Source organism: Parambassis ranga, chromosome 10, assembly GCF_900634625.1.
Source record: "Parambassis ranga chromosome 10, fParRan2.1, whole genome shotgun sequence".
In the NCBI taxonomy this organism is placed as follows: Eukaryota; Metazoa; Chordata; class Actinopteri; family Ambassidae; genus Parambassis; species Parambassis ranga.
Genome location: NC_041031.1, coordinates 14,011,132 through 14,282,783, shown reverse-complemented (window position 1 = coordinate 14,282,783; position 271,652 = coordinate 14,011,132). Strand labels below are relative to the sequence as shown.

At 41.9% G+C, this 271,652-nt stretch overlaps 23 protein-coding genes, 1 long non-coding RNA gene, 2 other non-coding genes and 1 pseudogene across 46 annotated transcripts; 13 read left to right on the top strand and 14 right to left on the bottom strand.

Moving 5' to 3' along the window:
- The window catches only part of LOC114443047 (autophagy-related protein 2 homolog A-like), a 9,310-nt pseudogene extending 9,168 nt beyond the window's left edge, over positions 1-142 (bottom strand).
- LOC114442781 (muscleblind-like protein 3) lies at positions 10-15,452 on the bottom strand. Its single transcript, XM_028416578.1, is given in 8 exon segments — positions 10-382; positions 2,831-2,984; positions 3,800-3,987; positions 3,990-4,038; positions 4,133-4,333; positions 4,601-4,765; positions 8,735-9,738; positions 15,164-15,452. Coding segments are annotated over 7 exon segments (1,140 nt in total). The 5' UTR covers positions 8,909-9,738; positions 15,164-15,452; the 3' UTR covers positions 10-173.
- A 1,644-nt stretch (positions 15,453-17,096) lies between these two features.
- LOC114442499 (heparan-sulfate 6-O-sulfotransferase 2-like) lies at positions 17,097-19,174 on the bottom strand. 2 transcript variants are annotated; one of them, XM_028416085.1, is made up of 2 exons: positions 18,597-19,174; positions 17,097-18,274 (listed from the first exon to the last, which is right to left on the bottom strand). In XM_028416085.1, exons 1-2 carry the CDS (start codon positions 19,172-19,174, stop codon positions 17,458-17,460), a joined length of 1,395 nt encoding a protein of 464 aa, XP_028271886.1. In that variant the 3' UTR covers positions 17,097-17,457. The 2 variants fall into 2 exon arrangements, with proteins under 2 accessions (XP_028271886.1, XP_028271887.1); XM_028416086.1 differs by having other exon boundaries at positions 17,097-18,271.
- A 541-nt stretch (positions 19,175-19,715) lies between these two features.
- Positions 19,716-19,788, top strand: trnaf-gaa (transfer RNA phenylalanine (anticodon GAA)). Its single transcript has one exon. It is a non-coding gene; the product is annotated as a tRNA-Phe (tRNA).
- A 1,326-nt stretch (positions 19,789-21,114) lies between these two features.
- On the top strand, positions 21,115-23,308 carry LOC114442777 (transmembrane protein 179-like). Its single transcript, XM_028416572.1, has 4 exons — positions 21,115-21,615; positions 22,141-22,278; positions 22,395-22,473; positions 22,726-23,308. The coding sequence occupies exons 1-4, from the start codon at positions 21,293-21,295 to the stop codon at positions 22,921-22,923; spliced, it is 738 nt and encodes a 245-aa protein (XP_028272373.1). The 5' UTR covers positions 21,115-21,292; the 3' UTR covers positions 22,924-23,308.
- A 1,767-nt stretch (positions 23,309-25,075) lies between these two features.
- Positions 25,076-29,038, top strand: LOC114442708 (heterogeneous nuclear ribonucleoprotein U-like protein 2). Its single transcript, XM_028416483.1, has 11 exons — positions 25,076-25,683; positions 25,828-25,904; positions 26,048-26,290; positions 26,386-26,498; positions 26,577-26,843; positions 27,029-27,151; positions 27,245-27,346; positions 27,461-27,629; positions 27,802-28,029; positions 28,112-28,164; positions 28,436-29,038. Exons 1-11 carry the CDS (start codon positions 25,193-25,195, stop codon positions 28,499-28,501), a joined length of 1,932 nt encoding a protein of 643 aa, XP_028272284.1. The 5' UTR covers positions 25,076-25,192; the 3' UTR covers positions 28,502-29,038.
- Positions 29,039-29,102: 64 nt separating this feature from the next.
- On the bottom strand, positions 29,103-32,743 carry LOC114442364 (uridine diphosphate glucose pyrophosphatase-like). Of its 2 annotated transcripts, none has more exons than XM_028415842.1 (7): positions 32,717-32,743; positions 31,153-31,284; positions 30,527-31,085; positions 30,334-30,459; positions 29,843-29,940; positions 29,395-29,488; positions 29,103-29,316 (listed from the first exon to the last, which is right to left on the bottom strand). In XM_028415842.1, the coding sequence occupies exons 2-7, from the start codon at positions 31,236-31,238 to the stop codon at positions 29,212-29,214; spliced, it is 1,068 nt and encodes a 355-aa protein (XP_028271643.1). In that variant the 5' UTR covers positions 31,239-31,284; positions 32,717-32,743; the 3' UTR covers positions 29,103-29,211. The 2 variants fall into 2 exon arrangements, with proteins under 2 accessions (XP_028271643.1, XP_028271642.1); XM_028415841.1 differs by lacking the exon at positions 32,717-32,743 and adding an exon at positions 31,695-31,752.
- On the top strand, positions 32,198-35,984 carry LOC114442366 (dnaJ homolog subfamily C member 4-like). Of its 5 annotated transcripts, none has more exons than XR_003671339.1 (9): positions 32,198-32,255; positions 32,745-32,804; positions 33,220-33,344; positions 33,441-33,531; positions 33,853-34,034; positions 34,388-34,555; positions 34,959-35,045; positions 35,151-35,304; positions 35,443-35,984. XR_003671339.1 is itself a non-coding variant. In XM_028415846.1 (9 exons), the coding sequence occupies exons 3-8, from the start codon at positions 33,253-33,255 to the stop codon at positions 35,245-35,247; spliced, it is 717 nt and encodes a 238-aa protein (XP_028271647.1). In that variant the 5' UTR covers positions 32,198-32,255; positions 32,745-32,804; positions 33,220-33,252; the 3' UTR covers positions 35,248-35,290; positions 35,443-35,984. The 5 variants fall into 5 exon arrangements, 3 of the variants coding, with proteins under 3 accessions (XP_028271647.1, XP_028271646.1, XP_028271645.1); XR_003671338.1 differs by having other exon boundaries at positions 35,383-35,984; XM_028415846.1 differs by having other exon boundaries at positions 35,151-35,290.
- A 1,560-nt stretch (positions 35,985-37,544) lies between these two features.
- On the top strand, positions 37,545-47,216 carry LOC114442365 (vascular endothelial growth factor A-A-like). Its single transcript, XM_028415843.1, has 8 exons — positions 37,545-38,529; positions 41,075-41,126; positions 41,212-41,408; positions 41,488-41,561; positions 41,659-41,694; positions 43,746-43,823; positions 45,597-45,824; positions 45,909-47,216. The coding sequence occupies exons 1-8, from the start codon at positions 38,452-38,454 to the stop codon at positions 45,928-45,930; spliced, it is 765 nt and encodes a 254-aa protein (XP_028271644.1). The 5' UTR covers positions 37,545-38,451; the 3' UTR covers positions 45,931-47,216.
- A 5,956-nt stretch (positions 47,217-53,172) lies between these two features.
- On the top strand, positions 53,173-58,745 carry LOC114442936 (syntaxin-5-like). 2 transcript variants are annotated; one of them, XM_028416813.1, is made up of 12 exons: positions 53,173-53,275; positions 53,742-53,975; positions 54,688-54,758; positions 55,151-55,206; positions 55,300-55,370; positions 55,455-55,571; positions 55,691-55,747; positions 55,837-55,918; positions 56,861-56,947; positions 57,090-57,193; positions 57,332-57,453; positions 57,539-58,745. In XM_028416813.1, the coding sequence occupies exons 2-12, from the start codon at positions 53,913-53,915 to the stop codon at positions 57,696-57,698; spliced, it is 990 nt and encodes a 329-aa protein (XP_028272614.1). In that variant the 5' UTR covers positions 53,173-53,275; positions 53,742-53,912; the 3' UTR covers positions 57,699-58,745. The 2 variants fall into 2 exon arrangements, with proteins under 2 accessions (XP_028272614.1, XP_028272616.1); XM_028416815.1 differs by lacking the exon at positions 56,861-56,947 and having other exon boundaries at positions 57,539-57,698.
- An 810-nt stretch (positions 58,746-59,555) lies between these two features.
- On the bottom strand, positions 59,556-61,101 carry LOC114443046 (protein RD3-like). Its single transcript, XM_028416953.1, has 2 exons — positions 60,794-61,101; positions 59,556-59,931 (listed from the first exon to the last, which is right to left on the bottom strand). The coding sequence occupies exons 1-2, from the start codon at positions 61,099-61,101 to the stop codon at positions 59,556-59,558; spliced, it is 684 nt and encodes a 227-aa protein (XP_028272754.1).
- A 2,373-nt stretch (positions 61,102-63,474) lies between these two features.
- LOC114442547 (centromere protein F-like) lies at positions 63,475-80,175 on the top strand. Of its 3 annotated transcripts, none has more exons than XM_028416230.1 (18): positions 63,475-63,708; positions 65,149-65,326; positions 65,448-65,644; positions 66,401-66,504; positions 66,799-66,863; positions 67,775-68,030; positions 69,158-69,351; positions 69,773-69,898; positions 69,969-70,097; positions 72,026-72,148; positions 72,648-72,783; positions 73,164-74,584; positions 74,778-75,545; positions 75,831-76,138; positions 76,261-76,342; positions 76,598-77,168; positions 77,547-77,677; positions 78,107-80,175. In XM_028416230.1, exons 2-17 carry the CDS (start codon positions 65,165-65,167, stop codon positions 77,663-77,665), a joined length of 4,761 nt encoding a protein of 1,586 aa, XP_028272031.1. In that variant the 5' UTR covers positions 63,475-63,708; positions 65,149-65,164; the 3' UTR covers positions 77,666-77,677; positions 78,107-80,175. The 3 variants fall into 3 exon arrangements, with proteins under 3 accessions (XP_028272031.1, XP_028272030.1, XP_028272032.1); XM_028416229.1 differs by having other exon boundaries at positions 67,772-68,030; XM_028416231.1 differs by lacking the exons at positions 63,475-63,708; positions 65,149-65,326; positions 65,448-65,644; positions 66,401-66,504 and adding an exon at positions 66,959-67,071 and having other exon boundaries at positions 67,772-68,030.
- A 457-nt stretch (positions 80,176-80,632) lies between these two features.
- Positions 80,633-86,624, top strand: LOC114442929 (potassium channel subfamily K member 4-like). 3 transcript variants are annotated; one of them, XM_028416804.1, is made up of 8 exons: positions 80,633-80,882; positions 82,787-82,945; positions 83,660-83,949; positions 84,151-84,268; positions 84,355-84,515; positions 84,758-84,944; positions 85,113-85,249; positions 85,340-86,624. In XM_028416804.1, the coding sequence occupies exons 3-8, from the start codon at positions 83,761-83,763 to the stop codon at positions 86,390-86,392; spliced, it is 1,845 nt and encodes a 614-aa protein (XP_028272605.1). In that variant the 5' UTR covers positions 80,633-80,882; positions 82,787-82,945; positions 83,660-83,760; the 3' UTR covers positions 86,393-86,624. The 3 variants fall into 3 exon arrangements, with proteins under 3 accessions (XP_028272605.1, XP_028272603.1, XP_028272604.1); XM_028416802.1 differs by having other exon boundaries at positions 84,355-84,524; XM_028416803.1 differs by having other exon boundaries at positions 82,787-82,955; positions 84,355-84,524.
- Positions 86,625-90,991: 4,367 nt separating this feature from the next.
- LOC114442890 (uncharacterized) lies at positions 90,992-92,288 on the top strand. Its single transcript, XR_003671390.1, has 3 exons — positions 90,992-91,121; positions 91,217-91,318; positions 92,133-92,288. It is a non-coding gene; the product is annotated as an uncharacterized LOC114442890 (long non-coding RNA).
- A 4,279-nt stretch (positions 92,289-96,567) lies between these two features.
- LOC114442861 (transforming growth factor beta-2 proprotein-like) lies at positions 96,568-107,189 on the bottom strand. The gene is made up of 7 exons (XM_028416683.1): positions 105,715-107,189; positions 104,621-104,784; positions 104,241-104,373; positions 104,050-104,160; positions 102,337-102,517; positions 101,766-101,919; positions 96,568-100,033 (listed from the first exon to the last, which is right to left on the bottom strand). The coding sequence occupies exons 1-7, from the start codon at positions 106,070-106,072 to the stop codon at positions 99,875-99,877; spliced, it is 1,260 nt and encodes a 419-aa protein (XP_028272484.1). The 5' UTR covers positions 106,073-107,189; the 3' UTR covers positions 96,568-99,874.
- Positions 107,190-109,576: 2,387 nt separating this feature from the next.
- Positions 109,577-113,740, bottom strand: trmt112 (tRNA methyltransferase activator subunit 11-2). Its single transcript, XM_028416525.1, has 4 exons — positions 113,556-113,740; positions 112,972-113,073; positions 111,043-111,135; positions 109,577-109,976 (listed from the first exon to the last, which is right to left on the bottom strand). The coding sequence occupies exons 1-4, from the start codon at positions 113,628-113,630 to the stop codon at positions 109,875-109,877; spliced, it is 372 nt and encodes a 123-aa protein (XP_028272326.1). The 5' UTR covers positions 113,631-113,740; the 3' UTR covers positions 109,577-109,874.
- A 266-nt stretch (positions 113,741-114,006) lies between these two features.
- Positions 114,007-132,321, bottom strand: atg2a (autophagy related 2A). Its single transcript, XM_028415635.1, has 42 exons — positions 132,151-132,321; positions 131,618-131,780; positions 131,129-131,278; positions 130,709-130,811; positions 128,725-128,869; positions 128,328-128,525; positions 128,128-128,227; positions 127,555-127,719; positions 127,172-127,314; positions 126,973-127,051; positions 126,622-126,871; positions 125,629-125,770; positions 125,316-125,414; positions 124,630-124,785; positions 123,824-124,091; positions 123,648-123,720; positions 123,292-123,466; positions 123,043-123,185; positions 122,758-122,879; positions 122,475-122,632; positions 122,258-122,390; positions 121,967-122,151; positions 121,812-121,892; positions 121,324-121,430; positions 121,142-121,234; positions 120,986-121,056; positions 120,586-120,662; positions 119,653-119,823; positions 119,254-119,380; positions 118,866-119,089; positions 118,515-118,744; positions 118,278-118,413; positions 117,920-118,144; positions 117,711-117,812; positions 117,230-117,314; positions 116,958-117,111; positions 116,741-116,810; positions 116,545-116,627; positions 116,311-116,432; positions 116,048-116,202; positions 115,804-115,962; positions 114,007-115,686 (listed from the first exon to the last, which is right to left on the bottom strand). The coding sequence occupies exons 1-42, from the start codon at positions 132,319-132,321 to the stop codon at positions 115,450-115,452; spliced, it is 6,030 nt and encodes a 2,009-aa protein (XP_028271436.1). The 3' UTR covers positions 114,007-115,449.
- Positions 132,322-133,308: 987 nt separating this feature from the next.
- LOC114442651 (nuclear RNA export factor 1-like) lies at positions 133,309-141,714 on the bottom strand. 2 transcript variants are annotated; one of them, XM_028416407.1, is made up of 21 exons: positions 141,467-141,714; positions 140,691-140,889; positions 139,862-140,033; positions 139,686-139,769; positions 139,373-139,477; positions 139,094-139,174; positions 138,926-138,995; positions 138,684-138,772; positions 138,461-138,568; positions 138,230-138,339; positions 135,709-135,745; positions 135,552-135,620; positions 135,339-135,394; positions 135,130-135,237; positions 134,985-135,043; positions 134,761-134,876; positions 134,633-134,675; positions 134,471-134,549; positions 133,892-134,074; positions 133,740-133,800; positions 133,309-133,643 (listed from the first exon to the last, which is right to left on the bottom strand). In XM_028416407.1, exons 1-21 carry the CDS (start codon positions 141,492-141,494, stop codon positions 133,605-133,607), a joined length of 1,896 nt encoding a protein of 631 aa, XP_028272208.1. In that variant the 5' UTR covers positions 141,495-141,714; the 3' UTR covers positions 133,309-133,604. The 2 variants fall into 2 exon arrangements, with proteins under 2 accessions (XP_028272208.1, XP_028272207.1); XM_028416406.1 differs by lacking the exon at positions 141,467-141,714 and adding an exon at positions 141,339-141,436.
- Positions 141,715-143,537: 1,823 nt separating this feature from the next.
- Positions 143,538-147,875, bottom strand: LOC114442516 (inositol-trisphosphate 3-kinase A-like). Its single transcript, XM_028416120.1, has 8 exons — positions 147,802-147,875; positions 146,809-147,650; positions 145,808-145,892; positions 145,356-145,569; positions 145,026-145,230; positions 144,822-144,923; positions 144,513-144,584; positions 143,538-144,422 (listed from the first exon to the last, which is right to left on the bottom strand). The coding sequence occupies exons 2-8, from the start codon at positions 147,634-147,636 to the stop codon at positions 144,174-144,176; spliced, it is 1,755 nt and encodes a 584-aa protein (XP_028271921.1). The 5' UTR covers positions 147,637-147,650; positions 147,802-147,875; the 3' UTR covers positions 143,538-144,173.
- Positions 147,876-148,047: 172 nt separating this feature from the next.
- Positions 148,048-151,617, bottom strand: LOC114442517 (seipin-like). 4 transcript variants are annotated; one of them, XM_028416123.1, is made up of 10 exons: positions 151,532-151,617; positions 150,761-151,016; positions 150,607-150,685; positions 150,381-150,524; positions 150,260-150,295; positions 149,560-149,694; positions 149,342-149,439; positions 149,017-149,146; positions 148,887-148,944; positions 148,048-148,813 (listed from the first exon to the last, which is right to left on the bottom strand). In XM_028416123.1, exons 2-10 carry the CDS (start codon positions 151,009-151,011, stop codon positions 148,710-148,712), a joined length of 1,035 nt encoding a protein of 344 aa, XP_028271924.1. In that variant the 5' UTR covers positions 151,012-151,016; positions 151,532-151,617; the 3' UTR covers positions 148,048-148,709. The 4 variants fall into 4 exon arrangements, with proteins under 4 accessions (XP_028271924.1, XP_028271926.1, XP_028271925.1 ...); XM_028416125.1 differs by having other exon boundaries at positions 150,904-151,016; XM_028416124.1 differs by having other exon boundaries at positions 150,904-151,033; positions 151,532-151,602.
- Positions 151,618-152,075: 458 nt separating this feature from the next.
- Positions 152,076-153,847, top strand: rnaseh2c (ribonuclease H2, subunit C). 3 transcript variants are annotated; one of them, XM_028416126.1, is made up of 5 exons: positions 152,076-152,151; positions 152,893-153,047; positions 153,153-153,265; positions 153,411-153,530; positions 153,613-153,847. In XM_028416126.1, the coding sequence occupies exons 2-5, from the start codon at positions 152,894-152,896 to the stop codon at positions 153,634-153,636; spliced, it is 411 nt and encodes a 136-aa protein (XP_028271927.1). In that variant the 5' UTR covers positions 152,076-152,151; position 152,893; the 3' UTR covers positions 153,637-153,847. The 3 variants fall into 3 exon arrangements, with proteins under 3 accessions (XP_028271927.1, XP_028271928.1, XP_028271929.1); XM_028416127.1 differs by having other exon boundaries at positions 152,890-153,047; XM_028416128.1 differs by having other exon boundaries at positions 152,089-152,148; positions 152,891-153,047.
- Positions 153,848-155,202: 1,355 nt separating this feature from the next.
- On the bottom strand, positions 155,203-158,337 carry zbtb3 (zinc finger and BTB domain containing 3). Of its 2 annotated transcripts, none has more exons than XM_028416118.1 (4): positions 158,280-158,337; positions 157,851-157,986; positions 156,635-157,443; positions 155,203-156,431 (listed from the first exon to the last, which is right to left on the bottom strand). In XM_028416118.1, the coding sequence occupies exons 3-4, from the start codon at positions 157,438-157,440 to the stop codon at positions 155,309-155,311; spliced, it is 1,929 nt and encodes a 642-aa protein (XP_028271919.1). In that variant the 5' UTR covers positions 157,441-157,443; positions 157,851-157,986; positions 158,280-158,337; the 3' UTR covers positions 155,203-155,308. The 2 variants fall into 2 exon arrangements, with proteins under 2 accessions (XP_028271919.1, XP_028271920.1); XM_028416119.1 differs by having other exon boundaries at positions 155,203-156,428.
- Positions 158,338-158,414: 77 nt separating this feature from the next.
- On the top strand, positions 158,415-161,292 carry trpt1 (tRNA phosphotransferase 1). Its single transcript, XM_028416504.1, has 7 exons — positions 158,415-158,621; positions 158,829-158,910; positions 159,252-159,421; positions 159,785-159,962; positions 160,040-160,096; positions 160,189-160,299; positions 160,412-161,292. The coding sequence occupies exons 1-7, from the start codon at positions 158,553-158,555 to the stop codon at positions 160,432-160,434; spliced, it is 690 nt and encodes a 229-aa protein (XP_028272305.1). The 5' UTR covers positions 158,415-158,552; the 3' UTR covers positions 160,435-161,292.
- fermt3b (FERM domain containing kindlin 3b) lies at positions 160,885-168,700 on the bottom strand. Its single transcript, XM_028416503.1, has 15 exons — positions 168,525-168,700; positions 167,513-167,637; positions 166,186-166,419; positions 164,855-164,971; positions 164,519-164,687; positions 164,146-164,248; positions 163,719-163,826; positions 163,481-163,615; positions 163,308-163,354; positions 163,034-163,158; positions 162,843-162,949; positions 162,476-162,697; positions 162,120-162,244; positions 161,732-161,873; positions 160,885-161,603 (listed from the first exon to the last, which is right to left on the bottom strand). The coding sequence occupies exons 2-15, from the start codon at positions 167,634-167,636 to the stop codon at positions 161,424-161,426; spliced, it is 1,938 nt and encodes a 645-aa protein (XP_028272304.1). The 5' UTR covers position 167,637; positions 168,525-168,700; the 3' UTR covers positions 160,885-161,423.
- Positions 167,138-167,209, top strand: trnaw-cca (transfer RNA tryptophan (anticodon CCA)). Its single transcript has one exon. It is a non-coding gene; the product is annotated as a tRNA-Trp (tRNA).
- Positions 168,701-169,628: 928 nt separating the features above from the next.
- Positions 169,629-263,814, top strand: macrod1 (mono-ADP ribosylhydrolase 1). 3 transcript variants are annotated; one of them, XM_028415656.1, is made up of 11 exons: positions 169,629-170,187; positions 170,537-170,683; positions 171,025-171,132; positions 224,711-224,740; positions 235,040-235,156; positions 249,015-249,136; positions 252,167-252,197; positions 256,685-256,758; positions 259,059-259,140; positions 260,566-260,592; positions 263,443-263,814. In XM_028415656.1, the coding sequence occupies exons 1-10, from the start codon at positions 169,770-169,772 to the stop codon at positions 260,568-260,570; spliced, it is 1,134 nt and encodes a 377-aa protein (XP_028271457.1). In that variant the 5' UTR covers positions 169,629-169,769; the 3' UTR covers positions 260,571-260,592; positions 263,443-263,814. The 3 variants fall into 3 exon arrangements, with proteins under 3 accessions (XP_028271457.1, XP_028271456.1, XP_028271458.1); XM_028415655.1 differs by lacking the exon at positions 260,566-260,592; XM_028415657.1 differs by lacking the exon at positions 260,566-260,592 and having other exon boundaries at positions 169,630-170,187; positions 170,537-170,635.
- On the bottom strand, positions 191,659-193,981 carry flrt1b (fibronectin leucine rich transmembrane protein 1b). Its single transcript, XM_028415654.1, has one exon. The coding sequence runs from the start codon at positions 193,979-193,981 to the stop codon at positions 191,780-191,782; it is 2,202 nt and encodes a 733-aa protein (XP_028271455.1). The 3' UTR covers positions 191,659-191,779.
- Positions 263,815-271,652: the final 7,838 nt, after the last annotated feature.

Below are 271,652 nucleotides of genomic sequence, written 5' to 3'. Positions count from 1 at the left end.
AAGAGTTCCAGACTGTTCCTGGAAAAGGAAGGATGCCTCTTTTTAAAGCAGGGGAATTACAAAGCAGCACACTTTTTTAAAAATGCTGCAAAAATTAAAAATAATGACATACTAAGACAATTAGATGATAACAGCTACCCATTTTGTAAGATTCCTCTCAAGTATGTCTTTGCTCACATCACAACAAAGTGAAGACCAGTTAAATAGGGTGTCTCTTTAATCCGATGAAAAAAAAACAGTGAACCTACAGAGCTAAAATAAAGGAAAACTGAAATGAAAGAGCAAACCTGATTCGAGGCGGCAGATTCAGCGAAAGGAACATTGGTGACTGGGGTCGAGGCCGACGAAACAGTGGAGGTGGTGGCACCGTGCATCATGGGAACTTTTATTCAGGCGAGTCAGACAAAAGACAGAGGACGAGGATGGGTGGGGAGGAGGGGGGGGGGGGGGGGACAGGAATGATATGGTTACCATGGTAAAATGTGTAGGATCAAAAGTCATGGCACAAGTCAAGTGATAATTGGCAGGATGATTTGAACAAGTATCAGGAGACATGCAAACAAAAAAGAGATAAAGAAAATCACATATTTCATTAGCCAACCAGTCACAAAATAAAACAAGTTCACCAACAGATGGTAGTTAAACAAACAAAACACAGTCATACAATCTAATCAGACTGATGTATCTGATAATTGTATTCAATGGTCAGAACATGTGTATGGAGGGAGCAAATGATCTACAGGAAAAGGGGTCCTTCACTCTTTGGCCACACAGCTACAATGTTAAAGTAGCTTTTTATCAGAAATAATGTTGTAAATACAGCATTTCTGTCTAAAGCCTGAAACAACATTTAGTGTTCTTACTTTGGCTTGAGTTCATTGGAGATATATAGCACCAACACAAACCCAGAAATTATTAATAACTCTGATTATTGTCAGCCTTAAAAACCATGTAGGCAACAGCACACTGGTGTGGTGGAGTAAACTGTGCTGGGGGTCAGTGTTTTGCGTCCTGGTCCTGGCATGTTTCAAGGCCACCACTGTGTGTGTGCGCGTGGTGTGGTGTGTGTGTGTGTGTGTGTGTGTGTGTGTGTGTGTGTGTGTGTGTGTGTGTGTGTGTGGGTGTGTGTGTGGTGTGTGTGTGTGTGCGTGTGTGTGTGTGTGCAGTGACAGCTCCTTACGGCCTTGGTCCACCTCCACAGGTGTTTTCATTTCTGCTGCCTAATAACACACATTGTTCAATAGACGTCTCAGTCACACTCCTGCTCTTGTAAAAGTTAAAGAGGACCACCATCATGTAAATGTTTTATTTCAGAATATCTTCACCTTTGACGATGGCCATTATATTTTAACTCTTAGTGGAAGTACAACTACATCCCTGTTGTGCTCATTTAAGCAAGTTGATTTTAGAGGAATCCTGATGGCTTAGAAGCTCAGTCTCAAGTTTGGCTCTCCATTTTTTATGTATTGCTATACAATTAAAAAAAACTTAAGTCTGAATCCGAAGATTGTCCTTAGATCACCCATTTGACTTTGATATCATTTGTTAGATTTCTTTGCCATGGTTCCTTACCTTCCTGTTATTGGCTGCTGACAGGTGACGTTTGAAGCAGTGGTGGAGAGGTAAACACTAAACACTGTTATCAATCATGGATAACGCTGACCACCCTCGCCTCCCTGTATTGGACAGAGAACGGAGGGCCTTCTCCAAAAGGCTCAGACTGTATAACACCTGATCTGTGTGTCACAGATAACACTCTGGACTGGTTGTTGAAATGGTTAGTATGTTTAGTAGGTTAGAAATTTCGAGATGAATAAAGCACATCTATCTATCTATTGGCTAAAACAGGCTAACCAGTTATATGTGAAATCTAATTACTCAAGAATACTAAAAGTACCTTTAATTTACACAAACAGTTTTGTTTATATACAGACACATGCATAAAACGTGAATGAGAGCAGATGAGAAGCACAGCAGCACAAGAACAAACCAGCTGCAGTAAACAGCAGGATGTGGTGTACATTAGTGCAAACAGCATTAGCAACACCAAGGCTGTCACCAAAATCATCAAAGCTTTGGTTAGTATTAATAAAGATGTGGTAATAGACACCCAAGCGCGTACTGAATGTGCATGGGCAGATATGCTCGCCCCTGAGCACAGAGCTGGTACAGTATGTAGGTGTTTTGGCTGCAGAACTCTGGCTTATCAATAATTCATGCCTGACAGCCATCAAACCAGAGCCCATCAAATGAGAAGTAATTTCAGAGCGAATGCCTCATGTCATTATGTGCAGAATACATGTAAATGTCATCATGTAGAAATATTATTCAGGTCATGTCATGTGAAAAAGTTTCAAATTGAGGCAACTGGACTCATTGATTGGCGGTCCTTGAAGCCAATCAGGGGTCAGAAAAAGACTCCAGTTGCTTCGATTTTAAAGTTTGGGATGACATTTGCTGCTACTTTCAACCAAAAATAAAGGACGTCCTATATCACCATCATCCAACCGTTAGAACGATTGATCCATCATGTCACCGATCCGTGCACTGACCTTATCTTCTGTTTGTTCTGAGGCCTCAAAAACTGATCACATATCAGGCAAGAGAAAATCAAATACAAGCAATGGAAAGCAGAGAAGGAGCAAGGAGGTACACAGCAGAGAGGCTTGAACAGACAGCATGCATACGGTCCCGTCCCACCACACCAGTAACTCCTTACTGTATTATGCAGTCATCTAGTCCTTGTATTGGTCTATACAGCACTTTCTGTATCGTGTTGCAGGGATTGGCTCTTACATGACAGGTGATCACTGGTGTTAAAGGGACTCACCAGTGGAGATGAAGGCTGGTTGCTGGAGCTGCATGTTAGCCAGAGCTTGCTGGTAATGGAACATGCTGGGGTTGAAGACAGTGGCAGCTGCTCCGTTGCTCTTCTCAATGATCGGCCTCTTTGGTAGCGGCTGCACAGCCCCTGGATGCAGAGCCTGGCCGGTGAAACAGAGGAGGTTTAAAAAAAAAAGAAGGAAGGTTACTGGCTCCTGCCAGTGAATTGCAAGTGCTCTTTGAGGTGATAGTTTCCTACCACCACTAGAGGGCACTGCAGTGTCTAAGATTAGCTGATGTGATGTAGGACAGCCAAGAGGTCAGGCCAAGAGCAAAATGGGATTGCCATGCTTTCATTCGCTAATGGTGAGGATGCAGAAAGAACTGCCGGAGAAGACAGCCTACTCATTTTGTTGACAAAAAAACTCAGATCTTTGTTGGATGTGATGCCAGACGCTGCCAGATTTACTCATACTACCTGATTTACCTCAGGTTACTTAATATACGATATGAAGCATAGATGACTATACAGAGGAGAGGGAGCAGCAATAGTCACAACAACAAAAATGTCACATCATGTTTTAAAATCCTTTCATTGTACTTTTCTTAATCTTTTTCTCAATACTTTACCTATTATTATCTTTTTTAGCTCTTAACAGTGCTAAAGGATAGGTCAGACAAAGCAGCAGACCTTAATGAAAACATAGTCCTCAGGTTGTATCATCACATTCAAAGCTGTCTGAGAGATAAAATGATTTGGGGATTTTTCAGTGCATAAGTGAACAACATGCACGTACAGAACATGGAAATCTTCTCCTGCTCCTGTGTTGTGTTAAGATGGTGAGAGTTGCCTTGACTTGGCTTACAGCTTGGAATGCACCTGTTATTCTGTTTTCACTGGCTTTATGAATCAGAGCAGAAAAAGAACAAAGAGCTCTCAATGCGTGTCCCTGTCACAGTGTGAAGAAGGACTCACCAAGGCTGCTGGCGCTGTGTTTTGACTGGCTTGGTGCTGTGCAGCCTTGATCCTGGCCTGTAGGTGAGCTGGAGGATGAAAGTACTTGCATTTGTCTCGACTGCAGCGGCCTTTAATGTAGTCCATGCAGACAATGACTGAGTTCTCACTGCAGTCCACCATGCCAGCCTCCAGGGGGTGAGCATAGCGCAGTCGCTCTCACCACGAGTGCAGTTACCACGCTGGAATTCTCGACAAACCTGGGAGGGTCAGCGGGAGCTCTGATCAACAATTTACCTTTCATCATACTTCAGCTAAACATAGAAACACAACAACTGCACACAGGCTGCATACCTCCAGCTTGTCTGTGCGCACATTTTGTGTGGAGGTGCCATTGCCCATTGTTGCCAGACCGGTGGGACTCCCAGGGACCAGTAGGGGGGTGCTGGGCAGCAGCTCAGGCATCAAGCCCATGGCTGGGCCCATGTGGCTCAAATATGGACTGAATGCCATACTGGGACTTGTTGCCAGGGAGGGTGTCACAGGGAATGTTGTCTGAGAGAAAAGAGAGATGCAGAGGCAGGGGAGAGACACTTTACAGCAGAGCTTTCACTGACTTCAGGAGGTTTGGTGGAAGCATAACATATTTTTGTGTCTCTTTGAGTTCACATTTCTTTTAAATGTGTTTTTTACTTTAAAATTAGGATGCTGTAATTAGCGCAGGCAAAACCAGATGACATGATGATATTAACATACTCACATTTTTCCTCAGTATTTCCTTAAACATAAGTACTAAAGTCTTATTTTTTATGGGCTACTCACTATGGGCTGCAGCTGCGCTCCAGGCAGCATGAACTGCATCTGTTGAGCCAACATGGCGGCTGCGGCCTTCTGCTGGATCAGGTTGTTCCTCCCGTTAATCTCCAGCTGGGTTTTCAGGTGAGGAGGTGGGTGCAGGTATTTACAGTTCTCTCGTGTGCAGCGCCCCTGAGGTGGAGAGATGATACAGAAGTGAAGGGTGAGAGCTGGCAGACACAGACAGGAGGAGATTGTGATTTAGAAACTACATCAGTTGGTTGTCTCTTAACACAGGCAACTAAAAAAATGGCACCTGGATATCTCACCTTCCTATTTGTTTAACTAAATAGAAGGGATCAAGTGCATGTGCAGAACAGAGTGTTCTCATCTGAGAGGAATAGATTAGTAGAATTTCACTGGCACTCCTTTAAAGTCATTTGAAAGAAATAAACACATATATAATTTCAATTATGTGTTTACAGATCATTTAGATGTTTGACCATTTGGTCTCAATCAAACTAAACATTTCATGCTGTGCCTTTAACACACTGTGTTAATAGATGTATTGGATCCAGCTCTGGATTTTTCCACAGTAGCACAGAGAAAGTCAAATAAACTGCAGAGACCAGAGATAAAGCTGCAGAGTGAAAACATATGCCCCACTCTCACCGTCCTGGACAACAGATCGTGTAACTCCACCTGGACAACATCTGTCCAAAAATATAGCCTGCTTTCCACGATAGAAAAATATTGACTGACTGCAGCTGCTGGTGTGTTGTTTAATAAAGAGCTGAGGGAAGGTCAATGGAAAACAGAGACACAAAAAATATGGAATATCTAGGTTACTGTAGATGCCAAAGACATAAAATGTTAATGTGCGTGTTTCTGTTCAAAGCACATTTTTATCTAAACATGAGGCTGTTGACACCGAATGTACTACACATGCTGAGAGGATCTTTTATTGTATCTTATAAATTCATTTTCCAGTTTGTCAACAAATTGACAACATACTATCTGATCAGACAGGCTCCTTTTTCTCATTTTTAGCCCTTTGATAAAATCGAAATCAGATTTTGAGCCATTTCTCCAGATTCATTTTGCCCCAGATTGTCATTAGAGCAGTGTCCTTCCTCCCTCTCCTGTGTGTGGTGGTGAAGGTGAAGATGGTGCTGCAGGAACACTGCAGGTCAACGCACGCTCAGAGGAGAAACTGCAGTCCTCATTAAACCCCTGGGCCGGCAGCAGCTGTCTGCCCCTGCAGATGAGCTGTTAACTGGCTAAACTGCCTCCACTGAGCGGCAGCCACATGCTCTGTCATCAAACCACACCCACACAAACCAGCTTGGTGTTCAGAGGAAGAAAAAAAAAGACGTCCGAAGACAGAAACTGACGTCATAGTGCAGAGACTCTGACAATAATGGATGATGTCGCGCTGAGATGAGACATAAAAAAGGTTGGATAGCAGTAGGACAGCTCGATGAGAGGAAACTGCAGAGCTTTCTATACCAGCATCCTCACACAGCATACAATACACACACAAGCCAACATGCAGCTGCCTGAAATATGGTTAGGGTGGTACACAGGCTTACACAAACACTCTCGCCACTGGAGATCCGAGCAAGCTTTGCGTCAGCAACCTGTGTGTTTAGGGATGAGTATGTAATGAAGATTGGTCCCATGTGCCCAGCACTTCTGCTCCAACTCATAGAGAAAGTACCTATTAATGAGTCTACTTGTGCCCTTTAAAAAAACACAGTTCAGACAAAATTACTGTCTGGAGTCGTGCTTTGATAGGACAGCATGATACAGATGTGAACTCATTGTAAAAACCATCCAATCTGGGGTGGAGGAGAATGAAAAGCAGAGCTGAGGAGCGTTGGGTCAGGAATCTCCTTTAGGTAGCCATAGCAACACACTAGCAACACAGAGAAAGCCCCTGTCTGTTCCTACAGTAGAGTGAATGTTGATGCTCACAGCAAGAAGACAGATATTGATCAGTGGATCACGGCACACATTTTACAACTGTATTAAATCCAATATTGAGGGACGAATATCATGTTTTTTCTTCCAGTTATACTGTATGTCAAAACATATTTACTATTACACATGTTCGTAGAATGACCTTAGGAAGTTCATTAACATTTAAAGTGACGTAACGAACCCTTTGGTACAGATGATCAGACAATAAAAATATAATCATTTCAGTGTTCTGGATCATTTTCACCTTCAAAAGTATTGATGCTGTCATTTGCATTGAGCATCAAGCTCATCAACAATAGCAAATTGTACGTATTTCAGATTTCCTTCTTTTGGTAGCCATAGCAACCAACCTCACTTATATGATATTAAGTTATTAATATCTTTGCAGACACAATGTCTTTGTATCTGAAAACATGGGTGTGGATTTTCTGTCATGTAACGGTCCAGTTATTCAGTGGATTCAGTTATTTGCAGCTTTACAGTGATGCCATTCAAAGGTAACACTGCTATTGAATCTACTGTATGTTGAAAGGTAGGATGGTGGGCAGATGTGATGTCCACACTAATCATGTGAGATGACAGGAGCACTCCAGTTAACAAGGTAAAAAAGAAGTAAGCAGTGAGCTCCTCCCTCCCTCTCCTGCAGCGGGTTCAGACTGACCAGACAGGGCTAATGGAGGAGCAACAGGGAATGACAGTAGTTGGCTTGGACCGGCCTGGAGATGCCAGATATGGGAGGGATGGTGAGGAGGGAAGCCATTAGCAGATAAATCCATAAAATTAACAAAGGAGGGGGGGGGGGCGGGTAGCAGGAGGAAGGCGAGATGCTTTAGAGCGGCTCAGTCGGGGACAGTGTGTGATGCTTCTTTGTTTTTTCTAGTCACTCAACCAGAACAATGATCGTCAGCTGAGTATAATCCTGAGCAGTAATGATTAAACAACACTGACCTTCAACTGTCACCAACTTCAGGTCCCTCAAACTAGCAACATGACCCCAGGGCTTCAAACAGCCCAACGTGGCCTTTAATGCTGCTTCCCTGCCTTTGGTACAAAGCAGCTTCCCTCTATCTCCCATCAATGCATCCAGTTCAGCCAGGCTGTTGCTCTGTGCTAAAAACAGCCGTGCCACTCAGGAAGATCAAACTATCCAATGGGTACGCACTCCTGTGCTGTTGCTAGGCCCCCCCTCCCTCTGTCTCTCCTCTCCATCTCCCCCTGCTCTGGAGGACATAACACAGAAAAATGGCTGAATAATAAATTCTAACTCAATAAACAGGGAGACAGCAGCTGCACTCAGACAGAAAGCCCCTTGTCTGGGTCTCACTTTCTTCACAGCAGAAAAGCTGTGGAGCAAAATCCCCCACAAACACACATACAAACACACACGCTCCGACAAAGCAACAGTATACTCTTGATTTTAGCATAATTGGCCTTTGATAGCTGAAGCTCCTCTGAAATAAAATAAAACGTCATCACTTCTCAGACTGTTGTTCCACTGTGTGTGCAAGCAGAGCTCGTGTTGTGGTTGTGTGCTGCATGAAAGTCAGGAGAGCAGCTGCAGTGATGTCGAGGCACTGCGACCGACTAGCCCACATTGACAGTGATGGAAGCAGACCTCAAGCTAAGCAGCTGTACAGATGTGTGTCTTCATTAAGGCAAAACATTACATGTCAGTTTGCAAATATAATAGCTGGAAATATGATGATTTATTACACAGGCCCCTTTAAAAAAGCATGATTCTAATTGGCTGGACTGTGTAGCTTAATGTTACAGTAAACTACAGTAAACTACAACATCCATGCTGTACGTTTGAATGAAACTTTGCAGCAAGTGATGTTTGTTGCACACAGTGATCAATAAAGAAACAGCAGCAGTGTTTTTGTTCAAAACCAAAAATCCAGACACAAACTTTTACTGTGAAAATATTATCTGTTAACAAATGTCTCATTTTATGTTGAAAGTTTTAAAATTTCTGACAACTTCCCCACTTATTTCCATCTAATAAAGGCAAGACACCTTTGGAAAAAATACCATACGATGACACAAATTGCCAGCTACCATGTGCAGTGGGCTGGCACAACTTTATAAAAACCCACCACCCAGAGCCAGACTACAATGGAAAGAACCAAGCTGTAATTTTTTAGGGATGGATGTGTGGAACGTGTGCTGCATTGTTACCTTGAGTGAATCAAAGCAGGCGATGACTCGGCCATTCTCCACATGGCAGCTCCGCGAGGGGTGTGCAAACTTACACTCGGCGTCAGGCCGCGAGCAGGTGCCTCTCTGAAACTCACGACACACTTCCAAGGTCAGCCATTTGGTGTCTCGTCCCATGGTCATACTGACAGCCATCAGACACACTCACAAACACTGAGCAGGGTGAGGGCAAATGGACGGAAAAAAAAAAAAACGTCTGACGGGAGTGAGGGTGACTAATGGTGATACAAAAAAAAAGTCCCCCGCAAAACACAGAGGAAATAAGAGGCAAAAATATTATCAGTTTCCTCCTCAGTGCAAATAGTCAGCAAGTCCTTTTGGCTGGTGTATTTTTGGGGATGTTTATTAGTTCTTCCTGGGAAAAGTGGCAGCTGAGGGTTCACTAGGGCGACATAGGAGCTGAGTGTGAGCAGAGGCCAGCTCTGTCTCAAAAGAAGAAAGAAAAGAAGGAAACTACTCCAAAGACTCACTCTGGCATGCTTAGATATGTCTGTACATTCACTTGTAATAACTGACACCCACTGTTAGCCACTGTTACATTCACGTCAACATGGTCAAGGCTGGGTCAGTCACTGTAGCTCTAAAACAGTTAAATGTGGGCAGAAAAAGAAAAAAAGGAGATTTCTGTAGAGCAAAAGAAAAAAAGGGCCTTACACTGTGATGTCCTTGCAATGATTAGGTGAGGTGGCGGCTCAGCTCAAAATATGTTGGGACTGCAGCTCAGCAACGTGGGATGGATGACTCTGTGGCTGTCAGGATAAAATATTCAAGGCCAAACACACGCTAAGCCCTGTCCTGCTGTAATCCAGCAGACTCGGCAGACGGACCCTTGCTGTAGGCACTTTGGAGTTCCACTTCCTCCTCTTACTTCAGTCTCTTTCTCATCCCTCCTTCGCTGCACTCTATTCTTCTGTTTTCATCCTCCTCACTGACCTCTCTGCCGCATGTCCTCGTTTGTTGCCTCGCTGTAGATTGTAAAGACAGAAACGTAAACATTAAGATGAAGCACTTACAAAGCAGTAGCCTGTAGAGGAGAAAATGTTAAAGCCACAACCTCGTGTGCAGCTTCTTTGAAATGGGTGGTGATGAGGATCACGAGGCAGGAGGATGGTAGAGAGGAGAAGAACGAGAGGACAAACAAACAGGGGAGCAGAGCACACAGGAGGAAGAGAGGCAGCAATGAACAGGAAAGGGCAAGCTATGTCTTGATTAAGTGATACAAAAGAGAGTGAGCATGAGAGAGCGAGAGAGAGAGAGAGAGAGAGAGGGGATGGATGCAAGCAGGACAGAGACGTCACTTAAAGTCCCATGAGCTTCACAGAGCAAAAAGTAACTTGACATGAATCATGCTGCCATATACTGTGAAAAAAGTAGCGTCCTTGAAGTCGCACATGGGGTTGATACAGATGATTCCCAGAGTTACTAATATGAAGGGAAGAGGTAGGAAAAGGAGAGGCAGGGGTGGCTCTTCACAACTGCAGCTGCTGTGCTCAATGCAAAACAGCAGCCAATCGGACGGACTTTTACAGGCATGCAGGCACGTCACTGACCAATGACTGAGCAATTTCAAACACAGCTCCTCCCCTCACAGAGCCTGTCCTTGTTCCCCACGCTTTTTTTTTCACTGGTACAAGCACAGTCATGGCAGTCATGGCTGTGCCACATGCTAATATTCACACTGTACAACAGCTCTGAGCCAACTCTGAACAGCTTTGTCTTCTTACAAACGCAGAGGAGTGTAGTATGTCTTATCCAGACAGTTGGATTATACTGCAGTATGATGCAAGCAGCCTGCTGTGCAGCTCGCTCACAGGGAGCAGAGTGACGTGGCCGGACACTTAGTGAATACAGATAATAATCAGTATGGTGACACACACACACACACTCATACTGAAGAAATAACAATCTTGCTTTCCAGGTGGGTATAAAGTCCAAACTGCCTGATGTGAAAGCTAAAGCTACAACAGCACATTAATACACAAAGTGAATATACAAGAGGCAAGATGCAGACAAGGAGTGCAAAAAAATAGGAGGAGAGAAGAGGGCGTTGGAGCAGATATTATCAGTCCCTGCGTCTGATGGTGGTAGACGCAGACGGAGGAAACAACGGGGGGGAGAGTGTGAGGGAACGAGTGTGTGTATGAGAGCATGCAGATACACAGCCCAGAAGGAGAACACCGCAGTGGAGTGGGAGAAGGAGAGACAAGGGGGAGGTGGGAACTGAATTGATACACCCACCTTCAAACACAAGAACAAAGGCACATCCCAGCCAAAAAAAAGAGGCAGAGATGAGAGATGAGCAGGTAAAGCTATTGCTTTGCTTGCTTAACCATTATGCTTGTCTGTGCCTCCTCCTCCTCCTCCTCCTCCTCTCCTCCTCCTCCAGCCTACCTACTGATCGATGGAAACTTTTCTCATGGGGACAAGACAAGCGTCCCTCCAGCAGCTTTGCCTGTCCTGCATTCAGGTCCACGTCAGTGTCGGGCATCTTTGCTTACGCACACCCTGACGGTGCAGCTCAGCAATATGCAGCCCACATCATCAAAATGCTCCTCACTGACACTCCTCACTTTCCTGCCACACCAGTCACCAAATGGCGCAGTTACTATTACAACCATTCCTGGAAAGCTGCACAACAATACTGGTTGTCCTCTGTACTGCAAACAGTGCCTTTTGAATATAGCCGGGAATGACCTTTCATTTGCTGATATGAACTACTGTGACTTTGCTTTTCAGGAGTTTCACCCTCTCAGAAATGAACTGTTAAACCAAGCCTCTTCTTCTTTGCCTTTGGTCTCTGTGAGGAGCCTTTGCGTATACTAGAAGACAATAAGGACAGATAAAAATAGAGAAATCATGCAGTAGCATGTAAGTAGGCTAAATGTGACATGCTCTCTTGAGGGTTATGTTTGTTACATGTTTATTGACAGAGGAAACAATGTGAGAGCTATTAGCAAGCAAGCAGACCTGACATTTCACCAGGCAGGAAGTACATTTAATTATTTAGTTACTCATAAGTTGCTGCAATATCCCTGAATGTAAAAATGTAGGAACATGGGAAAGGACAAATGACTTACTCAAAGCACAAACATAAAATAATCAACTGTATATTACACCACATGTACAATGAAGCAGCATTTTAATTTAGTGGCTATTTTTTTCTGATCCACACCCAAGTGTCACCACAGAGGGAGCAAATTTAGTCTGGTCTACAAGTCTGTAAGTGTATTAGTCTGGATTAACCATGTGTTGTTGCTGGCTTGGGTGATTATCAGTCAAATGAGGCATTTTCATGTATTGTTTTGTGACTTAACGTTCATTTTACTTGAGGTTAAGGTAAAGGTATGAAAATGGTTTGGAAAATATCCTAGTTGGGGTTACAACTGACACATTTCTACAAAATAAACTTCAGAAAGCTCTTTGAGTTTGAAGTGAAGCATCTACTGCCGCTATACTGTAGAGCACAATGCTAACTATCAATGCTACACGAGCATGCCAAAAGATACATGAGAGGAACAGCCAGAGAGAGTCATCAAGAGACAGATCAATTGAAAACAGTTAAAAAAAAGATAAGAACGATGTTTAGCTGTGAATACTCTACATCTAAATTTGACGAAGAGACGGGGTTTGATGCAACATGCTTGAGGCTACATTATTGTGCAGTTGCAGCCCCCCACACCACAGCTCTCTGTGTTGTGCCCTAAAAAAATGAAATAAAGCATGAAAATAAGATTTAGCTGCACCTCTATTACAGTAAATAAATAAAGATGTGTAGTTTAATCCTAAAACAGGCAGTTTTATTTGCAAATGATATTTGAAGCAACAAATCCTCCGAGCTAAAGCGGCTTGTGCCATTATTTTGCTTAGAAAAGGGCTGAAATGATTAATCAATCATCACAACAGCTGCAGATTATTTTTCTGTCAATCAACATATTAACTATTGAACGGGTTCATCTCTAATGTGCAGATCTACTTTGAAAAGGCAACAAAACACTCAATTTAATGATCATGCAGTTGTATAGAGTGTACATTCTGTGCCTCGGCTTAATGAACTTGTTTGACCTTTACATAGCAGCGTGCAGGGTTGTGTACAGTGTGGTGGATACACACATACTGGCCTATAGCTCTGACAGCCATTAGGTACTGCCTGCTCCTCAGGTGTCGGCAGGGATGCGAGCAGCTTCAGCAGGCAGTAGGTGTGGGTCAATGTGTAGGTGGAACATGCCTGGGGGGGTGGGGGGGATACAGAGGAGGGATGAGAGAGGCTGCTGTTGACTCCAGCGCACTGCGTCCCTCATCAAACACAGTGCACCAAAGGGCTACCGACAGCGTAACCTTCAACTGAAGCTCTGACGTCTGCATTGTGGCTGGTGTGTAGGCTGGATGCCACCTCACACAGCCTTGTCTCCTCAGGCATGCATTCAGTGAGAGGCACATTAACACTATTTAGATCATGTTTATCTTTGCTCTAAAGGGAAGTGTTTAAGAATGTTTGTTGATATTTTTGCCAGAGGTTTATTTTGTGAGTTTAAACATGTGTCTTTCTCTATGGTTCCATTTATTTTGAGCCATTTTATGATAAGAGTATTTAAGTGTCACTGGTTAATACTGCGGGCTGACAGAGAAAAGATGTGATTTGAAATAGAAGTTACAGTTGGTGATGAAATACAGTTTTTTGTGTACAAAACGGAAAATAAAATAAAACTGTGTCCACAGTTAAGCTGCATCCTAACACTAAAAGTACAATATGAATGTGCCTAAAACAGAACAATTTAGAAATTTAAGCCTATATTTCTCCAAACAAAGAGTGTTAGGAACAAAGCTACTTTATTTAAATTGAGTATAGGCTTACAAAGAAGGTTGATAGAGATTTAGAAATGGTGATAAAACTATAGAGATCAGATTTTAACAGACAGTTGAGAGCCTGGAAAACCCCCCAGAAGCCCAAATACGTGTGTCCATTTGGTTTCAAATGAATCTGTGCGAGTCCTGTGGGATTTTTTTTTTAAATCTGGAGTTTCCCTGTTTTCCAAAGGCTCTGTGAATTCTACTTTTAGAAGCACACGTAAAACCTAAAGCTGTGAAGCCAACAGCTCAGACAGGCCCCTGTATATTATCTCTGTTACAGCTCACTTAACTGACAACTCTTTTAAGAGCAGTGTCAACGGACAAGTGCAAACCAGGCCAACATGACGACCAGGTGATTGATTAAAAAAAGGGTAAGGTGAACGATACATAAAACACACTGAGAGTGAAAGGCGGCTGCCTGGAGGGAGGGTGCAAAGTAATTAGGTTAAGTATCAGTAATCCTTTCAGCTCATTAAAACACCACAGCTCCCATTCAACCAAACATACAGCAATCCTATTTCTCCATACAGAGCAACACAGCTTAAACAACGACTTGGAAAAGTGCAGCTTAATCCCATACAGTAAACTTTAAACTGTAGGATATTTGAGACTTCCTATTTTTTCATCAATGTGCTTGTTTCTCACATGAAAGGTAACTGAGTAGAAGAACGGGGTCTTACAGCTGGGCCACTAACACATGATTTGTTGTTGCTGCTGCAGCTTTGGTGAATGGTTTTATTTGCGCCATAAAAAGTGGGGCGGTTAATGTGTGTGTGAAATGGAGAAATGAAAACAGGTTATGTGGGAAGTATGCTGTATGACCTTGTGTGTGTGTGTCAGTTCATCTGTGTTTATATTAAGTAAAGAAAAACTAGCTAGACTGGTACAGAGTCCACAGTCTGGATTTAGCATGAACTTGTCTTGACTGGCTATAGTGGTAAATGAGCCAAGATCATGGGAATGTATTCAGTGGGGCTGTGTGCAGTCTGATGACAGTAAATCATGGTGGTTTGGAGTGTCTGACCCCTTACAGGACAAACAAGGACAAGTCATGTGCAGCAGAATCCTGCACAGATAACCAGGAAGCTTCCTGCAGTCTGTCTGCTGTCATGGATTCAGAGTCAATATTACAACAGTGACTCTCAATCTAATTTCACTTTGATTGAAATAAAAAAACAACTTCAATACTGTAAACTACAATCAAACCATCAGTTTTTGCTGTGCAGACCCCAGGTAGCACTGTGACAGCTGTCCCCAGCATCATGTGCAGACAGAGCAGAGCTCTCAGACCTGCCCAGATCACGCTCAATGTGAATGTTATTACTGCTGTGCCTCTGTGTAACACCGCAGTCATGCCCGTGTTTAACTATAACAAAGGCGCTTTCAGGCTCCACGCAACAGGCAGCAGTGCAAGAGCCGCATTAAATGCGTGCATGTGGGATTAAAACATAAAATTCAGAGCTAACCTTATTTATTCAAATGCGTCAGGCTGCATTAAAATTGCTGCAAAGTCAACTGCGCCAGACGCGCTCAGGCTCCTACCTGTTTATCCAAACCCGACCCAGGCTCCGGAGTCTTCTCCCAAATGAAGGTCGGAAGAAATGTTTCTATTGATCGTTAATTTCCGCGAAGACGTCTGCTTAATCTGTGGAGCACTCTGCCCTGGAATCAGATCAGAATAAGAAAAAGACGCTGGCTGGAAACAAAATGAGATCGAAGCTGGTAAAAGAAAAAAACGTGCTGCCGCCGCGGAGGGAAAGAAATGCGTAAAGAAAGAAGCGGAGTCTGGCTGCTGAAATGCGGGCTGCACTCACATTTGCTCGGCTGCAACGCAGACTGAACAGACAGCAGATAACAGGTTTAGGAAAAAAATCAGGGGGAGGGCGATATGGAGAGGGAGGAGTTGGAGGAGAGGGAGAGTGTTTGCTTCGTTTATTAGATAACATCATTAAGGCAAATCAGAGTCACGACAAAAGCACCGCAGCAGGTACGAAGGTGAAGGTGGACCGCTGACCCTGTGTGTGTATGTGTGTGTGTGAATGATTGCACAAATGACTTCTTTAAACTATTAAATAGCAAAACTTTAGAACAAACGTCAACAAAACGCACCATCAGTCTATTTTAAGTCTATAACACATTTAGTATTAATAATACAAATAGTTAAAATATGTATGAAAATGTGTCCTGGCTTTTTTGGGTGTAGCTACCTGGTGACCAGTTTTGTTTCATAATGAAGCCTAACCCATAAACTGTCACCTTGTAACTTTGACTTTTACTATTAACTCTTCATATGAAGAACAAAGAAGGTTTCAGTAATGCATGTGCCTGATCCAAAACGGGAAGTTAAATGATCAGGGCAAAGGCTTCTACAGAAAAGTCTTTATTGTAAAATGTGGCTTCTGTTTTTTTGCTTTTAGTTATTTGTTATATAATTTTTAAAAAAACTTTTTTACATACAAAAAACCTAAAACTAAACTAAAAAACAGCATACGTGCTGATAAAAATGGCATGCTGTCTCTCAGATTAACATCTGATGTCTGATTAAATCAGAGGAAATGTAGTTGTAATTGTGATGGAAACACCACAGCTAGTTATAAGGTCTTGCAAGGGAGGAGAATGCACAGAAGCCTTAGGCAGAAACATTTTTACTGCAGCTTGATTATGGAGAACAGAGTTGACCATACAAGTGAGCACTCGTACTGCCACCAAATACTGAAGGTCTCTCACTCACACATTGACCAAGCTGTCTTAGCTCTGTCTCCAAACAGAGAATGCTGTCTGGAAACAGTCTAAGGTCATGAACACTATACAGGTTTGACCCGGTGGAGTCCCTGTGTCCTTATCTGAGACTGTGGTCACTCGACATAAGATTTATTTTGATGGTAACATCTTTACAATTCTGAAACAACATGTTGACTGCTGTTGGCTCAAAATTCACTTGAGACAGTATAAAGTCAACTTACAGATTAATCTCTGTACAGAGCAACCTCTAAAAATGCTTCACATTCTCTATTAACATTCATAAGGAGAATTGGAAAAAAAATATATAGAAAAAAATATATATAAATATATATAAAAAATATATATATATATATATATAATATATGCACTGTAATGTCACCCAACCTAATTTGAGAATAAGCCATGATGTCAGCCCCAATATCTGCAGTCTGGAAGTTTGAAATGTATAAAATTTGCTTCAGCACCCCCTGCTGGTGTTCTAGTGTACTAAATGAATCAAAAAACCATGCAACCTTTTGTGCACAAGATCAGACAAAAGAACAGTAGACACAAAAAGAAGACATCCTTGCAGCTCATTAAATGTAAAAGCATTTTATATAAAAACAGACATTCAGTCATCTCACAACATCAGCAGTTAATGCTACACATTGAGGTATCTATGAAATTATTCTCTTTTTTCTCATTATTGAAAAGACACTTTAAAAATACAGTGACATATCAAAATGTACCCATGTCAGACTAGACAATTTGGCAAACATATAGATTGTTAACCACAAATGGTGTAGTGTTTGTTAAATAGAAATACATAACATTATTCTTTGTACCAAAGACAAAAAAATAAACACCCTCTTAAGCTACACCACGAATTCATGTGTGTTTAAAGTCAGGAGAACAGTGCAGAAGGCTAGTGTCATCACCGATAGGTACAGGACTGCAGGTAGTTTAACTTGCCAAGTAAATGCACATATTATAAATGTCAGTTGAGGCAAAGAAATACAAGCAGTGTTGATAATAAATTAATGTATCGGCTAAAAATAACAGACAAGGCAGAACTCGGTACACCTATTAAGACACCCTACTGCTCCTTTCTGTCACTACCACTGCTCCACATTGTCCATATAGTCTTCCATGGTGCTATTCTCATCCAGATCCCACCAGTCTGGGAGTAACACGCTGTCCTCTGCCGCATTCTCCCTCTGTTGTTCCTCAGTTACAACAGACCGGCTGTTGGTCATACGTGGTGGTTCTGTGGGCCTCGGCTGCCTCCCCTGCTTTGTTGCGAGCCTTCCACGGAGCCGCCTCCTCTCCTGTTGACGCCTCTCCCTGGCCTGCCTGCGCTCCTGCTGCCTCGCCACCTGGAAACGCTGCAGAAAAAGGTCACGGGCATACTCATACAGCTCTACGTCCCATCGGTTTAGTTGGCGGATTCTGCGTTGTGTGTCTGAAGGCACATCAACACTGGAGGCACGTGTGCCATTGAGTTGTGTGAATGGTGAGATAAACTCCAAGTTAAAGGTTCGTTCAAACAGATACTGCGTCTTGCGTTGGTACTCTGTCAGCCCAAAGAAGGCCATGCCTCGTAGGTTACGTTTAGCACTCTCCAGAAGGACTGCCCAGCGCTCATCCTCACTCATTACAGAGACATTGTAGCACCCCACCAGGCTCAGGTCAGCCAACATGCGGGTCTGCCGGTTGTTGGCCAGGTTGTAGGGGCAGTCCATGAACTCTTGCAGGGAGCAACCTGACCAGTCATCTCCCGAATAGCATGTTGGCAGCTCTGACAGTGTTGGTGAACGGCCCTCACACACATGTAAGGAGGCCTTCCAGGTTGCTCCACGCTGCACGTGACGCCATTCGCTCAAGTAGCGTGATACTGGGTCCCTTAGGATGGTTATATAATAATAGTTCCTACTGGAGAGAAAAAATATATCTTAGCTTTATAATACTAATCAAGAGTCCATATCTTTATTGTTAGTAGTGCTGCAACTATTTTGTGTTACATCATCATAAAGTATGCAGTATTTTGACTTGTTTGCTTTGGCATGCACTAAAACATGTGTACAGTCATGTTTAATTATAGTTTAACTACTAAATTATACTGTCTGTGGAGATTTCTTGCAATATTTGTACAAATGTTACAACCGAATTTTAACCAGATTATGACCTAGTGCACTGCTGAATCATCTTTATGATGATTTACGCAGTATTCATGATTGATAGTGTGATTACCTACCTGGGCAAGTTCTTGGGAGCTTCTCGTGAGTCCATGCGTGACGGGACACAGCTGGTCAGCTCAGTCCAGTCCGCATGCAGGCCGCAGCTCCAGCCGGTGGAGAAACGGGAGAAGAGCCATGTCTCCTTTTTACCTGGCCGGAAACAGGTACACTTCTTTTGACCTGCATGGCACTCGCACGGCCTCTCAAGCTGAATATTGCGCACCAGGTGTCGTCCAAACGTCGTGCCACCCGTCTTCTGAATGTGCAGAAAAACTATAACATCGTCTCCTTTGATGTTAAAGTCTACGACACGGTTTAAATCTTCTTTGGTGAAGTTGAAGCGAGGGACAAAGCGCGCCAGAGCGCCGTCCTCTGCGATGTATGGGTCTTTCAGGAGCCCGTCTTGGCGTTCGCTGCCACCGCGTCGGGAACCAGTTGCACTACCGACGTTAAACCAGGAACCCAGCTGGTGTAGCATCTGGCACTCTGATCTGCTCGGGCACACGTACTGGATCATGATGACGCCGAAGAGCAACACCATCAGCAGGACGATCAGAAGCCGGTGATGGCTGCTATTGTTGGATTTCTCATCCATCTCCCCGGGACGGACAGAACTCATCACTCAGGCGGTCCGGACCCCTTCCTCGGCTGGGGGCCTGTAGTGTGTATGCGGCTGCCCAATAATGCGAAAACAATAACAATGCGACTGTTAGCCAGCCACCGTTAGCCAGCCACCGTGTCGACTGTCAGAAATCACACTGTACCTTACTGTGTTTTTAAGTATTGAAAACATCTGGGCGCCCCTGTTTCACTTGAAGAAGGCCGGTCATCCTGCCATCAGGTTTGGTTAGCTGCACAAAGGGATAATCTTTTTTACAGCAGTAAATCCGCGTCTTCCGCGGCCATCGATTCTTGACCTTTCTTCCCAGCAGCCACCGCGCTCACAGTGGGAGTGGATGGTACGTCACCGTGGAACGTCCCAATCCAGGCCCGGAGTTGTGGCTACACATTAGTGACGCTTTGTCACGCTGTGTGTTTGTAAAGGGTGACAATTTGAACAAAACATACATGAAATACTATTTATGGTCATGGTAATTTATCAGTAAATCCATATGCAAGGATGATCAAGTTTCATCGCCGAAATAGCTCAGTTGGGAGAGCGTCAGACTGAAGATCTGAAGGTCCCTGGTTCAATCCCGGGTTTCGGCAAATTTTACAACAGCTCAAACTTGAGCCGACGGGGTGTATGTATGGCCCCAACTGAAGTTAAACTGAACTGCTCAAATTATACCAAAGTTCTAAGAGGTGTGGTTGTATTATCATATGGAATGATGATAATCCGGATAGTCCAGGACTACTCTTATGTTAATTTGTACTTATTGTTCATTCTGTAGCTCTTTGTTGCGGATTTGGCCCTCTGTGGTGTTTTATCAGTTGACTGGGGGGCAGGGGGAGTAGAGAAGAAAGGAATCTCACTCAGCCCCACCCCACATTCCTCTTTACTAAACTGTGGCAGTCACATCATACCCCGTAGATTTAACAGTTACTTAAAATACTGTGTGTGTGTGTTTTGTTCCCTAGTGAAAGCCTCCAGCTTAGACCACAGCAGTGTGACTTTATCTGCTGATGGTCGGTATTGATCAGACCCCTGATTAGATGAGATGATCTGTACAATCGATCTGTCTCTGCAGGGTGATCAAATCCCACTCCTGTGCACGATGATTGAACAGACATCAGTGACGTCGCCAAAGCTGCGTCATGGAGGAATTTGTAGGAATTTGATCGTTTGTGTAGCAAGATATATCACTCCAGCTCCCTCTCATTATGTCGTTAGAGTCTATGTCTGCTGTTCATCAATTGTAATGATAAGTGTAGAGATCTGCCGGATGTGAAAAAAAATATTATATATATAATAACAGCAGAGGAGACATCAAAAACCACTCCAACTTTGACAGCCTGGCGTGCGGAAACGATTCGTAATTGGAAAATTTTGAATACAAGTTTGATAGAGCAGCATCTAATGAGCGTTTTAAGACTAAACTGGAGTCTGTAGCTTCAAATTTGGCGGAGGAAATACATTTGGCAGTGACCCTCTTTGAAGGGCTCTCTCATAGACTCCAATGTTAAAAGTGACACCGAAATTGCTTCATATTTGAAAATTATATATTTTTTTAAAAAAACCTCTAAGTTGACCCGGTATGTCCTCTGTGAGATCAACATTTTGATAACTGAATGGCCTAAATCGGTCAATGTATGCTGAAGATACGCTGCGCCAAAAAACGTACGGAAGAATAAGAAGAAAGAGGGTGAAGAACAATAGAACAACAATTGCCTAGCAACGGCAATCAAACTAATCATATAATTTATAATTATACTTGAGGAAACTACTACTGCAGATATCAGTCTTTATTTTGTAACTTCACAGCATTCGTAAATGTAGATTATTATAGTTTATGTATGTCTTTGACAGTGGTGAATGTTGGTTGGTTTCTGAATTTGAAAAGGAGTGAGCGCTCTGTGTCTCCGCCCCTTCTCTGGTTGTGTAACGGTCTGACTGCGGAGCGGCGACTCGGTCCACGCCCTGGTACTTTAAATACCCACCAGTGCCGAGTGTGTTAACCGGGGGAAGTCACGGCGATGTTCTGGTAAAACTGTGGTTCCGCTGCGTGAACACCAGACTCGCAAAGTTTTCGCCATTTGTTGTTGTTGTAACATGGAGCTGGACCGGCGGCTGCTGCTGGCCCACTGTGCGGCTCACGCCCTGTCGATCGTGGCGGGGTTGCTGGTGGTCGTCCCGATGGCTCTCAACGGATCCGCTTTTAAAGGCCGCTGTGCCCTCTTCTCTACGGGCTACTGGAGGACCGAGGACGGGGCCGAGCCCGCGGCACAGCCGGGAGAAATGTCCCACCTGGTGGTGCAGCAGTGGGGTCCGCCGGCTGCATGCCAGTTCGCCACGTTTGTGGGTATTTTCACGGTGCTGTACGGGGCTGCGCAGGGGTGGAGGTACCTCTTCTATCTGCACGGCCGACATGACGAGTGAGTCCACTGAAACGTACACAGACACTGTGAACATTAGGCTGTCAACACTACTGCAGCAGCATTAGCTGACTGTAGGAAGCATCAGCTGTTGCAGAAGTTTATTATGCAATTAAATAGCCACATCTACAATATATCTGCTCCTATGGATCCAAATCTACTGTATACGTGCAGAAATACATTATGCATCCCAGTGGGTGTTAAAGCTCCAGAGACTGATTTGGCAATGGACTGAAAATAGAACACATAAATCAATAAATACATTTGATCAAGTGAGTTGCTCATAATTCTTTAGAAGTTAAGGTTAATAAAGTTAATTCTTGTTTATCCACAGCTAACTAAGAGTCCAAAACAAATTGGTTGAGACATAGTCATACACAAAAATAAACACAATTTAAAAAAAAAAACAGTTTCAGGACAGGACACATTATAATCTTTTGATTTTAATATTTATTATTTTTAATAACTAATCAATGTGTTGGCTGTCGTGCCTAAAGGCTGCCTGTGATGTTTGTTTCTGCACAGCACCCTGTTTTCATCCTTCCTCACAGTCCTGCTGAGCGTGTGCGTGCTCTTCCTGTCCGGAGGGGCCAGCGTCCTCCTGTCCCTAGGATTCAGCTCCTGGTGTGACACAGTGACCAACGACAACACACGGCCGTACAGGTGCGTCACTCCAGGATAGACTTGTTGGTATTGTTTTTTTGCGAAACTTCCTGCACCCTGGTGTTTGTTTAGGAGTTCACACAGTGATGTGACCTGATGTTTTTGTTTGTATTCAGCTGTGCTGAGTCGCAGTCTGTCCCGCTGTACCTGGATGTGGACACTTCGTCTTTCTACACAGAGCTCAGTCTGGCACAGGTAGGTGCACAAAACACACACACACACACACATTGTGCACAAAAGTGGCACACATTAACTCAGCCTCTGTTTCAAGAGAGAATTTCTCCATGAGTTCTTTTTCTCTGTAATTCGAGGTAGATTTAAGCTGTTATAATATTACACTTTATGTTTTTGAAATAAATGATGGTGGGAACTGAGAGGCCCTCGTATGTCAGGTTTAATGACAACATGCTGAGATTCACTGGTGTCGCTTCACCTCTGTGTCCTCAGGCATCTCTGTGGTGTGTGACGGCTCTGTGGCTAGCTCAGTCCATCCTGGCCTTCCTGCGGCTCTACCACTCTCACAGCCAGCACATCAGTGGACCTTGTCTGCCCCGAGAGAAGGAGCTGCTGCTGGGACACAGCCCGTCTGACAGTGGCTCGCCCTCACCTCCACATCCTCCAGCAACACCCACCATCTTGGTCTAACCAAGAGGTAGTGATGTAAGGAGTCTCTGAGCTTACACCTCAGTTTGTTCACTATCACCACTGATAATGTTTCCTCTGCAGCTCTTACTACTCATCATCTTAAATAACAATCTAACCAATAAGTCACATTTATGTTCTTTTTATAAGTAAGTTATAAAACAAAGTATAGAAGTGTAGGAATAACAAAGCTATGAGATGATGACAACACTGAGGGAAAATATGTGTTGTATTGGCAGATAATGTTATATTCATTATCTTCAGATCCAGCAGTGTAATGTCACACTGTCCTCCATTTTTGTCTTAAAGAAAACTACATTTCAAGGTGCTTCTATTTAGATAACAAATTATTCTGGCTATTGCATGAAAAAAAATGTGTTTTCTAAATTGTGACTCAATTTCCCTGTGCAGATAACTGGATTTAATCACCGTTAATTTGCAGCCTTTAAACCAAATTAATCATGAACATATTCCAGTTTTCAGCTACATTATTTTATTTGCATAGGGAAATATGAAGAAAATGTATCTTAAAAAAGTATAAAACTTAGATCAGTGGTATAATTTCCTTTTAAAAACAGCAGTAAGTGTTGTTAAATGAGCTCTTAGGATTTTCAAAGGAAAGAAAAACTGAAGCCTCTGTCATTTGAGTGTAACCTCAGTACAACTACTGTACATGAGTACATTAATTTTTAAAGCAACTAGAGAAATTTGTAAAATGCTGTTAAAGATAAAATAACTTTGTAACAGTGGAGGAAGAGATGGGTTAATGGCTTTAAACTGTTGTCACACATCAACGCTGCACAGAACAGGACAGCTGTTAGCAGACGTTAAACCGTACTTGTATCTGGGTTGTAACTCACTGGACACACATTTTACAGAGTAAATCAAACACAGATTCAGAATGAACTAAACAGAAGTATTTGGTGATCTAATGCCCACAGTGTTATTTTTGTCCTTTCATCATGGTTTGTGAGTCAGTGCTTATATTTGTCACTGAAGACATTGCGAGCAGCCCCCCCCCCCTTTTCTGGTTTTGCAGCCTGTTCTGGATATATATGTATAAGATGCATGGTTGTTTACATTTCTGCTGACATTTTGCACAGTCATGTCCTCATCAGGGAAAATACATGTTTGTTCTGAGTGTGATATTCAGATGTAGCACTGAGATGCTTTTATTGTGAAGCATGTGGTGAGAGTGTGACTGAGCCACCGTGTTCGAGAAAACAGGCTCACTGTGTGAGCATGACCTGAATGTTTCTGTTGTGTAATGGTGAAATCGCTCGCTGACCGTCTCTCCGCTTGTGATGATTTTAATTATGATGCTGTTTGTGTGGACGCAGCTGCTGTCAGAAAGGCAGTGAAGCCGTCAGATCTCCTCAAATGATCCATCTGGAGTATATTCAGAATTTTTCATATTGAGAGAAATGTGTGTGGAGCCCAGGAGGGTCATTGAAGGGGGAAGAAGTTACTATCTTTATCATTTGTTTAGAAAAAATGATTAAAAGTTGTTAAAACTTTCTTCCTGTTATGTTTGACCAAAGCAGCCGCAATGACACACAAGCAGCGGAAGAAGAAATCTGAAGTAAAGAGAGATGAGTCAGCATCACAAACTGATTGTAATTTATGAAATGTTTTTGCATTTTAACTGACTGTTGGCCGGCTTTTTTACCTCCTACACATACTTGTTCTTGTCCATATTTGTATTTTTGCATTTGTCTTGTTTTTAAATGAAATGCTGCCTTTATGAAAGATTGTTGTTATGATTTATTAAACATGAAGTACGTCTACATGTAAAAATACTGATTTATACGTTTCTTTTTTTTTTGGTTTAACTACTTGATTATTGGTTTGGTCTAAATTGGCAGAAAATAGTAAAAATGCTTCAAAAATTGTAAAATTAAAAAATGTTTAGATCCGTTTTAAATTAAATTTAAAATATTTGTAATAAAAATGTGTAGTCATAAATAGCTTCTATTTAGGATAATGCGCCTCTGTATCATACACGGTGCTCTTAAACAGCTCAGAGCCAGTACCAGCTGTAGTACTCTTTCTTTTCGTTGGGTGGCGGTAAAGAGTCCTAAACATATCAACTCTACCACAATTCTATAGAAAGAAGAAGTAGAGAGCCAATCACATTTCAGGGCACCATATTGAATGTTGTTTTGAGTTCAACCACTGCTACTCCTTTACTCTAGTTTATTTATTTAGCATTTTTAAATTACGGAAGTAACAGAGAATAAATAGACAGCCTGTTGATATTTACGCGGTTACGATGAGGCTAACGGACATTAAAAAGTTAAAAGTGGCAGAGCTGCGGTCCAGACTTAGAGAACTGGGGTTGGACACCAGAGGACTGAAGGCTGAGCTGGTGGGCAGGCTGTGGTCTTTGTCATCAGAGACAGGATTGAGTGAGGAAGACGGTGAAGAAGAGGTGAAACTACAAAATGTCAACTCAACGACGGAGACAGGAGTCCTTCAAGCTGCGCCCTCATCAACGCCGACAGCAGCTGGTGTTCCTGCGCGATCCGAAGCAGACCGAGAGTTCACAGACAGTGCCACACAAACAGAGACCGGTCCACCAGCTGTACAGCCGGGCTCTGGGTTTGTCGGTGTCTGCCACCCTGGAAGTGGAGCAGGAGGCGAGTTGGAGAGTCGGAAGCAACCTGCAGGCAGTCCTGAAGAGGAGAGGAGGGATCCGTTTGCAGAGGACACGGGCAGAGGAAGAGCTTTCTACGAGTTCAAAGAGGAAATACGATACAAAAGGTTGTGATGTGCTGCATCTTTAGTTTACATCACACCCGTACAGAGAGGTCAAACGAGGACATGCGTCTGTAGAGACATCACAAATAATGACTTGCACACATTGTGAATCTATTTATATTGACCAAGTGTGGTGTTGTGTTTCAGAGCCAAATCACCGCAGTCCCTACTGCAGAGAGAGGAGGCAGAGGAGCAAGATGAAGATAAAGTCAGATTAGATCCACGTGAGTTGTGTTTTTTTACAAACCTTTCTGAACGCATACCATTTCTTATGAATATTCCCAGAATATTTGGCTTGTGTATGTAACAGCTGTGTAGAGACACTTTGAATCCCTGAGTCTCATTTGGCTTGTGGTTTTTGGCTCAGATGGCTCTCATCTCCACTTTGAGGTGGGTCCTGATGGGTCCTGTGGGCAGCCACGGTTCTGGGCTCAGTCCCCTCTGCTGTGGTCAGGCTGCAGGCTCACCCATGGAGTGCAGCAGGGCAGGGTGGGCTTTGAGGTGAGACTGGAAAGGAGGCTGGCGATGACACAGCTAGACAGCCAACAGGTCAGGGAGTCGTATGGTCTGAGGGTGGGCTGGTCAGTGTCTGGGACTTCTCTGCTGCTGGGTAAGTGTTAGCAGCGTTCAGTCCTTTTGTCAGAGTTATTAAAACAACTTTTGTGGAGATGTTTATGTTTCTTTTCCCTCTGATTTAAATACAAGGTGAGGAGGAACTGTCTTTTGCGTATGATGGGCACGGTAAAAAAGTGTCAGGTGGAAAGGAAGACACGTTTGGAGAACCTTTCTCAGAGGGAGACATCATTGGCTGTTATGCTGTGAGTTCCTCTTACTCTTGGACATTTTGTTTTGACAGAGCTGATGGAAGTTTTTTCTCATTTATACTGTGTGTACAGTCTTTTTTCCCAGATGGTGCTGTTGAGCTGTCTTTTCAAAAGAACAGCCGTTCTATGGGTGTGGCTTTTTCCCTGAACACCTTTGTACTGAATGGCCGTGCCCTGTTCCCCCACGTCCTCTGTAAGAGCTGTTCGGTCAGAGTGCACCTGGACCCCACAGCTGCTCCATGGTACCCTGGCCCTCCAGGGTTTACACCAATAGCAGCTCTCCCTGTAGGACAGAGGGTGCGGGCCACATCAGCTCCTACCTCCAGAGCACAGTGTGAGGTGAGAGATTTTAAGTAGGATCAACACACAGTTACATCTAGTCAAAAGAGTCTCATGATGACTGTACTGGAAAATTAGAATCCATATTCTAGGAACCATGAATATCAACAGAACTTTTTTGAATCCAAGGTGGTGGAAAAAAGACCTTGTTTGGTTTTTTAACATTACATCTTTGTCTCTGTCAGGTGGTTCTGATGGTTGGTCTGCCTGGTTGTGGGAAGACCCTCTGGGCCAGGACCCACATGAAGCAACACCCAGAGAAACAGTATAGGCTGCTGGGAACAGAGGAGCTACTCACATGCATGATTGTCAGTATAAATTAAACCTCCAGGCTTCTCTTTACATTAACATTCAAAGACTGACCAGGTGATCTGAAATATTAAACCTGTATGTTTGTGCAGAGTGGTGGACAGAGGGACAGCAGGCTGCAGCAGGCGTCTCAGTGTCTCACTGCTTTGATCAAAGTGGCTGCTGAGACTCCTGCTAACTACATCCTTGACCAGGTAGCTCCTCATTACTGTATCTAATGTTACTGCATATATATAACAAAAAATCAGTTACAGTAGAACCTCCACAAAATGTTTACAGTTATTTTACTGTATTTCTTTTGTTTTTAGTGCAACATCCTCTTCTCTGCCCGCCGTCACAAGCTGCAGCTGTTCTCAGGTTTCCGGCGGCGGGTGGTGGTGGTCTTCCCCTCAGCAGACGAATGGACAAGACGACTATCACAGCACCAGATGCATGATGGGAACCACATCCCTGAAACCGCCCTGCTCAAGCTCCAAGGTGCGAGACAAAATGTGTTTCACTTTTAAGCTGAGTGACACATGTCCAGAAACACTGCTGAAAAAGAGTTGTGGGCAGCCATGTGGAGGTCTTAGAGGAGCCAGTACATACTTGAGCCCCTGTTAGAGCTGACCAGTAACAAACTTCTGCACCTTGACTTCCATCTCTCCAGTGAGCTGCACTCTGCCGGAGCTGCAGGCTGAACCAATGGAGGAGCTGCAGTACGTGGAGCTGCAGCAGGAACAAGCACAAATGTTCCTGCAGAGGTACAAAGAAGAGGCTCAGAGACTGTTGCCGCCTGTGTCCAGGCCAGAGAAGAAGAAATCCAGACTTCGCAGAAGGAGACCCCACCCTCACGGCCCTCCACCCTCACACAGGGTCCACTGGACTGGCTTTAAAGGTCAGCACTAGAAGCCATGGGTCTGATTTTTTGGCACAGAATTTTAAGTTTAATCGGCTGATGTTTGTTTTCATCTTTATAGGTTGGAACATGACAAGACTCAACATTCAGTCATGGAGCCAGCAGTCACAATATGTAAGTATCGAGCAGCTGCACAGCCAGTGGAAAAAGAAGAATCCAGATACATTCAAGTAAAAGCAGGAGAAAGTCCAAGATTTCCCTGTGAAAATGTAGTGATGTACAAAGTAGGGAGAATTATTACATCTTTCTGTATCTGTATGACAGCTAAATAGACAAAAGGTAGCTTTTTAGAGTCCATGAGAAGTCAGGTCCAGTTTTACATTATGCTTGCTGCTGATAGTATAGTTAATGACCATGCTGTCCTTTTTTGTCATAATCATTTAAGTGGGACCTGCCTCATCACAACCAGGACTACTACTATGGGGGGGCACTAGTGGGAACCCTGGAGTGAAGAGGAAACATGCAGCCCAACTATCTGAATTTACAAGCATGACAATTCATCTACTGATGGTCAGTTCAATGACCGTCATCATAGTGCTGGGCGGTATGACCAAAATTCTATATCATGGTATTTTTATATTATTTTAACTGTTTCCGGTATTGACATGACGTGTTAACTGCATTGTTTGTGAGAAGAATTACTGCAGTAGAGAGGTGACCCTATTCCTATTATGAGGAGTTCTACACACACATTTCTGCTTCAGAACTTCCCCTGTCCATTTTCACCAACAACTCCACTAATACCTGTGCTCTGCTCCATGCGTGTGCAGCAGTGCAGCAATGAAAAACGTCCCCTGTGAAACAATTTTTTAAACACGCTGAGTTCCAGACATTTTTAGGCCATTTAAACTGGTGTTGCCAGTATATGAAAACTTCATATCATAACACAAAAAACACAGTTTTTAGGTGTGAACCGGTGTACCGCCCAGCCCTTCGTCATCAGCAAGTTTTATCTGAGGAGTATGTTGCACTCTCTGCCTTGCATCAATCAAAGACAACCAGTGTTGCAGTTTATAATAAAATTGTCACTTTTTATTCAAAATATTTCTATATAAAATTGTTTGTCTGTTCAGTGTAAAAACTATGAGAAATATACAGTATTCTGCCTGTCCTAACAACAGTTGTGCTCGTGTGATTATTTGGATTTACTTCTTGCTGCAGTTAGCTTTCGTCAGGTGTCACTGTCTGATAAAGCAGCACGGCTCCTTTAGCTGAAGGACACAGCTCCGACCACAGAGCGCTGCTCCTGTCCAGCTGCAGCACCTCCTGCATCACACAGAGTATGTCACAAACTAGCCTCAAACGTGTCTTCATTGTGTGATTAGGTTTATACAGACTACTGACCATTCTGCTGAGGAAGACCACATCTGTGGACTCGTGGGCCTCTGGCCCTCCTTTCCAGTACAACTTTGACACTTGATCAGAAGTCAGTGAACAACTAAGGACACACAGATTTAACAAATGCCAGATTATTTACTAACAAAAATATTCCGGAGTTCATTCAGCATTTCAGATCACATAACCTACTGTACAGATATAAATATATATACTGAACTGAGTGGACATCGTATATCATATATACCTAATCATACAGTGACACAATGGACTGTCATTAAGAGAACTATTCATATAAACAGAGTTTTTTCTGATACATCTCTGTGCTCATCCATTGATTCATTTGATACAGGTGATATTTAATCCTGACTGCTGACTGGGTCCTTCATTTCAATGACTGATTCCACTGCAGAGAGAACAGTGCTGCAGTTTGGTGTAGAGTAAAATGAAACAGTACCTGACATAGAACTCTGCACTTGGTCTTCCAGCACTGGTGTGATTCAGGGCAACACCCATCAGGACAGGCGCTCCAAGGGTGCTCAGGGGAATATTTACCTGGACACACATTTCAGTTTATACAGAATCTGTAAAGTTAATTAATTGTTATTAGTATTAGATGTCATGATAACAGGGGTACACCCTGGACCAGTCTACCACAGGGCCAAAAATATATGTCCAATTTCTGATGTTTGATAGATAGAATAATGACATAAATTGGTCAAAAAAAAAAAAAAATCAGCCATGCAGTGGGGGCTCACTGGGAATTTGTCTTATTCAGTGCTGATAAGGCAGTTGTTTCCATCCTTTAAAATTGTAAGCATTTTAAACTTTTTATTTATGTTTCTCATTCCAAGCAGCTAGTTGTTGTACATGTGACATTGGCCCTTAGGAGTTACACTCCAAATCTAAAATAGCACCGGCACACACACTCTTTGTTTAAAACCTCACCTCATCTCTGATCTCTGCACACACAGAGGAGAACAGCTCTGAGACAACAGCCTCCGGCCTCTGCTCCATCATTACCACAGCGATCTGGTCCTCACCTGCTGCCTGACCCAGGCGCTCACACACCACCTGTAGAAGGCAGAAGATATCAGTAACACACAGAGCAGGTCTATGACACTTAACTGTATTTAGTCACCTTTGGCTCTGGATGGCCTCCGGGAATGTCCAGAAGCCCACCTGCCTCTGCCACTTTCTGGCTTCTCCTGATAAACACCACCTGCCCATCATGTGTACACAGTACAGCACCCACACCCAGAGGCTGAGCCAGCAGTGCCAGAGGATCACTGAACTCTGCCTCTCCACGCTGACGGAGCTCTGCCACACTGCGTGACCAGTTTGTTCCCAGGTAGTCCTTGTAGCATGTGAGGCCAAGTCTGAGAGTCAACAGTGACCCAGAGGAGTGTGACGGAATGTCAGATGTAATGTTCTTCTTGCAGTCACACTTGGAGGAAGCTGCATCTTCTGTCTGATTTAAACACCTGTTGGTGACACATACACCTCTGTCCTGGTCCTCAGCGCAGTCATATGACAGGTCATGGGAGGAATTAGTGGAGTGTGGATGTTTTGGTGAAGCCAGGCAGAAAGAATGCAGCCTGAATTTGGCTGCATTAAAAAGCCAAGGTTCCTTGGACACCCGCTCAGTCCACACTTCGTCTATGTGTTGCTCGAGAGCTGGATCTGTCCGCCTGTTAAATCTGAGGAAAACACACACCTTGAGCTGATGACTGTGCCACAGCAATGCATGTTTGAACACCTGAGTACCTGTCGGAAAGCTCCACTTGTACACGAGACTCCTGCAGCCCACGCCAGTGTGCACAGTGCAGCAGCACAGACACCTCAGGGTCCATCACTTCTGATTTACTTTGCTCCTCAGTCACTTGATTTTGGTGTGTCCTTTAGAGAAATGTAATCAGTCGAAATGCATTTGCTAAGAAAGAGCTGATCTTTCAAATATCAGATTGATTTATATTTTGGTTAACGTTATGTGATTTAGTTTTTTCTTCTTTAAAGTTACATGTCTTCAGCTTTCTTTCTGTGGCATCTTTGAAAATAGCCTAAACGTAGACTAAAATCCACGATACTGAATGATACTAAGGATATAGATTGCTAGTATTAAAACATGTACATATGATTTATTTAACAAATAGGGCTAAGTTACAACTAGCAACTTCCGACACGAACAGCTTTTAATGATGCTGGGGTGAGCACCAACCTCCGACATACACAGCTTCCTTTAAAGCCCTAAAAATACAGTAATAACTCTTTTAAAAGCCTAAATCATGTCCAAGCTTTGTTTATCTTACCTTCCGAGGTAGAAATACCAGTTTAAACAGCGCAGCACAGTTTCTTTCTCTTTTCTGCCTGATGGCTGATGAGACTCACTATCGCCACCTCGTGACCAGGAGTCTGAACAGCAGGTGCAACACTGTCATCGAAAATACTTCACCAACACAGCTAAATTAACGTGCACTATTTTAAGGTCAATAAATTCGTTTATTAACGGTTGAAACTGGAATAGTTTTACCGCAGCTGGTGAAGTTTTAGGCATAACATCCTGCATGTTTACAGGGGGGCGTTAGATGGTCTAGCTGCCCAGAATCACAGCAAACTTCCGGTCACAATCAAAACAAATATAGTACTCAATAGACCACCACATCAAACACTTATTTTGTAATCATAATTGTTATTCTACATTCGTATAATTTATTGTCTGTCTGTCAGTTACGTTCAGACATATCAGTGTCACATTAACGTTAGAGCATTAGAGATTTTATTTTGAAGGCGGATGGTCTTGTTTTCCGGTTCAGTTCAAGGTAGCTTAACATGCTGCCCACTTGCTTTGTTACGACACAGAGTTTATACGGGTATGTCACCTTTTCTTGTACAAGTTCTAAATGTATTCATGTTGTCAGTAACGCATAGTCTCGTGTTTTAACTTTTATCTTTAAGGGTTTAAAACCGTGCATGCTAGCAAGCTAACAGATGCAGACAATGTTGTTGGGCGCATAAAGTTAGCCCTGGCTAGCATTAGCTTGTACAACAAGGGAAACATAATGTTCCAGTGGAAACTCAAAAGGTCTGTCCCGTTTTACTGGACAGTCTTGTACATTTACTCACGTCTAAGTCCAGTAGTTTCTCCAAGAAGTCTAGTTAGCTTTGAAAGAACCCATGTCAATTCAAAACATTGTGTAAATATTATATAAATTCCTAAAAACAAAGCTACACTGAATCAGAGTATATGTTGTGTCATACTGTTGAGCATCAGAGGTCCTGTTGTATGGTGATGTGTATTGATTGATTGATCTTCCAAAAATATTTCCCTCACCTCGTCCTGTGTCCTGTTGTACTCCTAGGTCACATGTCCACAGATGAGGCTGCTGACACTGCATTTACAATAGAATTCACTTTAAAAGGTAAAGACACTGTCAGGATATTTGAGGTTAAATGCTGGATTGCTTGTAGTTTACTACATGGATGATTGCAGTCCAGTCATTCATGTAATCTGTTTACAGCCATTATTGTGTTCTGGGAGTAAATCATGCATTGTGACAATCCCGCATTTAACAAAAGCTTATTCAGCAATTAGCCTCTGACCATTGTTGTAAAAGAGTTGTGTAAGTTTCTAAACAAAATTTTCAAAAATGTACAAAGTCTATTATCAATTTTTGTCTGTCCCTATAACTTTCATTGCATACATTTCAACAGTAGAAAAGAAAACGCCACATCTTGTTTTTCACTAGAAACTGTTAAAGGATTTGGAGTCTGCCCTCTCAGAAAATGGTATTTTGCTTCTTATTAATGATGTTAACATTTATTCTCTCTATACAGGCCAAGTTTTAGGAACCTCAGAATCTTCCCATCATGCAGGTAGATGCTCAGCTGCGTCTTTGTCAGAGTTGCCTGTGGTGCTGCAGGAATGGAGTGCGGCTGCTCTCCCAGAGCTATGCACACAGGTATAGTTTGTTTATATGTGTGTGTTTGGGTTGTGTTTAACCAGAATTATAGGAAACAGTTTGCTGATTGTGTCTGTGTTCTCTGTATTTTTACAGAAAATCTGTGAGCTACTATGAGCTCCTGGGAGTCAAATCCGATGCCACCTTGGAGGAAATTAAAAACGCATTTTTTGATAAATCTAAGAAGGTAATAACTCATTTATGTGTCTGACCACATGAGGGCAGCCTTTTACAACATTGTTTGTATTTGGTAGCTGTTCCCACACTGTTTGCTTTCATGTTGTTGCTCCCTGTGTAAATAAGTATGGACATGTGTATTTACCTTGTGGTTCTGGCATAATTGGGGGGTCAAACTTAAGGAAAAATACTGTGGTTGTAAAGTGTAAACCATACAAAAGAATATTTCTGTGTGTTTGTTGCAGTAAATATACATGTCCAGATAATCACATGTCAAAGCATGGTTTGGTCAGTAGACCTCATTACTGAATGTGGCACTTTAATCACGCAGCTGCACCCAGACAGTGACCCGTCCAACCCTGCGCTGCACAGCCAGTTTGTGGAGCTGAACGAGGCCTACAGGGTCCTGAGCAAGGAGCTGAGCAGGAAGGAGTATGACTTTAAAGTTCGACATCCCTACAGTGGGGGCCCGGGTTTTAGTTCTACCTCCAGTCACACCAGCTACAGAACCAGGTGTGGATTCACACACTGAACTTCCATCACTTTATCATGTTGTTATGTGCATTACATAAAAAAACAGTTACCAAAACAAATCCCAAGTTTTAGGTGTTGTAAGGAAACAAATGAATGAGAGGTTCTTTGTATTTAACACATTTTTAACACCAATCACAGTTTTTTTGTCATAAGTTTACCAGTTTACCAAAAGAACTCCTGTAGCTGGAATGGGATTGGTGGTATAAACAGTGGTTTCACCTGTTTCAGAAACAAGCAGCATAAAATAGAGTCTACGTAGTGGCGTTATGTTAGATCCTCATTCCTGCAGTCTGTTTCTCACCAGTCATGGTCATTCTTTTATTTTCCATCAGTACAAATGCAGAGGACAATGCTCAGTACTGGGAGCAGTTTCGTCAGGCTCACACTCAGAACATGACTGCAGAAAATCAGCAGAAAAGGAGCAGAAGAAACATCCACTTGGTGGCTTACTGTGTTGTCGCCATGATGCTCAGCCTTGGAGCTCACTTTGTCTTCTTCAGGTAGAAAACTCTCATACATATTTAGCAGTTTGTAAACTCACTTTGTGAAGCATTGTTTGTTTTGTTCTTGAATACTTTTCACTCTGCTAACATAAATATTGTTTCCTGAAACCTCTCGCGCTCGTGAGTTTTCTTTGCTGCTCATTCAGAACCAGATGAATGAGATACTTTGCGGTCCTGTCTCTGTGCCATGTGTGTTGGTACAACCTCACAACTTGTGGCCGTGTATTTGTTTTCACACACTGACTCTGTGCCACTTCTGTTTGTTGGGATTCACTTGTCGTCTGTTATAACAGCTGTACAAACTCATAAATATGACTGAGTATACAGAGAGCCTGCTGACCACCAACTTCTGTGGTTAAGCAAATGGTTTCTAACTCAAGTGTGTCTCCAATCCTTCCAGGAAACTTGAAGAAGTTCACAATAACTTCATGGATGAGAAGGATCGAGTCATCACAGAAATTTATAATGAAGCCAAAAAAAGGGCCAAGTAAGTGACACTTAGTGACACATTTAGCTGCTAATGTTAAATGTTTTTGACTTGTTTTGTGATGCTTTTTGCTGAGTCTGAGGGCATCCTGTGTGTGGTTTTTAGGGTCAACGGTTTTAAGAAACAAACAGAAATCCTCCGGCAGAAACATGCTGAGTTTCAGGAGAAATACAGATTTCGCAACAGTGGCGAGGACAAATGAGGAGAGCCTCATGCTGTGATGGTGGGGTTTGGACTGCCAGCAGGTGGAAGACTGGGTGTATTAGTTTTTCTCTTCTATTTTTAAACATGTTTCTGCAGCCACATTTATCCTCATATGTGATCCTAATATCTGCAGAGCATGTGCGTGGGTGGTGGATTGCTGAGCTGTATACATGACTGGACTGGTCTGTTACAGGTGGTGTAGAGTGACTGTCAAAGGGAGCCGTACTCAACACTGAACTCCTTCCTATGGACTCACAGGAACTTGTTGTTTGATTCTTCTGTTAATGTTGTACAGCATACAGGACTCATGGTGAACTCAGGCCCGATGAGATACACTCTTGTTAACACCAATACGTGTTCTGGTGCTAAGAGAAGCTGATTGGTTAATGAATGTCTTTGGGTGCACATGAGGACGTCCCGCCATGTTCTCTTGAGTTTGATAAAGCTCAGACTGTTCAAGGCTTTTATTCAGTTGAAACATTCAATGACCACTGTATGACTTGAAAAAAGTGCCACAGTCTAATTTATTTATGGTCAAACTATTTTAATTTTATTGGAATATAAACATGTATAAAGTCTAACATTCATCGTTAGAAGCCAACATTTAACATTTTGCCTCCAGTTTTTTCAGATATTAGAGAGTGTTCTTCTTCATCTGTGTTTGCCTTATCTGTTCCCCAGGAGGGAAGTCAGAGAAAAATGATTAAAAGATCAACTTTTTCTCATCAGTCATTACTTCCTGTTTGCTTTGTCTCTCATTCACATGTCTTGTGGTTTGGATTTAGAGATACGACAACAGCAGAAGTTTGTAGTGACATAATTATCTCCCCCAGCTTCAGAATACCAACTTTATTTTCTGTTACATAACCAGTTGGAATGTGTGAATTTATGCTTCTAACAAATCATGTGTTGTGCAAATCCTGCAGTATTGTGTTTGTCATCACATGAACACCCTGAATCTGGGTTCATCCAAGATACACAATATCTGTTTACTTACAACGTTGTGAAAGACTGTAGGAGGTTGAAGTGAAACAATAAAGCACTAATTCTGTGCTCATAAAAAAAAACTAACCTTCAGTGGCTGAAGAGGAGATGTTACACTTTTCCCTCTCTTGTCTTCTTGTCACCAGTGGCCCCTTTTCAGAGACGTCAGCAGGAGATAACATACTGTGTCCCCGCATAGCTCTCAGACACCCTCACCCTCATGTGGCGTGTGAGTGCACTGTCATAACCCAAACACACCATAATGACTGATATTCTGGTGTCGGCATGTCTTCACACACACGCACGGAGATGGAGACTCATGGGAGAGTTAGTGGCTAAAATGCAATGAATCCAGCTTTAATTGAGTTTTATCTTTAGTTTAATGAGCTGCAGAGAAAACTGTGTCAGTGCTCTGAAATAATCCTCAGACTTTGACAACCTGATGTTTTACTTGGAAAAACAATAATAAGTGATGGACGAAGAAATCATTCACTGTTCAGTGATAGAATGACTTTCACATCAATCCGCCATGTTTTATTTTACACAGTGTAATCCAGTCCAGTGGCAGACTCACTTTGTGTTCTGTGTCAAATGTCTAACAGACACCACAAAGATGGACACACGTCCTGACATCACATGATCAATAACTAATTTGTCATTTTACTATTAAAAAAATTATAGACAAGGTGTAAATGAAGCATTAATCATGGCTTCATTCTATTTAGCTGCTTCCATTTCAGGGGTCTGCCGTCATGGTTTACCCGCAGGACAGAACCGATGTTATTAGTGACATTGTCTCCATAGTGACAATAATGACAATATGAAGAGTTTTGATTTTCAATCTCCCTGCCAGCAATAAAACTTGAGTGGCTGGAAGCTTTTTGTTCTAGAGAAGCTAATCAAATGTTAATATAGACTTATAAGGCATGTTAATTTAGAGCTATAAATCTTCACATTGCTTGTCCACAGCTGAGTCTTTAAGCCAATGAAAAATATGGCATTAAAAATGGCCTAACTGATGCTCAGGAGTTACCTGTTATCATTCACTGAGTCCAATTATTGTTCGTGCTTTAATAGTGTGATATAAATATAAAAATCTGTGTATATTTTGTCTGCATCAGTCTCTCCAGGTAGCTACCTGCCAAATTTAAACTAATACACACTGACGTGACCTTGCAGTTCTCAGTGGATGTTACACCCATGCTGCCCCTCTTGTAAAGGGGCCCCTGGAGGCCCCCCTGACCCTCCCCTCTGGGACCAATAGAGACGCTGCACCTGTATCCATCCAGTGCGCCTGTCCCGTTTGGAAAAAGTTGGCAGCGCAATGGTTACGCTGCGTGCGTCTCAAGGGCAAAGGAAATGAGGAAACCGAACACAACAACAAATGAAGACTCCTACCTTTCCAGTGCTCTCCGTGCCTGTGTGCGGGCTGCCCTGCTGGCTCTGCTGTAGCTGCACTGACATGTCAGCGGAGGATGGTATTCTAGGTTTATTTATAAGGGGATAATAAAAAAAACGGGAGATGCGCCTGGAGGGGTAACGTCACATTTTCAGTGGGAGCGACAGTGTGGAGAGACTGTGACCGAGCCGGGGAGAGCCATATGCGCCACTGTCCCTCTGCACGTCGCGCTGAAGCGTCGGATGTTTGCCGGATACACGTCCTACAGCTGGATGGTGTGATTTTTATTTAGATACGCGGGATTTCATGATCGCACCACGTTTCAGCGGGAATCTGTGTGATCATCCAGTCACGCCACCTCGGACCCCCAAGACCGGTTTCATGGGATCAGGACCAACAGTCTGACGGTCTCACATTAATGCAGGGAGGCATCTCTGTAAAGTTCATACAAGTTTCCTGGAAAAAGGACGGGATCTGTGTGCTGCGGTGCTGCCGCTATTCAGTCAATCATACCATAAGGAATGTATATGTTAAAACTTGCTGCATGAATTAATTAGATTATCAGATTAAGATTGGGATCCGACTTTTACAGTTTATCTATTCAGCTCAAATGCGACCAAAAGTGATTATTCCGACGCTGAGGATGCCGCCCCGGGACTGCTTTCAAGGATGGGAGACTGGAGAATGAAAGCGGGATATTAGCGCCGGACACACGGAGGCGAAGGAAGGAGGACAAGCGCCCTTCTTTTTTCTTTTTCTTTTCCTTTTTTTTGGATTGGTCCAAAAACATTTTTGCGTGCCCCTTTGGACTCCTGCACAATGGGGATTATGCTTCAAGTTATTCTAGGAATGTTTCAATTCCTGCTGCTCTCCAGAATACCCACGTCCCATGCCAAGGTATGTATAGACCATTTGACCTCAAAAGCCTGCATGTGTTATGGTGGTCAGTCAGCCAGCCAGCAGGCAGGAGCAAGTGTGCTTCTCTTCAAGCTTGTTTTGGTCATAAAGTGGGTTAACGTCCTGAATCAGGTCTGATGGGAAGGTGTAGTTTAGTGGAAGTTATCCCACAGGTCAATGACACCTGTCAGGTCCTGACACATGACCAACACAACCATAATCCTGCAGGTAATCAATGACTTCATAGTGATATTATGGTGTACTGCCTCCCATCACTATCATAATGAGTAATACTTTATATAACACGGAGTTTATTGGCTGTTATAAATCATTATTAGCTCCTTAGCCATTCATAAAAATAAGTATTTTTCAGTCGGTTGCTGTCCAGCCTTTAAGTGAGAGTAAGGAAGGCTTTTCAAACATATCAAACATTCATAAATAATGAACACAAATCTGATCCCTGTTTTCAACTTTGATCAATTTCAGTTTATCTGTTTATTAATCGCTTTGTTAGCAGTGACATAAAATGAACAAGAACAGCTCACAAAGGAGAAACTGGCAACAATTATATGACCAGTCATCTAATCACGAATGCATGCATGTGCTGCTTTTTTATTTATGTCTGGAGGCTTCTATCAGGAACAGGCAGTGCTCTGAAGTGGTGTGGGATCCAGCCCTGACTCGGAGATGCGGTGTACTGTATGTTTTAGTGATTCATCATCCTAGACACTACATGGCACACGGCAGTCAGTGCACCAGAAAGCCTCCTCACCTACTCACAGCTGCTGTCTCACACTGGAGACGCTTTCATGCCATCTGCATCTCTGACAGCTTATTTGGAAAAAAGGGGTCACCCTGGTGATGAAACTCAGGGTGGGAGAGATGGTGTGTAGCTGTAGGCTCTTTTACGCACACACACACACACACACACACAAGGCCCATCTGTACAGTGCTCTGGGAGTGGCTGGGAGTTAGATGAGTTAGACAGTAGACAGACATCATAGCCAGTGCAGATGGCTTTGGGCTGGCTCTCGGGAGTTGGTGTGTGTGTGTGTGTGTAAGTGTGTGTGTGTGTGCTGATACCTCTGCCAAAAGGAGTTAATCTTAGACTTGTTTTAAAGACTGATACAGACAAGACACACTTGCTTCCTCTCATACCATCACAAAATGGCCTCAGTCCCAGCTTAATTCAATGTTGTTGGATCAGTGTGGGCCAAACCTGTGTGTGTGGGTGTGTGTGTGTAGAAGGGGGTGGAGCAGTTAAAGGGGGGGGCAACTGAACAAAGTCTGCATTCCCTGACAAGTGGCCTTGGTCTTCATGCACATGTAGGCCCAAACTATCAAACTTAGTTTCTCTTTCTGTGCATTATATTTATTATATTATATATATATATATATATATATATATATATATATATATATATATATATATATATATATATATATATATATATATATATGTATATATATATATATATATATATATATATATATATATATGTTATATTCAGATTTTTAGGTTGTTATCGCAGCTACCCAGTCCAGTACCTACATAGGTATTAGGTCATAACATGACTCATGAAATATTCAGTGGACCTCTTTCTAAATCTTTTCTATTATTAGTGAAGTGTAATATTTGACTGTGATGTTCATTAGGTTGTTATTTCTAGAGCAAAACAAGCTGCCATGCTCAGTTCAATCCAGAGGCAGACAGACACTCTCACCATCCACCACTGAGCTACTGGAAGGGTTTCAAACCCCATAATCAGGTGAAAGGCTTCAGGGCAAAGGTAGCAGGTGCAACTTGTTCAAAAACCCATACTCCCTCCCTCAGACGGCCATGCAGGTGAAGATGTGTTTGAGGAGCATAGGCGATATCAGTTAGTTTCACAAATGTAGCAGCATGTGTGCAGAAGATGTTTAACAACAAATCATGTTTCATTTATCTGTCATACTGCGCGCCGGCTCTCACTCCTGCAAATGTACCAAAGTTCAGAGTTTTCGCTTTCTTCCTGTTATTTACCACCACACTTTATTGAGGTCAGATATGCCAGGTGTGAAATATCATGGTGTTCATTAACAGGGAACACTTTGATCTGTTGATCAGCAGATTTTTACAACAGAAGGTTTCAGAAAACAGCTCGACAGAGTTTACAGCCAACTGATGGTTTAGCTTAGACATAAGTGCTGATTATTAACCAATAACAGCCAATTGATGAGCTGCTATCTTGAACTCATTTGTGAGATAAACAGTACTTTGAACAAGATAAGCTAATATGGCAAAACTTATAAGCATTTGTGCAGCTTGTGTGAGAGAAGTGTTTCAATGTTTGTCATGTTCTTGTAGATTAAAAATGGGAAAATATACTAAAGTAAACGATTACAAAATTGACACACAGATGCAGCGTTATTTATCTAAACAGAATTCAAACCATTTATCCTAGCTCTTAACTGCAGTGATGAATGCTCTCCCACAGGTCAACCTGACACCTGAATTTAATAAAACAGGAATTTGACTTTTAATGGTTTTTGTTTGTTTCACCAGCTTGCTCACTGGCGGCCAACAGATTCCTCCAAATCCAGGGAGGGTCGAGAAGGTATGCTTCATTATTCTAGGAGAACTCTCACCTCGTGGAGTTGAAACAGTATAGCTAACATCTTTTGTCGGGGTCTCTCCACCAGTGCGACGGTGGTTGGAGGTGTATTCCAGGAGCGGCTGCGAGCCCCGGGACACTCTGGTGGACGTTTGGCGGGAGCTACCGGGGGAGACCCATCATCTCTTCATCCCATCCTGTGTATCAGTCAGGAGATGTGGTGGCTGCTGTGCTGACGAGGCCTTGGAGTGTGTGCCCACCCACACGGACACGGTCACCATGGAGGTACACACACACACACACACACACACTCCGTCCACTTCAGTAGATGATAAATGGATGTTTTTTTCTGATCTCTGTGCAGCTGATGAGAATGTCCTTTAAGAAACCTGAGCTCATTGAACTGCCCTTCATCGAGCACAGCCAGTGTGAGTGCAGGTAATAAACACACACTGAGAGATGCATGGTGCACCTGTCGCTCATTGACCTTACTTTTCACCTTTATACTGACACCCTCTGTTTTATCTGTGCGCAGATTAAAACCACAATTCCAGCCAACACCCACTACAAGGTAAAACGCTCCACTTTTCTTTACATTGTATTTCTGAGGTGTAATCTTCCCGGTCCTTTGTGTATATGTGGAACCATGAGGTTGATATTTTAGAACCCGGCTCTACGTTGATGAGATCCTTACTGTATTATTCTGCTGATAATGGTGCTAATGAGCAGGCGGTAGTCAGAGCAGCATTTCAAAGACAGCTCTTCCTGATGAAAGTCATGTAACCCACTCTATTCTATTCATTAGCGTGTTTCAATTAATTATTCATCTTGAACTGCTTTTCAATTGGATTGATTTAATTAAATCTGTCCATGAAATATGCCCATGTATTCCTTTTGATTGTTCTCGCTTCTTCTCTGCTTTTTTTTCATGTAGACCCCTACATGAAAAAAAAAACAAAAACACTGTGACACCATTGGTAGTCCCGCGTGCTGCGTCATCTGTGTGTACATGCGTGTGCAGTGACCGCTGGTAGCCCCATGGTACTGCTAGAGGTCAAAAACTCCAGAGGGAACCTTTATTTCTGCAGCGGCTTGTAAGATGCCTTTAATACATGAGGCGAGGTCTACAAATGAGGTGCAGGACAGCCAGCTCCCGAGTGTGTTGTCTCAGTCTGTGAGATATCTTCTAACATTTTTCTGAATCAGGAACTGGCACATACATCTCACACAACAATGTGTCTCAATACAGATTGAGACAAATTGTTGTGTGTGATGTATGTGAGGTACGTGTCTGTGAGTGCAGTGCATTTCGTATATTCTCTGACTAATTCTGACTAAGCCTTGGAACCCTGTCTGTCCAGCATGTTGAAGCCTTGCTCTTGAGGTTTCAGAGGGTCAACTGGACACAGTGAAAGGAACATTTCTGGTGTGGTTTGTTTGTGTGCCTCATACTTGCAGGTCCAACCAGACAAACATGTGATGGCATCTTTAATGTTTATGTCCCGCTACTTCCTGTTAAGATTGGGACATAAATAAAGGATTCCCATGCATGTGTGTGTACAGTCTTATTTTTACCTTCTGCTATATCAATATGTATATGTGTGGACATTTTTCATGTTCTTTACCCCTTTACATATCTTTCTGTTAATGTAACATGGGCTTTCATGCAAGAGTAAATATTTCTGTGTGTGTGTTTCAGTGAGTTAGCATCTGTGTGACTCTCTCCCAGCATCCCATGGGATTGCCCGCATCCTGTTGTCACCATAGCGATGATTTTATCTCCCCTGCCATGTGCTCTCTCACAGACCGACAGAGCAGAGTCACGCATCCATAATTGTGAATTAAGGCTCCAAAAACAACAGCAGCAGCAGCTCCAGCACAATCTGTTAATAATGTCAGGCTAAGCTGGTAAACAGTGTCCAGCAGCTTGAACTACAACAGTGGGAGAAATTAAAGCTGAGAAACTCAAACCAAAACTTATTAAAGTAAAATACATTGCTATCGATAATAGCTGTCACTCAAACTGATAAGTGGTCAGCTAAAGAGCTACGTGCTTTTACAGTCTGTCATCGAGGTCATAGTTTGACATCCAGAATGATTCATTTTTGAGGAAGTGACTAACTCTGTCCCAATAGTTTGACGTCAGTTCTGATGTTAGAGTTCTGGCTTCATGAAAGTCAGCAGAATTATTCTTGCTGCATCAATGTGTAAGAACCAGTGATTGATGTATAAAAACAATGTGTTACTTTTACTATACAAGCTAACAAGAGCAACAACGGACGCTAAACCTCATAAATTACTTGAGGAAACTGGAAAGACACCATGTCAGTACATTGTGTATGGATTTATTTATAGTGTGAAGTTCACGGAAACCAAAATTAAACTTCATAAATCTTCATAAATCTTCTTTATAAATCTTAATTTCACCACAAGTTATACTAATACATTTGCTAAATAAAACAAAATTGGTGACAAAATGATGAATGAATGAAAGAAAATTAATTATTTCATTTCATTTGTCTCCTTCTACTCCGCTCACTCAGACTGATTAGAGTGTGTATAGTGTTTTTATGTAGCAGATGACTGTTTTGTTTGATATGAATGTTTTGTCTGTTTTTTCAGGCCCTATCTGAAGCCAGCAAGGAAAGAAAAGAAAAAGGGAAAGTCTAGACAGAAGACAATTGGAGCCATCAGAGCTACGTATGTTTGAGTATTCAGTACACACTCTGGACTGTTTAACTCAGTTACAAGGCTGACATTTTACTTACAAACTCTCAGCGTCAGTGTTTGGATTAGAAGAAAACTGGGTTATCTGGTCTGCATTATTACTGAAGGACAATTTGTTTTACGGCTGCAGCAGTCAAGGCCTCACACACTCACTCACACACACACACTCTCTCACGCTTTATTCCACTGATAAACTCCACCATCACAGGAATCAAGACAGTAACCAGCCAGGAGTTTATTGACATTTACTGTCACTAGTTGTGTGATATTTATATAACTTTAATGTCAGTGGAGGGACAATTCTTTGAGGCCTGAGCATTGAAGGATAACAGAGTGAGCAGTCTTATCCTCTCCGCTCCTTCTCTGTCTGCTTCTCCTTCACTTTGCTGTCAGTCACATCCATCTCCGGGGGCCAGAGGTGGCTCAGTTTGGGTGTGATGGTCCATCCATCACTCAGAACAGGCTTTATTCAGACCCTGGCAGGGGTGAAATCTGTGTAATTTGCTCCCCAAAGCCACCTCCTCTGTCCATGCCAGCGGCAGGCGTGGTCATCGAGATGTGAACAAAGATGGCCCCTCTCTGCCTCATTAAGTAACTTCATTAAGGCCGCCAGCCTCCCTGACTGAGGCAGAACCAGCTCCAGTTAATGGACCAACTGACACAGGCTACTTTCTCAGACTTGGTCCTCAGAGCGGAAACGTTCTTGGGGTCCAGAGGAGGTTCTGAAGACTTTATAGGCAGCTATGTGAACATAACCATGGTAACGGATAAAGAGACAGACGGACAGAAAAAAAGAGAACATTGGTCAGGAGCTATGGAAAGTATCCCACATTATTCACACTTCTCCCACACACTGCATGGTGTGGGATTGTGTCCGACTAGCACTGTGCGGTCAGACAAGTCTGCATTTTATTTTTAATAAATGCATTAATTCAGCAACTGTTTCATGGATTGTCATAAAATGTATGGTCCCCAGAGGATGAACCCTTCTAACCTTTGATGATTCTGTGAGTAACTTGCAATGTCGAAGATCCCTTAACTTGCTATGTAGCTCCATGTCAGGTCAAATTTTTATGATCAAATATCAGCAGCCCTGTCAGAATCAGCTGTATGTAGCCACTAAAATTTGAAACTAAAAGTTTATGTTTTTGATTTTTTTTTTCATAAACTGTGTAAATTGTAGAATATACCATCATGTGTAGACCTAATATTGTGATTGTTACCCGGTATGTTTTAAAACATTTATAATTTTTGCCTGGTGTCAAAGTTTCACAGCCGGTCACGTCATCAAGATGATAAATAGTGCATGTTGAGTTTAACCAACCACATGTCCAATGTTCCCTGAAGGCAGCATAGCTGAGCAAAGCCACAGCCTTCATTGTCATGCTGTCACTCAGCAGTCCACACCCCTGTCCCACCCCTTGCAAAATTGGGGCTCAAAATTAAAAAATTTCACATCAGTTGGCTGTAAACTCTGTCGTATTTCACAGTTAAATCAAAAAAACAAAAATCTTGGCCCTGGTTTGACTCCATACAGCTGTGCCTTATGTTTTGTGCCTTTTAGCAATTGCTATTGTGCTAACACATTAAAATAAGTTGGAACAAAATGTACCACATGAGCAAATGGGTATGCAGCCATAATGTTAGCATTGTTAGCCTTTAGCATTTATCTCAAAACATCACTGACCCTTACATGTTTTTAAATTCTGCTGCTAACCACACCTTTCTTACCTTTTTTACATCTAGAACCAACACTTCTCCAACTCTTCCTGCCACATCCTCTTTCCCTCCTTTTCCTCCGTCACCTACTCCCACCAGTTCTTCTCCATCTCCATCTCCCTCTGTCGTTCCTCGTTGCCGCCCCTGCAGAGGGAGGAAATGGGCCCTCGATGTGACGTCATGTGAATGTCGCTGCACTGTGAGAGCTGAGAAATGCAGCCAGAAAGGCCAGAGACTCAACCCTCGCCAGTGCAAGTAAGTCCACAATCTGTCAAGAAAAGTACAATTCAGGATAAATGTGAGTAAATACTAAACCTTTTCCTCTCATTGTTATTATAGGTGTAATGCCATGCAGACTTGATGTGTCCGCCCACCTCATTTTCGCCTCCTTTTCTTCACCAAATCCCCAGTCTATTCATTGCCCACTCTCAGTTTCAGTGCCATGGACCATACAGACTTTTGGACATCCAGTATCTTAAAGTGAAGTAAATATCTTTGGAAGCACACATAACGGTCTGTTAGTAGTCCTCTAATAAAGTGGCAAGTGCATCATTACAGCCTACAGCCTGTAGCTCTACGTATGGGTGTCAACGTGTTTCCACCTTGCTTCTGCTAACAAAGTTTTAGTCCACCAGTACATGCATGTACAAACATGTAGTGTCACAGAAAAACATCCAGAGAGGGGAGGATGGAAGTGGCAGAAAAAAAGAAACTTTGAGAGACGCTTCTCTTGGCATGCTCAAGCCTGCAGGTGAACGTATTGTTGTGGCTTTGGCGGTTGGACACCAAGAAGTTCCTTTGATCTGCAATCAAATATGAAAACACAAGACTGTGGAACCAGAATGATCATATGATCCTACAGCATGTGGTCTTACACATATATGATGCTCCAATGGAAGTTGTGATTATTTGCTCACATGGAACCAGTTCGTGGAGATGCGGCCCAGGTTACATCAAGGCCAGAGTGTTTTGCAGAGGATTAGAGACACATCAGCAGTGGATTATTGGTGGACACACACACACACACACACTGAGACATACCAGAAGAACATAGGACATGCACATGAACTGGCACCCCAGAGTGTGTGGACCTATAGCTCAGCTGAATGCCGGGATGGAGTGTATCTGTGTGGTCTCCCCACTGAAAGACCCAGATGGGTTATCCCTGCGGCTGTTCTCTCTTATTCAATGCGTATGACCATGGGCTGGCTCTCCAAGCCGATTTTGGGCATTTGTTTAATTTGGGCCTTTTGTCTCCATCCTTCCTTGGCTTTTGGATTGAAAGGAGCCGCTTTGCCTCGCTTTGCCTCTCTTTGCTTCTCCTTTGGGCAGTGAGGAGAATGACAATAATGAGGCCTGGCGGCTATCCAGTGCTTCACACACATTCACACTTATAAAACCAGGAACACAGACGATGCTACAAATGCACACACACACACACACACACACACTCATATTTACTCACACATGCAATGTGAAATGAATGCAGGTAGCCATAAGCTTTTGTTTGTGCCACACCCAGTGTGCAAATATATGTCTGTTCTTTTGCAATTTACTGCAAAGTCTACATTAAGTGTTGTATTACATGCCTCAGTTTTATATTTTATTTTAATTCTGTGGAGATGATTGGAAAGATATTCTATATTGCAGAATGTGTCTTTTTTTGTTATTGTTCATCTTTAATTCATCCACATATTCATGCTGGGTGGCCAGCTAATCCAATACTCAAATGTATTGAATTTAAACAGACACGGCTCAGACGGGCCCCAGATGGGAGACTCTATGCATTATAATGTGTAACTCAAACAATCAGTGTGGTAGTGTTGTCAGAAGCACAGAGAAACCAAGCAAATAGCTGTCCCCAGTGCAGTGAAAGGAAAACAACTGCTGTTGTTGCATGTTGGAGCTGGGATGGAAAGAGTGTTATCCATTCGGAACATAACTTGTTTATATTCTGACTATATCTCACGGTTAAACTCCATGATGGTTCGCGACTGCTTGGCTCCTGGGTGGGAACAGGGATTTGAACTGTGACTGTTGCAGAAAGGAGGAGGTCTTGAGCTGCTTGTCAGTCAGTGTGACAAGCTAAAGCCACCGCTCAGAGGACCCAGCGTGGCAGGTCATGGAGTTTAAACCCATTTCTGAGAGCTATTCAAGGCCTGGTTGCTGTGCTAAATTTTACTGAGAACAGTTTTCCAGTCACGTCTTAACTCCATGAGAAACTAAAGATTTGAAACTCCATGAGTCATGTCCAGTCTCTCCCAGCAGGGTTCATGTGATCCTGCCGATTGAAGAATAGTCACCCTGAAACGGCGTGCAGTCAGAGTCTGAATTATTTATGTCGGCTGCTGTGATAAGCTCTGTATTTATACTCTCCTGAGATGAGATTATGTTTTCCTTGCTCGAATTCATTGTTCAGTGTTTATCAATCAGTGCTTCAATCACTACCTCTATATCATAACATATTAATGACCAAGTATTAGAGCATTATTGTTACTTTCTCTGTGTTATTTCGGACCTCTTTTAAGATGATGATATGTTAGCAATAAGCACAGTCTTGGGTGTTTAGACTGGACCTGCAGCAGATCTGTTGTGAGTATCACTGGTTCAGATGAACCTATAGGAGATTTCTGAAGGGAAGAATGTTTTCATGAGGAGGGCTGAACTGGTCTTCAGAGTACAGACCAGACACTGTGTAATACTGTGGAACAGGAGATGGTTTCCCAAAGCATTTGTAAGATCAAACTACTAGTGACCACACATAAGGATTAGATGAGAAGATCTATACACTCATATATGTGGAAAATGAAAAACAGTGGAACTAAAGCTACCTTATTGGCCTAGCAGAAAGATGGAAAGAGAGGGACAGCTAGGCTCTATCCAAGTAGCAGCACCTGTCTGTATTTAAAGGAACAATTTGTATTTTTTTATTAAGTCTTTCCTTTGTTTAAAAGGATTCACTTTTGTTTATGTTTGGCAGCTCTGAGATATTGAGGCTACTTTTATCATTATCGTTGTGCTATATTTACACATTTATGGATTTTACAGGCTCAAAGGGTAATTGCATCAGTATAGAAGCATGGTAGGAGATCTATAAAATCCCACAATAGTTCTGATCCTTAAGCCTGACCTATGCTTCTTTGCTGCTCCCCATCCCATAGTCTGACATGCATTTACCCAGAAATGTAACTCCAACATGATCCTCTCAGTTTCAGGTGCCATTGTCTGAAGTGCAAGTGTAACCGGCTACAGCGGCACATAGGCTGCTTGTGTAGACTATGTCAGGGCTCCACGTTGGTGAAACACAGAAGCACAGATCAAGCTTTACTCTGCAGGGCTGTATCTGCCGAGACACAACGAGGAAAGGTGGTCTGGCTGAATGGTGGCGTCCAGAGCTCTGCTGCCAAACTGCAACTCTCCCACCATGTTATCTGAGTTATTTGTACTGTCTGTGGCTAGCTGGTTAGCTTCATAACTGCAGTAGCTTGCAGCTTTGCTGCACAGTAAGTCTTAAGACACATTGACATAACTGTTATCCCACTGTCGATGACTTCTTTTAACATGACTGAGAACAGTCTTACACATTGTTCCTTTGAAAGTGCCAGTTGGCAGCTCTATTTACCAGAGGTGGGGGACTCGATGACATGACTTGACTCGAGTCAGACTCCAGTCGTAAATTTGAGTACTTCAGACTTGCTTGACTAACACTGATAAAAGACTCGACTTGACTTTGACTTGAAAGGACTTGAATTTTTTAATATAAAGATCTGCATTTTTTACGGTCAGTTAGCCCCACCACCATCCAACTACACATATATAATACAACTATACAACTATACAACGTCATTGTTATTTATTTTTGTATTCTGACGTGTTGTTGTATACCGTTGATCTTTGAAAATAACGTCAAAGTTCAAAGGTAGGCGCTGGACTCAGGCCAGTACTGGACTAAACACAGAGAACAGAAGTATCAGAGAGGGAGAACGATAAAGCTGCAGAGGAGGCTAACATCTTAACATCTTAGCAACATTCTTCTGGGGGCCCACCCCCAGACCCCCACGTCTCCTATAATAATAGTAATCATAATACGCTAATAATAATTAGATGACCCAACTCACATTTTTAACCTGGAACTCCAGTTAGAAATGATGCTATTTATTTGTATGACTTGACTTGACTTGCTCGAGTCTCATCACATTGACTTGGGACTTGCTTGAGACTTGAAGGTTATGACTTGAGACTTGCTTGTGACTTGCTTGACCTGAGCAATGACTTGACTTGACTTGCTTGAGTCTCATCACATTGACTTGAGACTTGCTTGTGACTTGCCCATGAGTGACTTACTCCCACCTCTGCTGGTTCCTGAGATAAATTACCCAGCTGATAGTCTAACTAGGTACGTATTTAAATAGCTGTGCCATCAATCCTGTCATATATCTCTTCACAAAAAAGCAAACTAGCAAAAAGTTTTTTCAAGTTTTTTGACTCACTTGCAGCCTTTGATTGTTAATGATTTGGAACACGTGCATTTTGTGAACAAACAAACGAAAACAAATGTTTTAGGAAACCTACGTCTCTGAAACCCAGTACAGATTGCACTTGAGATTGCAAAGTACATACTATAGATTCATTCACCGGGAAAATACATGTTGAGAGCAGCGATCGAGGAACAAGTGGACTCTCATGCAAACATCTGTGACAAGCCAATTACATTCCACTTAGAAGAGTTGTGGCGCTGAGATTACTTTTTCGCTGCATCTGTGACCAAGTTTTAAAGAACCAGTTATGACCAATGAAAGCCAATGAGCAGCTGATTCTGCTTAGTTAGCACCTCCAGTTATTTCAGCATCATAACTCTTGGACATGTTTATATAAAATGTCCTGATCCTGTGTGAGCATCAAACAACAACAGTATATCTGCACAGTCTACGTAGCCCTGTTCTAGCCTCCAGTGTCTTAGTAGCCCATAGATACCCCTTACTAAACTATATAGCATTTTATAACCTCTAATATCCTGCCAGGACGTTGTGTCTGACGTAGTGCATACTTTAGAAATGTATTTGTATCTTCACTTTAGGTGTACCTTGAATCTCTTCTCTGCGAACACATTGTACTATTGTAGCCGATGTATGGAAACAGACTGCACTCTTTATTTTGCTGCTACACCATTTGTGCCCTTTTATGATGTCTTTGTAGAAAACAATGCAGTCTTATGTTGTATTAGTATATACAGTAAATGCTAATTAATCAATCCACTTGTCCACATTAAAGTGTGTAGTGCGTCATCAATATTATTCAAACCAGGATACAATCGTGATGTTACAGATGTTATTAAAGGAAATGTCTTATTTTTCGTATAAACCTCTGTTTTTTTTCCTGTCCCTGTCTGATGTCTGTCTCCGCTTTGACCTCCATTACCTCCAACACGTTTCTGTTGTTTTAATCTCTCATTTGACGGTAATGAAAAGTAAACAGGCATTTTTGATTACAGTGCCACCCTGGGAGCTAGGTACAGAGAACAAGTGCGTATGTGATGGGACATGGTGTTATGAGACATAATATTGTTCCCTCTCCTCCTCCCGTCTGAACTGCTGAGTCAGAAGCTGGTCAAGTGCAGCCCCACACCCTGCGTGGGTGTGTGTGCGTGCGTGCGTGCGTGTGTGTAAAATTACATTGCACATTAAAAGATTAAGTAATCTTATTGCCATTAATGATAATGATGACCTACGTCTCCGGTGATATAATGGATTTGTCTTCATTTGTCCCCTCATTAGTTTTTCATAATACAGAGCAGACTTCAGACCAAAGCAAACGCTGGGTGATGATGTGTTAATGCTGATGTACATTCAAAAGAAGTGATCTTTAACAATGTGACTGACAGCTGGATCTGTGTGGTTAGAGTGAGAAGAGGAGAAAAGGATCGGAGGAGAGAACAGAAGAGGCGAGGAGCTAAGTGCTGCTGCCAACCTATCTGTGGAAGGGCATTATGCCAGCACTAAATATAGCAGCAAGATTAGGGAGACCGAGAGAAAGAGAAAAGGACAGAGTGAATCATATATCTCAATACAGACACAAGTCTGTCCCAAAAATGTGAACACTTTGTACTGTTGAGCCCTGAAACTCTATCTCTGCTCACACGTCCATGTTCCTCTGTGGATTCCTATACATGTCCATATATTTGCCTATAATCAAACATCCCTCTGCACACCTGACTTTGTACCTCTCTGTCTTTGCGCTTCTATCAGGACTTCCTGTATTTTTCCACCTTGCTTTTCTCTGCATTCACAGCCATTGTTTTTCTAATAACTGCAGCCACGGTTTCCTCCCTGCATTGTAGCAGCAGCTGTGTTGAAGCAGGTATACTGGACGCTATCTGGCCTGTGAGTGTGTGTTGTTAGATGGTATCAGTGCCCCTGTGTGTGTGAGAGAAACACAGATTAAAAAAAAGACAGAGAGAGAAAAAGAGTGAGGTTGAATACAATATGCGCAGTGTAAAGAAGATTTGTGGTTTCTGTTAAACTGACAGGAAAGTGACTGTTTTTAAAGTCTCATGTGAACACAAAGAACTTTTTTATTTCAATTTACAGAACAAACAAGCTACGTTATCTTCAACAGAAACATGGATTCACCTTGTCTGTCTCATTCCACTGAAGGACACCAACCTTGATAAAAGATTTACGGCTCCTGTTACTACATGGGAAACAGTTTGTGTGGAGTTAAAGTTTAGAAATTATTGGGAGGGTGACGGTGTACTTTTTAAGTTTTAATTCATTTTACTTTCACAGTAATTATATCATCAGCTAAGTTGCATCTACAGCCAGTGTGCAGCTCTGTGAAGCTGTTCTTATTCTAACATTGGCATGTGCTCAATGTTTATGCTGTGTATGCACAATAGCATGATAACCTACAGTACAACAAGACCACAATGAAAAGGGAGTTTAATGCCTGATATGACCAATCGAAGTATAAAAGGTGAAGGTGGTGTAGCTGAAGTAGATGAGTGGGGGTGAGAGGGTGATGGAGGAGCTGAGGGGTTTCTGTGGTTAGAGGTCTAGCGGGTAAAAGCATGTAAAAGGGCATAGTTACATACTTGTTCTTAGGGCATGCTTGATCCTGTCAGGTGGAGGATACGGGTACCAGTAAGATAGAGACGAGATCAGAGGGCCTGTTGGATGTTATCGCTCTCTCTCCATACCATACCTGCAGGTCGGATCACCCGAGGCAGCAGCCAATCATCTTCTCTGTTTACTCTGTCTTTTCACAGGGTTACACAAAAAGGTTAATTTCTTTTTTATTCTGTCTCTATTCTATGTGATAGATCCATTTGGAGGGTTGACAACAGTGATGGCAATGTATACACTTGGTATTTTAAGGAAGGATCTGCTCACCTCCACTGCTCGTTTGCTGGGAGGTTACTATGGAGTTAATCTTGGTTTGCACCTAATATTTTGTGCTTTTGCTGTCCTGTCCTCCTATTTAAGTCACATCTGTATTACCGTCTCCTCCTCCGGGGGCACTGTAAACAGGAGACATGGCGACCCCTGGTGGATGCGACTTGGGCCTGCAGGGATTTTTTGCCTCGGTAAAGTAGACGTGGCAGTGACGTCATTTCCGGAAATGACCCGGATCGGAACTTTAACTCCTGGGTATTAGTTTGTACCAGAAACATCGACGACTCTCGGAATGATGACGTGATATTGATCTAAGTAAGTTAAAAGCAGTCGTTTTCTGTCTTTTAATTACAAATAATAGTCTCATAACGAGTTTAGGTCGAATTTGACCAAGGTAAGGCAGGGGGAACTGTACGGAAAGGCCGGTTAGCATAGTGTAGCTAGCGTTAGCCTGTGGTTAGCCGGTCAGGCCGTGATCAGCTGTGTCGTGATAGGCGGCCTCTTCTAGGCAGAACTGGTCCAGACTCGAGATAATCATTGTTACCTAATGATTCGTATATTTAGCTCACTTATGGAATTATCTGTAAGTTGAGTTGTTATTTGTTTTTGCCTGGTTGTTGGTTGTGGATTACTTGTCGTTTTCGCGTCGCGTTGATGATGCTAACGGGACTAACTGACATGTTCTAAACGAACCTGTGATTGTTTTTCTGTCTAATTTCAACCTGTCTGCCTGCTGTGAGGCTGAATATTTTTTTTGACATATCTCGTCTCGTTACCGCAGACATGTGTGTACATATGTCCATGAAGGATATCCCGCCTTGGATGTGAGTTTTTCTACACGCAGAGAGAGGTCGTCCTTTTTATCAACATCAGACAAACCTTAAGAGAAAGACCCGGCTCTCCCTGGTGGTTCTGGTCTACAGCGGGCTTCTGACCCTTTACCTGCGGCAAGATGACGTGCCGTGACCGGACCCTCGAGTTCCAGTCAGCTTGTAAATCTCTCCAGGGCAGACAGGTATGTTGGGGTCAATCTCCTGTCACTACAGCATAATTATAACCTAATTATTTCATGTTATAATCATGATCATGTACACAGATGTGTTTTCCTCTAACTTTAGTTTCTTTTGGCCTTCTTTTAGCTTTCATTTCTTTTTGGCTTTAGCTTCTTGTTTTCTCCCCCCTCTATGTTTTGTTTTGGTTTCACATTTAGTCATTTTAACCAAAACAAGGCTCAATGTCGTACATCTTTGGCTGTACTCTTTATTTGCTCATTTTGGGGATAGATAATAATTACAATTGTTACTTCTTTCAGCTTATGTTAATATCCATTCTCAAAATAATTATAAATGATAGCAGATTTCTAGGCACAGTAGCAGTTACCACATGTTTAACAATCTTTCGGTGTTAGTCAGTGGAGTCTATACATGTAAATACACATTTGATTGAGTTCATTGATTCTATTAATTTTATTTCCATGCTTACCTTTTCTGGGATCACATTTTAGAAAAAAAAAAACAATACTAGAGCCAGAAAGGCAGATTTGTCTACTGCTAATGAGTTATATAATGTTTTAGGTTTTTTACTGAATAACAGACCACAGTGTTTAGCAGGTTAACAAAATGGGAACCCTGTTGAGAAGGTCTGTTGTACATGCTGAATAACTCCTCAGTCTTCTTGTAAATTTATGTAAATATCTCATACTCCCTTATTTATTCCTCCCCTGTTAGAATGGAGTCCAGCCCAGCAAACCAGCTCTTCATGCCCTCAGGCAGCGCAGTGACTTCACGGTTATGGCCAAGTGAGTTCGTCTTGGTCTCTTTTTTGTGTGTGTTTGTGTGTGTGTTTCAGCAGTTCGTACATATTTGCATAATGGGCTAATTATTTTATGTTAATATTAAACATCTCAAAGTGTGTATTTACACATAATTTATTTATCACATATGAACAGCCCTACTACAATTGATGTAAAAAAAAAAAAAAATGTGAAATGTCTTACTGTGAAATGAGAAGAATGCTGTGAAGTTTTAGTGGACAGGTTTGTCCACTAATCTTTAGTATCTTTAGCCTAGCTTCTGGAGAGATTGGTGAAATTGATCCTGTTCAAGTTATGGGAAGAATACAAACAAGAAAAAAGAATCCTTTAGTATGTGCGTGATAAGGAAAGCTTTCTGTTTGTCTGTGTCTTTGCAGGAGAATTGGGAAAGACTTGAGCAATACATTTGCCAAACTGGAAAAGCTCACTATTTGTAAGTTTTCATTTCATATTGTTTTACCATTATTTAAAATGTGTGTAATCATCACCCATTGTGCTGATGCTTCATACTGTTGTTTTGATGTAGTGGCAAAAAGAAAATCTCTATTTGATGACAAGGCAGTGGAGATCGAGGAGCTCACATACATAATTAAACAGGTGGGTTGAACTCACCTTTCTATGAAATGTGGTGTTCCTGTTGAGTGTACATACTGATTTCTCCTCCCGTGTTTATATTTTCAGGACATCAACAGTCTAAACAAACAGATAGCACAGCTGCAGGACTTGGTGAGATCCCGTGCGACTCCTGGTGGCCGGCACATCCAGACTCACTCTAACACTATAGTGGTCTCATTACAGGTATGTTCATCAAATTCCTACGGAAAATTACATTTTCGTAAAAATGTAGAAATAGAAACAGATGCAAGCCGCTCACTGAAGCAGGACTTAAACTTTGTTCTGTTGTTTTTCTTCCACAGTCCAAACTGGCGTCAATGTCCAATGATTTTAAATCAGTCTTAGAAGTCAGAACAGAGGTAAGGGACTCGTATACACCATAAAAATGCTAAAACTCGAGAAATAAATTTACCTCCGGTGTCTTCATCATGTGACTGTAATCCTGCAGAACCTGAAGCAGCAGCGCAGCAGGAGAGAGCAGTTCTCCCAGCCTCCAGCCTCATCTTCTCCAATGATGGCCAATAACTTCAGTAAGTCTGTCTGCATCTTGCTTTCATGCTTCTTGTTGCTCTCTCTGATCTTTTTTACAAGGGTCCCAAAACTAATGGTAACAACAGGTAAAAAAAAGCATGCAGTTGTAGCTTCATAATGGTGTGTTCACTCTATACCACATTTTGGTTTAGTACTGATTGTTTTAACTGTAAGTTCATGGCCATTCCCTTAAGTTAAATTAGCACTGAAACATCATCTGTTCTTCACCTATGGATTACACTGGAAGAGTGTAACAGAGTGAACACACCTTTATTGTTTCTTTCTTTTGGCTTTGAGGCAATATGCGACATGTCTGGCTCCAGCTCAGTTCGTCTTTTTGCTAAACAAGTTAAATGACCAGAGACCCTCTATTTAGTGCAGGTGGCTCGGACGCTTCCTGTGCATGCATTTACACTTCCAGTAAAATGTTCATAAACAGCCGGTATTTCAGTGTGTTCGGCTAAATCTCAAGCAAAAGTGCCTACTGTAAACACCTTAAAACACAGACAAATAGTCGAAGCTAAAATATTTTATTTAACTGGAAAATTGTGTGTGTAATTGGGAAAAATAGCTATCTTAAATAACCAAATAACCTTGTTGTTTTCTCTGGCTTTATTTTAATTATAGGTTTAATCTGTTGATGCGTTAAGCTCATCTGACTTTTAATAAATATAATGGACAAATGTTCCATTATAACCATAGTGTTTGTAGCTAAAACTCAGATGGTTGTCACCAGAATTTGTTTCACATTGTAATATTCTTTACATTGGGCACATTGTTTGAATTTTGTTTACAACTCGCTCAGGCTGTGGACACATTTTTGGTGGCAGTGTGCTTTTCAGAACAACAGCTGTTGTATTATAGGGAACTGCTCGAAGTCCTTGTGAATGATTATTACTGTATTTGGTCCTCAGTAATGCAAAAATCAAAAAATATTTTAGGGAGCCGCAAAAAAGGGGCCCAGGAGCCGCATGCAGCTCGCGAGCCGCGCAATGACTACCAGGGCTATACATCCGCAAATTTAAAAGGTATTTCCCTGGAACGTTTGACTCTCCCAGCGGGTATAACTAGCTACAGTATGTGCCCGCTGTTCTTTCTGCTTTTCCCTTCTACCACTTCTGTCTAATCTCATTGAATGTGTGTGTGTGTCTCTTTGTTGTCTCCTTTCAGAGAGCTCAGTCCTTATGCAGGATGAGTCCCGGAGCCTTGGCGACGTGGCCATCGACATGGACTCTCAGACCAATCCTCTGCAACTTCAGCTGATCGATGAGCAGGTTAGTGGTTGATTAACAAAGCCAGACAAATGGCCAGTGTGATTTTAGTCATTATAAGCTACAAATGTATCTGTAAACCTTAAAAAGGAAAAAAGACTACCGGTAATATAAAAACGGTTCTTTTTGAAATCTTCAAAGGACTCATACATCCAGAGCCGTGCTGACACCATGCAAAACATCGAGAGCACCATCGTAGAACTGGGTTCTATATTCCAGCAGCTGGCACACATGGTCAAGGAGCAAGAAGAGACCATCCAGAGGTGAGCTGGAATCCTCATTTAGGTAGAGATAGCTCTAGGTTGATAAGGTGAACTAACAGTCCCATGTCACTGGTCTGTCCGACAGGATTGATGCTAATGTGGAGGACACCCAGCTGAACGTTGAAGCCGCCCACACAGAGATCCTCAAATACTTCCAGTCAGTCTCCTCCAACCGCTGGCTGATGATCAAGATCTTTCTGGTCCTAATCATCTTCTTCATCATCTTTGTCGTCTTCTTCGCTTAAAGAAAAGAACTGCTGAGGGAAGGGAAAATAAGCACATCAATTGGTGTAGGAGGGTAAAGCTAAAGCTGGCCAGAGATAACGTAATTGGAGGACGGACCTGTCTTATCACGGTTTGACGGAGGCTTGGGATCCACTCTGACAACTACAAACTTTTGGTTATTCCCAAACCTCAGACTCTTGATCTTAAACAATTCAATGAAAAATGAAGATGTTGAACTTTAAATAAAAGAAATGGTCTAAAACCCCATATTGTATAGAGAGAGAGAGAGAGAGAGAGAGAGCAGAAAACTGCTCTGTGTTGTATTTTGACCAACTATTCGTAAACATTTAATCCAAATGGCTATAATTTAATGGTTTGATTCTGCAAACTGTGTTATTTCTGTTTACACCCTTTACCACATGTCATCCTTTATTATTTTAAAGCCAAACAATAGAACTGGAGTTTATCCTTTTGCTTCTTATTTTTCCTACTTTTTATTGAAAGAGCATGATAGTCTCATTTATCAATAATTCTTACCCACCAACATTCTGTTTGTTAAATATTTTTATCCATTTTTGATTTTGAAGTTTATTTGCCAAATGGGTACTCTTATTGAACTGTGACACAATACAAAGACACTCAAGAAGAAGTTACAGCCAGCTGAAGGGACATTTGTGGTGTAAGTGAGGCACAAGCTGCACAAAATGCAGTTATGTAATAGCACTGTTTAAAATGAGAGTTGCTGCCAGCCATCGCTCATTCAGTGCTTCAGAGAAGGAGGATCAATGCTTATGAAGGGGATACACTGGTTGCGAAGGTCCACTAAAGAAGTGCAACCAGATTCCCTGGAAGTGTCTGGATGTCTGTGTTCCCCCTCATTATCTATCCAATGTACAGGATGTTATTTAAATAACCACAGCTTTTTAAGAAAAGACAAAACATTGTTCCTATTTTTTCCCTTTTTTTAGCCAAATGCCTTGACTTTGGTGTATAAAGTGCAAATAGTTAAAATGTTGTATTGACAAACAAAAAGTGTGCATTAATAAAATAATGATGGGGTGCTGGCATTTATGTGTGACCTTTTCTTGAGGTAAGTGGATTAGACAGCTGAGCTATAATTAGCTATGCTGGCTTATTGTGGCGGAGCTGTGCTGCAGGTTATATGCATCATATTTAAACAACATTTTGGGTTTTGTCAAAGATGGGCAGATACCACAAAGCCTAACAGAGTCACAGAGAAAGCAGAAGATATCAGAACATCGAGTATTTATTTACCTTGAATATTCACAATAAAAAATGACATCAGACATAGTTCCAATTATTTCCTGCATGCATGGATTTATGTGAGGGGAGAGCACCCGTTAACTAGAGCTGGAAACATGGAGCCAAACTGGCTGCTGAGGACAGAGACGCATGGCCTGAGCTGAACTTTCCACTTCTACTGCAGAGGATGTCTGTCCTGTCTGTTGCATAACATGCTTTTAAAGGGACAGCTCCTGAGCATCATGTGTTTGTTGTTAAAGGTAACTGAAGCAGGTAAAAAGTTAGGAATGCAAGAGGTTTGTACATGTAAGTTGTCATCCAGACAAGTGTAACTCTACAGATGACAGTATGCATGGCAGTCATGGACTGTCATGTGTCACACATCCTAAAACCGCAACAACAATGCTTTTGGGAGGACAAAGACTGAAAGTGATTCAATCAAAATTCCCTCATAGTTCAGTTTCTCAACTTTCCACTTGTGAAGAGAAAAGTTTTGAAATCTACTTTGTTCATTTCCTAACAGCTACCTTCTCTCCTTCCTACCCTTCACTTATGAATGCCCACCCTCACCTTTCTTTGGCCAAACTACCTTACATGTCCCCCACCCCTCTGCATTATCTCATCCCTGAGCACTCAATAGGGGTGATATCCGGCATGCTCCTGCTCCTTCCCTTCCTTGCCCTGGCTTTGATGGCCTCCCCGTCTACATCCTCCTCCTCCTCCTCCTCATCAGACCAATCCACCTGCTGCTGCAGGTTCCCCCTGGAGCCTCTCAGGCCACCACCCTTAAAAAAACTGCCTGTGCGAAACTTCGAACGGAATGTAACAAAGGAGAGGCTCTTGCTGCGCTGCTGCTTCTCAATCACTGTGTCCGGAGTCTGAACATCTTCATTTAGGTTCACCTCTTCCACACAGTCACGCAGCACTGAACGAAAAAGCCGTGGAACCTCATGGACCTCAGGTTCCATCTGTGAAACCAGCCTCCTGAACCTGTGGAGGGAAGAATAAAGACATTTACACATTTCTCTACAAAAACAAGGCAGCAGAGAATCCACCTCCAGACGTTCTTGCTACTCCCCTGGCAAGACAGATGTACTGCATGCCCTGTCCTGGATGGTGGATAATACTCTGTTCAAGGATGACACGAAGGACAATAGGAAGGATCCTCTGTTTTATTGCAATTTTAAATTACTTTTTTGTTGAAAGAACATGTCCATGACATGTAGTCATGTTTGTCAGCATCCTAAAGATGTTCAGTGTGCTGCCACAAGATAGTAAACATAGAATTTTTTGCCAAAACATCCAAATTGTTGCAGATTTGTTGAACAAACTGGTTCACTGGTTAATACGATAAGCTTTACCACTGACGCAAAGCTAAACGGGTTATGAGCAGGATGGAACTTGTGTTTAAGCTATGCACGCTCCCTGGTTGGGTTACCATCGGCAATTAATAGCTTGGTTATATTACTTGTGAATTGGATAGAAGCCCTTGTTTCTTTAATTTAGCTTTGTGGCTCTCTGTTTCATTTCCATACATCTTTCTGCATGTTCTCTTCTTCTTACTTATTCAGTAAGTTGATATGAATGTGAATGTGTGCATGTGATTTTCCATGTTTAGGATACAATTATGAAGGTTACTCTCTCACATTACTCATGCTGGCACCAGTAGGTAGTATGCTGACCCAGCATCTCTGTCTGAAGTTATGATCAAGTCTCTGATGCAGTGTTTTTATTGGGATATGTGAAATAACAAAAAAAAGGGCGTTTTCCACTTACTCTTCTTAGTCTTAACTGGACATAAATTGTTTTTCAGCCAGTTTCTAGCTACAACATTGTTGTCTGTCTTTCTTACCTGACAATCACAGGGCCACATTGTGAAGGAGGGATCTTGGCACAGAGGTCCTGTAACTCCAGCAGGTCATTGGGTGTGAGCTCGTAGGGCTGTGGTGCTGGGGTGTTGGCCAGCCAGCTGTAGTCGGCTGTGGAGGAGGAGCTGCGGCGCCGACGGCGCCCCTCCGTCGCCCTTTCCAAGCGGATGCGTTCAGTGCGCTTTACCATGGCCCCCAGCTCCAGCATCAGAGTGTTGGTTACCAGCTCATCAGTGCTGCGCTGGCCGGGCACTTTGGGTTCCAGGGAGAAAACAGCAGACCAAGGAAACATCTGTGAAGACAAATATTGTCCTTTATAACAAAATGAGGCACATTCAGATTGAAATTTTGCAAACCGAGTAGTTTGTCAAGGTTTTTTGTGTTTAGGACACAAATGTTTCATTTCAAAGTTACCTCTATGCTGTTTTTTGTTTACAAACCTTTATATAATGTAATCTTCATCATGCATGTTTGATTGTGGTCTTACCGCCATGAAAGCAGGTTTAAGAAGCTGCCGTGGGTTCTTGTCTGATAGGAGTTCTGCAGTTGTGCGGTTAAAGCCTCTGTCAGCAGCCGGATGAGCAGCAGGCCTCCATGGGCTTGTGGATGAAACTCCTCTGACTCCAGCTGTTGGCGCACAGCTACCTGACTGCCTTGCTACCTGTAATGGTCCCTGGCAGACAGTGTGAGAGGCGCGTGGAGTGTCGGTATGAGTGAGGTTGGGAATAAGTGTAATCCTGTATTAATACAGAGTGAGTGACAAGATGAGCTTACCTCATGACATGAGCGTATACCTGGGCGAGCAGTGTTGCGTGTGTGATGGACAAAATTCAGGTGGAGTGTTTACATAACAGGAAGGAAATGTTCAGCCCCTTCACTTTCCTCTTGTTCTTTACACCACTGTCTAAGTGTCTGAGCGAGTTATTCCTGAACCTTCATAAAAGTTTAACGGTGGTTAAACTTGGTTTCAAGATACATCGAGCACAATCCCTGAAATAACATGTCGGGAGTCTGAGTATTGGCCTCCCACTGAGCAGACAATAATCCTTCAAACACACCTGTTATCACCAGGCTGTTGTGGTCTAGTATTACCCCAACAATACATTTCTACCCCACAAGCCAGCATATGGCCTTGCATGCATGATAACTACAGGGTGGTTGCTGGGTTTCCACACCACTCAGCACTGAGCCACCAAATCCCAGATTACATTCAAATCCACTGGCTACCTGGAAGAGTGAGTGGTTGTAATGAATATTATAATCTAATTAGATAGCTGCCTGCACTCAATGCTGCAGCTGCACCTGGACGAAAAATATTTACTTTTGAGAGAAATGATTTGAGGTCTACATATACGTCTTCTTTTATTTTCAGCTGTTCCTTTCAGAGAATCTGTTTCCACCTAACTCTCGGCATCCTCTCCTCTCACACCGACCAACTTCATGTCCTCATGTGCCTCATGGCACATCTATATATCTCCTCTTTGGCTCTCCTCTTGACTTCTTGCCTGGTAGCTCCTTCTACCAATATAATCACTAACCCTCCTCTGCACATGTCCAGATCACCTAAATCTGGTCTCCGTGACTTTGTCCCCAGAACAGACAACCTGAGCTGTCCCTGATGCGACGGTTCCTAATCCTGTCCATCCTCGTCACTGCTAAATAGAACCTCAACACCATATACTATCACTGTAATATAGCCTAAAAGTATAATAATAAAAAGAAACAATAATAATAATAAATGTATGTTTAATTAAATAGAAATGAATTAAAGCAGGGGTGTTTGTAGTGTTCATTTCACAGTAGCAAATTAGCTGGAAACTACCCATCACACCATGTTTCACGGCAGGTTTGACATACTGCAGTGTTATTCTCTTTCTGTTTGTCTCCTTGCAAACACCTCTGTGTTAGTACAAACCATAAATGTGCTACCTCTGAGTCTTGCTTTCCTGGGTCATTTTTTTTGTCTGTATGATAAAAACAATCTTGACACTTTCTCTTTAGTTTCCAGGTCTCCTACAACATCAGTGCTATTAAGTGAACAATGTTCTGCTGGAAAGTTGAGGAGCGGCCGTATGTATTTATAACCGGTAAACAATGGCCTTAGGTTGATTTATGTGATCTGATAAGTGGATCAAATCCAAATGGACTAGACAAACAATTCCAGGACATCTAACCTTCTGAGCAAAGCCACCAAGTCATTGTAATTAGTTAGCTTAAGTGTAATTATTGAATAAGACATTTAATTGAAAATCTTAAATGTGCTTATTTGTACTTACGCCAAGCAGGGTGTTTTAGTGTTTAAAGCATTTTCACAATGTTTCCAAATGTTTGTAGGTTTAAAAGATAAAATATTTTCTGATTTTTGACCTTCCCTTTATATATTTATATATTTATTAGTTGTCTATCTGCACTTTGGAATTTATCTTATCTGAAGAAATGTAGGAACATGTCGTATTTGTGTCGTATACTTGTGTGGTTAAATATTCAAATACTTCAATAAGTTGTACTAATAAAAGTAACTCATTCATATTTCAGCGACTCCGGAGGTCGCTAGAGGTCATCAGAGGTTCAAACCGCCGCGAGGACTTTTCCCAAAACAGACCCTGCTACGTCATTAGCCCCGCCTCTCCCCGCCTCGTGTCACAGCGACTCCGGTTCTGCTGCTGGCTTTGTCAGCTGCACGAGACGCGCGGCTTCTTGTCTTAGATATGAAAGCTGTCAGTCACTGTTAGCAGTTAGCTTTGGGTTAGTTAACAAACAGTTCACGGTCCCCAGACAGCGAGGAGACGAAGACATTTGTTACTTCTATACACAGCGGAATCACAGCAGCCGCCTCAGCTGTGTGTGTGTGTGAGCCTGACCGGCGGCTGGCGCCCGTTGTAGCTCGGTAAAGTGAATGGTAAGTAGCTTTACACTGGGACTAGCTTGTAGCATCACTGCTAGGTTAGTTGTCAGTCACTTTGGGCGCTCACAGTTCAAACCACTGACAGTAGAAAACACTGAGACCATATGGTTTTCGACGTGTCGTGGTGTGGTTCTTGCTGCTTATCATGGACGTTAAACTGTCTTTCAGTTTTTGCTGCTGGAAGGTGTCAGTTTTCTCTTGTTCTGGTTGAACCTCGTGATCAGACCTGGTTCAGCACAGGCCAGGGTCCAACCTCTCATCTTACATTTGACTAAATCTGCCCTGACATTTACTAAAAAAGCGCAGATATATGTATCTGATTTATTATCCTAAAATGACAAATACATTTTAAGTCTGTTTTAAAGTCAGAGAAGCATGGTGAGAGAGCAGGGGAATGACATGTAACAAAATTATCCAAAAAGACATGATGTACATATGTGTTTTTGACCACTAGTCTACAACCCATCTCTATCTCAAACTACACTGTGAACCCAACAGTGATGACATTGGAAATAAGTCATTAACTTTATTATTCTGTCATGAAGATTTTTTGCTTATATTTATGTGATTCCTTATGTGACAATACTGTAGTAAATAGATTGAACATGAACGTGTATGCAAGTATTATAACATCATCCTGATGGAATTGAAAAGCCCTTGTTGCTACTCTCGTTGTTCTGGGACTGGTCTCATAGATTTGTCAGTGTAGTCAGGTATGTCTGCTGAGAGGCAGGTAAACAGTGACATAATGTGTTATGAGGGAAACTGACTGAGTCGTGGTGCTGTTAGCCTCGAGGCTGAAATGCATGTTAAATCTACAGGTTTGGTCAGGCCATCATTTTCAGTCAAGCTTTTCTTCATTCCAAAACTCTCACTTTTAACGCTGCCTGTCTGTGTGCATGATTGACCCATACAGGAAGTACTAGATACTTTGGTATCTATTCGTTTAACTTGGAATAAAGTACTTTGAGCAAAGGTTTTATGTAAACAACATGTATTTTATTGCAGAAGTGTAAGAGGATGGTTTATTTTCAGCTCATAGGGCTGTTGAAACATTACAGGCAGTCTGTGTTGTGGAAAACAGTGAGTCACAGCTGCCCAGTGGTGACAACCAGCATCTCCCTGAGGGATCAAAGCCTTAACAACGCAATATATTAACGAGCGTGTTTAGATGTGTGTGTTATGAGTTAGACCATGTAACACAAACTGAGGCCTGTACTTCCTCCATGTTTCAGACTGTGGATGTTTTACCAGGTGAATGTGTTTTCTGCAGAAACTGACTTATCTGCCAGGTAGACACAAAAGCTGGCACATTCTTCTTAGTGTTCTCAGAAACCACGTCACCTTTTGTAATATATGTGTTTTCTTTGTGACAATGACAAATGAAGAATCTTCAAGTAGTATGTGTTTGTCTTTATTCTACCTCTCTGTCAGGCCCAGGCAGAGAGAGATGAGTTGGGCTGAGGAAGACTGGACGGTGGGACTGTCTGGGCGGGTCCTGCTGAAAGTGAAGGAGTTGCAGGTCCTTCAGGAGCGACTGTCCAGAGAAAACAAGCAGAAACAGCTGCAGCTAGACAACATCCACACTAGCCTTGAAAAACAAACAGTGAAGGTATGATGACCATGTGAATTTATAGCCGTCAATGATATGCTACTGAGTCATCTCTATAACTCTTCTCTTCATAACCCTAAAACGTTTTCCTTTCCTCTGTCTCCACCCTGCTCCTGACCAGTATGAGGAGGTGCGTGTAGAGCTGCAGTCAGTGCAGAGAGAGCTTCAGAGTGTTCGAGATGAGGCCAAGGCGGCTGTGACCAGCAGGGAGCGTCTGACTCAGGAGCTCCAAACCAAACAGGCTCAAGTATGCTCTTTAGAGGGCCAGCTAGATTCTGCTCGTACTGTCAACAACAAGCTCACACAGGACGTCAAAAGGTCAGTGAAAATCACTGGGGCCGCTTCACTTTTTAATGCTTTGTTTTTTAAAACCTTGTCTTGTCTTGTGCTTGGTCAGTTGTTGATTCCAAGTAAACAAATGTTTACCTGGAATCACTTTTAGACTAAGATCAAAGATAACTTTATTTTTTTTGGTCATGACTCCAGAGTTTTATACAAATATTTAATAAGACAAAATAATGATGTGATGACATTCCAAAAAGTCAACTGAACAGACACGGCTGTATCTAAATCTTAATCACTTAGTAGAAGCATACAGCAACAGGGCAGAATGTCTCATTTTAATTCATTTCAGTTGAATTCAAATTTATTATATAGTGCTTTTTACAATCAGAATTGCTGGCACTATTTCTATGAGATTTTTGCCTTTATATATTTATTTATTGGGTTTTTAATGGAGGGCGGCAGTCCTACAGAAACAGCAGAGCGGTGTGTAGGACAGCGACTCTGCCTCCTGGCCTTGACCCTGGGCTGTCAGATGGTTGGTTGTCTAATAAACTTATATTGTTATATTGGTAGAAATATGAGCTGCACCACCCCAGGTGAGATGGATGCCATCTCACCTAATAAGACCAGGGTTTCCCCAGAAACCTTCCTAGTTATCTATAAATGCCACGTTGTTTTCTAGACACCACTGTGCCAGCCAGCGACAGAGTAATGACATGCGGCTAAACATTTTTTAACCTGACTTAACTCTTCTCCTCTATTTCTGCCATGTCCCTCACTCTGTGGCAGGCTCGAGGGCGAGCTGGAGAAGCTGCAGAACAGCAGCAGGACAGCAGATACCACTCTGTTTTCTACACCCTGTTGGAATACAACCTCACCCTGGGAACACAATGGTACGGTCTAGTAAATTTCTGACTTGTCTGTTTATTGTTAAAGTTGGTTTCTTCCTTATCCATTCATTAATGCGCCAGTATTTAATGGAAAAACCACATCTCCCACAATGAGTAGAGAAGTTATAAATAAACTCTCCCTGTTCTTTCCCAGCCTGTCACTCTCTGGAGACTGGTGTTTGTCTTTCCTCTCGTCTTTAAACCACTTGGGTTATGTGTTGCTGTTGTTTCTGATCAGCTGTGGCGATTGGTTTTTAGTACTAAGTTCAGTCCATATGCTTTGTTTTTGCCCTGTAGGGAGCAGACAGGAGGAGAAATCGGGGCAGCGAGATGAAGGACAGAGCCGGGCACTTCACAGCCGAGTAAGTAAAATCAGTGTGAACTATCCTGAAAGCTTGCAGATCATAGTACACTGTACGTGCCATGACCCTCTAAATGCAACCTTTTGTTGCTTCAGAGTAGATGCAGTTACAGCTCAGAATTGGAGAGGTACAACGGCATCAACCTCTGCCAACTTAGTGTCATCAGGTTGTCACTCTTATTTAGAACATGATGAGCCAGAAGTGAACAGTGAGTTTTTCAAATCTCATTATGGATCAGTACTCATTGCAGCTTTTTCTGATTGAATTTGGGTCTGGTCAGACGAAATAGCCTTTTAGTGAAGGGTTACGGATTGTCAACACAGCTGTGTGGTCTGTTGAACACTAAGGCACAAAGATAAGGCTAGCATTGTTATCAAACATTTTCAGAAAAGACCAAACCTGAAGATAAACATAAGGAAGACTTAAAGTATTTTGCATAATTTTATTCTGAAAATATACTCAGCATACTGCTAAACAGCTGTTTCAGGCAGTGTTACTTCTACTAACAGATACACGGGACTACTTGAGCTACAGTGTTGCTGTTAGTGAGTGTAAAGTGGCATATATTAGATAAAAATAACTATATTGTCTATGTACATTGCATAGCTAAACACATGATTGCAGTGATGTGTTATAGTTTTGGTCATTTAAAGGCTTGGCCAGTTCCCTTTTTTAAGAGATATTTTAAGTACTTGTGCATTAATTCAATTAAACATCATCTGATTCTATCTGACTTTTCTCTCAGTTTCCACATGGTTGTTGTAATCACAAATGTGTAGAGTAAAATATTAATTCAGGATGTATTTATTTTGAGTCAAATACTGTTTAAGAAGTTGCAGCATACAACCTGTTATGTTCCTTTAGTTTTCCATTCTCACTGTTTTCTGTTTCTTATCTCCTTCTTTCAGCAGCGGCTCCAGTTCTCAGACATGCCCTCTGCCTCATTGCCCCGACAACACAAGAGCACACCCCACCGCCACCCATCTGACCAATCAGACATCTTCTCCACTCCCTTGGCTGCATTTCCATGGGAACGGGATGACTCAAGACCAGTGGCCAAGAGACGACTACCCTCTCCCCAGACACCCTCCCCTGATGTCACAAATCAAGGCGTGTCAGAGCAGGGGGTTTGTGGAAAGGAGAAGGACCACACCACAAAGACAGACAGTGAGTTGGGATGTTCAGTGGTCACCCCGGTAACAAGAAAGGTGCAGCTTACAATAGTGTACATTGTTAACAAACCTAATGTCAACAGGAGGCTTTTCCAGAGCCTGGGGCCACTGCAGAAGAGGGACAGTCATCGCTAGTTTTACATTTTTACTGAGCAGCACACAGCTTTTTTTATATTTATATTTTTTTACATATTATTTTGTTTTGTTTTATAATATATAGTTTATTTACAAACCATCAAATGATGAAATATATTCTCTGTGTTTCTAGTTCTTAGTGGTGATCTCAGCAAAATCAAAATAAGTGAAGCAATTAGATTATCCTGAATAACTTCAACAACACGTGTTACATAAGAGGTTGTGTAGTAATGACAGGATCAGCCAGAGATTCCTCTGCCTGATTCAAGGCCAACTCTATAATGTAGAGTGGCTCCTACACTTCAGACTTGTGATGTAACACTCCTCTCTTTCTGTGTGTGTGTGTGTGTTTATTCAGAGGAGGATAGGGGCCAGGTCATCGTAAAACAATAGCTGCTGGAACATCAGTAGGGAGGGGCAGTATGGTGTTTATTCAGGCATGCCTTTTGAATGGAAATGTTTTTTTTGCTTCTTTCGTCCCTGTCACTATTTATGTCATACAACACAGACTTTGAGGTAGATGGCAAAACATTAATAAACATAAAAGTTTCATTAGACACACCAGAAGCTCAGATGTATCCCTGGCCTTGCATATCAGTTTGCTTTTGCATCACAGAGTGACAATAACTGTGGTTGAGCTAGACTGTATTGATTGACCCCATTTGTGTGTTCTTGCTGATAACACAAATGCTCCAACCTCTCAGCCACTAATATGATATTAATATAAATATTACTGTTTAGGCAAACATTTCACAAACACTCCTGGGATTTCCTATAGCTTAGTATTTATCCGAGTTACAAGACTGTTTAAGTGGTCTTCTCTGTTCCTGCTCTCCCTTTTATTCACCTATCAATATTTCTGTTGTTTTTATATTTCCTTGTATTTCTTCTTATTTGTTTCTCATGTGCAGTATGTTTTTCTTTGACCTGTTTTAAAGCCAAATGAGTCTATTAATAGTATGTTTCTGTTTGTGATTCATCCACCAGTTTCTTTATCAGAAATGCAGAGTCGTATCTTTGCACTGGAGGAGGAGCTGTCTGCCAAATCTGGGAAGTTGATTTCCATTCAGAGTGAAATGGCGCAGAGCAAGAAGGAACTTGCCGCCAAGGAGGTCAGCCTGCAGAAAGCCCGCGATGAGCTTAGCCTGGCACACACGCGCATGGCCCAGGACAGTAACCGGGTAAAAGCACACAATACAATATCACTACCATTACTACTGGTGATGCTACTGCAGCTCATTAAAAGAAGTGGTGTTTCACACCACTGATTATCCACAGTATTTCACTGAAGCTTTCCCACTTGTACAATGGGTGTTGGCCTCATCACAACAGCTGTTTTCACTGATATATCAGGTGTGAGAAAAACATGTGCTGTCCTGTGCTGAAAAATAACCAAAACCATCAGACATGCATGTATGATGCATGAAGAAATACTGACACGCTTCCCCATTTATTCAGGGTTTTCTGATGTATGAATTACTTGACTTGTAATGAATTACCTGTTTATACAAAGATTCACACAAGTGTATATTATTAGAGTGATGTTTTGCAACATTTAATATGTAGTTTAACAAATGCATTTTGTGTGTTTGGGTTTGGTAGGCATCAGGAGCAGAGCAGCGGCTAAAACAGCTACAGGAGGAGCTTAAGTGTCAGAGGCAAAATGCAGAGAGCAGCCGACTGCAGCACCAACAACGTACCAAGGAGCTGGAGAAGCAGCATCAGAGGGTGAGGCTCTTACACAAGCAACAGAAAAAAACATTCAGATTAGTGTCAAACTTTGTTGTCTGTTTTTCAGGATTTGACAGAGCTTCAGAAGGAGAGGCAGTGTCTAGAGAAGCAGCATCAGCAGGAGGTGAATAAGCTCAACCAGGAGTTGCAGCAGGCCAGGACGCTTCACAATGCCCTGCAGGCTCAGTCTGATAAGGTCAGTTTACGTGCACTAATTAACAAGACAAACAGGCTTCAAAAAAAGCAAAGTGACAAATCTACATCTGTATCAACACTGGAAACTCATGATCCACGTAACATTTATGTTTTGGTTCATTACAGTATCTGTCCTGTTATTTCAGCTACTTCCTGTTTCTCTTTCTTGCTTTTCCTACCTCTATCCCATCTTCTCTCTCCCTCTTTCTTCTTACAGGGACTATTTTTGTTATTTGTACCAAAGGTCAATAAACTTATCTCATGTCTTTTCCCACACTTGCTTCTTGCCCTGGTTGTTTTCCTCTCACTCTCTGTTTCACTCTCTTGCTTTTTGTGTTTCTGTTTTCTTTTCTCCCTCCCTGCCTGCTCTCCTCTTCGCTTCGTCCTCCTATCTTCTCGGTTTCTCACCAGTGGCAAGGTTGAGCAGCAAAGGTAATGGCAATCTTCCTGCGTTTGATGGCGCAGAATGCTTTGGTTATGAAAGCGTGAAGCAAACTCAAACCTGTGTGTGATGGGAAAAAAAATCAGTAAACATGGTGTGAAGAAATGGCTGCAGGGCAAAGATGGCTGGAAGATTTGTACTATTGTAATTTGTGTTATGCATATGCATGTTGCATGTTTGTACTTAAAACAAATTTGGATTTTCTAAACATAAAGGAATGTTGCAATACATATTTTTATGAGCAGATCCAACTGGAAAGTTTACATACAAAACATGTTTTTCCTATTCATCGAGATATGCTGCAATAATTCTTATCAATGCACATTTGTGTTTCTCACAAACCCTGACTGTAAGCCCTGATAAGTTCTGATTAGGCAAAGGAGAGTCAACACACATAGGGGCATATAAACACAGTGACATTCAGCTGTGGGTAGAGAGCAATTTACACAGGCTATTGTGGAATTTGCATTTATCATTTGTTTGTTCGTGCACACACACAGTTTCAGTGGTGAGCTGCAGATTATTTTTCGTTTGCCTTTTAAATGCACTAGGCTGACTAAATGTGTAAAATAAATTACACACCTGAAAATAAACATTTGCATACATTTTAAGACACAATTAAGACGCTTCATGGAGGATTGCTTCTACAGAAAATTCTGAATGTTCCACTGATTTGTTTAGTTTAGATTTGTTTAAACAGATAAAAATATAAAAAACTTTTTGAGTAAGTTTAAGAATACATTATGACATTAAATGATATAGTAACTAAGAATCATTGTATAAAACAATATTGTTTAGCAAAGTCAATATTTAGGCTGGAGGTTGGTTGATTAACACAAAAAATAAATTGATTTTTTTACAAGTTCCCAGGCAACGGCTAAAAAAAATTTGGGGATCATTGGTTATTAATATTTCAACAATGTATTTCACAGACTAGTTACCATTTTACAGTGAAGATGAAGAACAAAAGCCTGCTCTGCTTACAAGCGATGTGATGGAACTTTAATTACTTCAGTAATATTTTTCAGCATTAAGTATATGTACAACATCATGACAGTGAAAATTATGATGTACTAACTCCTTTGTTGGATTTAATGTTATCACTAAAACTGGATCTGTAGTATTTCACTATAAATCTGTATATGTATGATGACACAATACATAATATACACGATAATATGCACAATTATAAAGGAGAACTGGTGGGAAGCCGATCAGCTCAAGTCTTCCTTAGTTCCCCCAGAGAGGTCTACGAAACCTTAGACACAGCTTTTGCTCACTATCGATCACTGATTGATATCCTGCTTCCTGTTCCCTGCACTAGTTTGTATTGCTACATTTTTAACAACTAATCATCTCTTCTTTTCTCCTTTGTTCTTTTTACCTGCTCATTTTGTTTCTTTCTAAAATCCTTTCCCTTCAATACTCTGAATTCATTGCCCCCATATTTTTGCACCTAACAAGTCATCATTTCCTTATTCTTTTAGCTGACTCTGCAGAAGCAGGCATTAGACAAAGAGTTGGAGGCTCTAAAAGAGAAGCTGAAGTGGACAGAGGAGCAGCTGAAAGAGAGCCAGAAGAAAGAGACACAGACACAAGCCAAACTGACGGTAACAGACACACTGAGGGTCCTGAGTTCTTCTGAGTCAGGATCTACATTTATCAATTATTCATTAGATGAGCAGTGAATATATATTGAAGTCCATCCATTTTTAAACATCTTGATGTGCCATATGACAGTCTGATGGTGTGATGCATTAAATGTAAATAAATAATGAGTTCATTAGATTAATTCATCCAGCTGTGTTATTGACTTTTAGTTACAGAAAATAGACATAGATAGATAAAGTTTAACAGAGTGCATGTCTTATTAGCTTGCAATATGGCTACTACTAATGTGTAACTTGTTTGTTTGTGGTTTTATGCTGTTGTGACACTGCTTGTATGTAACCCTCATTTAGGCAGCTTTTCCATATCCACACATGCAAATATTGCAGGTGCACATATTAAAGTTGTGAAATGATATAGTTCATTGAAGCTGAGCACTTCTTTGAGATATGTGATTTGACTGGTTTTGATCCACCTCTTTTGTTTTTCTTCTTGCATTAGGAAGCAGTCCGTGAGGCAGAGGGTGTGGCAGTGAGCCTGGAGCAGAGCAGGAAAAGAGAGCGAGCTCTGGAGGAGGAAGGGAGGAAGCTGGCAGAGGAGCGAGCTGACGCCCTGCGTCTACTCAAGGAACTGCAAGGTGAGGAGTGAGCTGTGGGTAGAAGGACAAATCCATGAGATATGTTATAAAGTATAAGCCATGTGATACCATAATATAAGACTTCTTATAGAGAAATTCTGTTTTCTCTTTCCTTTCTTTATAAAAAGGTCAAGTGACAAAAGATGCAGTCTTTTTTATACTCTGCAACATTTTTTACATAAATTTAAACCAGTGTTGTTCACTGGACCCGTTGCTGCCCAGCGCAGTAATTTAAAATTCTGTGAAACAAAATATGCACATTCATTATTTAGGAGGATGAGTCATAAGGTTTGTGCTTGTTCCCCCTGTAACGTATGCATCCCAGTGCTGCTCCCTGCTGGTAAATCGTGACATTTGTTTCTCTTCCTTCTTTTCTCCAGAGCAATCTGCTCAGGCAACCCCTCCACAACCTGTCCAGTTTTGCCCAGTTGGACAGAGTGTCCCATCTTTTTCTCACCCTGCCCGACTAACCACCCACAACAAGAGACCTGCTGCTACCCGAACTGAGCAGAAGAGAGAGGAAGAAGAGGGTGTACATGAGAGAGCAGCATTGACTTCAGCACCTTATCCTTCTGACAGGGAGCCAGGAGAAGGAATCGACTCTGAACACATCACTGACATCATCTCCCCTGAGAGTTTACAAAAAGCAAGTCACAAAAGAAAAAGTAATGAAGACCAAAACAGGAGTGGAAATGAGAGCAAATGTGACACATCTGCGGAAGGTGATCGACTTATAGATCCTGAAGACTCACCTTTGCCAAAAGGTTTGATGCTTTTGACTGAAAAGACAACTTCTCTCAAGTCTGAGCAGACCACCTCCTCTGAAGACCTCAAGAGAGAGAATGCCATGCTGCATTCAGAGCTCAATGATGTACGTGAAGAACTCCAGAAAAGACTGGAGGACCTGGAAACACAACGGCGGGCTGAGACAGAAGCCAGGACCCGCCTCAGACAGCTCAGTCACAAACATGCCAGCCAAGCTTTGGATAGAGAGGAGAAAGACAAGGAATGGCGAGCACAACTAGAAAGTGAAAGGGCTGAGACTGAAAAGCTGAGGAAGGTTGTGGCTGCTTTAGAGGCAGATATGAAGAGAGACATTAAGGAGCGAGAGGAGCAGCAGGAGGAGGAGACGGACAAAAAACAAGAAGACAGGGAGAGTGAAATGATAGAACTCAATATCCAGTTGAAAAAGCAGCTAGCAGAGGTGAAAGCCCAGCTTGCCTTAGAGCGAGAGGAAAGAGAAAGAGAAGAGGATGAGAGAAACCAAATATTAAACACTGACACTGATGTAAAGAAGGAGCTGAGCATTAAATTGGCAGAACTTACTGCTGAATTGGAAGAGCTTAAGAGCAGAAGAAAAGATGAGTTAAAAGAAGAGGAGAAACTCTCTGTTGCCAATAGCCCCTTAACGTACCTGACCTTCCATGATGATGAACTTAACTCCAATGTTGTTTGCTGCGATCGAACACTTCTCCCTTCACCAGAGCAGCACCTCCTGTTCTGCCAGTCCACCAACCAGCGCAACATGCTCATGTCACAGGCAGCAGGACAAATCATTCAGGAAGAGCAAAAAGTGATAAATCCTAAGCACTCAGGTGATGATCAAACAGGTGGAATGACCCCTGACCTGGATGACAACAGACAGAACTGTTTGGGTGGGCCTTCTTTGTCAGACCTCCATATGAACGAATGTACTTCCTCTGATTTGGGAAAAGAGGTAGAGCGCCTGCAGAAGGAGTATGCTAAAGAGACAGAGCGTGCTAACCAGTACCAGGTTAAACTAGAGGCCCTGCAGAGTCAGGTAAATAATGGTGGATATACAGAAAGTTAATGTCATTATGTAACAGACAGTATCTGAGGAGGAGGAAATGTGGACCTCGTCTCATTACATATTATCTAAAAATGTAATTAAGTCCTGTAAGGTGCGCAGCTTTGATTCAGGCTGGATTTAGTTTTAAACTTTGTTTTGTTTCTTCTTTTCGTTTTTTTCTCAGGTTACCCGTCAGACCCAGCAGTTAACCATGGCTTTTGAGAAGCAGAGTCAGCACATCTCAGGCCTTCTAGCTGAGCTGCAAGAGAAGGAGAGTACCCTCCTCAACCAGGAAGGGGAGCTACAGCAATACAAGAAAGAGCTGGAGGGCCTTAAGACTGAAAGGATCTCAGAGGTAATGATGGTTTCCAAAGAGGTGGAAGTAGAGGGACAAAGAGTAGAGCAGAAGGATGTGAAGTTAGTGAAGACCTCACAGCTCCAATCAAAACAAGAAATGGAAGGTGCTGTCACCTGTATCAGTACAAAACCACTGGTAGATAATGACTTGAATGCACAGAGAAATGCAATGACTGGAACAATGGATGCTGAAACGCCAAATTCAATATACAATGAAATTCTGTGGTCAGGAGGACAGTATCCAGACTCTGTAAACACTCAAAATAACCAACGCTCTGCTTCTGTAATGACACAAGATCAGTGCACTCAACACAAAAATCCAACAGACTTGGTGTCAGAACTGCTTGCTCTTCGACTGGAAAATCAGCTGCTAAAGCAAAGCATAGAAGGCTTGAAGATCTCTGATCAGACCAACAACCCAAAGTTACAGACTGACAGTAAAAACAGTGATACTGTGGCTGAAGAGTTGCAATTGAAGGGCGTTTGTGGGAGTGAAGATGAAAGAGGAGATTTGCAAAGGGAAGACTGGGGAACCACAAGAGCTGAAGATCTGGAGGAAGTATCTCAAGACCAGGCCAATCATCTACAGCAGCAGGTAGAGACAGTGTTTTTTTCACATCAACAGAAGTAAAATTTGTAGTAGTGTAGACCGTGATAAACTTTATGAGAAAATCAATTCAATAAAAATTACATATAGTACATACAAATCATCAATGAATAAAAACAACATATTTTCATATTTTATGTTTTTTTTCCTTTATTACAAAAAAATGTTTAAATTACTAAGTAAAGATCGAGTTATTAGTATGTTATTACTGTATATTGATTTTTCTAAGGTGAGGTTTGTTTTAACTTCTGCTGTCCTTTCTCTCCTGTCCAGGTGGAGGCGCTGCAGATCAAGGTACGGACTCTCTCTGAGAAGACCCAGCAGCAGGCAGAGGAGCTTGCTGTGTGGAGACTGGCTTCCCAGCCAGCCACAACTTTTGCCCAATTCTTTCCCAACATAGAGGACCAATGTGAAACCCAGGAACAGATCTCTGCTGTCATCCACTCCCAGACAAACCAGCAGCAGATGGATGAAAAGACTCAGCATCAGAAGCAGAGTCAGGGTAACATCACAGTCATCAGAGAAGATGAGTTGTTTCTCAGCTCCTCCAACAAACTGCATGGCCGCATGTTGGTCTCCAGGTAACTCACACCAGAAGTAGAAAAGTAGTAGTAGAGTAGAAGGCGTGTAAATATTTGACTAGGACCTGCATTGGATGCAGATGTGAATGTTTATGCTTGTTTTGTTTGTTTTTACCCACAAGACTTCAGAACAACAATCATCCTGAACCGAAGAGTCTCCAGTCGTCTAAAAAGTCTCCACCACAAATTCATGATGCTGACAAGGTAATTTTATAAAATTATTACAGTCTTATTTTCCAGACCACTCTATGTGCGTTAGGCCCTGTGCATCAGAAGTTTTTAGGAATGAGGATGGGATTTGTTTGCGGGTAATTTTAGTTTATGTTGATGCCTCTCAAATAGGTATTCTTTCTAGGAAATTTCTAAGAAATAAAATGAGTACATGAAAAAGATAAAACATGTCTCTTCTGTGCAGTTTTGACGGTAATGTTTTTAATATTTATGTTTTTTTTTTCTCAGGAATCCGAAAAAGAAAACCAGGACATTAATGTCTTACAATGGTCGGAGGCCTGTCCAGCCCAATACAACGACACTGAACTTGTCCAAATGTCATCGGAGAAAATGACTCAGCAACATGTAACCAAACATCCCCACAAATCCTCAGGACCAAATCCATCCAAAGCCCAGTGCTACTCAGGAAGACCTGGGGCCACACCAAATGTATCCAGAGCAACCAGCATAGTCAGCATTTCCCCAGACAGAGATGTCAAGATGGAAATGAAAAGCGTCAGTAGTCAAACTGAGGAGAGTCTGTATCATCATGATGTCCCTACTGTCTATGTAAGCACACAGACTGAGGAGGCAGCAGATGACAAGGAAGAAGAGTTGGTGGAATCTCCACCTGTCTCTCCTGTCCTATTAACGGAAGGGGCAGAATCAGGAGACAAAATGTTGTTTTCAGGTTCTTTCCCCATCCCTGCTGACCCAGCTCGCCTGGCTGAGAGAATTCGCCGTAATAGGACGCAGATGTCAGCTGCCTTTGACGACACAGAGTATGAACCCTATGGCCTGCCTGAAGTCGTCATGAAAGGTAATCTTGTTAGATGTACTTTTATGGGGTGAATAAATTGGAAATCAGTAATCTAAACAGGCTTGAATAAATTCTGGTTTGTGTAAAACTGAGTAAACAAACTATTTGTACAAAATTCTTCTCACTGATTTACAAGCAAGAAAAACACTACCTGAGACTTCAGCCACTGGAGCCAGATATTCCTTTCAGACGTTGGCAGAGAATAAAAACGGCTTTAGAAAGAATATTTGACTTATTGGACACAAACATCCAAATCTGAATCTGTAATTATGTGGCTTTGGAATTGTAGGAAGCATAAATAAGCATGTGCCAGATCAAGTTTGCCTCATCAGTGTTGATGGTTATTAAATGTCGCTCTCACCTCTTTACATTCTTCAGGGTTCGCTGACATCCCCAGTGGTCCTTCATGTCCTTACATTGTGAGAAGAGGTTTGTTAGGGACAACTGTTGTACCTGTGTCTCAGAAAGACACAAGAGAGGAGGAGGAGACAGATTAAACACAGCAACAGGTAACCTCTTTAAACTCTCCCTGAAACTACTGTGGAGTTCTGCTTTGATCTAAAAAGCATTGGCCATGGATGGCTTTCCCATATGCTCTTTGCAATCTGCGACATCACCCCTTCAGGCCTCTTAATCCTACGCTCAGGTGTCTCTTTAGTTATCTCCTTCAGAGATATTAAATGGTCTTATAGTTTTATCCAGGCAGTCATTTTAGTGTTGAATGTATTTAAGATACTCCACATCTTCCAAAGCAGGTGTGATTGTTCCTTTTCTTCCATGGAGTAGTTGGATCAGAAGATTATTTAATAGTAAAAATAAGTAGTTGCTGTCTTAGTTGTCCTCACCCACCACCAGATTCACCTCTTATGAATGTTTGCCTAAATATAGTTGTTTTTTCTTTCATTTGATCTAACAGCATGTCTTTCCCCCTTTTACAGATTTGTAGGAAAGAATTGATCACATTGAATGTGACTGATGAGTCACAGCACAGGGACTCTTCAGTGTCTCGTGGCACTACAGACCTTGAATCAAAGGGCCAGTTTAAAAGGCTGTAATCATGCATGGACTTCTGTAGGTGAGTGCAGGTAACTGGGCCTGCACTGACAGAACAAATACATCTACACTGTGGAACCAAAATGTTTTTACTGGTCACTAGTTTATCCTCTAATTGCTAGGTGGAGATGTTGCTGCCCATCACAATGCTTCACACCCACCTATATATTTAGGTACAGAGGTGGTGATTTAGTGTTTCTTCAACCACTTTTCCAAAGGGACTGTTTATTTTTTGCAAACTCAGAGTTAACTTATGAGCCTAGCCTCAGCTTACGTTAAGTGAAACAGTGCCTAGATGGTGTTTTTCTAAACAAGCACTTGTCAAGATAAATTTGATTTGTTTTCCAAAAGGGTGAAGCCAAGAGAGGACTGTTTGAAACCATGATGTTTTCATCTTTTAACTTTTTGACGTGGCTTATTTATGGACACTTGAATGTGTTTTAGTAGAAGTCAGGTGTTTACCATAATGCGTTAAAGCACAGTGTGCATGTGTGAAACCTTAGCTGTGAATAGGAACACGCGTGTCCTCATCTTGATTTTACAGTGTGTGTGTGTGTGTGTGTGAAAGAGAGATAGAGAGAAAGAGTTGGGTGAGCACATGTCTATGACTCAGTCTAACCTGCATTGGTTTCCGCTCCATGTATGGTGAAGCACACTGCGCTCCCTCTCTCCTCCTCCGTCTCCTGCTTTGCCTCCCTGTCCTACGCCAACAAACAGTCGGTAGTTAGTTACAATGAATTCACCAAAAACATGTGAAGCTTTAATTTGTTTGAGATAAACTGAGGTAGTGTCCTGCACTCCATTAGATATAATTTATTTGATATTGTTTTATTGTACATCTGTTAATGTTTTTATTGTACATTTATTTATTGTGCCATAGACAACAATAGTTCAATGTATGTACACTGATGTCTTGTTTGTCCTGCAGCAGCAGATCTGACCACTTTGTATAAGATTTAATTATTTAAAGGATAGATTCACATTTATTTAAGTCTATGTGGTAGAAATTAGCTACTTATGATATAATTATTTAACTCTTAACACTCTGGACTCTTGATTATTGATCCAATAACTCCCCTGTTTTTTTCTGTTACTGTTGGCATTTTGCCATAACAGTTACTGAATATAAACATTTCTTCAGACTAAGGTAAATAGCCAATTGCCAACTTTTTAGCCTAATTCTGTTGCTGATGGAGCAACAAAGTCACGCTTTGTTCTGAAACCTTAGCTGTCTGATTAAAAGGGCACAGTTTATCTGTGACAGCATCCGTTTTTTTGGACTTTGTGCCTTGAAATAACTGAAAAAGTGTAAAAATTAAAGTTGATGCAGAATATTGAGGTCAATTTGCATGGAAGTATATTTGCTAAAAAACAAGGACAAATATCCCACTGGAAAAAAAGATAAATAAATGCTTTTTTTAAAATCATGGCGCGACCACCCTTTGGCCAAAACATGTGGAAATCTTCAGTTTAGGTATTTTGTAGCACTACATTTTCTCACTGTTTTTCACCAGGCAGTATTTACTGGTTAGGCTGCGGTGGAGGAATAAAACAGACTTTAATTTGATTTGTTTGTGTCGATTAACCCCCCCCCCCCCTCTTGTGGATATTAAGAAACGTGAATCTGTCCTTTAAAACTGTGTTGTGTAATTTTGAAGGCTTTGACACATGTTTAGAGGGACAGCGCTGTCTCTCCCTCTCTCTGCTGCGGTTGGTTCACTTAAAACAGCAAACTGTTAATCAGTGCTCTGACCATTTATCATAAACACACGCCTGACTTCTCTCTCAGCTGCCTTCATATCTCTGGGATCTGCAGTCTTTTGTTGGTGACGTGGAATTGTCTGATCCCGAGAAGGGAAACCTGCCCTGTATTTGTTGCCTTTTTTTGGACACTTATGTGAATGTGTCTGTGTTTTGTTTGTAACTAGAATAAAATGCTTGCTCTTAACTTTAACTCTTAACTGTCTGTTTCTGAGCATCTATGAGTGAGATGGCAGTTTGTGTATTTGATGGTGTATATTTTATATTTTATTTTTGATTGATGATTAAATCACATAAGTATTTCCGCAATTACCACAGCCCTCTCCCTTTGCCTCTTGGTCACAAACACATTTTGGAGAAGGTGCTGAAAGCTTTGAAGAGTTTAGATCAAAGAATTTGAGTTTATAGAGGAGTTTGGCTTCAGAGTCTGTTCTGTTTCATAATACAAATGTTTCAAGTGCTAGAAAAATGGTGTAGACCATAACTCTGACTTTGAAGAAACAAGTGTCTCTTTTTACTTCCCAAAAAGACAGAGGCTGAAAAGGCAAAGGATTTAGAGAGCTTGGCCCCCCCACGTCCAGCTCAGGAAACTCCAGGCTCTCTGCTCTTCCTCTGCAGTAACGGCACTTAATCACACTCTCAGAGCTGTAATGGACTTCACATGCACTCACGCCTTCGCCTCGTCCCTTTCTCCATCTTCTCCTCCTCCTCATATGATTCACTCTCCCCTGTCAGAGTGATGTAGGGTCACGAGAATGGGGAAACACCTTCCAAGGAGAAAACACACATGCATTTTGACAACACACACACAGAGCTCCTTCCCGAGTGCTGCTGCATTGTGAGAGGACGCCACATGCTGCACGAGGAGAACTTGAACAGCAACATTTCTCCAAACTGAAGGTAAGACAATAAAAACAGTGTCAGTGTTCTACAGAAAACTTAATTTGTATTTATAAGTTTTATTTTTATCATGCATGCTGCAAAGAGGCCTTTTCTCCAAGGTTTATAGGTTACCAAATAAAGCAGCTCACTGTTGTACATATTAAATAAGAGATGATCAACTTGCTGTTCTAACATATCTGCCCAAAACTGCTCTTTAAACCCTGACACCATACAGCACTGTACTTTAAAAGCCTCTGTGTTCCTGTGCAGATGCTGTAATTAATAAGCGTTTCATTAGAAATAGTCTTTATTTGGTTTTGTTGCCTCGGAGAAAAATATCTTCTTTTTCCTGTGTTGCTTCTGTAGCCAAAAACAGTCCCATCATTATTTTTGAGAATCATTCTTTTCCCAGAGCACGAAACCAGAGAGCCAGAATCGTAACCTGTGATCTCCTTCTGACGTCAGTGTTGTCTCACTGAGAAAGAGGCAAATACTTTGAGGGGGGGTTGATTACATCTAAAGGCGCTTTATTTCCTTCTTTCTCTGTAAATCTTTTACTACTTCCTCATGCGAAAGAAAAGCCATAATAATCTCTGGAGGTTTGTGGATACAGATAAAAACAGAGGAGGGACAAATGGGTTTCTCCGGCTGTGGCAGACAGTCACGTTCACAAACCGGCCTACAGAAGAAATAATACCATCACTAAAGACCTTCAGTCCCCTTTTTAAGATTACATGAGTTTTGTTTTGGTTCTTAAAGACTCACAGTTGTGTTAATGTTAATGTTATCCCCCAAAAACAAGACAAAAAAAAGATTATTAAAATGATTAAACTGATGGAAAGCAGCTTTTGCAACTTTTAGTTACCTTGTGAAAAAGAAACTAAAACAACCACGTGTTGGCCATTACACATGGGTGACATTTCATAAACATAATATTTGTACAGTGCACATTGCACAACCAGTATCCAGTTTAAAACATGTCTTAATACAATGTTATGTGTGCCAGAGGTTGCAGGCTCATACTGGCCATGGGGAACATGAGAAAGGTCAGACAATGTTCTTTTGGATGACTGAGAGTGTGCTGTGGACCAGGCTGCAAAGATGGTGTTAATTTCTCTGTGTAACCTTCATGGCAGCATCCTAACAAGCAGCAGTGGCACAAAATCCTGCTCATATGCACGTAAAATGAAAGCAAGTTGGTCTTTTTTTTAAATGTAAACTTAAGAATAGCTTGTATACATCTTGTCTGGGCTCTGTACTTCTTTTTAAACAGGTCACCTCATGATTTATTGCCCCACCTGCCCCATTGTTTAACTTAAGATTAGATCACAGGCTGTCAGCCACATCCCTTCTATTTCTAAGCCACTCACACTCAATATCTTTGCAAAATATCAAAATATGCCAGCGTAGGTTTAGACAATGATAACTAATAACGCCTGTCAGTGCTGAAGCCAGGAGGGCAGAGAACAAGGCTGTCCACACAGAACCAAAGCCAGCAGTCCATTAGTGCAGAATGCTAACAGTTGGCCAGACTCTGGGAAATCTCAGAACACTGTCAAGGTCCATGTGGAAACGACCAGGCTGATCCAGGGCAAGAAGCTCCTAAATCCCAGACCAGTTTGCCTGGGTGTCTGCCTCGAAGGTAAACACAGTTCAAAGAGATCATTAGAAGCTAAATGAAGATAAGCGATAAACATGTTTTCGATTATATCGAGATGAATGTTTTGGCAGGAGCTAATCATTTGTGAGACCACTGAGTCGGCGGCCTGGTGTGTGTCAGTTTTACCCTGCCTGCAATGTAGACACTTACTTAATGCCAGTGGTACCTTGTTGAAACAGAGAGAGACACACGTGCCAGCTCAGATCTGTTCTATTACATTTACCCTTTATGTTTAATGTAACCCAGTCTGTGCTGTTCAAAGGGCCTGAAGAGGAAAGAAATGGACACACACAATCTGAACCCTGAAGACACAGATGTGATCTGAGAGGGAGCCTGCAAGAAATCTGAGATAAAGAGGAGTCCAGCATTTCTCCATCACCTGATTTGTGGAGCTTTAACATGGGATGAGCTGCTGATATCAGTGAGTTACGGTACAGTCTTTATTTTCTTAGTTATAAAACATCCCTTATCTGTCATAAATGTTATCATTAAAAAAGAATACAAGAAGCATTGAGGAGTGAAGAATACTTCCTTTCACCAATACAATATTGCTGCATATTTACAGTGATCACATTGGTTGTACTTTAACAACACACTGGAGGCCCTATATCCTGTGAGAAGTAGATCAGAGTGTTTCCTGACCCACTCAAACAGGTCCTGTAACTGCGTCAGTGTGACACAAAGGAAATAATCTTTAACTGAGGAGACAGACTTTATACAACAACTGAAAGAGGCATTATACAAATTTCTATCAAGTCACTGCTCGACGTGTGGGAACAGTTTGACCACAAATCTACAAAACTTCCAACAGCTGACATGTTTTTGTTGTTTTGTTTTTCCATTTTTTCTTCACTACAACTTTAATTTATTTTGGTAATAATACATACTTTTACTCTGTCGGAGCAGTTCTATGACTTCACTCAGCCATGGTATCATTAAAATAGTCTCTATACTCACATTACAAAAGCATCAAAAACGTGTGTGTGATTATGACACAGCCCTCCCCTCTTTTTCTGTGGCTGCTTTCTCTTTGATGCACAGATGTTTTAACATCGTTAATATCTTCCAAGAAAACTTGTGGTGCTTGTTTGGACATTTCCGCACCTCTCTAAAGGAACTTCCTGTTTATGTCCAGCTGCATCCCCGTGCATCCTGACTGAGAACCCTGACCAGAACCTGGCCCTCTAAGCGTCAACCCCTAACCCTGGAGGGGCAGCAGGGGTTGAATGTGAGAAAATGCGGTGTGCCACCCTCACCACCCTGCTGATTGGGGTCATGCTGTACTTAGCAATGGGAGCACTTGTTTTCCTCACCCTGGAGACTCCTGGGGAGACCATGGCACACAAACATCTGATGAAAACCAAGGAAAATTTCCTCATCAATAACTCCTGTGTCACTGAGATGGACTTCCACAATCTTGTAAAGGTATCAGTGGATGCACTGAGCACAGCAGCCTGCTTTCAGTATTTAAATATATTTACAGCATCTGATTTAGGTGTACAGAACACACATTTGCATTTGAAATATTTTTATCATTAGTCAGGACTAAAGGATAAAACTGAAACGCAAATAATGCTTAAATTAGACGAGTTGTGTGGATTAACAATAAAATTATTTGGCACGCAGGGAGTGGTGTCTGCAGTGGAGGCGGGCCTGGATGTCAGCAGCCTTCCTGCCAACCTGACCTCTCGCTGGGACATGCCCTCCGCCTTCTTCTTCTGTGGTACCATCATCACCACCATTGGTAGGTGACAGGTTGCGTTTGGCTGTGTGAATTTCAAAATAACATCAGGAGGAGCCTCTTAGAAATAGATTTGTTTTTTTGACTAGGCTTCGGTAACCTGTCTCCTCGGACATGGTATGGCCAGTTATTCTGCGTGTGCTACGCCCTGGTGGGCATCCCCATGTTTGGCATTCTGCTGGCCGGAGTGGGTGACCACATGGGCACGGTGCTGCGGAGAGCTGTAGCCAAGATTGAGACCCTCTTCCTGGTGAGAATGGTCTGTCCTGCCCAAGAACCAAACCTCAGATTACTACATGACTAATTCACAGGAGCTTCTGGGTAGGAGCCAGCCAGATCAGTCTACCTGGATATGAACCATTGCTATTATAGAAATGTTCTTATTCTTAGCCTGGATTTATTCATTGCAGGTTCACTGTGTGCAATTATACTTGAACTGTATAATCACTGATCATGTTTTATTCTGCGTTTGCTGCTGTCTCTCTCTTATAGAAACGTAAGGTCAGGCCCACAACTGTGCGCGTGATCTCAGCAGTCCTCTCCATCCTGATTGGCTGCCTGATCTTCCTCGCCGTGCCCACAGTCGTGTTTCAGAAAGTGGAGGACTGGTCCTTTCTGGAGTCGCTTTACTTTGTGGTCATCACTCTCACCACTGTTGGCTTTGGAGACTATGTACCAGGTTCTCTCTCTCTATCACACACACACACACACACCTTTTCACCTTTTCAGACTCTTTGCTCTCTGTCATTTAAAGACTAAATAAAACACATGATCTGATGTTCTGATAACATCTTGTCTGGTTTGAAGGGATCCTGTATCTAAACAAGTCCACTTTATGTGTGTCCAGGTGGAGGTAATGAGGACAGCAGTTTCTTCAAGCCTTTGGTGTTGTTGTGGATCGTGTTCGGTCTTGCCTACTTTGCCTCCATCCTAACCATGATAGGCAACTGGCTGAGGGTGCTGTCTAAAAGGACCCGTGCTGAGGTGAGAGGCTTACAGGCAGGAATGTAAACTCAGGCAGGAAGACCTGTGCTTATTCCTGTCTCTCATCACCTCCTCATGTCTCCTGTTCAGATGGAGGAGTTGAGGGCCCATGCTACAGACTGGACACAGAACATGTCCATGGACTTCCGAATTCCAAACCCTCTGGAATTCAACGATCCATTTCTCCTGCAGCGAAGGCGCTGGAAACGCAGTGAGCGTCGCCGCATACGCCGGGGAGCGCAAGGAACTCTGGGATACTTGGCTCAAGGGGGGTCAGAGAATGGACACCTTCCAAACCGCTGGGCCGGCCTTTCCAGCTCTATGAGCCAGCTGGAGGCCCATGCATCTCTGGAGAGGGCAGCAGTGGTGAGGTCCAGGCAGGGTGCTGCTGGAGGGGGGAAAGTGCCGAGAGCAGTGGTGGGATTGAGGGTCGACCTTCCTGAGGCTCCCCAGGGACAGGGCAGGTTTCCTCACCTGCTGGCCCGGTCTTTCTCCCTCCCTGTGGCTCACTCCACCTCAGAGCTGGACTCAGCAGGTGCAGCCATGCAGGAAGGATCCCTGTCTGGGTCTGAGTCTCCCTTTGACTCCAGGTCTGATGGCTCTTCGGTCTCATTGTCTTTTTTGATGATTCACAAGTTCCAGCCCTGCATCACCGTCAGCGGCACGGAGGAAAGAGGAGTAAGAGCCGCACAGATAAATGCAGCTCAGGAGAAAGCCAAACTGATGCCTGCAGAAAACTGCGACTCTGTACCAAACATTACCCCCAAACATCCCCCAAGTCTTCTTTCCCACCCCTCCCCTCCTTCCCCTTCCCTCCACCCAGGCCTCCCTCCCTCCCCTCACGTCAAAACCACCACCTCACCGGGATGCCAGCTGCTGGACTTCTTCGGAGAGAACCTGGCGTACATCGATGAGTCCTCAGACACTCTGAGCGACCGCGCCCAATCATCAGGGAATGAGGAGAAGAGGAGACGGCCGCGAAAGCCAAAGAGGAGAAGCATGAGGAGGCAGCTGTCACACAGGTGGACCCCCCTGCAGGTGAGGAGGCCTAACAGTGACATGCAGCCGCCGTCCAATCCCCCAACACCACCTCCAGAGTCCTCTCTCTCAGGGAACCTGACAGATTCAGCTCCTGCACTCTGACGAACACCTCACTCGGGTGTGTCTGCATTACAGCTGTGGGTTTACAGACAGTTGTGTTATATACACGCCTCATACACCATTGTTAATGTACCTGTTGGCCAGGATGTTGCAGTATTTTTTTGTAACTTCACAGAATCAGCTCACAAACGTCACAGTGTGACTAAAATTTTGTCTGTTGGTGTGGAATTCCCAGATCACTCGTTAAAGATGGTAATAAAGATAGTAAGTTTAAGTGTTTGACTACCTCAGGATGTGTCTGACATTTTCAGCGCCAAAATAACTGCAAAGATTGTCATTCTAACATGCCTGTTTACTCTTTTCTTTGTTTTAGTGCCTGTTCCTGCTGATGGTTTCAGAGCCTTACATGCTAGGGTCATGGATACATTGACAAAAACAAAGCTGAAGGGCTAACAGGGAAAACACTCGATCACAGGTTTAAGTGGAGTTTCATTATATATATATATATATATATATATATATATATATATATATATATATATATATATATATATATATATATATATATATATATATCTGTTCATGTTGCTTTCAGCTGCAGAGATGTGCTCATAACTAAATCTCAGATTTAAGAACGTTTTGTGAGGTTGTTAGGAGACTGAAAGTAAGATGTAAATTCAGTGTAGGGTTTCCTCCTCACGCTAACATTAGAAAAATGTAAATATAAAAAGGGAGCCGGAACAGGGGACATATTTTACCCAGTAAAATGACGTGCGTTGAGGCCGTTATGCTCTAACTCAGTTGATCATAAGACACTACACGTCAGGATCTGGGTGGTTTACCACCTCGGTTTAAAAAAAAATCTTGTGGTAAAACCCTGCAGTGGGTGGAGAACCTGAACCACAACAACAGCTTGAAAGCACGATGGGGCCATTAATTACCAGTGTCAGACCTCCATGATTACCGAAAACCATTGAGACTGAAGTCATCCAGTTATTTAAGCGCACTAACTCCTCCTTCTCCTGAAGGTTTCTTTATATTTTCAAAGGTAAAAAGGGTAAAAAAGGGTCATACAAATATCTGGCTATGCTTGCCTTGTGTATAAAAAGCTACTGAAACAAAGCTGAAGTTATCTGTAAGTTTGTCGTGTGTACCAAGTATACTATCAAGTGTCCTTAAGTCACTGTTGGCAAGCTTTGGCTTGTGGCCACTTTATCTTTTTTCCAGTGTTTTCATTTTTAAAGACTCCTGTGCTCATAATAACTGTGCAGATTTTTGTAACTAATGCACACACCTTTCAAGTGCTGTTTTTCCTCAGCTGAACCCTGTTAGATGCGTCATAATCTCTTAAAGTGACCCATTAAAACGATGGTTATCTGTCTCTATTAACACACACACACACCCACACTCAGTTATTTAGCCTGATCTGTGCAGATGCCTTGGCGATATTTTATGTAACTCTGATATTTTTAAAAGGTCCATGTAGAGTTTTCCTCCAGTCTTAAGGCAGCAGAGTGTATTCTTCACTTGTGCACAGACCAAACAGCAGCAACATCAGGTTTAAATTTGAACCACTGTTGGAGTTCAAAATCACTGATGGTTCCTATAAACTCTAATTCCCAAGTCAATAAACGTTTAACTAATGGGCTCCTTCCTGATCAGTGTACTTATTCCATAATTAAGTTAGGTTTCAAACAGGTTTGGGGCTGTTGCTGGTTGGACTGAAGTGAGGCAGGTGCCCAGTGTTTGGATTCACTGCAGGAGTAGGCAATATATTTTCAACAATGTTTGTTTATTCTAATCTGTTTCCGCACAAATTTTATGTCAACAGATGTTTGAGAACATCCACATTTTTGTAATGTAATGTTTTTAGGTTTAATGTGCAGTTTTTGTTGAATGTAAAATGTGTAATGCTCATCGGCTGTGGCCTTCTACAATAACGTTTCCTCAGCATCAGTGTGGCTGCAGTGAAAATCAATGACACTGTTTCACTGATCAACAGATGGCAGCAGCGTGCCAAGAAACACGCTGAAGCACCAACAAAGAGTGGGAAAAAGTCTGGATGGAGATACATGACTGCAAGGGCTTTAAAGGGACAGATCACCCCAAGAGTTTGTATGTTTCCTGTGGCTTGCAGTGATTTTTATCCATCTAGACTCACCAGGTTTTTCATCATAGAAACTATTTTCTAATAAACTACAATTAGCAACCATGTTACTGAGTGCAGTGTAGATGTTTCTGGAGTGACTGAGTCATGATTCCTGGAAGGAGACATTGGGTTTTACATTTTTATTTTGTGGTGCTCTGAGCAGCCTAAACTGTGAGCTGAGTACTATCTTGCTCCAATACACTGAAGAGAAGACTGACATCTCCAGCAACTCCTCCGAACTCACAACATAAAATCCAGATGGGTAAACAGCACTGCAGGTCACAGAATGATATTAAATATGCTCACATGTGGATTTAAAGGTCCAGTATTTTGTTCTATGAACACATTTTCATTTCAGGTCATTTCTGTAGACGTACATGTAGCTGCTCTGTTGTGGAACAGCTGATGAGATGACCTGAACCCTGAGAGACCTGAATGAACCCGCCTCTTAATGGATAAGGGATAAACAGTCAATTCCTGCTTACTCAGAACCAGGGACTACTACATGAGGCTGCCATGGCATCATGCCCTCCACCAAGGCCAAAATAAGTAACTGACTGAATCCACACTGAGATTCAGGCTCCCACATATTTTGTCACTTGTTGACAGAAGGCTGGAAGGAAAAGTAGTTGGTTCACATTGGTGTGCCGAGTACAAGCCATCAGCAATTATAAGTCTGAAGCCTGACTTTAGACTAAATATATGGCCTTATTTGATTCTAATGTAAGTGTTGGATTACACTTAGTGATGATTAACGTAGCATGTAATCACTCATGTAAAGCAATTGAAACACATTTACTTTATACAGTTTAAATCAAAATGTTAACTCTAATTTATCATGTTGAATATTTATCTATCTGCTGTGTATAAACAATTAAAGACACATAGTCAAAACCAAAATTTTAAAAATAATTTTATTACATAACAGCCTTGCCTGTATTCAAGGGGCGAAATTCAGATAAACGACGCCCTCCTCTGTTCAAAAGGAGAACAGCCGGGCCTCTGTGGGTTTGGCCTCTCAGCTGCTTTGTCCCAGTAGGTTCATAAAGTACAGCTCTGGGCTCCAACTTTGACTGCTTGAAGAATATGGCTTCAGTAATGCAGAGGCCACACATCAGTATCATCTGTTTACTCCTGTGTCTGCTTTATATTTTGTGTTTATGGTCTCCTGTTTCCCTGAAAGTGGTGTTTTAACATAAATAAAAAGGAATGACTTCAGGCTAAAGTCAAACCTGCCATGTGAACTCACACCATAAAGAACCTTCTGTTATCCTTATGAACCATTTACAACCTTTATCAAAGGCTCTCTTATATTTTGGTCAGGATGGGATGGGTGGGTGAATGTGCAAAGAACCTGACCCATGGATCATTACACATGCTGCTATATGGAGGCAAAACAAGCTGCATATATGAATGTATGTATGGGTGTGCTTTTGGTGCCCTGAGGGTCTATGCACACACTCCCTCTCAAGGTCCAACACGCAGAGAAGAAGAAAGAGGTGTGTGTGTGTGTGAGCAGGGGTCCATATCCACAGCAGACGTCCCTCCCAAGGACAGAGGGACTCAGTGTGAGACGGAGCAAAGCGCTCCACCGTGGGATAAGTACAGGTTGGATATAGCAAGGGGTAGTTAAGTGGAAAAGACTAACAGATGCTGGGGCTAGTTTACTCAGGGGGAGGGAGCCTCACCACAGCCCTAGCACTGACACCCCAACACACACACACACACACAAAGAGTGAGGCTGCATTCTCACTGCGGCTTACAAAAACAATTTTACTGCGACGGCTGCAGAACAGTTTGTATCTCTTTAAGTTATTTTAACAGCAAAAGCAGCTTGGAAACAAATTTGTCTCTCTTCAGTGAAAATAAAAACACTGAATTCAAAACAACATTATGTGTAGAAGTCCAGGCTTCGTTTCATTTTTAAACACTAATTTCTGTAATTTTAGCTTTAGCTAGATGTCCTAGCTTTGAATAATGACATGGCCAAGAGTCTGTGGCCATGCTAGCCGCTCAGGGAGAATGTAAAAAGGCACAGTGGTCCAGAACGCTAACATGCTAGACATGTTTACGTTTTTGTTAGTTGGCATGTTAGCAACATTATGTTAACAAGTGATGCTAGCATGCCCTGCTCCTGAAATAAAAAGCTTACAGCACCCTGGAGGTCTTAGTACCAACAAGACCTGACCCTACTTTAGCATCCAAACTCTTTTTTTGTTTTAAAGTTGTTGTTTTTTTCTTTATCTTATCAGATGTTATTTCATTGTTTTGTTTCATTTTTTCATTGCATTTTTAAATTCTAATCTATCTTTCTTGTTTTTCTGCCTATTTCACCTGTTGGTGGGCTCAATAACGAATGATTAATGTATCATTTTAATGTATGTCCCTGATGTGTTTTCAGGCCCGGAAGTTGTGCGTAGTTTACGCTGGTGACGTCATCGCGTTGCCTACGTTTTGTGCTGAGCTGATGCTAATTAGCAGCAGCTGCGCGCCTCCTTCAAACTTTAGACTGCGCGTCCTGTCGGAGCAGAGGTTTTTTGAGTTCAAAACATTAAATTGTGTCGACAGTTCGCACATCAGTGGCTTTTCAAAGTGGAGCTGGCAGCGTCTCTGAAGTACAGAGTAAGAGTTATTGACAGTTTACATTTAACTAGTAGAAAAAAGTTTGGGTTTCAACGAGCTTCACACATCTTAACAGGCTCCTCTCTCTACCACAGGTGAGGACATCAGACGCGGGAGCTCCACGATGCGTCGGGGTTTGAACATGGCAGAATGACTCGGTCCAAACTCCAAAGGGAAGCTGAAACTCTCATTTAAAGGTTAGTGATGCCTTGGTTGCGAGCTACGTTATCCGCTAATGCTAATGCCAATCAACGTTGCCTAATTGTTGACAGGTGTGTTAGCTTGTTAGGCTAATTTTAACTGTGTTAGATAAAGGGTGGCCCGTTTCTGACTTTTGTACTGTTATAAGAATGCCATGGTGTCATTAATTGTATTTCCACATTTAACTATTTCCTGCTGCTTTTATTTATTTACATTCCTATTATTCAAATTGAAGGGGCGGGCTTTCTTCAGACCAGAGCAGCTGCTGAAGTCTGACACTATAATGCTAATGCAACTGCTGGAGTTCTACAACGAGGTGCTTTGGTTGGAAGAAAGCCCGTAGTAGCTAAGTAGCATATTTTAAAATAATAATAATAGAAATAGATCAAATCAGCTTATAATTTAACAAAACCAGTTATTATAAAATAACCATGCTGAATATCAGCATGGATTATTGGCTGACCACTACAACATACCCTTTGAATTGTTGTGATTGCAGGTCATATTAATATGTTGTGATATAAGAATTCTTATGATTTAGGTTTTGGCAATTTTTAGAAGGGTCCAACTAGTAGATGAAGGTAATAATTTGTATGAGTTTCTTATATTAATGCATCTGTACTTCAAGTTTCTGCACTTGTATACATGCAGAGGTGACAGTAAAAGGGAAATGCTGTGTCACTACTGTGTCTTACACTAAGTATTATTGCTCTGCTTTGGAAAGTTTATGGTTAATTTAATCATCTGGTTGGCAAAATTCTGTGGTTGTTTTTGTAAATATTAGAAGCTTTTTGTGTGTTTTTTTATTAGTCTGATCTACAAGCAAGCAAAGCAACAAACAGTAAGACCGAAATGTTTTCTATTTAACTCTTGGGTTTTTCCTGGCGGCCGTGCCAGACCTTTTATTTTCACCACCTTTTCTTTAATTCTCTCTCTTTTATGCTCTTGTTTATTGTTTTGTGAATAAAATCACCCAAAATGTGTTCATTCTTTCATGTATATTTTTCCTCTGTTGTACAATGTTAACTTCTAGTAGTAATTTGAATATTAAATTGTCAACCCTTTGCGTCAGCTGGCATTTTAAATAGAAGTTTAATATTTGTTACAGTAGTTTTAAGTACTTGCGGAAGTTTATATTTATAGTGCCATTTGGAGATCTGCTCTGCCTTCATCCATCTGTCCAGTGTGGCCGCAAGTACCGGTAATTGCGTTGTAATAGTTTAAATTTCTATGAAGACTAAACTACCCAAATTGGTTGTCATTGATGGCTACATAAGAAATCCCACTCTTTTACAGACCCTCGGTAATGCTCCCTCTTTTTGCACACACATCCACTCACATCCACATTGACTCAATCATATATTGCCACACACATCAGCTTTGATCAGTGTTGCCAGTATAACATATATTCCTCCTAGGGAAGTCTACAAAAGGTAAGACAAAATTTCTATTTCTCTGGTTTTTACATGGCTACCATTTCATTCACCCTCTAAAGTGTGTCACTAATCAGCTTTAAAGAGTAGTTTTGATATTCAGTCTTTGACGAATTTCACTTGACGAATTTGATGCAATATTTCACTTTAAACATTTAACCATTTTGTGTACCGGTAAGTGGCGGTGAAGGCATGAAGAAGAGAAGATGGCTATACATAAAGGTTTGTGAACCTTTGTGTAAAACATTTTTCCCCTAACATAACTGGTAACATGCATCTGTTGTGTGTGAGATGTGGCCATGATGTCTAGATGTCGCAGTGGTCTCTTGGAGTCGTTCCCTGATGTTATTTTGCCAAAAGGGTGATCTATTAACTTGTGAGTGAGATTACATTAGCTAAATTATCCAATGTACAACCAACCATGAATCAAATGTATTTTTATATCCTGTTTTTCAGACCACACACACACATTCAGCCCCAACATTGGAGATCTGCTCAGACGGTTGCAGTGATTTATCATGGTGAGTTTAATGCTGTTTAAAACAGTTGCTCCAAAGAAGCAATGAATTTCCTCCCACTGTGCTGCCTTTGGATCACGACAATGTTGGCAGTTCTCCCTATTCCCAGCATCCCACAGCTAATGGTTAATTAATAAGGCTGTTATATTGGTTTCATTAATTAACATTATGGCTGGCTCACTATGGAACGTGTGCTTGCAGCTGAGCCTCAAACCTCACCTGGCAACAAAGAATTCTACTTTCTGATTGGTCGATAGGTCGCTAAGTCCAGACAGCTGTATGAGTACTCAGTAGTCTGCCTTTTACTCATTTACAAGGAATAGGAATGTCTGTGCGGTGAAGCCAATCATTTCTCCGCATGAGGACTTGTTGAAATGCGTGTGTCTCACTCTCAATGCCCTGCAGTCGCACCACTTAAGAGGAATTCAGGAGGCAAGTTACTCTTAAAACGTAGTGATTTACGCTGGCCCGCTGGTGCGACTAATAATCCGGTGCGACTTCTGGAAAATATTGTATACAGAACCTAATGTATTAATACAAAATTAAAAAAGTAGTATAACATTGTGGTGCGGTTTGAGGATGTAGCAAAGTTTTGAGAGTTGACCTGTGACACTATGGGGTAACAGTTTGTGCTTGTCGGTCTGTTCTTAGAGGTGAGTTGATTTTATCCACGCAGAAACATGGATGCTGTCTGGAGGAAAGAGTCATTTTTTTTCCTGTTGGGCGGCTTCACCTTTGTTTTTATGTACAGGTTTACAACTACAAACTTTACAATATTTATACTCTAAATATATTCTTAGACTATAATGTGACCCAGGTGAATGTTATTGTAAATGTAACTGATTATGAATTAAGTGCATCCCTTTCCTGTGGATGGGTTAATTGGTAACATGCGGTACACATACATTATACTATTGTTTACATGAAGATACATACAGCACCAAGTTGGAGTAGTTTGGAAACGACTGATTTGCAGGTTCTTTTTCAGAATCAACCCTGATGGCATCAAATAATCAAAGTCACAGATCAGCTGGATATCCAGCAGGAAGGCACAGAAAGTTCAGCATGAATCATCTGCCTGTTTCATCAGACCTTATTGACTTTGACAGAGCTACTTTTACTACTTAAATGTCACAAGTTGCTACTATGGTGCTAGATTTTTTTTTTTAGCTTTTTGTTTAGAAGTTAAATGTCTACTTATAATGTAATGTATGAAATTTTTGGATGATTAGGAAGTTTTGTAATTTCTTGCTGAAACATTTCTACTAACATGAGTGTAAGTTTGGTTAATGTAAGGTAAAATCTGTTTTTTTGTGTGTCTGTTCATCTGTAACTGTCTTATCACCCTTTTTGTTATATATATATATATACACTGTATTTTTATCATTGGCCTTAATACAAAATGACAAATTTAGGTCTTCAGTATTACCAGACCTGTAAAAGAACTGGTGTCTTAGAAAATTAAGATTTAATATCCACAAATGTCTGAAGAACCCAAGCACAGGAAGAAATGTAAATTTAACAGAATGTAAACTTTATTAGAAAAAATAAAGGCACAGAACAAACCAGGTATTAAATACAGTTGTATTTGTAATGTAAAACATTAGGGTAAGGAAAGCAATCGCAACAAAGTGACACTAGGAAGCTGTTGATGTCGGACAGTGGTCATCGCCATCCTCTGGAGGGATGAGTAGAGCTACCACCTTTAGATGACTATCAAGGTTTGTATGCATACATTATGGCATAATATGATTCCACTGCTTGTTGTGAAATGATTCATTGTAAGCTGTTGACCTTCATGGAAGAGTGTGTGGTGAACGAGGATGCTACGACTGGTGTTAGTTGGTGTTTTAAAACCCAGGGACGATTGAGATATGTTGCCCATGATATGACTGGTCTAAGTGTGATGGGCGCTTGGACCAGGTTGCACAATGGTTGAAATATGAAATGCAAAACTCAATTCAAGGATCATTCACACAAGGTTTAATGCAAGATAATGCATTATGTGTAGGTAACGTCAAACAAAGGGAATGAAGTGATATGGATGTTCTTAGATTGTGGGAGCTTTGCTGAGTTCTGCTCAGAAAGCCTCATGCAAAGGTTAAATGTTATTGGAAAAATGTTTTCTTATAAAAAGAATAAGGCAGGATAACCATTCAACATTTCATATTGGAGTCGGAAGTGGCCAGTTTGGATGGAAAAGATTTTTATCTTTAAATATCACTGCAGGTGGAGCTCATGATGAACTTAACAGCTGCAGTGTGGAATTGATAGACACCATAGTGTGGCATGTACCTAAGCTTTCAATCTGAGGAAGGGTTCACTGCAAGTAGTGTTTGTTTTGCTACATTTCAAGGTACACTGTTAAATAGTGAATTGTTGCAAGGTCCAAACCTCACCCGGTCTCAGCTTGGAGTCCTTTGGCTTTGAGATTTTTTTCTTTTGGGTTTCTAAGACTGAAAACAATTATGAGCTCAGTCATCAGTGAAATAGATTCAGTGCCTCTTGTGAGGAACAGGCAAGTGAAGAAGAAATGTTAAAGAATGCCTAGAATCACAATTTCACAGCTGAAGCTTTGTTGGAAGCAGACTTGGCTGTCATTTGTTATGGTCAGCGCATGAAATGAGTTTCCTTGTGGTCTGGATGTGGGACTGCAGGATCACTGGATCCTCTCCATTTTTCCTGTGCAGAAATGAAGTGATATAGACGGATGCTTTCTTGGATCCTGGGAGCTTGGCTACTTTCTGCTCAGAAAGCCTCATGCAAAGGTTTAATGTTACCGGAAAAAGTAGAATTATCTACTCCCATTCTCACACAGAAGAAAACGGCAGTTAATGCAAACATTGGTTCTGCTGTAGATTTTGAAAGGTGGCCTTATCTGTCAAAGGTTATATATTCACATCATCCCAAGTTGAGCTAGTTTTGTGCTAAGGCAAGCTGCTCTTTGTGAAAGAGGTGGCTTCACATTGGAGAAATGGATAGTCATCCTGCTGTGGTGCACACAACCAAGAAGATCAATGACTCAAGGCACTGCATCTGGATGAAGACAGGGGGGTTTTAGGCCTCTCTGGTGTGTGGAATCTGATTTGTTCAAGACAGAGCTGAAACTGACATGAACAGACTTTTGGACAGAATGGAGAAGTGTTTCCATATATTTTTTGCCAACAGGATCTCTGCCATCAGTGACGTATCAAGCCCTTCTCAATGGCGACACATTGGCTCCAAAGATAATCCAGCTGATGTTGGGAGTGTCTTGAGTTTATGAAAAACCAAACTTGGATTCAATGTTCTGGATTTTTTTTTTTTTATGTCTGAGCAGGATGGGTCAGAAAAAACTTCTCAATGAGGATGCAGTGCATGCAAACAATGTTTTAGGAGTCCTTTGATTCAGCCTTAGCTTTTGTGGATGAAATACAGGTTATGTTTCACCAGGTGAAGGTGTTGGAGGAAGACATAAATTTCCTTTTCTTACTCTGGTTTCTCTGGTCATCCTGCTGTTGTCCAAACACTTCATATCAACACGCCAAGGTGATAGATCTGGATAACAGTCTTCCTCTTGAGAGTTTGTCGGCTTTGATGTGTGGAATCTGATTCATTCAAGATGGAGATGAAACATCAGTCTCTGACCAGATGTGGAATGTTGTCTTTAACCAGCTCAGCCTATGATTTTTTTTGGGGTCTGGTGTCACCAGTCACATTGTCTGCAACAGGAGCTCTGCAGGAGACACTGGCTGGGATGATGTGTCCTGCTGTCAGATATCCTGAAGCAGTGGAAAGAACGCTCAGAGGAGGTAAAGCTGCAGGTATCATTCAGTCTTAAGAGATCTATGATGCCAAAAGACTTGGATAAGCACATATGCAGCCAGTTTTATCACTTTATTGATGCTAGTAACAGTGCCTATGGGATCTGCAGGCTGATGTTCATGTTGTCTTTCTAATTGGGGGAAGTCCTCTGAAAATGGTAACTTTTCCACAGTTGGAGTTAACCACTGCTGTCTTGGCTGCCAGTGTCAGTTCCTTGTTCTGAGCAGTTTTTGTGGCTGTTTGCTCAGTCACATCTTCAAACTGACAAGGAAAAAGGAGAGCTTCAGATGCAGAGAAAGGAGAAAAAAAACATTAAATGTTTCTTATTTGCAAACATGGAGGAAAATACCACCAGTTAAAGAACTGGGGAGCTGTTCGGGAGCTCAGTCTGCACTTTCTGTGGCAGTCAATGAGAGTGAGGGTGTGACTTGACAATTGAGTTTTCATTTTGTACATACATGTACGTGTAGTGGTTTCCACTCAACAATATTCCTCTTTTTAAACCTGTCTTTCGGAAAAAACATTTGATAAAATGTTTATCGCCGTTACTGTGCAGCAATTGGCTGGTTAACCATGCTCACTGTCACCTTTACGGAGGAAAGTGTCAATCAACAAATGAACATGAAGAGTAGCAAAACAATTAAATACCTCTTGGCTTTAGATATGTGGGCAAACGGAATTTAGTTGGTGTATGTGTTGAGGCAAACTCCACTGTGCCAATACAGAGAGCAAATTGTAAATGTGTGAGAGAAATGACGGCGATGTGTAATCAAGATAAATAATGTAAGGCTTTTTAGTGCGTTTAATAAAAGAACAAGGTATAGATCCAGTTCTATCTGTTGTAATCTGCCGCTATATCGAAAATCTAAATAAATAACGTGACCCTAAAGCGGGGTGGCGGACTTTCAAAACCTCCAGTTTTTATGAAAAGTTGACAGTTTTAATAACACAAACAAAATTAAACAAAACAACTTCCCCAACACATGAATACACCATAATACTAACTAAATAGAATGCCAACATTAACTAAAAAAACTACAAATGTTGCTAGCGTGTTAAAATTTCTCATTGTTTGTAGCAGCACCCAAACATTTGCTAAAAACACGCACAAGTGTTATTAGCATGCTAACACTTACAACTTGTGCTAATATTTGAAAAAAGCTACAAATGTTTTGTAACATGTTACTAAGCGAAGATTTGCTAATAACATTATGAACAAACACCAAGATATCCAGTCTTATCCACAAAAATCTGTGTACTGATTTTTTTTTGATATCTTGTTTTTGTGTTTTGGACTATTAACTCTTTTAGAGTAGTTGCGTAAAGTGCTGACCAGGATACTGTAATGTTTGAGGTATCCAGTTACACAATTTTATTTCCAACCAATTTAAAATGAATATTTCCTGTGGCTGTGGTTTAACTCCACTGACTCTTTAATACTTCTATAACTGGATGCTGTTGTGACAGACTTGTATTTGTCAGATTCGACTGCTTCCTATTCAACTAAAACTTAAAAAAAAGACAAAATCTTTTTTTTCTTCTAGGGTCACAGAGGGAAGGTCTGTTTTGGATTTTCACAATAATCACAATAAAATTCACAATAAAGCCCAAGAAAATTATTTCTGTGCTATCACGCATGACCTCACCAGCCAAACACACACACACACTGCACATACAACACACACCCAGTCGCCCTCTCACACACAAACCACTGGCATACCAGAGAGCCTATATTTAAAATGAGCCCTGGGGATGTTTTTTATTTTCAGCATTTAGACATTCTATCAAAAGTGGTCAGTGTGGATACTTGGGTGTAGAGAGAGACTCTTGAGTGAATCAGTGAGGCTGATGGTAAACATAGGTATGACAGAATATAATCACAGCATAGGATCAGCAATGAGTCAATAACTTTTTACAATAAGATAATGAATGCACATTCAGAAAACAAGCACGAGAGTGTGATTATGGAATGTTTGAGCCAGACCCAAATAGTTACAAATTCGCTAAGGCTGCAAAATACCACCTTCCAAACTTGTAGCCGTTCCAAATACAGCCCTATCATCCCACGTTTCATTTTCAAAGCCTCTCTTTTCTCCCTCTCTCCTCCCACCACAAATCCCAGAACCTCGAGCAACAGAGAGAGACAGAGGAGATGAGGGGAGCATTTAAATCTGGCGTTCCGTGAGTGGTCGGGTCGGTGTCTGGAAATCTTTCACATCCTGTTTACGCCGGGCAGATTTCAGCCCGGGACCGCAGAGAGCTGGCAGGGCCTCTGCCTGGACACAGCTCCTCTCTCTCTCTCTTCTATCTGTCCCTGCCTCCTTCGCCTTAAAGATCTCAGTCTGCAAATCTTTCCACACCGCCTCCTTCCTATCAACACCTTTAAACCTAAAGCAAACAGGCTCACGTCTGGCTCGCTCTGCTGCCCGCAGTAAAACGACGAAGACAGAAGCCAAATCCTGATAAAAAGAATCCTTTTTCTGCAGCAGGCAGACCGTAGCATAGCCAAATCACACACCACCTCCTTTTAATTTTAATATCCAAGTACAGGTTTAATAGAGCTATGTTGTCATATTTACAGTGTCCTATAATGAAACTGAAAATTCCAGAAAATGAAGAAAAACTTTTTCATGCCTGTAGAGAAGGAGGAAAGTCCTTATACTGGAGTCAGGGAACGTAAAAAAATAACATCTCAGAAACAGCGAAGCTTAATGAACAGAGGATCCATCTGTCCTCACCACACACAGAGAAGCAGTTTGTAGATTTGGTCCTGTAGTCGCTCTCTGCCTCCCTCACCTCAGCGGCACTTACAGGTTTTGACGACCATGTTGGAGAGCTGCTCAACACGTGGTGTGCGGCCTATGAAGTACATGATGGTGAGGGGCTCCAGGTCTTGAGGAACACAGCAGGGTGAGGCGGAGGCTTCGGGGTTTAGCTTGTTGTACAGGGGCAGGATCTGAGCAGGGAACAGACACAAAGACATGTTAATGATGAGGTCCTGCAGGAACGCAAAAGTTAGAGCACTCTGAGTTTTTTTTACATGAGAGAGTTGTTGTTATTCTTATGCTGCCAAGCAGCTGTTACATAAGAGTTTGAAGTTTTGGGAAGTATGGCTATTTAGAGTTATACTAGACGATTGATACCACTCACATCTGTACAGTCATTATAAAGAAACCTCTCAGCGTGCCATTAAGACTGCTGCTGATATGGAGTGTTTCATTGGACTCATAATTATAGTACACCCTTAAGGGTTATCAACATTTTTATGGTTTTAAGAAATACCTAGAAAACAACTTCTCTGTCAGGTCAGGTGACGCACAGTGCACGTCACCTTTCTGGACCTCACTGTGCCCCAAGAGCCAGCTGATCTGAAAACAAGCAATGAGACAGAGCGAGTGGAGTGGAGCTCAGGTGGATGTGCAGCCACCTTTGGTCACACATAATCCTTGGATTATGTACAACTTCCACCTTTAATATTATAGCAAAAGTTTTTTGTACACTCTGTAAACATGTAGTAATTTTGTACTTTTTAACATGGAGGTCTATGGGAATGGATGGCTCATTTTTGGAGCTGTTCATTTCACAGTCCTGATGGTCACTCTGCTTTATGATCAGACTGTGATCTGTTCCATTGGTCTTCCTCCCAATCGTTTCTTTAAACAAAATGGGAAAACATACCATTATTAGGTTTTTTTTTTTTTTTTTTTAAGAAAAATTAACGTGTGAGTATTTATCATTCCCGTCAAACCACTGGCACTACATGCTATAACTAATCTGCCAGTATGTCTCTTTACTTACTCTTTTCAGGGTCTGCAATAAAGACATGCAATAAAAACTGCCAAACTCCATTAAAGTGAAGCCACATTTTGACAACAGCAAAGCATCAAATAAATGTCAAAATGCCATGTCTATATTAGAGAGAAGCATGAAAAAAGAAAAGTAGAACAATACCTCCATGAGGCTGCAGGCAAAAGCAGAAAGAGATAAACACAGTGTGTTGCATAAACCTATATGTTCTTTAAAGGGCTCTGTGAGGTGGCAGCCCATTTATGACACTGGGGTTAACCAATCTTAGCTAACCGTGGTGTTAAGTCACCACAAACAATGCACTTTGAGCTCAGTTAAGTGAAATTGTTAGCTGCATTTCAAACATTCTGTGCATTGAAGTCAGGCTGAATGTTGATTGGAGTTTGGTCCAAACCAGACTGTTTTACCAGAAAGAGAGTGAGGACTTACTTGGATGTTTCTGACAATCGCAGATGTTTTCTGTTTATGTAATTTGGCTGTGTCTCTGCACCGAGAACTCCGTCAATATTTCCAGTGAAATTATTCAGCACTAAAAGGTCATGAATCTCTAGATTGGAATGAAATATAATTTGGAAAAAAGAACACATTTGTCTTTGCATGACTTTAGCAGAGAGGTTATTCTAAGTTTTCAGTGGTTGTGGTCTCATGGGCTTTGAACAGATTTCAGGAAGTCACAAAATGAGCTGCTAATGTCAAGAAATTAATGCCTGGACTCAGTCACATGTAGTCAGCACACTAGTAGCAAGACCAAAACATGTCCCACCTTTTTCTTTTTAGCAAAAGCCAAACCTCACAAATGCTATACATATTCTGTCATTTCTGGCAACAGTCTGATTTGCAGCAGTTGATGGTTTTTACTCCATGATGACCCTTAAACTCACCATGTTGTAGTGGTTGTTCGCGCTCCAGAGGTACGGACAGTTGCCGGCGCAGAAGTTGGCTCTGTAACCTTTTGGCTCATGGATCCACTTCCAGTTGAGGTCACGCCTGAAGTCGATGTAGAGCGAGCGCAGGCAGCAGCCCTGGTCTGAGCCACTGGAACACACAAACACACCATATGCATTTGAAGTCCCATTCTGCTATTCAAGGTCTGGGGCGAGGGCCCAAAGTTGGGTCATGGGAAAATGACCACAGGTCCCCCATTGGAGAACCAGCCACCATCACAAGGTAATAACTATGCATGGCGGCCAGAGTTTTCCCCCTGCAGCATGAGGTAGTCTAAATAAAACACTGTATGCCTGTTGGCCTGTAGTCTAAACACAGGCTCAGTACTGTTAGTTTTGCCACACAATAGTCTGCAAAGTGGGTCAGGAGAAGAAGAAAAAAATGAATTCCAGCACCCACCACAACTAGAATTCAAAATTATAAAACTACAAATCCTGGAGGAGTGTCAGTGCTGTCAGTCAGTCACAAATAAAAAATACACAGAGAAGTGGACAGTTGGTGGCCTACCGGGAGCAGGTTGTGGCGTCTGTGGCAGCCGCCCTCTTCTTGCGGTTCTTCTTGGCCGGGTTGTCCACTCTGTCACTGGGCAGCAGGGTGAGGATGAGGTGTGGTGTCTTGGTGCTGAAATCCGCTTGGCCTTTAACCTGACCAGGTTTTCTCATCTGACGCAGCTGTTCGTCATCAACACCTACAGAGAGCAGTGAGACGGTCAGTACAGACATCTGGACAAGAAACAGGATTAAAAAAAACGCTCTACACACATTAAGTTTATCTTGATCTTTTTTATTCAGGAAACCTTTCCTCCTCCCACTCTAATGGAACAATCTGCCTCACATTAGAGTAGACATTGCTTCATTTAAAGGATCAAAATATCTACTATTTAACTATAGTATATATAATAGTATCAACTATTAGGCTGAAACCTTTGAATTCCTTCTTTTTGATCTGAATAGCAGATTTTTGCTCCACAGACTTGAATGTGGCACTGAAATGACAGAACTAATGATGTGATGCAGATGTTTCTGAGATCAGGAATGATGGCTTGACTGTTTGTCTGACTTCATGTTTCTTTTGGCTGTTTCTGGGAGCACAAGAGCTCCAAACAAGCCCCTGCTTGTCTTACATCAGTATCACAAGTTACATGTGAAAAAACTTGGCTCAGCTGAGTGTAAATCCTGAGGAAAGTGCCATAATTTGGGGGCCTAAATGAAACAACACAGACAGTCTGGTATTCAATAGTATCACAGTGTATGGGAGAACAGTTTCTCCATTATTCCTGTAGGACAGTGTGTGAGTGATTCATGAACCACACTGGAGGTGCTTACATAAGACTCCACATTTTGAGACCTGCAGGTCTTTGAAGAGCCAATAATTCTGCCACTTTGTTAAATTTACATTTCTCATCTCTAAGACCACTGAGATAAAACTGAGGCTAAGTTGGACTCCACAGGTTTAGTTAATGCCCTGGTGCAAATTTGACATGTGGCTCCAACACAACTAATGACAAACATGCACAGCATCAGGCTGCTTGATAAGTCTATGGCCTCAGGTTAAACAAAATAGAATTATATATCTATTTTTTGACAGTATTAAACAACAGCATTTAAGCTCACCACACAGAAGACCATTGACGAGGTCATGACATCGGTTTTGGGTATCTACCATGAGACATATCCATGTAGTTATCCTCAACAAACTCACTGGGACTGGAAATTTATTGGGCCAGATAAGGTGACAACATGTCAAGAGACAATCTGCCATGTTTGAGTTGAACTCTGAACAAGACAAGGGCAACAGCCCAGCCCACAAATCCACAGTGCTGAATGAATGAATGACTCCAGGAATATGGATTTGAACTTGTCCACCACCCATCTGATTGACACCCAGAGAGCAGTACCTGTTCATCAATATAAAGAAGCCCAGCTGTTTCCAGCTGAGGAAGAGACTATGATCAATGGTCCTCACTTCTTGGTTGTCCTACACACTGACGTCTACAAAGAAAAGAAATGTTTGATCCTTACCCTATTTAATGTCTACGATTACCATAGAATTCTTTAAAGTGACTACAGTCCTCTAGAAAGAGTGCTATTATCAGGCAGAATCTGAAATCCAGGCCTGTTTGTGAGGACAAACACAGTTTCCTGGATTTTGTTTGCTGTAACAGATACATTTATGAGTTGGCTATCCCAATGTGCAGTTAATGGAAAAACCATAACACACCTGCAAACAGAGCCTCCAGCTCTTCACTCTTGTTGGGAACGATGTTGTTGGTGGATGGGACGAAGGTGCAGCAGGGACAGTGAACACCCAGCTTCAGGCCCAGATTATTCTCTGAAGCAGGACAAGAAATGTGTTGGTATAAACTAATACAAACACTGGATCATAATGAAACATGTGTCACTGAAGCTGACCTGGATCTGACACCCAGTCCTTTATTGTTTCGGTGACGTCCACAGAAATCCAGACTCCTTTGGCTCTGGGCTGAACAGTCCGGGACTCAATGTACCGCTGAGTGGAGGTACTATCTTCATCTGGCCTCAGCAGCTGATGCAAGAGAAGAAAAGATAATGTCAGCTTCTCAAACCTTAAATAACCATCTCCATATCCTTGTACAGCTAGCATTATCTGTAAGAGGTAAACAGACTCTTGCCAAATTTCAGTGGCTTTCACTCTCCTAATAGTCTTGCTGGCCTGAGGCCCATAGTGCTGGGAAACCCCTGCTTTAATAATATGTGGCTTGAAGTGATTTTATGTTTGGATTTATTGCCTCCTGTGATTTATTTGGTCTTACCTGATAGATCTCCACTCTCTGCTCCGAGGCCCGAGCCTGCGGGTTTGGAGCTCTGAAGATCCTAAACTCAGCCTTAACCAGGGTGCTGTTGGTCAGGTCAACTCCACTGACATCAAAGTGGACGACTCTGTAATGGGGGTTTGGTGCTACTGGCTGCACCGCATCTGAAGAAAAATAGCAAGTGTAAGGGTGACTAATGCTCCAGCGACATCTCGTGCCTTCAGACAATGTTGTATTTATACGACTGGATAAAAAACTGTGGGACTGATGCATTGTCTCGGACATAATTACTGCTGATGAGCGTCTTGAAGCTAAATTACAGGTTTGTGACCAAATGTGTCGTGTCTTATGTTTAATATATGGTTGATTGTTGTGCTCGTGGATTTCACTGTATTATACATCACCTACCACCAAGACTGCATTGTAATTATGCACCATGTAGCATCCAGCACCATTAATCTCAAAATGAGGTCCATCAGCAGCAAGTTTCTCTATGTGACAGCTTCCAACCACAGTTCGACTCTATAAAGCTGCTCAGTGTCGCAACAAGGTTTCATGTACAGTGGTGTTTACAGTCTCATGCACTGATTTAAGTAGCAAAAGGCAGGGAAATTGTGTGTTATTAAATAAAATTAACAGATGAAACTTTAGGGAAATGTAATTGTCCTGTTTTGTAAATGGCACAGATATTATTTTTGACCCAAACACACAATACAACATTCATTCAACAGCAGACAGATTTATAGGTTATTTCTCAGTGGATGTGATTATGTAACAGATGTCAGGTTAAAGTTGTGTTGAATCAGGTACAGGTACTTTAAGAGCCAGATGGGCTGCTTAAAAACTTAGAACAGTGTGTTAGAAACATTTTCATAAGGTTACTGTTAGTAAATGCTAAATAGTGGGGCAAACATTTAATCTCTTTTTTCAGCCAGTCAATCTGGTGAAGTTGGGAAGACTGGGCTGCTGAACTTTCACATCACAGTCAGCTTAGTTTATTATGAAGTGTCTACAATTGACTGCTGCTGTTTTGATCAAATATAGTTTACTTCATTTACTATTTAACTTTTAAAAGTCACACACGTTGGACTCACTTGTGTCGGTGCGCGGTGGCAGCATGTCTATCCTCTGCACCTCTTTGGCATAATAGTCCTCCTCGCTGCTCTCGCGCTCACACGCGGATTCCGCCAGCCGCGCGCGCTCCTTGAGCAGCTCCCGCGTGCTGTTGTAGAGCAGCATGACCTCCGGGGGCACCGTGCCAGGCGGCGGGGCCTCGTCGTCGTCCGGCGGGCTGCGGATGCGGAGCTTGCTGAGTATCTGGCCGCGCACCGCCTCGATGCGTCGAGACTTCTGCGCGTCCAGGTTGATGGACTGGCACGTGTTGATCCCCTCAACCTGCAACACACCGGAGAACCGGAGCAGCAGAAGTAATGCGAGGCGGGAGAGCCACATTGTCCGAGGAGGAGATGGAGGGACGGAGATACTCCCTGAACGGCTGAGAAGAAAATCCAGTAGCTGCGTCTCCAAACCAAGCGAATAATAACGCGTGCGTAAAAACGGATTTAAGGCTTAACCCTCAGAAACGTCGGTCTACACTATTAAAAAAACAAAATATCCAGTTATAATAAGTTATTTTGTTTAAAAACACTTCACGTGGACAAGAAACACGCACCTGTTGACTTCACACCTCTGCTATGCTGAAAGTAGAACACTTTTATGCGTGCGCTCGCTTGTTTTTACACCAGACACGCAACGACGCATTGTCATTTATTCTTTAAAAATCTACATTTAAGTTACTTGGAATTACAATTGTAATAAAAAGGGAAATACATCTGCATCATATTTTCAACAAACCACACTGTAAAACCTTAAGATTTAACCACTACAAATCTATCTGACGCGTCAGTTCCAGTCTACTGCGCTCAAAGCTCTGATGTCCAGTACCGGTGCATGCGCGTTCCCCGCCTATAAAGGTGAAGATAATTAACAACAGCCTGATTTAAACGTTAGAGTTTAATCCGTCTCCGTTTCTCGTCGTCCATCCTCAGATTACTGAACAGCTTTTAGGAGAAAATGGTCATCACAGGAGCTCAGCCCATGTCGCAAAAGCTCCAAATAAAAACCTGCGCGGCGCACTTCATCTGAAGCAGCACAGCTCCCGTGACTTTATCTCCGAAAGACCCATCTGTGGAGCAAAATACTGGCCCATATCCGCTTCCAGAAAATCTACTTAGAGCTTAAAAAACTCAACGAGGTCCTCCCATTCCCACTTATAGGTAAACAGAAAGCTGCCTGCACTAAAACGTAGGGAAAAAAAGTGATGATTTATGTTGGAAAACCATGGTGGGCCTGTTAATCCCCCTCATATAAACATCAAAACACGGAAAACGTCAGACGACATAAAAAGACATGACGTAGAAAAACTTATGAAAGAGGTCCTTGTTTTTTTAAAAAAAGAGGACACTTTACAGTGAATTACAGAATCCTGCTTCAAATTAGCTCCGGCCTGCTGTGAGCTGGGCTGAAGGCTCTGCCGAAAACACAGAGACCTGCAGCATGATGTGACTCCATTATTCTGCAGATCCTCTGTGAGAGACGCAAAGGTCCCCAGACAGAGAGAGTCTGCAAGGGAGGGGGGAGGAGGCGGGATGCCACCAGTGAGGAGAGTGTGTGATTATGTAGGCAAAAGCATCTTCCTCTCACCATAAGAGTCAAACACACATAGCTGTACATTTTGCAATTATTTCTCCACAGAAATCCCTGAACCGCCCTCTCTCCAAAGGTAAACATCCGCCCAGGCCTTTTACAGCTTAAAGGAGCAGTAGCCGGTTAGCTTAGCACAAAGACAAGGTGAACCTGCTGCCAGGAAGCATCTGTAAAACTCATTAACACTGCTGTTACAAAGTGTGGGTGCACGGCTAAGTTTAAAAAAGACCAAGCACTCAACTGTATAGTGGCACAGGGAGGATGTGGTTTAGTAGTAGTAATTTAGTAGTTTTAGCATCACTCTGGTTCCCTCAACAAAAGCCTTTACTCTTATCCAGACAGAAGAATAATGTTCATAACCAGGACAAGCTCAGAGGTCTCATTTAGCCCCCCTTTAGCACTTTATTAAGAGATGAACAAAAAGCTCTAGTTGGGGTTTTACTGGGTTCTGGATCCCAGAATGAGGTTAACACCAAAAAGCGTTAAGGTGATACAGCTTGGACCTAAGAGAGTGACAGAGAGACGTGCATCATTAGTACACTTATCAACCAATGTGCAGCTGTCCATGCCTGAGGTTTGGTGTGTTTGAGCAACCCAAGAGACACAAAAGATACTTTTTACTCAAAAACAACAATTAATACCAGCTAACATGCTAGTTTGCTCATTAGAGTGTGTCGAAAGAAGGGAAGTGACAGACAGGCAGCCAGTTAGCCTCTGCAGCTAAAACACCAGCCAGAAACTATCATGATCGAGTAGTGTTACAAGCCATTTGTCTTCATCATATCACTTTGTTTTTAAACCTTATTTTTCTAAAAGAATAGTTTGTTCTTATTCAGAATTGTTTCTTATTTTCTGTGTTGTTGGCTCCACGTTTTAGCCTTTTGACTGGTCTGCCAGCACAGCAATGTCACCACTTATGGCAAATTTAAAACTGAGGGTGAATTACAGAGAGATTTACCAAGTGCTAATGAATTTAATCATCATGCGTGAACTCATTTGGCAGGAACTTGAATGCACATGTTAATTTATTAGATACAATTCAGCAACACAGCTCTGACCTCAGACCTTATGTCACACATCCAACCAAAAGCCCATACAAGGACACACTGAGTTTGGGATCTGGGAACGGAAAGGATATGAATGCAACAATTGAAGTACTAATGTGACATTACTGTGCCTCGAAACTGTGCAAAGATGTGTATACTTTGTGCAGATTAATCAAGGACACATTCCATTCTAGAGTTCCTAGATAAATGTTACTGTTACTGTTAATGTTATTTGATCACAGACAGTCCTTTTCCTTCATCTCAAGTGAGAATAATATTGATTTTTTGTCAAAAAGCTTGAAAGATCTATTAAATATTTATGCACCATTAAATGATAAATAGGGAGTTGGAGAAATAAGAGATCCTTTCTACCCATTTCAAAATGCAGCATCAGAGTGAAGCTCGGTTCCTGCTTTGACTTGTTCTCTATAGTTAAATGCTTAATTTTAATAAAACACTTCATTCCTTTTTATCTTTATCTTTTGAAGATTTCCTTCTTTGCTCCTTTCTTTTCCTCCTCAGCCTTATTGTTAATTACAGCTCAGAACTTGGAGAGGACTGTTAATCTGTCAGGGGTGGCTTTTATTGCTGCTCTGCTGCCATCCCATTATACCGTTATTATAGTTGCGGTGCAGGCCTGTAATTGCTGTAAGTAGAAGGGAAAGGTAGGAGAGACTGAGGCTGCCTTTAGGCTTCTGGTCAGGGCAAACCGCCCCCTCCCCCTTCCACCTAATCGTCTGTTCTGGCAGGGTTTCTATAAAGATAACTGCTTCTGACTCCTGTTCAAACATGAGGGCTGCTGCATCAAGTGAGCAGAAAGGCTGTTTGTCAGCGCCATCCTCAATTCTTTCTTAAAAACATCAGACACACCGTGGGGCATGTCACTTCATCAAAGGATCCCGCCCAGGTGGGGTGTGTGTGTGTGTGTGAGAGTGAGAAAGAGAGAAAGAGAGAGAGAGAGTGAGCTGTAATGTGTGGCTTAAAAGAAAAAAAGGACTTCCTCAAAAACAACTTCCAGCCCGCCTGCTTTTTCCTCAAAGCCAAATATAGACAAGCCACTGCCACGTCATCTGGCCCTCAGCACTTTCTTAAACCCTGAGAGAGGGCGAGATGGGGTTCAGAGCCTGCCTCTCAGGAGTTATATTTTTGCATGTCTCTAATATAAGTCAATCCATATTTTCCACAAAAACCTAACGATTTTGGCTGTAATGAAAATCTGGATAGTTTTATTGAAAAAGAAAAAGAAAACAGCCCAAACAGTTACAAAAATAAATACAGATAAAACCACTGGGGGTTCTCTGGGGGAACATTTCCATCTGTTATTTTCAAATCTTTTCCATGCACTGGCAGCATCAGCCTTCTACAGTCAGACAGTGTGGCCTATTTTCTCATGGCACCAACTCAAACCAGAGTCTGATGTCTGCCTTTCAGAACACACACATCCATCACACACGTCCCATCTGAGTGACAGTTATGATGTATTGGAACCACTGAGATGTCTTCTACACCTCATCCTCATTCAACAGCATGTTGGGGATTCCTTTGGAGATGGGAAACTCCCGGCCTGATTCTGGGCACTGTAGACAGCCCTCGATCACCTCCACCTGCAATACACACAATCAGAGAGAGGTGTAAGACCACCACTAGATGTCCCCACTGAGCAAAATAAGTATAGAATAGAATCCAAGTACTTTAAACATGGAAGAGGAATAAAATAAAAATATCCTGCAGCCTCTCAAAACATTTTAAATGTTATTGAATCAATCAAAATAAATCAAATCAAAAATCAAAATATAATGGTAGGAACACCAGGCTTATTAACCTGTAACCTGACAAAAGCATTTCCTCCAGGATTAATAAAGTTTTATCTTAATTCAGGCTTCTTCCAATGACTATGAGAAAAATGCCTTTAATGACGTGAGAAACACAAAGCTGTAGTAAGGTGGTTTGCCCACCATACCAAAAGTGGTGCACATCTCAGAGTGTTTCCTGGAGACTTGGAGTAAAATAGCAATCACTCAATCATCAAAGAGCAATAAGTGTGTGTATTATTTTTCGTATGCAAGGCATGAATTTAGTCATTAAGCTTTTCCTGCCAAAAGCTTCACTCTAATTAATCACTTGCAGCTGGCATTAAAAGATAGCTCCTATCATTTTAGGCCTGGACCTTATCCTCCTGACTGGTTTTCTAAATGAATAATGTAGAAAGAAATGTGGAAATCGTCCAACATTTAGCATCATTCTGGCAAATAAACAGCTTGTTACTGCTGTATCACTATCCTCCATCTATTTATTTATCTCTATTCATCATCATACTTATCCTTCAGGAAGAAAGAAATACGTTCAACACAATGTTTTAGACCTTAATAATAAACAACATGCAGTTTGAAGAGAAACACTAGACATGTATGTTTGTTTAGAAAAAGCAACAATGTTTGGTGTCTCTAGTTTTATGTTTGTGCTGTTTTTTTCTCTTTGTCATTTCCTGCTTTGAATCAAGGCGGCTTTGTCAATATAAATTGTGTCTGGCAGCAACATACAGTGGACATTTTGTCTATGTCATACTCAGAACAAATAAATCAATCAAAATAATAGAGCCCAGCAGCTAAGACCTTTAACTACAGCACTGCAGTAATGAGCACATATGAAAGCCTTCAGTAAGCCCTTTACCTCTAACAGCACTCGATGCACTTTTTTCAGGAAGTCATCATTTTTCTCGTAGTCTGACACTAATTCTGCTGGCAGGTCTTCGCGTTGGCCCAACTGTGGACAGAACGTTGACAACATATTTTTAATTTCTCTTAAATTCCTATACAGAGTGTTAATATCACCACAGTCCTCTCTCATTTGTTAAAGCCCAAATCTGAAACATATATCTCATTTGTAATAGCTGAATACACTGGAGTAGTATTCAGAATCATAATGTCAGATATTACACTACATACACTCAACAAAAATATAAACGCAACACTTTTGTTTTTGCTCCCATGTTTCATGAGATGGACTTGAAGATCTAAACTTCATTCCAGATACACAATATTACCATTCCTCTCAAACATTGTTCACAAATCTGTCTAAATGTGTGATAGTGAGCACTTCTGCTTTGCTGAGATAATCCATCCCACCTCACAGGTGTGCCACATCAAGATGCTGATCTGACATCATGATTAGTGCACAGGTGTACCTCAAACTGCCCACAATAAAAGGCCACCCTGAAATGTGCATTTTGTTTCTGCTTTATTGGCGGTCTGGGGACTCAGAACCAGTCAGTATCTGGTGTGACCACCATTTGCCTCATGCAGTGCAACACATCTTCTTCGCATAGAGTTTATCAGATTGTCTATTGTGGCCTGTGGAATGTTGGTCCACTCCTCTTCAATGGCTGTGCGAAGTTGCTGGATATTAGTGGGAACTGGTGCACGCTGTCGTATACGCCGGTCAAGCACATCCCAAACATGTTCAATGGGTGACATGTCCGGTGAGTATGCTGGCCATGCAAGAACTGGGACATTTTCAGCTTCCAAGAATTGTGTACAGATCCTTGCAACATGGGGCCGTGCATTATCTTGCTGAAACATGAGGTGATGTTCATGGATGTATGGCACAACAATGGGCCTCAGGATCTCATCACGGTATCTCTGTGCATTCAAAATGCCATCAATAAAATGCACCTGTGTTCTTCGTCCATAACAGATGCCTGCCCATACCATGACCCCACCACCACCATGGGCCACTCGATCCACAACATTGACATCAGCAAAGCGCTCACCCACACGACGCCACACACGCTGTCTGCCATCTGCCCTGAACAATGTAAACCGAGATTCATCCGTGAAGAGAACACCTCTCCAACGTGCTAGACGCCATCGAATGTGAGCATTTGCCCACTCAAGTCTGTTACGGTGACGATCTGGAGTCAGGTTAAGACCCCGATGAGGACGACGAGCATGCAGTTGAGCTTCCCTGAGACGGTTTCTGACAGTTTGTGCAGAAATTGTTTGGTTATGCAAACCAATTGTTTCAGCAGCTGTCTGAGTGGCTGGTCTCAGACGATCTCGGAGGTGAACCTGCTGGATGTGGAGGTCCTGGGCTGGTGTGGTTACTCGTGGTCTGCGGTTGTGAGGCCGGTTGGATGTACTGCCATATTCTCTGAAACGCCTTTGGAGACGGCTTATGGTGGAGAAATGAACATTCAATGCACGAGCAACAGATCTGGTTGACATTCCTGCTGTCAGCATGCCAATTGCACGCTCCCTCAATGCTTGTGGCATCTGTGGCATTTTGCTGTGAGACAAAACTGCACATTTCAGGGTGGCCTTTTATTGTGGGCAGTTTGAGGTACACCTGTGCACTAATCATGATGTCAGATCAGCATCTTGATGTGGCACACCTGTGAGGTGGGATGGATTATCTCAGCAAAGCAGAAGTGCTCACTATCACACATTTAGACAGATTTGTGAACAATGTTTGAGAGGAATGGTAATATTGTGTATCTGGAATGAAGTTTAGATCTTCAAGTCCATCTCATGAAACATGGGAGTAAAAACAAAAGTGTTGCGTTTATATTTTTGTTGAGTGTAGATTGATAGTCTGACTCACCCAATCTGCAGCCTGCACCAAAACACCCCACTCCAGTTTTGGGATCATCCGGCTGACAAACTGAGGGTTGAACTCCACCTCATTCACCTTCACCGCAGTTGCCTGCACAACAACAACATTAGAAGGAAACAACATAATGTTTAATGTGCTTCATCAACACTAGCCCGTTATCACATTATGTGTAAAAGTCACTGCCTCTGGCGCTTAACATGAAATCTTAAGAGTGATTCTTATAACAAGTGCAGTATATTTGCTCATTTAATACCACCAAGTAGTAATTGCAACGTATGATTCAAACCACGTACGTTTCACAGCAGCTACGGAAGCCTGAAAGATAATTTCAAGTACCTAAATGGAGCACAGGTTACATTTCATTCTAAGCTGGTTGCTGAACACTAACACATTTATTTGATAGCTACACGTTCTAACAATGTGTTCTTAAATAACCTGCGTAAAACTTCCACGAGGTAGAGCTGGAATAACAAATGAGTAATGGGTAAACGAAACCGTGTTATAAGGATTGCAAGACCATTTAAAGTTAGTATTAGCATTAGCCACACTGCTAACAGGTGTTTAATATTTACCTTAATGAGCAGCGGGTAGCCTTTGGTGACTCCCTTTACGTGAGATGTCAACATATTGTGCGTGAGCAGCTTCATGTTACAAACGTCAAACACAGTCCCTTGTTCAACGATATACAGATAAATGTTTCAATTTTTCATCAAGATGTAGATCACGCTGTAGCGTTGACATGTGAACCGGAAGTGCCACTGGTGCATCGCATTAACTGTCCCGGTAAACTCTTACTCCGTTACTGATGGTTCCCCGTTATACTCTCACTGTATTTGTTTTCTAAACTTGTTAATAAATATTAGACACGAGAAACATACAATCGAATAATAAATAAAATTACAAAAAATGTAATGAAAGGTTAAATAGTATTAATAGTATTTTTAAACTAACCTTAGATGCATTTAACTATATACAAGAAACCATGTCAGTCAGACAAGTGTTGTTTTGTACTCAAATTTTTTATTTTAGTATTAATTTTGTATACACGTCTTTGTATTATACAGGTCATTCATACAGTTTATGATATAGTAAATAGTAATTACACACGTGGTGTAACAAGCTTCATCAGCCTGCCGCCATCACAAACATGTATCATGCGCTGTGCGCGCCCAAACACGCACTCAATCAGTCATACACACATGCACACTGTCACATACACACATAGAGGAACACATGTCCCTCACACTTAATAAACAAAAAAGATAAAAATGTAAAACTTTTGTTTATTACAACATATCACCTAATTTTTCACTATCACCGGATTCTGAAAACAAGTATGACAATGTTAAAAAAAACAAATACAGAAACATTAAAAATGCAGGAAGGCAACTAAAGATGAGGGGAAAGCAATTCTGACCACAGAGCAAGTTAATTCAGATCCCAGGTTCCACCGACTGACATCAGTTCACAAAACAACACACCTTATGAAGCATCAACAGACTCCGAAATGCTACAAAAGTTAGAGGCGTTACGTGATCTGCAATTCCTATTCAGCCAGGTGTGAGTATAAGCCTGTATGTGTCACACTTTTAGTAAGGATGGTACAGGTCTAAGGAAGGCAACAGACTAGTAACAGGGCACTCTGCAACGTTATTTATGGCACAGATACCAGCACTGAGGGGAGCAGGTGCATAGTGTGGGGGTAAAGTCAAAGCAGTCACACAACACTGGTGAAGTCAGGATAAACCCATCTGCCAACATCTGGAGGGCACTAACTTCATGAAAAGTTCTCCCTGTTTCCATTATATCATTTGTCAATTCATCACACATGGCACCCAAAACTGTTTTCATTCATATACTGCAAACTGTGATGAAATTGTTCACAGCTCAGCACTTCTTGTACAAGCTCAATTTATTTCCAAGGTTCAAAAGCATAAACATAAAGTTGCTTGTTTTCCTTCACCTTCGGAGTGTGAGCTGATGTCAGAAATCCCTCCTTTAAATCGAGATACAAACAGTTTTAAGTTCAGCTTAAAGAACATGAAGTGTTCACAATCTGTTTTATCCACCACAAAAAAGTCCTCCAGTCTGTGAATCCTACCTGCCCCGGTTGGATTAACAAAAAGCCAGCTGAGAGCAACAGTGATATGCCTGCACAGATGAAAAAAGTGAATCTGTAGACTAGTTTATCACTGAGGGGACAAATATGAGGAGAGCTCAAAACTGAAGAATTAAATCTGGTAGATCCATGTATGATGGAGCCACATAAAACACTGGGTGTCAGTAACTGCAGTAGTAGTTAGTCACTGTTTTTGCATCAGAGCACACATTGACTCATTAGTCCACACACACATGCAAATACACATTTACCTCAGGCTTTCCACAGATGAGACTTTCCCCAATCATAACGGCACACGCACTCCTCTCATTCATTCTCTCTCTCACACACACACACACACAAGGTCCTCATTCTTGGGTGTCCTCTGTGCGCCACTTGAGGAAGTCCTCTTTCCGTGCATCTGGCTTGATCTGGTTTCTCATTCCACCAAGCAGGTTGGAAGTGGCTTCAGAAGCCACTATCAAGGGTCGGACTACGGTGGGCGGAATCTGCCGCAAGACGCCGCCCACAGCACCAGGGAGACCCTTCTGTTCGTGGCCACGAGATGCTACATCACACAAGGTCTGAGCTGTGTCAATAACTCCCTTGAACACAGATGAGTGGAAGTTATATAAAAATCAAAAGGATCTACATTTAAATACATTTACATTAATGATGTAGAAAGGCTCCATTATTTTTTTGGAAGACAACAGGGAACTCACCTCTCTGACAGTGTCATATGCTTTAGCCACTCCTTCTCGGAGGTCAGCAGGCTGAGCAGCTCTGCGAGGCCGGTTAGTTGGAGCGCGGCCCTCAGTAATGGCATAACGATTCAAGGGAGGTGTTGGAGACAAGATGTCATACACAGTCTCTGCTGTTGCCTGTTAGAGAAGTAATACATTAATGGGGTAATACACATAAAAAAAAGCAAACAGGTGTGCTCAAAGTCCTTCTCAGACTGAGTACCTGGATGGCCTGCACCAGCCTGTTGCTGAGCTCAAGAGCAGCTGATGCTGTGGAGGTGCCAAAGGATGCTGCCCCCCTCTGGAGACCTCGAATGATGCGTCCATCCTTCCTGTATTGCTCTATAGGCAGCCAGAACAGATCCCTCACTCCGTGGACTGGACAACCATGCAGGGATAGAAAAAAGGGAAAAAGGAAATGAACCACAAGACAGAATGAAGTACATGTAACGTGAAAACCAGTGTGCGTGTGTGTGGAAGACTTACACAGCTGGACAACTGAGTGCATGGGGCCGACGCCTCCCAGAATGCCTGGCAGTTGATTCTTCCTGATGTCTGTCAGCCACTCTGTGACAGCATACTGAATCACTTTGTCTACACCGAGGAGACTGGAAAATGATAAGAAAGAAAAGATTGAGGAATGAATTACAGACTAATAAGAACACATTTTGTTGCTTCAAAAACACATTTTCCTGTAATAACCGTGATATTTGTTTCTACCCATGTCTGCAGCAGAGCCTCTTCAGCTTCAGCTCAGAACAATTCAGCTGGGCCAGACCAATCAGAATACCTGCAAACGTCCCCTGAAAAACACAAAGTGACATAGTGTGAAAATATTTCCATTTATTTATTATTTTTATATATATTGAATGTAAACTTTTGGTCAGATAGATGGGCTATTTCAGTGAGCTCTCACCTGTTCAATGACAACATGTTTGCCATGATAGTCCAGCCAGATAGGCACTTCAGAGGTGAAACGAAACTCCCTGAAAAAGGAAGGGGAAAAGATTGAAGATTTTTTAATCCACAACTTAAAGTTTGATTAAACTTACGTTTTTTTAAAACAAAAACATAAATATCTACATTGCAGAGAGAAATCCTCCTGACAAAAGCTGCCCTGTGAATCTACATACCGGAAGTAGATAGGCTGGTCAGAGGAGGAGGTGGAACCAGCCGAGGAGGAGCTCTGTTCACTGTAGGTCGTTTCCACAGATGCTGTGAGGTCGGGACCTAAACCAGCAGGTGCCTCTACCTCCTCAGAACCTTTCTGGGAGGGATCTGCTTTAACTGGAAGTAAAGACAGAAAAACACAGAAAATGTAGAAAATACATAAACAGTTTAGACAGCTATTGTATGCAGCTCCATTCTAAAAATCCAGCCAACAATGCAAAAATCATCAGCTCACCTTCAGCTGCAGGGTCCACAGGCAAGTAAGGGTTAACAGAGGAGGCTAGGTTGCTAAAAAAGTCCTTCAGGAAAAACAATGCATCCTGAACAGGAGACAAAAAAGATGTGGAGAGTTGACAATGAGCACAACAGCCAGAATGCACGATCAACATGCTAAAACTCAATGCAACAGCTTAACTGCAAATGACCCAGTTTTATTGTGGTTCATTGCTTGTTGTTGTTCTAATCAATCTATCTGGAAAACATAAAACTAATTACAGAAACAATGACTGTTTTTGTCAGTAAGGACCACAAATGGCAAAAGCATTTGTGCAATCAGTTGCTCATTTCTTTGATGAGCAGTGTGAATAAACTCAAAACAGACATTTTGTTTTCGCAGTAAAAAAGAAAACATAATTTTGTGCATCACATTCTTGGACAGGGACTTGAAATTGATTTCACAATAATAGTATGTATTCAGTCCTAGATGATGCAGTTACCTGGTCGATGTTGAGTCTTAGCGGTAGCAGGCTGACTCGAAGACAGCACTCTGGACCACCAAGGCCAGACTCTGGACAGACCTGCAGCGCCTTTACTGTCAACTACAAGACACACACAACACCATCGACATGAACAACTTTAGGGTGGTTTTCTCAGTGACAGACCATTTTAATTCCATAAATCAAACCCTCCCTCCCTGGTTTCTCACCATGTTGGAGTGGGCTCGGCGGGGCATGCTCTCACTGGTGTAGAGGTAGAGGAATTTGTTGATCTGAGACGAAGCCAGTCGGTCTCGAACCTCCAGCTCCTGGACGATGAACACTTGCCTAGAGATCGGTTGCTCGCCACCAGGACCGACCCCAACCCCAGACAACAATGACCCCTCACTTTGCTGCCCTGCTACTGCCGGGTAGGACTCATGCTGAAAGGACACCTTAGGACACACAGAATGAATGTACTGAGATGAAGTGGCGTAGGTCCTGAATATTCAAATCAAAGTGGAGAATGGCACTTCTGAACGTTTCCACAATATTCTCTATATACAACACAACAATGTACCAGTGTACCTTGGTGAGCTGAATTTCCATCAGCAATGTGTGCTGGCGACCGCTGCCTCCAGCCCACCGCCAGGAATTCTGAGGACGAGAGGAAGTGGCAGAACGAGAGGGAGATGAGCGAACACCAGCAGGAACCGAACGACCCCTGCAAGGAGAGGAGGAAGAACAACAAAGACAGAAATTTAACCAACAACACACATGAAACATTCTGCGGTGATAAACATCTGTGCATTTACAAATCTTTACCTGTTGGTGTTCTGGGCATGTATGGTCATGGGTTTTCCACCAAAGTCCTTGCCCCCATAGAGATGCCAGACCACAGAAATCTCCCGCAGCACCACCCTGCTCTGTGGCACTGGGAAGCGACTTGGGGCTCGCAGCAGGTCTGAGCTACCTCTTGGCCTGGAGAAGTGACTGTCCTTCACCCTAATGGGGCCTTGGGATAGCACTGTCACCACAGGCTCCCCATCTCTGGGCTGAAGCAAATCAACATGTAAACATCTGTGAGTGAGTGAGTCTAAATGACTCTAACATGGGGTCTAGCTATTAAAGAGGAAAAGGTATCAAGAGAGACAACCCTGGAGCAAAGAAACTCACAGGAATTCCCATGCCAGGCGCCTCTAGGATGCAGAAGTCATCATTGTCGGTGGAGCCCTCTGAACCTTCCTCTGACATCATATCTGCCTGAGCCTCTGTCGCTGTAGCAACCAGTCCATCAAGCTCAGAGTCATCCCCTTGGAGGACAGAGGGGTTGTGCTTTGAGGCTTCACCAGGGAACAGGTAGACGGAGACAGGCGAGCCTCTCGGAACTGAAGGTGAACCTGGACAGACACAGAAAGGATCCAAAAGACAGATTAAGAATCAGATTTGCCAAAATGGTACTTTTGGACTATTTCCATTCAAACTACAAACCCAGCACAAAAATGTAGACAATTAGGACACATCTTTTCTTACTTCAGATGTGTAAAACAGTGACAAATTCTACCTGGCTCAAAACTCTCTTCTCTGTAGCTCTTTTCGGTGTCGATTAAGGCATCAGCCAGGTCATACTGGTTGATCTCAGCGGTTTCAGCTGGAGGGCAGGGCAGCACAAATGCAGGACTTTCTGACAGCTGACAGGGCAGAATATTATAGAAACATTAGAGCGGCGTTGTCCCATCTATGAATCACTTTTTTTCCAACATTTATCGATATTTTCTCTAGTTCTAATAAGCAATTTATGACCAAAGTTACATAAAAACAAGTTATAATTTCCTTCACATCAACTTTATATTTAATTGACATGATTTACTCCATTGACATCTTTTCATATCTGCAAGAAAAATTAATCTCCTTTGGAATTACTTCATTAATTTTAATTCTTCAGTGAATACACAGGCCTCACCGGTAATTTCTGGCCAGCGATTTCAGTGGGTGAGGCGTGTTTTGGTGGTGGGTGTAGGTCACCCTGGGAGACTAGGTACTGCAGCAAATTGACCAGGGCGGCACAAGAATCAGCACATGTATGCAGGTGGACCACATTGTTGGAGCAACGGAGCTCAAAGAGAGGCTGAGACTGCAAAACAAATATTGGAACCATTTAAAGCAACAAGTTTTTAATTGATCAGGATTTAAGAATAAATGGGTGCTGAGACTAGTAAACATTAAACATATTATGGCCACCATCAGTGGTAACAGTGAAATGCTAGATAAAGAAATATCAGGCAAATGCCTCCAAATAAAAACCTCTGAATCACAATTTAAAGATACACAACTATATAAAATTAGGCTTAAAGGACAGTTGCATCACTGCTGCTGGGCAAAGTGTTTACTTGTGTCTTGCTAATTTTGGCTCCACACCCAACTGAAAGCAATCTTAGTGCTGAATTGCTGTCTGGAGCCATTATTATGGTAAAACTTCAACTGTGGTAAAACAAATATTTATAAAACACATATTCAGTGCTTGTTAGTGGTTTATAAAGGACACTGAACTTAATTCAATGTTTTGTTTACATTTTTTTCTGGAAGAGGGTGTTGAAGATGTTTTTTTTTCTGGGCAGCTGTGGTTGTCCACTAACTGTGAGGTTAAAGGTTGGATCCCTGCCTGTAGCTGCATGCTGATGTGTCCTTTACCTCAAGTCGCTTCTAGTGGATGCACCATTGGTGTATGAATGTGAGCATGCTTGTGTATGCAACTGGGTTGACATTAAACAGTTCAAAGATTTGAGTAGGTAAAAAAAAAAGACAGATAACTGAAGATCATTTACTACTTTTTTAGCTGCTCTGCTTCATGGCTGTAGTGTGCACACAACTAAGTAAACAGAGGCTGAGCACTCACCAGTTTGCCTGTATTACTGCCTTTCCATGTGGTGATGGCAAGCTCCAGTAGGTCAATGTCCAGAACACAGACATAGTCTGTGTGACACAAACACAGGTGGAGGTTGTGTTAGAGTCAGAGGTCATCAAGAAATCTAAACATCTCGAGACACCAGTAAAGTTTGACTCTTTAAAATTAGTTTTAAAATTATTATATTTCAGTTGGGCTCTTGTGTGGAAAAGAGGCAAAACATGATATCCAAAATAGGTTACTCTGTAATAACGGTGACAAATAATTAGTTCTTTCAAAAGTTGTTCTTTCTTCAGCAACACTACCAACATAAAGTCTACAATCAAAACACCACTCAGCAAGAAAAAAAACACAGCATAGACAGCACATAGCAGCGCATTGTCCATCTTACCTCTCTTCAAGTCCACAGTATCAGACTCACATTTATCAGAGAGGTAGAGAGCAGAGTCATCCAGGATGAATCTGACAAAAAAGTACAAATTCTCACACAATTGATTCTGAAATTTTAAATAAACAAACCTCATATTCAGTCAGTGGTAAACTGTACCTAAGGTGGAAGGTGGCAGTGTCTACAATGATATTACTGGACAGAGAGAAGGACTCTGCTGTGAACAACACTCGCAGGGGTAGATACAGAGGTCTGAAAAAAAGGAAAACAGAACACGAAGGTGTAGAAACAGAAAAATGAGTACTAATACTGTTCTGTAACAAATAGTTTTAGATCTTTACCTGTAGTCTACAGCACAGGTAGCAAGGTGTGTGTGGAGGACAGTGATGATGGCCGGTGCTGTGTATCCCAGAATGGGATCATCAATGACATCCAGGAAGTCAACAAGCTGTAACAAACAGACTCAGTGTAAAGGCAACACAAATCACTGAGCGAGATTTTGATGTGGAGCGTGGTTTCATTTTTCTGCGTAATCCAAAAAGTTTAACTGGAAAAACAATTACTGCCACTACAACACCACACAGGCTGAGGATCAATCTGGTTATGCAATTTGTCATATTAAATTATATGTTACAACTACAATATAATACCGCGTACTTATTATCTCTGGGATCAAGAAAGTTGCTTTTGGCCTGAGAAGTGAAACCAGCATAATCACACTGAATCATCTGCGTAATCAATTTTTCCTGACTCCTTCCTATAAAAGGGAATTTCCTTTGATTAAAAAAAATGAGACAAAAGAAGTATGAAAGTAAAATGTGCCTCTCACCTGCTCATGCCAGCTCTGATTGGTTTGTGTCATGTAATGTCGCATAGTGGCACCTTGAAGTCGAAGGGCAACTAAGAACTCCTATAAAAAGAGTATAACAAACTTATTCTCAAACTTGCACCTGCTATGTAATTAAACAAATGAGGACAACATACCTTGACATTCCTCTGGAGGTCCAGTGTGATTTTTATGGCTGTGGACAACATCTGTGGGTCTCCTTCCCTCCCACTGACACTGCTCACTCCCACCTCCGTGGGGTAGATAGTAGGGTCCAAGTGTTTTGGGGGAATGAAGCTGGGCATTTCCAACCGCTGTGGGATGGGGGTGTCTTTTAACACAGCTGTGTTGGGATGAAATTAAAAACATGATAATCCATATATATTTATGTCAATACTTATCAATACAAATTTAATGGAAATGCAAGCAAATGAGAGCACAATGTGCACCTTGGTGGTAGAGCTCCACTCGTCTACTCTCCAGACACAGGAAACTAAGATTAGGGTCATTTTGATGCTGTGCTACACTGAATATCTTCCCCCCTTCTAGGTCGAGTATGATCTCCCCAAAACTCTGGTCCTCCTGAGGTTATGAAAAGGTCAAAAACACACACATTACTTTAATACAAAACTATACAATAATACAATACTATGGTTTGCAGCCCACCTTCTTGTCTGTTCTGGCTTGTAGACGACCCTTTCCGATAATCACAGTGAGTGAGAGGAGGCTGAGGTTGTGGTTAGGGCGAGCCACTGACTGCTGTGCCTTTCCACCAGATTCACTGGCTAAGTAGAACTGAGGCTCATCCTCCTCTGAATCAGAGTCTATGTCCAGACAGGAAAACATGTTTTTGGTTTCATCCACTAAAATTTTTAAGCTGTTCGATGCTACTGTGTGAAATTAGTCTGCATTGTGTTGAAGTTTTTTTCATTAAAGAAGTCAAACTTGCCCAATCTAAAGGCTGATTTGCAGAGCTGAAACTCGTCGTGGTGATGGCTGCTCTTGTCTGGGCTGTGGGCTGAGGGAGGAGGAGGGGGAGGCGGCTCCCACATCAACAGGTCATTATTGATCCTTTAGGACAAAGTGGCAGTTGATGGAAAAATACAATTATTTCTGTGGCAGGATTTAAGAGCAACTGAATGAGCAAAAAGGAACAAAGCTGGAAAAGCTATTGGTAATATGACGTATGTCACACACCTGGATAATAACAACAGCAGACCAGAAATGCATATACCTGTTGTAAATGCTCTGGAAGGCTTGTTTGCTGGGTAGGAGGATGTAGGCCTGAGGCAGGCTGATGTCCACAGCACACTGGCACTGAGCTACACACTGTTCCTGAAACTGACGCATCTCCTCTGGGTCTGCTGGAATCACCATCTAAAAGAGGGGAGGAGGAGGGGAAAGCACAGTCCATTGGGTTTGCAATCTGGATAAAATGTCTAATAAATGGAACTGCGTAATTTTCCAAAGTGATCCAGCGTACCTCCTCTGTCTCAAACATGGTGCGGTTGGAAGAAAACGGAGAGCTGGTTTTGTTGCTGAATTCACAGTGACTTTCAAAAAAGGCAGCCCCCAGATCCCTGATGAGGCCCATGTTCATCCCGCTCAGACCTGCTGCCGGGCCCTGAGCCTCACCTCCACGCACACGCACTGATATCCTGTAAATGATGAGAACAGACTTTAAAGAGATTTTGACTGGTTTTTGGCTTAACCTCCGAACTTTTTTTAACAGAATAACTGGAAAGTCTCTCTCAGAATCAGTTCTTACAATTAGTTTTTTAAAATCTGGCCACCTATATTCAGGCCAGTAAAGTCATTATTCTCATGATCAGGACTAACCTAGGCAGTGAGTCACGGTTCTTCTTCACTTTGATACAGGGGAACGAGCCTCCTTCCCAGCCCTCATATGACCCTGGTAAAACAAATCAGTAAATAATTTATGTTTTAATAATAACTATGTAGATACAAATGCATCTGTAGTCCAAATGTGCCACTCAAGTTGTGAGTGCTCCTACCGTGCAGGTCGGTGAACGAGGCCTCCAGCAGCTGGGTGAGGCAGGGAGACCCTTGCTGGGCAGGCTGCTCACACTGGAGGTCTGGGGCCTCCTGGTGCTTCAGCTCCAACTCTGTAAGCTCCAGTACCAAGGTCTCCTCCCGCACTGCCCTCTGGGTCGGTGGCCGGCGGGTAGAGAGGGGTCGGAGGTCAGGTATGGGGAAACGAAGCCTGAGGATGGCGTGGGGGGAGAGCAGGGTAAAGGAGGAGCAGAGCTCGCTGCTCTGGGTCTGAGAGGAACCAAAGTGATAGTATAGTTTAGCATTACAGAGAATCAGCCCTGTAGTTAGTGTTGACCACTGCAAAACTTTATTAGAGAGTCAAGCTGTTTAAAGCTGTTCTGAGGATGGAGGAAGTGCTTGTAGTCTTACGCCTGCCAATTTTGTTTATGTTCATGTCAGCACAAATGTGAGCATTCAGACATGACAGAAGGATCTTTCTGAGCTATTTAGAAAAAGCTTTGGCTATTTTTGGTTTCTTTTTGTGGCACTGATGACATGACTCTGCATAACCAAGCTAACTTACTAAAGCCAAAAATGATATTGTGTTTTTGTGTGTTTTTGTGTGTTTTTTTGAAAGCTTTTGTACTTATGAGTAGTTTGGTTTGTAATACAGAATACTTCCATAATTAAGTAAAATAACTGCACAAACACAATCATTCATATAAAGAAGCTGCTCGTAAACAGCTTGTTTTGTTTTAACTGGTTATCCCAGGTTTCTTTAGCCTGAATTTAGTCTATTTTGACTTATAATGTATGTGTGTTTCACCTGTATGAGTCCTGATGCAGTTGTCTGAGAGGGACAGTGGCTGAAGGCTTTGCTGAGGCTCCTGAGTCGACTGAGGATGTCCAGGTCTAGTTCTGCGCTCAGCTCAGCCAGCTCCACACGCAATACACTTTCGCGCCGTACCACCCGCTGTTTACCCTGCCAACACCCACACACATTAATATAAACAAAACATGTGCAAGGATGAAATGAAAACACATATTTATTTACAACCAAACAATGCCAACCTAAGTCAAGTCTTTGCCAGACAAATCCTGAAAACACTGAATTTATGATTACTGGCGATTTGAAAATAATATTCAGGAAAGAAATATATATTTTACTACAGTTATTAAAACTAATCACACTATGAAAGTATTATCCTCAATATTACATGATTAAAAAATGTAAACATTACTTTGTTGTTTAGCAGTTAACCAGTATTTCACCTTTAGCTGTGCAAAGAAAGTTATGTATTTTAGTGAATAAATACACACAAAATCAAAACTCCACAGGGCAAATTTAGGATTGTCCCAATAACCCACTTCAGTTTTACACAAAAACAAACTCGAACTCTGCACATTTTGTGCACTGAAATCGAGACACAAAACATAGAAATGAATTTATTTTCTTTTAGATAACTAAAGCTGCTGCACTTAAACCTTTGCTTGATGTGTATGAACATGTACCTTACGCATCTGTTTTTCAATGAGGCTGTAGTGTAGTTGAGCACATGGTCTGGCTGTAGCTCCAACTGTGAACAGGCCAGCTTTCTGGAACTGAAGCAACTGGAAAGAGAAACACAGATAAACTGAACTCTGAAGCTTTTCTTATCTTTTGTAATAGAACAACAAACATAAACATGCTGGTCTGACATTTTCACTCTGATTTGGATATATTTCATTAAAAAAATGAAAAAAGATGACACTGTTTGTGCACAAAGGCCTTAATAGCATAAAACCATAGAACATGGCACAAACATGTAATGACTAAATAATCTACCTCACAGAACTGAGGCTTTCCATCCTCCCAGAGGCACTCTAACAGTTCCAGTCTGCTGAAGGATAGGTCAGAGGTCACGGCCCGACTGTGGCCTCTCCCACTCCGCATCTCACAGGCAACCTGCACAGCTGCTCCGGTCAATCTGGAGAGAGAGGGCAGAAGGAGAGATGAGAAGAAGAACCTGACAGTGACCGCAGATTTACACCTGCCATGTAACAGATGCGTACGTAAGCGACATGGTTTGGTTGCGTCTCCAGCGCGATATCAGTTCATACCAGAAGCGTTTCAGAAGCATAGCGTATCCATGCAGATGTTACAAGCTCCAGCAAGATTCACAAAATCAGGTAGTAATCTGCCTGTTTACCTGATGGTACATGTATCAGGCTGGGTTACAGAGAACATTACTGAAACTTCCTCCTAAAAACAGTTACAGTTTCTCTCCCTGCCTTTTCTTTTCTCATGTTGGCCGAATAAAAAGCATGTTATATCATATAAAAGGATGTTACTCTACTTCCAAAATGAATCTCTCCTTGTACATGGCTGTGGATCTCTGCTGGTTGTGATGTTAAATCAGTGAGAGTCTCACAGCGTTATATTTTGAAAATCTATCAGAAATTCTGGTGTTGTGCAAATTGACACATCTTAGGCGCAACATAGCTCCAAAATAGAACCAGCGCTTATTTCTCGAAGCTACGCTTCTGGGATGCTTCTGGGACGTGTTGCTACGCATCTGGTGTAAATATTCTTATTGACTAAAATGGAAGCGTTTCACAGCAGCGGTTGCTATGCTTACGTTACGCTTACGTTACGCTTCTGTTACGCGGTCTCAGTTCTGTTAAGTCTCAGTTGTAGTATTGACAGTGTGTATTGATAGTGTATTTATAAAAAGTACAGGGAATAAATACATTCTATTCTGTATTGTATGTACTATTCTGTACTTGTGTAAATACAATAATTACATCTCTCCAAAAGATCTAGTGTGTGTATTTCTACCTGAGATGTGAGTGTGGGCAAGCCTTGGCGAAGCCACCTCTCAGATGGTGAAAGTCTCTCTCACTGAACATGCTGTCCTTGAAAAAGGCCAGCTCTCGGAAGAACACCTGAGACACCTGAGCCAATGACACCACTCCGTCTGTTTTGGACGGTGGGTCCTCCTGCAACAGTGTCACAGTCAGCCCACCAAGGGTCAGACGCAGCAATGCATCAGGCTTCAGCTGCTCCGCCCGGCCACTGTGCGAACGTCCTGAGAAGAAGAGCAGAAGTTTTTTGTTTTTAACTGGAATCCCTCACAGGACTGACGTACTCATGAGATTTGAGAGTCATTTGAGACTAATGAGATTAAACCTCTAGTACGGCTGCTGGACTGTGGTAAACTTGACAGACAACCTGCTACAGGATACCTCCTGGAACAATTCACCATGCCCTGGCAAGGAAAATCAAAATGGAAGTCAGTTTGCTTGTATGCATGACAATTTCAACTTTTGTATTTGCTTTTATTCTCTAAAGGTGAAGAAAATGTAAACAGTAAACACGCAGGTTGTACCTGTGCAGTCAGTGATGCTGGCTGTGTGAGGCTGGCTAGACTGTGTGTTGAGGATTCCATGTCACTGTCTGACAGCTCGCTGCCGGAGCGGATAGATGTCACGCTACTGTTCATCCCAGCAGGTCCCATAGAGTAAAACATTTCTGTAGGAAGGAGGACACACAGGGGGTGACAATGTTAAAACTACAATGTAAACACCACTTCATGACAGCACAATGGAGTGAGAAAATATGCTGCAGTTTCTTCGACATGACTCATCACTAAAAATAAATGGTGAAAATGGAAATACATAAATTGTGTCTCCCCAATTCACCCAGCTTTGTGATACGGTTATAAACTAATGTTTAGCAGGAGGCCTAAGGAGAAAGCACTGCTTCCTATACCTCCATTCTCCAGGCTGGTGACGAAGGGCTCCAGGTCGGGCTCATGTTCCCAATCCCTGTGTCTGGGGCTGGAGCCGAGCTGCTTACTGAGGTCCTCCTCAATCATACGCAGGTCATCTGAGTCTAACGGACGACTGTGTACTCCACCACACTTTGTCTCTGGCTCTGGGTTTAGATTAGACAGAGAAATGAATTTATATGAACAGAAGCAGAAAAAACACATCTGTGACCCCATATTTATGAGGCCTTTACAGATGCCTGTGACCTCACTGCTTTGCTCCAGGGTGTAGAAGAACAACTCAGACTCAGTATCTGTTTATGTATGAGGTCAGAGTTGTTGTACCTTTGAGGGGTTGTATGTTGTTTATGTACTGTTAAAGCCTGTGGGCATGTTGTGAGACAAACAACGATTCAAGCTTCATTTACATTTGCAGTGAATTTTTATGAAGGACAGCCAATAAAGTGTCCTTAAAAAATTACTCTTCATAAGCATTTAATCCTGAATTGTTGCTTTCACCCTTATTCAACACACCCAATGACTACAATATACAATAGTGTATTGTTTTAGTATACCAGTGTCAATGCAGAGCGCTGCCAGCAGGTCCGACAAATGCGTTATTTGATCTGGAGACAGCAGCATGTGGACACAGCCCACCTTCCCATCCAGCTCCAACTGATGAGCAGAGAGAAAGGAAAGACAGTTCAAGATGAGAGAGAAGCTAAGAAATGTTATTACCTACAGGTCCACATCCACATAAAAGAGCTCCACACACCTTTGGTCCGGGCAGCATGTCATTCTGTTTGATCTTTACAGTGGTCTCAATGAAACCAGAGCAGCTTCCTATGAGCAGTGGCTGAGATGGAGGACAGGGAGGAGCTGACAGTGGCTTTGGCTTAGCCTCTTCCTCATCAGCATCTTTTTCTTCATCCTCTCCTTCACTAGCTGTGGCTGAATCTGGGTCAGGAGGACCCTACAGAAGGAAGACAAATCCTTTCTAGTTATATGTACTGTTCACATTATTACGTAGTGTCGTCACACATTTGCTCTTTCCCGAGAAGCCATTGGCTGACACTGCAATAGATTGGTTAATTATGTGTATATAAATAGAATGAACTATGAACAGAATAAAGACTAAAGATGGAATTAATATACAACACTACGTGTATCACCTGTACTGTGCCGGTACTGTCATAGAACAGCTGAACAGCACTCAGCTGGAGAATCTTGTGCAGGAAGGCGGGTGGCTGGTGGATGTCAACAGGCACTGCAGTCTGGCTGGCTGGATCTCGCACTGCCTCATCAAAGTACTCCAGCCTGGAGCAACAAACACATAAACAGACACACTTTAGTGCCATGATAAAGTGATACAAAGGTTAAAAAAATGTAGCTAGTAGAAATGAAAAGTAACTAAACCTGACGGTGAATGCAAGCTAACTGGTTTAATCAGAGATGTGCTCACACCCTGCAGTTTATATTTTGACACAGCTCACCCTCTCAGTGATCAATATTTCATTTGCACTGATGTCTTCATGAGAAACAATCCAACTACTGCAGCAAAAGTTTCCAGTGTGACGAACGACCTCTATGACATGTTTCACTGCCAAAATTAGTTTGTTTAAAGTTCTGCCAGTGACCATAGATCAGCACATCCAAACGTGAGCAGATTTGTCAATAAGGAAGGAAAACAGCAGAGGGTTCAACAGTAACACCATACAATGCCAAGAGTCACAGCACCAGAAGGACAAACACTGAGCAGAGGAGGGAGGAGTGAAAAAAGATTATACTGTATGAGATCCCAGCCTAATATTGTTTTATAGTTGATAGTTTACAATTTGTATGTGCTGTATTTACATCTTAGATGCAAGGAATTAGGGGCTATACTCTCCTTTTAGAACAAAACAGCTGCAATAAAACAAACATGCCAAATTTGTAATCATTGTAACAATGTAGGGCTAAATCATTGGTTAAATCAGTGTCTGTAGTCGCTCCTTTCAGGCTGCATAAAGCCCCTGAAACCAGGGCAAAATAATCTGTATACTGTAGCTTACTGAGCTAGGTGCTATGTACACAGCAAAACTAAAGGTGTCATAAACCTTTTTTATTTCTCAGGTCTTCTCACATCTGGATGGTGAAGGGACATGAAAAGATCAACCCTATGCTTAGAGGCATAGCAATAGCTACCAGGTAATAAATGAACAGCAGTAAACATACAACAATAATCTCTGTCACCACATTACAGCTTTTTATCAATGTCACCTTCAGTGGAGCTTGCAGTTATTTGCAGCCACTGATAAGACGTTGTTGAGAAGCATGAACAATCATCAGCACCGACCCTGAATGAAATCAAAGCTTCACACTGAGACTACCTGACATTACACGGCACAGCAGCACAAGTTCACAGCAGAGGCTGGCCTCTTCTTCTTATCTAGTTGTGTGCAGAGAGAAGATGAAACCTTCTTGGCACTGTAATGGGAGTGTTTCAATTTCACGGATCAGGGGAAGGCACGTTTTAGCATGGTTGCAGGTTTGAGTGATAACAAGTGAAACAGAGTGGTTCTTCATATCCAGACCTCACCTCTGGTCAGACCGCATTAACTGGTGAGTCTGGGTTTATATAGTGCTTACGACACACACTTGCAGTTCATTATGATTATATAGGATGTTTGAACAAATTATTTCAGCTGATTTTGGTAACACTATAGGAGAGGGTGCCATTTCTTACAGCATAATGAAGCCCACACTTCCTCACCATGCGGAAGAGATTTTTCCATTATTTTACAACAGCGGATAAGACCTGGATCCACCACTTCTGAACAGAGATGAATGAATAATCTAAACATTAAAAAGACAGAAACTATAGCTTCCAAAAAGGGCCCAGACAAACACAGACAATAGCAAGACCACAGTGGTCGATGCTGCCATCCAGTAGTGTGGATTTGACCTTTTTTCCTCCGAAAAAAAGGAACTCCGTGGTCACCATTTTGACAGAGAGCATGACACTGCTGAGCGCCACTTTGTGACAGCTGACTTCTACGCATATGGTTATTTTTAAATAAACTGCTACTTCCTTAGGCCCAGAACATATCATTCACCCTCCTGTGCTGATTCTTATTATACTTACATAGCAGAAGAATCTAATAAAAAGCGACCTACCGTTTGATGTGCACTTCTAAGGCAACGCCTGTTTCCAGGTCCAGGGGCTGGTGCTCAATGCGGACGATAGTGTCTAGAAAGGTGACTTTAATGCGACGGAGGACTGTAAACACAGACAAAACTTCATTAGCACTATTGGATAAATGCAGTAAAAATAGTTAAGAAAAATTTATAAACATAAAACATCTGGAATTCTATTGTTTGACAAAGCTGACATTTGAAATACAAAGTTAGAGCTGGCCAAATATCACAAAAACACACACACTTGAATTTGCCTTTTGATAATTTCTCACCTAATATTGAGACCAAATTAATATCCGTGATGAAAATATAGCATGACGATAACACTGGCTGAGTACACATTGTTATTGAAGAAGCATTTATTGCTTAGTCCATGAAGATAATGTAGCTTTGACTCACCCGTCTCAATAGTTTGTGCAAACATTTCAAGTCCCTCCAGAGGGGCAGGTGGCTCCTCGGATGCCTCTGGGGGGTCCTTCAGGCACTCCTGGGCCAGCTGCATGCTGGAGGTCATACTGGAAGACCAGCCCTGGGAGTCCCAGCCTCCACCTGATGGCAAACACAACCACATGAGTTTCAGTGATTTTTGTGCCTCTGGGCTTTAGGAATTCAAGATCAGGCTTGAATTAGCCAGTTACATGTGTTATGAAATTTAACATATATGCCCAGGGTTTAGAACACAATAGAACAATACAAAACATAAAAAAAAATCATCCTTATTTACACCTTCAATGTACACATCTTTTGAGTATTGTATTTAAATAGTTTTTACAATTACTACAGAGCACAGGCATCAGTAGAGCTCTGATAAACTCTAATGTGAATAGCTAGTGTCTGTTTAGAAAATCCCTTTAATTGACACAATAATTGGCTTTCAAATGAACTTACTGGTCCGATACTTGGGTCGGCATGTTATCTGAAGACCAGACACTTCTAAAGTGCAGTGATCAGTCAGGAGGGCTTGCCAGGGGATGGTCACCTCTATGCTGCTCACAAAGCCATCCACTATCTCCAGAGGGGCCCCGAGAGACTCCAAAAGCTCATTGACCGCCTGGAGAAAAGAGGAAGCAGTCAGTAAGGAGAGGGGAAGAATTTTATAGTGATAGAAAAAGAAATAAACAGTGTCGAAGTTGTCTTATTACTGTGTAGAAACAGATTGGTGCATAGTTCAGTTAGCCCAGCAGGTGAATTTTGAGACTCTTGTAAGAGATACAACTAATGTGGTGGGCTGCTGTTTCCCATAACTGCATTTCCTCGAAGAAATGCGAGCTAGGCTGAGAGCATGACGTTGGAGATTGTTGATGAACTAGACTGCAGTTGCGAAACAGTCAAGGGTGCATGAGTCCCGACAAAAACACACGATGACTGCTGCTGCTGCGGTGCAAAGTTGACAGCCATCCTCCCTTCTTTTAAAAACTCACCCACACATCGAGGTTGATTTCCTTTATAACACCGCTGCCGTTGTAAAGGTCCAAGCCTAGTTGGTCCAGGCTCAGACGTTCCTGCAAAAAGTGACCGAGGTAGTGCTGTAAAAGGTACCGACAGGCCCGCTTCTTGATTGAGCCTGACCAGGGGAAAAGCCAGCGAGACATAAGGCCAGAGAAAGTGGGGAGAGGGAGCGAAGAGGTGGCGAAGGAGAACGAGTAAGAGTACAGTCCTCTGGCAACTGCATAACAGATTAAAACAAAGTGTGCAAAAACAAGGAATGAGCCACAGCTAGCTACGGGGGCTAAGGAAGGGGTAAACCGTAACTCTAGTTCTCCCCTAGGCTTGACACAAAAACTAGAAAATCCTTTGTGCCAGGACCGAGAACTCCCACGATACTTAACGACACGTTACTCCAACCGACTGTAGCTGTCTCGGCTCATATTTTCGCTACGGCTGTGTCGAATTGAGGCGACAGGTCCTGTTGGTGCGTATCTCTTGTTTCAGGGTTGTTTATTGTTATCATACGCCAACTGATGGTATGGTGAACGTACTTACGTAGCACGTCAGCGTGACGAAAACAAAACCCGGAAGACTTACATGACCCTAGAGGCGCCATCTTAATAAGGTCAATAATGTTTTTGTAAATCTGTAGAGAAATATATTTTATCTTATTACAATGTAGACATATAATTCTAAGACTTCTGAAAAATATTGCTAGCACTTATGATACATTATTACCAAATTACATTAAATGGCTTGTTGAAAAAAGTACAAAACTGTTTTTCACGTGTGGTTTCATCTGTAACTTATTTTAAATTGTGAAACATTGCATTCAAATATTCAGCAGACCATTGTCTACAAAATTAAATTGATAAAATAACAGTATTTAAAAATGTCTCATTAAAGCCTTAGTTGTTTATTTGTATGCCTTAACCATGCGTACACATGCATCTATAAACCTGCAGGAAAGACTTTAATTTTAATAATAGATATTAAATGTTATTTATAGCAAATTTGCAGTTTTCAACCAATGCAGTCTCTCTCAGCAGATACAGTTGGCTCAGCTATAATGAAGAAAAGTACATGACAAGTTAACAGCAGAAATTTTACTCCATTAGGTTTTTAAGTTAGGTTGAAATGAATTGTATCGGTTATGTGTCAAAATATATTTTATTGTGTAACAAAACAAATCATGATTACCAAACTTAAACATCCCAGTCTCTTTATTCAATATAAATGTAGTGGATTCTATACAAACAACCTAAGGTAACAATGACAACCAAAATCAGTATGATAACTCTTTAGTCTTCAGGTGTGGCTGTTAAAACAACAGTTAACAAACTTGATCTGTATAATCTTTACCAGGACAAAACCAAAGAATTAAAAAAAAAAAAAAAAAAACAAGCCATAAATAAAATAACTGGATTCTTCTTTTGGATTCAACGTTTCACTTTAAGAAAGCAACATCTGGGATCTTGCCTTCCGTCTGTTAAAAGAAAAAAAACAACACAGTAAGACCCGGTAAAACAATTATACATCTGCATTGATAAATACGAAGGTAAAGAATAATTCAAGTGGTTACCTTTAACTGTGTGAAGACCTGTGCCGCTCTGTTGAAATCCCACTCATTGTCTTGCAGACACCTGCAACAGATTTTTAGATATTTTAGAATACCGTATGTGATTTCAAGGCATACGCAAGTGACATATACACAAAGCATAAAACAAGACCCACTTTTGGGACCATTCCAGGTTCATGCCAGACTTCTGTGAAAAGGCTGTAAGCATCTCCTGCTGTGGTGCAGTGAGGGTGGGGACAGGGCTGGAAGATGGAGTTGGGGCAGGAGCCACAAAGGCCCGACGGATCTCCTCTGTTGTGGCCATTCGGATGAAAAGCTGGTCATTGACGATGCACAAACTGTGCACAAAGAAGAACACAACAGGCAGAAGGTCAGGAGATAGTTCATCTACCAAAGCACATACCCATTCCAGGACCTTGAGCTTCTCTGCCCATTTTATATAGACTAGTGTCATAGATAACATTACATCATTACACCAGTCCATGTATCTGACATATGTCCAGATGGCTAGCTGCATAAAAAGTTACATTTCGAGAGCTAAAAAGTGAATTTAAGGCTAATTATAAGTCTTGGATGGATAACATGTGACCCATTCTCATCTTGTTGTTCAGTTGATGTTCTCCTACATCCCAGACTACTGTTACTGATTTAGTAACATGACCTAAAGCATTTCCTCAGGGAAAATGTGAAGGACAACAGGACAATACAAACCACTGGGAGCTCACTAAACTTACCCAGAATTTCCTGCTGGGACTGTGACGAAGACTCGAGAGAATGCCATTGTAGACTCCCGAGATTTACCATCAACAACAACTGAAAAGACAAATGAGTAACAACATAACATTTCTGTAGGAGTTTACAATAAAATCCAATATAGTGATGACCAGTTAACTAACCTTCTTTGAAGACTCCACTCACTGTGAACGACAGTAGTGTGTTCTGTAAAACAGAAAACATTCTGCAGGATTAGAAGACAAATAATTCACAGCAAAAAAAGCAGCATACAGATTAAACATGAACTTACCGTGTAGGTGTTTACATCAATCGTAAAAGAAGCAATGTCATGCTGAGTTTTTGGCAGCTCATTGAGGAAAGCTACCACATTCAGCCGGGTGTGTTTTAGCAAACGAAACCGTATCGCTAAAGGGAGGAACATCCAAAGGAGAAAATGTCAGGAGGCATCACAAAAGCCATGTCAAAACCATGCATGACACAATAAGAGGTGAACAGATCAACAAGAAAACTTACTGGAGTCTTTGATCCTCTTCAGATTTCGACTGTCTTTGTGGTACTCTCCCAGACTGCTCCTGAACACAAAAGGAGAGCTGAGATGCAGAACAGGGGAGATTCCAGAACTAAGACCAGGGTGTGAACAATCCGTGTGTGTCCTTACCTTGAGGGGTTCTGGGTAGAGTAAGGTGTTGTTAGGGACAAGGAGGCTCCATCGTGGTAAGCATCCAGAAGTGGCTGCCTGTCTCCTGAATCATATATACTGTAGTACCTACAACACAATCAATTAGTTAGTTACCCTGAAGCTGCAATCTTATTAAAACTGGCTGATTAGTCATCATAGAATGGTGAATGAACACAAAGGTAGCTTACTGTTGCAAGAATCGAAGGATGAGAGCCTTGATTTCATCATTGGCAAAGCAGCTGCCCTGTATTAAACAGAAAAAAAACATTTGTCAGACACATTAAAAGAAAAATAATTACCTTGAGGCTTTAAGCAAAGGGAGGACAATGTCACATACTGCTGACAAAACTGAAGTAAACTGTAAAAAAACTGGCCTAAAACTACACATGCAATCAACAAACCTTGCATGAAGGGATCGTGGTGGGAGTTTCAACATCAAACCCAATGGGTGGGGGGAGGTCATGTCCATCCTTAAGAGAAAATGCACCACAAAGAAATTAGCATATGTGTGTTTTCCCCCCTAGTATTTATTTGTGTTATGGACATTTGCAAACCTACCAGTTTGAGAAGCCGAGGGAACCTCTGCCGCACAGCACTGGTACAGGAACAAAAACATCAAGAACAGCAGAGTTATAAGTACAAATAGCCATGTCAGTAATACAAAACAATGGTCATTACTGTAGCTGCCAGTCACACCTGCTGATCTGTTTAACACTATTTGTTTACCCGTTGTAGTTTAAGTGTGAAACATTAGGCAGAATATATTCATGTATTATTGCATAAAAGGAGGCCTACTATCAGCGCCACCAAAGATTTTAAATCCTCCATGTATACATGTACATCCACAAGTTTTTTGCCCTTATTCTCCCTTTAGTTTCTCTCCAAGTCCGTTGGATGCTCCCATTCTGATGTGTACTTACCAGCAGGTATACTCACCCTCTCCCCCATTATGATGATATACACAGATCTGACATGGAGAAGCAACACACGCACACTTTTCTAGGATCACACACACACAAACATGCAGAGTTCCACGATCTACCAGACTGAGCTGGAAACCAGCAAACACACCTATTTTGGATTTGTAAAATAAAAGAGGTTATGCATTGTTGGGAGAGAGGTGGTTACCGCCAGTCCTGCATTCCCCAAAAAAACAAGCAAGGGCCTAGGTAGTAAAAGGTCAAGTAAAATTCAGAGACACTAGTACAAATAGCCTGAGCATTATAACTCATCATCAAGTGATTCTGCCTGTGTGTGCTCACAAATATCAGCAAAGAAAGGCAACCTGAGAAGAAAGCTGGACAAAAAGGACAGTTGGCCTCACAGTCAGCTGAACCCAGCAGTCCCAATCACTCATCCCAGAGCTTTCCCCTGTTGCTCAAGCAAAGTAGTTTTAACAGTAAGGCATCTCACACTGAAAAGATGAGTCATCTTTTTATGAAATCTATGTAGGCTTTTCATTGTCTTGCTTAATTTGGGTCCTTGCCTCTGATTACAGAGGGACAAGGAGCTTTCTAAGTGTTCACAATAAGCTTTGTAAATGAGCTTTTTGTACTGCACAGCCACCAGAAACTGGAAGAGGAAGTTGTTTTTCCATATTTCTTCCAACATTTTTCAGGCAAAACTGAACCTTCAATTTCCAGTTCAGAACATATTGCCCTCAGAAGATAGTCTAGGGTATTTTCCATACTCTCCATTGCATTTACTGAAGGGCAGAGGCACGTTTTAGCCGACAGACTTAGTGGAAGAGACAGAGCGCTTTTTCCTCTTAGGCTTATCGCTGGTCATTCATAATGACACATCCCCCTTCACCTCAGCCCAGTGGCTTTACCCGTAGTGTCCCCTCTTCTCCACTCTTTCCTTCTTGTTGTGTTTGCAGTGAGTCTGAGCTCACAGGGACTGAGGCCGAGTAATCGTGACTGTGCCTGCCTTAGGTTGTCCCGGGGTTTTGAGGTGGGATCTTACCCGTCATGGGCTATCCAGCCTTCCATACTCGCCTGATGCGGGGGCCAAGTGGGCAAGGCTGCTATGAGGGAAGGGGAATCATTGTGATTTGTCTTTGTTTCATCCAAACAAGATGAAAAATGGGTTGCCCTCTCTCCAACATAGAACCTACACTGTTTTACAGTACTGCTCATTTCCATACAAATTTCTGAATTTTTGAAAGCATTTTATGGTGAATTGTGGTCAGTAGTATGAACTTTTAAACACACGTTTCTTATCAACACACATCGGCAGTGTGACGTGTTTTGCATAATCTTATGGGATAACTAACAAGGATGTGTGTAAAGGAGTGCTGGGTACAGCATCACAGAGAACCGTAAAGCCGTGATGAGACCAAAGCTTTAGAGTATATCCAAAAGAGAAGTTGAATATCTGGTATAGAAGAAGATTGCAGAGGGTTTGAGCAAGCTGAAAGGTAAAGCAACACAGTATTGCAGTCGATGTCCTCTCAGCAACTTTTGGACGCAAGAAATGTTTAGTCTGCTGTGAAAATCGTCAAGTAAGAAGCAACTCACAAAATGGGACGAACTGTTTTTTTACATGTCCAAAGACACTCAATGCACAGATGTACAGTAGAGGCAAGTGCATGTGTAGACTACTTTTTTTCAGCAGCTTGTAGGGGCTCATGTGTGGTAAGGGGGGAGGCAGGACAGTAATACACGATATTATCACAGATTGATACAATACAGTCCAAACATGTTTGTTATATAGTTAAATGAACAGTTACATATTCCACTGTGAATATACTCTTAAAAAATAGTATGTCAATTACATTTTTATCCAAATATTTTTTTCTCCCTGGCCTTTTCACAAACACAAAGAAAGGTAGGTAAGTGTGAATGTTAGTTTATGTACTTGGTCCAAAGGTTCATCCTCCACTGCAGAGAAATAGTTCTGGTTATTTTGAAGTAAGTTTACAGAAACTAATGGGAAGCTGAAGGGCTGACTTGCTCTTTTGTACCGTGCATACTCGTGTCATATAAAAAGGACATCATTAGCCCCACACACAGTTATGTATGTAATGCAGGAAAATCCCTCCTCAAAATCTTCTCACCCACTAGCATGGCTGACTGACCTGATGTATGAGGCCTGGTCCTTGAAGAGGTCACACAGAGGGTTCCTGTTCAGCCACAGCTCCACCAGCTTCAGGCCTTTCATTTTGTCCAACTCTCGGTCTGACTTCAGCTGGACACACACACACAGGCAGGACACAGTGGTATAAGGATGGTTTGAAGGTCATACAAATTCAATTGACAAGCAAAATCATATTTGCTTTTTATCCTATGACCTGAGCAGTCAGTCTCACCTCATTTTGGGACAGGTTGAGGGTTTTCAGATTGGGCACTTTGGTAACCAGTTCGGCGAGTTCATCCAGTTTGTGAATACGATTGTTACTCAGATTTAAGCAAGTCAGCTGGAGAGATGGGAGCAGAACGATGAACACACTCAGTTTGGTCCCTTCCTCTATTAGTACCCATCACCTCTGCACCCTTCAGAAATTTAAACTGTAATCTCTGTATTATAATTACCTCAGGAATGTTTTCTTCAATGATTTTGATGACAGCTTCCATGCTTGTTTTTCTGTTCAAGATGACTTCAATGTTCTGGGATACTAGATCTGCCACACAAAACAAAGTAAGTTGAGTTCAGGTTTGTCAGGATACAGAACAGCCACCATAGGATTAATTTGTAACACCTAGTATAGTATGAACTGTCAGAGACATTGTTAATACTTTGATGCATTACACATATGAGAGTGAGTACCAATTACCTGGGTCTGTTCGAATGTTGTTCAGGTCAAGTGCTTGCTGGGAGCCATCAAAACGTTTAGCCATGCATTGCTGTGAAATACAAACAACAGTCAACATAGAAAGCCTTAATCAGTCACCGTCACCAAGCTAATTTACAGTCAGATAGTTTGTTACTTCCTCCAGCTCACCTTTAGATGCTCCAAATGTTCAGGCTTAAGGTCAGACAGGAGGAAGGAAGGTGGCGCACTGGGGTTGACGTGCACCTCAACCTTTGAAAAAAATATAGCAAAAGACAGATTAGTACGTAGAGATACCATCATGACTTTTCCTTATATAGGGATTTTGATTGTAAAGGATTTTGTAACATGATTGTATACAGGACAATAACAGGAGTGATCTACAGGGTCAAAGTACCACTCCAATAACATCATCTGACAACTGTGTTAAATAAGGATTTCATAACATACCTTATAACCATCTGTGTCTGTGATCTTGTGAGAACATTTGTGCAAAGCACTGGCAACAGCAGGATCATCCACATAGAAATGGGCCCTGTTATGGTCAATGTGGTACTGAAGAGACAAAAGAATGAGACATTACCCTTTGTAGGGACACTGTGATACCAGAACAGACTGTACGCTGGTTTCCGAACAACTAGCCAAGCCCCTCCAGCAGCATCAGTCTACGAAGTTGCAAAGTTCCAGTGCAGTGGAAAATATGATGTCTTGTACAAGTGCAGGGCACTTGACCCCACCCCCATATTACAATGCCAAAAGTCACCTGTATAGGTGTGAAGGGAACTGAACAGATGTTCTGGAGAGCAGACAATAACCATTTCTTGTCATATTTTCTTCCATGTGGTATCTGGAAGACAGAAAAAAGTAAAACACTTTATGAGGTGTTTCAGGATTTGAAACTGATTTTTTAAATTCCAAAACAGCTGTAACGATACACACCGTTGCTTTGTACCAGCCTGATCGGTTTTTGCCGCCTAATCCACCGATGCCCCCTCCACTTCGGTCTCCTCCTCTGAATCCTCCTCCTCTACCACCTCCACCACCTTTGCCTTGTCGTCTGTCTTTTTCAAACCGCCCATCTCCTTTCCTAAAAGGCCTTCCATACGGGTTGCTAAAAGAAGACACAACAAAGCAAATATTAAGATATTAATCTTGTTAACTGCAATAACTATTTCCAGGGACAATTTTAGAAAATCTGAACCTCTGTAACCCCTTGGGCCAGAGGAATCAGGGTCAATATAAGGTTTAAAAAAAGCTAGGAGTGTATTCTGGCTTCAAATGGGTAATCGACTGTCAGTGATAATTGGCAATTGGCCATTCTGCTTCCAAAAATTGGTGATTGGCTCCAAAAACCCTTATCAAAAAACTTCTATATTCAGCTGTAATATAGTGTCTGTAACATCAGTTGCCAGTAAGTTCAAACAAAACAAATTATGATAAGAGAAAAAGTAGCCAAATACAATTACTCTGACCTCACTTCACTGTTGTCTCTCATCCGTTTACTTTTCCAGAGGCATTTGGCATGGATTGATGATTAACAAATTTTTGTATTGTGCATACCAGGTGCTGTGCTAAATGTGAAAATACTAAAATATTCTTTTTTTTCTATTCCTTTTACTGATTCTAGAGTAAATTAAGACTACTATTCATTAATGGTTGAAACAGATTCCTTTGAAAGAATTACTGTAAGTGTAACTCCCCTAACAGACTTTTATTATAACACTCTACATTTAAATTATGAAATGTTGCGCCTATACAGCACACTTACAATCTGTTGTCCTGTGAGCTGTCACTCATAGTCACATCTCCATCAACATCTTCAAGTCTCGACCGTGGCCCGGGACCTCCAAACCCCCCTGAGTGGTTGCCCCGTTGACGGTCTCTGCGGGACCTGTCATATGACCGACCCTTGTGGGAACCTCTGCCTTTACGGTTACGAAACTGCGGCGCAGTTCTATCATCATGCTCTGTGGGGGGGGGGGGGGGGGGGGGGGGGGGGGGGGGGGGGGGGGAATAAAAATCCATCACACCATTATTATTGTTAAATATAAATATTATTATTCAAGTCAGATTACTAGAACGTCATGTTTTTACTAGCTCAACTTCACATCTTAACAAATACAGGTCTTATTTAGGTCTTCTTCAACACATGTCAATCAAATTGTGAGTTATGTATAACATAAAGAACATTTAAATATAAACAGGTCTCAACTCAAAGTCAAGAACAAAACAATGTTCTCCAGGACCTTCCTTTAGTGACCTCTGTTATAACTATACTTCAGTGTTTCTGCCTTAACGCTATAAAATATTATGTTGTACGGAGGGAGTTTAAGTGATTTAGTTAAATACCAGGTAAACACTGGTGTACATAAAATTTCATAAATAGCTTTCCAAGGAAATCTTCGACATGAGTTACCTCCTTGGACCAAGTAATCGTTGTTTCTGACCTCTCTTCTGACCATAAATTCTCCAGGCTCTGAAGAAAAATGATGAAAATAACAGAAACGAGGTAAGATTAAAGCTAGAGGGAACGTTGTGTCTTACCGTTGTAGTAATGCCCGCCGTCCGCCATGTTTCTGTAGTAGTTTTAGATAAAAATACAGCCACAGTTGAAAATAATGAATGCGAATATCTCAGTTTCTCCCTTTCACCAAAGAGAGAGTCTGCGATGCATGCGAAATTCCAATATCCCGACTGGATCTAATGAAACAAAGGCGACCACGTCGTGATAGCATGCAGCTCTTTAACTAGCTGCTAGCTTGGCTAGCTTCGCCTACTGCGCCCTGACCAGAGAGAGACAACGGAAATACAAGTTTCCACACTTTCCCTTCCGGGGTAAAAACATTTAAAAGCGGGTACTTTAAAAAAAAAAAACACCAGACACCATGGTTAACAACTACCACACACACTAGTTCATGGACATAAATATAAATTTAGCTAAAAGCTTTAATAACGTTAAGTTTGATTAGTCTATGATTCAATAGAGGTTGTTAATAACCAAGACTGGAATGTAGCTTAGCATGGGTTGATCCAGGCATGAGCAATCGCACCACCAACAGCTAGACGTAATAAATGGATTTGTGATGAGAATTTTACCACAAATACGGCTGAAGACATATGCATGTAACCACATTAAAAACGTGACATTACAACGGAAACAAATGGCAAAATATTCTCGCCATGACTGCATATCCAGCGAATTTAATTTATTAACGATCCACACGCCTAGAAATGCCTGAAAGATGTTGTTTATGTTACCGGAAATTTTTATATTATATGGCACTCACGATTTAAACAAATAAGGGTAATACTCTGTATAAGCGTCTCTTTGCATCACTGCAAAAGACTTTACAGTCATTTAGTCTACACCAAGACAAACTAGAACAAGCACAACAGCTATTTGACAAGTTATATTCATGTGAATAAACGTGATAAAGGTGCAGAATGTCCATAGGTATGTGAGCTAATTATGCTGTATTTAAATATTTAGTACTTTAGCTACATGTTCATGTATTCAGTACATGCATGCAACCACGGCGGGGGAAGCAACCAAAGGCTAGCAAAACAAAGCTAAGGGCTTGAACTTACCATTATTTACCACACGTGTCACCACAGCTAAGTTGGGGTAGCTTCTCTGTTTCAAGGTCACACGGTCCATCCTCCCTAAGTCCCCCAGGAGAACTTCCACAACATATTGTGACGTTTAGAAAAAACATTTCAAGACATGTGCACGGTGCTGTATCAGTTTTGTTGATCATACCGGAAAACGATTTTTCTTGCAAATTCACTTGAGTAGAGTGAGCACCTGATGCTAGCTTTAGCTAGCTCGTAGAATGGCGGAAAATTCTGTTGACATTATGCTACACTTGCAGACACAATAGGAGCATATTTACCAAGTAATTTCTTTCGCCGTCGTTGTAATTTCTCTTGATATTATCGAGAGTAATTACTTCTGGCTGAGGTCTGTCCCGGTTACTTTTAGTAAACACAAGCAGCAACAGCGCCACTTAGTGAAAGCATCTCATAATAACCTGTGAATCAGCAACACACTATTGGTCAGTGGTGGAAAGTCCTAATTAAAACTAGAAAAGGGCATTGCTCTGAATGCTCTGAATTGCTGGAGAATCAAAGCAATTCAAAGCTTTGTATGCCTCTGTGTGTGTGTGTGTGTGTGTCAGCCTGTCACCATGGTAACAGCAGAGGAGACCTCAAAAACCACTCCAACTTTGACAGCCTGGCGTGCAGAAAAAATAAGGAATTCAAAAAATCTGAGTACAAGTTTGATAGAGCAGCATCTAATGAGTGTTTTAAGACTAAAATGGCGCCTGTAGCTTAAAATTTGTAGGAGGAAAAAAACATTTGGCAGATGACCCTCGTTGAAGAGCTCTCTCATAGACTCCCATGTTAAAAATGACACAGAAATTGCTTAATATTTGAAAAATTATAATTTTTTGAAAAAAATTGAAGTTGAAAAAAATTGAATATCCTCTGTGAGATTTATTTTCATGTTTATGCTATTAGGATGGCTGTATAAAGACTCCACAGGTAGTTGCATCCATTCTTTATTTCACTTAGCTTACTGTGAGAATGTGACTGTACTGCTTAGAAAAAAGGGAACAAAACATTTCAGCTGCATCATAGGTAAATAATAACAGTAAGTTTGGTTGCTGGGCAACCAAACTAATTAAGACCCTTACAAAACACATCACATCTATGTTAATATATGTTCAGCTGTATTGTAAAGCTAGAGTGTGGAACTCTGCCCCCTATCGGGCAATTAGAGTAATTGCACAAACACTGTTAACGTGGGTATGAAACATGTCTACAGGTTGTATAGTGAAGTTGTAATATGAAGTGCACATAAGAGAAGTTTATTTATACGTCAAAGTTCCTCACTATGGTTCTAGTCTCTTTTTTATGAGCATTTATTTATTGTACGTACTGACTTAAAACAGGAAAACCTGATGCTATAACTATATGTGTGCGATGTCAGCAGGCGAAGAATGTAAATCTCTGGAATATTGGCCTTTAGAAAAGTCTCTTTAAATCTCTCTCTGTACCAAAACACTGTCTTGATGGCACATACCAGATGTGCAACTGCAAGACAACAACACCACATTTATACACACTTCTGCTACACTGGAAAGGAATCCTCATGTTGACTCACCAGTTCAAAGTGTAACAGTTTCTCCATCTCTTACTGAATGTGAGTATCATATAAGGTGTATCACAAACACAACCCAGCTTTCCCTCATGAAACACTCTTTTCTTCGCCACTGCTGTCCTCCTGCTGCCAGGAGGCCACGCCGATGGCCTGGCTCAGAGAAGTGATCAGTGAGGTCAGACCGATGAGGTAGCCGTCTTCCTTGCTCCCCTCAGCCCACGGGACGTTATGATGGATCTCCCTCTTGTCGGGCAGTGGGGTTGTTTTTCCAAAATCTATCATCCACACGCTGGCCTTGCTGTGGTCGTGCACAAAGAGAAGCGAGCTGCCAATCACCTGATCAGGACAAACGCAGATGAAGTGTAAGATGAAGATGAAGCAAGGTGACTGTGAGCTGCTTAAATAGTTCTATCAGTGTAATCCAACCTCATGTGTTCTGAAAAATGATGAATTGCTCAGTGCGTCACTTAGAGCCAGGAGTCTGGAGTGGTATGATCTCTGAGAACAGACATGGGTACATATGTGGTTTAGGACATAAAACGTTATTATTGATTCAAAAAAGCAGAGAAAGGATGTTTCAGGAGGTCAGTGACAGAGATTTGGGAAGTAATTTTACATTTTTATGTATGTTGGGGATTTAGTTTATTGTGTATCTTCTTTGCAGGCTTTTAAATATTATCGTCACATGCATGGCAGGTATCTCTGACCTGTAGTAGCATGACTGACAGAACTGACCAGAGTGTCCAGCTGACTCCTGGTGAAGTAGAGCAACGCATCTGTGACCTGAGACAAAGTTTGAACCTTTCTGAAGTCCCGCTGGACACTGCCATCCTCCATCTGACTCACAGAGACAAAGACACAGCACCAAAGACATGTCACTCTTGTGGAGTGGGCTATTCTTGAGTAACATGAGGTGGAGGTAGTGATATTTATTCCTACCATAATTCCCTCTATCCTGAAGCCCAGCGTGGATGTGGAACTTGTTGCATCCCTCCACTGAAGGTAGCGCCATTTTGTCACCCCTTTCTGAGCATGTTCTTCTGCTGATGGAGCTGATGGGTCCATTTTCACCATTTTCTGGTACATGTCGCTCCGTAGTGTGGCTTTGGTACGGGCCTTCATCAGTTCGTCCTCCTGGTATGTCCTACAAAGAAAACTCCCATACAGTACATCGTACAGCTATGTTCAATTTATAAAAATAAATAAACGTGTTAGTCCTTCACTTGACTGTCTGCTGACATGATGTGTCACCTGTAGAGGAATACTCACCTGACTCCCATTTTGCAGTCCATGATAACAGGCCTCCTCAGGCCACACAGGAGGTCTTCCAGGCGGATGTAGCTGTGCTCCCCTCTGGTGACCAAACCATGGTACTGTGGAACAAAAGGCCTGAGAGGGTCTCTCATAAGGGCCTCCAAACACCTTGCCTCCCCTTCACTGTACAGTTTCAGGACCTCCCCTGCTTTGCTCAGCTGTACGTTACCTGGTGATGCCAGAAAACAGTGAGGTGATACAAAGGGTCAGATTATGTTTACATGGGAGGGCAGGAACTGGTTTCAACATCATAACATAAGGATTCAACTTTCAATCAGTCAAATGTGAGCAATACTGTAACGTCTTAGGCTGTACTGAAAATAACCCCAATCACATGACTAGGTATGGCCACAACAAGTTTTCCACACCTGTGCCTGTGCTTGTAATAGTAACAGAAACACACTCGCCTTGATGTCCAGCCAGCTGGACCCAGGAGCTTTGTCGGCTTAGCGACCAGTGCATCATGGTTAGATAAGTCCTCCAGGACCGGCACTGTGTCAGAAAAGAAGAGCAGATTATGTGTGAATACAGAAAGAGAGAAGGTGGTTTTCCTGTGCTGTACAGGGCGGTCGGTAGTATTTTGGCATGCTGTTCTCAGATTCTTCATCCTAACCCAGGGCAGCCTGTTTTCATCTTTGACAAGGTGTGAAGCAGTATTAATGTGAATAAAGAATACTCATTCATCTTCAGTTCTGTGGCATATTTGTGTCTCAGTGGAACAATTAAATAGACTAGTCTGTAAAGAGCCTTATAAACCAGAGGGCTGGTATGTGGCTTCAACATCCTAAAAGTCCAGTAAACACCCACTTTACACTGTCTGTGTGCTCCTGACCTGTTAAGCGTTTATACGGTTGTTGTCTACAAACAGAATATACCTTAACAGTTATGATCTACTTTGTATATACACAAAACAGCTGTCACAGACATGGCTAGTGAAAAACATAAAAAGTAGAACAGAAGCTGAACTGAGCATGCCCAGAAGAGATATCATCAAAACAAAATTTTAATGAAAAATGCATTAATCCCACAAATTGGAGATGTTCAAGTATTTTGGTCACATACAGTATGTGCATCCTTAGTCTTGTTACAACAGAGCGCCCACTTTTCTGACGATGTGTTCTGCTCCCATGTCCTCTCGCTTGTCTGCTCCCCTCTACTCCCATATCTGCAGCAGCGGCAGCAGCCAGGCATGCAAACAGCATTCAAATCTGACCTTGTCAAAGTCCTCTTTCAAGCTCATGCAAATCACCAGGACCAAAGGTGCAAAGAACAGTTGAGAAATATGGTTTTACTCCACTTCCACGGAAAACCAGAACAGCCACATGCACGGCAGCAGTGCCAGCACGAAAAGCAGTAGCAACTGTTGCTTTAATCTACATGTTTGTGTGTTTCTGTGGAATGATCTCACCTTCTTGAATGTCTTCCTCTTCGATCCGGCATCTTCTCCTTCGCTAAAGACTTCGTCACTCTCTGCTGAGGAGAGATTGATGGAGGAGCAGGACGATGTGGAAGAGGAGGAGTGCAATAGTTTGGAGAGGATCGGATGTGAGGAAGACCACTGATGTGTCGTGGAGCTGTCAGACATTGCTGGCAGCTCCTCAGCCTCTTCATCTTTCCCTGTATTTGTCTCCCCACAACACTCATTTTCCCCTTGTACAGTTGAAATAGGAGATCTCCTCACCTCTTTCTCCTCTACCTTTCTTTCTTTGTCAAAGCTACCACCTTTCTTTCTTTCTCTGTCCTCCTCCTCATCCTGGTCCTCTTCTTTTTCAGTCTCCTCTACTCTTCTTTTTCCACCCCACCTTCCCCTGTCCCAGCCTTCTGTGTCTGCTTCACAGCTTCCCCCTAACCTTTCCCTCCTCCTCATCCTTGACTTTGCCTTCACTCCATCTCTTGCACATCTTGCAATCAGCTCTTCCTTTTCTTCTCTTCCTTGAATTTCTTCACCTCTGTCTTCTCTCATAACCAGGTCATTGTCTCCATCGTCTCCCAGTCCACCTATGCACTGATTGTAAGGAGGGAAGCTTTTCGTTGACAGGAGTTTGGGTCTGGATCTCACTTGGATCTCTCTGCAGCTGCCAGATGACCCTTTACTGATCGACAGATGTTGGTGTGTCTTATCTGACAGACAAGAGTCACTGTCCATGATCTCCATCTTCACCTCCTCCAAGTGGTTTTCATCTGCACTTGCCATTCTTGAGTTCAGTGAGGAGTGTAGATGGTGAACCTGCTCCATGAGCCCAACATGTGCTTGTACAACAAGGAAATGTTTACAAGAGAGGCACCATTGTGAATGTGTTTGAGGAAATGCATTTAAAGTCTAAATGTCTCTCCAACATCAACACATCTAAACTCTCTTAAAATGGTACAAAAGATATACTTGAAGATGAAGCTACCTTACCTTACATGTGTCTTCCAGCCGTTAGCTGCCAGTGCCCGTCAGACAGCAACATCCCTCTGTCACTCTCACTGCTGGTGCCAAACTTTGCATGCAGTGACATCATTAAGTTTCCAAAGCAGCATTCAGGGACAGCTGCTGGAGTTTGGCCAATAGTGCCAAAGGCTAAGAGGACATCCAGGAATGACAACGTCAAACAGCCAGTAGCAGGGTGTCCTCCCTCCAATGACAGACATCCTTTGAACGTGGTTTATTAGTGTGTGCATTAGAATTTAATGAAGAACATAGCTGACAGCATTTAAAAGTGACATTTTAACCAGCAGGGGGCTTTACCTTAGAAATACACTGCCCCACAATCTCATGTTACATAACAAGAAAACAGTTACAGTCAGCATTTTGCATGTTTGCGCATGTACATGTCCAAGCTACGGACACCCATAATTTCAATGCAGATGATTTTCTTTATAACCACAAATGCGAAACAACTTATTTTTATCAGCTCATTGCCAGGAAATGTTGTCACCCTGTTTCTTGCGGTCACACGACAATTCATGGTACCTTTTAATATGCCATTATCAGACATTGATTGACAGCATTTATTCATCTGCAGATCAGTGTGAAGCACATGATACATTTTAAAAAGAATGCATCATCATTGGACAGAAACCGAGGGAACTTATAGAATGAACAAAAAAAAAAAACATCATGGCTATGATGTGGAAAGTAATAATAATGGAAATAAAAGATTTGCATTGAGTAATATTGCCTTAGATGTGTCAATCACAGTGTCCTGACAGAAAACTAAAACGTGAGCGTTAACAGGGGAACAGAGAGCGTGATAAACTCTGACTCAACACCTGAAAACATTTATCAGAATCACTCCCTTCTCTGTGCCCCTCTCCTTCATGGCTTCAGGCTTCCTCTGACTCCTTTATCTCACCCTGACCCTGTGCATTTCTCTGCAGTCTCCAATCTGTGGGGTTTATCAGAGAAGGACCCAGCAGCTCTGCTGTACCTGTCAAAGTATTTGTGTCAGCACAAAAGTGACTGATGCAAATAGCTTGAATAATATAAAGATTTCTTTGTACCTGCTGAATTCTTAACTTCCTCTGGACACTTCTCTGACAGCAGTTCATCTCTTCTGAGCTGTAAACAACAAGAATGCACAGATAAGTCACACTGACTTGGACAAAGTACATGTTGCTCTGCAGCTCTCACCTGGCTTGGACCCCAGGTCACTTTCAGCAGCAGCCTCATGTAGCTGAGGACGAAAAAGACACTGAGGAAGATGAAGTTACTGGTCACACCCACCAAGGCCGATAAGACGGGGAAGTAGAAGAGCAGGTATCTGATGAGGTGACACAGACAGAAACAAAGCTACTGTCAGTGTGTCAGTGGAAGCTTTTTAACATTAAATGATCACCTCACATTTGGACAGTTGTTGTTGCTTTTACAGGCCGATGACATGTTGTTATTTACATCAACCTTATATCAGAAATAGTTGCCTTGCTGCAGGAATGTGTGTCATATAGGTGATTCACACCTCAATCCAGTGAAATGAGCATGAATGTAGAGCTGAGATGAGTAGATCTGCACCTTGTTGGACAGGATCTCGATGACAGCAGTGACTGAGGGAGCATACTAAACAAGTAACAAAAATACACAATATTATATATTGTGACCCAAGCCGTGAACTTGTAAACCAAAGCAGTCAACACCCGCCACCCCCCCCCCCCCATTGTATATCTGCCCACAACTCACAGGGTCGTCGGTGTATTCTGAGAAGAGCTCTACCTCCAGTGCTTGTTTCTGCTCGACTGCTCCGCTCAGAAAAGCTGGGAGGAACAGCAGCGTTCCCAGAGTCCTTAGCAAGTCTGAACGGTACCGCAGCATGCTCTGACCACAATAGTACACACATATTTTAAATTATGGTCTTTTCATGAAAAATATGTTCAGCACAACTCAGATTGGGTTATGTGCTCATGCTGTGTTTTTTTTACTAACAATAAAAGCTGATCTCAGTGGATTAATCAATTCATTCTCACATTTATTAAGTGATTTTACAGAATGTTTGAGATCATGTTTTGTGGCATTTCATTTCTGTCCCAGCTATCTACGGGTACGAGGCGGGGTACACATTGCACAAGTCACCAGTCCATCACAGGGCAACACACACAGACAAACAACCATTCACACTCACACATTGGCCTTCATGTTTCAGTTAAAGATGATCCTCTAAAAGGTGTCTGAATTTGTTAGTTTTATCTAATTTCTATAACTCATCATGAATTTGAATTTGCATTAGTCATCTCAAACATGTGTCCTGAGATCTTGATCACATGAGCGCTGAGATCACCTTCTGTTACAGTGGAGCTGGGCATAAGCATATTAAGCAGCGCTAATCTGACTCTGACCAGGTTTGTGTGATTAAAAGGTTATTATGCGTCAGCGTTGTACTCACAAAGCGAGAGCTGGAGGCGGACAGCAGTTGTCTTGCCTGACAATCACACAGCGAGAATTCAGTAATCAGGACTAAACAGCTATTTGATTTCATGCACTCATGTGTACCATGTGCCACTCACAGTGTGAGCAGACGAGGCCACTTGGCCTCCATCTTGAGCAAAACAGGTCGTCTTTATCAGAAACATCCCCAGCTCCTGATTGGTTGGGGAATCAGGCATCTCCAGCCGCAAAGAGATCCGATAGGCCTGGCCAAATGTCAGCACCTGAATAAACATTAAAATGTTATAATTTTGAAATATTTTTAAATGAATGGATGAATACACACAGACACACACACATACATACAGTTTTCTTGTTTCTCATCAGAGAGATGTTGGCTCGAGGATAAGAGCACAAAAAAGAAGTCGGAGATTCACAGTCTGTTCTGCTGACCAAAACATTAATGAGTGACCCAGAAGACAGAGAAGAATCACAGAAAAACTGATGCAACCAGACACACCTGTAGTAATAGAGCACAGGTGCAGAGAAAGTCGCCTTGGGCATGTAAGAGTAGTAGAAGCTTCCATATAAAAAGGCAGCGAGCCAGAGGAGCAGAAAGACGACTGAAAACACAGTGAAGCCCTGAACAACTCTCTGACGGACCTGTGACATCGCCATGGCGACAGCATCACGTAGCTGCTGCAGCACTTGATCAATGGGAACTGGCGGTTCTTGAGCATCTTCTGAACGCAAATGACTTTCCCGATCCATCAAATCTAAAAAAGCAAAGCAGCTGAAAACCAGACAAAGGACGACTGTAGGAGTCATTAAATGAACACACTGACACACTTCATGGTGGATTAGGTGCTGAAATGATGTGGGGAAAAAAGCCACTTTGTACCAAGTCCCAGAAACTCTGATGATGTTATTAAGACTCACGTCTCAAATCTGAAAAACCACCGGGTCCAATCACAGTCACAAGTAGATGTCTTTTATGTCAGCTGACTCCAAACTGTGTCAACAGTCAGACTGATATTACTAAATGTGCCTAAAAACATTAAAGTTTTAAATTTCTAGGAACTATGGATTATGTTATTTATCGTGAGGCCTAAACACATTTTATAAAACTAACTGAGAACTTGAGATCTCACCTCAAATTTGAATCCATATAAGAAGAATCCAGTTTAGACAACACATGATTATCAAACACTGACATTCAGTTTTTCAGATCAAACATCTAAGTCAGACCTCTGCTCTACATGCCTTTAGCAGTCATCTGTAATAAACTCACCTCTGAGTTCCGTTGGCAAACTTAGCAGCTGTTAGGAAAACACGTCTCCTTTCTCTGAAGTTCCTTCGTCCACGCTTGATGAAATATGAACAGAAGTCTCCTGAGTATCTTGTCCTTGGTGCTTCAAAAGCTGTGATTGGATGCAGTTTAGTCCATCCCACATGGACTGAACTGCCAGCTGTAACAGAGTTCTCTTTGAGAGGAGGAGACTGACTATGCCAGAATTATTATTTACTTATATTACTTTTATTATAGAAGTTAATTGTTATAAAGGTCATATCTGTATCTGCAGCATCCTGCCATGCTCCACCTTTACAGGAGGCTGCCAAAAGATGAATAACGACCAATGACTTGATGAATTCTTAAAAGTTCATAGTTTAGCTATATCAACGTACATGAACAACACAATTAATACTTTCACAAACAGCTCTAATAACAAAGGATCTAACAGCAGTTGGTTGGAAATAATCTTCCACCACGAGGGGGAGACATCTTCTGTTGGAACGAAATAAACCCGCCAAAATATCTGAGCGTAGAAGAAGAAGCTCTCGCGGCGCAGACCGGAAGAGATCCCGGTTTACATTTCATGTCACAGTAACGTGTGGAAAACTGCAAAAAAGGTAATGTTTAAGTTCTGTTTCTGCAAATGCTACGTTAGATATTTACCAGAACGCTCGATAAGAAAGAAACTGAGAGGAAATTCTACTATGAAACAATGATACAGCAACCGAGGCGCTAACTGTAGGAAAAGTCTGCATGGGTTGTTGTCAGAGCCCCTGAACAGACAAGCAGTCAAATCCGTGGACTCAAAAGCAGTTTTTCCATAAAAAGTATTGACATAAAATAGAAGAAGCCCTAAAATGCAATTAAGAAATATGTCTTATTTGTATCCTTATTTTGCGTTCTAGTAATTATCTTGTAATGTGTTTAACTTTGTTGGTGGTTCCTAACTTAGACCCAAACCCAGATTAAAGGTCTTTCAAACTATAATTGGTCAACCTAAAACTAACTTCACAGAAGTTTGGCATTGTCACAGCAGTTACATTCAGTGTTTGAACATTACATTATGATGCAAAGTGTTTAGCAGCTGAAAGACAAGCTCAGCATAAGACAGAGATAAAAAAATATAGAATAAAGTGCTTGTTGTACACATGTAGATCGAGGAGTGTTGACAGGAAACTAATGTAATGTAAAAAGACTTTGGCTTAAGGCATATGGCTGGTAATAGGAACATCAATTAGCCTCTCTGTCTTGCTTGAAGAAAGTTGTCCAGTTGTGTCACCTGCAGCTATAAAAGTATTTTGACTGTTTTGAGGCTAATCAAAGAAAGTGTCATTTGTTCTGCCTTCTTCTGGCAGCAGCATGTCCTGTAACACCAGTGTTACTCATCTTAATGTGTCATCGGTGGACAAAGCCCAGCAAACCCCTGTCCACCTCATGCCCTGTGAGATTGAACACAACGGGCCGGCCAAGGTCTCACAATACTTCGCTGCTACTATGAAAGACCACAAACATGGTACACAGACCACAAGAAGACACACCAAATTTAAAAAGCAGCTTTTAACCCTGCTGTAAAACTTCCTTACAACAATAATGAATGCATTTTTTTTTTGTATTGCAGAGACAACCGTGTCATTTAGAGGGCGTGGGTTGAAGGGGCAGGAGCTCAGCTGTCCACAGGGCTACACTGGCCTGGTTCTGAAAGAGGTCAACAAGCCTGGCTCAGACCAAGAGGTAAGCACCACTGAGACCAGAGACAGCACTGATTGCATGAAGCATAAATTCATATATGAGGAATTTGTTATTGTTGACATGGTGCTAAATTGTGTGTGTGTGTGTGTGTGTGTGTGTGTGTGTGTGTGTGTGCTTGTTTGTTCAGGACAGGACAGTGAAGGTATCTTCTGTATTTAACAAACTGACATACTGGAACCTGGAGACGCCTCCAAATTCAGATGACACAGTGGTGATGGCAATGGATTGGCCTGAGCTGGCTGAGGCAGTGAGTTTTGATCCAAGACAAAAAAAAAAACACAGAGGCAGGTAAACTCACATGTTGATGCTGATATTTTGTTTCTTTACAGATCCATGGGCCAGTAGAGGAATAAAAAGACAGACAGAAAGTCCTGAGGCGGAAGACTGATGTCAACTCAGTGTGTTACAAATAAGATGTACACTTTGTTGGTTACTGACTAACACCTGTAAAAAGCTTTCAAAATAGTAACCTGTCCATTAGGAGTTACTGTTGCAGAGCAATGAGTAACATTTGCTAATATGTTTATGTTTTTTAATGAAAGAAGAAAAATAAAGTCAAACTGACAAAAGAGTTGTTTAAAAAAAAAAAAATCACCATATCTACATGTTGATCTACCAGAAAGTGTTTATTTGACAAGGTAACATTTAGACTTTGCACACTGGCTATTTTAAAAACTATTTAAAAAAACAGACTCATCCAGTTTGAAACTCATGGGTTTGTATAGTCACACTAACACACATGGATCATCATTACACAGAAACACTTCCAAAATGTAAAATAGTGCTGAACAATAGAAAAGTGCCAGTCAGTTAGGCACGGTTTAAATGTAGACATTTAGAGAAGGCAGAAAAATTAATGTTAAATTGTGCTCATACTGAAAGAAGCTACATCACTTCATGATTTAATATCTGTCCTGCAAAGGGAACTGAAAATGTTAACCCATAAAACCCATTTGGCACCATAACATGAGCATGAGCCTGATGGAGGGTGTCGAAGTTTATAGGACATGTGGCACAAAGATAGCACAAGACACGCAAAGTTAAATAATTTACAGTAAGCTTTTGTGTATAATCCTGTACAGGCCACTGGCAGTAAATACTACTGTCGTCAGAATCAGTCAACAGAGACTTTTAACTGGTGATAACTGGGATAAAGAGAGTAGGTAAAGAAAGACCTGTTGGCACAGCTGGCTTCTCTCACTTCTTTTCAAATTGCTACTCATGAAGTGGGACATTAAACCTTTGGGAGGGAAAGCTCACACTGAAAATAATATAATATATAGCACCACCTGATGTCACAATTTTAGGTATTTGCTTGGTGTCTCCATAAATAATACAATTATTATTAGACTTTAATGGCACAGACTCACACTGAAAGATCAAACAAATTACAGCTGATTAAAGTTTAACTTTAAATATCAGCATATAAACATTCGACCTCTGAAGCATTTCTTACAAGTATGTCTGTGACCAATGTTGTACCTGTACACTTGTGGCAACAATGACAAAAACATTTAACATCAGCTGTGAGGTGTCCTTTCATTTTACAAAGAGTAGGGGTCCTGGGAGGAACTGGCTAATATCAAACATGTTTCACCAATCACTGCCAATCCGCTGGTGCTAACTGTGAGAGTATGTGAGAGTATTACCATGTTTCTGTAGTTAAATATCCTTTGTATGAAAAAAAGGCAAGGTGTCTGCTGGGACTCGAGACACACATGGTCTTTTTAGAGAACTTTTGGCAATTTGATTACACTTCTTTAGGCAATATTGCTAATATTGATTTTTAATAAGAAATGTATTATGTATTCATGAGAAAGGGTTTTGAGAAGGTGCAAAACTACCTTTTGTATAATTTTAAAGAAATTCAAAATCAAATATTTTTAAAGTGAGAATCATAAAACAGTCATAGTAAGAAAGAAGGGGAAGGTCGGAGTTTTTTCTTTCAATTGTTTCATACAGAATCACAATAATTGATGATTAAAACAGTATTTGCTGTACTACATAATTCAACATATCAGGACTTTACGTACAATGTGTGTGCTTAAGTACGGAGTTTAACAGTGCGTCAGTGTGTGTGTTCACTAAAGGAGGTGGTGGTGGTTGTGGTGTCAGGGAGGACTCTGTGTCTGCTTTGCTGCGTTTAGCGGGCAGTGTGTGGTCATGAGATTTGCGAATATGTCGGTACAAGTCGCCTGATTGTGTGTAGCTGCGGTAGCAGTAGCGACACTCATAAGGACGTTCGCGTGTGTGCACAATGGCGTGGCGTCTTAGAGTGTACGTGCATGAGAAGGTCTTTCCACAGACACCACATGTTGGGACATCCTCTACAAAGTTCCCCATAGAGTCCTGAAACTCCTGGAAATAGGAAGGAGGATCTGAACGCAGCTGAGATGCAGACGGAGGAACGACTGAGGATGAGAAGGAGGAAGAGTCCTGGGAGGAAGGTCCAGCACCAGAGGAGGAGGAGGGAGAGAGGGGGGAAGAGTAGTCGTTTGGATGGGAGTTCATTTGTGGATGGGAAGAGAGAAACTGAGGGCTGTTGAGCTCCTCTTCCTGGATGTCATCTTCAAACTCATCATCCACCATTACTGGTTCTCTCTCTCTGCTTTCCTCTTTCTCCTCCTCTAGCTCTTCATCAGATATAACAATGGCCTCCACTTTGACTTTTACACTCTCTCTGTCAGTGCCTGTCCTCCCTCTATCTGTGAAAGGATGAGATCTTTCATTCCTAGTGGTGGGGAATCCAGCTCCAGCTCCAGTGTTTCTCTCAGGTCCCCTGAGCACATGGGCTGAAAGAGTAGGGTGAAGGTCTGGGCTTTGGCGTTGGAGTGACACAGCATTCTGGATTTGGATTTGAGGAGGTGCACATTGGGGCACAGAGTGCGTTGGGTTAGTTTGTAGATGTGGGGTCAAAGCTGAAGCTTGGATTAACATGATCATCTGTTGTCCTTTGCCCAGTACACCTCTGTGGTCAGTCTCTGAGGGTTCCCTGATGGAGTCATCACAGGGCAGTCGGAGTTGGGTTAAATGTGTGCTTGGAGAGAGGCTGGATTCTGACAGAGGAAGAGCAACCACTGAGTGACCAGCAGCTTGACTCACTGGGACCAGGGAGGAAGACGATGAAGAAGAGGGCTGCTGGTTACTGCTGTGGCAAAGGAAAATCACCTGTCAGGCTGCTGACTGAACTGCTTTTACAAAAAAACACCATGGAATGCATCTGTCTTAGTCCAAAGTAATATTATTATGTGTCATAATACACTGTATTAAAATAAACCAAAGACTATGCTATTATAATTAAAAAAATAAAAAAAATATATACAATTTGAGAAATTAACAACACACTCATACCTGTATGTCTCAGTGGTGCTACAAGGACTGCAGAGTGCTGATCCCTCTACCTGAACACTGGTCCCTGACCTGGGGTTGGCTCCACAGACAGGGGCAGCCTGGCTACGGCCTTGGGCCTGTTCTCCCCCTGGGGGAAGTGGAGGAGCATCCATTCCTGGCTGGGTGGTGTCAGCAAGGTCAGGGCTCAGAGGAGTCTGAACTCGTGCTTCTAAAGGCCCCCCACCAGTCCGCCGCTCAGACTTCACAGACTCCACCTGACTCCTCTCTGCCACTACGGATACTGACAACAGAGGTGCTGCTATGGTGACTGAATTCGAGTGATCGGCTGCCAAGGCCAGCAGTGTCTCAGGTCCACTGCCCTGTCCTGTCTCTGCTGCTTTCTTCAATCCAGCATTCTCCTCAGAGCGTGTGCTGTCTGCCTCGGCCAGAGGCCCTCGCCTCTGAAGTCGCCTCTTGCATACTCTCACGACCTCATTCATGTGAAGAAAGCTTGCAGCTGCCAGTACGTCTTCCACTGGAGGGGACTCGTCCAGCTGCAGCACACCTTCATACACAAAGTCCAGCAGCAAGCCAAATGCAGCAGATGTGACAATGTCACTGTCCAGGGTGACTGAGCTGCTGGTACTGTTTCCCCCTGGGGAGTCTGAGTAGAACATGTGGAAAAATGGCGAGCAGGAGGCCAAAACAGCCCGGTGAGCCAGGAAACAGGATGAGCCCACCAGGACGGTACAGTCACAGAGGAAGCCCCGCTGACGCTGTGAGCGCAGAGCTGACAGCAGCTGCTGGGAATGCTGAGGAAACTCCATTACCTGCACATTTATTCAAGAAAGACAGCATGTTAAAACTAGTTTAAATTTGATCCCAGCAACAAGTTTCAAAAAAGCTAGGACCACTGCGGTACAGCAGCTCACAGGTTTTGTTTCTGTGGGGGACAGGTCTGTTTCTGTTATGTTTGCAAAGGGGGAGATTAATGCTCTGCACAGCAGCTTTAACTACAGGTATTTAAAAAGGATTATTTATCTGTTTGGGAAAAAATAGACAAATGTTAAATATAACTATGATGTAGTTTTGAGGTTGGCATAGTACATTTTTTGGCCAAGTAAAAATTCACATTAACACATAATCAACACAAAATTGAGAACAACATAAAACATTCATAAAGTTGTAAAATAAAGATTTAACAGAAACAGAAAAACACACAAAACAAAATACTTACGTTGAGTACAGCGTGTCGCTCTTTAAAGGCTGCTTTCTGACAGCTGGGTCGTCAAACTGCCATCATGTCTAACGTTACGTTTCCATGGTGACCAGATTGAATTTTTCGGTCCACTGTCTTCATCCAGGAGCTCAATCTAAACATGTAAAACGTTACATATACATATGAAATAATATGCAGGAAATAAAGCAACAGCACTGCACAAAATACACATATTGTCCAAAAAGGCCAGCGTTACACAGCAGGAACAGCAGGTAGCCTCAAAACATTGCTAACACTAGTTAGCCAAGTTAGCAGTGTTACATTTCTTCATCGGGAGCTACAGCAGCCGCTGTTTGAGGGCTGTGGACTAACCGCAGAGCAGAAACACCCTCTCCTAATGTGAGGTGCATCAAGCCCTTTAGTGGATAAGATGTAATACTTCGTTACCTGCATCCACTCAGACAGACAGCTGCTGTCTGTGTGATGTTTTCCTCCAGGACAAAATGCACCTTTTTTTCTCTGTGGTGCCTGATCTCCGCAGCGGCGGCCGCCACACCGCCACCTACGGGCGGATAACTGGAACTAACAGGAAGTGGAAGCAAACAATCTGCACGTTTGTTGACAGGAGACTGCAAGTGTCCAAGGTTCTTTAAAATTAAAATACAGTTTATGTCCACATATACAACAACTGCAAAACAAACCCTGGAAGACTGAGCGCTAATGGACACCGCGAAAGGGGGAAGAGGAGGCAAAGGAGGAAGAGGAAGGAGAGGAAATCGTTCTGGAGAGGTGAGAGGTTGTAGTCCTAACATAATGAAGCCCTTAACATAATAAGTTGTCTCTTTAATAGTATTTCTGTCTATTTATTCCACCTTTCAGTCAGTATGGATGATTTGGGGTGTTATAATCCAAGTTTCTACCTTTACAGCAGAGCTATAAATAGATCTGCCTTTTAGTGGGTGCATGTGTATCAAGTGAAGCCTCTTCTACTTTCAGGACAGAGATGTCAGCCTGTCCAAATCTATGTCTTATGTGCTTCGTCATGGGGCCAGCAAGATGGGTCTACAGCTGAGTTCAGGTGAGCCGCACAAAATCTGGTAACACAGTCTTGATTTCAAGTATAGACCTTTATTTTTCTATTTTATGGATGGTTGGATTGTTTGGTTTTATTGAAGTGTAGAGTCTATTCCAAACTATGGGTGTGCTCAAAACCATCTATTGCACAGACTTCAGATAATTACAATACCACTTTTAAATACACTTTTACAATGGAGCATTTGAACAGATCTTTTCTGTGATCAGCCTGCTTTTGGAAAAATGTATTTGTCTTTATTCAACCAGATACAACAGGGAAAATGCTGAACATACTAGGATACTGTAAAATGTGACAGATTCTTTGGGTTTCTGTCTCCACCGTAGATGGCTTCCTGTTTGTGGAGGAACTCCTGGCTCACCCACAGTTCCGCTCATACTCATTGGATGACATTGAGAGAGTCGTGGCCACAAATGACAAGCAGCGCTTTAAACTCCAGTCCCACCCAGAGGATGGCCGGCTGCAGATTCGAGCCAATCAGGGTCATTCAGTAGAGGTAGGTAGAGCAGTAAATAGTCTAGGGATGAGACACTGGCAAATCAGAGTAAAGAGTACGGTCGTCTTACTTTTGGTCTTTTAGAACCTAAAACTAAGAGAGCAAAACAGAGGAGAATTTTACAGCTCGTCAAAACACACTCTTGGGACAGTCTGAAAAAAAATTATATTTTAAAAATCCTCTATCTTTTGTTGCACAGACTGAAATGATGGAACATGAGCTGCATCAAAGCCTTGCTGACCTTGGATCATTATTTACTAGTCAGATGTCACCATGAGTGAAACAGAGCCAAGCTATTTTAATGAGCCTTTATGAACCCATCATTAAAAGCTTTATAAATCCTGGTTGCTTTGCTGCCCTCAGGTTATTGATTTGGAGCTAAAACGAGTCCTGACTGGTTCTCCAGACTGTCCTGCTGAGGCTGTTCATGGCTCCTACCTACGCAACTGGAGCTCGATCCAGCAGCAGGGCCTGAGCCGCATGAAGAGGACACACATCCATCTGGCACCAGGCCTGCCAGGGGAGGATGGTGTCATCAGTGGTACATATGTCATCTCAAGCTTGTCAGCTGAACATTTGGAAAAACAAATCCCACAGTGTTGCTTCTTTTCCCACCAGGCATGAGGAGAGACTGTGATCTAGCTGTGTTTATTGATGTCCCCAAAGCTCTCGCTGGTAAGATTAGCCACTGCTGTCAAATACTCCTCTCTGTTTGTGTGGAAATCAATGTCTTACACGTGTTTCCATGTGCGTGTCTGACTGTACAGAGGGTATTGAGTTCTTCTGGTCAGAGAATGGTGTGTTGCTGACTGCAGGCGATGCTGAGGGTAAACTTCTCCCTAAATACTTCAGCAGAGCACTAAGACTGAGACCTACAAGTAAGAAAAAAAACATCACACAAACACTCACTGTTCTATGTGTGTTTGTGAGTCATAGGCTGAAGGGCATCATTCACTTGTTCACTCAGGTCACTCTTGTCTTATGTTTCAGGGAGCATCCTGCCGCTGCACTAACAGCTGAGGACTCTGTGTTGTCATTGGTCAAAACCGGACTCACCTGACCGTGCTACCGTCCCACGGTTGGTCAGTTCCCTTAGTAACAACTGTTTTGCAGGATCCTACTAAGCTGATTTTTATCAGCAACAGTTTGTCTGAGTGGAACAAACAATATGTGTATTTAAATGACAATTCAACATGTTATAGTGGCATATACCACTTGTTATTTATAATATTGAGATCAGTTTCATGTTTGTTGTCATGTGTGGTTAGTCATGTGACTAAGTATGAAACAGCAGAGGAAAAGCAGACACTGTGGTTTAACGGACTGCCTTAACAGTTTCTTGTAAGATATGGACACACGCAGAGTATGTGGAGGGAGATAATTAGTTGGAAGCTTCCTGTGTAAAAAAAAAAACAACAGACATTGCCACCATATGCCACATGCATTAGAAGTGAAAACAAGAGAAAAGTGAACTGCTATATTTATTTTTGTAAATGTTTAAACATTTCATTTCTCAGTTGTAACAGTGTGGCAGTTAGATTCATTTCTAATAAAACTCTAAAGTGATAATGAGGCTGCAGCTCTGGACAAAGCAAGTCGTTCCTTCCTGAGCAGTGCTGATTACAGTTTGTGATAGCTAAAAAAGAAAAGTTGCAGGTGGCTGATTCAGATGTAGATTGTACATTTCTGTGAGTTTGAACATCAAACCTGCTGATCCTGGACCGGATAGCCAACAGTCTGGCCCAGCAGCAGTCCATCCTGAAGGGAGGGGGAAGTCAGCATGACGACCACAGCAGTCTGAACTGTCTGAACGTGTTAAAGTCTGTCACCCACTGATGTGAGCAAAGAATAAATGAGTGATCCTGAACTTGGATGGACTGACAAGCTGGGTTGTAACATATCTATAATGAACAGAATTATCTCATCGTGACCCTTTGTCCTGCTGTCCTTAGAATCCTACACACAGGAGATCTGCTCGGCTGTGAGGCCACATTAATCAATTTCAGAGAGCTTCGTGGCCACCGGTCAGCTTGTAGAAGAGCTCCTCATTGAGTGTGTCACTCTTCTCACGACTCCGCGTCGACATGAATATGTAACCTCCAATGAACTCATGAACGATTTTGCAGTCGGCAGTCACACAGCTGAAGGCAATGTTCACATTCCCTTCAAACTCAATGGCCATCTGGAGGATCAGAAACATAGACGACGGAGACAGAATATAAGTTTGAAGGGATTTAAAGGCATTGTACTAACATTGTGATGTAATCAGCTGTCCTTTATAGAAGCCATTTTACTAATTACATGTCTGACCTGTCGTATGTCCCAGTTGACATTCCACTGCTTCATGTTGTTGTAGCGCCAGGTCTTGACGACATCACCCACCCCGAGGTCGATGCGGATCAGGCGATTTTGGGCAATGCCCAGCACCTCATCTTTTCGGCTACCCTTAAATCTGTTAGGAAAAAATATCCTTTAACCTCCTGTATGAAAAGCACTTTAACCATCCAAACCTGAGACACTATATTTATAATACTACTTAAACAGGAGCATAGGCTGCATTAGAGTGAATTTAAAAATTGACTTATTTTATGTGTTAACAAATACACATCTTAAATTCTGCATTTATGTCATTTCTATTAAAACAAATTATGATTACTGGCCATGAATCAGTTCTGCAAAGCCTTAAACTATACTTAACCTGACAACAACATATGACAGTCCAAAGTCCGGCAGGGCCTGCCAGGTCCGCAGGAAGTGCATCACTGCTTCTGTCAGCGAGAGATGAGCCACATTCTGGTATGCGTCCAAGATACGAGGGGCAAGCTGAAAGAGCAAGCAGAGAACAGAAGGTCAGATGTAATTATATTTTGGCTGCCTTGAGCACAAAGTGTTTGAAGCTGCAGACAGTTCAATTACAACACAATCACTGTACTGTACTGCTTTCAGGGTCACCTCAGCTGGTAGGTTAAATGCCAGACATAGTTTATAAGATCAACAGATACTCTGCTGTAATGTATCCTTTGTAGGTCAAAGTAGAAAATATCTTTCCTGTACCTGTTTGGGTTTGTACTTCTTATGGTACCGTGGTGATACCAGACTGTGAGTATTGATGCTCTCATCACTGGCAGGTGCATTGCCATGGGAACCAGAGTTGGTCTTTTGCATAGCCAGGAAAGAGCGGATGTTCTGGATCTCACTCTTGTAACTGCTGTCTACACGACTCTTTCCTTTGGAGGCCAGCCGACATGCAGCCATCCACTCGGCATACTGCTGCTCCTAGAGAGTGAGAAGCAAGAGACAGACAGAGACACAGGTATGAGCGTGGTCAGAGTTATGATGGCAAGATAAAGATAAAGGTGCCAGTGGAAAAGACTGAATGTTACAGTTAGAGATGTGGAGAGATGTGTATGTGTGGCCTCACGTTCTCACAGCGTAGATAGACCTCATTCATGCCTTCAGGTGCTGGTATCCGCAGTCTGATAAGGAACTTCTGTGCTGCCACATTAACGTCTGGAGCCACCTCACATCCTGTGTGCAGAACAGATATCAAAGACATTCATGGCTCAGCTGCAGACGTATGACACAGACAGGCTTGAATAAAGAGTCTTATACCTTTCAGGTTAATCTGTTGAATGGGCTCTCCAATGCTCTCCTCTTTGCTCTTGAAGTAAGAGATGGAGGTGTCCTGGAACTTAAACCAATACTGCTTGTATCCCTTCAAAGTGAGCCTCTTGGGTCTGAAATGTACAATCACACTGCTCTGTTTAACACACTTTTTGGGGTGTTTTCAGGGTGCCTTATATTAAAACAAAAATTATTTTATTGCTATTATTAATGATTTTTAAAATGGTACCTCATTGCTCCATTTTTAGAAAATAATTCTCACCTGAATATCTTCAGATAGTCATTGAGTTCTGGTGCAGTTATGTTTTCCTGGATGAAAGATGCACATAAAAGAGATTAAATACTGGAGTTTCACTAGAAATTTCCACAAAATACATTGTCTGCTACAGTTTTTCTTGCTCCTTGTAACAGATATGTCAATTCAATGTGACTGACCAGCAACTCAGATGCAGAGCTGCTCTCTCCCTCCATCTTGACCTCCAGGGACTGCAGGGCAGACTCCAGGTCGTCCATGGCTGCACTGGTTGTCAGCATCTGGGGCTCTGACTGAGACACCTTACTGATGTGGTACTGCAAAAAAAAAAATGAACGTAAGAAAGACAGTAGACAGACTTTTAAATTGTGTAATAAAGGAAATGTCTCCTTTATAGATACCCATATTTCCCTGTTCTACCTGCAGAGCTCCAAACAGCATCATCTCCTCCTCAGTGCAGTCAATGTCTTCCAGCAGGATGGCCCAGCGTGCCTGCTCATACAGCTGAGTCAGGCGCACAACATCATACTGCAGAGTGATGGGGGCAAAAAGGATAGGGTGTAAAACACACTAAGATCTCTGTCGAACAGCTTACATACTGAACAGGACCAGAGCCATTTTATGTATGGGAGAGTCATCTCCTTTACTAACTCACAAGATAGTTCTCTATAAATAAAAGTGAATAGTGAATTATTTACACCTGTTTCCGGTCAAGAAGACTCACATTTGATTTCATTATTGGCTAATATGGTATCAATAATATATTAAAAGCTACTGAGGGAATTTTGACCACAACACAATAGCTTTCTGCTAATGGATGCTGATGTGTCAGTTTAGACAAACTTACCTTGGGGTCTATATCATAGAAGGCAAAGTATTTGAAGCGTAGCCAGAGTTTGTCATCTTTTTGAATGCCCTGCTGCATAAGACAGCGGGATGAGTCCAACCACCTGTGAGGGAAAGACACAGAGTAGTAAGTGCTTAAAATGTGATGTATAATGTTTAAACTTTTTTTATATCATTGAAGTGTCAGAGCTTCAGTGCATGTCACAGAAGACTTTTAAACAGGAGGGGTAATCTAATTATAGTCGTAGTGTTGTTTGTATCGTTAGCAGCCAGTGAAAACATGAATGTCTAAGTATTGTAGATGAGCAGCCTGCATGCCTGGATAGCATAACTCATCGTTGCCATGTTGTCAGAGATGTGACTCTGCAGCCTACCTGCCGTTGATGTGAGCCTTGTCCACCACGCTGGCTGGGCGGTACTGCTTAGCAATGGCTTCCGGGGCAGGTGGAGGCTGAGTGACCGACAGCATCTTATAGATGGCCTCCATCTCAGCGGAGTCAGCAAAGTGAGCTGGCATGCCGTTATACAAGCAGGGCCGAGATACTACGAGATGTTGGAGTAAGAGGAGATTTACAGAGGATAATGTTGAAGATTTTAAGAAAAGGAATGAACAGCTTGAAATATAGTGTTTCCACAACTTCATGGAAAGTTCAAACAAACTCAAACATCACTCATGCAAGTCATAACTGTAATGTAAATATAAACGCTACCTGAGGAAAGGGGCACCTCGGTCAGGTCGTAGATCTCTGGTGCCACATCTTTATCTTTCTTCTTCTTCTTTTCCTCCACAGGCTGAAGAAGCGAGAGCTCCTCAGGGTGACGGATGTCTGTGGAGGTAACCAGGTGAAAAATGAATTGTATTTCCCAGTAATACAATGCTTTTATACAACTACTACCACTACCACTTAGGTATGTTCCAATACATACAAACATTTATTTTGCTGCACTTGTGAGAAAACAAATGAACGCTTCCTCTTCTTTAATAATGCATCAGTGTGGCTATAATATTACAGTAATAGCTGTAATACACAACCAGTGTTTCTGTTCTAGTTAACAGCTGATCCTGGGATGCTCTTTACACAGACTCTGTGGTGCAATAAGAGACTCCAGATCAGATGGTTGTGTGTTCAGCAATGAGCCAAAACTGTGAATAAACAGCTAAACTCCTAAGAGCATTCCTAGTGGTTTTTGGTTGTATCACTGATGTCTACCAGTAAACCACCTCTTAATGCTCCCTCTATGATACTACAGTAAGTATAGCCAGTAGATTTCAATAATCAGAGAACCTGTGGTGCAATGGTAGCAGTTCTGACTCCCACTTAAAAGGTTGTGTGTTCAAATCACATCAGGTCAGACTTAAGTCCAGCACATGTCTAGAGTGTGTTTTTGAGTTTCACTGTGTCACACTACTATCAATGGATATGAGTGATGATATCTTTGAGATCTTTGCTATTCTAATGATCTACAGATGGCAGAAAACACAGATGTAAACAGTGCATGGGCACACAACAGAGCTTTAATGTGAGATCGTTCAGATTGTGTTTTTGTCCTTAGTAATGACTCAAGTAACAATATATTTCTGTTTTTCTTGTTAAACAGGCTTCTCTTGTATTATGTGGAAGTGTTTTCTTCATTTTATTTCGTGAGTGCATTCTTCCTCTTCCTCTCTGCTTACCTCCCACTGTAATTTAACTTAAACACTGATCTTCATATATGCACTCTAAGCGTCTTTCTACTGACTGATTTCATTATTTCCCCTCGGACTGCTGCTTTTTAAAACCTTTCCAGTCTGCTGTCACCTCTGGGGGATTTCTGGTAAGGAATTGAGACCAAGAGGTGCCAAATTTAGACTGAATCAAAGTGTGAAGCTGATAGGTCTTGTTTTCTGGCACTGGGGTTTGTCTTGTTGTTATAGTTAGTTAAACTGCAACATATTAATGACTTTTACACATATCAGTGAATAATGAGGTTTGAGAACAAATGTATTCCACGCTGGGTATATTTAGAAATTGTACTAACAGCAAAGAAATTGAAAACTTACTGAGCATCCTGCAGATTTCCATGACAGTCTGGAAGACAGGGCTGGAGAAGCTGACTTGGAGCCTCAGGGTAATGCCATTGGGCAGGCCCAGTTTCAGTGGTTTGTGCTGGGGCATAAAGAGCAGCCGTGCATCGGCATGAATGCCATATTTCTCCAGACTCCAGGCTGTCCGGAGCAACCACTGCTGCTTCTGCTCCCACCACAGGGCATGGTCTGACCAATCACGCTTCATTTCTGCAGGGGAAAGACATGAGACATCTGCCATTAATTGACTTGTTAATAATGATGCAATGGATGTGTTTAATGATATTTTAAGAAATATTAACTTAATTAATTTTATTAATCCCCATAGGGAAATTAGATTGGTGGATGGTGTTGTATTAGAGTGCATTATGTTAAAATGTGTTTTTAATATTGTTTTTAACACAGCAAATACCAGTCAATGTATAACATAGCAGAATCAAACAGAGATCTCAATGCTAAAGCAAAATTATCATCTTTTCAAGCAGGCCCTCAGTGCTGAGGCTGTTGACAGCAGTCACCAGCTTATTCCACAGTGAGTATATTTTTACACGTAGTTTAAGATGTTTTATATTAAGCGCAGCATGATTTTCCATCTTGCGGCCATTTTTTGTGCAAACACAAGGATTAAAGAAGCTGCTCGTGGTCAACACATAACATTCATGCAAACCAAACCATATCGGTGTGTTTTCTCTGACTAAATAGTGAACATTTCCCATAGATGTGAGGAAGATTTGCGTCTTTGACCTAGATAAATAACTCCAGTAGCTTCACTTAGCTAGTGTTGGCCGATTAGCTACTTTCGCTTATTTAGTGGTATTGATAGTTACCATATTTGAATGGTCCAGGTGAGTTGAAACAGGCTGAGGAATAGCCATGTGAGTCGGGGTCAGATGTCACACCCAGTGAAAACGCGATTGTTGACGCAAGTGACTCTGTGGCGCAACGGTAGCGCGTCTGACTCCAGATCAGAAGGTTGCGTGTTCAAATCACGTCAGGGTCAGTTTTTAAGTTTAAGATTAGTGAGACTATTGTCGAGGTTTATCTTTTACACACTGGAGATTTTTCCCCTCTACAGATGTATTTTGTATTGATTTCATAACAAATTGAATGGGCTAGCAATAAATCTGTTAGAAATATGCAGACATATTATATTGTGATTTGTCAGCATCAACACACCATTTCTGTTGTCTTTTCTAAAAGGGAAACAAATTGAGTTCTTTATATTAACTGTTCATCACATAAATTCTTCTGGTCTGTACAGGAAGGCTTAGTATAAAGATTAACAGAAGACAGAGTCACCCACGTGTCTTTTCCACCAGCTTTAGGATAACCCCTCCAATGTGGAGGTCAGACATCACGCTGAGGGTGACAGGTAGGGCGTCTGGCCCCAGGTCCTCCACTATGACTGACAGGTCCCACGCCGCCATGCTGACAGCAAAAGAGTTGGTGAGAAAAATTCAGGACACAGGTCAGACAGAGCATAGTCGACAGAAAAGGAGGGGAAAGCAGGTGAAAAAAACACACACAATGAAACAGTGAGGGGTAGCTTCCATAACACTGTCCAACTGATAACAGACAATAAAAAATGTCTTCCCACCACATTGGTGCTGCACATGTCTGCTGCTCAGACATTTCCATAAAATGTGTTTAAATATATTATGGAGAGTGTTTTGCTGAATATTAGGTTAAATGACTATTTAAAGAGAAAAACCTCTGACAACTAAATAACATGACTTAGGACATTTGAGATATTAAAGAAACAAAAAGAAGGATGCATGATCTGCCAATCACTCTTTAGCCAATCAGCTGTGAGAAAAAAAAATGAGCAATCCACACACACTGGATGGCACGTCCAGTTTGATGAGCACTTCCTGTTTGTGACATTAACTATCACCATGGACGCATACTTCCGCTTTCTGACCCACCCAAAGCTAGCTGTTTATTGCCAATACAGTCCTTATTGTGTGTGTATGAAAGTATAAGATGATTTTACATTTAACTCTGTCTTCTGTCTAACTCTGTCTAACTCTATCTATATGTTCAGAGACAAAGACAGACAAAGACAGTATATACGTGACATGCCTGCACCCGTCTGCACTTTTTGTGGAGGCCTTAACTTTATCTGCACATTTCTTATTATAGATTCAGGTCTATGGCAAGATCATCTTTTTACATTACATTTTATAAAGTTATGTGACCTTATAAATGACCCTAAATCTGTATATTTAATACAGATGGCTCATAGATGCATGCCCTGCACTTTCTCCCAGTCATCCTACTTTCATGCTGTCATACTTACAGACACACACACTTACTGTCAGTCTCCTCTGTCCAAGCTTTGGAGAAATTAAAACTGGGGGACCCGTGTCAGTGTCAGACGAAGTTTCCCAAGTTTTCTGTGAGAAAGTGTGGCAGTTTCTCCTCTCTCAGGCTGGGCGGGTTTGTGGTCTGTGGAGCTGTCTCTGTGCTGCTTGTGTCACCCTTTGTCAAAAAAGCCTTCTTCCTTTTTTTCTTTGTCAGTTTCCGCTAGGCGGAAATGTGAAAATGGCTGAAGCTTTGACTGACAGCCTGAGTGAGTAATACATAACAGGCAACGTGTGCGCATGTTTGTACAGAATATGCAAACAATAGAGAAATTAATGTAATCAAAAATCACACCTAACCATCCTTTTTTAATAGGAATTGCTATCATTCATAGATCAAATTGATTAGTGATCATGTTTGTTGCAACATTAAAAATTGATTGTGTGGAGTAGGCTACACATCCTATCTGCTGTTGCCTTTGTTAAAGTGTCAAATACAATGTCTGTTACTAATAATTAATAATATCCTAAATTAACCCTTTGACACTCCTTCCTTCTTTGACATATCCAAGACCCCGATTACCATGAAAGCCCCATACACATATTATTTACTAAAAATAATTATGTTTTCTTATAATAAATAATTCATCATTGAGGTAATCAAACATTTGAAGGGTTAAAATCCTGAAACTGGTTTAAACTTTGGTAGTTTTGAGCAAGTTTGAAGTAGTTAAAGTGATTTATGAAAAAAAGGATTTAAAAAAAATGTTTGCATACGTCTTTTTTAATTTCAGAATTGAGTAAATTTACTTTGTAATGAGAAGTCACCACAAGGCCATTTTCTTTTTAGCTTGTGAAGTGTGCCAGTTATGTAGTATCCATATTTCCGACCGTCGTGAAGGAGGCATGCGCCAACGCTTCGGCTCGTCCATGTCACTCGAGCCGATGTTGGCTGTGTCGCTCTGAAAATAGAGTGACGCTAAATACATTGCTGCACAAATACTTTAATGATAGCATTAATAACAGTTTAAAAGGAGCACTAGATATCACACTAGGCTACACACAAAGTAAACTAATGTAACGACGCTCAGCAGACACCCCTTATAAGTGGTACATTCCACACCCTTACTTCCTAAACAAAAATGGCACATGGGAAGCGTCAGTGAGAGGTGTGCTTGTATCTAAAGCGAAACTAAACGACCGTGTAAGGGACACTGATCTTTGACGACCCGCCTGGCCGACTGCTGTCTCACAGGCATGGCACTGCAAATATCAGCTCGAGTGTCACATATCCGAGCCGTCCCGTGCACCATCGGTCCTCTGTCCCGTGCCCGTCACTTCCAGAGAGCTGGTGTCAAGTTCAAACACATTTTATCTCCGGGCAGCCCCCAGCTGGGAGGAAAGCCAGCAACAAGTCATCTCCGCGGCCATATTAGCTCTGCCCCTCGAGCTAAAAAGTTCCCAACAACGACAACAGCTCTTGGCGCGTTCAGCCAAGGAAACGCACTCTCTGTACAGAGGGGAAGGAGAGTCTGGCTGGGCAGATTCACCCTCGGTGCCGTCCTCGGAGTGAGCACAGGTGCGTTGGTCCAGTCCGTGCACACTGGAGCCATCACCGCCATGGCCTCCAAAGTTAACCTGGACTCTGCTGATGGAAACTGGAAGGAGACCAAGGGTGAGAGTGCCCAAACAAGGCCCCCTAGATTTATATTGCGTTTTACAAGACACTTAACCTGCACAGTGCTTTGACAAGAGATACAAGGAAACCAGCTGTGCTGACACACGATCACAATACCTGTCCAGCTGTCACCTGTCAACACTAAGAGTCAGCATAAGAACGATATGAATGCTTAATGTGCTTTTTTAACGTTTTACTGTCATAATTGATAAATCTTTATGTATATTATTTATTACTTACATCCATGTTACATATGTTATTATGTTGGAATGTGATTCTTTACTTTTTCATTAAAGTCAGTGACAGATTATTTACCTCCTGTTTTTTTCTTTGAATTCTCTATCAGACTTCTTGCTGTCTCTTTCTGTAAAGGAGAGGCGCACCTACTACAAGACCTCTGGCCCTGTGCCGCTGGATGACATCCCTGCGTGGACTCCCACTGCAGGTCAGGCACACAGCATCCGCCACACTCACCGGACACTGTCAGGGCTGGGTGAGATTTTCAAAGAGTGATGCAAAGACATGAATTCTTTTGAGTTACTGCCCAAAACAAACATCTAAACTGTTAGAAACAAAATGAGTTGGCACATGTAATTGGACATCAGAATCAGTTGGACGCCTCACAGTGTTACAATAAACTGTAAGTCTTTTAAATGTGGGAATATTCCTATCAACAAGTCCTACGTAAAAAGCACACACTCCCTTTGAATCATTTGTCCTTTTTATTAGTGTTTTTCAAATTTAATTAAATGTAGAGACATTGTCCTTGTGCATATTAACCAGGTTAATAAAACTAATCTTGACGTTATGTGTATGTTTCAATGTTATTATTAGGTGGTTCTGAGCCAAGTCGCTACAAGAGGAATGAAAAGCTGGATCAGAAGGTTTCCCTCTACACTGGAGACATCACTAAGCTGGAGATAGATGCCATTGTGAATGCAGGTAAGTTAGTGTGTGTGTATACGTGTAGTTATCGGGACCAGTGTGTAGTTTAAACACACTAACAGGGTTACTAATAGTTGCACATGATAGAATAAAAAGGAAAAATTAGATAATTTTGCACCAAATGTTGCAGTAGGTAGCATGGTAAAAAGAGACAGTTCCATAAGTACAAACCAGTGGAGAGAAGCAGGAGAAAGGATTATATATTTAAAAAGCATAAAAGCAGTGCAGCCTCTGGTTTGTTTGTGCATGATGTGGGTGTGCATACATTAAACACAAAACACCTGTGAGGGAAGTTTCTGCTGTGATTATGGGTTTTAAGTTTTCCTGGTGCGGGGGAGAGACAGCTACCAATATACTATGAAATTTTCTTTAAACCAGTGCACACACACAATACAAAGAATAAAACAACAGCTGAGAAACAGAGGGATTATGGAAGGAGAAGACATTTGATTCGAACAGGACTTTTGAAGGCTACCTACCACCCCTTTAGATTAAATCATCCCCAAGTGAAGACATCTAATCAGATTTTTGTGAGTCTAAGTCAAACCACTGAAAAAATATAGCTTGGAAATACTATGTGCATTCTAATGATCATTTTCACATTTATTGTTGTTTTTTTCATTAATTTTTCACTTTAGTTTAATAAATACAGATATTCTGCTGTTCTCTTTTGTTCTTTACTAAGTAGGATTATATAATATAGTATTTATATTGTCCATTAGATGGCGCCAGAAGCCACGTCATTCATTCAAAGTCTCATCCCACAGGGCTGTTAGGGGGAAATTTAATCGGTGTCTTGGCACTGGGGATGCATCAGGGGAGCGTGAGGCAGGCCAGCAAGCCTAAATGATGCTTGATGATGAGGCTTTAGCAAAAATTATAGATTTTCATTGGCGGCTGACTGTCAGCGAGTGTTTGCTGCGCCAGCATCCAGTGAATATGTTGACTCATTTGCCTTTGTGTATGTATGCGTCTATGTGTGTGTGCTTGCACGCAATCATGCCTGCAAATGTTGAAGTAATTATGTGTGTATATGCTGTAACCAACTGTGTCTGACTTTGTGTTAGGTTGTGTGTTTTACAAGAGCTTTTACAGAGTCATGGGATGCAAAGTAGCATGGAATTAACAAGAGGAAACAGCTAGTAAAGTGTCATTTAACAGAGAGGGTGAGACAAGGTGAAGGAGGGTGGCTGAAAAACAGCGCCAGAGGAAACATGACTGAGAGTCAGAGTGTGCGAGAGAGTCAGCATACCAACTGACAAAAAGCAGAGAGGGGAGTCTGGAGGAGTGGGAAGAACAAGATAAAAGAGAGGAGCGGACACAGGCTAGCATTTAAATCTCGGACTGCATTACCATGGCAACAAGCAGGTACAGGATACCCTCAGAGAAGCCTTGGACAGCAAAGTCCAATCATCCTTTCCTGTCTGACTGATCAGCTGGCCAGCTGACTGTCTTTGTGGTCTTGTGTTGACTAAGCTGCTGACCTTTTCACTCGATGACTAACTGATTGACTAAGAGGCTTTAAATGATGTCAGTCGCACTTAAAGAGGGATGACATTAAAATAAAAGAAAGCAGCGAGCAGACAGATGGTTACACTCGTTTATAAAACTTCTGTTGTTGTAGATCCAGCAGCACAGCTCCTGTGGTGCGGTGGATTTTCTCTGGCTGCTCTGAAAGGCCTTGAAGCATCATTTAGCCCCTAAGGCAGCAAACATTCAATTGAAGCCAACTGTGGCCAATTATACGCTACACTGGCAGACTGGTAGGCAGGTTGGAGGGGGGGCTTCTAGGCGAGCAATTGATTACAGAGACTCAGGAAAGCACACATGTATGTATAAAAAAAAGCACATACTTGTATGTGTGGATGCATGCAGATTAGGGTAAAGGGCTCCAAATACTCATGCAGTAACAGGTGACACTCTGTACTGCTCCACCTTGTTGCCTCCTCTCTTTCTTTAATCAGTCATCACTGATTGATCAGGTAAGCAGGGCGTTGCCGGGTGGCTGGGTGGGCGCTGTTTGCCGTTTGTGTCTCTCTCAATAAAGATTGGATTTACAGTAACTCTTCACTCCTCCTTCTTCTCCTCCTCCTTCTCCTCCGTTCACCCACACTTTTACAACCCCTGGCTCCTGCCCACTCCTATAAAACACTACAAACATAAAAACCCACAAGCACTTAAGAGTCGTCCTGGTGAGGAGGTGGAGGGAGTGGGGTGGTGGTGCGTGGAGGGAGGAGACGGTGGGCAGAAACATCCTCCTCTTTACACCCCTCAATCACTCCGCCTGGAGAAGGAGAGAGAGATGGAGGGGAGGATATATTGTCTCTGATGGGCTAGCTGATTAAGATGGATTGCACAATGAAATGTCGTCGGAGTGATGAGTTCTTGGAGTGTGTGTGTGTGTGTGTTTGTGCGAGTGTGTATGTGGGCATGAATTCAGCGCCTCTGCAACTAAGTTTGCATTAAAACCTTTTTTCAAATTGATTAAATGCAAATTTGCTTAGCTCTACTGAGCTGCTACTGCGTTTTCACCCTCAAAAGTTTGATTCCTTATTTCCATTCCAGCTCGTACTTTTAGTCACTGCACTGTTTATTGTGTTTAAATTTAAATCCTGCTCATTTTGGCCTTGCATAGAATTTAAATTTAATTGGAAAAGATTTAAAAACTGAACTGTTAAGTTCTCTCTGTACTTTTCGTGCCATGTCCTCCTCCTTTTTTTTCCTGTGGAGCTAACTCGGTGTGTTAGAGTAAATGCAGCGGCAGAGTCGGCTGATAAATCTTTCAGCTAGACTATAAAAAACTGTCCCTAAAATTAAGCTGTGCACCGTCAAGTGATAAAGAATATTCTGGTCCTATCTCAGTCTTTAGAGCTGAACCACTTGTCATCGTCAGAATTTGTGCTTGCTGAGAGTCTGTGTATATGTGTGTGTATTTATATGGAACAATATAAGTGCGTCACACTTTTGCACATTGGTCACATACATGTTAATCTACATGTGCGCACCAGTGAACAGCTGCTGTTGTAAGCTTGGCTCCATGATCATGTACTGTAGGTGTCTGTGTTTTTGAACGCAGGTGTGTGTGTGTGTGTGGGTGGATGAGATAGGGTCTCGCAGGCTTTCCTCTGCTGGTCAGAGATAACACCGTTGGTTGGCGCTGGTAACCCTCTGACTGTGGCAACAGCTGAGAGATACAAGATTACAGCCAATAGTTTTCCTGCCTAGCAGGTGACAGACAGGATGAGAGGGAGAATGTACTGTGACCTCCTCACAGATAAGAAACCTAGAAAGAAAGCACTGATGGTGTGATGGACAGCAGGGAGGTGTGTGTGGAGGGAGGAAGCTGCAATTTTACTAAACATGTCATTTTACCATCAATGTGAGGCTCAGAAGGCTCAATGCTTCCTGAGAGAAGCCTGGAAGCACACAGACTAATGGCAGACATGAAAAGCTGTGATATTCAAAGAATTAGGTTGAGATGCTGATCAAAGCCTGAGGCTTCACTCATCAGGAATAATAATGAAAGTTTAGGGCAGAGGGAGGCTCAGCTAAATGATACTACAGGATAGTACAAAGTAGTTATAGCACAGTTAGTTACTGTATTACAAGTATATTATGTATAGATATATGATTTGTTGTGTAATTGTTTATTTTTTTTTTAAATATTCCAGGCCAGTTTTTAATCATGGCTGAATTGACCGAATTTCCCTGAGGGACCTTCCTGAAGGGATTAATAAAGTATATTCTATTCTAATTGTGAATGTGATTTAAGTAACAGGCTTTTATGCAGCTATGTGTCCTCCTGTGATTGTGAGTATAGTGCATGTAAGATTTGTCAGTCATTACCCAGAGGCAGCACAGACTCCAGCCGCTGAGCAGTCGGCTGATTCTGTCATTTGTTACGTTACGTATTTCTTTTTGCCTCCTTCATACAAAGTTGTTCTCTTTTTGATGTTTCATTTCTTAAAAACACCACGAAGCGTTAATTTGTTGATCGACAGAAAAATAATCAGCATCTAATTAATGTTTTAATTTGTTTTGCATTTGCATGAATAGAAGGACAGATGGGAACAAAGATATTTTTCCAATTCTTTTACTGATACATTGATTAATTTATGAACTGAGAAAATAATAATCAAAATAATAAGCAATGAGAACCGCCCAGATTTATTTATTTTTATATCGCTTTAGTAGAGATCGTGCCAAGAATGCCTCTGCTTTGCTGCACAGAACAGAGGGAAACCTGGTCAGAGCTCTTATATCTTATATATATATATATATACTGGTATATGCTTGAGTGCTTCTCTTGGGTGAAAATTTCAATTCAAGCCAGTGGTGGAGCATCTTTTATTGATTTCAGAGTCCCTGCTTGATGATGGCTGGTAAAGGTTTTGGGGGTTAGTGGAAGGATGAATGGATCAGGGTACAGGAAAGTCATGAATGAGTGGAGTCAGGCAAGCAGACAGGCGGCAGGACATCTACACGAACAGCTGGAGGAGAGAGGTGAGAGGGATGTGCTCAGTGATCCTGTTTGGTGATTGTGTGGGGATAAAACAGGCGAAGCCTTGCCTCTGCAGGTAGAGCCCCTTTACAAGAGCATTACCCTACAGTGACACAGTGTCACACTCCTCCTGCAAGGCTTCACTGATTCTTAGCTGGCTTTGTCAGTGGGGCTTAGCACTGCACCTAGCGCCAGAATCAGCCTGGCAGAAGTTCCTACTTTCGCCCCACTGTTGGAGTGTGTATGGGAGATTGTCAGGCCTGACTTGTTCTAAATTGCTTTGGAGGAGCAAATGTTTTTTTCTCTCAGATATCACCTGAGCTGTATATTACTTATTTAACTCTATAATAGGGGACATACAGTGGGAATCTTTGCATGCTTAACCACTTTATAAGGGATTTTCCAGCATCAGGCCAGGGATTAATTTTTTTCTCCTACAGATCTGTTTTGAACGCCTCTGTATCTAGTGTGGCTTCTAGTGCTTAATCTGTTGACAGTCTATTTGTTTTTAAGTATGTACATCATGTAACAGTTATTAGGGGATAATCAAGTTGGAGCCAGCTGTGTTTTTTTCCCTGCCAGAGGAATTAATGTTTTTGAGGCTGTATTTCATCCTTAAATGACTGCCTATTTGTCACTGAGTCACTTATCCAAGGTTTTAATCAGGGGAGCAGCTTGTTGTGATCCATCCTGCCCCTCTGGTAGCAACAGGGTCTGAGGAGGCGATGGAAATCCCAGAACAGAGACTGCTCGTGCTGCTGAGGTCTCGCAGGCCCCACAGTGTATGTTCTCTATCTCTCTGTTTGCTGCAGTTACCATACATCTACCCTAGAGCGCTTGTCAGCTCCTCTTAGGACAGGCTCGTATTACAAGATGCAAAATGTCACACCAAGTTTGCAATTGCAGACAAATGTTTTGCGTGTGTGTGGCCCAAGTAAGCCTAAAAACACATGCTGTGTTTGCTGTGTATTCTGTATGTTAGCAGCGCATAATTTAAAGCAAAGCACAGGAATATTCTTCTGTTTGCTCTCAGCTGACCTTTGTTCTACATCTGTAAAAAAAACTAATTAAGCCGGACTTGTATTGTTTACTTGAACAGTAAAATGGCTTCTTATCCTGGTCTTCTGAAGCAGAACAGGTTACAGATCCCTCATGAACTGCTCTGGTTCTCCCTGCTGTAGTAACTTGTTTTTCTTAGCTCTAGTTCCTATAGCAGTATCCCCACTGCGCTGACTTAGTGTTTTCTGAAGCATTGCTAATGGACACGTTCTTACAATATGCCTGTCAACTGTCTGTATACTCAAGCGCTTACAGAGGCAAAATGGCGTTGCTGATGCAGCTTCATACTCAGAGTAAATATGTGTTGTCAAAACTTAGTGATGCCATATCCACCTCTCCTCTTTACCAGCTACTAAACCAGGACAGAGATAAGCGCTGTGCATAGTCTGCCAAATGGAGCCATAACCTGTTCTATTTTTTTGGTGTAAAGCGGATTTGCTTTGCAAAAGCCAATAAAAGAGTGTGTAGGGAAAAATCCATCAGTAAGACTGAGCTGTGTGGGTTTTAATCAGTGAGGTCTACAGTAAGCAGAGGTAGTGATAGGCAGGGTCAAAGCCAGGGCCATGTTCTTGGGATGTACCATAATACAGACAGCACAATATCACAAAGGTTACTTTTATTCTGAAGTACTACTTTTTATTGATTAAAAAAAAGATTTACACCCTTTACACTGAAATTCTATTGAATAGAGGTTTTACCTATAGGCAGACTTTCTAAAATGTTTTAATCTAGTCAGATTCAGACTGAATTAATGAACAGAGATGAAATATGTGGCTCAGATCGCAAAGAGTCCTTGAATGTACAGGCAAAGATGTGAATGAAAGCTGATTATCAAAAGCCAGATGTTTTTATATCTTCACTGTGAAATGGGGTTTTTCTCTTATGCTCGATCTTTCTGTGGGATTAAGCCTCTGTTTCTATTGTCGTAGTAATTTACACAAATGAATTTAGGCTGACCTTTTGCCTGGCTACCACAGGGCTGCCATTATCATTTTATTTTAATATGGTGAATACAAAGTTATCATCAGCAGCATATCATCAGGGCTTTACATGCATAGAGGCAGTAGTGGCACCTCCAGCTCTAGAACAAAAGAAACATCAAAGTAATAATAATTTTTTCCCAGTAGGAATAAATCAAACACATTTTAAAGAGATATCTTTTATCAGAAACAAAAGAAAAATGTTTCAGTTTCTGCCAACTCAAATCACATGGACTTGTGGCCATTACTATATGCATGCTGTCATGAACTTTTCACATCTGAGCAGGTCTGTGTGACATCAATTTTGTCAGTAGAGGGTAAACACGAGCCTCCTTTGACTCTCTGTGCATTAAGAGAAAAACGGGGGCAGCTACATGTGTAGAAAAAATACCCAGAATGTAAGAAAAGTAAAAAGGTGTGGGTCAGTGCAGATGTTCCAGTCCTGTAGACATACACCCTGCATGTTTAGACTTCACTTTATTTAAAAAATAAGACCACCTTTAGGTTTGAGGTTTCTCCAGCTGTTTGTGTGCACATCTGCAGGAGAGTCTCCTGCCTGTTGTGTGTAGATGCCCCCCAAATGCCCATTCTGATTATTTTGTGTTTGAAGATCATAGTTGACACAGTAACTCCAGCTGCAGTGTATCTATGCTTCTGTGTAGATACATGAAGTTGATATGTAAGTACATTAAACATGCTCAGTCGTTACAGGCGAACACAGCAAGAGGGTACTGTTGAAAAACAGGCCATTAGTCACTCTGAGCAGACAGCTGGAAGATAGAATCAAAGCTCATTGAACAGATAAAGATATGGAATGATGGAAAGAAAAACAAGCAAGGCACAGTAAAAATGCAAGATGGAAAAATAATGCAACATATCAGGATGTGATTACTGTGGAGAGAATGCCAATTTTTTAACAGTTAAAAAACAAAAAAAATGTATTATCATATTTATTATTATGTGAAACAAATTAAAAAAAAGGTATCAATATGTCTTCAAGCACCAACACAATCATGTTGTCCATAAGGACCATTTGGAAGGTTTGTGCATTGTAGGATGGATTAAGTCCAAAGTAGGAGAGCACAGAGAATGTGACATTACTGGAATTAATGTGTAAACACAACTACTGTCTCAATCATGAATGTGTGTGTATATATATATATATATATATATATATATATATATATATATATATATATATATATATATATATATATTCTTCTGTGGTGAACTTTATGGAGTGTCTTCATATTAGCATATGTTTTCTTTATAGACTTGCTGTGTTAATTTAAACTTTAAGTGAGTGTAGTTTCCGTCTCTAAGGAGAAATGCGTGCTATAATTACCCTTGCGCCTGACCGGTAATATAGCTTCTGAAGAGAGCTAATATCTAAGCTCTCTGTATTTGTTTTGAAGATTTTCTCTAATTCCTCCACATGATTTAAAAGGCATATCAAATGAATATAAAATTATTCTTACACTGCTTCGTCAAATGGCTCATTTGATGGTGCGTGTTTGTTCCTTTCTCTCTCTCTCTCTGTCTCCTTCATCCTCTCTGTCCTCTTCTTCTCCTCCTCTACCCGGCTGACTGTCAGCAGGAAGGTCCCTTATGGGCTGGGTCCTGCTCGAGGTTTCTTCTGTTAAAAGGGAGTTTTTCCTGCTACTGTTGCTCTTAAGGGGGTTCAGGCTCTGGGTCTCTGTGAAGCGCTTTGAGACCATTCTGATTGTAAAATGCATGGTATAAATGAAATTGAATTAAAATGAAAGGCTGTGGGTGTATTTCACATCTAAAGCTTTGGATGACCTGAACTTCACTCTCAGTATTCAGCCTCTGTTTCCTTCCAATGTATTTTAAAAGTAGCTTCAAAACTGATGTGAAGGACATGTTGTGTTATGTTTAGTTATAGATTCCTGTGCATCTTTTCTTTTGTCCTCCCCTTTAGTCTCACGCTTGTATCTCACACTTCTTCTTCAGAGCTTAGTTGAGTTGTTCTGTCCACTCTGTCCTCTTGTATCTGTGTCTTTGCCAGGGGTGAAGTTTGGAGGCTGCAGCGTGAATTTAGACGGAGCTGCTGCTCTAGTTTTTCTAGTCCAGATCTGCCTGATTTAATTATGGTATGACTGTCAGAAAGGCCACTTTGCTGGTCATTTGGGCAGCGACATTAATGCTGTCTGGGTAGGGGCCTTTTGGGCTTTCAAGGTTCAATGCCTCGAGTTTCCGCAGAATGCTCAAATGTCCACTTTGTGTCTCAATTTGAGTGAGAAGAAGGAAGAAATGCTTCATTGGTGGTTTGTTTGAATGTCATCCTCTCACCCCCTCCACTTCTGTCTCTCCCACATCATCACAGTGCTGTGAACTGAGAGGAAAGAGACATTGGCATTAAACAAACAGGCCTCAGTTTACAGCTCCAGATTGATTTACACCCTGACATTGAGAAGTTAACATACCCTTGGAGAGTTAATCTCTAATGTTGTGTGGGTCAGTAAATAAACAGAAAAAGAAAAGCTAAATTGAAGGAGTTAGCAGAAAAGCTCATTTGTGCTAATTATTCCTCTCCCACCCCTCCCTTGTTAAAAGCTTTCCCACCCCTCCAATCAATTGCCACTTAAGCAAGCAGGAAGGGATGGAGGAAGTGCGAGCCTCATTAGCCTGATTGGGCCGATGTGGGAGATGGAGTGAATGAGGGAGTTAAAGAGAAAAGGAGTCAGCTTGATCATCAGCACTTGGCCCATCAGTGCGTCTGTCAAGGCAAGTGCTGCGTTCAGATGTGTCGGTCAGTCTCAGTGGAGTTGTGGTGCACACCTGTCTTTGGACTCTCTGGACTCTCATTTTAAAGGTGTCAGATCGGTTTCATAGGCACACAGATTGCTACAAGTGCTATGCATAAATATAAAAGCATTATAACAGAAATGAATAGCTAGAAAAAACACAGCGAGGCAGCATTACATAACATTAAGTGACCATTCGAGGCACAAATGGATTGTCGTTAAGAAAAAACATCCATCACATTGTTTATCGTGAGTTTAACTCTGAACTACTTCATAAGAGCAGCGTGGTTTAATCTCATTGACAGTAGAATTACAAAATTAATTGAGGTACTTAAGTACTTGACAGCACATTCCTCTAGTGAAAAAACACAGCTCAGCACAGCACAAAGGTCTTCTATGGCAAATAACCTGAAGAAGGCGGTTTAAAGGTGGTCATGTTAACACAGGCAGACTCTTCCTGTTTTTATGATTTCTTAGAGTTCATTGACAATCAAGTGACATCACTTTGTACAATTTATTCACTAGTAAGAAACAAAAGAATAACACTGTTCTGCAGTCCCATCAGTTCTGAGACAGCCCTCAGCGACACATATGAAGCTCTCCTCTTGTAATAGTAGGCTCAACAGACCTTATTTCTGCCACAGACAGAGTGCACAGCATCCACTTACCTGCCTGTCAGTGTTCATTTTAAGATGCTGCTGATATTTCATTTTAAAGCCTTTATTGCCACATGATGTGCACTGCAACTTTTAAAGTTTAATTTCCTTTTTCCTTTTTAAAAAAGCTTTTAGCTGCTGTTGACAACAGAAATACTTCTTTTAGCTTCTAAAAGGATCATGGTTTTGAATAAAATATCCTCTCAGCTTTCATTGAATTTGTTTATTTAGACCTCCAGATTTTGTCAGGATGAAACAGAATGGGTGGAGTAATTGAGCAGAAAATATGGAGTAAAGATGATCAGTGGAGAACATCAGGGCGTGAACCGCTGACTGCTGTCCTGATGTGTTTTGAAAACATTTAAAATCAATAAGTTCTAGATGCTTCTAAGTGATCAGCACTCCTCTTGCAAGCCCGCTGTAAACGTGAGTGTGGAGCAGAATTTAGTCCTCTGTGCTGTCTCACTTAATACACTTCTTAATATAGCTATAATTGTTTGCAGACGTAGGTCTTTATGACAATAATAGTGTTCCCTTTTTAAATATTGGTTTTAGAGCCAGACAAGTAATCTGCTTGGCAAAGAGCCTTTGGCTGTGCTTCAAAAGTCCTTGTCCCATCGGCTGCTCAGGTACAACATTTGAGCTCTTCTCCCCGACAAACACACACACACACACACACACCTTTTAAATCATCGAGAGGATTTTTGGCAGTTAATGCTTTATATTTAGATTTTTGACATTATAATTAATCTTTGTTTGTCTGAACCAGCTGTGTGAATAATTTTGATGAAGACAAGACGGAATGAGGAAAAATTAGATATGGAAATTAGAAGCTCATTGGGGGAAGATTATCCTCAATGTAGGCAGTGTTTTAAGTAATAAAGCATTATGCAGCCTGACAATAAGCTTCCATTTTCCCTCATCTTTGTAATCATAGCTTAGTGAACAAAGTACAAAGGATGTATCATTGTAACCTACAAAATGGGCTTTAAAGAAACCCTAAGTCCTCATTCTTTTTCTACACCAGCAGATGCAAGGGGCGCTCATTGTCTGCTTACATGTCCTCATCACCGATGATGCTTTTGTCACATAATTACACATGCACATGCACAGAGTACAAGGAGTAGACACAGTACACACTCCACACAATTACCATCTTGTAATTGCGATCTATCAGGAGTTATTGTGAAGTGGTTGTTGTCGGCCCCGCTGCGTTATCAGAGCTTAGGAAATGACAAGACTATTTATTAGAGCTGTTTTTCTGCTTGCACTGTTGTTGCCTTTGTCCACGGGTGACGGACAGGCCTGGTTAGAGCCAGGCTGACAGACAGGTTGATCAGTCAATTCACAAATTACATTATGTGTTGTTTTTTTTTAAGTATAACCCCTGCAGCAGACAAAAAGTCCTTTTCAAATCTTAAAGCCCTGTTACCTTTTATTAAATGTAAAAAAACAGGAGGGTTGATTTTTTTTGTCCTGTCCTTTTGTTATGGTTATAATAACATATCAAATCTTCTGTATTAAAACTCCACTGTCTGAAATATCATTAAGAAGTGGCCTTAAAGTTGAACTGTGGAAGCTGAGACAGGGAAAACCTTTAGCTGCACTCCTGCTGGGTAGATGGGCAGGTCTTTCTGACCTGATGGAGTTTAAATTGGGCTTTGTGGCTGCTCTCGCTAAAGACATGTTCACCGAGGGGAAAAAAGAGCAGCTTTTATATGCCAAGACTGAGGTTTGAAATATTTTTCTTTGGGGTTCTGTGCAGCACAGGAAACTAGATGGAAGCATGAAGCTGTCTAAATATCTGCAAATTCAGAGTGCAGATGTCAAATTGAAAAGAGGCAGATTTTTTTCTTTACAACAGAGCATTGATCCAAAGCAGACCTCTGAATCCAGCATGAACTACTTAAACACAACACAAGCTGAAGCTTCTGGAGGTGCCCTCACAGTGCCCAACCTGCACATCACTGGAAATCTGCAGGGAAGTCTGGAAAACGCTGCGTGTGCAAGACGACCTAAAAATATCTCAGAACTTAAAGAGATCTGCAAAGGAGGGTCTGAGAAATGTTCTAAATCAAAAGAAAGAAAAGAAAAGCTCTTGTAATTGCTGTAAGTTTATATCTGCCAACAGGATGCTGAAAGAAAAGTAACATTCAATGAAAACCTATTTTCACATGTATTTTTATCATTGTGGCATTTAGTGCAATTCAGGAATTAATGTGCTAATTTAGTGACGTTCATCCAAGCTGCAAATCTATTTATGGTTTAAGTTTGTGATCCGTTTAGTTTTATTCCAATTAAACAACTGTGTAGGTTTTTGGTAAATTTATGGCAAACATCTGTTTTCAGTGCATTAATGTTAACATGTCTTTGAATCATCTCTGAGGCTAAATTTGAGGTTTGGAAAACAGAATGTGACGATTTTTAGTGAATCTGACTTTTAAAAAAACAAAGACAGAAAAATGTCAAAGACAACATAATGTGTTGGGACACAGAGGACACCTCAACCACAACAGCGCCATGCAGTAAAAAGATTTATTACACCCATTTCTTCCTGTGTCTTCTGCAAGACCAACAGCTTGTGATGGGTTCATGCATGAACGAGCCTGTCACCCGTCTGCATGCGTGTGCGGTTAATCCATGCACATTCTCCTGTTCTGACATGAGGAAATATAGTTTATGGATATGGGTTTCTGCCCTTATGATGGAGGAGGGCTTCACAGTTAAAGGTAACATTTGTGAAGAAATGAGTGGGACGTCTTTAGAAGGGGCTGTTGATGTTTTGGTGAAATGGCCCAATGATATGCACACACTGACTGAAAGGGTCATTAAACCAGTGCTGGAGCAGAGTGTGTAACAATTATGTATTAAACCATTTTATATCACCGTAAAGCAGAAACACCACCAGTGATCGTACACTAGCAGGGTCTTACTGCATGAAATGATGCAAGCCTGCCCAGCTTTGTCTGAAAACAAAGATGCAGCAATCTCTCCTCTCCTGCCACGCACTCTGCTAAAGTCAGGTGTAGCCGAAACAATGAAAAGCAGGATGTAAGGGAGAGCTGGTGTCTGCAGGGATTGTGTGTCCATCCATAACTAGATTTCTTCGCTTCTTAGTTAGGTTGTTGTACAGGCTGCTGACAGACAGGAGTTGTATTCATTACCTGAGTGTTACTTTGCTGACAAACAGAGATTATTAATTGCTATTTTAAATGTTCTGTTAATATCTGGCCTTTTAATATGTTAATTTACAGAACAATTAATGGTTGTGAATATTTTACTAAATGCTGGTTGATAATTGGGATGCATGATTTAGAATTGGCTGATATCTGATTTGTTGAAATTGTTCAGCTTTGTTTGATATAGTCACATATTATTTTATTTTTTTTTTGCCACTTAATTGCAGAGCTTCTTTAACACTCTAACTTATTTTTCATTTGGTTGGCTGAAGGCCGATATTTAATTTTAAAGGTAGGGTAGGAGATTTTGAAAACTCAGTGAGAGTCAGCCAGGTGTTGAAAGTAAACACACGCCCAGTTCTCTCGGAGCTCACCCCGAAGCCACGCCTCCCAACCAGTCTGTGACTTCGGCCATCATGCACGTACCTCTCTGATGCGCGCAGAGCAGGAAGATAGTGACAACCAGCCAACTATACGCGCAGGGGCGCCTTGTAGGATTGGCTGATGTTTTTAGCGTTTTATAGCTTCCACAGATGATTAATATTCTTCTTTTGATAGCGAAACTGCCGAACTAATCGGTTGCTATCAGATTGTAAAGAGAAGTTACGCTAATTTAACAAAAAGTGCATCAGAATAAAATCTCCTACCCTACCTTTAAGTTCATTATCTGCAGATGCTGGTGTCTTGTTGTTAATATTGTGCAGCATGGGTCGGGTCCATAACTCTACATTTTGCAGCCTTTACTGAGGCAGTTACCTGTAAGTGATTGAAACGTTCCGTAGCACATTGTGCGTGCTAGACTGCTGGTATGATCACTATCCAGTCTGTGGCATTTTCAGCCAAGGAATGAATAATTTACTCTGCTCCTGGAATTCATTTCTTTTTGACTCAGATGTGTCTGCCTAGCTGCTGAAGAAAGGCTGAGAGTCAGTACTCCAGAGAAATCACAAGTTGCCATAACTACAAGTGCTGAGGTCTCTGTGTGGTCCAGAGTGTAGCCCCCGAGAGGTGGGCAGAAAGCTAACTGTGAGCGACGGCTGAGCTCTTTGGAAGACCACGGCCAGCAGGAGACGGCCGCCTGAAGCACTTCTTATCCAAAACGATTTCTCTTTGCCTTGTGGAGGCTGGAGATGAAACTGAATGCCTGATGGTTTATTATGTGAGGAAAAGAAGTCCATCAATTATTTATGTAATGTCAGTCTGAAACACATAATGAGACATATACCAGAAAGACTACTTAAGGTTGTAAATGCCCTTAATTCTCTTCAGATTCAGATGCTCATTTTTCCTAATAGAGACGTTTTAAAATATCCAGCAGTATACAGTCTGTCTACATAATTAAGGCAAACTAAAAGATAAAACACACACAAGGCTGGGATATTGAAAGGAGGACAATTGCAGTACAAGGGCAATTTGGTTATCTTTTTGTGCATGCTCTCAGCGTGGGTATGGCGAAACTTTTCTTGGAAGATTCTTTTTTTATCTTTTTTTCACTAGAGGGGTTTTTGCTGTGGCCCCAGAGTGTCTGTCTCTGATAGACAGCTTAATTTATACAGCGGGTGTCGTCATAATCCCCCAGAGGCTGTCTTAGTTTGCTCTCTGCCTTGTTTGTGCTACAGATGTCCTCTCCAGCCACTGTTACCCAGAAAACCCAGACCACCACCGTTTAATGTTTTGTTGTTCTATCACTTCATTCCTCTAAGGTATTTCACTACTTGCTTGCTGCGTGTCGGTGAGAAGAAAAAGAGACATGTGAGTGTTTGTTATCCATATTGGCTGCCGACCCTCGAGATTGTTCCCTGTCATTCATAGTCCGTCAATAACAACCTTTTGAAATTGATGAAAGATTCATATGTCTGTCTGTCTTCTGCAGCTGCGCAGAGATGATGGGAAAAGTCTGAAATGTGACTTTTAGCCCCTGAGTGTGTGTGTGTGTGGTCTCGTGTTCATGTGCTGCATTTGTGTTTGTTTTTCACTGCTACGTCCTTGACTGCAAGAATTCAATCTGCATTCTGAAAGGAGATGTGGACGTCTGTTACAACAAAATATTCCTTTCTTGCTGTTCAGTTTGGAAAAAAAGTCTGTGTTCCCGCTAATGGCTAAAGAAAAAAGTATAGTTCTCTGCTCTTCTTTACATGCAACCAATTAACTGTCTTATATCTGCATTTTCTATAAAAAGCCTTGAAAGTTGTTGGCTGCCCAAAGAATGCTCCTTAAACCTGACCACCACTGGCACCTCTTTGTTTTTATAAATGTCATATCTGCTAAATGAACAGTGAATTTCCAAGCGATGCTTGCTGGTTAGATGATCCGCATCGAATTCAAAATGTTGTCATTTCTGAAATAAAGCGTGATATTTGCAATTTGTAGGGACATTTGTATCCACGCAGGCCGTGCAATAAGATTATAACGTGGAGCAGGTTGGGTTGGCTACAGTGCATAAACATACATTTCCCCCAAATGCATGCATTAAGAGGAATACATTGACCTTTCACTAAATAAGCATGTGATGCATGCAAACACTGAAGGATCAGTTTACCTTGTTATGCAGCTTAAATCATTCTTAGCAGCACCATGCTGAAGAAAATACTGAGCACTGAGGTTAACATAAAACCGACCATTTTATCGCACATCAGAGGTCGAGCTCATTTGTTAAAGAAATTGCATATTCGGAGGTGAAAACCCATCGCACTACATCTGTGTTTGGGTGTGTGTGTGCACAGCAGAGAGGGGGACTGGAGCCGCACTTGATTCGCACAAGCAGAGACTTGTGACTTGACTTGGACATGGGTGTTGTGACTCGTGAACAATGTTCGTTTCATGGAATTATTTATTTCATTAATTTATTCATTTCAGTTTCTACGCATGCGTGCAGCCACAGGTTTCAAATCAGCACAGACCATGGTGACAGCAGCTTCTTCTGTAGCTCTGTAGGTGTGTTTCCCACCCAATGGTATAGTTTTATTAGATTAAGAGCCAGTTATGAGTAATTTATGTGTTGTTTGTCTTGATTCGTTGGAAGGAGCCTATGAGGCAGTCGATGTTGAACTAACTAACAGCTGAGTTAACTAACAAATAGCCAACTACTAGCACGCTAGCTAACATATAGGGTCACACATCCAGTTCTTCTTCTTCATTTGGGAAACGATAGTACTGTATAATAATATATGATGGTACAGGATGCTTTTAATCTAATGAGAGAACGTTCATTTCAGTCATTTGAGACTTGACTTGGACTTGAGACAGAACTTGGCAAAAATGACTTGTGAACATCGAGTAAGTGCAGATCTTCCTCCCGAGTCATTATTTTAGACATATTAAATAGATGTAACTCAATGGATTCATCTTTTTTGCCCTACTTGTTACAACAGAAGAATGAATTTCAGATTCAGTGATACACTGTGTACTCCAGATTCTCAGTGTTCATCTTTTTGTGGAGTGTAATGCAAGTTAGAATAATTAAGCTCCAGGGCTTGACGCTGGATAATGGACTGCGACAGTGAAAGGCCTCCATAATGACTGATGAGAACTCTGGGCATTATTGGTAAGAGCACAGACGTGGAGCGGCAGCTGCATCACATTTACAGTACAAACACACACACACACACACACACACACATATATAATCACAGACCTTTCAGATAATAATATAAAGCCAGCTCTCTGTTTTTATCTTAGACATGCAAATGCATTTTCGCATGCAGAATGCTTGGACTCCTCTGTTCATGAATACCCATCGCCAGCAGTTGGTCTAAGATGGACACTTATACACTCCCCTGTTCATTATATTGATCCATGCTTACACAAACATTAGCACTCACTTGGAATGGGAGGCATGTCTTCACTCTAACACACCACCACGAACACAACTGAGGACACACACACACACACACACAGTTTCTCATGTAGCTTTGTGAAACATGCATGTATCCGCTTTGCGTTGACTGATTCTTCTGAATTGAATTGTATATCAGCTGATGTGTTCATTCAGTGTGTGTGATTTAATGAGGTCTGCCCCAACTTGTCATAAATCATATTAATAATCTGAGCTTCACATTGATTTTCTATTCTTTAAGCCACCCCAGTGCATTATTTGATATCTCCAGTCTGTCTCCGAGTTGACACACACACACAAAAGAGGACACACAGAAGTGCTTTTCCTTTTAGAAGTCTTTATTCATCTGTGTAGAAAAAAAAGACAACAGACCAGTAAATGGAATAGAGTTTTGCACCCATTTTTATGTTTATACATAAGTAATTCATTAACACATCTGAGGGTGATATTTTAAAAGGAAAAAGGTCCTTCGGCACAGAATGAAAGATAGCTTCAGTGCTTTAAAGAAAAGAAAAAAACAAACAAATGCAAGACATAAAAGAAAAGAAAATAATAAAAATAAAAAACCCACACCGGAGCTCCTCCAATATTACTGGTGCACAGTAGCACAGGCTGGAAAAGAGTAAGACAGCTACAGAAAGTAAGGATGGGTTTCAACACTTACAGGCTCTATCTAAATCAGCCCTCCCAGCCCTTCTCGCTACATCCTCACTCTTTATTTTCTCTCTCTCGTCCTTCTCTTCCTCTTTTAATCTCTGGCTGTTTGTTAGCTTTTTCCCTTGAAGTTCCTCCTACCTTGAAGTGTATTAGTGGGGGTCAGTGAGAGGCAGAAAGCAGGTGCCGCTTCCCTGTGGCCGTGTTTGTGTTGAAATGCACAGTGTAGCGGTCAGGCTGCAATCTCTGTTAACACAACTGTGTGTATGCTGTGCCAAGGCCTGTAAACTGGATGACCTGAGTCAACTGATGCTGCATCTGATAAATAGTTTTACTTTGACTTCAACAGTACAATATTAAAAAACCTTCTTTTACAAGGGGACCACATGATGTCTGGGCTCTACAGTCTCCTGGGCTGTAGTCAACCAAAGAATATTTTGAGTTAAATCATATTTGTTTATTAACTAATCCTCCACATTACCTCCAAATAATTTTTAAATCTGTCAAGGTACATATAGACACTCGAAATTACCGCCTCTAGCTTCCAGAAAGTTTCCTGCCACTTTTATTCAACCTTGTGTATGAACACCACAAAACTGGTGTGTCACCAGGAGGGCCACTTCCACTGCAACTAATTTCTAGATCTAGTTCTTACAGGCAATGTAAATCACTACTGAATCATCTTCGTTATCAAAACACCATCACATGGGCCCAGCAGTTATTTTTAAATCCTAATTTCTAGGCCTGGATGTCTTTCAAAGTTTTGGGAAAGTCATTATATTTGAAATTCTTTGTAATAAAATCAAAAAGATGATAATCGTGGCAGGTCCACATTCCCGTTAGCTAGCTTTGGTCGACACGTTGCTATCTTTGAGTCATTTTCCTAAAATAAGCCTCTGCTCATACAAGGTCAAAAACTGCCATACAAATGAGCAGACAGCCTGCTGTGTTACAGCCCTGATGGCTGTTTGTATGGTGTGTATTATCATCCATTTAGCAGGTAGACTACAGCCCAAAAGTTTGTTTTGACTTAGAGTAGGATAATCATTTTGGCTTTATTGCCACACAAGATTAAGAAATGCAGCAAATTAAGGGAAGCTTAAGTGAGGAACTGTTTTTTTTTGCTTATATACTGACTTCAGTGTTGGAGCCTTGTACCATTTACACAACAGAAGCTTCCAAAATTCTATGAAACATTTGACCTTTTTTTGGCGTGTGTGTGTGTGTGTGTGTGTGTTTGCATCAATGTGATGAAGTATTACATTCCTCTGGTGATATTATCTGTAATCAGTTTCCCAATCAGCAAACTGCAATAAATATAACCATCACAATATAAAATCACATGTATTGAAAGATCTTTTTTTCTTTTTTCTTTAATTTAAATACCAATAAAACAGTAACAACCACATTTTCAATAGTAGATTTTCAGACAGGTTGTTCCAACTTCCACCTAAAAATATCAGCTGCCAAAATGATTATTAATTAAAAAGGTTTAACCAGCCTCTACAAGATAATGGATTACTATTATAAGATAAGTATGATTAGGGTTCTTTCACTTCATTTGCAAAGGTAATTTAACAGTGAAAGCAGACCACATAAAAACTACATGCAGTGCTTTTTAGAATTCAGCAGTGACATTTTTTCTCTATATCTCACTCATCCTGTGGTTGCTGTCATAATTTTGCCGTTACTGTGATTGTCTTGACATGCCTCTCTGCGTCATGTTGTCCTATTGATGTTTCTGAATATTGATATGCGCTGTGCAAATGGCTCCCCATTTTTATTTACCGACGATCCATAACTACCAAAAAGAAATAATCACAGACACAGATTTGGAAACGTCAGTCCTTTAAGAAAGCATGCAGCCTGTTATCACTCTGGTTACTTGCTGAGTGCAGTGAATACACTGTAGGCAAAAATGTGGGTTTTTTTTGGATGATTATGTCACATTATTCCAGTTGTCATCCCTCCTCTTTACCCCACCCACACCCTTCTCAATCCCCCATCTTCTTTTCCTTTTGTCTGCTTTTTTGCCTCCTGCCACCGCATTTGTCACTCGCTTTTTTTTCCACTTAGCTCCTGCTTTTTTCCTCCTTTTCTGTCCTCCCTTACTGCCTGAAGCTAACACACCTCTTCCAGAGTCTACATCCCGAAAACAGCACCCCGTTCTCTCTTACCCCTTGTCTTCTTTTATGTTCTCTCCCTGCATCCATCCATCCATCAGTCACCCCGCTCACACACACACTTTCTCGCTCTCTCTCTCCCTCTCATTAGTCTCTCCATGCTGTGGTTTGTGTCTCCTGTCTCTGTCAGAACTGTTATCACTGCTGTCAGCTCCCTTGGCGAGAACAAAGTCGTCCTCTGCTCACCACAAAAGACACGAGAGAAATAAAAGGAAAGAGCCTCAGCTAAAATAAAAAAAGGGCAGAAAGGAAGAAAAATTAAAATGAAGAGCAGAGTAAACCAGGGGAAAGGAGGGGGCTAGGAACACATCTTTTCATGTCAGCCATGATGCATTGTCATCTGTGGATTATAACCATTGATTTCTCCTTCTGTCATCCCTTTTATCTACACAGCACAGAGCTTACAGTTGGTAGGAAGATATGAGAGCTATCTCTATACACATCAAGTGCCTTTTCCTCATATTATAAATATATCTCCTGCTAAATCAGCTAAGCCTAGTATATCAACCTCAAATAAGTTACTGTGTATTATTATGAGCTGAGAAGAACAGTTTGAAAGACACTGAGATATCCAAAAGAGAAAACGTAACCATTTATAACTATAAGTAGCGCTGAAAGAAGGGCCCACTGTATAATACAGTAGTAGAGTATAGTAGGACTTTTACTTCTGTAGCAATGTCCAATCAACAAAGCTGTAATTAGTCTTTTCTACTTAGCAAACCAATCAGAATTGAACCAGCAGAGGCACAGAGGGTACTTTGGAAACCAAGGACAAAATGGCCACTAGCCAAGGGGGCTTTTGTGGCTCAGGGAGTGTGTCCCTGCATCATCACGTGTAGGCATAATCTATGTCAGGGATGCCACCCTCTCTGTAGCCACGGTTGGTACCATACGTGACGTGATGGTGGCTGGTTTGGCTGAGGATGGTGCCGTTCAGGCTGCCAGCTCCATGATTGCTCCTGTAGGTCCCATTAACTTGGGAAGAAGAGGAGGAGGAGGAGGGGAAAATGGTGTGGATGTAGGTGACATCCTCCAGCTTAGGCTGCAGGGGCTGATGGGCCATAGCTGTCATCTGAAACCCTGCAGGAGGGGCCCTGATCTCTAAGATGGAAGTGTCTTTCTTGGTGCCTGACTCTACATAGTCATCATAATGTTTTCCACCCCGGCCCCTGCTGTACGAACCTGAGTCCCCAGACATGTAACCTGTTCTCTGTCCATACCAGCAGAAGATGCCAAAGATTAATAGCAGGCTTACCAGTGCTGTGGCACCCCCTATAATCCCAGCCAATGGCAGGGCTGATAGCTCTGAGTCCCGTCCCTCTTTGTCTGACCCCTCTCCACCAGAGCTGTCCAGAGCCTCTCCAGTCTCTATCTGAGCACAGGCTGGAGCCGAGTCTTTACTGTCAGTGTCCATGCTGCCAGATCGAGATGAACCCATCATGGAGCTCCCTAGTGCGGGCTCCTGTCGTAATGGCAGCAGGCAGATGAGGTAATGGGAGCGTGGGGTCAGCTGGGTAAGGAGATACTGTCTCCTCTCTCCAGGAACCAGAGTCTCTGTTATTGAACCAAGAGCTGCGCTAGTACCCAGTCTCAGCCATGACAGGCGGAAGGAAGGTGCCGGCTGTGGGCACAGCCAACTCACCAATACACTATCTGAAGTGAGATGTTTTACAGTCAGCTCCAGTGCCTCTCCTGATACCTGTCCCCCTTCCCCTGGAGGCAGAGGCATAATAAGGCCCGGCCGCTTGGCTCTCAGGGTGAACAGGGAACCTTGTGTAGGAACAAGCAGAGAGGTAGTGGTAGTGCTGTCATGGGGAACTGAAGCCACGCTCTGGCCCCCTCCAACACTGTCTTCACCTCCTCCTTCTTTTTCTGCCGGGTTCATACCTAGTCCAGTACTGGGACCAGCTGGGGGACCTTCACATTGCTCCATCAAAGAGGTTAGCTCTCTAAGAACCTGGCCCTTTACAGGTTCAGGTCCTTGACATGTCAGACCTCTGACGGTCACCGCTGCCCCCCGTCCGTGTAGCCAGGCATGGAGCCAACGAAGGTTGCAGCCGCAGTACCAGGGGTTACCTCGCAGAAGAAGCAGCTCCAGACTTTCTGTGTCCTTCAGAAGTCCACGAGGAAGAGTGGTCAGGTTGTTCCCAGACAGGTCTAGCCTCTGTAGCCGCCGCATCCCATCCAGCGCCCCTCTTGATATGTGGGTCATTCCGTTGTCTTGCAAATGGAGTCGTACAAGGTGAGCCGAAGGCAGGTTGACTGGTGGAGACTGCAGAGCATTCCTGACCAGTGACAGCTCAGTGAGGTTAGAGAGACGGGAAAAGGTGTCATCTGCAATGCGAGTGTTGGCCAGCAGGTTTCCATCTAGAACCAAGCGCCGCAAGGAGGTGAGCCCGCGGAAGGCATGTGTGGGGATGGTGCTGATTCTGTTGTCATCCAGTCGCAGCTCCTCCAAGGATGATGGCAAACCTGCAGGAATGCTTGACAGGTGGTTCCGAGACAAAAACAGCAGTCGAAGCCGTGGAGTCCCAGAAAAAGCTCGCTCCTGGATGCTAACTGTGGATATAGAGTTATCATCCAGGTGCAAACGTTCTAGTAACGGTAGCTTGGCCAGAGATGACCGCGGTAACGTTCGTATATTATTATCCTGCAAATGAAGCTCCTTTAATGAAGGCGGCAGGTGTATAGGAAATTCATCCAACTGGTTGGCGTACAAGTAAATCACTCGTATGGAAGTGCTGCGTTCCAGTGATGGAGGCAGCCCAGCGTTACTCAGCCGGTTACTCTGCAGGTAGAGGATAGCAGCCGTTAACGGTAGTGGAGGAATTAGGCTGAGGCCACGGTCGTTGCAGTAGACAAAGCCTTCATCACAGCGGCACACAGAGGGACAAACGATGCCCTCATCCCCCTCGCCCGTTTCCATGGCAATTGCCGCTGCCGCAAGTTCCAGCACCTCAGCCAATAAGGTGAGGCACAGGAGAAGCAGAAAGAGCCAATCACGGAGCTCAGCAAGACTCTCAGCTGCCATGTTGGTGCACAGCTCCTGATTGAAACAGAGAAAATAGAAAAGTGGATTAGAACAAATAAGATAAGATATAAGAAACTACTAGAAAACAAAGAGCAGGACAGACCCCAGTTCAAGATTTTCTCTCTAGTAGTTGTATTTTCCATGTGTGGATAAAAGGAAAGCATTTCTTAATCTCTAAAGTGGATATAATTTGAGGATTGAATCATCAGATGCACTTAAAAGAAGCCCCCCCACTATTATATGGGTCAGAGCGACCAAGCAGAAGACAAATGGATATTTACAGACAGGGAGTGCGATGAGGGGTGGAGTGACTGGACAAGAAAAATTACAAGAATCAGGGAAAGCAAAGGGACGACAGAGATGGAGAAAATTGGATAGTGACAGTTGAATGGAGGGAAAATAAGTCAAGGGGAATTTTTTCCAGGCAGATTAACTAAAATGGAGTGAGTGACATGAATCTAAAAAGGAGGAGAGATCAGGGAGAGGGAAATCAGATTAATTGCCCGCAGTACAGTTGATGGTTCTGTAGGCAGGAGTGCTAAATGTGTTGTGACTGCACTGTGTCCTATCCCAAGGAAATTTTACAGGATTCTGGCCTTAAACGCACAAAAACAGAGAGAGCTGTTTAAGGTTATGACCTAAAAACATGCAGAGAAAGGCTTTAACAAATAAATAAACATATGGTGCACAAAGCATTCACATACAGAACAGTCTCAGTACACGCTGACATGTATAATGCATGTTTTTCCTCAGTTGTTATTGTTCGTGAAAATTTCTATAAATTATTCAGGAAAGTGGTCCAGAAATCCCCGGAAATGTTTTAGCAACATGTTTTACAGAGAAGCATTTTTCTGCAACATTAATATGTTCCTTGGTTGATGTTTTATGACTTGTCTCCCAGCAATTCCCTGACACCAACATCAATAACATGAATTTACAATTCAGATAAAATGATCTCAGTACATCCACAGCGCTCTATTTATAGAATATGAATAATATACAGCGGTGAAAGTTGTGGAAATTACATTGTGGGGTACTCCGGTTTGAAGCCTTTCTTTTGGGTAGCCTGGGGCTGGAAATGTGCCCTCACGTGAAATGCTTGACATGATTTGACAGCACATTTGATAAACAAATCCTCTAAAGGCAAGTTTTTTTTTCTCCCCTTCTGTGCATGCATGTGTGTGTGAGTTTGTATGTGAACTCAGTGCAACATGCAAAATTGCCCCTTGGCTGCAGTCAAAATCCATGCAAAGCAAACAAGAGATGGCAACAATAGAAGAGATGAAATGGAAGGGGGTGGGGTGGGGATGGATGGAGGTGATGAGACAGATGGAGAGTTGGACAGTCAGTCAGAGGAGGAGGAAAATGAGTTCCTGCCAGTGAAGACCGAAGTCAGTATCAGCTGAGGAGCATTTAGTCCTTTTGCACATGCTTGGTTAGCTGTTGATTTCTCTGTAAGATGGGTGTAAAAATATTCATGTTTGTGTACCTGTACATGCTCGTGTGTGCTTCTGTGTATAGATCTGTAGTAAAAAGAGATCTGATCTGTATCTGCAACTAGCTGCTCCTGTCTCAGCTTGACACAACAGTGTGTGTGCCACAAGTCGGCATGGACCCAGACCTGAATTCTCTCTCATCTTAGCAGTATTTTTAGCTTAAATCCAACTATTTCTTAGCATTCCTGGCATGTCAGAGACAGAAAAAGTAAAGAAGAGAGGAAGCACATGCACACAGAGGGAGTGTCAAGGTAGGAGCTGAGACCATATTGGGATGCTCTATGAATATCAACTAGCATATGTTTCAGTGCCACACTATCCCTGCTTCCCTTTCATAAATATCCTCTTGGCACACGCCTGTATGTGTGTTTTTGCCTACATGCCAAGGTTTCCTATCAGCGCATCCTTTTAACGATCTCCTCTCCTCCCCGGCTTATTCTCTTGCTCTTTCCAACTGTCGCTCTCCTCTCTTTCGCTCTCTGCATCTTTCACACCATCTACCTCTCCTATCCGCCCACCTTCCCTACATAATCTTTCATTATATCCACTTTCAAGTTTGTTTACAGAAGTGTCCGTGCAGTCATCCTCCTCCTCTTCTCCCCGGTCTCTCTCTTTCTAATCCTCTTTTATCATTTCCTCTCCAGTTGTCCGTTGATTCCTACACACTGAGATTGGATCAATCAGCTCTGCCTGCCCAGACCTCCTCTCCTTCTTTCTACCACCACCTTCCTCTTTCTTGCTTCCTCTCAGCTTTCTCGCCTCGTTCCTCTCTCTTTGTGGCATTCTTCCTCAATATTTTAATCATTCTCTGAAATGAAAGTACGGTGTGTGTGTGTGTCTTTTCCTGTGTAGCTGAAAGCAAGATGTAACTGAGGTCTCCTTCATTATGAATGTGTGTGTAAAGGGTCTAATCGACCCAGGGTGTGATTGCTGAGGGCTTGCTAACCTGCTACGTTTCTGTGCCGTTCACGTCCGCCGCAGCTGCGTTTTTCTTGTATCAAGGATCGGTGGACAGTGTTGGACAGTGTCAATACACGTGATTGAGGATGTGGATCTCTGTGTGCAGTTTCGCAGTTGTCTTGGAATCGTTCAGAAGTTTAGCCTCTGTCCTTCAGGCTGTGAAATCTTCCTTAGCTTGGGTGAATGATGATAGGGATGATGATAGCTTGTACTCCAGGGATCCACGAGTAGCAACACCAGCATGGCTCACAGCCACTTCGGCACCCACATTTCTGTGTGTATCTGAGTGTGTCGTGCTGCCAAGCTCTCTCTCTCGGTAAGGGGTTTTTAGGCCTGCCAGCTCATGTCATCTTCAGTGAGCTTCCAGAGGCCTAATTCTGAAACCACCCCTCCACACCCGAATGCTACAGTTGGGCAGATAGTCAGAAGATGGTTGAGGGCTCACGGGTCCTTCTTCGAAGTCAAAAGTAATCCTTGATACTCATGCAAGCAGCAGTGGGTCATGCAAAAAACAGTACTGTGCTGTGCTACACTCACTTGGAATTGACAGGTTTTAATTGGGGAGAGAGATTTTCCCACCTCAGGAAAATCCGACAGTGTCCTTTACTTTAATGGAAATTTTGAGCTGTTATTAAGGTTGTATGATAACAATTATTACAGCATACACTTCACGGTTCAGTGATGGTAATGAGCACGTTTGGAGGCTGTGATGGACAGGCCCAGGCAGGGGTACAGGCTGTGTGAGAAGGATTTTAGGAGAGAAGTGTCTTTCTCCTTTCTTCTCAGTTTCAGCCTCACTCTCCTCTGTTAAATGTTTGATCACTTCCTGTTCAGTTCACACAGATCCACTTCAGCAGGGCAAAAATGAGATGATATGTTGCGTAGTCTGCTCTCGGCTGCGCTGTGATGGCCAGTCATGTGACTCCCACAGAAAATGGACAGTCTGCTAATATCCTAAAATGTCGACTTCACTGGTGTTTGTTTCAGCGGGACAGCTGGCTGAATGTCAGAGAGCGCCGATCTGAAAAGAGACAGCAGACAAGAATAGTATCAGAGTTTATATTCAGTTGTAATGGTTTTGAATGATTCAAGATCACTGATTTGTGATAAAAGAACACATTTTGTATGACTGTGTCAACACACATAAATAACTGTATTGGTTTATCCTCAAATTACTAATAAACTCCATATCTAAATGTCCAACAGTGCAGCAGAAATACACATTTTTATAGGCTAATTTTAAAGAAATGTCAGCGCTTTAATTTATTGTAAGGTTAGAATTGAAGCATAATTAAGGCAGTGACAGGTGGGGGCTGTCAGACTGGGAGCTTCCTGCTTAAGCCCACCTCAGCTATAGCTGCACTTGGCACATGTAGATTAACTGGAAGTCAGGCACTGCCAAAAAGGTTGACCACTGCAGACACCACACTGAGCTTCAAAGCCTCTTTTTTTCAGTTGACATTGTGGAGAATTTGTTCATCTTTTTTTATTGTCTGTGACTCAGACACCAACAACTGCTTTAGGAATTATTTAACACAGATACCCAAAACACTTAATATGACTGGTTAAGAAAATCCTAAATCATCATGGAAATTCTCCTGATACCAGGAGAATATAATGCACAAAAAAGAATTGTCTACCGGGTTGTTTAGACTTTTGTAAGAACTGTATTTTAGAAGCAGCTTAAATATTTTTGTTTCTGGTTCTGGAGAAATAACAGACCTGTCTGAGATAACAAGCAGGCTCAAATAAAAGAAAAAGCCTTTGAATGCTCTCCTATGAATTTAAAGTAACCTTATGGGAAAAATAACTAAATTCACAGGCACAGTGATTCTTACCTCACAGCTTGTATTTCACAGTAAAAAAAAAATAAAATAAATAAAAAACGAGTACTGGCACAGGAGCTTACAAACCTTTATCCATTAAATAAATAAATAAAAAACTTAAAACTTTTTTATTTAATTTTTTTAAATGCCAGCTTCGTTTAAATGGTGCCAAGATGTGAAGTTGAGTTTCAGTGTTGGCACGATATGGAATACTAAACGGCTGGAGCTAAATACTTATCCCCATCAGAATGGTTATACCTTTTAAAATTAAGTACCTCATGAAAATACTTCCTGAAGGTCGACACTTCATACGCACAACACAGAGCTCCCAGTGGACACAAACCTCCCATTAAGGTAACTCCATGTGTTATATCTGTTTTTTTTGCCTTTACACAAAGCTTCAGAGCTTTTATTAACCACCATGTGCTAAGTGCCTGTATCTTATGTGCAGAATTAAACCCCCCAGTGCACAGTGGCTTTAGAAATATAAGGTTTTCATCAGCCATACTGAGTGTACAGAGACAGATTCATCAAGGCCATTAACTGCTCTGCTGCTCACATTCGAATGTTCAATTCATCCCACAGTAAGTAGACTACACAGCCAACTGGGAAATTATCATGCCGTTTGCTTAAACACAAATAGAGACAAATAAAGCCGTCCTCATTTTCATTTTTTAAGGACACATGCTGTCGCTGAGAAGAACTTGGTCAACGGGCTCGTGTCTTGCATGTTTGATGTGTATTAAAAAGGGTCTGCAGTGTGTAACACACTGACCACATCTAGTATGAATGTTTGTGAACTTGTGTTTTATGCTCGGTGTGTAACTGGTTCCACAGATGGACAAGAATGCATTTAACTGGCTGCACAGTTTACGAAGGTAGTTAGGTGGTTGGTGTGGGATGAAATGGGCCAGTGTGTGGTGTGATAAGTTGTCTTTTTTTCTCCTAAACAGCTTCAGACTGATATTCAGTTTGTGGCTAGTAAAGTGATTTATATGTGCAGAGTGTGGCTAACATGCGTAATGAAAACAGCTCGATGTAGGACAGAATGTTAAACAGACTGTGTTTGCAAAGCGCATTGACTTTGTGATTGGCATTTAAGGAGAAATGAGATAACGGTCTCTTCAAGGGCAGTGTAGATGTATGCAGAGCTCTATGTTTGGTGCTGCATTAATTTTATTCATTGTTAGTTGTTGTGCTACTTTCAACCAACAAAAGTTTCTTGTGTTAGCTTTTTTTATATTAAATGACAGGAGACACTGATTGCCGGCAAAAATGGCCGCCTGAACTGGACAAGAATTGAATATTGAACATCAGCAGCATTTTCAAAACTCGCTGCCATGGCCCATTAGACATCAATATTTGCAGCTCCATCTTTGTCATGTAGAGGTTGTCCTTAGATCTTTCTCGGATGAAAACATGGAGGATGCTCCTCGTCACTTGGTAGAATGGAGTGTGTGAAGGCCATGTTTGTGGATAGTTAGAGAAGGGTGCATCAAGTGACTGTGTTCTGTTGTACTTCACTTTTCAAAGAAAATGTGTTTGCATTAATATCAGAGTGTGCTGTTTAACCTCACCTTTAACAAAAGAAACAACAGCTCCAAGTGCTCCTGTAGTTGATTGATTACCTCAATCAGTAATTGATAAAAAAAAATCGTTATTGTCAAATGTCTAAGGAGCACCATTATTACCATTTAACACAAGATTACAGTTGATGGTTTGTCAGTGTGCTTAGTTACATTGGGCTAAAATAGGAAAGAAAAAATTAAAAGTTCCATCCAGTCCTCACCAGGAAAACAACTGAGCTGATACATGTGGTGTGTGCCCTCCTGTGCTGAGCAGAGGAGGTACTTGTAATGGGGTTAGAGTCATCTCAAGAAGGGGTGTTTAAATGGATTGTGTCTGAAAAGGGGTTGAAAATATCACCAGCTGGCCTCAGCTGATAAATTATGAATATTTGCTTTATTAAGTTGACAGGTTTGCTATGATTCTTTTCACATCCTCTCAGAAAGTGACACAACGGGCTGGTTGCCAAAGATTTGTTGTAATTTTTCACTTTTTCTATCGGGCTTCTCCACCACCGTCAAGACCTGACCAGAAAGGTTTATATGCAGATAAATACACAACCATTATTGTTGTTTTTCTGGTGATGACAAGCAGGTTGTGGTAAACAAGCACACTCACTGTGCCCAATAAGGCTTGGAGCTTTTTGTGGTCATTGTTTGCTTTTATTCATTCAGTTAACTGATATAATAATATTGATTAACAGCATACCCCAGGTGTTAGCCAGTGGGTGTTTATGTCACAGTCCATTTCATCTCTTATCAATCGATATACTCTGAAGACAATTAGTTACAGAATATAACCACTTTTTACAACAATCCTATTACATTATTTCTGATTGTATGACTTTCCACTCTGTGCTGACCCTCAGATTGCTCTTGAGGAGAAAAGAATTAACCAGAAGAGTTCTTCTACCTTGGATTGGTGACCCTTAGCGTTCAGGTCTGACTGTGTCTTTTCTGTTGTACTTCTGTTGTAATGGCTTTGCTCTCATTCCTCAGGGTGACAGAAATCTGTCTGCTATTGTGAGCCAGCCATTGACAACTGCCTACAGGCACCAACAGTATGTGTCTTTCTGTGTGTGGCAAGATGCTCTTGCTGATTTGTTTTCTTGTCTTTCCTTTGTACAAAAAATGCCTAAAGATTAGGAAGGTGAAAATACAAAACAAGGATATATAGGAACACAAAAAGATGACTGACATAATGCTGACTGTTCTTAGACACTTATTATGCAACAAATCTGTTAGAGGAAAGTCTGCAGATGTAGTGTACTGTAAGTGACTCACGTTTTCACTGATCCACAGATGGTGAAAACATATGTACAGAAATATGGCCGCAGCACTCCTATGTGCGTCGTTTGCGGTCACCTTGTACAATTTACAGATGCAGAGTGATACTACAGGTGTTTTTTCTGGCATAAGCCTTTGTTCTGACATGATGTTCAACATGAGGAAATGATGGGGCCAAGAGACTTTATTTCCATATACATCCAGAAAACTTAAATCTCAGTCTTTTGTTCTCCTCTGGATGAACTTCTAGCTGTACTGGAAGAAATTTGGGAGGCCAGGCGGGAATTGATAGTTTTAAATGTCTAATCCTCTGCTTCATCAGTGCTGATCAGAATAATTTTTGGAAAAGGGAAAGCAAAGAAAAGTGACAGCTGTGGTATTTGGCAGTGAGTTGAAGGGAGCTAGGATGTAGGAAATGAGGGAGCAGGAGCTAGGGATTAATAGTTGCGGGGCTGGGGACCAAAGTCTGAGCACTTTGTAATCATGTGGCTGCCTAACCCCAGTGTTAGCGAGGTTGATGAGCATGCGTCCCTGCTGACACACTCTCTCTACATCCACTCTGCTGAATATTAATATGGAGGAGAGAATTCCTCTGAGCCCCATTGTCAGACGGCCTATTGTTCTCTGCTGGCCTCTGCCTCAGTGTGCGTGTATGTGTGTGTTTAGCATTAATGTGTAACTCGGTGTCTACATTGTGTGCTTATGCATATTATGCCCATGTATTCATTGCATGTGTGCACCAGCTGCAGCGGAGCAGCAGTTAAAGCGGCAGTGAGGGGATGAGGGGTGTGCTCGTGAGCCCGCCATGGCCCATAAAGACAACTGGCCTGAGAACACTTGGACCTGCCATCAGGGCCCAACATTGGCAATTATTTCACCTAGAGGCACTATCTGTAAAATGAACACTCATTAAAATAGCCATGTGCATGCATTTGAGTGTGTGTGCACATGTGCGGCGTACAAGGCAATTTAGAGGCACGGCAAATTTATGGCAGCGCAAATGCTTGTCTTTCAATCAAAGTGTAATGTGCTGTTTATGATGTTTGACTGTGGGTGTGTGCCTGTGTGTTTGTATGTGAGCACATCTGCGAGTGTTTGTAGGTGTGTATATGCATCTGTACGGATTTATGTGTGCGAGTGTGACTGTTTAACTACCCCACACACGTAACCTCCCCATCTCTTGCCTCCCTGTTTCTCATTTACTGAGCCAGCGCCAGAGTGTGGGGAAACAAGTGATAGGGGTGGAAGGAGAAAGAGAAAGAGAGATGGTGAAATAGAGGCAGAGAGGGAGGAGGGGAGAGGTTTATACAGGAAAAATGAAGTGAGGCTGGAGTAAAAGGAGGAGAGAGAAAGGAGGGATGGCAGAGAAGGGGGGTAGAGAAGCAGAGGCAGGAAGATGGGGGGGTAAAGAGGCAGAGGAGGAGGCAGCAGATTTATGAAGCCATTGGAATGTAATTTGGAGGCAGAAATTACTGTCAGCCTGAGCAAGGTTTAAAGTCAGCGAAGCCTGAATCCAGGGCCTGCCTCTGTGTGTGTGGGGGTGTGTGTGTGTGTGAGTGGGTGGCAAGTATCACAGACAAATGGATAGCAAATGTGATGCAGAATAATACCACAGAAGCTCTGCGGTTACTTGTCACACACATTGAACATGTGTGTGTGTGTGTGTACAGTGTAAGGATGCACAGTTTTACTACTCCTCCATGCTTGAGTGACGTGACTACATGGCATCAGAACATAACCTTGTATTCATATTTAACAGCTCATATTTCATCTATGCTTGAAGACACACACACACACACACGCACACAGACACACATGCAGACCCAACCACTGAATTCTTGTCAGGCTCTGAAGGCCATGACTCCGGCAGAATCAGTCGAGGGTGTCGGCGTGGGCAGAACGAAGGCTGGAGGGAGCAGAGCTGGGTAGGAAAAGACAGAGAGAGCATGTCAAGGATAGATGGAGGGAAAGGTACAGGTGGGAAATGAAAAAAGAAAGAGAGAGACTCTAAGAGGGGCTAAAAAGAAGAGGGAGAGGGATGTGACTGGCTTTTTAACACTGCAACACACACAGCTTCCATTTAGCATGAGAGGGAGGGGCACGGACGGAGCGAGATGAAGGAAGCGACAAAGCAGGGATAATCAGCAAAGATCTGAAGGGAGGGAAAAGCTCAATACGGTGTGTGTTTTTTTTCTGATCTAGCATCACTTTCACACTCGGCGGTAGTGCACACACACCAGGGGCTGGCTTCATTTTTGCCGCTAATTTGTACTCAGACTCCTTATCGATTAGATGCGGTGAGTAAACGTGGAAAATGGTTAGAGTTGGTGGTTATATTTTCTGACCTTCCTCACCTAAGACCTTTTATCTCTACTAAAGATAACATCATACCCTTAAACACAAAGTGAATAACTCATGAAAAAGCATATTGTTTGAATGAGGTAGATGTTCCTTATCTTAAACAAACTTCTATGCGACAAGTCCATCTCCAACCTGACTGGGAAGATTTAATCACTCCTAGTTTTAACTCTGCCTCTCTTCTTTTTGCTCTGTTATTATATATATTATATATATATATTGCTCTAATTTGCTGTTCTGAGCACAGAGGTGTAACAATATACCCTGCTGCTCCACCTCTGAGCCAGCAGCAGACGGAGTAACAACACCGAATCACCTGCTGTGTGAAAGAACAGAATGGCGGGAAATGCTGTAGGAGTGTCGACACGAAACAGCTTGTTGACTAGTGATGCTAAAACTGCTATAAAAAGTGAGTCTTCACAGCTTCATAGCATAATCTCTGTATGAAAGTGTATGTGACAAGTTGGGATTTCAGCTAAAAATGCCACCACTACTGCAAGTGTCATACTAGTGGCAACCTGATCAATGCACCCTTTGCACTGCTCCATGATATTTGTCACTTCAAATCAGGGGGTGTGGTCAGAGGGGTGGGATCTCAAATCATATCCCATCTATTGATGATTATTTACAGCATCAGGGTTGTGCAAGATACAACATATTCCTACCATACAATACAATAGAGTCTGAATGCAGACAGAAATATTTACATTGTTCTGACTGTGAGTGCATTGAATACACAACAGGCCTCAGAGTATTTGTCTTACTTTCACTTAGCTCCTGTCACTCATGAATAGGACATATGCTTATATATGACAGTAATGTTCCTTTCCTCGCTTTCATCCCATGTTTGAGCCATTTACTATTTAAAAACACACACTGAGTCCTTAATGTCCAGCTGCAGGAATGTGAGGCAAAATGACAGCATTTTGTTTCGGTACACAAAAAATGTCACTGTGTTGATAAATGTCAAAGCAGATGTGTTGAACACAGTCAGTAACATTTTGGTGTTATCAGTGCCAGCGTGAATTTTTATGCCACCTGCCTCAATCAGCAGCTGTTCCCCTAAAATATACCCAACATGCACAGCTCTGCATTTCTTTCTCACATTTACAGAAATAGTCCGCCTCACAGGCTTACACACACCTTCGTGCTCTTTTGACCTGTGAACTTGCTCTGACTTTCTATCATGACTCACACCAGCTCTCAGTTCTTTGTTCTTCTAGCCAGTGATAATGATAGCAACACTATTATGCACCGTGACAACACTACCTCCCACTTACTCTCTACGGCAGTTCACAACAAGGTGCAATCTCTGCTTCTGCCTCTCACTCAGAATAGTGTGGAGGTCAATTATCTCTGAATTTGCTTAGACAGTCAGAGGCTGGAAGGCAATATGTAGCATCTGTAGACAGTGTTGGGGAGTAACGGATTACATGTACCAGCATCACGTGATTAGAATACAAAACTGTATTCTGTTACAGTTACAGTCTAAAGAGCTGGTGATTAGAATACAGTTACATTGTTGAAATCAGTGAACACGATGGTACTTTACATGTTTATTCACTCTGCTGGAAAAAACAAGTCACATCAAAATCGTTGTCTTTGTTGAAACAAAGATCTTGTTTACAGCAGATGTCTGACTTTCTCCTGACCGCTTGTATCATTGTGTGGTTACGTACTTGTGTATGACGATGAATAGTCACTGGAGTGAGAGCTCTTACCGTCAATGTGAAGTCTTTGATCAAAGCTAAAGCTTTTGGGCCATGTCAGCAAACTGGACAGAAAGCTGAATGCTGCAGGCGACAGAGAGGACAGAGCAGCCGGACTGATGGGGGTCAGAGTCTGAGGATGAGGATGAATGATGGCGCGCTTATAATGCTCCTCAATCATGATTGAGGAGCTTGTATTGTAAGCATGTTAGTGTCACTTGAATCAGGGGACTAAATAGCTATTAGCTGCTAGCTAACTCCAGTCCAAAACTGAGGATGATTAAGATTTAAGTAGGAACATGTGGCTGCAGTCACATTATGAACAGAATACTTTTATAAGTATCCTTCCCAACACTGACTATAGACTGTTTGTTGTCACCACTGTTTGCAACTAGGGTTAAGTGTCTTGCCCAGGGATCGAGCTGCCAGTGGACAAGTGCTCTTACCACCTGAGCCACAGCCGCCCTATTGCATTGTTGACAATATAAGTTTTACATTTCCATGTTACATGATGTTAGTATTTATTACCTCTAGGACTCTAAGACTTCCTGGTATATTCTAAACCAGAATCCAAAAGCAGATACACAATAATTTAATTAATTCACTGTTGTTTTTAGCCAAGCATCTAACATACACAGTGATCATCGGGAGAGCAAAGTTACCACAAATGCACCTTAATTTCCTCAAAATGTTACTGCGAGCACACAAGCTAATGTGTTTGTCTGTTTTGACTCATTTGTTGCTATGTTTTGTTGAATTTGTAGCGCTGCTTCCTGTGTCTTTCAACACTGTATGTGTGGAGAGCAGCAGAAGGAGAAGCACAAACGCTTCATTAGAACGTTAAATTACTCAGGGAAATATGTTCAATTCAAAATATTTTCTTTTACAAAAGCCAAAAAAGGCTTAATGACAAGACCGGATGATTGTTGCAAAAAAATATTTTTGCCTCATCAGCACATCTGATGATCAGTTATTGACAATCTGAGCATTCTGTTACATATATTTCACAGACACTGAAAAAGCAGGTGCAGTGCAGTTCAATCTTCCAGGTCTGTCGTGCTGCTGTGTATCTGATGCACATGGATTAATACAGATGTAGAAAAAAACAATAGCATTTCCACTGTTCAATTTAATAAAGGAAGGCCTTGTTATGGAGACTGGGAAGACTGCGTTACAGTGTGTAGGCATGCAACAAACAGACAAAATGGCCACCACCCCAACGTCATTTTCCTTATAGAAATATAATATCATATATATAATATCAAAACCATTCACATATCAATTTCTTATGTACAAGTATGTTGTGTTTACTCCAGTCCTGTCTGGCATCATCCATGTACCACAGAATCTCCCTAACAAGCACCTGATTTATCGAATTCTAATTCTAAACATCCTGTGTAAGTAGTTTCTAGTTTATGAAAAACTTTCAATTGTTGATATGGATTACATTACCCAGCCCTGCTTTTAAATACAGGTTTTGTGTAGGTCCATTCTGGTATATTGCGGTGGGAAACTTGCCAAAGCTTGACAGGATAAACTTTTAATTAAATGAATTACAATTATTAAGAATTGATTTAATTAAAATCCCTACCTGTATCTCTCTCACTTTGTGTGTGTGTGTGGAGGTGTCTCTCTCTCTCTCTCTTTCTTTCTTTCTTTTTTTCCCTCCCTCTTATTCTGAACACTAAAGACAGGACAAAACTCCAGCGGTGATAAGCCACAGAGAGGAAAGTGGTGCAAATGGGAAATTTCAATAGATAGGTCCTGAAACCTATTGTCAGAGCGGAGAGAGGAGATGAAAAAGAAGTGAAAGAAAGAGGATAAAGGGAAAAAGATAGAGGGAGGGGAGCATAGATGGAGGCAGACAGGGAGACAAAGTGAGCTATAGAGTTGTTTGCCCTGAAGGAAGCCTGTTTCCAAAGAGGGAATGAGCAGCAGAAAAGGGAGTAAATGAGACTTTGAGAGAGAGCGCTGCTGGAGAGAAGAAGAGCAGGCAAAAGAAGAAGAAGAGGAGGAAGCTGGGGTTGTGATGGACTTAAAGAGTGGAGGAGAGTCAGTGCAAAGGGGGGGCAGCAGCAGGGATGAGAGAAAGAGAACACACACACACACACACAGACCCAGAGTGAAGGTGTTTTGCATAAATATGGTGCAAATAATAAAAAATGCTGGTGGGTTCATTTTAAACACGGCAGCTGATAATTAAAACAGTCAGACCTCACACTGTGGGCTACAGAGACAGCACAGATTTTTATGCACAAGCAGTAAATAAACTGTATTATCTCTCTTGGGGCTCTCTCAGGGCTGCAGCCTTGGGTGCTAACAATATATTTGCCACGCTGTGAGCTTGACTCAGGCTCCCACTCACTTCATCTCCAGTTAGACAAATATGCAGGTTTAATGGTGAGCATTCTCTTTGCTCAGGGATGGTGTGCAACTCCTAACCCCCAACTTCAATTACACTATTTTACCAGAAAACCTCACTGTCTCTCACAGCATGGTGTTCTATGGAGGAGACGGGACATAAAAGCTTTTGGGTTCGAGGTGAGGCAGGTTTTACAGACTGACACTGCTGAAGCTGTGACTAAAATCCTCCCACATCGTGCTGGAATCCTTTCCCTGCTCATCCATCTGCAATAAAGCCATAATATTTATTAAAAAAAACATATTCACCAGCTTCAGTGGAAGTAGGACCTCAGATGATGCGACATGGCTGATCTGAATGAAACAGCTTTAATACTGGCCCGTTATATCATCCAGTTCTCCATCAATACAGCAGGAATGCATCAAATTTATCTGCTAAAAAAAAAACTACACACCCATCTGCCTGCAATATTATGTGCCAGGAGATGCTATGATATACACCATCTCTCAGCGACACACACATTTCTACACGCGGCCCAGCTTGCATACACATCGTCTCATGACAGTGTGTGGATAAATAATCCCATTAAATATGATTGAGGGTTTTTCCGGCTCTCTCTCCATCTCGTTCTCAACGTCTCTGAATGAGGTATGCACAGGAAGTACCTACAGACGAGTAATTTACAGGCCAGACACCTTACCGCACACACACACACACACAGCAGTCCACCAGAAGGCACACTTAGATAGGTCACTATAACTCTCGCTAGGTTGAACTTGGCACTTAGGCCTTTGGAAGAAAATCCTTGGAGTCTGTGTGTGTGTGTGTGTGTGTGTGTGATGACAGAAAAAAACAAGTCATTTTAAATTCAATATTGCCTGAAGTATGTGCGGCCTCCTGCTGGCAAAGCTTTTTTACCTTTCACCCATAACATTTTTATATGTGTGGCTATAATTTTCTGTCACTGTCCATTTTATCATCTCAAGAGAACCAAAACACTGAAAATGGCATCTGTCTTTCTGCTCTGTTTATCCATAAAATAGACATACTTTATGAAGGCTATAGGCTAATTATCAAAGCTTATTCAAGCTCAGAGTCAAGGATAACTCCTTTGTACCTGATAGATCAATTGGGATTGATGACAGCAGGTCAAATGTATATTCCTGCCGGATAAGCTCACATCATGCACTGTCTCACGTTACAGAAAGTGCTTTGTGCAGGTAGCTGGGCTTGTGTGCATGTTTTTTTACTTCTTTGATCATCTTGGATGATGTGGCACATTGTTAGAGTTTTTAGTTCATATTCATTTGGTTGTTGAAAAACAGGTCTGTTATTACACTAATTTACGGTAAAGAACCTCATGTAAAGGAGCTTGGGTCATCGATATTAAAGCCCTTGACAAACAATTTTAGTGTCCTGGTCGATCGCTTACAGTATACTGGACAGTGTTTCACACAGAATTAGAAAAACAAACGCTGGTAGCTTTGGGGGCTTGTGTTTAAAACATACAGAAAACTTTGCACAGATAATCCTTAACAATATATAATCAGCAACATTTGTATCAAGAGTTTTTGTGTAATAACTCTTGCAGTCAGGATGAGGAGATAAACGTTTTGCATGGTACCCTTTAATCTTTGGGGTGCAAGCATATGCACATTTTGCCATTTTAGAAAGACTTTAAAAGCAGAATCTGAAAGTGCAGGCAGCAACAAAAAGGGGGCATATCTGATGTCAGATAATTCCCCACAATATCTGTTAACAAATATGCAACAATCTCACTTATTTAGCTCATTTTCAACAGATGCTGGCTCATTACATTCAAACACCCAGTGTTTGCCATTAAGCAGTGGCCTACATCAGGAAAACACTGTTAGCAAAGGCACACAGTTGGTGCATGTCCCAAAAATCTCCATTTAAAAAAAAAACAACGGACATGTTCTAAATGATTAACATGCACCATATGTCACTGCAACTCTAATTTTTGCCACAGGCAACATTCGGCCTGCTGCAACAGATGTGAACTGTGGTGCAACTGATACAAATTTGGAATATGTAGACAACCTGAAGCTTTTAACAAACTGATGCCAGTAAAAACCTTTTGAGCTAATATTACAAATGATCCAGTGCTTCCTTTTGTATGTTTTGCTTGTATTGTAAGCATAATTAATTGCCCTTTATTTTCATATTTTGAGGGATTACAACACAAAAAGATATAATAGACAAACAAAAATGAGATGATGAATGTGTCTTTACTCAAAGAATGATCAGTAGGTCCTGACCATAGGTTCTTGATTTATTCATTAATACTTTCATACATGTCCCTCTCCATTAGCTTTAACAGTCTTTGATCCAAGAAGGATCAAAAAGAAATCCCTCTTTGCCTGCAGTGAACTCCTCATCCAGATGAACACATCTTTGCTCCCTGCTTTCATTTTTATAAGATTATTTTCTCTATAAACATTTTCCTTTTACAGCTGATTTTTGACGCACTAACAACCACAAATTGTCAGAAATTTCAGCTGTCAGTGATACTGGCTGATATTTTGTAATTACCTCTCATTAACCTCGAGTTAAAAAACTTAATGACAACAGTTAATTTGTGCTTATTATTAGTGTGAGGTGCTCCTGTTAATTGTATCTTCTAACAGCCCCTCCCCAGCAGGAAACCATCAGCGGTGGCTGAAGGAAAGGTGTTAACCGCAGGTGCCTTGCAGATGTGTGAGCGTATCGGGGTGAGACTTGTCATCAACGACAAGAAAATGTCAGAAATTCTCTTGTCAGATGAAAAACGTAGACGCATGATATTTTCCTAAACGTGAGCGAATAATTACACGTATCTCAGCTCCTCTTCTCTGCCTGTTTTTGGAGTTAGGAGGGAACTGGCACCTATTATATAAACAGTTAATTGGTAAAAATCCCAGCACGTTTCAGTTGCTCAAATGTAACGATTTGCTACTCTTTTTTAATAACTGACAGAATGTTATGAGATTTTGAACGAAATGCAGCAGTGTTTTCAGAGGGTGTGTTTGATGCGAGGTAAAGGAACAGTGGACACGCACCCTGCTGCTCAAACAAAAGCTCATCTCTGAACTTCCTTCTGTGCAACTCCTACTCTCACTGACCCACCTGCATCTCTCACAATCCTCCTCTACCCCAACACTTGGACTGACACACACACACACACACACACACACACACACACACAGAGCCATAATTCAATATAACACAGTCTAATGCAAGGCTACTTTGTACTGTGTGTTTGTGTGCGAGCATTCATGTCTGTGAGTCTGAAAGCATCCCATACTGTTAAAGCCTTCGCCTGTGTTATGCATCTCTTTCTCTGATGTTCTTATCTGGCATCTACAGTGGGATATATTTATGTCAGGTTTCCTGGGGACGGTATTTATCATGTCTTTTTGGGGCAGTCTCAGCCAAAACATGCCAAAAACTTAATTATTATAAAAGCACAGATTGTGTCAGTGCCACTTTGTCTTTTACAATAGATTGCATAAAGAATAAACTAAACAACAACTACACCTAAATACAAGTGGTTGAGAGGTTTGAATCTATCTATTTTTGGGTCTTTTTTATTGTAAGGGTATGTTTATTCTTTCATTTCATTCATTATTGAGCATTCTGATTCTCTTAAAAACCTAATAACAAACACAGTGGCTGTAGTAGAGACCATGATTTCCTACTGGTGAGCCAGAATATGCATGTGTTTTGATAACTGATAAGGAGACCTCTGGTTACCCTGGTAACCCAAAACAGAGGAGAAATTAAGCCTGAACAAAACCATAAGCAAATAGCAACTGAAAATGAAGGTGAGTGAGAATGAAACAAAATTACGAGTAGAATTAAAGACACAGTGGGAGATGAACCACAGTGAACTGAGTGAAAGTCTTCATAATCATAAAAAAATGCATTAATATGAAAGTCTCCTTGGCCAGCATTGCTACTGGAACAGTTAAGGCTCCTCTCTGTGTGACTGTGACTTAACACTTGGGGGGTGTAATGCTGTGGAGCCAAGCAGGTGCAGTGTTGAGGAGGCAAAACGTCATACTTTGTCCAAGAGTTGTTCTCACTTACAACACAAAGTCTTCACCTTCATGGCTCACATACAGCAACACCCTCAATTAAAGCTGCAGCAGCAGCAAACAGGTTAATGCACTTATACTGATGATAAAAAATACATTACACTACACTGTAAACCAATTAAAACCAGAAATTAAAGTTCAGTTTTGACCATCTCTCCTTTCTGTGTGTTCTGACCAACCCTTAAATTGGATGTCATTACCCAAACACACACACATGTGTAAGACTCACTGCTGGCTGCAGCACACTGCATAATGAAGCACGTATTACAGGATAGAGGAGAAAGGTTCACATCCATAATATATTATGAGTTTACCATATGTGCACTCAGCCTGCTGACCCACCCAACGTTTACGCTGTGATAAGCTGTATAAGTGAGCGAGCGCTGCATCCTTCCCTCAGTATTGATTTTGTAGACATTCAAACTATCCACAGACGTGTTGCTTCTGCCGTGATTGAAAATGATAGTCTGAGGTCTGACATGTAAAGAACTAATTCAGATTGAAGTGGTTGACATACTGTAGATTGGGTCAGTTTGAGTAGCAGTTTCTGCATGAACTTTGCGTTCTCATCGTTGTGTTTTAGGATGAGAAGATGTGTAGTAATCCTCGGTGAATTATCCTGGGTGCTGCCTTAGTCTGAGTCTCTGCAAAGCTGTTTAGGGCACGGTTATGAAATCATTTTTCCGGGGGCGGTTTGAACTCTAAATCTGGCTACAAGTGCAGTATTTCCCACACACAGGCTTTAATAAGGTGGGGTGCCTGAAAACACTAATGCACAGGTATATTTGGAGACCCATATATAGCAGACAGTCCCCATGTACCCTGCTGTGTTCGGTTTGTTCTACTTGCAGTTAAAAAAACATTTTGTGCCACAAAGCTAGAGACTTTATTAAAAAATGGAACAATATATGCTGTTTGTATATAGTTTTGTTTATACTCAATGACAAGACAATTGCCTCTCTTGCTGATCAATCAAGCTCCATCTGATCCAGTTTAGTCCATCTGATTGATCAGTGAACTTAACCATTTCCCATCCCAAGACAGCTTTTAAAGTAAATGAAAGGTCTATAGGCCAGTCAAGGACAGCATGGACAGCGTCCATTTGTACCAGTCGGGCATTGACTTGGACAGGTACCAATTCCAATATTGAATCATTAATAAAAGGAAATGTTAAGTGCATGCCAAAGTTGACAAGCACTGAGTCGGGTCCTGGTTTCACACTGCTCAATTATTTACATTTTGCAGTGAAACATTAATGCTGAATGCCATGACTGTAGGCACGAAAACAAAGCTTAGGACAGTCTTTGAAGGGGACGTACATCGATCCACTCCCTCAATGAACGGGAGGTATGAGCTTGTAAATATGATGAAGTTTAGATTATGTAAAACGAATCAAGAGAAGTCTCTCAGGTCGCCATGTCAGAGATAAGAAGGTAACAGAGCCTCAGGACAGCAGACCTTTTTCTCAGATGCATGAAGCACAGTTTTGCCACAGGGAACTGGTCCAGTGCCTTGACATGAACATGCAATCACTCACCGGTAAACTGAACAAACCGCCACCAGGGAAATGCCCTCAGTACAGATGAAAACTGGGAGTGGTTATTACTCGAAGGTCATACTACCGTAAAACCCTGGCAGGAGGGCCGCAGGGCTCTTAGCTACACTCAGTGTGGAATAAACTGGCGGCATAATGATGCACAAATTAGTAACTATTAATCAACCATTGAAAAATCATCCGTCAACCTTAAAGTTTGAAACATTTAAGCAACTTTCATATGATTAATTTGGTTTGTTCTGCTCTGATTAAACCACTGCACAGGCAGACAAAACCAGAAGTGATCCCAGCCAGGTTTGTACTGTAGAATATACCTACGCCTGACTGTTACCAAAGAAACAGGAGAGTTCAGGGTAAAACCCTTTTATAACATGAGACATGTGACAATGCAAACATCTCATCTGAAACAAGCCTCGTCTTGGCTCCCATGGCGACGAGTTGGTTCTGCTCTGTCCAGAGGATTTTACATGCACTTTATGTAGTCACAGTAGGGTGCATACATAAAACATTTGACTGCCATGCTGTCTGTGATGACAGACTGTCTAATCAGTGGAAGCACTAAGCATTTAGCAGCTAAATTTATCTTCTTTGTATCTGTGAAGACTAAAACAGTGCTATAGGAAGTTTGACTAAAATGTTGGTTAAAATAAAAAATCTTCATGTTACTAATTACTACAACTAATCCAACAATACAAGACTGACAGCAGCTACTATGGAGATTAATCTGTCAGGAGCTCAATTAAGGCCCACAAAAGTGTCAACAGCAGACACATGCTGTTCTTAGCACATCTCTTAACACACGTGCTGTTAAGAACTAAACACAGGCTCTGCTGAGCACCCGAGGTGTGAGCGGCGCCTGTTATTAGGATGAATGATACCTCTAACAGATTGCAGAAAACAATAAACAGACACAATGCAGCAGGCTGCTAGCACAGGAACACACCTCCACTTCCAGGTTTTGTTTTTTTTAATTTTGTTTAGCAGTTTCGTAATCAGTATGATGCCTATTGTGCCCCCCCCCAAAAAAAAAAACCCTTCTTAGTTGATTGTGTTTCAAATGGAGAGTTATATAAGCAGCGTTTCCTTCATGCTGTTGGTTGGGTGAATCAGAGGAGATCAAAAGGAAGGCGATAGAGAAAGAGTGTCTGCTGCCTTCTCCTCGTCTTTATTCTCGCCACATTCTGCCAATGCAGTTCCCTCTCTAACTGCATGACTTGCCCCCGATTCTCTTTCTCTCTGCCTCTCTAGGACATTACACTTTAATCTCTGTGCTGCTCTCTCGTTTTCTCTCTTGGCCCTCTTTTGGCCTCTGTGCCTCTCACTCTTCCTTGTTCACCATCCATCCATCCATCTCTGCCTTTCTTCTTTAATCCCATGTTCTGTACCACTTTGGCCCAGAGAATCTCAATCTAATCTGCTCTGTCAATATGCCCCCATATGACTGCTAATCCCAGGCTTGTATAGACGTGTGTGTGTGTGTGTGTGTGTGTGTGTGTGTGTGTGTGTGTGTGTGTGTGTGTGTGTGTGTGTGCACGCACGCAAATGGTGCCTGTTTATGTTTACATCCACTAAGAGTTGTGGGCAGAGATGAGTTGCATGACGCAACATTTTGTTTGTGTGTGTTTAGTATACAGTTAATGTCCTGCACAACATGGAACAGCACAAGCACATAGGTCTGTGTGTGTGTGTGTGTGTGAGAGAGAGAGAGAAGTATGAGGTTGAGGAATGGATGCAGAAATGTAAAGAAGGGCATGCCTGTTGGGAGCTTTGGCCTTTCTGATGCATGCAATCACACACATGTATACAAAGGATTGTGCACAACTCACACACACACAGACACACACACACAGGGGACGCAGTGAGGCAGCAGGAAAGAGCAAGGAGAGAAAACATATAAGTGGGAATTGTTTCTCTTTACAGTATAATCTCTCACTTTAATCTCTCTTTGCCTGTAACTCTCTGAAGCCCTGCTGTTTTAATCTGACTTTTTTCCACTGACTGCTCCAGCAGGTAGCCGCACAAACGGACACACAGCCTCATAAAACAAGCACACATACACACACACACACACACACACACACACACACACACACACACGCATACATATTTTTTAAACAAGAGAAGCATCAACATGTAACCATCATGAGCCACATAACCTGAACCGCTTTCACCGTGCCATCCACACGCATCAAATCATACCTCTTGTATCGCTTTTTTCCGCCCCTCTCCCACTCGCTCCCCTCAGGGCATCCATGTCATATCATCCTCTCGAGTTAATAGATATTTCTGCGGGTCCGTTAAGTCCCGGTTAGTAGCGTCTACAGCCGTGCGGACGCGCCGCGGACGCACCGGGAGAAGGATGTCTGTCCGCACCGAAGCTCCGCGATCTGTACTAGTTATCTCCCACCCTGCTGTTTCACTCCGGGCTCTACTGTGGGTTAATGTGTTTGGAGACTGTGTATGCGCGTGTGTGTGTGAGAGAGAGAGAGAAGGAGAGAGAGAAGGGGAGAGAGAGATGGAGAGGGAGAGTGAGCTAACCTCGCTAAGTCCCGTTTTCTCCTCTCCAGCGTCTTTGCGCTCCTGGTTCTTGCTGTCAGTGAGCTCCTCTCAGCCGACATCTATAACCTACGTCAACTTCACTACTTCAACTCCGAATGGGGATGTCAAAACGTGAAGGCTACACACTCCTCTTTCCTCAAAAGGTTCCGTATCTCTCCCTGAGCGACAAACAGCGGCACTAGGTGCGACTAATCTTTATTTCCACCTCGGTCTATGCCTCAAGTCTTCAGGGCGCCTCAGTCTTTTTAAATAAACCAACTGTGTTTAGTAACGGCTTGACATGTGTCGCCTCCAGCGCACGCTCCATCCTCCATCCTCCTCCTCCTCTTCTTCATCATCTCACGCCGAGGCTGCTTGCACGCGGTGTGTGTGTGTGTGTGTGCGTGTGTGTGTTTGTGAGTGAGGTGGTGGTGGGGTACTCTTTACAGCGGCTCTCTGAGCTCCGTTACAGGGGTTCAGCAGGTCGCCACGGTCCAGCAATTACCGACAACTCACCACGCATTAGAGTGACAGGTGCACACACACATACACACACACACACAGACAGACACACAAAGCGCCACAGACTAGCTGGTGGAGCTCTGGGGCCGCCCACATGCACGCAGTTTTGGGTCCTTTAGATGCAAACATGAGCGGATTTCAGCCTCTAAAATGTTTCTGACACCTGGAACACTGAAAGGAAGTCTGAGTGGTCACTGACCTCAGGATGGTTCCTGGAGGCCTTATCACAGCATCAGCACTGTTTAAATTGATATTGATGCGTTTTAATTCAGACTTTGTGGCCAGTGATTTTTTTAAATTTGCCTTAGAGGCACACCTCATAATTAATTTACATTTATTACCTTTGAGCAGTTTTCTCACAGAGGAGTCACCATACAGCCCTTCAGATGCTGCAGGCACAGCAGTATTAAATGTAGCAGTCGTTGGCAGAACTTGGTCATGTCAGGCGCGGTTGCTAACATGGGCACGCTTCAATCCTCTCCAGTAACACACACACACAAACACACAAACACAATCGCAGCTCATCTGCACACAGAGCATCTGTAGAGGGCCCGTGCGGGGCCCTGGGGGCTCTGGAAGCGGGTGCAGCTGCACCACCAGCACCCTCTGGCGCTATTAGCTTCCCAGGATTTAGACTGATTCATTTAAAGAGACTGTCATAGTCACAACGACACAGTATCAACTAGAAGCAACTCTGATCAGTTATTCATGCCAAAAACTGAGGTGCATCCATCAAACACAGAAACACAGTTGCTCTCCTGTTTAGTGCTGTGCCTTCAAACCAAATATGGACTGACTGCATAGTAAATGTTAGCAATTACAGTTAAATAGACTTGTCGTGTTACAATCCTTTGGATATTTTTCTTAATGAAAATTGAGGTCATATTCCTACAGGAACTATTACTCTGACTCTGGTAAATTACTGTAATTGATGGTGCAGTTATCCCATGGTATCAGTGTAATAGTCGTGTGCATCCAATTATTGTCTGAAGTAGGTTAAAAACATCAGATGTTTCCCTTAAAGCCCAGGTTAGGTTCAGGTGAAGCTGACTCTTGTTTGATGTTGTACTCTGTTCTCTCCAGTATTAGAATTCTGTTGCTGAAGCAAAGTTGGTCAAATGTAAAATCTGAAGCACCTGAAAGTGGACATATTGCACAGATAATTGAAGGGTTGTAGTGTTTTGCACACAGCTTACCAAACACCACTGAGTTGTGTGGTTGAACTCTGATTGGCCAAATAAATGGCCTTATAGCCGAGACTATGAAGTGAGTTCGATTCCAGCAGCTTTTCACCTCCTTCTCCTACCCCCAATGCTCTCTGTCTGTCTGCACTGTCAACCATCAATAACATAGCCCAAAGTATCTTAAAAACAAGGTCAAACAAAGCCTCCTGCTGGAGCCTCCTCACACTGACTTTGTACTAAGATTTGCTTGGTTTGTTGTTTGACGTTTAGAAGGAGAGCTGACCTGTGGATCACTTCTCTAACATCATGTATTGTGTAGTTTGGACAAGCACAACTGGAGACTTTTGGATATGATGATGTAGCCCTTTGTTTTTGTCAGTCTCTTCAGCCCATTCACACCGCCTGTTTGTTGTGGCACTTTTGGGCCAAGACACACACTAAGGCCGCTCCATCACAGCTCTGATCTGGAGTCAGAATCACAGGTGGATCGTACGCTGTGTGAATGGGCGAGTTGGTGTTGAGGAGCGCATCTTAGAAAAAACACACAAAGGCAGTGCTTCTATCACATGATGCTTTTCTTGAAAGAAGGAGCCTCTCTGACCTTGTTGTCTGTGATAGTGTATCAGCTGTTTAACTTCCTTTCATCACATACATGAGCCCAGCCATGATTGCTGTGATTCAAATGTGCAGCTTGTATCAGTTTTATATGGAGTTAAGTGTTTTCAGAACAGTAAGGGGATGGAAAATATTTGTAAAACTATGCTTGACACTTTATAGTGCAGCTTTATTTACTTCTCTACTAATTTAACGACTTATATTGTGCATAACATTTGATGTACATTTAGTATATATAGGATTTTACTGTACATTTTAATCAACAGCTTGAATTAATGCCGTTAAATGACTAAACTGACTTTCCACAAATTGTTAAGCCAAATATATATAATGCAATCTTCACAGAGAATACAATAAAAGCTTTCAGTGAAATGACGGTGACAGTGTAATTAACTGAGGTCAGATTTCTGCTGTCAGTTGTAGTTTATTCCGTTTGTTCTGTGAAGTTGTTGTTTTATAGCAGCATCACATGAACACCTGCATTTGGCCGTTTCTCTGCTCCATAGCTGTTCTTTTGCATTACGTTGAACTGTGTTTAACTTTTTTCTATTTTGAGTCGATTAGGATCTGTGCTACTGTCATTCTGCTTCTTAGTGTTAATTAAATCAATGGAGCCACTTTGTGTCAGTGCAGGTGTGAATTTAGTAAGAATATATATGTAATGAGCCATCAGTATTAACATGCACTTTGCAGTGAGGTGTTTGTTATGCATGTTTGAATAAGACTGCAGGAAGCTTGTCGTCATAAAATGTGTTATGTTGTTTTTATGTTTTTTTTTGTCTGTATGGATTGTTTGCTTTGATGCTCAGAGTGGGGAAAAGCTAATTTTAAAATCCTTAATAAATACTGCAATTAAAGGGGTTTGTCTGTGGAGGCAACTCCAAACTTCTTCATTTTTTAGGGTCAGTATTTCTTTTAATCTTCCTGTTCTTAAAATATGATGCTATATTTGGGTGTACTGGGATTTTATTTTAACATTTAGAACCTTTTTTCATGCACTGCATCAGTAGATTTGTTATTTTTTAAAAACCAAATAAATGATGATGAAATGAGTAAAAAAAAAAAAATATATATGTATATATATATATATATATATATATATATATATATATATATATATATATATATATATATATATATTTTGTGGTTAGGATAGGTGGGTAGGGGAGAGGGAGGGCTGGAGAGAGAATGGGGGATTGGGAGCAATACACAAACAGGTTGCACTGGGGCCTGGGGAATATCGAGGAGAAGGCAGAAAAATAAGATGGAGGGCCATAGAAAGTGCAGGCAGAAGACCGGTTTAACATCGAGCTTCAGTGAAAGTAGCTTGTTTTCATCATCATCATCATTACTCGTGACATCTAATATAATTCCACAGAGAGAGAGAGAGACATTCACACACACACACACACACACACACGAATAAACATCAGTTTCTACTCTGAAGCAAACAGCAGATGAGAGCTCGTCTCCTCTCTTTCCCTCACAGCCAACTTCATCCTCCTCTGTATGACCAGGTTACATTTAGCTTCTATCCTTCACTGATGCATCCATCCGTCCACCCCCCCCCCCCCCCACCTTGAAGCTGTGTCTCCCTCTTTCTCCCGCCTTAGTGTGATTTCTTACCTCCCAAAAAGAAGAGGTACACTCCATCTTGTTGTTTTATGTTCCCAGCAAATTTAGTCCTGCGTCTCCCTTCTCCACCCTCAAGTCTCTTTCACTTCATCTCTCTCACTCACTCACCCTCCATCACCCCTCCCTCCCTCTCGTTCTCCCTCTCCCCCCCCCCCTCCTTGCCCCCGCCCTTTCTCCATCCCCTGACACCTCGCACTCCCCTCCTCCTCCACACCCTCCCTCCCTGTCAACTTACCCTCCCTCCTCCCTCTCTTTCGCTCTGTATGTAGTTGTATAACTTATCACCCTGATCCCTTCCCCACTCGATAATTGGTGTGTCTCAGCAGCAGATGCTAGCACGCTTTATTTAGCGGCTCAGTATTAGCTATTCCAATTAGTCATCTAATACCAATAAGAAAAAGAAACTGTTGGCCTCCATGTATCCAGCACCATGGGAGAAGGGACTTGTGTGTGTGTGTGTTTGTTTGCCCATGCAACAACTGTGACCAGAGTGCGCTTGTGTGTATGTGTGTGTGCACAAACACACAACTGAGTACATGTGGGTTTTAACAGATGGTGAAACACTTTCCCTCGAGTATCGACATTACTCTCTCTCTCTCTCTCCCTCTTGCTCTCTCTAATTAACTAGGTTTCAGTAACAAACCTTTGGGCTTTACCATCACCATGGTTACCCAAACACTGATACACGACTGTCTGTCTGTGTGTATGTGTGACTGCAGGCGAGTATAGTGTACGTGCACGCACGTCCTAGCGTTTCTCTTGCACCTTTCAGTGTGTCTCCCATCATGCCTGTGTGTGTGTCCGTAGCTCTGCATTTGCGTGATTGTGCATGCACATGGGTATTTTGGTTGCTTTGAAGCCTTTGTTTCCCCACAGGGCTTAGAGGCTGGTTCTGTCTCATGCACCTATGTATCTGCATAGAGAAGAGCAGTATTACATGGGATTATTGAACACGTATAAGTGCATGGCAGTCTTAATAATTAGCTTGTGAATAAAGATTATAAGTAGTATAAGACCTGCAATAAGGAAGGTAAAAGTTGGATTTCTTTGTCTATAATGAAATAAAAACAGGATGATTGTGCAGCTTCAGAATGGTTACATTACATACTGTAACAGTAACAGAAGGGTAAGCACATTAGGTTTTGATACATTTATTAAAACAGGGCAGTGAAGCACAAACGAAGTAGGTCATGCAGCGTGTTGTCCAGCCATGTCTGAAGGCTACAGTGTTTTTAACAGTCATAGCCTCCTCCAGGCTGCATCAGACTGCCTCCCCAGATCTCTCTTCAAGAACTCCTCGTCTTCTTTTGCATGTCTTTGTTGTCTTGATTCATTAGGGCGTACAACTGGGGATAATGCTTACAGTCTCTCCTCAAAGGCATCCATGGTGTTGCTCTCCATTATACACATGAACAGTGACAGTGTGAAGGAGGGCTGGAATGAAAAGGATGTACAGTATGTGAACTAAATTGTATGCAAAGGGGTGATGATTGCTGTTTTATTAGGTTTTGAATTTGTGGCATGTTTGTATACACTACAGCCACCAAACATGTGGTGTTATATATTTTCCCTGTTTTAATGTTCTTTTATGTCTAATGAAAAAAAATACAAAATATACAGCAAAGGCATGTAGCAGGAATGCAGATAGATAGATTGATACTGTGTTGATCCTCAGGGGGGCGTTCAGGTGTTCAAGTAATGGTCCCATCTATTTGCCAATAGTTCAAGGAATGTCGAGGAATCTGTTGCACACCTTTGGTTGTATATACTGCATGTCAAATGTGTTGATGGGGGCAGGACTTGTCACGGTGGTAGCTATAATGGCAGACAGAGAAGAAATAATTTGCCTTGTTGAATGTGTTTAGTTGTGAAAATGTCTGTTTTAACTCAAACCACAGTCTTTTCCTAAACTTACCCAAGTAGTTTATTTGCATGTGTTTTCGTGAGCTGCAGTCTGTTGAGTCCTCTTGATGACCAAACATAACAAAGTCAGACAGGATCTATATTCATTGTGAGGAACATGATTTGGTCGGCAATTCATAGTTATTACTTAGCTCCTAGCAACCTGTTCACATGTTTTATAGACTTTTCAATACAAGCCAACTCTTAAAGAAGCTATTAGAGGTTTTATAATTTGTTTAAAAAACTTATATGGAGTCAGATCCCACCCCAGGATTTGCAGTCTGGCCTGCATCTTTACTGGCTTTATTTTGGAATATTGCCTTTTTTATTGGAGAGTTGCCGTAGAGACAGAGGGAGCAGAGAAATGACATGTACCAAGAAGGGCGTTTTAGCTTGTGTACTATGTTCCTGTTACCACAATGCACTGCAATGCCTGTGCAACCTCACTCTCCTAATTCACACACTGTTCTTATGGTGTGTTTTTTTTTGCTTGGCACTAAACAGGACACACTCACAGCTAGTGTCATATACTGCACTGAAAGTTACTAAGACTTCAAGAGAACCCTGATGTCTCAGGTGGATTCACCGATTCACTCCACCACCAGTCATGTTGTGATAACTGAGGTTTTGGTCCAGTGCTGCATGTCAGAGCTGCATCACTTCTCCTCCAGGCAGATTTGTCTTTCTTTAGAAAGAAAACCTTTCAGTGCTCAGGAGTTCAGATGCCCCAGGGCATGTTAGTCAACACAGATGAGCATTAACAAGACTCAGTGTGTGATATAACCCCTGTGTTCATCCTGCAGCTAATCAGCACAGGATTAATGGAGACAATTTATTTGTCTGAGGCTTAACATCTGAAACTGTATTTAAGTTCATTGTGAGATCTTCTCTCACTGTCACATTAAACCGTCTTCTTTTGTCTAAGAATGCTGTGTGGACCTGCACACTGTGAATGAGAGACTGGAGATTTGCACTCTGGGAGATGTTGAGCGAGACAGTGGTTCACATAAAGTGTTGTGTGTTTAAGGCTGAAATTAAGTGGTATTTACCATTAATGATGCAGTGGGGTATGATGAAAAGGTTGGGAGAATTCTTGAGAAAGAAAGACATCTGTGGGGTTTAGTTTCTGTTCTTTTTTAAACCAACTTGTCTCATGCTCAGTTTGAGTGTGTTCCCAACTGGCACAGTGCCTTCTGGCAAAGAGTAACTAAAAAGAGAGACGTCCCATGTGTGACGTAACTTTCTAACTGTCCCTCACAGAGCAATTATGTGCTTATAAGATTATTCTAACATGGTCACAGCAACCAAAATCTGATGCATGAGGTTAAGGGAAAACACCAGTTGTAGCAGTTTATGGTCAGGTTTGAGTTTCCTGGAAGCGCAGATGTCCTCAGGCTAGCACTGCTAATTCCACACATTTGTAGATACGTGAGTGAGAAAAACACTTGGGTATCGCATATGTCAGAAGCATCCACAGCCAGCCTTATCGCCCTGCCAACATTTTACACACTTAAGCGTTTGTAGTGATTTGATTCAAGTAGGGAAGGTAATGATTTGCAGCGGCCAGCCACGCTACTAGCATTAATTCAGTGACTGCCTTGCTGTGAAAAGAGCTCATTATGTTATTTTATTAGGTTACAATAATCTCCTTGTTATCCAGGTTGCTGTATTATTCACCTTTTTCAAAGCTAGAGGACAAATTAAACCCTTAATGCCAGTCTATATCTCCTCACTGAACTGTTTAGTTTTCTTTGGACTGAAGCCTCAGCATGAACACATTCACTAGCTTTGCAGGCAGCAAAGTCAGTTGTTCTCATTGTGCTGTGCTGCTGAGTTCTCATTGACGGGCCTCTGAGCCTGCTGGTTCTTATTCTATCCATCTAATCAGGGACAGAGTTACACCTGCAATTCCAGGTGAGTACAATTAACTCACTGGTTGGTAAACCCAGCAGCATTGTGAGCCCTGTGGACTTGGATGGAGGGCCGCTCCTGTTGGGAAATGCTGACACCAGTAACACATTGTGTTGTGAAGGACGAGTGTGAAGACACATTCCTCCCTCTGCAAGAAAATGTAGGCAGAAGGCTTGGGTATTTTTATACTGAACTTGAAGAATTCTTTGCAGATCAGAGTTTCTAAAGAGAATACATACAAGAGTGCAGATAAAAACACAGCTTTTGTTGTCACATGCTGGTGATTTCAGCTCTTTGAATGGTTATGGAGGAAGTTATTCGCAAGTTTCGAACTTGTCCAGCATCTGCCGTTTGGCATCTTCAGCCAGCCACATAAAGTTGTCGTCATGTGACTGTTATCAAAAAAGAATGGATCAGTATGCACCATGACTGTCAGACTAGGTGTGTAAATGCAGAAGACTGAGAAGCTGAGAAGTAAATCTGTATTCTAAGTGACTTTTTTTAAGAACTTATCAACCACTCCTTACATGACAGTATTTTCTGATTTCAGATACAGTAAAGAAGTGCTGTAATATTGTGTTACCACTGTGGTGAACATTTAGTGTGTCTTCAGAGGAGGCTTTGGCTCTGCAGCAAATAAAAAGTCTCAAATCTATGGTTTGCTTATCCAGTAATTCAATGTCTCCCAAATTTCCCTTAATTTAAGACATTCTGCATTTTAGCTGGAGAAAAGACAACAGTTTATTGATTGTGGATTTATCAGAAGATCATGGATGTACTGAGAAAGTGACAAAATAATTACACCTACTAATGTGACCTTTAAAGCAGCAGAGGCTTTGGTTCTACAGGCTTGGTTCTCTTGATTCAAGTGTGCATTATTTATTCAGATATGAAAAAAATAGCAGTCCAAGGTTGTCTTCTGTGTTGTTGTGTCTAGGATATTGTTTAGTAATACTGGTATTTGTGGGTTAAAAAATGCAAATATGTATGATTGAATATGAATGAATGCAACTAGCATCTATTTTCATTATTGATTAATGCAGTGGGCTTCAGATTAGGGGCATACATAGAGCTGGTTCTGGACCAGGCATAAAATATGACCTACAATATTCACTTTAAACATTTAACAAGCCAAATGTATACAGTGGTTGTCTAAGCTGTGTTCAGTTATATTCATGGTTTTCCTTCTTTCTTGTTTCTCTTGCAGCCAACAAGACTCTGTTGGGTGGAGGTGGAGGTAAGTCACAACCTGTCTGCTCCTTGTGTTGTCTAAGTTTGTCCGTGTGCCAAGATACACACAGGCCTCAGCTGTTATTAATGGCACTGTTCTGTGGTGCAAACTGTCCTCTGTGGACACCAAATAATTTAAAAAAATATTGCACTTCTTTTAATCAGATGATGCAGTGCGATTTTACCTGCCAAAAAGCGTGTCGTGTGTGAGAGAGAGCCTGTTTTATGTCCTGTGTGCAGTGTCTGTCTGAGTTTGTCTTTGTGTTTGGTAGCAGGTAGCTCTTTGTTGTGGCAGGTGTTCGAGTTGCTTTTGCATGCTGCTCAGTGTGTGTGTGTGTGTGTGTCTGTCTGTTGTGTTTCTGTGTGATTGTGCGCACAGGTGCGAAGTCAATAGTTCATAATTCACGGCTATAGAGGGCTGTGGATATAAACAGTCATTTTTCAGTGTATTGTTGACTCAGTGCTTTGCTTTGTGCGTTGAATGTACATGCTTAATCAATACTTGCAATAAATTTGCACAACTAATGCAGCAGCCACATAAAACATGTAACCACTTTACTCAACCTGTGTGTGCGTTCGTTGTTAGTTTGTTAGTTAATGCTTGCAAATTTGGGTGTTGTTGTATTTGCCTGTGGTTGTTTTCCTTCTCTTTTCAGACCAACTTGCTTTTGCTGCCATGCATGTATGTGTGTGTGTGTTTATTTTTGTACCTTGTTTCTATGGTGAAATATTGAGTGTCTGTTTGCGTGCATGTGCATTTGTATGTCATTTTAAAACAGGACATTTACCGGCCAGAAATGATCCGTCTAAATCATCAGTCTCCCCACACACATGAGTTCCAGCCTTACTGATAAACACCAGCTGAGGCTCCAGCCATGAAAATGGACCACACACACACACACACACACACACACACACACAATTCTTCCTGTCACCTCAACACACAGACAAATTTATTCTCCTCAAGTACCTTGAGATCTACAGCATCATTTGATGTCGTCCTCAGTGCTCTGATGGTTTTACAAAGACAGATCTTTTCAGGAGTATGTTGATGAGTATGAGTAGACTATGTACATTAACACCTCACGCATAAAGTTCATTTATTCATTCAGCTTAATTTAACTGATTCATCTTTTCTTTTTCATTAAAAAAATCCAGTGACTGGGCTGCAGACAGCAACATCTAACAGCCACTACAGCCTTTATCTGTTTCTGTTTCACAAGTAGCAGCTTCTCTCTTGCTCAGTTGGTTTCTCTCATGTCTTATTGTATTTATTTCCCTCCCTCTGCCTGTCTTTCCAGCTCTGTCCTTGGGGGTTTGCTAAGGCTGATAAAGCCTACAGTAGGTGTTAATTAGTGATACGTAAGGGTAGAGACAAGAGGAAGAATGGAACAAACAAGAGAGATGGGAGGGAAATGATGCTCAGAGCGAGATGAGGAAGACAAAAGCAACGACAATTCAGTAGTGTTGTGGAGGCAGTCAGTGGGGGTAGACAGATTCAAGAGTGGAAAAAAACACACAAAAATCAGGCTGTGTACATCTCCCTATACCAGGATCACACCCCGCACTGACTAACCAAGTGTTCCAGCTCATTCAGCTTCAGTGAGTTGTTTTTTTCTTATCAGAGGTGAGGCTACAAAAGGTCTTTACAGTACTTTACCACTCAGTCTCAAGGGTACCTGGGTAAATGTCATTCACTGAGATCAAACGCACACCTGCCGACATTGTTTTCGCACTTCAATCTGGAGGAGTGCTGAGCTCAGGCGGCGCATCAACAAAAAACTCAAGGGCAGGAAATTAACCTTTATTTATGTCCACTGGCAGCTGTTGCTCATTTATTTCAGAGCTTATCTACCATTTGAACATTTTGCCGCTCTGATTGATTTTCCAAGTAGAAAAGAAAGCCCTGCTGATCATAGGAGAATTAGTTACCACAGGCTGTATACAGTATACACATTTATGTCTGAGTCTGAGTTTTGAATGAAAGCCATTGAAATTTTTAGTGGTTCCTCTTCTAGGTCGCCATATGTCAGTGAATACCTTTGGGATCTGTGGTGGATTGAAGTGGCCTTCACAGAAATGTCACCAGCCCTCAGTTAAACTTAAGCTATCAATAGGCGTAAAAAAACAAACTAGGGCTGCAATGAACGAGTATTTTGATACTCGGGTGCTCGCCGATTATTTTTGCTTTTACTCCAGTACTCGGTAAATGTCATCATTTTTCCATAGATACGGCTGCATCTAGTAACAGGTGGATACCTGCTTTGGACCGCTGCAGTGTCATTGCTTCAGCCTGCGACCGTCTCCATGCCCGGCGCTGTGTGTGTGTGTTCATACGGCTCACCTGCATTTTGAACCTGGGGCCTCTTGCACCCAGAACACTGATCATCCCGCTACGCCACGAGAGAATCATCCCTGATGACGTCACTGAGTCATCGAGTACCAAATTAGTTGTCGATGCATTTTGCCCTCAAATGTTACTAAAAGTAATTGTTGCAGCCCTAAACCAAACCTATTTACTGCTTTTCAAGGGACTGTGAATGAACTACTCCTCTGTCTGCTTCAGATGCCACCATCCCAGTAAACTGATGTAATTGTTTATGATACAGGAACAAGGTCATTCTGTTACTGCTCTCTGGTAAGGATAAGGAAGGGATGAAGTCTGCAATGAATGTTAGTTTGACCCTGAAGTCATGTAATGTGTGTCAAAAACTGGTACAAAGAACTGTTCCAGCTTCTATTTATAAGTTCTGTTTTTAACGACAACTTTATGGGTAGTGATTATTTATATAACTTTCTTATAATTAAGGGCATGACTGTTGTTGATTGACAGCTTACACAGAGACCTTCCTGCTTCTGTGACTGCCTGACCACCTGAGCTATTACAAATTTGCTTCATGGCTTTACATTCTGTATCAATACATAAAGTCCATGTATTGACAGTGTTCACTGTATGAAGAAATTGCTTTATGACCAGTATTAACAGAAACTCGGCCCCTATTAACCCTCTCTTCCACTCAGTCTATGTGTACAATTTTCCTTCATTCTGTAGTATTTCCTCACCTTACATTCGTTATGTGTTTGATTTGAACATTTATTTAAGAATATACATATATATGTAAAGTTGGTTCTGAAACCTTGTTTTGACCATCATGCTGATGATGTTGTGCTGCACACACGACAAATAGTCACAAATGAGCTGACACAAAGATTGTGCTTTTGGAGCCATGGTGGCACAAAAACCATCCAGAAACATCCGTAAAGTACAAATGAATGTGAACTTTACAGCTCGATATTGTAGAATGTAGGTAGTATGTGCATTTATTGCTAGACTCAAAGTCTTGAACAGACACAGAAATAAAATAACAGAAGCCAGCAGAAAAAAGGATGTCTGAGCAAAACGATTTATCATCCAGGTTACTGAGTAAATCATGTACAATGCAAATTTTATCATCATGCCCATGAACACATACTCGCCCAGTTACTGTGTACAGGGCTATCAGAGTTTAACCACACTTTAAGGCCTCTGATTAACTGTTTGTAGTAGCGACGAGCTAACAAATGCAGCTCATTTAGGATGTTGGAAGTCTTCTTTAGGTCAAAACTGATTTGGAATCCTTCAAGCAGTGTTTCAACAATTCATCTGCAGTCAGACTGTCATCTGTTCAAACCCCTCACCCCTCTCACAATAACAACTTTCTGATCAAACAGAGACAGTTACAGACACACACACAGATCCTGCTCTGGGTCTTCAGGGACAGAGTGAACAGGATGTGAACCAGCCATGAAGACACGGCCTGCATGTGATTGGTTTAGGCGCACAATAGATGAGCATGGTCCCAATTAAAATTTCATCTACTCACATTTTTTAATTTTGGTGGGAAGGAAAAAAAAGAAAAAACCTTGCAGAGCTGAAAAGCCAGACTGAATTTGTGTGAGCTGACATCTATAATCAGTCCTCTGGAATGGGGATGGGGGTTTTATACCCTGAGCTGGAAGTCTCTGGGCTGTTCTCCGTGTTTGTCTGCAGCTTTCTCCTTGTCTGTATGAGGAGAAAAATGCGGGCAGAGAATAGGCTTGTCTGCTTGCCTTTCAGAACAAATGAACAAGAGAGCATGTATTGTGAATGAAGGCAGCGGGTTGAAGATTGGTTGTGGGGCGTGGAGATGAGATGAGAGGCAAAGAGCACTTTAGTGTACCTTCCAAATGCAGAGCCTGCTGTCGCTGTCTCATCCGCATGCATAAATGTGTCTGTGTGTGGAGTTCACAGTGGCAGCATTTAACAGGTTGCAATGCATTTGTGTGTATAAAAGTGAGTGTAAAGCAGTGTGCATGTTTGTGAGTCCATCCACCACCAGACCCATCCTAAATGTTGCCTTGGCAACAAGCTGACTGAAGTAAATGAGTGTCCCAGCTCTGCTGAGGGATTGTGGGAAAGCAATATGCCAGCGTTCCGCCCCATTAGTTTGACAGACAGCCTGTTTGGCCTATAAGAGGTCAGCTGGCAAGGGCAGCTACATTAGTATTCCATAGGAGAGACATCAGGATTGGTTTTACTCTAATGTCAATCTGTGTGTGTGTCTGCGGTTGGGGTGTGCAGGAGGTAAAGCTTGTCCTGGCATATAATATTGAAGGCAGGTGTGTGTGTGTTTGTTTGTGTGCCCTGCTGGGGGTTGCAGGCGCCTCGCCAGGTAAGCATATCGCCAATTATCACCTCGCAGTCCCCCTGCCTCCCCCTCCATCCCTCCTGCTCTCCCCCAGAGTCAGTCAATACAGAGCCTGTGAGGGAGACATGATAACACCTAAAATGGTCAGACGCCTGCTTAGCTGGTTGGTAGTGGTGTAAAGAAGCCAAAACACTCATTCCTACCCCCTTCCTGTGTCCATCCATGCATTGCATCCTTTTAATCCATTCTCCTCTCTGAATGGCCGCCTAACATTCATCTCCCCTCTTTTGCTTTCAGCTGCACCCACTCTTCTCACCTACACACTTTTTTTTTTACACTTGATCCCCTTCCAAACCCATTTCTCATTGTCCAACTGTGCTCTTCAATCTCCTGTCTGTGTGTGCATGTCTCTCCATAGTTTTTGTTTGTCCGCCCCAGTCTCTCATTCTCCAAGCTTCAGTGGCAGAAAACGTTGATGTGATATTTTGTATGATAATGAAGGCTAAATAATGAATGTCGTTTTTTAAAAATATGGAAATGAGTTTGACACTTCTTGAGAGATTTTTTAGGGTCTAGTAATGTGAATTAAATTCATGACTAATTCATTAATATGTTGCTGTCTATTGGTGGCATTAGGTGCAGCCAATTATGGCTGATTTTTGAGTAGTTCAGGTACCCTATTTGCATTTCGACAGAGTCAGTGGAGTATAAACAACAAGTATCCTTTGAGACTATACTGATGCTAATTTGGTAAGGGCTCCCCTGTCTCACTATCTAAATGAGTGCTACATCAATATGATACACAGTGTTGTATACTGAGCTGCTGTGAGTTTGACTTTATTAGCTCCATAGGGACAGTGATTTGCAGTGAAAATAGTAGAATCATACAAATAAGCACATTATGCAGTCCATGGCAACTGGTAGATCACAAAGAGGCTCTATTTAATAAATACCTTAATAGCCATGCTGTCCACAGCAATGCACACCACTGCAGGTTACCAATTCCACAATTAAATAAGTAAAGTAAAATTTTTTAGTGTACATTAGTGTGAATTAGGTGACAGAGCCATTCTAGACTCAGACTCTACTTAGCATGCAACCACATACTGATACTGAGAAACATCTTAAGTCCCATTTCACTATTGTATTTACCGTGTATTTAAATTGTGGTGTTTATGGTAATAATCCCATTTTGGGATTATAGTGGTAAAGGTGAAGAGACAGATGAAGGTGGAGTAAGTTGGGGGTATAGAGTAGCATTGTGCAGAAGAAAAAGGATAATTTAGGATGAGCTTCTTATTTATAAAATTCATAAAACATATATAAATGTCTAAAACTATGTGAAAATTGTTCATATTTAGGGAGGTCTGCTTATGGCACATGTGAAAAAGTTCTGGGGTGTTCCTCCATATGGGAACTGATCCACAATAATAAAGATATTCCAATATGCAGTGACCTCCTGACAGCTTGTTTAGAGCCATAAAACCACAAGTTACAAGCAAATTACAGACACAAACAGATAAAATATAAAATTTTACAGAAGGTGGGGGCTAAAATCACCATGGTACGATGTGTTATTGCAGAAATGGATGCAGAACATTTCCTATGTTTTCTTCTCCTCCAAGTTAAATATTACATGAAGAAAAATGGATTTTAATTTAGTCATTATGCCTCTTTCAGCATGACCAGATGGACTCCACTGATATTGTTCAGTAGGAGTAATAGATAATATTGATGCTCTCTGTTGCAGACCATCATTGAGCACTAATACACCTGCATATGTGCCTACACTGAAGAAGTAGTGCAGCATCACTTCAAACACATCTTTCTTTTGCACCCCCCTCTGCTCGTGAATTCCCTCTTCATATTTCTGGCTGCATTGAAGTGACAGTGCAGTGTCTGAATCCACTCAGTAGCGTGCAGCGCTCATGCTGGGCTATTACACCGGCTCCCACAGAGTCAGAAGTTACCACAGTCTGAAAGAAAACTAGCATGGTCTGTCTTCTGTAAATGCAGTGAGAGGGATATCTTCTTGGCATTTAGGAGGTAGAATTCACAGAGCGGCTATATAGGTGTATGGATTAACTGTTCAGCCTGTGTCCAGAGAGAGCGAGAACAAGAGGGAGCACTTCATTCTGTCTCATCCTTCATCCTCATTTGTCAAGGAGTGATCTGACTTACACATGAGAACCTGAAAGCCTCCCTCAGCTAAATGCACAAAGCATGATTCATGTAAAGGCAAATACAGCAGGAGTGTGCAGTCAAAATGACCTTATTTACAGCTCGAAGGACAGGAAGTGTAAAGTCATAAAAAATCATCAAGTATGCTACAGTAATAGCAACACATATTTCTACGAGGATGGTTGAATGTTGGAACTATATTGTGTTGGTGCATGAAAAGAAAAAAGTACAGCAGGTGCCTTATTGACAAAGGAAGCTGAATTAGCATTATTGCAATGCCTACAAGTACTATGATGCATTGTGCACATAAACTTGCGATGCTGAGCATTTCAAACCTGGTTTTCCATCTTGCTCTGTGCAAATCATTGTCTTGCTTGTCCTTTTTAATTTATATCTCTGATCATATCACAGACACACCTCTGCCTTAATGAGCAGTGAAACTTTCTGCATTGTAAGAAGTCTAAAGTTCCCCTTGGGTTGGTGTCTTTCATTAAAAACTGCAGTAGAATGATTCACCTTTTGTTAGCACCAGCAGCTCAGTTTATGGATGGTCACCACTGGCTGTAAATGTTTGCAAAGCCAATGCATCAGCCTCTTATTTTACTGAATGTCTTCAGCTGTGTACCAGCAAATACTCTGTAAATGTTTTCTTAGCATCCACTGCACTCATACAAAAAAGATAACATTTTGCTGTTTACAATAGAACGAACTGACATTTGCAGCAGAGACCGAGAGACACAGATATAAGAGCACTGTTGTGTGGCTGTAATCTTAAATATGAGGTTAGAAATCCATCAGGTTTCAGGAACATGTTTGATAGTCACATGATCTTAAACCCAAAATGAACTGTCCTCCAAATTCTATGCTGGCACATGTTATTTAATCTTGATATATGTGTGCGCTTCTGTGTGTTGTTGCTATTGTGTATGTTTTCAGATGCGCTCATGACCATGCCTTACAGTACCATTGTGTGTAAGACTGAGAGCAGAGCAGTGGTCGGGTCAAAAAGCATTGCTGTAGCTCAAGGCAATGCAGTTCATGTGTAAAGACAGGGGAAAAGGCCAGTTTGTGTGTGTGTGTGTGTGTTTGTGCACTCACTTATAGACCCATATCAAATAAATGGTATTGTTGGTTGACGTTTAAGCTCAGTTTTCTTTCTTTTTCTTGTGAATCTGGATTTCTTGCCTTGCTTCCTAATCTCCCTCCAGACTATTTTTACATCTGCTGCTCTCCCTTATTCCCATCCCTTCCTCCCTCCTTCCTCCTTCTCCTCTCCATCTCTCCGTCTTATCACACTTGTTCTCCATTTCAGAGTTGGGCTGCTTCAAAGTTGGTGTGTACAGTGTGTCTTTGTGTGTCAACCTCAAGGACTCGTCACACACACGACACATGCACATTAAGACAGTGTGCACAGTAACACACTTACTTTGACAAGAATGCACACACACAGTATTCCATGCACATACACATGTATCTGAGCTTGTTTCTGTGCGCCCTGAGGAGGTAGACAGTGTTCAGAGCTCGCCTGTCACACCCTCACGTCTGTGCTTTGCTCACAGTGCGGCCCAGTTCAACATGACACAGCATGACATAGCGCACTACAGCTCGGCTCCGCGTGCGATATGCCAACTTAACACAATATCATTCAGATAACACCAGACCCCCCACCTGAAGCTCCTCTGTTTGGGGAAATACACTGCTGTAACAGCTGGTCTGTCTACAGTCAGACAGAGAGGAGGACTGTTGGCCGGCATGCTGAGATTTGCCATATGGATGGTGTTATTGTACCATTTTCATCAAGTGCTGACATGTCTTCGAGTACTGCAACAACCCCAGACTCTACAGATGTGTGTTTTTACACCAGACTCCAGTCAGTAGGAGCACAAAGCCTAGGACTTGACTGAAGCATGGTGTGGAGGCAAACAGAATGCCTCCTGATCAGGTTAGTTATTAATTATTATTAAGCAATCCACTACAGCAGAGCATCGGCAACATCAGACAGCTGCAATAATTATCCAATACTGCACAGGCCTCATAATATTCACAATGCACCCTATTGCTTGCTGCCACCTGCCGTAAAAAGAGAAAAACAGAAGACAAGATGGAGTAACTAGCTGGCAACTAGCACAAAGTGTGACCACAATACTGTTTAAAGTCACATCCAGTAGTGATGGGACTGATAATCTGTACCATCCCTATGAATGAACCTGCATGAATCTGCTGTGAGAGTGTTTTTGTGTATTTAAACCCTCGTCTGCAGGACGTCGTCTTCTGATCGGCAGTACAACCAGGATTATGTAGTTAAAGCACAATTATAATGGCATCAGACTTGACAACATTGTCAAGCAGGTTTTATATGGAGCACGACTGACACAGGGTGCCAATGAACATTTTAAAGATAAAAGCATAAAAGCATGTCCTGTGGGTACTGTTGGAACACAGTCTTCCTTGTTTAAATACATAATGTCTAATGTTTTTTTAAACGTTTTTAGACCCTTCATTGCCTTTCATCTTTCTTCTGTTTTAATAGACATTTAATACCCCATAGTACATAAAAAGCTCCTCTTTATGTTGTTAAACGACACTACAAAATAAATTGGCTGTTGCAAATTAGTAAGTTGTAGTAAACAGTGTGGAGGCATCAGCACTTCTCTGTTACTACTTTCTGTCTCTGTTACTGTCTTTAGCTGACCATTACACCATGAGCCAATCAAATCACAGAAAACATTTAGTTTTCTTTACACCACAGGCAGCATCATACTGTTTTTAAGTCCTATATTTTACTTGGAAAAATGATTGTATTATATAATTGTGCTGTTTGAAAGTTGTATTTTTGATCTGGTAAAATTTAAAATCTGCTTTCTTATTTTTAATAAAGCTGTTCATATCAAGACTGTGTTAATATTAACTTTGAGGAAATGTGTCTTGCAAGGGTTGCAGAGATTCTCAGTGAAACTGTAATTGGCACAGCTGTAAAATTGCTTTTGCTGCATCATTGCCCTCCTGGAAATGAACACAGTCACGGTCTTTAGATGTGGTGGGGATCAAAGACAGATACACATTTCTGAATATTATGTAGATTTATGAAAATTTAATTAATAAAGACTAATTGACCAAAAAGTCAAAGTCAGCTGAGTCCTTAATAACACATTAAATCAAGTAATTAACTAAAGCAGTAGCCCTAAATTCCATTAAATAGACTGGGAGGGAGACAGATGCTTTGACTGGCTACAAGAAAGACGCAGGATTTGGGGTGAAAAGTTATAAACCTGCAGAAGATGGGAAATTCAAGCGTTACTGCTAATGCTGACATTATCCGGGTCCTTTTAGCACTAAGCTTTTACTCCAGTAAATGTGTCTGCTGGACTTCAAACATTTCGACTCCTGTAAGTAGACAGATTGCAGGGGATTCACATAAGTAGGCCAACTCCCTAAATCTCCTGTCGTCTCCCTTTCAGTGGACGGAGCGATCCACCGCACTGCTGGTCCCTTGCTGAAAAAGGAGTGTGCTTCGCTCCATGGCTGTGAGACCGGAGAGGCCAAGATCACCTGCGGCTACGGCCTCCCAGCAAAGTGTGAGTATGAAGTGTCAGAGCATTTGTGTTACTTCCAGCTACTCCAGTGTGGTTCTGCTGGCCCGCCTCCAGGTGTGAATGTGTGTACAGGAATGTATATGTGATGTGGAGAGATGCTGAAAATGAGAGAGCTGAGTGTACAAGAAAAAACACAAGGCAATCCCACTGTTTAAATAAGGGAAATATTTTATTCTGCTTCAAAGAAATGCTTTGGTAAAAATGACCATTCCTTGGAGAGGATGTAAAGTAGATCTGTTTCTCTCTTCAGTCCAAACGGCGTAATAATGTCACTGACTTCCATTTTTAGCAAAGTAAATGGCACTCAATTATTGAGTGGTACTCCACTGCAGCGTGCGTAATGTGATGAAAATGAAGAGTCAACATGACAAGAAAACACTTTTATAGATGTTACAGCCAAAAAAAAAAACAATAAAAGTTTCCTCTAGTGTAAAACATAATGAATGTGAGGAGCGCATCAGAAAGAGCTGAACAGCAGCAAGTATGTTTAATTTGAATGAAAAATAGGTCATTTGTGAGAGTCTGTGTCTTCTTTGTCTCCTTGTCAGATTGCAAGCTTTATATTTTTGCATATGTGAATAATTCAAATTGGTTTATTTGAATATTTAAGTAGGTTGAAGGTGTAAAATTACAGTGATTCAAAAGCAAAAGACTTGCCTGGATTACCCAGAGCACAAACAGATGAATGTTATCAACAGCTAAATGACTGTATATTTATCATTCATTTAGCTCATGTACATCCAGTTTTATGCTAAGAAGACAAACATGTTTACTTTGCTCTGGCTTTATATCAGAGCGGTTTTTTAGTGTCTGTGTAGCCTGCTGTGCTTCATATGGGTTCAGATGTGAAGCAGAGCTGCAGAGCAATCTGCACCAGTTGATGAGTTACATGTAAAACAACCTCACATCTGAACAACGGGATAAATAGGCTGCAACCTCTCTGGTGCACCTTTTAAGAGTTTGCTGCTTTTTCCTCTTCGACACCTGATTTCCCATCAGAGCCCTCGATGCTTGCTTGTTTGCCTGCTGGTTCCAGCTGGTGCCCACCAATAAACCATGACTGCACCCTGATCAGGAACTACTGGTTTAATTGACTAATTTATATCTGCTCTGCTCAGACGTGCTCCAGCGCTGAATGCTTAATATAAAACATGACAAAAAAAGACAAATAATGATAAAGCTATCACTTGGCATGCTTTAGACTCTTAATAAGAGAAAAACTCTCCACTGATTTTCATCACAAACATCAAAGGTCTGTTGGCAGCTCAGGGGGAATACCACTGCATATGTAAAGAAAGTTGAATAAATCCATTTGTGGCTCCAGAGGGAGCTGCACCAAATCTCATAAACGGCCTCAAGTGATGACATCACGTGAGTCAGTATTGGTTGTGGAGTTAGAAGGAATCATGACACTAATGGGTATGCCAATAATGCAGTTGCCAAGCTTGTACATTATAATGGCCACCCAGGTGTGTGTTGTATGAGTGTCTGTGTGTGTGAGAGAGAGCGAGATTAAAGCAACACTGAGACTGTGTGATATCAGCTCCTGGTTCCACAGAGAGTTTAAGTTTGCAGTGGCAGAGAAGAGAAGAAAGGGGAGGGAAAAAAAGAGAAAAGCACTGATAAAGGAGAGCTCAAGGCAGAATGGAGAGCAGAAAAGATAGATAAGGAGAGAGTAGGAGAGTGGAAAAAATAAACGAAGCAGCGTGGGGGGGAGAGGAGATGTGAGGGAAGCTGAAGACAGGAGGGAATTAGTTCTTACACTCCTCTCCTTTGTTGGTTCACTTGTTTAACTTTGAGGATGTTGGCGGTAATTTGTGTGTTCATGTGTGTGTGTGTGTGCACGGCTGCTCATCTTTATGTGTAATTTCTCTCCTGCACCTGATCATACAGTGTGGTGCCATGTATCAGGCAATGTGCAGTGCAGTATAGTATCAGTGTATATGGTGAAGACTGTCTGTCAGCTCCTCTCACAATCTTAACTGAAACTCTGTCAGTGTGAGATCTGTGTGACTGACATCTTTCTGACTCACCGACTGACTAACTGTGTGTGGGTGTGTGTGTGTGTGCGCACGCGAGAGTCTTTATTCATGTGTGCGTGGCCATTACCCAGCATGTGGTGTGGAGACTGGTTCTCTCCTCCCAGACAAAATATTAAGTCCCAAGAATAATTCAACAAGCGTCTGCTCCAATGCTTAAACACTCACAACAGGGCTTGATTACCTCTCAGCAGGAGGGAGAGAGAGGCAAGACAGCAACAACAGAGGGAAAGAAAAGCAGGGAAAACAAAGCAGGCAGAGGACTGTGTGATGGCAGAGCGGCTGTGTGGAAAACAACGAAAAAGGAAAATGAAACTCGACAGGAGAGAGGCAGGGAGGTTGAGAGACAGGTCCAATCTCAAAGCCAACACTTTGATCTTGATTTGTATGGGCTTGCCACCAGATGTGGGATTTCAAAAGCATCTGACTCACAAGTTGCCAAATGGTCCAGAGGACCTGCTGTCAGCCCTCCATGCAGAGTGTCCGTCGATGATCCCACAGCCACTTAGCCAGCAACATCCCAGTATCGTAACCTAGCAACACCCGGAGCGCATGGCACTCTACGCCTGCTGCTGTTTAGCAGGAGTCGCATACAATTTGAGGATGGTGACAAATGGCAGCTGGAAAAATTTTAAGCAGGCGCAGCTTTAAATCACAAAACTTAAGGCAGTTAAATCAGAAACTGTCTGCTTTGTGCCTTCGTAATTAGGAGGACGTGATTACCCGTGGAACAACATCAGCTTGTTTTGTGTGTGTACAAAATAAATGTGTTGCTCACTTGTGAGCCCTGTGGATGCTGTAAGAAGCTTGTGCACATGTGTAAGCCTGTGCTAGTGTGTGTGTGTTTAGTGGTTGCCAGACAAGGGAGCGTTGGCCAAGGTGTCGTCCAGACAACCCAGGGCCCCAGAGCTCACCTGTGTACCGATAAACACAGATGTAACCCTGCTAACCTGTTCCCCAGCCAGCACCGCTCCCCTGGTGAACACCACCGAGCGGTAACACTACGGGGAACGAAGGTGCAGGAGGGCGGGTCTAGAGGTCAGAACCAATCACATCCTGTGAAAGCCCTGCTCTGCTTTAGTGATGTCAAAGCAGAGACTCACAGAGAGGGCTTTAGTTCTGACACTGGTGATCAACATAAACATCAATAGAACACTAATACAGAGCCGGACTGCAGCTGTATAATTAGCCATGAGTGTAATACAGATATTATGTCTGGCACAGCAGCAAAATCACAACATACATAAAATCACATCAGAACCATTACCTTCTACATTCATTAATATCTATCACAACACAGCAAAGTGTTGTTGGAGTGCAGTTTTGACTTTTTTTAAAAAGCTGCGAATTCGGTGAAACTGTCGTGTTTAAATTGTGTCATCATAGCCAATAACTGGAGCTGAAGTTTTAGAGACCTCCTACTACTTATTTCTTAACAGAAACAGAAGCAGGCTGAGCTGCATTGTCACCTGTTAAGTTGTGAGCAGTGTCTAACAGTTGCTTATTTACACCTCCAGCTGGTGCAGAAAAACATTAGCATTCATTTAAATACTCAACCACCTGAAGAAGAAATTAAGATGAGTTTTTCAAACTTTAGTTAGTGCACATCCATGCGTCACACTGTGTTCAGTGTGCACTGTACTTGAGCGCATGAATTTTGAAAGAGGAGTGTTGATTTAACATTCAGGAAGTCATTCTACATGGTAATAAATGCATGATGACATCAGTACTGCTGATCCTCTGAGTGTGTCTGTAGATTTGGTGGCATTGCCTCCAGTTGTTGCTACTTTAATGATAAAAATAAAATAAAGACCAAACCAAAACAAGGAGCTGAAAGACACTAAACTGTACCATCACAGGCAACCATTGATAATTATTGATAAAGTAAAAATGTTAATGGTCTCTTCCTCTCAGCTTAATAAACAGCACGCTTCCTGTTAAACTGTGCAAAGCCTCACAGTTTATTCCACGTTTTGCTTTAATTATCTCATGTGCCAAATATTGTATATTATAAATTTTCAGCATCTTGTATTTAGGGGAAATTGGCAAAGAGTGAAAGAGACTGCTTGGGGAATGTGGGAGTTACACAGTTGGAGGTGAAAAAACAAGAAGAAGCTGAAAAGGACCAGATAGATGAAGTGCTGAAGGAAATAGAGAGGCACAAAGCAAGAGAGATATCACTCTGTCAAAACTGGCTGATACGCTCCCCTCTCTACCCTCCTTTCTCCCAGTTTCTGTTCCCTCAGTGGCCAATTACTGCTAATTAAAATCCTCACTGCCGCTCTCCTGAACTCTCCCTCTTCCTGTCTTCCAAGATCTCCACCTCTTTGCTTCGCCTGTCGCCCTGTCGCTCTCTCCCGTCTCTTTCTGTTTCTTTGAAGACATGGTGTCTCTGTGTGTTGTGATCAACAGCTTAAACACCTTGTATCCTCCTCTTCTTCTCATTGTCTTCCTCACTTTTATACCTTTTCACCTTTTATATCTTTTCTTCATGCCTAAATTTGGTTGTTCGTTCTCTCCCATTTCTCACTCCCATCCTTCTCCCAGCTTTTGTCTTTTACCCCCCATCTCACCTCCTCCTACTGTTCCTATCATCAGCAGCAGTACGGTTTCTTTAGTAGTACCAGGAGACTTGACAAGGCTCTGGGCTAAGACTGTAGCACACAGACTGTGATACCTTGCTAGTTGGGTTTTTTTTCTCCTCTGTTTTTTCTTTGTTTGACAAGGTTGTCGACATTTCTTCTTCTTCCTGCCTCGGCGTCAGCAGTGCGATCCTTCTAGGTGTTAAAAAGCTTCATCAAAACTGCTGCTGCTGATGAGGAGGAGCGTGATGATGATCACAGCAGCAGCAGCCCTGGTGTTAATTCATTCAGTTAATTCATTCGCCTTGAAGGAGAAAAAAAGGGATCAAAAAAAGCTCCTGTGTTGCTTGGCTCAGGGAAAGGGAGTGTCAGAGCAGGAGTGAGAGGGAGAAAGAGCGTTTTTGCCGTTGCTCACGATGAAGGAAATGTCGGTTTCTTTGAGTCTTCTGCGTCTTGTTCCTCCCTTTTCCGTCCACTCTTGTCCTCCTGTTTAGAATAACTGCCCCCTGTCTATTTCATAGAAAGGTGGAAAGAGACATGGAGAACCATAGGGCCTTTACAAGACCTGAGCCTTCCTATTGTGCCAAAGCCCAGGCCTGGATTTAAGAGCCATGTCCGCTTGGCTGAGCACAAACTGAGGCCGAACACACAAAGGACCAGCTAGCCTTTTTCCTGCCTCCTGCTTTAAAGGCAGATAATGAAAGGCGAGGGACAGATGGAGGTATGAGAAGAGAGGAGAGAAAAAGACGAGAGGAGGGGAAGGGATGGGCGACGGGATGGTTGTTGAGTATGAAAAGCAGGACCAGCGACTCGTGGCCTCCCAGGTAAGAATGGTGAGAGGCCACAGGGGGAGTAACGGGAGCCAAAAGGAAGACTAATGACAATAAGCAAAAAGCCGAAATGGTGGACAAAAACAGAAAAGCTGGGGCGGATGTCACCGGATGGCACTCAGTCAAGTTCTCTTAAGGCTCATGCCAGTGTAACGCCCACCTATAAGAGAGAGGAGGCACACACACACACACACACACACACACACACACACACACACACACACACACACACACACACACACACACACTCTTGCTGTCCCTTTGCAGGCAGAATTTGCAAGATGCATGTAAAATTTATTTTGCTTTTCTCCTCCTCTCTTACTGCTTCTCTTGCTTGTTTACCTGTCGGTACCATTTCCCTCTGTTCAGCGATGTAGCAAGATGATCATCGAGTGTGACAGGTCTGTAATCAAACAAGAAAAACATTGTGTTTCATAAAAGCAGCTCAGCAAAAACAAAGCTTTTATATTATAATTAGGTCAGACTGATGAAAGAAGCTTCTTAGTATCGTATTCCAATCGATGATCTGATAAGCACTGCAAGATAAGACCACAGAGGACATTAGCACTGTGTGAGCAGAACAACTGACATAAAAGAATAAGAGTGTTCTGATAGTTTCAGATGCCACATTAATTAAATTTTTATGCTTATTTGTATTTCATGTTCTATCCCATTAAATTCACAGAGAACTGCAGTATAGTACTTTGTAAGCCGTTCCATTTATCTGATCACTGTTGTTACAAGTTTCCTCACAGATTAAGATATTGCAATAAAATATAAGTTTTATTCATATTGTGCTTTGATTTGATTCATTAAAGTATGCCTTTGTATTAATGCCATAATCCAAACATGCAGAGGCACATGCAGAATTATACAGTGTAATATATTCATACACTATAAACACAGTGTGTGTCCAATAGATTCATCAGCACTAAATGGAAAACAGTTACTTGTTCATGCTGGATGTATGAAAACATTTGCCTCAAATAGTTCCAAGGCAAAAAATAAAATAGGACCTCCAATGAAAAACACTGCACATTAGATTAGTTTGCTCCCATTATTGCATGGAATTCTTTTTTGTGGTAAAATAAAGCTTGTTGTTCAAGCTCTCTGCAGACTGAAACACCTTTGTTACCATGCTCTGTGTGGCTGACTGACCTTATGATCCAGCAAAAAACGGGATGTCACATCCACAGTGTGATGACAGCCATTATGTTCTCCTGCAGGCCGTGATGAATGTGTTTTTACATATCATGAACGTGTTACACGCTCAGCATGTGAGGGTGTTCACATAATGACAGTTTGGGAAAAATATGTAACCTCCAGCAGAATGATACATTAGGGCCATTACATGCATGTTTTTTACACTGTATGCATGCGACTGTGATGATAGCTGCTGTTAGGTAGACAGTAACAAACAAAAAAGTAAATAATGCATGTGCAAAATCAGCATGAAGGAGCAGGTCTGATCGCAGTTTCCCCCGCATTAATCAACAAACACAGCCAGAAACAGAAAGATGCTACAGGAACAGCACTGATTTAAGCTCTATCTGAAGCTGCATATGGAGCATGTGGATGTGTCAGTTATATTGTTGTATGTCTGGAAGGGTGCTGTAAAAGTTCTTAAAGTGGAAAATGTAACGTGTCTGCTTCAGTGTTAATTTAAGACAAGTTTATGTCTTTCTCAGGAAAGACTTCAGCAGTTAGTGGACCTTGTGTGGGCAGTGCATGTACTGGCTCATTTTTCTCTAGCTAAGAGTCAAACTTTGCAAAAGGCAAGGCCTGTGTCTTGCAGACCAGTTGATATAAGGTTAAATTTGGTTATATTTGCATGTGTGTTTGTTTTTAGGCCCTTATGCTGGATACATGCTGTGTATATGTCTCATAGATAATCTGACAGCTAACAAACTTGATCCTTAAAATAGGAGAGAAACCTTGGAAGACAGGCTTGAGTGATACACACTGATAAACAACAGGTGAGCTCCTCGAGTTTGTGGAAAAGTACAGGCACTTTTATCAGCAGAAGGTGTTAAACGTTAAATTCTGAAAATTGTGCTAAGATGAACTTTCCCTGACAAAAGAAACCTCAGAGGTTGACCTGGTGCAGAACTGTGAAGGACGAGTTGGTGTAGATGAGGCCCAGTATATTGCCAGGAAATGATGGCGGGAGCTCAATGTCGTTTTTTAAGTCTCAAAGGACAAATTAAGTAAATATACAGGAATGTCAGACACTCATGGCCTGTTTCTGCACAGAGACCTTACCTCAACCCCGTCTAACTCCTTCGCAAGCTGGGCCTTATCACTCAACACGAGTGGACGACCTTGCTGCTCCTAAGGATGAATGGAGAGTAAATTTGCACCGAGGTTCCAATATTCTGTAGAAAATTGCTCTGGTGAAGTGTTGAAGCAATATATCAATTATAGAGCATTTGAGTAGCTGCATACTTCTGGCCATGTAGTGTACAAATTCCATAGTTCCAGATTCTAACCCTGAGGCATCCATTTGTATCACCCAAATTTCATTAAATGGTTAAGGGTTAGGACTTGGACTTACCTGTGAATTAAGAGCTTTGTCTTCTGGCTCCACTCCCTGCAGCATTGCTGTGCACCCTTGGGCTGAAGTTACTACCTCTCAGCCCAAGAGAGATGGACTGTGATCCCCCACCAGCCTCCACCTCTAATGTGCAAAATGTGAAACCAAGTCACATAGGGTGTTGTGTGTGTTTTATGCATACTATATGCACACATAACACACACACACACACTCAACCACTTTGTGTCTTTAATGCTGCACACTCACACATGCTCCATAACACCCCCTCCTTCAAACATAAATTCCTCACCTTTCCTAACATGCTCCGCTAGCTTTCTATCTCCCTTGCATCTCTCCCCCTTCTACCCCACTCTCCCTGTGTTTCAGGGTAATGTGAGCCAGCAGCCGTAACACTGTGGTGAGGAGGAGGGGGTTGTTGATGTATGGTGGAACTAAAGCAACCCTGCCGATCGATAATGTAAACAGGAGCGAAGAGAGGCGGTAAATAAGGCAGACTCCTGACAGAACTGTCTACCTCAGGTGACGGAGAGAGAGAAAGAGAGGAGGGGGGAGAGTAGGTGGGGGTGGAATATCTAATAGAAGGAGGAGAAACAGGGTTGTGGGGGTAAAGAGAATAATAAAGGGAAGAGAAGGACGAGGGAGGAACAAATGAAGCAGGACAAGAGAAAACCATGGGAGGGTTAGGAGATGGATAAAATGGAAGAGGTGAGAAGGGAGTTGACAGAAGGTGAGGGAGAAGGTGATGGGGTGAGAGGAGAGGTGAGATGACTGGGTGAGGTAATGGTGAGGAAGGAGGCTGACGACAAAGGAGAGATGGTAGAATTAGAGGATTGGTTTTGCAATAAGGAAATATCACTGTGTGTGTGTGTGTGTGTGTGTGTGTGTGTGTGTGTGTGTGTGTGTGTGTGTGTGTGTGTGTGTGTGTGTGTGTGTGTGTGTGTGTGTGTGTGTGTGTGTGTGTGTGTGTGTGTGTGTGTGTGTGTGTGTGTGTGTGTGTGTGTGTGTGTGTGTGTGTGTGTGTGTGTGTGCGTGCGTGCGTGCGTGCGTGCGTGCGTGCGTGCGTGCGTGCGTGCGTGTAAATTTGAGAACAGTGTAGCTGTGACATTTAGCAGATGACACACACACACACAGATGAATGACCACTGAGAGTCTCACTGTTGAACCAAACACACTCACAAAAACACACCCGATACTTGGATGGACTCATAGAACACAAGTGGCCATGAAAAGCTTTAGATGTAATCAATAACTAATCAGGAAATCAATGAAATGAACAGCTACAACAGTGAAGATGTGTTTTTGTGTCCTGGTGTCTTTAATGAGTGCAGAATAAGAGAACAGAATTTTGCATCTGAATATTTCACTAATAACAAAAGAGCATCAAGTAAAATTAATTATGGAATTTCAAATTGCATTTAATCTGCAATCTCTGCACAATCATTGTATAGATTATCTTATAGATAAACATGTTGATGAAGATTCTGAGTCATCTACATCATTTTTATTCAAGAGCTGGTAGCAAAGCGACTGAACCTCGTTAATGTTCCTTGATGACGTTCCGCTGCTCCTCTAAGCAGCTTCATCAGTTCTGATGAAGAACTCAATTTGCCTTGTAGATTAACACCTTTGGTCTTATGGCATGCAATTATGACACGTTGACATGTTCCCAATACGCTAACATGCACCACTGTACGTGCACTAGGCAAAAATTCAGAGGGGGCTCCTCAATAGTCCTTCTGTCATTGCAATCTCGAGACATTACCACTGCTGCACTTTAAAGTTTGTTTGCCCCTGACCAGGGGGCATTAGCAGTTGCCTGGCTTGTCTCCTGGCAAGTCTGATGGAAGGATTATTACCGTTAAAGGTGCAAAGCCAACATCAACAGTGTTTAGAAAACCTGACTTTGAGACATATATTAGGCCCAGACCCTAGTGTCATCATTAAAGTCCTCTGCTGTAAACTGCAGATTTCATGTAATATGAAGGATGTGATATAGCATAAACCTTTGATAAGGTGTGCAGTTGGAAGATATTAACGTCTAATAGCCATGTCAATATATAAACAGGCTTTGATTGCAGCACTTAGTATTCTTTCTGTGTGGGCTCATACACTCAGACTAAGTGATTTCTCTGGGACGCCTTCTCCTTCATTAAGTGAGCAGTTTGATGACAGGCTGTCATGTTTTTCACACAAGTTACTTTCAGTCCAGATCTGTGCGCCCCACTGCAAGCATGAGTCTCTCATACCAATACAGACTTTTATCCACACTTACTGGTCTCACAGAGCCTCAAAAATATCACAGCGTGTGTTTTTTTTAAAGGCTTTCGTCCTGTTTAGGGATTGTCTGGTTGTGCAGCTGCTCAGTTCACTAACACAATTACAAAAGCTCTGTGATAAATTGATCCTTTACATGATAACCTGTGTAAATTTAATAAACCTTCATTACAGGTTAAGGTACAGGGTACAAAAGTTTACTACCAGACACATCTTTTTACTTTAACAGAAACTTCCTGAGACTGAAGTGTAAACCTGCTTCCCAAGAGCTTCCTGTCTTTCAGCTTTGTATTTTACATTCTTGGTTATTAAGAATAAATAAAATAGTTTCGGCAGACTGAGCTCCGTTCCACTGTTTGATTATAATGAGCACATCCTGCATGGCTAACCAGATATCCTCTATTGATTGTGGTTAGCCAGCAGAAGTTCCTTGTCGATGGCTACAACTACAACAATTTCTATCAACAAATAAGCTGGTCCAGGTTATTGGACAGAGGAGCACACTTCATGCTATGATTTTTTTTCTGAAATGTCAGCATCTTATTTCAGTAGCTCCAGAAACACTGTTAAATCTCACTTCAGTGGGATTTGACAGTCTCCTCTGTGCAGTGTCTATGTGTCATTTTGTCTATGAAAGACTGAAACAGTCAGATCTGAACACATGTATTTTTTACATATAGCCTAATGTTTACACTTTAATGGATGATATTTGTGGTGTCTGCTGCAAACATCATGACTCCTGATATTCCTTTAACGCAGAGGCTCCTTCCACACAGGTTGTGCTGCAGTGCTGCTATGAATGCCCCTCTTAATACTGCATTTAGTCCTTTACAAAAAAAAAACAAGAGAAGGTGGTGTAATGCTGTGTCAGTGCGCTGTTAAAGTTCAGGTTATGTCAGGAGCTTTTTTCACACAGCCTGATTAAGGCTCATGCACCTCATTGTTCTTTGCTGTGTGAAAGGTGTAGATATGAAACAACATTGTATTTTGTGAGCCTACAGTGAAGGCACTTCAGTTATTAAAGGTCATTAATGTGCAGCTGCACACCTTTGATCACAGAGCACCGCATCCAATTTAAAGGAGGCGTCATTACACGTCAGGTCATTTGTTATTTGTGACCGAGCAAAGGTGGCACAAAGACGGAAGTCTTTTCAGCAGCATGACAGTGACAAGTAGCTGTCAATGCCCCTCTTCTATTTGAATCATCTTCTGATTATTCCAGTTTGATAGGACACAGAATAACTCACTGAATCCACGGCTAAATTAAACATTCAATTTACAACAGACTGTAAATAAAATTGGATAATGTGGCTGTTTGGAAAAGATGCCAGAGTAGAAAAGGGTTATTTTAAGCACACAATCCTTCCATTATCTTTTTGCAATAGCTTGGCTAAAATGAGCATTTGAACCCGGACCACTTTTTGAAAAGCTGTCATGTTTATTCAGTTTTTTTTTCACTCTGATGAACTCTGCTTATGTATGTTGTTTCATACAGTCCGTTGCTATGGAAGCACTTAATGGAGCTCCAGGCTGGTGATCCTGATACAAAAGCATACAGTGTGTTAACAAAAGGGAAATACAGTATAGATTATTTCACTGCCCATTCATCGTATGAGTTTTGCTGTGTTTGGAGAATCATGTAGAAACACAGATAGCAAACGGATTAATCAGCTACACTTCACTCTGTGATTATTCTTATTGAGATTTAGCTTACCAGCTACTGTAGAGGCAGAGGAGGGGTGACTGGATACGTCTCTGTTTTTCATAGCTTCAGTGTCCAGTTAATAATAAATATAAATAAACTGTACTGTCATCAGTACCTATAACCTATAGGTACTGATGATGATAAAGTGTTTTATGTGTGTCAGTGGAAACAAACAAAAAAAAGCTACATAAGATCATAAAGTAATGCGATAAAACCGTCATTTCAGTGTAACAGGCTGTGAATAATCATGATAATGCTGATCCCAGGCACACAAATCTCACTCTGTGCTGAACTGAAAAGCTTTTTATTGAGACATTTTTTTAAGTTTATCCATTACTTCAGAGTAATATTTCTTTTTCTTTTATTTATTTATATTGCTCTTGAATAAAATGGTATTTTTCCGTTGGTAAAATGTTAGAAACACCCATTGTTTGAACATCACTTCACACACTGAAGCCTAGTCTTAAACACCACAGTGATAAACATCACTATTGTTACACAGTATCCAGGGTTCTTTGTGCATCATGTGTTGTTTTCTGTCACTATGAGAGGGTCTGGATCCTACATAAGGTGCTTCCATTATGGTTTCTATATGAGTACTTGTATAGGTGTTAACCTACTGTGGCATTCAAGTGTGATGGCACTCTGACCGCCTCTCAGCGGCTGCTTGTGGGTCCAGTCCTCAGTGTTCTTTTAAAAGTTTTTTCCACTGTTTTCAGGCGCTTTACGTTATCACAGACAGGCACTGATAGTTCAGCTTCAGCTTCCTGTCAGAAAAGTCCAACTGATTACAAGGTCTGTTGACCTCATGTCATGGTCTCCCTGTTGGCAGTTCTGTGTGCTTCTCTGCAGGCCAAACAACATCCACACTGTTGACAATTACCTCACACTCACACGGTTCAAACAAACCAAACTACCAATTTAACTTAAGACTGATGTGTCCAGATTAACCTGTAATTGAAATTATTTTACCTTATATGATCCTGTTAAGGAAAAAAAAACAGTATTGATTTAAATTTGTTGTTGAAATGGATTTTCTGTCTTTGTGTGTCTGTGTGTCTGTATGTGTGTGTGCGTGCGTGTGTGCATGTGGACCACCTCTTCCAGTGTTTGAATTCATGCTGAGAGCGACATGCTGAGCCTCATCAGAATGTGTGGTGGTGCTGGTATAGACGTGTAAAGGCTGGTTAGACCACATCTGAACCGCAGCCTTCTTTGTTTTCTCCGTCTCTGCTCCTCTGCCTTCAATTCAATACATTTCATTTCATTTACTCTTTATTTAATCAATTAGTCCAATTGAATTTTTTTTCAGAGATCTGAGGGGGGGAAATGCAGTCATTAACTCGACAAGAAAGTACACAAAATGAATTAGTCAAGCTTCATGACAGAAATATATATTGTACCAGTGATTAAGAATGCTGCTGAAAACTTCCTGAGAGACACAAGAAGCCATTGTTTCAGTGTGCTGAGAGGCATGTTGTCTTTAAAATGCAGAATGTATAGTGACAGCAGCAGATTATTGATGTACGAGTATTAAGGTTCCAGACCATCGAAAGTGATACGGAATAAAGATGCTTAAACAGGACATTTAAAACTCAAGTTTTAAGTATTACGTTTTCAGTTTAGACAAAGCAGAGCGAACAGGCTGCACATACTGTATCTGTGACTGCATGCACACACATTTATTCATAACAGCAGGTCTGCAGAGTTTATTTTTAAGATTAATTTGAATTTAAATATTTAATATCTGCTGTAAATGAAAACTATAAATGGAAAGGTCCACTAAGGAGAAGTGGGGGCTTCCTGTTGGCCACACTGTGTAAAGAATTGCTTCTCACTTCTTACTGTGTCTGCAGATGTGATCCACACCGTGGGGCCGATTGCACAAGGAGGAGTCGGAGAGGACGAGAGGAAAGCGCTGAGGTCATGCTACAAGAACAGCTTGAAAGCAGCCACTGAAAATGATGCACGTTCTGTGGTGAGAAGATAAATGAAGGGATGATGGCAGCTGGGGACACACAGGAAGGAACAGGAGAGGAAGGGGATGAAAGAAAGACCAAGTTAAAAGGGAGAGAGACACATAAAAAAGGAAGAAACCTCACAAAAAATGAACAGGCGGAAATGAGGCGTGGATGAGAGAAGGAAAGGAGAGAATAACTGCAGTCATGACTGTGTGATAGGTTCTATAGAAAGAAACCTGAGCTAAAGAGAGAAGATTGATCACATGTGGGTTTTTAAAGGAAACTACATTCAAGCTGAGCTGGATGTAAAAGGAGGTAGGAGTGCTGAGCTGTAAAGAAGCTCGTATGACACCGGGCGGGAGGTTTCACAGAGATCTGAGTGTAAAAAGTCAAAGAAAAACACCAAAGCTACATGAAAATACAGTCAGAGGTGCAGTGGAAGGAAACTGTTTAGGAAAGATAAATGTGGTGCGTTTGTACTTTCACTGCTAGAGGAAGAAATTTCAAACAGATTTGAAATGATTCAGGAATTTGTATTTTTCATGCAAACATTACAGAAATTTCTCACAAAATTCCAAGTTTATCTTGAAACTGAAAACCTGTGTCTGAGTTGCCCTCAGAGCTTCAGGCTCTGCAGCATCAGGTTAAATGAACAGTTCTGGAGACACAGGGAGCATCCTGGCATCTGCTCGTACTGCCACATCTGTCAGAGAATCTGCCAGGTTTGAGTTTCACTGGCTGTCTGACGTAACCCAGCAGTGATGCACAAACCTGCCAAACATGAACATGAGCTGTTAAAGTTACTGCTCTGAGACTTTTCTAGAGAAATTCCCATGTTAGTCTAGTTCATTTAATTTACATGCTCTGCTTACCAGAGTTCATTATTGTTGTTACATTCTGTACACACACACACACCCACACACACACACTGCTCAAATGTTCCCTTCTGGGATCACAGCCTCGAACATCAGTGTGTGTTTGACCACTGTTCATTAACATCCCTCAGCAGCCTGGGAGAAGGTTCTGGCAGTTGTCATGTGACAGTAAGAAATGCTGTGTATTTTCCTTAACATTTTGCAAATCTTCTGATATTCCAGCAGCTACTGCTTTCTTGATCAGATAGTTCTCAGTGTATTTGCAGGAGATTTCCACTGGATTTAATCATTATGACACCCAAAGTCTCTCATTTCTAAACTATGAAATTGCTTCAATAACTCATCTGTTTACAGCTGATAAAAACAAGCGTTTACATATTTACATAGAAGGCCTGTAAGGACTGAGAGAGAATTGACAGATGTGGCAACATAAAAGGAAAATGTGCTGTTTACCTGTTTCTACACCTGTCCTTTTGTGTGACAGATGCATCAGCGTTGCTAACAGAATGATGAGAAAATCAACATGACACCAATAATCAACTCAGCCCACAGTTTATCAGGTTTTAGAGCGAATACACTCCTCTGTTGTAGGCTCCATTGTCAGGGCATTTTCAGTGTCGTCAAATTAACCAGCCCTTTAAACTCTAAAAAAGAAACAGTCTCCATACTCACCTTTACAATTACTATAATGATGCCCCGTTAGCGCTGCTAGCTCTGCTGGAGCTGACGAAGGAAACCGTTCTGTGCTCGTCATCCTCAGCAGTGTTAATTTTGTTGACGAATCATTTTCGTCATAGTTTTCGTTAACGACCTTTTTTTGCTGATAAAAACGAGACGATAACTAAATAAAAAATAACGCATGGTGCCAAAAACGAAGACGAAATGGATTGACACTTTCGTCAACGAATAAAAACGAGACGAAATTATTGATGGAGACGAGATCCAATCAGAGCAAATTTTGTTTGTGGAAAGGGAGGGACGAATCAGGAGACGGCGGCAGAGAGCCAATCAGAAGTGCTCTCTCTGTGTAAGGACGTTGCGCCGCGATGCTGGAAGAAGGCGTACTCATGCATGGTCACACAAAACAGGAGAACAGACACACAGACACGTTTAATTTCAAGACAATCAAGACGGTTTACAAACCGTGCGGAGCGACTATCAGCGGTAAAAACAATAAACCTGAAGCGACATTTGCAGACGAGTCATCTTAACTTCCGTTCAAAGATACACGTGACAAAATCTATAAATGAAGACCCCGCTGCTGATGGTTTTACAGCATGCGACCTGTTTCTAAGTTGTCACTGAAGTGTTTTGCTGTAGTTATGGAGTATTCATGAAGAAGGTCATGACTGAACAGTGTATTCTGGGAGAGCAGCTCACTGTTCACTGCTGCTTTTGTGAAAAGGTAATAGCAATTAAATAAAGAGATGTTTGTTTCAAATAACACAAGTTAAAGCTGTGCCTGTTTTTATTGCACAATCAAACCTTAAATATTTCATGAAAAATATATATCATAGAATTTTAGTCGACTAAATCTGCCGTGGATTTAGTCGACTAAAATTATTTGATATTTAGTCGACTAAAACTAGACTAAAACTTTAAAAATGTTGATGACTAAAACGTGACTAAAATCAAATGACATTTTAGTCACAAGACTAAAATAAAAACTAAATCCGAAATTGCTGCCAAAATTAACACTGATCCTCAGCAAAGGATGATCAACAATTTGGTCTTTAAATCGATGTAAACGTCATAAGGGGGAGGAAAGGCTGCCATAAAAAAACAATCAGGAGGGTGACACCATTGAGATCCAGCAGAGAGTGTGATTTCTGTGCAGTGGTGCATGTGCCAACTCATATTGCTGTCTCTGTGAGTTCCAAAGCTTTAGATGATGAGAATGAGGACATTACAAAGTTAGGACCCGACCAGCAGACCGACACATGGTCACACACAGGTCATCAAATATGTGCCATGGTCATGTTCCCTAACTAGACTTACAAAGTTTAGCTGACAGCTGAGCACAGTTTTAAGCCTTTAGTGATGTTGGATATGGAAATGAAAATGCATTGTGAGTGTTCTTATCAGTATATGTGTTTGCTTACAGCTGTGTGTGTTTGAGGGAAGTGAGCTTTGATTAGTGACTGTAACCACTCTGTTGTCTTTGCTCCGCAGGCTTTCCCTTGCATCTCCACTGGAATCTACGGTCAGTGTCTCATGTGCATCCATTGATCTGAGTGTGTGTGTTTGTGTGTGTGTGTGTGTGTGTGTGTGTGCGTGAGTCCTCAGTTTTTACAGCTTTACTTCATCGGTCAGCTGTGTGTGTGTGAGTGTTTGTGCTTTCCATCACACACTTTTTTTTCCGGCATCAGTTGGAGCCTCCCGCTGCCACTTGACATTATCTCCTCCAACCCAGAGGTGGTTCTCAGATTAACGCCTTGGATTAAGACCAGCAGATTAAGATAGATTAGGCTGGAGATTGTGTCAGATTGAGTGTAATCCCCTTCGCACTGGCAGGAAAGAGAGAGTTTAGGATGTGTTTAAACACACCCTGGGGTGGCTCTGGTGTGAGGGCCGGTTGTCGACACATCCCTCCTGTTGCTAGAAAGAGGAAAAGGCCAAACTCTCAATTGACTCAGTTTGTTATCCGCGTCTTCCGCTCTGTTGCACCTGTTTCTCAACAGCTCTCTATCTCTTTCCTCTCGAGTGTTTTGTAGGTCAGGGTGTTCAGAGAGTAACAAAAGGTTATGTAATTTTACCAGTTATAAGCAGCTTTTTGCCTCTACAGACAGCACCAACTGAATAGAAAAAAAGGAGCAAATCTGCTTTGCTCATTGTCTTTTAAAGAATACTTGAGTATTTTCAAATAAAAAAAATAACAGCATCTTATTTTTCTTTCATCGTGTCACATTTTTAAAAAGGAAAGAAAAGCCAATTGTCAGCTGAACATTTAAAGCTGTGATTAACTACAGTTAAAGTAAGAAGTAGTTGCTCATCACTGTTTCTTTGTGATGTGATAAAATTAAACCATAATGTAGGAGCGATGCCAACATGGGTGCCAGCCAGTCAGAGCAGATGATTCAGATATTATGGCTGCTGTTTACAGCCACACTCCCTCTGCTGTTTTCACAGCTTATAACACTGAAGGTGAGTAAATCTGAGCTGGGATATGTGCGCTCCTTTAGTTTGTGTAATAAGAACAGTAAATGTATCTTTAATGAAAACATAATTGCTGCCTTGATTGTACTTACTAGCTATATTTTGCATTTCTTACTACACAGGAGTAATGGTAGGTGTTTGAGGTGGATTAAGTTAAGGATTTTTGACATTTTGTGCACCGGTTTGCATTGAGTTCTAGTCAGGGAAAGATGGTTTTAAATAAAGTATTAAGTAGAAAACATGTTCCACATGACAATCACAAGATCACACAATAAACCATCACACTAGGCTTCAAGCTATACATCGTGTTTGAAAACAGGGTTGAATCAGGAACTACCAGCAGGTACAGGCATGCTTTGGGCTACTTTATACACTGGAAAATACTGCATTACATATTACACTCAACAAAAATATAAACACAACACTTTTGTTTTTGCTCCCATGTTTCATGAGATGGACTTGAAGATCTAAACTTCATTCCAGATACACAATATTACCATTCCTCTCAAACATTGTTCACAAATCTGTCTAAATGTGTGATAGTGAGCACTTCTGCTTTGCTGAGATAATCCATCCCACCTCACAGGTGTGCCACATCAAGATGCTGATCTGACATCATGATTAGTGCACAGGTGTACCTTAAACTGCCCACAATAAAAGGCCACCCTGAAATGTGCATTTTGTTTCTGCTTTATTGGCGGTCTGGGGACTCAGAACCAGTCAGTATCTGGTGTGACCACCATTTGCCTCATGCAGTGCAACACATCTTCTTCGCATAGAGTTTATCAGATTGTCTATTGTGGCCTGTGGAATGTTGGTCCACTCCTCTTCAATGGCTGTGCGAAGTTGCTGGATATTAGTGGGAACTGGTGCACGCTGTCGTATACGCCGGTCAAACACATCCCAAACATGTTCAATGGGTGACATGTCCGGTGAGTATGCTGGCCATGCAAGAACTGGGACATTTTCAGCTTCCAAGAATTGTGTACAGATCCTTGCAACATGGGGCCGTGCATTATCTTGCTGAAACATGAGGTGATGTTCATGGATGTATGGCACAACAATGGGCCTCAGGATCTCATCACGGTATCTCTGTGCATTCAAAATGCCATCAATAAAATGCACCTGTGTTCTTCGTCCATAACAGATGCCTGCCCATACCATGACCCCACCACCACCATGGGCCACTCGATCCACAACATTGACATCAGCAAAGCGCTCACCCACACGACGCCACACACGCTGTCTGCCATCTGCCCTGAACAATGTAAACCGAGATTCATCCGTGAAGAGAACACCTCTCCAACGTGCTAGACGCCATCGAATGTGAGCATTTGCCCACTCAAGTCTGTTACGGCGACGATCTGGAGTCAGGTTAAGACCCCGATGAGGACGACGAGCATGCAGTTGAGCTTCCCTGAGACGGTTTCTGACAGTTTGTGCAGAAATTGTTTGGTTATGCAAACCAATTGTTTCAGCAGCTGTCTGAGTGGCTGGTCTCAGACGATCTCAGAGGTGAACCTGCTGGATGTGGAGGTCCTGGGCTGGTGTGGTTACTCGTGGTCTGCGGTTGTGAGGCCGGTTGGATGTACTGCCATATTCTCTGAAACGCCTTTGGAGACGGCTTATGGTGGAGAAATGAACATTCAATGCACGAGCAACAGATCTGGTTGACATTCCTGCTGTCAGCATGCCAATTGCACGCTCCCTCAATGCTTGTGGCATCTGTGGCATTTTGCTGTGAGACAAAACTGCACATTTCAGGGTGGCCTTTTATTGTGGGCAGTTTGAGGTACACCTGTGCACTGATCATGATGTCAGATCAGCATCTTGATGTGGCACACCTGTGAGGTGGGATGGATTATCTCAGCAAAGCAGAAGTGCTCACTATCACACATTTAGACAGATTTGTGAACAATGTTTGAGAGGAATGGTAATATTGTGTATCTGGAATGAAGTTTAGATCTTCAAGTCCATCTCATGAAACATGGGAGCAAAAACAAAAGTGTTGCATTTATATTTTTGTTGAGTGTATATGTATCTAAGTTATGAATGCAGACTTTTTCAAAAGTCATAAAGAGGAGAAGCTTGTGATAGTTTAGACTGCTAAAATGGTCAGAATCTGAGATCATGCTCAGCTCTCCCACCACAAGTCTCCAGAATAGAATAGAATACAATAGAATAGAATAGATCTTTATTGTCATTGTCACAGGTACAACGAAATTTAAAATGCTCCCAGTCGGTGCATCATTCATTGAGTCTTTAAAAAATATAACAAATATATAATTTGGGTGCTAAAGTTATACAAAAAAAGAATAAATAATAAACACCCCTTAAACACCTGCATGAGCAAAGACGGGTCACAGTTAATACATAAGAACAGTATGAGCAAGCAGCTGCACACTCATACTACATCATTGCACAGGTCCATTGTACATACCAACTGCATAGTGTACACTATTTTTCACAGCCTTCAGTGTGGTTATTGCAGTTGGATAAAAACTGTATTTGAGTCTGTTTGTCCTTGCATTGATTAATCTATACCGTCTGCCTGAAGGCAACAGTTCAAACAGGGAGTGGCCAGGCTGTGAAGTGTCTTAATAATGTTCTGGGCTTTCCTGAGGCAACAGTTTAGGTCTTCCAGTGTGCAGCGAGGGCAGCCTACACACTTTTGAACAGTTTTAATGACCCTTTGGAGTGCTTTCCTCTGAACCACTGTACAGCTGGTGTACCAAATGAATATACAGTATGTTGGTAAAGTTTCGATGGAGGCTCGGCAGAAGGACACCAGCAGTCTTTGTGTGATGTTATTCCTCCTGAGTATTCTCAGGAAGTACAGTCTCTGCTGGATGAGTGACACATGGAAATGACTGCAGAGTGAACTGTCTTGTTTCTTAACTGTCCTGGTGAGAGGTGATCTGATTATCTGCAGATAATCACTACCGACACTCTACAAGTAGTACAAACAGCTGAAATGGTTTCATGTTACAGAACTTTTCTCTCTAAGATCACTACGGGCTTCTGCAAGTACAGCATGTTGTTTTGATGCTATATGTTCGGTGCTAATTTGTACCTTCATGTAATCCCCCTATGTTGACATCCTGAACCCTCACCGGTTGTATGGAATAATTACTGTATAATCACAAAGAATGGGTGTTTGTTTGGGCTGAGCACTTTGACCAGATGATGAATTTTCATTGCCTTTGTGTTGCAGCTCAAGCAGTGGGGATAATTTTCCAGCAGTGAAAGGTCTCGGCTGCTTAGTGAATATACAAAGCACTGTAAGCTTCCTCCATCTGTCTACTCGTGGCCAACAAGTGTGTTGCGTCTGCGTCTCGCTGGAATTGGCGAGCCAGGATGAGCTGTTGTGAGAAAACAAAGAACATAGAGCGTTAGCTCAGTGTAAAGAAGAACAGATACCTGTCTGAGGAAAAAAAAAAACGGACTCCAGACAACAAGCATACACAAACACACACCTCTGTCACTGCACCTGTTGTTACAAATTGTGTGTATATTTTTTGTTGTTGTGTGTAGGATACCCACCCGAACAGGCTGTGCATGAGGCGTTAGCAGCTGTGAGGGAGTATCTTGATGTGCACCATGACAAGGTGGGTATGTGTGTGTTTGTGTCTGCATGATTGGCAATTTTTTTCCCTACCATTTCCTCCAGGTATTATTTCTTTCACAGCTGTTGTTTTTGTTTTCTGGTGAGTGCGAGGAGAAGGGTGCATTGAGAAAACACATACGCACAATGACACACACACACACAAACATACATTTAAACACACCCAAGTTCTGGCTCTCATGCTCATGGCCAAGTCTGTGTTTTAATTGGCTCCTTGCGGGACTAAACCCAGCTAACACAAACACACACACACATATAACCATGCACACACACTCTCTCTCTCTCTGGAGAAACAGCGAGTGGAGAAAAGATAAAATGATGGAATAGATGACTGGAGGGGAGGGAGAGAACGGGGTGATGGGAGATGGGAACAAAGCGGAAACTTTCCAGTCAGCCGTTTACATGCTGTAGACTCTCCTCCTCTCCTTCCTCTTCACCTCTCAGGTCTCCTCCTACCCTTTTTTTTCTTCAATCCTTCTACCTCACTGTAGCCACTATGCTGTATTGCTCCCTGAGAGGGTGTTGACGATGTTATTGTTAGTGCCGGTATCTCCTGAGTCTCTGTAGCAATACCAGTCCACTGATGCCGTCAGCCACTCTGAGCACAGCAAATGAATATGAAACATTACATGTTTCACCACAGAGGACAACAGTCAACAATCACTGAATGTCTGTAAACATGGGAAGCCAAATCAACAAAGCACTTATTTACATTCTGCCCGCATGTACTTCTAAAGGGGGAGGGAAATACTATAAACAGCAGTTGATCTGGTGAGAGAGTGTATTTGCATAAAGGGAACGTTCACCAGAAGAAAATGTGTTTATCCGTTAATTGAACACCCTCCATTTTATATTGTTTACAGTGTGTTTTGTTGAGCTTGTTCCATCACAGTGCTGTACCGTGGAAAATGAAATTGAAAATTGCAGACACTGTAAGACACAAAATGGACTCAAGACACCGGGCAAAATGCCAACGCTCTGCATAAGATGTAATAAAAAAAAAAAGAATCATTTATTTGTAAAACTGCAACAAACTGAAAATTACACCCAAAGCAGCTCCTGAGCTACATGCTTGTTTTTTGAGTCACTGCTGTGAAATCAAATGTAGCCTTTGAAGAATGCCATACAACTGAGACATCGTCTTTCTAGCTTCTCTGTGTGTGTGTGTCATGTATAATGTGAATATTACATCTGGTAGATCTTTATGATCTTTGTGTTGCAGCTGCATCAGAATTAGTTCCCCCACTGCAGTGCAATGGAGGTTTCAGACCTTATCCTAGGGGGTGTAGTCACTTTTACTGTGTCTTCTGTTTTAGGCTTCATGCATATATTGGAGAGTAATGGTAATTGTGCAATAAGTCGGGACTGGGAAACATGGGCTGCAGGCTAGCAGGCTGCTGAAATGTCTGTATTTGGAAGCAATGAGACTTAAACTCCCACACTAGGCAGAAAGGGATGGAAACAGCCTGCTATAAACTGCGCTGCCAGTTCCAAAACAGAGAAATCAACTCCTCTAAAGAGACGTTAGGGTGGTGATAATATTTTGTCAGTCACGGGAGTTTAAACCCCTGCAAGCATATTTTCAGTGTAGCTACACTAACTTTAAACACCAGGCTGCACCCACAGTTGTGTACTACACTGCATGTCCAGATGTACATAATGTATTATAGACTGCAGAGCCAGGATGTAAACAGCACAGGAGTGCAGAGTGTAAAGGCCCTTTATTGTCATAAAATAGCTGCACTCTCCCAGTCTGTTTTAATATTAGTTGAAGGCCATTATATTTATGGTTTTCTGTGCTCTGTGTGTGATGATGATGATGGTGAAGGACAGAATTTCATACCACGAGGCCAGATGGAGTCGACACACAGTAATGGGAGACATTGAGGGCCCAGTGCCAAATTCACACAACCAGGGACATACACTTTACTCTTAAACACACACATTTATTCAATAGTAGTCCCTATAAACCTCATCTTTCTCTTTCTTTCAAACCCACACTCACACACTCACTCACACACTCAAACACATTCTTGTCCACTCTCTGCATATTGCCAGCTCTCTGTCCCCAGCATGCAGAGTAATAAGCTCTTTGTCGTGGCATGGTCATAATAGGAAGCTAATCGTGCAGTAATGGACTGATGCATTAGCTGCTTTGTCCTGATATTGCAAGTGCCCAGTGTTACACACTTGTCCCTCCCTCTCACTGCTGCAAATGATGAATTCCCATCTATTGAATATTCTCCTGATAAAGGTCATTTTGTGCATGTGTTTGTGTGTCAGCTGGACAGAGTCATCTTCTGCGTGTTCTTGCCGACGGATAAGGAGCTGTATCTGCAGAACCTCCCTCTCTACTTCCCTGCTGGTGAGTTGTCTTTCACACACACACACACACACCCCAATATACTGTGATGACAGCTAAGCTCAATTTAGCTACATACACAAATAGAGTCACGCACAATGGTGTGATAAATACTGCATCATCCACTCTGTGCTATTTGCACATCCAGTACATTCACACATTAAGGAGGGCCATTAGACTGATGACAGTGTGTAGAGATAGAATGCCTAAATGTCTTTAATCGCATTAAATAAACATATGCTTAACACACATAATGTCACACACTTTACTACTGACATACAGTACGTATGTGTTTATAGTATAGCCTTGACCATTCTGAGAAGCTTCCCTGTTAGTGCTGATTCATCCAGCCTATGTTCACAGACATGTAGCAACGTGGATTAAGTTCAGTCATTGATGTGGTATTTACCTGTATATAATAATGACAGTTTGTAGGTAAAGGTCAGTTCATTGTAGCCAGTCAGGGATTCAGTCTCTTTGTAGGCACCACACTTACTCTCTTTGTGTCTGAAGAGGAGTGTAAAATGCAACCAGGAGGCATTCAGCACTGATGGAAATTGGATTGTTCAGACCATTTGAGATGCAGTCTGGCCACATGTTAAAAATGTGTAAATGTATCTGTGAGGAAACAGTTGTGATCTCTCTGGGTCTGAGAGCAGCATGAGTGCAGGGCCTGTAGAGAAACCAAATTAGGAACCCAGTGACGGTTGTTATAAACCTCAAAGAACAGGGCAGACTGTTGCTTCTGTCTGGAGCAGAGGCCCGCACTTGAACACAACACAAACACTACAGCAAGGCACGACATGATGGTAGCCGACAATGGCAACTGTGAGACAGGAACGGTTTTCCTTAAAATGAGTTTCATGTCATGAATTTGAGTCTTTCAGCATGATCTTTGTTAAACCCCTTAACCTGTTTATAATGCAAAACCTTAACCAGTAGTTTTTGTTGCCAAATCCAGCTGCAATTAAAAACAACGCTGTGAGCGAAAACAAAACAGCTCATGGTGTCGGGGGGACTTTGGACTCCTGAGTGAAAGTCCACCATGTAGCATGTACTCCCACCTCCTTACCAATAAGATCATATGTTTCATTACCCCCTTGTCCCACCAGACACGAAATGTGGCATAGCGTATGTGGCACGTTTCTGCTCCATATTCAGCGTGACACCAACTCCAGGATACCATGCCAGCGCACCAAATATAACCATTGTTCACAGACAACCAACTCCAGATGCATTTTCATTCACTTCTTGTGGCCTGGCTAATAGAGTTGGATAAATAGTGCGCTTATGCAAAGTGTAACTGAGAAGTGTTTAATCAGGATTTTATCAGCAGGTAAGCTTCACAGCTCTCAGTGTGTGTGTGTGTGTGTGTGTGTGTGCGCGCGCGCTCACTTTGTTTTTTGTTTTTTTCCTTCGTTTCTTTAGCCTGACCAATGACTGCAGTTTGTTCAGGTAACTGGTGTGTCAGCGTGTGCAGTTTGCTCTACTGACTGAAACAGCTGCATTTAGTCTGGCTTAGCAGATTGGTCTTAACGCCTCTGTAAAATGTAGATTATTTGTAATAGAAGAAAGCGCTGACATTTATTTCCAGCCAGCACTTGTCATATATGGAGAATGAACTCTTGTGCTTAGGTGTCAGAAGAATGAAATTCTCTGCATGAATGCAGCAGCTGGCCTCAAGGTAACTAATGTACAAACTGTTGCAAAGGAAGAAAATGTTGAAAGGTTTGTCCTCTTCAGGTAAAGTGTCGTATTTAAATAAAAAAATATATAAAAAAAAAAAAATAGCATCCGCTCTGTATGTCCTCAAGGATCCTCTTTAACCCTGTCTCAGCTGCTTTTCGAAGCATACTAAAAGGAAAGCAGTGCCATCACTGCAGACGGATAAAATGAAGTTTAGTAAATACATACATTTATATTTAATTTTATGTTGGTTCAAGCTGTGACATGATGACTTTACCCATTTGTCTTGATTACAGTCATGATTTATAGTGTTGTAATGCTGAGCAGTCTGGCTCCAAAGCATGATCAGTCATTCACTCAATTATTCAAATTAAGCGTTGGTATTACAAGTGCAGTCTTAACCCCTAATGTCTCGCTTTCCTGCTGCTATAAATCAAACTCACCTCTTGAAAGACAGATCTCAACAATAACTTGCTTTCTGCTTTTCTCAAAGTCTTTTGTGGCTGATGCTAACCTCGAGTCAAAACGTCACAGCGTCCCGGAAATTAAGTCCCATAAATCTTGACATCTTATTTACAACTTAATATTAAACTGGTCAGAGTATTGTATTCATTCGGCTCGATCCAGGTCACTCAACTCTTCTATCCTCAAAACTCAGCAAGGGCAGGCACAGCTGAAAGCATTTCATTTGCATCTTTGGTTCACTAGTCAGTGCTAAAATGAATGAAATCTCAAAGTGTGATAAAAATGTAACCGTGTACCTAGAAGTGGACTCTCCACACAGTCTGACATCCAGGTGTGGGATGTTTTTTTTTTGGAGTCAGTCCTGCCTGAATGGTGACTAAGGCTGGCACAGCTTAAGAGGAGACCTGGTTTTACACAGTGTTCACTGTTTCCTATCCAGTACTGATGTGATCTGATTATCTGCCCAAATGAGAGAGAGGAGTTTACAGATCCGATGTTACTCAGAGACCATAGACTATAAATAAAGATGGAGAAATTTCCGTGATGTCATAGATTTTTAAAGAAAGGTTTAAAGCTCCTTGTGGGAGGCCATGGCCACCAATAACTTAGCAGCAGGTGAGTCCGCCTAAATAAGATAAGATAAGATAAAACTAAATACGCGTTATTCAGGGGCAAAGCAGTGAAGTGTGAGTGGAGCTGAGGGCAGGTGGCTTCATAAGCAGGAAGCTCCAAGTTATATAAGATTAAACCTATCTATAAAGAAGTTGGTTTATTTATTAGGCAGAATTGGACATCATATATCATCATATATTTGTATTAATATGCAATTTTATACAAACATACAAACTGAACAATATAATAACAATTAAGCTGTATAGTATTAAATATAGATAAGACCAATCAACCAATCAAAACATAAACATCAATATTTTAAATATATCAAGATAACTTTCTGTTTTAATAGGCTCACAGTTAAGATGCATAAAAGCAGAAGGCGGGTCACCGATACGTTTATGAGACACATAAGGAACATTTAAAAGCAGCGGAGGACCTCAGTGATCAATCTGCAACATAAAATGTAGGAAAATCTCTTATGTAGGGGGGACAGGGTTATTTAAAGCTCCATAAACACGTAAAAGGAATTCACAGTTTAGAAGATACAGCATTCAGTGGCTTAAGTTGCAGGAAGTGTGATCCATTTTCTTTGTGTTGTTTTAATGAAAGTAGAAGCAGTTAGTTTATGTGTGGCCTCTGAGAAGAGATAGATTATATAGAAGTTTCATGTATTGTCGTACTGTAGCTGAACGGAAAAAAGGACATTCATATATGCTGCCTCTTCTGTACTAAATGGCTGAGCTGAGCATTAGCAGATATTTCCCTCGGGAGTTTAGAGGACAAAAACAGAGTGACATTTACCAGGTGTTGTTCTGCATCTGTGTGTAAACGGCCAACTGTTTGCTCACATTTCCTTTAATCACTGTGAGGTCAGAATACTGTATATCAGTGTTGTGTTTACAGCGTGTTCTGCTCACAGCTGCTCTGTCTTTAACTTCACAGTTATTTTATATAATGAATAATGAGCCACGAGTCCATCCACCCTCACAGTGAGGGAGTGTGTCATGCTCTGTTTCAAACTGTGATGCAGCATCAACTCCACACTTGAAGCATGAAATCAGCGCTTTCACATCTTCACGCTGGGTCGTTTGACTTAAGAGGTTGTTTTCCAAAAATGCAGGTGTGTCCCTCTAAAAAATCTAAAATGTGTGCAAGCTGTTGGCGTCTCTCTCCTCTGATGGATGTGCAGCAGTGGCTGCGTGCAGTAGCAGTGCTTGGCTGGTAGATGAACCGGAACTGTCAGTCTGTGGGACTGAGCTGCTGCAGGCAGGCCTCCAAGCCTCCTCTATAAACCTCATGTGTCTCCAACACCTGGCCCCACCTACACTGGCTGTCTGTTTGATGTGTGTGGGTGTGTTTGCATGTTTGGAGTGTGTCCTCAGCCATTGTTGGTTGAGATGAACTGTCCTTGCTAACAGATCTCTCTAAAGCAACCAGATGCTCCAAAAGCTGAAATGCTCATAACCACTGCCTGCCGAAGGTGAAGCTCTCGCTCCACTTGTTTAACAAGTTTCATTTTTTTTCTGTTAACTCCTGCAGAGGCCACCGTTAAGAGTAAACTCTGAGAGAGTGGATTTGTCAGATTGGTTGCTGTACACACCGCTACGTCCAGATATCCTCTCTGCTTCTTTGCTGTCTACGCAGATCGAGACCTTCTTCACCAGGAAGATAAGTTGTTAATGGATGACTGCTTTTATGAAGTGCATGCCGGCACTTATGCAAATGTCTGTAAAGCATTTCCTGTTTTTCCCTACTAATGATTAAGAAGATGCAGTGGTGAACATAAAGAAAAAATACATTATGTGTACTGTATGTTAGCTTTATATTTCTTTACTCGTGGCTTGTGCATATTAGAATCTAGAATGTGTGTGAAACACATGACAAAAGCTTATTAAAAGCAAATCTCACAGGCTTCATGTGTGTGTGAAGTCATTATTTCTGTGGCTGTGAGAAGGTGGAAAGTGAACAAGCTGATTTAGTCAGGTAGGTATGGTGCAGGTGTTTTTGTATTTTTATAACATGTTTCAGGATGTATTTGATACCTTTCTCTAAAAACAAAATTGAGCTAGTAAAACACACACACACACATCTAGTCACACACATCCTTTCCTATCCTTGCAGTCTGTCAGCACTAACATATTTTACAACCTTCATCCATTTTTCTCTGCTCTCTACACAGACCATATGTGTATTATTGCACCATCCTGCCTCTCCCTACAGCACATCTGTATGACTTTTTAATTGTTGCAGGATCCCGCCGTCATGTGTCGCCTTGATGCAGACGATGATTTGTGTGAAGCGAAATGAGCGTTTAGCAATCCACCATCCCGCCCCGCGACTTTCATCTGCCAACAACCATCTTTATTGATTCCAAACAATCTGCCATGGTAGTGCAGACATGCAGGGAGGAGGAGGTGGAGGAGGAGGAGCTGAGTTGGAACTGGGGAGGAGAGGGGTTGTAGAAAAGAAATAAACTACAAAGAATATCAACAGGAAATTGAGAGAAGACCCTCTTTTTTCTGTAAAAGCTTCATCTGTCACAAAGGGGATTGTCTTTTCCTCTCCTGAGCGCTTTGATTCTGTGCCCGTCTGGTCCAATTTCTTCCTCCTCCTCCTCCTCATCACTCTTTCTCACTGTTTTACTCTACAGGATGGTGGAAAAAACAAACAGATGGAAGAGGGAGGGAAAAATAGACAGAGAGAGAGGAAGGATGTAGGAGTTCAAACTGAGGGAGGGGGAGGGAAAAAAAGGGATGAAGGGATCAGAGGATGGAGAGCTGGCGGGTGGAGGGATGGATGGAGGGAAAAAAGAGATGGAGAGCCTGATGAACTCATCTAAAGGCACTCTGGGTTTTTTTTTAATAAGCAGCAGACGGTGACCAGTCACTCTGAATAATGAGAGAGAGGGAAAGACACACAGGATGAGAGGATGAAAAGACAACGAGACTCATTATCTTGCGACCAATTTTCATCACTGTCCCGTCAGTAATCTCTCTTTCTTTCTCGCTCGAACTCAAACAGTCCTCAGCCCTGTTTGAAATGACAGATGAAGACCAATTACGCTAACAGTTTCGTTAACTTGAAGGCTGATTCCCTGCCATCTTCCAGAACATACACTGATAATCTTGTTGGCCCCTGAAATTACTCACCGCTCACAGCCTGACACACCTGTATGCATACATTTAATAGTTTGAGAAACACTCTGTGTGTAAAGGATGAAATAACCGTCTGTCATTTGATGAGGAGTTGTTTCAGGCTGATGACTGATGAAGACAGGTTACTGCCTTGTCAACATTTTCTGGCACTTCAGCATACTCGCAGTGTGAGTTCATTCCAGCAGAGAGACACAGAAAATTCAAATCGTCAGTTTATTGCTTTTGCAATGTATCATTTAAATCTAAGAGGCTTTTACTCAGAACATGTATTTCTCCACTGTTATTGATTCGCCTGAAAAGCTCTTTGTATGTAAAATACGGTAAATCGGTGCTTTTGCAATTTTACAGAATTGGTTTTATTGCAGCATGTGCTCTCATAACGTGGTTTACATCATGCTGTGCCTCGTCTGTTCAATGTGCTGCAGCAGGCACAAGCAGTGCACTTAATGGTAGCCTGAAAAGATAATTCATTTATATGCACATTGTGTCAGATATTAGCACAGACATGCCAGTTGTTGCAAGAAGCGATACACAACTCTCCAAGTGTGTGTGTGTGTCACTTGTAAATAGTCAGGATTTATTTGTATTGCCCTTTTAAGAAAAAGTTACAAAGTGCTTCTCAATAACAGTAATTAATGCTTTTATTGTGAAGCACTAAAAGTATTTGATCAAGATAAATACTTTCAATGATTCACAATAACAATATTTATCTTGATCAACCTTGTCCCACCTGACAGCAGCATTTTAATCCATCAGGGTGGGATGGCTGTCAGACTATTAAGTTTATTGATAGTCTGACAACTTTATTAACTGAACCAAAATTATGGACTGAAAGTAAGAATGGGAGACTGTGAGGCAATCTGAGTCTTTACTCAGGCTCAGATTACAAGAGTTTTTGGGTTTGATTTATCATTGATTCACTCCTAACAATTGAAGGAGAACTCCAGCTGTGGATGCTGCTCTATCTGGTGATGAGAGTGGTGTCAAGATCTGGTTTTAAACCTTTGAACTGCTCATGGTCTCACCAGGGACACCTCAATAAAGATGGATGAAGTCTCTGTGGCATCACCCATATGTTTTCATGAGGTGAAGAAGGAGTGGAGCCCAAGTAGGGTGGAGGGCAGGCAGCCATAACAACACCCAGTTCGCCTATTTTTGTACTTTAGTGCTGATATTTGGAGCAGACACAGACACTCTGTCCGTAATCTGCCCATTTATATTACAGAGTCTGCAACGTGCTGCAGTTATGTCTCTGTTCAGCACAGACCGCGACGTAACTGCTGAATGATTTTGGGTCAAATGCTTGAGTCGAGTTTTTACTTAAAGAAGAAAGAAAGAAAAGTTGCCCCAGGTTGATAATATTACATCAGATATTTGAAAAATATCAGCTTTTACCATCAAACTGAACAGTTAGTCCCAAAGGCGAGACTGAAAGCTCTAAAGAGCTCTTTGTTCTGCAGCCTGTCAGACTGTTAAACAGTCTAGAGGCTGCATTGGCCTCAGTTTACCTGTGTACACTAAACACTGGTTAAACTGTGTACAGTAGCTACAGTACCTGGCAGTAATGTGTGTGCTTTGTTACATCAGAAAAATCTTTAAGTGAAATCAAACATAAAGAAAACAAATCATGTATGTACTAGAAATGATCGTCTTACTTTACTTCAGCTTTGTTGCACCAGTGAACGTCACGAGCTCTCACCAGAAACAGATTGAGAAGGATTGCTGAGGCTCAAATACCATTTTATACTTATATTGATGCTTAAAATGAATATTCATATTTACATGGAAATGTCCATGCTCTGATTTACAGCATTTCTTTGTGTTAAATATGATTTGGTTTTCTACCCGTGGGGGCCTCTGCCGACACAGCTTCCTGTTCCTTCAACAGCTTTTGAAGAAGCTGCTGATGTCTTAGCTTTTTATAATGATTCTCTTTCTGAACAGAAAAATACTGGAAGCAGTATAATCCAACAGGAGAGGTTGAAAGTAAACATCACCTGAAAAGGAAGCTTGAGTGCAAAAATGTTCACAGCTAACGATGAGAGTCAAATGTATTCCTCCTGCATGGAAGATGCAGAGAGTGTATTAAAGCTCCTGAGGCTGTGATTCAACAATAAATGCAGAGTGCTCTTAAGGACCATAAAATAATTACACCTTATCACAGTCATAAACACTGTTACAGGTGCCTCATTTTAGACTAAAACTGAGATTTCACACAACCAGTCATAAGTTTGACCACATCAACGTATTTGATGGTTTCCTTCATTTGTATTATTTTCTATATTAAACATTATTTCTGCAGTGAAGGAACACACACATCATTATGTAGTCATGTTTTATACTTTAGATTAATCGAAGCAGCAGTCTGTTGTTCACTTGGAATTGTTTTAAATCAACAGGTGTGCTTTGACATGGGTTGTGTGGAATTTCCTGCCTTCTTAATGTGTTTGACACTGTCACTTGTGTGTGTGCAGATGTAGGGTCGGTATGCAGTGAATAGTTCATTTCAGCTACACTTCAGATCTATATTATGAAAAAATACTCAGCTAAGCAAAGAGAAATAACAGTCATCATTTTAAGACATGAAGGTCAGGTAGCCCAGAATATATCAAGAACTTTAAATGTGTCGTCAAGTGCAGTCATGAAAGACATCAAATGCTGTGAAGAAGCTCTCAAGAGGACAGCCCCAGGAAAAGGAAGATTATTTTAACTCTGCTGCAGAGGATAAGTTTGTTAAACCAGCCTCAGAATACAGCAAATTAACAGACTAGAGAGTAGAAGTAGCAGACGCATTTATCACATTTAAAGAATTTCCCCTCAGGGATAAATAAAGCAATTCTGATTCTGATCTCGACATCAGCTCTTCAGAGGAGACTGCATGAATCAGGCCTTTGTGGTCAAATTGCTACAAAGAAGCCACAACTGAGGAAGAACAACAAGAAGACAACTGGACATTAGACCAGTGGGATTCTGTGCTTTAGACAGATGAGTGCAAATATCTGATTTTTTTGCAGCATGTTTTTAGAAGCAGAGAAGATGAGTACATGGTTTCTACATTGTGTGGTGGAGAACACCCCGAGGCTGTTAGGGCTGTTTGATCAGGAAGGACAGTGATCGAGTGCTGCATCAGAGGACCTGGCCTCCACAGTCACCTGACCTAAACCCACCTGAGATGGTGGACAGGACATAGATCATGTTTGAGGAGAGTAATATCTGTTAGCTGAGTAGCTGTGCACAAACCTTACTGTGCTAATGTCATAAGGAGTTACAATCATACAAATCATCATTAGTCTAAATGCTGCTGGAGACAGACCTCTGAGGGAACCCTGCTGGTGCTCTGTAAGTCTGGTTGTGGAGGAGTGTTGTTACGGTGTGCATGTGTGGGTTTCAGGTATTTAAAAGAATTTCTCTTCTAAGAAAATCATGAGTTGGCAACAAAAAGTGGGGGAAAAAAGCAGCGGCCGGCACTCAGAGAGGATGAGGATCTGGCAGTTAGGTGAGATGGCCGATGTGTATGGATGAGGCCATGATGAAGAGAGCGAGAGAAGAAGGAGGGGAGTGATGTTTACGGGTGGGGGGCAGCGTGGCCAGTAAACTGCTTGTGAAATGAAAATGGCTCTTTAGCAGAATCCAGGACACTTGGGCGCTGCACTGGATCAATGTCTCTGATTTACTGTCTGAAAGCCTGTCAGAGGGGAGAGGGGGGGGGCAGAGACTGGCGACGGGGGCGGAGGGGAGGGGTGGACAGAGAGAAGTTAGCGCTTAGAGGTAGAAGAGTCCTTTAATGGAAGGAGAAAGAGGGGAGACAGGGAGAGTTAAGGATGGAGAGGGGAATTGTCCGTCAGAATGACAGTGCAAGGAGGCAGAATCAGAGGGATTGCTCCTCAAGTCCTCGCGGCTGAGATACAAAATCAATCTGTCAAGGCGATGGGGAAGGGCAATCTTGTTTTGTGCGGAGAATTGGTGCAGCCATTTGGGGTAAAATCAATAGGGGACACATGGTGCTTCTGAAATCCTTACTATTCCACAGAGGCCAGATTATTGACAAATAGGGGAGTGTACGTAGGCAGTACACAAATCCTTAGCCTGACCTGTCTGGAAAGAATCTATATTCTGTTGGTGGCCGAAGAGCTGGTGAAGTCTGCTGTGCATGTAAATGACAGAAAGGCGACTTTGTGCTGGAACAAATCGTTTTCTATGATAATCCAGACATTAGCAGGCATTTCCCTGAACGGCAACAACCACTGTTGAAGTCAAAGTGAAATACCCTCAAAGACCGCTGTACCCTGGCTCCAGTGGTCTACCTATCACAGGACGAGAATAAAGAGAAGTCCCACTGGAGACAATCCCTTTATAATGGTGAGTTACACATGTCTATCATTTTAAAACATTTGAACTTTGGTTCCAAACCTAAACATTATCCTTTACTAATGATTATTCATCATTAGTAAATGATGATGTGACCTCTGGGGTCCTGCAGGCTAATTATCTTCAGACTATGCTGATTTTCATCTCCTTTTATACTCTTTCTGGCACTCTGGAGTCTGTGGTGATATGTGCTGCACTGACAGAATGTCATATTTCAGTTCGACATACTCTCAGACAACACATTCCTTTCTGATTCCTACAGTAATCGTTTTAAGCAAATCACACATTTATGCTCTCCTCTTCATCACCAATGTTTTCTTCACTGAGCCTGTGTTGGGGGCACAACAATGTCTGCAAATTTCATCTCAGTCCATCCAATATTCCATAGAAACATCAGCTGCATCTGTCTGAATGAAGAAATGCTGAGTATTGCTATGTCTGGGTCACACACACACACACACACACACACATAGGTGGAGCTGTGGGATGACAGAACGGACGTCTCGACAAAAGTGTTTTCCCGCACCCTTGGGACACCAGAAGTCTGGTGTGTGGTGGCGGTGGAGGGGTGTTTTATTTTTATTTTGAGTGTTTAATGTATTAAAAGGGGTTGGGGTAATGAATTATAATCTTTAATGCAGAAACCGATCGATACCACCCAGAGAATAAATCAGCTTTTACTGAGAGCGTCAAAGCCCCTTAATACACTAGGGGAGAGAAAGGGAGAGCATGAGGAGGACGAAGGGGGGGAGAGCTGCAGGGACAAACAGTTAGGAGAGAGGGAGGCAGAGAGAGAGGGGGAGGTAAAGAGAGGGATGGATGGAGGCAGACGGAGGGAAGTTATAGATGAACAGACTCACCTTTGTGCTAACCTCATTGAGTAAAAGCCCGGTGGAAGCACAGAGATTCTGACAGTTTTGTGAGGAAGCGAGGTTGCAGGGGTCAGCCGGTGTGTGTCTGTGTGTGTGTGTGCGAACACACCCACAGTCCACTTACCTACTTGTTATTTCTCCACCTAGTTGTGTTGTGTTCCCTCTTCTCCATGATCCCCCTTCCCGGCTTCTGTTGCCTTGGGCAAAATATAATTAATTGAATTACACCACCACTTCTCGATCAAAGATCACCTCACTGCTCTCCGGTCTCGGTGCCTGCTCAACCAGGGGGAGGCTCTGCTGGGAGAAAATGCCTAACAACAATCCATGAATTATAACTTTTATTAACCCAAAGTGAAGTTTCAGCTGTGTGCGCTGTTTGTAAATCAGCTGGACCGCAGAAACAAGTCAGGGAATCCTTATAAAAAAAAAAAAAAAACTAACAAAAACCACTTGATTTGGATTCAGCTGAAGATCCTTCATCACGACTGGACAAAAACCTAATGCACCTCTAAGTGTTTAGGATGGCTTGCCTGCTCAGTCAGTGGACTAAGTGGTTTAAGCAAGGTTTTTGGTCGCTGGAGACTCTTTAGCAAGACACAGTCATTAAAATTTGATAGCACAGGCAAGAACTGGAGGTAAACTGGCAGAGGAGGGGGTTGATGAGGAAGGACATATGCGGGCCACAGAGGTGGAGAGAGAGAGAGAGAGAGAGAGAGAGGGAGATCTGTACAGGAGAGGTGAGGCCAAAAACATGGAAAAAGAGGTGGAAAAAAGTGATTTTCACCCCTCAGGTGCTCAATAATTAAGCAGCTGAGCAGGCTCTTGAGATCCAGCCATGATGTCAGCCAAGGCAGCCATCCATCATTCATCGCTTTAGGAATCAGGGATGGTGATGGTACTTAATCATTTTATAGCAAAGCCTTTTCTCTCACTGTTTTTTTTTTTCTCCTCACCGTCTGACTGATTATGTGTTGCTGCTGCTTGTCATGCTGGCAGGGAAAGCGAGAGATTTTGTCGGACAAACAAGGGTCAAATCACAAAAGAGTCACAGAGCTGTTTTTTCTATTCAACTTCCTGTCTGAGTGCCTTTTTTTTCAGAATTCCTTGATAATACATAGCTGTTTTTTTTTTAATAGAGAAAAATAACACGTGAATGCTCTCAGAAGGCTCCACTGCTGAGGACTGAAAGCCTTATTCTTCACTTTTTGTCTGTGGGCGCTGTCTGTCTGTGTGCCTGAGGGCGCGTGATTGTTGCATTGCACTCATAATAAGCCTCTGAGTGACTGGCAGAACCAATATCTTGCTATCGCTTTGCCCTGCGCTCACTCAGGCAGCTCAGTGTGCAGCCTCC

Coding starts and splice junctions, on each gene's coding strand:
- LOC114442499 (XM_028416085.1), bottom strand. CDS start 19,174: ATGGATGAGAAATCCAACAATAGCAGCCATCACCGGCTTCTGATCGTC. Junction 18,275..18,596: donor GCTCCCAAGAACTTGCCCAG/GTAGGTAATCAC, acceptor TTTTCTCTCCAG/TAGGAACTATTATTATATAA.
- LOC114442777 (XM_028416572.1), top strand. CDS start 21,293: ATGGAGCTGGACCGGCGGCTGCTGCTGGCCCACTGTGCGGCTCACGCC. Junction 21,616..22,140: donor CTGCACGGCCGACATGACGA/GTGAGTCCACTG, acceptor GTTTCTGCACAG/CACCCTGTTTTCATCCTTCC. Junction 22,474..22,725: donor CAGAGCTCAGTCTGGCACAG/GTAGGTGCACAA, acceptor CTGTGTCCTCAG/GCATCTCTGTGGTGTGTGAC.
- LOC114442708 (XM_028416483.1), top strand. CDS start 25,193: ATGAGGCTAACGGACATTAAAAAGTTAAAAGTGGCAGAGCTGCGGTCC. Junction 25,905..26,047: donor TAAAGTCAGATTAGATCCAC/GTGAGTTGTGTT, acceptor TTTTTGGCTCAG/ATGGCTCTCATCTCCACTTT. Junction 27,347..27,460: donor CTAACTACATCCTTGACCAG/GTAGCTCCTCAT, acceptor TTTTGTTTTTAG/TGCAACATCCTCTTCTCTGC.
- LOC114442364 (XM_028415842.1), bottom strand. CDS start 31,238: ATGGACCCTGAGGTGTCTGTGCTGCTGCACTGTGCACACTGGCGTGGG. Junction 30,460..30,526: donor GAGGCCATCCAGAGCCAAAG/GTGACTAAATAC, acceptor TGCCTTCTACAG/GTGGTGTGTGAGCGCCTGGG. Junction 29,941..30,333: donor GTGCAGAGATCAGAGATGAG/GTGAGGTTTTAA, acceptor ATGTGTGTCCAG/GTAAATATTCCCCTGAGCAC.
- LOC114442366 (XM_028415846.1), top strand. CDS start 33,253: ATGCAGGTAGATGCTCAGCTGCGTCTTTGTCAGAGTTGCCTGTGGTGC. Junction 34,035..34,387: donor CACACCAGCTACAGAACCAG/GTGTGGATTCAC, acceptor ATTTTCCATCAG/TACAAATGCAGAGGACAATG. Junction 34,556..34,958: donor GCTCACTTTGTCTTCTTCAG/GTAGAAAACTCT, acceptor CAATCCTTCCAG/GAAACTTGAAGAAGTTCACA.
- LOC114442365 (XM_028415843.1), top strand. CDS start 38,452: ATGGGGATTATGCTTCAAGTTATTCTAGGAATGTTTCAATTCCTGCTG. Junction 38,530..41,074: donor TACCCACGTCCCATGCCAAG/GTATGTATAGAC, acceptor TTGTTTCACCAG/CTTGCTCACTGGCGGCCAAC. Junction 45,825..45,908: donor CTCAACCCTCGCCAGTGCAA/GTAAGTCCACAA, acceptor TTGTTATTATAG/GTGTAATGCCATGCAGACTT.
- LOC114442936 (XM_028416813.1), top strand. CDS start 53,913: ATGACGTGCCGTGACCGGACCCTCGAGTTCCAGTCAGCTTGTAAATCT. Junction 55,207..55,299: donor ACTGGAAAAGCTCACTATTT/GTAAGTTTTCAT, acceptor GTTTTGATGTAG/TGGCAAAAAGAAAATCTCTA. Junction 55,572..55,690: donor CTATAGTGGTCTCATTACAG/GTATGTTCATCA, acceptor TTTCTTCCACAG/TCCAAACTGGCGTCAATGTC.
- LOC114443046 (XM_028416953.1), bottom strand. CDS start 61,101: ATGTTTCCTTGGTCTGCTGTTTTCTCCCTGGAACCCAAAGTGCCCGGC. Junction 59,932..60,793: donor TGTGGCCCTGTGATTGTCAG/GTAAGAAAGACA, acceptor TTCCCTCCACAG/GTTCAGGAGGCTGGTTTCAC.
- LOC114442547 (XM_028416229.1), top strand. CDS start 65,165: ATGAGTTGGGCTGAGGAAGACTGGACGGTGGGACTGTCTGGGCGGGTC. Junction 69,352..69,772: donor TGGCCCAGGACAGTAACCGG/GTAAAAGCACAC, acceptor TGGGTTTGGTAG/GCATCAGGAGCAGAGCAGCG. Junction 69,899..69,968: donor TGGAGAAGCAGCATCAGAGG/GTGAGGCTCTTA, acceptor TCTGTTTTTCAG/GATTTGACAGAGCTTCAGAA.
- LOC114442929 (XM_028416802.1), top strand. CDS start 83,761: ATGCGGTGTGCCACCCTCACCACCCTGCTGATTGGGGTCATGCTGTAC. Junction 83,950..84,150: donor ACTTCCACAATCTTGTAAAG/GTATCAGTGGAT, acceptor TTTGGCACGCAG/GGAGTGGTGTCTGCAGTGGA. Junction 85,250..85,339: donor CTAAAAGGACCCGTGCTGAG/GTGAGAGGCTTA, acceptor TCTCCTGTTCAG/ATGGAGGAGTTGAGGGCCCA.
- LOC114442861 (XM_028416683.1), bottom strand. CDS start 106,072: ATGTGGCTCTCCCGCCTCGCATTACTTCTGCTGCTCCGGTTCTCCGGT. Junction 104,374..104,620: donor AGAGAGTGGAGATCTATCAG/GTAAGACCAAAT, acceptor CTCTTGCATCAG/CTGCTGAGGCCAGATGAAGA. Junction 102,518..104,049: donor GCTGGAGGCTCTGTTTGCAG/GTGTGTTATGGT, acceptor TGCTCTCTGTAG/GTGTTGATGACGAACAGCTG.
- trmt112 (XM_028416525.1), bottom strand. CDS start 113,630: ATGAAGCTGCTCACGCACAATATGTTGACATCTCACGTAAAGGGAGTC. Junction 111,136..112,971: donor TGGTGCAGGCTGCAGATTGG/GTGAGTCAGACT, acceptor TTCTGTCCACAG/TTGGGCCAACGCGAAGACCT. Junction 109,977..111,042: donor TGCATCGAGTGCTGTTAGAG/GTAAAGGGCTTA, acceptor TGTGTATTGCAG/GTGGAGGTGATCGAGGGCTG.
- atg2a (XM_028415635.1), bottom strand. CDS start 132,321: ATGTCTCGCTGGCTTTTCCCCTGGTCAGGCTCAATCAAGAAGCGGGCC. Junction 131,279..131,617: donor CCGACCCAAGTATCGGACCA/GTAAGTTCATTT, acceptor GTTTGCCATCAG/GTGGAGGCTGGGACTCCCAG. Junction 117,315..117,710: donor TAAGACTCAACATCGACCAG/GTAACTGCATCA, acceptor TCTCCTGTTCAG/GATGCATTGTTTTTCCTGAA.
- LOC114442651 (XM_028416406.1), bottom strand. CDS start 141,384: ATGGTCAGAAGAGAGGTCAGAAACAACGATTACTTGGTCCAAGGAG. Junction 139,770..139,861: donor CAGGCTGGTACAAAGCAACG/GTGTGTATCGTT, acceptor TCTGTCTTCCAG/ATACCACATGGAAGAAAATA. Junction 135,238..135,338: donor ATCCTTCGATTCTTGCAACA/GTAAGCTACCTT, acceptor ATTGTGTTGTAG/GTACTACAGTATATATGATT.
- LOC114442516 (XM_028416120.1), bottom strand. CDS start 147,636: ATGGAGCAGGTTCACCATCTACACTCCTCACTGAACTCAAGAATGGCA. Junction 145,893..146,808: donor AGAGGAAGACATTCAAGAAG/GTGAGATCATTC, acceptor TTTCTGACACAG/TGCCGGTCCTGGAGGACTTA. Junction 145,570..145,807: donor CCAGCTGGCTGGACATCAAG/GCGAGTGTGTTT, acceptor TGGCATCACCAG/GTAACGTACAGCTGAGCAAA.
- LOC114442517 (XM_028416123.1), bottom strand. CDS start 151,011: ATGGATCGGGAAAGTCATTTGCGTTCAGAAGATGCTCAAGAACCGCCA. Junction 149,695..150,259: donor CCGCCTCCAGCTCTCGCTTT/GTGAGTACAACG, acceptor TATTGTGGTCAG/AGCATGCTGCGGTACCGTTC. Junction 149,440..149,559: donor CAGAATACACCGACGACCCT/GTGAGTTGTGGG, acceptor TTACTTGTTTAG/TATGCTCCCTCAGTCACTGC.
- rnaseh2c (XM_028416126.1), top strand. CDS start 152,894: ATGTCCTGTAACACCAGTGTTACTCATCTTAATGTGTCATCGGTGGAC. Junction 153,048..153,152: donor TATGAAAGACCACAAACATG/GTACACAGACCA, acceptor TTTGTATTGCAG/AGACAACCGTGTCATTTAGA. Junction 153,266..153,410: donor AGCCTGGCTCAGACCAAGAG/GTAAGCACCACT, acceptor TTGTTTGTTCAG/GACAGGACAGTGAAGGTATC.
- zbtb3 (XM_028416118.1), bottom strand. CDS start 157,440: ATGGAGTTTCCTCAGCATTCCCAGCAGCTGCTGTCAGCTCTGCGCTCA. Junction 156,432..156,634: donor AGCACCACTGAGACATACAG/GTATGAGTGTGT, acceptor CCTTTGCCACAG/CAGTAACCAGCAGCCCTCTT.
- trpt1 (XM_028416504.1), top strand. CDS start 158,553: ATGGACACCGCGAAAGGGGGAAGAGGAGGCAAAGGAGGAAGAGGAAGG. Junction 158,911..159,251: donor GGGTCTACAGCTGAGTTCAG/GTGAGCCGCACA, acceptor TCTCCACCGTAG/ATGGCTTCCTGTTTGTGGAG. Junction 159,963..160,039: donor GGAGGATGGTGTCATCAGTG/GTACATATGTCA, acceptor TTTTCCCACCAG/GCATGAGGAGAGACTGTGAT.
- fermt3b (XM_028416503.1), bottom strand. CDS start 167,636: ATGGCGGCGTGGGACCTGTCAGTCATAGTGGAGGACCTGGGGCCAGAC. Junction 163,827..164,145: donor TCTATGATATAGACCCCAAG/GTAAGTTTGTCT, acceptor ATCACTCTGCAG/TATGATGTTGTGCGCCTGAC. Junction 162,698..162,842: donor TCTATCTACGCTGTGAGAAC/GTGAGGCCACAC, acceptor CTCACTCTCTAG/GAGCAGCAGTATGCCGAGTG.
- macrod1 (XM_028415655.1), top strand. CDS start 169,770: ATGGCACTGCAAATATCAGCTCGAGTGTCACATATCCGAGCCGTCCCG. Junction 249,137..252,166: donor AAAATGATGCACGTTCTGTG/GTGAGAAGATAA, acceptor TTTGCTCCGCAG/GCTTTCCCTTGCATCTCCAC. Junction 252,198..256,684: donor CATCTCCACTGGAATCTACG/GTCAGTGTCTCA, acceptor TGTTGTGTGTAG/GATACCCACCCGAACAGGCT.
- flrt1b (XM_028415654.1), bottom strand. CDS start 193,981: ATGGCAGCTGAGAGTCTTGCTGAGCTCCGTGATTGGCTCTTTCTGCTT.